Raw genomic sequence first — 288,358 nt, forward strand, 5'->3', positions numbered from 1 at the left:
TCCCGGCTGTCTCTCCTCCCGCGCTGTTTTCACTGTGCCGGCTGTCTCTCCTCCCGCGCTGTTTTCACTGTGCCGGCTGTCTCTCCTCCCGCGCTGTTTTCACTGTGCTGGCTGTCTCTCCTCCCGCGCTGTTTTCACTGTGCCGGCTGTCTCTCCTCCCGCGCTGTTTTCACTGTCCCGGCTCACTCTCCTCTCGCACTCTTTTCACTGTCCCGGCTATCTCTCCTTTTGCGCTGCTTTCAATGTCCCAGCTCGCTCTCCTCATGTAGCATTCAGCAACAAACCCACCGTCCTGAAGAATTTACATCGCCAGCAATGTTCTTTTTTCTTCTTCCCAGTTTGTTAAATAAAATCTCACTGGCTGCAGTTTACACAATGGTTCAACTGTTTAAACAGAGGGATCTGTGCTCTTTCTGTGTTGTGGACGGCTCAATGGTTAGCACTGCTGCCTCAGGGGGCCCGGGGTCGATTCTGGCCTTGAATGTCTGCACGTTCTCCCCGTGCCAGCGTGGGTTTCCTCCGGGTGCTCCGGATTCCTCCCACAGTCCAAAGACGTGCAGGTTAGGTGGATTGGCCGTGATAAATTGCCCTTAGTGACCAGGGATGTGCAGGTTAATTGGGGTCGCAGGGATAGGATGGGGAGTGGGTCAGGGAGAATGCTCTTTCGGAAGTTCGGTGCAGACTCGATGGGCTGAATGGCCTCCTTCTGCACTAAAGGGAGTCGATGGAATTCAACTACCTTGCAAGAACACAACCAACAGCAATGTGTGTTTCTGTAGCACCATTAATGTAATCAAACATTCCATCTGCAGGAATCTTGTCAAACATAATTTACTGACAGAAATGACTCTCTCTTGACAACCAGATATCTCATGGGATGATAGTTTGTGCCTTAACAATCAAATGTTCAAATAAACTGGAGTATCATAGAATCCCTACAGTGACGAAGGAGTCCATTCGGCCCATCGAGTCTGCGCCATTCGGCCCATCGAACCTCTGAAAGAGCACCCTACCTAGGCTCATTCCCCTGCCCTATCCCCCTAACCCCGCCCAACATGCACAGTTTTGGACACGAAGGGGCAATTTATCAAGGCCAATCCACCTATTCTGCACATCTTTGGGCTGTGGGAGGAAACCGGAGCACCCGGAGGAAACCCACGCACACACGGGGAGAACGTGCAGACTCCGCGCAGACAGTGAACCAGCGGGGAATCGAACCTGGGACCCTGGCGCTGTGAAGCCACAGTGCTATCCACATGTGCTACCGTGCTGCCCAAATAACGGTGCAATGGTGGGGGAAGGGGTGGGGGAGGAGTTGGGAGGGATGGGGAAGGTGGGGTGGCACCATTGGGGGAGGGGGGAGTTGGGGGCACATATGTACAGCATGAAAACAAGTCGCACTCCAGAAATATGATGCCCTCTGACACTTTCCTCCACAATGCGGCCTAGCCCCCCGGGTATGGGGATCCTGGGTGCCTCGCCCTGAAACAGTACTGAAACTATTCACCATTAAAGTGTTGATTATTATTTCAAGATTTGTTCTCAGTATTTAGGGCAGAGTAACAGTTTCCTCCCTCACCTGAATCAGTTCCTTGTCCACTTGAAGAAGTTCCTTTAATGTGGGAACGCCACTCAGCTCCTGTTGGATGATCGATGGGCCTGGAGCTGGTGGCAGTTATCGACCTCCCACTTCTGAACGTTATCAGGTCATCGTCCGGAGTCCCTTCAATCTCTGCTGCTGAACGATTTAAAACCCAGCACCAGGTCAGAAATACCAGGCACACATTGCGGGCAAACATTGCGAATAATCACAAGCCTTTACCCTCCAGCTCACAGCTTACTCCCTTCATTAACACAGATTTCTCTGCCTCTCCACCTCGTCAATCTCTCTTTCCCTCTCCGGGTTACCCTGTCCTTCGTTCTCTGTCAATCACTCCCTGTTTGTTCCTGAGTCTGTTCCAGCCTGTGATTCACGTCAGAAATAACTTTGTAACTTGCCCAGCCTTTCCCAGGAGGTGGGAGGAGGTTAGAAAACATCAAAACCCTGAACAAGTTGGCAGAAGAGCCAAGCAGACTGGGGGTCAAGGCGTTTGGCTGCTACACTGCAAACGGCACCAACGCGGGTACAGAATTCAACATTCTTAGGCATCTGACGCCAGGGAATGTGGTGGAGGCAGGTTCAATCGAGGCAGGTTCAATCGAGGCAGGTTTAATCGAGTTAGGTTCAATCGAGATAGGTTCAATCGAGATACTTTCAATCGAGGCAGGTTCAATCGAGATACGTTCAATCAAGGCAGGTTCAATTGAGATACATTCAATCGAGACAGGTTCAATCGAGATACATTCAATCAAGGCAGGTTCAATTGAGATACGTTCAATCGAGGCAGGTTTAATCGAGATACGTTCCATCAAGGCAGGTTCAATTGAGACACGTTCAATCGAGGCAGGTTTAATCGAGGCAGGTTCAAGCGAGGCAAGTTCAATCGAGGCAGGTTCAATCGAGGCAAGTTCAATCGAGGCAGGTTCAATCGAGTTAGGTTCAATCGAGATAGGTTCAATCAAGATAGGTTTAATCGAGATAGGTTCAATCAAGGCAGGTTCAATCGAGATAGGTTCAAACGAGATAGGTTCAATCGAGGTAGGTTCAATCGAGGCAGGTTCAATCGAGATAGGTTGAATCGAGAGAGGTTCAATCGAGACAGGTTCAATCGAGATAGGTTCAATCGAGGCAGGTTTAATCGAGGCAGGTTCAAGCGAGGCAAGTTCAATCGAGGCAGGTTCAATCGAGGCAAGTTCAATCGAGGCAGGTTCAATCGAGTTAGGTTCAATCGAGATAGGTTCAATCAAGATAGGTTTAATCGAGATAGGTTCAATCAAGGCAGGTTCAATCGAGATAGGTTCAAACGAGATAGGTTCAATCGAGGTAGGTTCAATCGAGGCAGGTTCAATCGAGATAGGTTGAATCGAGAGAGGTTCAATCGAGGCAGGTTCAATCGAGATAGGTTCAATCGAGATAGGTTCAATCGAGATAGGTTCAATCAAGATAGGTTCAATCGAGATAGGTTCAAACGAGATAGGTTCAATCGAGGAATGTTCAATCGAGATTGGTTCAATCGAGATAGGTTCAATTGAGGCAGGTTCAATCGAGGCAGGTTCAATCGAGTTAGGTTCAATCGAGATAGGTTCAATCGAGATAGGTTCAATCGAGGCAGGTTCAATCGAGAGAGGTTCAATCGAGATAGGTTGAATCGAGAGAGGTTCACTCGAGGCAGGTTCAATCGAGGCAGGTTCAATCGAGATAGGTTCAATCGAGATAGGTTGAATCGAGAGACATTCACTCGAGGCAGGTTCAATCGAGGCAGGTTCAATCGAGATAGGTTCAATCGAGATAGGTTCAATCGAGGCAGGTTCAATCGAGAGAGGTTCAATCGAGGCAGGTTCAATCGAGGCAGGTTCAATCGAGATAGGTTCAATCGAGATACGTTCAATCGAGGCAGGTTCAATCGAGATACGTTCAATCAAGGCAGGTTCAATCGAGATAGGTTCAATCGAGGCAGGTTCAATCAAGATAGGTTCAATCGAGAAAGCTTCAATCGAGATAGGTTCAATCGAGATACGTTGAATCGAGGCAGGTTCAATCGAGATAGGTTCAATCGAGGCAGGTTCAATTGAGGCAGGTTCAATCGAGATAGGTTCAATCGAGGCAGGTTCAATCGAGATAGGTTCAATCGAGGCAGGTTCAATCGAGGCCTTCACCAGGAAATTGGATCAAAACGATGAGTTTGCAGGACGAGGAGAAATAAAGCGGGGAGTAAATTGAGTAGGTTCAATCGAGGCAGTTTCAATCGAGGCAGATTCAATCGAGGCAGGTTCAATCGAGGCAGGTTCAATCGAGATAGGTTCAATCGAGGCAGGTTCAATCGAGGCAGATTCAATCGAGGCATGTTCAATCGAGATAGGTTCAATCGAGATAGGATCAATCGAGATAGGTTCAATCGAGATAGGTTCAATCGAGATAGGTTCAATCGATGCAGGTTCAATCGAGGCAGGTTCAATCGAGATAGATTCAATCGAGGCAGGTTCAATCGAGGCAGGTTCAATCAAGGCAGGTTCAATCGAGATAGGTTCAATCGAGGCAGGTTCAATCGAGGCAGGTTCAATCGAGATAGGTTCAATCGAGATAGGTTCAATCAAGATAGGTTCAATCAAGATAGGTTCAATCGAGGCAGGTTCAATCGAGGCCTTCACCAGGAAATTGGATCAAAACGATGAGTTTGCAGGACGAGGAGAAATAAAGCGGGGAGTAAATTGCTCCCACAGAGCTGACATGGACAAGAAAGTGGCCTCTCCCTGTGACCGTTCTCTCGAATGCTGAGATTCGTGGTCCCTAATTCTGCACTTATCCTTCTGCTACTCCACTATCAGCTGTGATATACCTTCTCTGAAACCCCCGTGCCCCAACCCCCCAAGACCCCTGCCTCGTTACTCATTTATTCTTCTGCCAGCATCCCACCTCCCCCCCCATCGCCGCCCCGTCTCATAACTTCCATTCCCGACTATCCGTGTATTCAATTCCCATGAGTTGTGTCCCACTTTCTGCTGACTGACCTCTGACCCCCAGTGAAACACTGTGGAACATGGTGTTATATCAGAGAGCACTGCAGATACATTTGTCATTTCAGGACAAGATATACTTCACGTTCCGATGGGGAAACCCACACTGAACATTTGCCTGTGTGCTTTTCTGATGCAGGACATTAAGCGCACGGTAACTAACCCTCAGCCTGAACTCGTGTAACATTCAGCAACAAACCCACCGTCCTGAAGAATTTACATCGCCAGCAATGTTGTTTTTTCTTCTTCCCAGTTTGTTAAATAAAATCTCACTGGCTGCAGTTTACACAATGGTTCAACTGTTTAAACAGAGGGATCTGTGCTCTTTCTGTGTTGTGGACGGCACAGTGGTTAGCACTGCTGCCTCAGGGGGCCCGGGATCGATTCCAACCTTGAATGTCTGCACGTTCTCCCCGTGCCAGCGTGGGTTTCCCCCGGGTGCTCCGGATTCCTCCCACAGTCCAAAGACGTGCAGGTTAGGTGGATTGGCCGTGATAAATTGCCCTTAGTGACCAGGGATGTGCAGGTTAATTGGGGTCGCAGGGATAGGATGGGGAGTGGGTCAGGGAGAATGCTCTTTCGGAAGGTCGGTGCAGACTCGATGGTCTGAATGGCCTCCTTCTGCACTATAGGGAGTCGATGGAATTCAACTACCTTGCAAGAACACAACCAACAGCAATGTGTGTTTATGTAGCTCCATTAATGTAATCAAACATTCCATCTGCAGGAATCTTGTCAAACATAATTTACTGACAGAAATGACTCTCTCTTGACAACCAGATATCTCATGGGATGATAGTTTGTGCCTTAACAATTAAATGTTCAAATAAACTGGAGTATCATAGAATCCCTACAGTGCCGAAGAAGTCCATTCAGCCCATCGGGTCTGCGCCATTCGGCCCATCGAACCTCTGAAAGAGCACCCTACCTAGGCTCATTACCCTGCCCTATCCCCCTAACCCCGCCCAACATGCACAGTTTTGGACACTAAGGGGCAATTTATCACGGCCAATCCACCTATTCTGCACAACTTTGGGCTGAGGGAGGAAACCGGAGCACCCGGAGGAAACCCACGCAGACACGGGGAGAACGTGCAGGCTCCGCGCAGACAGTGACCCAGCGGGGAATCGAACCTGGGACCCTGGAGGTGTGAGGCAGCAGTGCTAAACACTGTGCCACCCTATCCTGCCGCATCCTCTCCTGCGCACAGATCTGGACAATAATTTATACAGATACAGACAACCAAAATGCTCATGAAAGAGTTAGGTTTTATAGAGCCTCACCAAGGTGGAATGAGGGATGAAAAGGTTCGGAAGTAAATTAGCCAGCCTGTCTGAAGGTTCAAATCAGGATTCCTCAAGAGGCTGGCATTTAGGGGGGGTTCAGCTCTGTGTTCCATGTTCTTTCCTGGGATGTGGCAGGGTTGGGTTTAGCACAGTGGGCTAAACAGCTGGCTTGTAATGCAAAACAAGGCCAGCACCGCGGGTTCAATTCCCCTACCGGCCTCCCCGGACAGGCGCCGGAATGTGGCGACTAGGGGCTTTTCACAGTAACTTAATTGAAGACTACTCGTGACAATAAGCGATTATTATTATTACCACCCCTCACTGCCCTGGAGAGCAGTTGAGAGACAACCTCATTACTCTGCACACGAACATAGGAACAGGAGCAGGAGGGGGCCATTCAGGCCCTGGTGGCTGCTCTGCTATTTAATACCATGCCAGCTGATTGCCACTTTCCTTGCTCCGTAACTCTGCACTCTCTTCTCAATTACAATGCCCTCTGACTCAGCCTCGACTATATTCAATGACCTGGCCGGCACTGCTGTCTGGGAAAGAAAATTCCAAAGACAAGTCACTCCCTGTGACATTCCTCTGCATGGGTGACCGCTGACTTTTACACTGTTCCCCCCACCCCCCCCCCCCCCCCCCCCCGAGGGCTAGATTTCCAAGACAGGAACATCCTCTCCGAATCTAACTCTTCAGAACCTTGTCTGAAATTCTCCGGCCGTTGGGATTATCTGTTCCTACCGACAGAGCACGCCACCCACGGGTTTCCCAGCGGCGTGGGGCGGCTTCAACGGGAAATCCCATTGACAAGCGGCAGGAAGACAGAATCCCACCGCCAGCGAACGTCACGCCGCTGAGGAACACGCGACTGGGAGAGCGGGCAATCCTGCCCCTTGTGTTTCAGTAAGATCACCTTTCGGGCTTCTAAATTCCAATGAGTATAGGCCAAGAAATCAACTGAGCAAACTTTCTTTGAACTGTTTCCATTGTGAGTATCTCCTCCCTCAGTAAGGAGGACAAATGTGTACACAGAGCTGCAGTAGCTCAAGTGCACCAGTGGATAGTGAACATTCAAGTCATCTTGGTGGTGGCACAGTGACACAGGGGTTACGTTAGGTGTGGTAATGGGGATAGGACGAGGGAGTGGGCCTGGGTAAGGTGCTCTTTTGGAGAATTGGTGCAAACTCAATGGGCTGAATGGCCCCCTTTGCATTGCAGTGATTTACAATCATAGAACTTACAGTGCAGAAGGAGGCCATTCAGCCCATCGAGTCAGCACCGACTCTTTGAAAGAGCACCCCACCCAAGGTCAACACCTCCACCCTATCCCTGTAACCCAGTAACCCCACCTAACGTCGTGGACACTAAGGGCTATCTAGCATGGCCAATCCACCTAACCTGCACATCTTTGGATGTGGGAGGAAACCGGAGCACCCGGAGGAAACCCACGTGATATGGGGAGAACGTGCAGACTCCACACAGACAGTGACACAGCGGGGAATCGAACCTGGGGCCCTGGATTTGGGACCCTATCCAGCATTGGGCCCTCCACCATGCACCCTCACCTGCACCCCCGTGACAATATGCAGCATTGGACCCTCCGCCATGCACCCTCACCTGCAGTCCCGTGACCCTATGCAGCATTGGACCCTCCACCATGTACCCTCCCCTGCACCCCCGTGACCCTATCCAGCATTGGGCCCTCCGCCATGTACCCTCCCCTGCAGTCCCCGTGACCCTATCCAGCATTGGGCCCTCCACCATGTACCCTCCCCTGCAGTCCCCGTGACCCTATCCAGACATTGGGACCTCCGCCATGCACCCTCCTGCAGTCCCTGTGACCCTATCCAGACATTGGGACCTCCGCCATGCACCTTCCTGCAGTCCCCGTGACCCTATCCAGCATTGGACCCTCCGCCATGCACCCTCCTGCAGTCCCCGTGACCCTATTCAGACATTGCGCCCTCCGGCATGCACCCTCCCCTGCACCCCCGTGACCCTCTCCAGACATTGGGCCCTCCGCCTTGCACCCTCCTGCAGTCCCCGTGACCCTATCCAGACATTGGATCCACCGCCATGCACCCTCCCCTGCACCCCCGTGACCCTATTCAGCATTGGGCCCTCCGCCATGCACCCTCCTGCAGTCCCCGTGACCCTATCCAGCATTGGACCCTCCGCCATGCACCCTCCTGCAGTCCCCGTGACCCTATCCAGACATTGGGCCCTCCGCCTTGCACCCTCCTGCAGTCCCCGTGACCCTATCCAGACATTGTATCCACCGCCATGCACCCTCCCCTGCACCCCCGTGACCCTATCCAGACATTGCGCCCTCCGCCATGCACCATCCCCTGCACCCCCGTGACCCTATCCAGACATTGGGCCCTCTGCCTTGCACCCTCCTGCACCCCCGTGACACTATCCAGCATTGGGCCCTCTGCCATGCACCCTCCCCTGCAGTCCCCGTGACCCTATCCAGACATTGGGCCCTCCGCCTTGCACCCTCCTACAGTCCCCGTGACCCAATCCAGACATTGGACCCTCCGCCATGTACCCTCCCCTGCAGTCCCCGTGACCCAATCCAGCATTGGACCCTCCGCCATGCACCCTCCCCTGCAGTCCCCGTGACCCTCTCCAGACATTGGGCCCTCCGCCTTGCACCCTCCTACAGTCCCCGTGACCCAATCCAGACATTGGACCCTCCGCCATGTACCCTCCCCTGCAGTCCCCGTGACCAAATCCAGCATTGGACCCTCCGCCATGCACCCTCCCCTGCAGTCCCCGTGACCCTATCCAGACATTGGGCCCTCCGCCTTGCACCCTCCTACAGTCCCCGTGACCCAATCCAGACATTGGACCCTCCGCCATGTACCCTCCCCTGCAGTCCCCGTGACCCTATCCAGACATTGGGCCCTCCGCATGCACCCTCCTACAGTCCCCGTGACCCAATCCAGACATTGGACCCTCCGCCATGCACCCTCCTGCAGTCCCCGTCACCCTATCCAGACATTGGACACTCCGCCATGCACCATCCTGCAGTCCCTGGGACCCTATCCAGACATTGGGCCCTCCGCATGCCCCCTTCTGCAGTCCCCGTTTCCCTATCCAGACATTGGACCATCCGACATGCACCCTCCCCTGCACCCCCGTGATCCTATCCAGCATTGGACCCTCCGCCATGCACCCTCCCCTGCACCCCCGTGACCCTATCCAGACATTGGGCCCTCCGCCATGCACCCTCCCCTGCATCCCCGTGACCCTATCCAGACATTGGGCCCTCCGCCATGCACCCTCCCCTGCACCCCCGTGACCCTATCCAGACATTGGGCCCTCCGCCATGCACCCTCCCCTGCACCCCCGTGACCCTATCCAGACATTGGGCCCTCCGCCATGCACCCTCCCCTGCAGTCCCCGTCACCCTATCCAGACATTGGGCCCTCGGCCATGCACCCTCCCCTGCAGTCCCCGTCACCCTATCCAGACATTGGGCCCTCGGCCATGCACCCTCCCCTGCACACCCGTGACCCTATCCAGACATTGGACACTCCGCCATGCACCCTCCTGCAGTCCCTGGGACCCTATCCAGACATTGGGCCCTCCGCATGCCCCCTTCTGCAGTCCCCGTTTCCCTATCCAGACATTGGACCATCCGACATGCACCCTCCCCTGCACCCCCGTGACCCTATCCAGACATTGGGCCCTCCACCATGCACCCTCCCCTGCACCCCCGTGATCCTATCCAGACATTGGGCCCTCCGCCATGCACCCTCCTGCAGTCCCCGTGACCCTATCCAGACATTGGGCCCTCTGCCATGCACCCTTCCCCGCAGTCCCCGTGACCCTATCCAGACATTGGGCCCTCCGCCATGCACCCTCCCCCGCAGTCCCCGTCACCCTATCCAGACATTGGGCCCTCGGCCATGCACCCTCCCCTGCAGTCCCCGTCACCCTATCCAGACATTGGGCCCTCGGCCATGCACCCTCCCCTGCACACCCGTGACCCTATCCAGACATTGGACACTCTGCCATGCACCCTCCTGCAGTCCCTGGGACCCTATCCAGACATTGGGCCCTCCGCATGCCCCCTTCTGCAGTCCCCGTGACCCAATCCAGACATTGGACCCTCCGCCATGCACCCTCCCCTGCAGTCCCCGTCACCCTATCCAGACATTGGACCCTCCGCCATGCACCCTCCCCTGCAGTCCCCGTGACCCTATCCAGACATTGGACCCTCCGACATGCACCCTCCCCTGCAGTCCCCGTGATCCTATCCAGAATTGGACCCTCCGCCATGTACCCTCCCCTGCAGTCCCCGTGATCCTATCCAGAATTGGACCCTCCGCCATGCACCCTCCTGCAGTCCCCGTGATCCTATCCAGAATTGGACCCTCCGCCATGCACCCTCCTGCAGTCCCCGTGATCCTATCCAGAATTGGACCCTCCGCCATGCACCCTCCCCTGCACCCCCGTGACCCTATCCAGACATTGGGCCCTCCGCCATGCACCCTCCTGCAATCCCCGTGACCCTATCCAGCATTGGACCCTCCGCCATGCACCCTCCTGCAGTCCCCGTGACCCTATCCAGACATTGGGCCCTCGGCCATGCACCCTCCCCTGCACCCCCGTGACCCTATCCAGACATTGGGCCCTCCGCCAAGCACCCTCTCCTGCACCCCCGTGACCCTATCCAGACATTGGGCCCTCCGCCATGCACCCTCCTGCAGTCCCCGTCACCCTATCCAGACATTGGGCCCTCGGCCATGCACCCTCCCCTGCACCCCCGTGACCCTATCCAGACATTGGGCACTCCGCCATGCACCCTCTCCTGCAGTCCCCGTCACCCTATCCAGACATTGGGCCCTCCGCCATGCACCCTCCTGCAGTCCCCGTCACCCTATCCAGACATTGGGCCCTCGGCCATGCACCCTCTCCTGCAGTCCCCGTCACCCTATCCAGACATTGGGCACTCCGCCATGCACCCTCCCCTGCACTCCCCGTGACCCTATCCAGGCATTGGGCACTCCGCCATGCACCCACCCCTGCAGTCCCTGAGACCCTATCCAGACATTGGGCCCTCCGCCATGCACCTACCCCTGCAGTCCCTGTGACCCTATCCAGACATTGGGCCCTCCGCCATGCACCCTCCCCTGCACCCCCGTGACCCTATCCAGCATTGGACCCTCCGCCATACACCCTCCCCTGCAATCCTCGTCACCCTATCCAGCATTGGACCCTCTGCCATCCACCCTCCCCTGCAGTCCTCGTCACCCTATCCAGCATTGGACCCTCCGCCATCCACCCTCCCCTGCAGTCCTCGTCACCCTATCCAGACTCATTTCTATTCGGCCAGCGCAATATCACAATCATCCATTGATCTCAGGCGGGACCAAGATACATGATGCGACCATCGATTCACTCGAAGACACGTGGAGAAGTAAACCGTGGTTTTAATCAGCTTAGAACTGAGCCTGCCTGCGACCCGGTACAACACTGAATGCGGCCCCGCAGGTCAGCAGCTCTTATACTTCCTGTAAAGGGGGTGGAGCCATGGGCGGAGCCCGTACATGCCCCGACATATCCCCTGTGGGTGAAGCCACACAATGGCCCATAGGTAGAGCCCACAGGGTTAATAACATAACACAGTGCACTGGTGAATTATCAGTAATTATACATTCACCACAAGACACAGCCGCTTCCCACCCCACCCGCTATGCTCGCACATCACGGGATAAATTCAGGCCTTTGAAAATACATTTCAAATCACTACTTAAATATGATCAACATGTTAGATTCACTTTGAAATATAACATGGAGAATGTTGAGCTTCAAGAGTTAATTACAGAGGGTAATTCAAATGCACAAAATGCACAGATGGTTTCAGATTGGGAAGGAAACTGATTGATTCTTCCTTTCGGACATCACAGGTTCAATTACACTCATTGAAGGCACAAGGTTGAATGTTCAACATCTGTTTTATTTACACAATATTTACCCATGGACGGCACGGTAGCACAGAGGTTAGCTCTGTTGTTTCACAGCTCCAGGGTCCCGGGTTCGATTCCCGGCTGGGTCACTGTCTGTGCAGAGTCAGCACGTTCTCCCCGTGTCTGCGTGGGTTTCCTCCGGGTGCTCCGGTTTCCTCCCACAAGTCCCGAAAGACGTGCTGTTTGGTGAATTGTACATTCGGAATTCTCCCTCTGTGTACCCGAACAAGTGCCGGAATGTGGCGACTAGGGGCTTTTCACAGTGACTGCATTGCAGTGTTAATGTAAGCCTACTTGTGACAATAAAGATTATTGTTATTATTTTAAATCTTAGAGAATATCATGCAGTGTTCCAGTCTCCACTCCCTCCCCAGGCCGTGCATTCCACATTCTTACCACCCCCTGAGTGAATAAGAAATTCTCAAATCCCTTCGGAATCTCCTGCCCTCACCCTAAAACCCTAAAACCTATTGAAAGTGTGGATGAGCAGAGGGATCTAGGTGTCCATGTACATAGATCCCTGAAAGTTGCCACCCAGGTTGATAGGGTTGTGAAGAAGGCCTATGGAGTGTTGGCCTTTATTGGTAGAGGGATTGAGTTCCGGAGTCGGGAGGTCATGTTGCAGCTGTACAGAACTCTGGTACGGCCGCATTTGGAGTATTGCATACAGTTCTGGTCACCGCATTATAGGAAGGACGTGGAGGCTTTGGAGCGGGTGCAGAGGAGATTTACCAGGATGTTGCCTGGTATGGAGGGAAAATCTTATGAGGAAAGGCTGATGGACTTGAGGTTGTTTTCGTTGGAGAGAAGAAGGTTAAGAGGAGACTTAATAGAGGCATACAAAATGATCAGGGGGTTGGATAGGGTGGACAGTGAGAGCCTTCTCCCGCGGATGGAAATGGCTGGCACGAGGGGACATAACTTTAAACTGAGGGGTAATAGATATAGGACAGACGTCAGAGGTAGGTTTTTTACGCAAAGAGTAGTGAGGCCGTGGAATGCCCTACCTGCTACAGTAGTGAACTCGCCAACATTGAGGGCATTTAAAAGTTTATTGGATAAACATATGGATGATAATGGCATAGTGTAGGTTAGATGGCTTTTGTTTCGGTGCAACATCGTGGGCCGAAGGGCCTGTACTGCGCTGTATTGTTCTATGTTCTATGTTCTAAAACAATGCCTCGTGTGATCGACCCCTCAACCAAGAGGAACAGCTGCTTCCTGGTTTCCTGTCCAAACCCCTCATACTTTCATACACCTCAATCATATCCCTCCTCAGCCTTCACCGCTCTAAAGTAAGCAATCAATCCCAGCCTATCCAGCCTCTCCTTATAGTTCAGATGTTCCACCCCAGGCAACATCCTGGTGAATCTCCTCTGCACCCTCTCCAGTTCAATCACCTCCTTCCTGTAGTGAGGTGACTAGAACTGCACCCAGTACTCCAGCTGAGGCCTAACCAAAGTCCTGTGCAGCTCCAACACAACCTCCCTACTCTTATATTCTATGTCACGACTGATAACGGCAAGATCCCAATGACTTCTTACCATCCCGATTCACCTGCTCTGCGCGCCTTCAAGGATCTGTGAACAAGTTCCCCAAGATCTATATAATGTATATATAACAAACAACAAAGATCCCAGCACTGATCCCTGTGGGACGCCACGGGACACCGGCCTGCAGTTACTCAAACAGCTTTCTACCACTGCCCTGTGTGTCCTATTACTGAGCCAGTTTCAGATGCATCTCGACAAGTCTCCTTGAATTCCATGTGCTTCAACCTTCTCAACCAGTCTGTCATGTGGGGCCTTGTCAACGGCTTTGCCAAAATCCATATAAACTACATCAACTACACTTCCTTCATCCACACACTCAGTCATCTTGTCAAAAATATTCTATCAAATTTGTTAGGCATGACCTCCCTCTGACAAAGCCCTGCTGACCATCCCAAATCAACCCATGTCTTTCCAAGTGGAAATTAATTGTCTCCCTCAGAATTTTCTCCATTAGCTTCCCTCGCACTGACGTGAGACTCACCGGTCTGTAACTCCCTGGTTTATCTCTCCCACCCTTTTTGAAAAATGGAACCACATTAGCTGTTCCCAGTCCTCTGGCACTGCCCCCATGGCCAGAGAGGAATTAAAACTTCCGTCAGAGTCCCTTCAATTTCCTGCCTCGCCTCGTGCACCCTGGGATACAATTCATCCGAGCCTGGGGGTGTGTCTATTTTTTAAGCCCGTCAAGGCCTCCAATACCTCCTCACATAGAAAATCGAAGCAGGAGGAGGCCATTCGGCCCTTCAAGCCTGTTCCACCATCAAGGCTGATCATCAAGTTCAATACTCCGATCCTGCCTTCCTCCCATATCCCGTAACCTCTTTTGCCCCAAGAGCTTTGTCTAATTCACTTCCTGTGTCCCACTGCTCAAGGTCCTCACAGTCCCATTTCCTGAATTCTGCACCTACATCCTCATTTTCCTCAGTGAAGACTGATGAGAAGTATTCCTGTAACCCTAGCAACGTCCTGCGGCTTCACACACGTATTGCCCCTTGGTCTCTAATGGGCCCTACTCTTTCCCTGGTTAACCTCTTCCTCTCAATGTATTTATAGAATAACTTACGATTCACCCTAATCTTATTGGCAAGTCCTTTTTCATGCCACCTTTTTGCTCTTCTAAGTGCTGGTGTTCTCCAGAGCGCAGTGTTGGGACCCTTGTTTTTCTGATTTATGTAAATGATTTGCCGGGTGGCACGGTAACACAGTGGTTAGCACTGTCATTTCACAGCGCCAGGATCCCAGGTTCGATTCCCAGCTTGGGTCACTGTCTATGCAGAGTCTGTACGTCCTCCCCATGTGTGCGTGGGTTTCCTCGGGGTGCTCCGGTTTCCTCCCCCAGTCCAAAGATGTGCGGGTTAGGTGGATTGGCCGTGCTAAACTGCCCTTATTTCATAGAATTTCATAGAATTTACAGTGCAGAAGGAGGCCATTCGGCCCATCGAGTCTGCACCGGCTCTTGGAAAGAGCACCCTACCCAAGGACCACACCTCCACCCTATCCCCATTACCCAGTAACCCCACCCAACACTAAGGGCAATTTTGGACACTATGGGCAATTTATCACGGCCAATCCACCTAACCTGCACATCTTTGGACTGTGGGAGGAAACCGGAGCACCCGGAGGAAACCCACGCACACACGGGGAGGATGTGCAGACTCCGCACAGACAGTGACCCAAGCCAGGAATCGAACCTGGAACCCTGGAGCTGTGAAGCAATTGTGCTATCCACAATGCTACCGTGCCGCCCTTAGTGTCCAAAAAGGTCGGGCGGGGTTACGGGGAGAGGCTGGAGATGTGGGCTAAAGTAGGGTGCTCTTTCCAAGGGCTGGTGCAGACTCGTTGGGCCGAATGGCCTGCTTCTGCACTGTAAATTCGATGAAATCTATGAAAGTGGGTGTTGAGGACAAAATCTCCAAATTTGCAGATGATACTGAGCTCGGGAGGGTGGTGAATTGTGAGGATGACGCTGAGCAACTTCAGAGGGTCGTTGACAAGTTGGCCAAATGGACACCTGGCAGATGCATTTTGGTGGAAGAAACATGGGGAGACAATCGAGGCTCAATGGTACAACATTGAGGGGAGTACAGGAGCACAGGGACGTCGGGGTTCAAGTGCTTCATTCTCTGAAGGTGGCCAGGCAAGTTGAAACTGTTGTTAAGAGGGCTGACAGCATCCTTGGGTTTATAAATAGAGGCACAGAGTATAAAAGCAAGGAAGTGATGCTACACCTCTACAAATCATTGGTCAGACCACATTTGGAGTGTTGTGTTCAGTTCTGGGCATCTTATTTAAGGAAGGATGTTAAAGCCCTGGAGAGAGTGCGGAGGAGATTTACTAGAATTATACCAGGAATGAGGAATTTTAGATACAAGGAAAGATTGGAGAAATTGGGCTTGTTCTCCTTGGGGCAGAGAAGATTAAGAGGCGACCTTATTGAGGTGATCAAAATTCTGAACAATTTTGACAGGGTAAAGAAGGATATTGTGTTTCCGCTGGTTGGTATGTCAGTGACCAGGGGGGTCACAATTTCAAGTTGGTCAGCAAGAGAGCTCGTAGTGAGGTGAGGAGAAACTTCTTTACTCAGAGAGTTGTTGGGGTTTGGAATGTGCTGCCTGGGAGAGTGGTGGAGGCAGATTCCACAGGAGGTTTCAACAGAGAGCTGGACATATATTTGAAAGTGATAAGTGTTAATGGCCTCTGTCAATCGCGTACATCAGGTGCGAGTGACTCACGAGCGATTCTCCGTCAGCGGCGCAAGTCCTGATTTCCGGGTACATGGCCATTCTCCGCCCCCACGATTTTGGCACAGAGGCTCGGAGAATCCTGCCCCATGTCCCTTCCTGCCGCACTCTGGACAGCATCTCCCTGATTCCTACCTCGCTTAGAATCATAGAATTTACAGTGCAGAAGGAAGTCGTTCAGCCGATCGTGTCTGCACCGGCCTTTGGAAAGAGCACCCTACTAAGCCACAACTCCACCCCATCCCTGTAACCCTTTTCACAGTAACGTCATTACAGTGTTAATGTAAGCCTACTTGTGACAATAAAGATTATTATTATTGTCACGCAGACTGTTAGATTTGGCAAGAACATTGCAGTTAACATTACCTGAGATAACATTTAAAGTTGCCTGAGATACAGTTTGACTCATTGGAAATGGCAAAAATTGCAAATCAAACAAATGGAACATGAGAAAGAATTAAAGCAGCTTGAATATGAAAGAGAGAGAGCGGAAAGAGAAAGAGAGAGAGGGGAACAAGAAAAGGAGAGAGAAGAAAGGAGAAAAGAAAGAATAACCCTAGCAGAACAAAAAGAAAGAGAGAGGGAGATACAGATCATTGAAAAAGATAAAGAGAGAGAGTTTGAACTTCAGAAAACGGCCATGAAACATGACAGTCAGTTAAAATTGGCAGACGTGAAGGGAAACGTACAGTTGGATGATAGTGATGAGGATAGTGCAGGGATCCCTCGTGGCCGTTCCCCTTCAAAACAAGTATACCGTTTTGGATGCTGTTGGGGGGGATGACCTACCGGGGGAAGGCCCTAGCGGCCAGGTCTCTGGCACTGAGTCTGGCTCTGGGGCTCATAAGGGAAGGGGGGAGAATAGAAAAGCAATAGTTGTAGGAGATTCCATGGTTAGGGGAATAGATAGGAGATTCTGTGGTCGCGAGCGAGACTCCCGGAAGGTATGTTGCCTCCCGGGTGCCAGGGCCAGGGATGTCTCGGATCGTGTCTTCAGGATCCTTAAGGGGGAGGGGGAGCAGCCATAAGTCGTGGTGCACATTGGTACCAACGACATAGGTAGGAAAAGGGGTGTGGAGGTAATAAACAAGTTTAGGGAGTTAGGCTGGAAGTTGAAAGCCAGGACAGACAGAGTTGTCATCTCTGGTTTGTTGCCGGTGCCACGTGATAGCGAGGCTCGGGATAGGGAGAGAGTGCAGTTGAATACGTGGCTGCAGGAATGGTGTAGGAGGGAGGGCTTCAGGTATTTGGATAATTGGAGCGCATTCTGGGGAAGGTGGGACCTGTACAAGCAGGACGGGTTGCATCTGAAACAGAGGGGCACCAATATCCTGGGAGGGAGGTTTTCTAGTACTCTTCGGGAGGGTTTAAACTAATTTGGCAGGGGAATGGGAAACGGATTTGTAGTCCAGCACTAAGGTAGCCGATATTCAGGACGCCAAAGCGTGTAATGAGGCAGTGGGGAAGGGAACACTGACAAAGGAGAGTACTTGCAGGCACGGAGATGGGTTGAAGTGTGTATACTTCAACGCAAGAAGCATCAGGAATAAGGTGGGTGAACTTGAGGCATGGATCGGTACTTGGGAATACGATGTGGTGGCCATCACGGAAACTTGGATAGAAGAGGGGCAGAAATGGTTGTTGGAGGTCCCTGGTTATAGATGTTTCAATAAGATTAGGGAGGGTGGTAAAAGAGGTGTGGGGTTGCATTATTAATTAGAGATAGTATAACAGCTGCAGAAAGGCAGTTCGAGGAGTATCACCCAATTGAGGTAGTATGGGTTGAAGTCAGAAATATGAAAGGAGCAGTCACCTTGTTAGGAGTTTTCTATAGGCCCCCCAATAGTAGCAGAGATTTGGAAGGAACAGATTGGGAAACAGATTTTGGAAAGGTGCAGAAGTCATAGGGTAGTAGTCATGGGCGACTTTAACTTCCCAAATATTGAGTGGAAACTCTTTAGATCAAATAGTTTGGATGGGGTGGTGTATGTGCAGTGTGTCCAGGAAGCTTTTCTAACACAGTATGTAGATTTTCCGACCAGAGGAGGGGCAATATTGGATTTAGTACTGGGTAATGAACCAGGGCAAGTGATAGATTTGTTAGTGGGGGAGCATTTTGGAGATAGTGACCACAATTCTGTGACTTTCACTTTAGTAATGAAGAGGGATAGGTACGTGCAACAGGGCAAGGTTTACAATTGGGGGAAGGGTAAATACGATGTTGTCAGACAAGAATTGAAGTGCATAAGTTGGGAACATAGGCTGGCAGGGAAGGACACAAGTGAAATGTGGAACTTGTTCAAGGAACAGGTGCTACGTGTCCTTGATATGTATGTCCCTGTCAGGCAGGGAAGAGATGGTCGAGTCTGGGAACCATGGTTGACAAGAGAGGTTGAATGTCTTGTTAAGAGGAAAAAGGTGACTTATGTAAGGCTGAGGAAACAAGGTTCAGACAGGGCATTGGAGGGATACAAGATAGCCAGGAGGGAACTGAAGAAAGGAATTAGGAGAGCTAAGAGAGGGCATGAACAATCTTTGGCGGGTAGGATCAAGGAAAACCCCAAGGCCTTTTACACATCTGTGAGAAATATGAGAATGACTAGAGCGAGAGTAGGTCCGATCAAGGACAGTAGCGGGCGATTGTGTATTGAGTCTGAAGAGATAGGAGAGGTCTTGAACGAGTACTTTTCTTCTGTATTTACAAATGAGCGGGGCGATATTGTTGGAGAGGACAGTGTGAAACAGATTGGTAAGCTCGAGGAAATACTTGTTAGGAAGGAAGATGTGTTGGTCATTTTGAAAAACTTGAGGATAGACAAGTCCCCCGGGCCTGACGAGATATATCCAAGGATTCTATGGGAAGCAAGAGATGAAATTGCAGAGCCGTTGGCAATGATCTTTTCGTCCTCACTGTCAACAGGGGTGGTACCAGGGGATTGGAGAGTGGCGAATGTCGTGCCCCTGTTCAAAAAAGGAACTAGGGATAACCCTGGGAATTATAGGCCAGTTAGTCTTACTTCGGTGGTAGGCAAAGTAATGGAAAGGGTCCTGAAGGATAGGATTTCTGAGCATCTGGAAAGACACTGCTTGATTAGGGATAGTCAGCACGGATTTGTGAGGGGTAGGTCTTGCCTTACAAGTCTTATTGAATTCTTTGAGGAGGTGACCAAGCATGTGGATGAAGGTAAAGCAGTGGATGTAGTGTACATGGATTTTAGTAAGGCATTTGATAAAGTTCCCCATGGTAGGCTTATGCAGAAAGTAAGGAGGCATGGGATAGTGGGAAGTTTGGCCAGTTGGATAACAAACTGGCTAACCGATAGAAGTCAGAGAGTGGTGGTGGATGGTAAATATTCAGCCTGGATCCCAGTTACCAGTGGCGTACCACAGGGATCAGTTCTGGGTCCTCTGCTGTTTGTGATTTTCATTAATGACTTGGATAAGGCAGTTGAAGGGTGGGTCAGTAAATTTGAAGACGATACGAATATTGGTGGAGTTGTGGATAGTAAAGAGGGCTGTTGTCGGCTGCAAAGAGACATAGATAGGATGCAGAGCTGGGCTGAGAAGTGGCAGATGGAGTTTAACCCTGAAATGTGTGAGGTTGTCCATTTTGGAAGGACAAATATGAATGCGGGATACAGGGTTAACGGTAGAGTTCTTGGCAATGTGGAGGAGCAGAGAGATCTTGGGGTCTATGTTCATACATCTTTGAAAGTTGCCACTCAAGTGGATAGAGTTGTGAAGAAGGCCTATGGTGTGCTCGCGTTCATTAACAGAGGGATTGAATTTAAGAGCCGTGAGGTGATGATGCAGCTGTACAAAACTTTGGTAAGGCCACATTTGGAGTACTGTGTACAGTTCTGGTCACCTCATTTTAGGAAGGATGTGGAAGCTTTGGAAAAGGTGCAAAGAAGATTTACCAGGATGTTGCCTGGAATGGAGAGTAGGTCTTACAAGGAAAGGTTGAGGGTGCTAGGCCTTTTCTCATTAGAACGGAGAAGGATGAGGGGCGGCTTGATAGAGGTTTATAAGATGATCAGGGGAATAGATAGAGTAGACAGTCAGAGACTTTTTCCCCGGGTGGAACAAACCATTACAAGGGGACATAAATTTAAGGTGAAAGGTGGAAGATATAGGAGGGATATCAGAGGTAGGTTCTTTACCCAGAGAGTAGTGGGGGCATGGAATGCACTGCCTGTGGAAGTAGTTGAGTCGGAAGCATTAGGGACCTTCAAGCAGCTATTGGATAGGTACATGGATTACGGTAAAATGATATAGTGTAGATTTATTTGTTCTTAAGGGCAGCACGGTAGCATTGTGGATAGCACAATTGCTTCACAGCTCCAGGGTCCCAGGTTCGATTCCGGCTTGGGTCACTGTCTGTGCGGAGTCTGCACGTCCTCCCCGTGTCTGCGTGGGTTTCCTCCGGGTGCTCCGGTTTCCTCCCACAGTCCAAAGATGTGCGGGTTAGGTGAATTGGCCAATGATCAATTGCCCTTAATGTCCAAATTGCCCTTGGTGTTGGGTGGAGGTGTTGAGTTTGGATAGGGTGCTCTTTCCAAGAGCCGGTGCAGACTCAAAGGGCCGAATGGCCTCCTTCTGCACTGTAAATTCAATGATAATCTATGATTAATCTAGGACAAAGGTTCGGCACAACATTGTGGGCCGAAGGGCCTGTTCTGTGCTATATTTTCTATGTTCTATGTTCTATGATAGTGACAAAGAGCGTCAAAGTCAAAGTCTTGGTGGGAATCTATTTAAATATGTCCAAGCATTGCCAAGGTTTGACGAGAAGGAGGTAGAAGCCTTTTTCATTTCATTTGAGAAGGTAGCTAAACAAATGAAATGGCCACAGGACATATGGGTATTACTGATTCAAACAAAGGTGGTAGGTAGAGCTAGTGAAGTGTTTGCGTCACTACCAGAGGAGGTATCTGAGACGTAAGAGGAGGTGAAAAAATCCATCTTAGGTGCATATGAGCTAGTGCCTGAAGCCTACAGACAAAGGTTTAGAAATTTAAGGAAAGAATTTGGTCAAACATACATGAAGTTTAAAAGGCTCAAACAGAGTAATTTTGATAGTTGGATAAGGGCTTTGAAAATAGACCAAATGTATGAAGCTCTCAGAGAAATTATACTTTTGGAGGAGTTTAAAAATTCAATTCCTGATGTAGTGAGAACTCATGTGGAAGAGCAGCGGGTTAAAACTGCGAGGTTAGCAGCAGAAATGGCAGATGATTATGAATTAGTTCATAAATCAAAGTTTGGTTTCCGACATCAGTTTCAGTCGGTGAGGGATAGAAACTTGGGACATGAGAAATACTCAAGTGGTAAAGGTAAAGGTGATCTGATGTGAGATAATAAGGAGAGTGTACCTCAGATTAAAAAATAAATCCAGGAGGGTGGAAAAGAAATGAAAAGGTTCAAATGTTTTCACTGTAAAAAACTAGGCCATGTAAAGTCACAGTGTTGGTGGTTGAAGAAAAGCACTGGGAAGGCTGATGTAGTAAAACAGGATAAGACAGTGGGGTTTGTTAAAGTGGTAAAGGAAAGCCCAAGTGAAGCGAAGTGCAAAAGATTGTACAGCCTGATCAAGAGGTGATTGATACGAAGGTGCCAGATCTCTTTAAAGAATTTACTTGTGTGGCTAAAGTTTACTCATGTGTATCAGGAGGAGCAGGTAAAGAAGTCACAATTTTAAGAGGTACGGGGGCTAGTCAATCTTTAATGATAAGAGATGAGGAGGTATGTAGTTTGGGAAGAATGTTGCCAGAAAAGATGTGGAATTCAGGGTGAGAGCGAGGGAACCGTGGTTTACTAAAGCAGTTGAAACACTTGTCAAGAGGAAGAAGGAGGCTTATGTAAAGATGATGTGGAGATGCCGGCGTTGGACTGGGGTGAGCACAGTAAGAAGTCTTACAACACCAGGTTAAAGTCCAACAGGTTTGTTTCGATGTCACTAGCTTTCGGAGCGCTGCTCCTTCCTCAGGTGAATGAAGAGGTATGTTCCAGAAACATATATATATATGAATCCGTCTATATATATGCTTCTGGAACATACCTCTTCATTCACCTGAGGAAGGAGCAGCTCTCCGAAAGCTAGTGACATCGAAACAAACCTGTTGGACTTTAACCTGGTTTTGTAAGACTTCTTACTATGTAAAGATGAGACATGAAGGTTCAGTTAGGGCGCTCGAGAGTTAGAAGTTAGCGAGGAAGGACCTAAAGAGAGAGCTAAGAAGAGCCAGGGGGGGACACGAGAAGTCTTTGGCAGGTCGGATAAAGGATAACCCTAAAGCTTTCTATAGATATGTCAGGAATAAAAGAATGACTAGGGTAAGAGTAGGGCCAGTCAAGGACAGTAGTGGGAAGTTGTGCGTAGAGTCCAAGGAGATAGGAGAGGTGCTAAATGAATATTTTTCGTCAGTATTCACACAGGAAAAAGACAATGTTGTCGAGGAGAATACTGAGATTCAGACTACTAGACTAGAAGGGCTTGAGGTTCATAAGGAGGAGGTGTTAGCAATTCTGGAAAGTGTGAAAATAGATAAGTCCCCTGGGCCGGATGGGATTTATCCTAGGATTCTCTGGGAAGCTAGGGAGGAGATTGCTGAGCCTTTGGCTTTGTTCTTTAAGTCAACTTTGTCTACAGGAATAGTGGCAGAAGACTGGAGGATAGTAAATGTTGTCCCCTTGTTCAAGAACGGGAGTAGAGACAACCCCGGTGACCAGTGAGCCTTACTTCTGTTGTGGACAAAGTCTTGGAAAGGTTTATAAGAGATAGGATGTTTAATCATCTGGAAAGGAATAACTTGACTAGAGATAGTCAACACGGTTTTGTGAAGGGTAGGTCGTGCCTCACAAACCTTATTGAGTTCTTTGAGAAGGTGACCAAACAGGTGGATGAGGGTAAAGCAGTTGATGTCGTGTATATGGATTTCAGTAAAGCGTTTGATAAGGTTCCCCACGGTGGGCGATTGCAGAAAATACGGAGGCATGGGATTCAGGGTGATTTAGCAGTTTGGATCAGAAATTGGCTAGCTGGAAGAAAGCAAAGGGTGGTGGTTGATGGGAAATGTTCAGACTGACAGTACAGGCCCTTCGGCCCTCGATGTTGCGCCGACCTGTGAAACCATGCTGTAGCCCATCTACACTATTCCCTTATCGTCCATATGTCTATCCAATAACCATTTGAATGCCCTTAGTGTTGGCGAGTCCACTACTGTTATAGGCAAGGCATTCCATGCCCTTACTACTCTCTGAGTAAAGAACCTACCTCTGACATCTGTCCTATATCTTTCTCCCCTCAATTTAAAGCTATGTCCCCTCATGCTAGACATCACCATCTGAGGAAAAAGGCTCTCACTGTCCACCCTATCCAATCCTCTGATCATCTTGTATGCCTCAATTAAGTCACCTCTTAACCTTCTTCTCTCTGACGAAAACAGCCTTCCCTCATAAGATCTTCCCTCCATACCAGGCAACATTCTAGTAAATCTCCTCTTCACCCTTTCCAATGCTTCCACATCCTTCCTATAATGTGGCGACCAGAATTGCACGCAATACTCCAAATGCGGCCGCACCAGAGTTTTGTACAGCTGCAACATGACCTCATGGTTCCAAAACTCAATCCCTCTACCAATGAAAGCTAACACACCGTACGCCTTCTTAACAACCCTCTCAACCTGGGTGGCAACTTTCAGGGATCTAAGTACATGGACATCGAGATCTCTCTGCTCATCCACACTGCCAAGAATCTTACCATTACCATTAGCCCAGTACTCTGTCTTCCTGTTTTTCCTTCCAAAATGAATCACCTTACACTTTTCTGCATCAAACTCCATTTGCCACCTCTCAGCCCAGCACTGCAGCTTATCTATGTCCCTATCAGTTAAAACATCTGATGGAGTTATTCGATCGACTTCTGGAGGCGGGTTTGAAAAGCCCGAATCACTTTCCTTGAGGAGTTTCCGATACCCTCGAGGCAAAGGGAAATAATGCGATTTCTTGGCATGAGTGGGTTTGATCGATCATTTGTGCAAACATTTTGTAGTGTGATTGCTCCACTGATGGACTTGCTGAAGAACCGTCGCAAAGTTCAATGGACAGCGGACTTTCAACAGGTATTTGACTGCCTGAAAACTGTGATAACCAAAGCTCCTGTGCTGGGGAATTACAAGGGACTCTAGGATCAGATTGAACTAAATTATCTGACTTTAAAGAGAAATGCCGAGGCGTAGAGAAATGGATGGATCGTGCAAGGACCTTCTTGTTCAAAGCGACGGTCAATGAAGACGAATTTCAGTTGGAGGAAGAAGGAAAAAAATGGATTATATTATTGTATCTGTTGGTGTGTGGGTTTTTTTTGAACAAAAAGTATACTTACTGTGGCATTTCTTAAAGGATGGTGAAAAGGCGAAAAATGAAACCATCTTGAAGTTGATGGGTTTTTCTTTTCTTGGGGGGGAGGTGTCACGTGAGAGTACCCTTTAAGAAATGGGTGTTTAAGAAATGTACCTTTAAGAAATGGAGCTGCTCATGTTACTGGAGTGATGTCAGAGTGTGGGCGGAGCTGAGCTCCACTTCTGCTTTTTTAGTTTCAGTTCGAGAATAGCTTGGGCGTGTCGGTGTTCTGTCTGTGAGCTGCACTGCTGTTGATCTCTGCCATCCAAAGACTATCTGTGGATCATTTGGAGAACTCAGAATTGTAAAAAGGTCTCAGTATTGAATATAAATCTAATGTGCTCCTGTTTGAAGGTTTGTTAAGTCTTTTTGGATGGTAAAAAGGACAGCATACAGGTTATTTAGTGTTTTATTATTTGGGGGTGTATTTGATTTATTGGTTGCTAAGATGTTCACTGTTTGTTTTAAAAAGGTTAACTTGAGTTCATAGAATAAACATTGTTTTGTTTGAAAAACCACTAGTCCATTTTCTGCTGTACCACACCTGTAGAGTGGGCCGTGTGCTCCCCATACCACAATCTGTTAAAAGTTGACCCTGTGGGTCAGATGAACTCCATGATACACCTTGGGATTCTCTAAACCCTGGCCCATAACATTATTATTATTATAACCCAGTAACCCCACCTAACCTTTTGGACAATAACGGAGTTTATCCTGGCCAATCCACCTAAACTGCACATCTTTGGACTGTGGCAGGAAACCGGAGCACCCGGAGGAAACCCACGCAGACACGGGGAGAACGTGCAGACTCCGCACAGACAGTCTTCTTGTCTTCTCTATTTCATGAGCAGCCCGGTAGCACAGTGTTTAGCACTGTTGCTTCACAGCTCCAGGTTCAATTCCCGGCTTGGGTCACTGTCCGTGCGGAGTGTGCGCGTTCTCCCCGCGTCTGCGTGGGTTTCCTCCGGTTTCCTCCCACAGTCCAAAGATGTGCGGGTTAGGTGGATTGGCCATACTAAATTGCCTTTAGTGTCCAAAAAGATTGGGTGGGGTTACTGGGTTATGGGGATAGGGTGGAGGTGTGGGCTTGGGTAGGGTGCTCTTTCCGAGGGCTGGTGCAGACTCGGTGGGCTGAATGGCCTCCTTCTGTACTGTAAATTCTATGATTCTAGTTATCAAATCTTCCCCAATTGGATCGCTTGGCCGCAGCATTTAGTTTAAAACCCTTTCTCCTCCCATTATCTGACTTGTCAGACCACTGGTGCCAGCACAGTTGAGGTGAAGGCAGTCTCAATGGTGCTGTCCCCCTTGCCCCAGTGCTGATGCCAGTGTCCCGTGAACTAAAACGCATTTCTCCCACACCAATCTGACACTCTCATCGTATTTACTCGACGTCAGTTAGCTCGTGGCTCAGGTAGTCATCCAGAGATTATTAACACCTTTGAGGTTCTGCTTTTTAATTTAGCCCTTAGATGCTCATACATTCTCAGCAGAGGCCTCTTTGCTCATTCTACCCATGTCATTGGCACCGCCATGGACCACGATCCCTGGACCTTCCCTCCCAATGCAACACTTATCTGGCTTCTTGAACCATGGCCAGTTTGCTGATCCGCCCTGCAACCATTGCTTTCCAAATGTAAGCTAGGGAACCTCAAACATTTTTTACAAAGTCTGAGGCTCCTCCACTTCTACCGGGCCCCATACTTCCCTCACTCGCAAACGGACCCCCCTGTCCCTGACCACTGACCAAATGCGAAGACCCTGACCTAAGGGGTGTGACTTCTCCCAGGTACAAAGTGTCTGGGAAAATTTCACCTCCGTTTCACCTCCCTCCAGTCCCCCGGTCCCCTTTCTACCTGATAGTCCAGATGTTGCTGATTATCTCTGTGTCCCCTTTCTATCCGTTGGTCCAGATGTTGTTGACTGTCTCTAAGTCTCCTTTCTACCTGATCATCCAGATGTTGCTGACTGTCTCTGGGTCTCCTTTCTACCTGATCATCCAGCTGTTGCTGAATGTCTCCAGGTCCCCTTTCTACCTGATCATCCAGATGTTGCTGATTGTCTCTGTCCCCTTTCTACCTGATCATCCAGATGTTACTGACTGTCTCTGAGTCCCCTTTCTACCTGATCATCCAGATGTTGCTGTCTCTGGGTCCCCTTTCTACCTGATCATCCAGATGTTGCTGACTGTCTCTGAGTCCCCTTTCTACCTGATCATCCAGATGTTGCTGACTGTCTCTGAGTCTCCTTTCTACCTGATCATCCAGATGTTGCTGACTGTCTCTGGGTTCTCTTTCTACCTGATCATCCAGATGTTGCTGACTGTCTCTGGGTCCTCTTCCTACCCAATCATCCAGATGTTGCTGACTGTCTCCAAGTCCATTTTTCTCAATTCGACTGGAAACATTAATACTGTGGCTACCAGGGCAGGTCAGAGGCTGGGAATTGTATAGTGAGTAACTCACTCCACCAAACCCCGTGCACCATCAAAAAGTCAGAAGTGTTTTTTCACATGAAATGTGATCATTGGTCAGTATGTTTATTGCACATTCCTAATTACCCTTGTGAAGATACTGGTGAGCTGCCTTTTGAATAGCAGCCCCTGTGATGTAGGTACACCCACAGTGCTGTTAGCATAGTGGTGGTATAATGCCCTCCCCTTGCTTCGATGAGCACAGCTCCAACAACACAACACCACCCAGGGCAAAGCCCATTTGGTTGGCATCTCATCCGCCACCTTTAACAATCACTCCCTCCACCAGCGACACAGAATGGCAGCCACAGAAACATCTGCAAGATGCACTGCAGAAGTCTTACTCAACAGAAATTTCCAATCCCGCGACCTCTACTGCCAAGAATGTCAAGGGCAACAGGTACCTGGGAGCACACCTGGAACTGCCACTCACCACCCTGACCTGGAAATATATCGCCGTGCCTTCATTGTCACTGGGTCAAAATCCTGGAACTCCCTTCCTAACAGCACAGTGGGTGTACCTACACCCAGGGACTGCAGCTCACCACCACCTTCACAAGGGCAATTAGGGATGGGCAATAAATGCTGGCCTAAGCAGCAAGACCCGTGAAACTAATAAGCAAATAAAAAGAAATGAAGGGAGCAGACTGGAGTGGAGTATAAACACTTCATGGTGTTGTTTGGATGAATGTTTTTGTGTGATTGACTCTGTCATGTGAGAGTACCTTTAAGAAATGGATGTAAGCAATGTACCTTTAAGAAATGGAGCTGATCATATTACTGAAGTGATGTCAGAGGGTGGGGGGAGCTGAGCTGAGCTCACTTCTGCTTTCGGTTTCAGTTTGAGGAGAAAGCTGGGAGTGTCTGTGTGTTTTGCTGAGAGCTGCAAGAAGAAACAGAGCTGGTCTGTGGATGTCTGCAAATCCAAAGATATAAATATATTGAATGTAACCTCATGTCTGTTTTTGAAGGTTGAAGTCTTTTGGATGTTTAAAGGAACAGTTTGAAGGATTATTTAGCGTTGTAGTCTTTTGGGGTTATCTTTGAAGTTAATGGGTGTTAAGATATTCAATGTTTGATTTTTAAAGGTTAAATTGAGTTCATAGAATAAACATTGTTTTGTTTTAAAAACCATTTGTCCATGATTGCTGTATCACACCTGGAGAGTACGCCGTGTGCTTCCCACACCACAAGCTATTAAACGTTGTGGGTCGGTTGAGCTCCATGAAACACTTTGGGGTTCTATAAACCCGGACCCATAACAACTCCATAATATTCACTGCCTCCTGCAGATGTGTCCTACTCAGGCAAGACTGGTGCTACCAAGTCCATTTTGGTGATCAACATTAAAATCCCTCATCTGGAGTACAGTCTATGCTCATTCCACCCAGTGTTTATTCCAAGTAATATTCATGGAGAAGGTGTGGAGGATTACTGATTCACCGACTGGGGGAGGAGGGTGGTAGGTGGTAATCAGCAGGAAGTTTTCTTACCCCTGTATGACCAAATGTTGTGCGTTTTTATGATGTTTGGAGTGCATGATGAGGAATGGGCGTACGGGTCTACAGATCTTTGAAAGTGGCAAGACAAGTGGACAAGATAATCAAGAACGCCTATGGAATGCTTGCCTTCATTGGATGGGGCACCGATTATAAAAACTGGCAAATCATGCTGCAGTTGTATGGAACTTTGGTAAGACCGAACTTGGAATATTGCACACAATTCTGGTCGCCACACTACCAGAAGGATGTGGAGGCTTTGGAGAGGGTGCAGAGGAGGGTTTACCAGGATGTTGTCTGGACTGGAGGGTGTTAGCTATGTGGAGAGGCTGAATAGACTCGGATTGTTTTTATTAGAAAGAAAGAGGTTGAGGGGTGACCTGATAGAGGTCTACAGGATTATGAGGGGCATGGATAGAGTGGATGGGCAGGCACTCTTTCCCAGGGTGGCATAGGTTTAGGGTCCATGGGGCACAGTTTAGAAGAGATGTGCGAGGCAGGTTTTCTATGCAGAGGGTGGTGAGTGCCTAGAGTGAGTTGCCAGGGGAGGTTGTGGAAGCAGATATATTAACGGCGTTCAAAAGGCATCTCGACAAACACATGGATAGGATTGGTATAGAGGGATTTTCCGGGAGCGGGAGAGAGAAAGGGAGCCGGGCGCATCGAGCGCAGCTTGGGATTCAGGTAGGTGTTTTAACTTGCCCCCAGGTTCCAGCGGCCTTCATTTTTCGGAGCGGGATCGAGAGAGGGAGCGCAGCGAGTACAGCTTGGGATTCAGGTACATGTTTAAACTTGCCCCCAGGTTCCAGCGGCCTTCATTTCCGGGAGCGGGAGAGAGAGAGGGAGCCGGAGCGCAGCGGGTGCAGCTTGGGATTCAGGTAGGTGCTTAAACTTGCCCCCAGATTCCAGCGGCCTTCATTTCCGGGAGCGGGAGAGAGAGAGGGAGCCGGAGCACAGCGGGTGCAGCTTGGGATTCAGGTAGGTGCTTAAACTTGCCCCCAGGTTCCAGCGGCCTTCATTTCCGGGAGCAGGAGAGAGAGAGGGAGCCGGAGCGCAGCGATGCAGCTTGGGATTCAGGTACATGTTTAAACTTGCCCCCAGGTTCCAGAAGCCTTCATTTCCGGGAGCAGGAGAGAGAGAGGGAGCCGGAGTGCAGCGAGCGCAGCTTGGGATTCAGGTACCTGTTTAAACTTGCCCCCAGGTTCCAGCCGCCTTCATTTCCGGGAGCGGGAGAGAGAGAGGGAGCCGGAGCGCAGCGAGTGCAGCTTGGGATTCAGGTAGGTGCTTAAACTTGCCCCCAGGTTCCAGCAGCCTTCATTTACTGGAGCGGGAGAGAGAGAGGGAGCCGTAGCGCAGCGAGTGCAGCTTGGGATTCAGGTAGGTGTTTAAACTTGCCCCCAGGTTCCAGCGGTCTTCATTTCCGGGAGCGGGAGAGAGAGAGGGAGCCGGAGCGCAGCGAGTGCAGCTTGGGATTCAGGTACGTGTTTAAACTTGCCCCCAGGTTACAGCGGCCTTCATTTCCGGGAGCGCGAGAGAGAGAGGGAGCCGGAGCGCAGTGAGTGCACCTTGGGTTTCAGGTATGTGTTTAAACTTGCCCCCATGTTCCAGTGGCCTTCATTTCGGGGAGCGGGAGAGGGAGCCGGAGCGCAGCGAGAGCAGCTTGGGATTCAGGTAGAAGCTTAAACTTGCCCCCAGGTTCCAGCCGCCTTCATTTCCGGGAGCGGGAGAGAGAGAGGGAGCCGGAGCGCAGCGAGTGCAGCTTGGGTTTCAGGTAGGTGTTTAAACCTGCTCCCATGTTCCAGCGGCCTTCAATTCCAGGAGCGGGAGAGAGAGAGGGAGACGGAACGCAGCGAGTGCAGCTTGGGATTCAGGTAGGTGTTTAAACTTGCCCCCAGGTTCCAGCGGCCTTCATTTCCGGGAGCGGGAGAGAGGGAGGGAGCCGGAGTGCAGCGAGTGCAGCTTGGGATTCAGGTAGGTGTTTAAAACTGCCCCCATGTTCCAGCGGCCTTAAATTCCGGGAGCGGGAGAGAGAGAGGGAGACGGAATGCAGCGAGTGCAGCTTGGGATTCACGTAGGTGTTTAAACTTGCCCCCAGGTTTCAGCGGCCTTCATTTCCGGGAGCTGACGAGAGAGAGGGAGCCGGAGCGTAGCGAGTGTAGCTTGGGATTCAGGTAGGTGTTTAAACTTGCCCCCAGGTTCCAGCGGCCTTCATTTCCGGGAATGGGAGAGAGAGAGGGAGCCGCAGCGTAGCGAGTGCAGCTTGGGAATCAGGTCGGTGCTTAAATGTTTGATTTTTACCTCTGTTTAAGTTGGGCAGTTGCTAAACCCGAGACACTACACTTGTCTGTCTCCCACCCTTCCACCTCCTCTACCCTAAGGGGGTGAGTGAATATCAGGTAAGCTCTCTCTTTTCTTTTTCTTTTATCCGCAAGATATAGCTTCAGATTTTCGGCGGGAGCAGCGGCCAGGGGTCTGTCGGGAAGGTAAGTTTACCCTTTAAAACTTACCTTGCAGGAGAAGTGGCCTTCAGATTTTCGGCGGTAGCAGTGGCCAGGGCTCTGTCGGGAAGGTAAGTGCCTAGGAGAAATTTAACTCTTCCTGGATTGGTAAATATTGTGATTGGTAAGTAAAATCCTTACTCCTTTCACTTATTCATTATTTGATATTATATTTGTAATCAGTTAAGGTAAAGTGTAAAAATGGCAGGAGATCCCAGACCCATGTTATGCTCCTCGTGCTCAATGTGGGAGTTCAGGGACGCGGCCGATGCCCCTGACTCCTTATTGTGCGGGAAGTGTGTCCAGCTGCAGCTCCTGTTAGACCGCATGACGGCTCTGGAGCTGCGGATGGACTCACTTTGGAGCATCCGCAATGCTGAGGAGGTCGTGGATAGCACGTTCAGTGAGTTGGTCATGCCGCAGATTAGGGTTGGTGAGGGAGACAGGGAATGGGCGACCAAAAGGCAGAGAAAGAGCAGGAAGGCAGTGCAGGTGTCCCCTGCGGTCATCTCCCTCCAAAACAGGTATACCGTTTTGGATACTGTTGGGACAGAGGACTCACCAGGGGAAGGCAGTAGTAGCCAGGCTCATGGCACCGTGGCTGGCTCTGCTGCACGGAAGGGCGGGAAAAAGACTGGCAGGGCTATAGTCATAGGGGATTCAATCGTAAGGGGAGTAGACAGGCATTTCTGTGGTCAAAAACGAGACTCCCGAATGGTATGTTGCCTCCCGGGTGCTCGGGTCAGGGATGTCTCCGATCGGCTGCAGGACATACTGAAGGGGGAGGGTGAATAGCCAGTTGTCGTGGTGCATATAGGCACCAACGATATAGGTAAAAAACGGGATGAGGTCCTACAATCAGAATTTAGGGAGTTAGGAGATAAGTTAAAAAGTCGGACCTCCAAGGTCCTATCTCAGGATTGCTACCAGTGCCACGAGACAGTCAGAGTAGAAATTCAAGAATAGTTAGAATTAATACATGGCTTGAGAGATGGTGCAGGAGGGAGGGGTTCAGATTTTTGGGACATTGGAAGCGGTTCTGGGGGCGGTGGGACCATTACAAATCGGATGGTCTACACCTGGGCAGGACTGGAACCAATGTCCTAGTGGGTGTTTTTGCTAACACAGTTGGGGAGGTTTTAAACTAATGTGGCAGGGGGATGGGAACCAGATTAGGACGTTAGAGGTCAGTAAAGAGGCAGCAACTAAAGCCAGTAAGGTACTAGATAATAAACTCAATGTGACTAAGGGGAAGAGTAGACAGGGAAGAGATGATGAATGCAAAGGACAGGTGGTCTGAGGTGCATTTGTTTCAATGCGAGAAGTGTAGCAGGTAAGGCAGATGAATTTAGGGCTTGGATTAGTACCTGGGAATATGATGTTATTGGTATTACGGAGACTTGGTTGAGGAAAAGGAAAGACTGGCAACTAAATATCCCAGGGTATAGATGCTTCAGGAGGGGTAGAGAGGGAGGTAAATGGGGTGGAGGAGTTGGATTACTGGTCAGAGATGATATCACAGCTGTGATTAAGGAAGACACGATGGAGGATTCGAGCACTGAGGCAATATGGGTAGAGCTAAGAAATAGGAAGGGTGCAGTAACATTGTTGGGACTTTACTACAGGCCTCCCAAAAGCGAGCGTGGAGTAGAGGTACAAATATGTAGACAGATTATAGAAAAATGTCGGATCAGTAGGGTGGTCGTGATGGGAGATTTTAACTTCCCCAGCATTGAATGGGACTCATGTAGTGTTGGAGGCGTAGATGGAGCAGAATTTGTAAGGAGCATCCAGGAGAGTTTTTTAGATCAGTATGTAAATAGTCCAACTCGGGAAGGGGCCACACTGGACCTGGCATTGGGGAATGATGCCAGCCAGGTGGTTGAAGTTTCAGTCGGTGATTACTTTGGGAATCGCGATCACAATTCCGTAAGTTTTAGAATATTCATGGACAAAGACGAGAGTGGTCCTAAAGAATGAGTTACTAAATTGGGGAAAGGCCAAGTATAACAAAATTCGGTCGGAGCTAGTGAATGTGGATTGGGAGCAGTTCTTTAAGGGTAAATCCACATTTGAAATGTGGGAGTCTTGAAAGGGAAGGTTGATTAGAGTGCAGGACAGACATGTCCCTGTGAAAATGAGGGATAGAAATGGCAAGATGAGGGAACCATGGATGACGGGTGGAATTGTGAGACTAGCTAAGATGAAAAAGGAAGCATACATAAGATCTAGGCGACTTAAATCTGATGAAGCTTTGGAGGAATAGCGGGTAAGTAGGACAAATCATAACGCGCATTGAAGAGGACTAAAAGGGGTCATGAAATATCTTTGGCTAACAGGGTTAAGGAAAATCCCAAAGCCTTTTATTCATATATAAAGAGCAAGAGGGTAACTAGAGAAAGGATTGGCCCACCCAAAGAGAAAAGAGGGAATTTATGCGTGGAGTCAGAGGAAATGGGTGAGATTCTTAATGAGTACTTTGCATCGGTATTCACCAAGGAGAGGGACATGACGGTTGTTGAGGCTAAGGATGGATGTTTAAATACTCTAGGTAAAGTCTGCATAAGGAAGGGGGAAGTTTTGGGTATTCTAAAAGGCATTAAGGTGGACAAGTCCCCAGGTCTGGATGGGATCTATCCCAGGTTACTGAGGGAAGCGAGGGAAGAAATAGCTGGGGCCTTAACAAATATCTTTGCAGCATCCTTGAGCACGGGTGAGGTCCCGGAGGACTGGAGAATTGCTAATGTTGTCCCATTGTTTAAGAAGGGTAGCAGGGATAATCTAGGGAATTATAGACCTGTGAGCTTTACGTCAGTGGTAGGCAAACTGTTGGAGAAGATACTGAGGGATAGGATCTATTCATATTTGGAAGAAAATAGACTTATCAGTGATAGGCAGCATGGTTTTGTGCAGGGAAGGTCATGTCTTACAAACCTTCTCAAATTCTTTGAGGAAGTGACAATGTTAATTGATGAGGGAAGGGCTGTAGATGTCATATACATGGACTTCAGTAAGGCGTTTGATAAAGTTTCCCATGGCAGGTTAATGGAAAAAGTGAAGTCGTATGAGGTTCAGGGTGTACTCGCTGGATGGATAAAGAACTGGCTGGGCAACAGGAGACAGAGAGTAGTGGTGGAAGGGAGTGTCTCAAAATGGAGAAAGGTAACTAGTGGTGTTCCACAGGGATCCGTGCTCGGACCACTGTTGTTTGTGATATACATAAATGATCTGGATGAAGGTATAGGTGGTCTGATTAGCACGTTTGCAGATGATACTAAGATTGGTGGAGTTACAAATAGCGAGGAGGACTGTCACAGAATACAGCAAAATATAAATAGATTGAAGAGTTGGGCAGAGAAATGGCAGATGGAGTTCAATCCAAGCAAATGCGAGGTGATGCATTTTGGAAGATCTAATTCAAGAGCGGAATATACGGTCAATGGAAGAGTCCTGGGGAAAATTGGTGTACAGAGAGATCTGGGAGTTCAGGTCCATTGTACCCTGAAGGTGGCAACGCAGGTCGATAGAGTGGTCAAGAAGGCATACAGCATGTTTGCCTTCATCGGACGGGGTATTGAGTACAAAAGTTGGCAGGTCATGTTACAGTTGTATAGGACTTTGGTTAGGCCACATTTGGAATACTGCATGCAGTTCTGGTCGCCACATTACCAGAAGGATGTGGATTCTTTAGAGAGGGTGCAGACGAGGTTCACCAGGAAGTTGCCTGGTATGGAGGGTCCTAGCTATGAAGAAAGGTTGAGTAGATTAGGATTGTTTTCATTGGAATGACGGAGGTTGAGGGGGGACCTGATTGAGGTCTACAAAATTATGAGAGGTATGGACAGGGTGGATAGCAACAAGCTTTTTCCAAGATTGGGGGTGTCAATTACAAGGGGTCACAATTTCAAGGTGAGAGGTGGAAAGTTTAAGGGAGATGTGCGTGGAAAGTTTTTTTACGCAGAGGGTGGTGGGTGCCTGGAACGCTTTGCCAGCGGAGCTGGTAGAGGCGGGCACAATAGCATCATTTAAGATGCATCTAGACAGATATATGAACAGAGGGAAGTAGATCCTTGGAAAATAGGTGACAGGTTTAGATAAAGGATCTGGATTGGCGCAGGGTGGGAGGGCCGAAGGGCCTGTTCCTGTGCTGTAATTTTCTTTGTTCTTTGTTCTTTAATTCTAAGCTGACAAATAACTGCGATGTTGATTGCACAATTTACTAAAAAGAAATGAGGTGAAATAATTGTTCAACATCATCACAACGAAAAGGCCGAGTTTTCCTTCCTGTGATTTGTTGCTTCAGTGGAGTTTTGTCTCTTGTTTCTGAGTAACTTTATTGAAGTGTCTCTTATCCAACACCCTTCCCCATTCTATGTAGGGTTTTGATACAAGGTAATACACAGAACAGAGATATGTAACATTTGACGATTTTGTATGATTGACAAGGTCATTGTAGTTTGTTGGTTGATGTCTGGATCTGTAGAGAAAAGAGAAAGGTTTAGTAAATGGCCTTTGGTTTGGCAGAGAAAGAACTGTCAACTAACTTATTCCTCCTTCCCAATTTAATACACTCCCTCGCTGCTGTCTAGTACTGTGGAAATTACATTTATGAAAATGAGATTGTTATCACAGAAAAATACAGTGATAGACTTTGTAGGAAGTTGTATTTCACCTTCTAGAGAATAGTGCTATATCTGAGATGCTGGACATGTGTGTGGTGGGGTATTGTGTATCATTCAAGCAGAATAATGCTGAACTCAAGGTTCACCTCGCTTTGTGTTACAGGCAGGAATGTTTTGGTCATTCTGCAGCCCCCATCTGCCACCCTCCTCCAGATGGAAGAATAGTGATGGAGCCAGGAGGAAGTGGGTGACGAACTGGGATAGGTGCAACGGAAAACTGGGAAGTCCCAATGAAGAGTGGAGGGAATAGAGATTCCTGACTCCAGCGAATGGCATGACACTGAGAAAAACATGGCTGTGGTATGGTGAATCCAGCCCCAGAGCTTAACAAGGTCTGGTCGGGCAGCACGATGGTACAGTGGGTTAGCCCTGCTGCCTCACGGCGCCGATCTAGTTTTGATCCCGGCACTGGGTCACTGTCTGTGTGGAGTTTGCACATTCTCCCCATGTTTGCGTGGGTTTCGCACCCACAACCCAAAGATGTGCAAGCTAGGTGGATTGGCCAGGCTAAATTGCCTCGAATTGGAAAAAATGAATTGAGTACTCTAAATTTATTTAAAAAGTAAGAAAAAAAAACAAGGTCCTGGTCGTAGTGGTTTCATCAGTTGCTCCGAAATAAGGATGTGGGAGGTGAAGAAGCACAGAAAAGGGGAGTGTGGGTGAAGGGTTGATGGGAAACTCCCTGAAGCAGGAATTTTGAACCTCAGGTTGAATCAGTGGCTGTGAAATCAGCTCAAATGTATCAGGTCACCAAAGAAGATAGTGTCATGAGAATGTCGCTTTAAGAAATGGTTAGCTGCTCATGTTACTGCAGTGATGTCAGAGTGTGGGTGGAGCTGAGCTCTGTCTCTGCTTATTAGTTTCACTTTGAGAAAGCTTGGATGTGTCTGTCTTTTTGGTTTGAAGGACAACATTCCATTCGCCGTCTTAATCACCTGTTGCACCTGTGAACCAACTTTTTGCTACTCATGCACTAGCACACCCAGGTCTCTCTGCACAACAGCATGTTTGGCTATTTTATCATTTAAATAATAATCCCTTTTGCTGTTATTCCTACCAAAATGGATAACCTCACATTTGTCAACATTGGCAGATGGAATACAATGTTGACAAATCTGAGGTTATCCATTTTGGTGTTGCAGCTGAAGTCAGGCAAAGCAGCTGTACTGTTGATCTCTCTGCCACGAAGGACTATCTCTTGGTCATTTGGTGAATTCAGAAATTTAAATGTTTTCAGTATTGAATGCAAACCCTGATGTGCTTCTGTTGAAAGGTTGTTAAGTCTTTTGGATGTTTAAAGGACAGCTTAAAGGATTACTTAGTGTTGTATTCTTTGGGGTTACCTTTGAATTAATGGTTGCTAAGATATTCACTGTTTGTTTTAAAAAGGTTAACTTGAGTTCATGGAATAAACATTGTTTTGTTTTTAAAAATACTTTTCCATTTCTGCTGTACCACACCTGTAGAGTGGGCCGTGTGCTCCCCATACCACAATCTAGTAAAGGTTGTGGGTCAGGTGAACTCCATGATACACTTTGGGATTCTCTAAACCCTGACCCTGATGGGGCTCGTCCGGGATAAAAGTGTATCCATTGGATTGGCTCAGTGAACTTAAAGACAGTGAGGGGTGAGCATATTGTGGTTGCTTTTCAGGTGTGGTATTTTAGTCTAAGTGGTGTTAGGCATTTTAGTTGCTGTGAAATGAAGAGTCTAAAGTTCTTGTTCCTTTTCACCAAACACCATTTATTTCACTTCCACAGCCTCTGCACAAAACTCTTAACACACCACCTGACAGAGGCCACCTGAAGCCCCATTACATATCAGTGTCAATTAATGGATACTTAACATAAATGAGACAACTAATTGCAATGCCTCTTAACCCATTACTTAACAGTCTCCACTTCCTTGGAGAAAAAAAATAATTAGGTGAAAACAAAATTTCAAGAAACTCAAAAACACACACATGATTTCCCCCCTTTTTTTGGGACGAGAAAGAAAAAAAAAGTCACAGAAACAAGCGCCCTTCATTAACAATATCCAAAGGTTTCTGTGAACTCGCCCCTCTTTTCGTCAAACAGTCTGACAGTTGATAGCTCCTGTCAACCCATTTAATTTTTGTTATTTCCCCTCTGTCCGACATCTGCTTCAAACTTGCGATGTCTATCCGTAACCTCTTTTCATTGACACTTTTTGTAGAGTGCACATTTTCCCACAGGGATTTATTGTCAATGTGACAGTCAATAGGTATATTACCCAAATCCCCTCATCCCAAAATTTCTGTCAATGTCATACTTATATAAAAGGCCATATCCACCGCCTCTACAAGGCTTAATGTCTCAGCAGCCAAAGTGCTTTTTACCACTATCCTTATTTTCTTTGTTTCCCACACAAGCGGTCAACATTTACCATTGTTCCCCAAAAGGAAAATTATAAAATCTCCTGCGCTTGAAACCCCATCACATAAATTTGCATAGGACACATCACTATAAACTATGAGTTTCATGTGCTTAAGGTCACCTAAAACCGGGAACTTCCAAACACACTCCTGAATTTTTAGCTTGGCCAATGCTTTATTTGCTCTTATTATGTCTTCCACTTTGGGATCATTCACTTTTGTACTCAACTCTAAGACATCAAAACTCACGTCCGGTCTAGTCTGTCTACCTAACCAGTTTAATTGCCCAATTAAACTTCGAAGTTGCTCTTTTTCTACCTTTGAAACCATTGCATCTTTTTGTGAAACTCGGCCACGACTAATTGCTATTGGGGTGATGCTTTCCAAATAAGATTGCTGACGTAAAGTTGCCCCTAACTTAGTCTGTCCAATTTCCAGTCCAATATATTTAAATGCACCGGAAGCCTGACTTCCAACCCTGAATTCTTCCTCAAACCAGAGATTACAATAGCTTCAAAATCACTAGTCCCACCCCACAAAAAATCATCGACATGCATCATAAAAATGGGGCTGGTATATCACAGGGCTAAATCGCTGGCTTTTAAAGCAGACCAAGGCAGGCCAGCAGCACGGTTCAATTCCTGTACCAGCCTCCCCGAACAGGCGCCGGACTGTGGTGACTAGGGGCTTTTCACAGTAACTTCATTTGAAGCCTACTTGTGACAATAAGCGATTTTCATTTTCATTTCAAATGCCAGAAAGATTTTCTTTATAGTGCCAGTAAAACATTGCAGGATCTGCTTTCAACTGGCAACAGCCTAACTTTAACAAAACTGACCTTACCGAAAAATACCAGACTCTAGATGCATCATTTAATCCATATACACATTTGTTCAACTTCCAGAGTACCCATTCTGTGTTAGCTGCTTCTTTAGGAGGACGGAGAAAAATGTCTCTCTGGAGCTGATGCCCCTGCAAAAAGGCAGCTTTTATATCTATAGATTTGCATTCCCATGCCTTTGTGGCTAATAGAGCCAAGACGGTCTTTAAAATAACCTTTCCTGCTGCAGGTGAATCTACCCTTAAATCCTGATCTTCTAAGATTTCTTCAAATCCCCTTGCCACGAGCCTGGCCCTAGCCTTATAAGTTCCATCCGGAAGAACCTTTTCCGTGCAAATCCATCTGTGGGATAGAGCTCTTTGTCCCCTATCCGGTACTTCCGTGTATACCCCAAATTCACTCCAACTGTGCAATTCTTGCTGTTTAGCTTCTTTAATAACTTTTTCATCTAATTTATTTGAAGCCACCAAAATCTCACGTGAATGTGGGCTTCTACTCCTATTAGTATTCGTAGTCTTACTCATGTTCCGAGATCTTGTCAAACTATGTCCCCTCTCCTGCCTGGTATCTCGTTCTGTACTGCTACTGCTTGATCTTTCCCTTCTGCTGTGGGATGTCCTTTCAATAGTTCTCGGCCTTTTCCTGCGGACCTGTTCACTATCTGATGTACTATCTGAACTGGCACTGCGTTTCTGTGCCCTCCGTTTTTGAACTTCGTTTTCCCAATCCATTGTCTTGACTCCTTCCCCTGAATGCTGTACATTCAACCAATGTTTATACTTTCCAGTGGCCTTCCCTGCTCTACTAATAACAGTTGCATCCTTCCATTGACTAGACCCTTCAGGCAAGTACGTCACTTTTGTACCAACTTTTGGCAGTTGCCCTTTCGGAAAAATGGCCTGTTCTAATTCACCAGAAGTGTTGTGTTCCTCCACAGAAACCCTGTCTATATCAGTTAATTGGTCCTCATAGTTCTGTAACACATGCGTACCAGATGACTGGTTCCTCGTCATGTCTGTCTGCTCTGTCTAAATTTGAAAATTTGTAATCTGTACCCATTATCCTTGATGAATGCACCCTAACAGTTTGATTACCATGTTGCAAAATAATTGTTTTGCCATCTATGGCTATGATGTTCCCTGGGCCTTTCCATTCATTAGAATTGTGGCAGAGTAAGACATGCCAAGCTCCTCTCTGGAGCTGACCAATTCAGGAAGTGGGGGCAGCAATCCTGGAATCTGCACCTGCCCACCATTTTCAAAGGGTTCTCAAATCATCATGGCTCAATTAAATTTAAGCTCGTTTGGTCAGATTACTAATTCCTTGGCCACAGGTCTTAAAGGCTGAAAGAGATGTAAAGAGGTGGAGGGGCGTTGGTTGGACATTTCACAGCATGAGTTCTTGGCACCTAATAATAATAATAATCTTTATTAGTGTTTATTATCGCTGCATTCCGGCGCCTGTTCGGGTACACTGAGGGAGAATTCAGAATGTCTTTTTCTCCTAACAAGCACGTCTTTCGGGACTTGTGGGAGGAAACCGGAGCACCCGGAGGAAACCCCCACAGACACAGGGAGAACGTGCAGACTCCGCATAGACAGTGACCCAAGCTGGGAATCGACCTCGAGGTCCCTGGTGCTGTGAAGCAACAGTGCTAACCACTGTGCTCCCGTGCGCCCCCCCCCCCGAAAACACAGTCACAGATGGTTGAGCAATCATATTGTGGAATGTACAAGGGGCCAGAATTAGAGGAGGTTAAGTATCTTGGAGGGCTGTGGGGCTGGAGGAAGTGCAGAAATAGAGAGGCTGAGACCATGGAGGGATTTGACACAGGGATTAAAATTGTAAGGTCAAGATGTTGCTCGACCACAAGCCAATGTAGGTGAGCGAGCACAGGGGTTTTGGTGAATGGAACCTGGTGCATGTTGAGACACGGGCAGCAGAGTTTTGGATGAGCTCAGCGTGTGGGAGACGGCCTGAATTGTATGCTGACCTATACCTCTCTTGACCTCTCCATTAATGCTAAATTACCAGACTGCGTATCTGACACCCATGAGCATTAATTTCCTCCAATTAAATGTTGGCAAGATGTTCTGCATTTGTATGAATCATCAAGGGATAACAGGTAGATGAAAAGGAGGGGGGTACAAGGATCAATCCTTGTGGGGCGCCAGAGGTAACAGTCCAGGAGCAGGAAGAGAACTGTACTGAAAAATTGGAAATATATGACATTTGAAACATGAAAGTAACACTGAGAATGCCTGAGGCTTTTAATGAAAGGGAGAAGTCCCACACGGGGTTAACAGCAGCAGTTTGTTTGAAATGCAGACAGCTTCACAGACGTGAAGGAAAACAGCTAGGAACAATTCATTCTGATTTACAAGTTAAAAAGTCATTTGATCGACTTAAATTATTAAGTTCAATGTAAGGGAACAGTATTTCACAGTTCTTTAAGCAATGAATTATTTTATTGAACAATTAAGAAGAGCAGCCAGAATCTAAGGTTTAAAATAAGGCACAACTGTTAAGCGTGAAAACGTGCTGACACCAGTAATAAGATGAGACAACTGATTTACAAATAAAGAAACCCACAAGGTAATACGGTTACACTATAACATACACCATTTTGATGTTAAAACCTTTTAGAAAATGGCCAAGCCAGATAAAAATAGAATCAAAAGGGGGTAATCTGAACATGACATGAGCTTGACCCAAAGATGACCCGGGTTAAGACTGAAAAAAATCATTAATAAAGACATAAATCTGAAAAGTTACTGACTAAGACACAGACAAATTTATTACATGTCAAGCAAAGTGAAAAAGTTCAAAGTAAATAATGGTGAGCTGGTGGAATGAAGCTGCGCTGTTGCGAGATGCCACGCTTCTAACCGATAGAAACTAGCTTTCAACTGTTAGGCTCAAGCAGCAGAGGGGAGTCATTTGTGAAGGTCAGGCTGCACAAATTGCTATAAAAACTCTGATAAGTGAGCAGAAGTTGAGAGAATCTTCCTCGGTGATGGGACGAGCAGCATCTGAAGACCGAGCAGCCCAGAGAAGCGAACAGAAGACCAAAAGTTAAAGAAAAACGATTGACAAGATAGACTTGAAAGTCTTACAACTGGACCGAACAAGAAAAGATCTTTTTACCTTTCTGTAAGTTTAAATTGATAACCTGAAAGAGTGGTTATTATTATTATGTGGAGATGCCGGCATTGGACTGGGGTGAGCACAGTAAGAAGTCTTACAACACCAGGTCAAAGTCCAACAGGTTTGTTTCGATGTCACTAGCTTTCGGAGCGCTGCTCCTTCCTCAGGTGAATGAAGAGGTATGTTCCAGAAACATATATATATATGAATCCGTCTATATATATGTTTCTGGAACATACCTCTTCATTCACCTGAGGAAGGAGCAGCTCTCCGAAAGCTAGTGACATCGAAACAAACCTGTTGGACTTTAACCTGGTGTTGTAAGACTTCTTACTATTATTATTATTAGAAAGTTTACTCTACTTAGCAAGCCGGACCCGTGTGTAAGCTACTGAGCGGTAAGTAGACGGAATTTCCAAGGAAGATATGGATTATACCGGGAGATAACTTGAAATAATAGTTTGACCTGATTGGCATCCACCTCAGTCTGCCTAGGAGTCAGGGACAGCAAGGGAATCCCTGGATCACCATTTAGAATTACAGCGCTCCATTGACTATTGGGGGAATTCTAAGACTAGTGGTGAGGTTTTTACTTCAGAACCCAGCCAATGGGTCTCTGGCCGTGATGAGACAGGTAAGATTGGAATCAGGTGAGAGCAGTGCAACTATCTGCAACACAGTGAAGAGATGAGATGGTTAGTGTGGAAGGGAATTTAATGAGTTGCCAATTTAGAAGCATGCTGGGAAATGCTTGACTATAGTTAACACTGCTTTTTCGTGAAAATAAGTAGGTCAGGTAACATAAACGAAATACTGCTTAATATTCTGGTCTCGGCCTTATTATGAAAACACATTGTCCTCCGAAAGATAACAAAATGTGTACTCGAGTTGTTTTTAGCCAAGGGCAAGAACATACGTACTACCTATTTCATCGTACGTACTTTCCAACGTCTATTTAATATAAACATGCCTGTTTACTTCAAGCTGTTATTTCAGATTATAAAACATGCTTTCTTCAATCAAATCTCAGGGCGCAGTGCACTGGCTTTGCAGCTAGAACACTCTCTCTCCTCAAATATATTTGTGTAAATAAATTTCCTTAAATCGAACCTCGAGGAATTTATTATGATTTCCACGACAGTTAGCCTGGTGTAAAAGGCTCCAGGCAGGTGGAGAAAGATCAGGAGGGAAAGTTTACATTTGTCACAGACACAAATTATGTAATTTGTGACTTTGACAAGAGTTGTTTCGGTGCGGTGACAATGCCTGAAACATTTCCCACAACTCACTGACTTATATCTCAGAATATGGGAGTTACCATTGCCCATGTTGCCACTGCTGTGGAAGTGACCTAGAGATTGAAGGAGGATTGATAAAGTTTCCAAGTCAGGATAGTGTGCGACTTGGAGGGTAAATTGGAGGTGATGATGTTCTCTGGCACCACCCACTGTCCTTGTCCTTCTGGGTGGATGTCACAGGTTTGATAGTTAAATTGCCAAAGCCATGGCAAATGGGCTTGGGTCAATGTTTCAAACGATTGGCAGGTAGATATTTCCTCCACTACAATTTACCAGCAGTTAGATGTGAATGGAATTTGGCCCCGTCACCAACACTTTCATCCCTGGCCAGCTGACTTCAATGTCTTTACATTTATAATCGTTATTGAAGGTTCCGTTACTTACTGGTTAGAGCTGTTAGACTGTGATTGGTGGGAATGCATCCTGTGGTCGAGCAGAGGGATCGTACTCGTCTCTAAATGGAGAAGAAATCACTTTGAGCTTGTTGTACAGTCACAGATCAAAAGATCATAAGAAATGGCAGATCTAGAAACATTAATTAACATTCATAGTTCAACCAAGGTGCTAGCCAGATCGAGAAAGGGGGAAAAGAGGTTTTTTTTCTGAGAATATGGATGGGTATCGAAGACCTGTTGGTTGCAATACAGTGCCATGGGGAACATCAAGACACTTGAGGGAACCATGGGGGTAGGAAGTGTCTCCAGCTGTACCAGATGTGCTCAGGATTTCCAAGGGGCAGCTGGAATCAGGGTGGAGCATCATGGAGGGCGAACCATCCTTAATCAAACATTGGCCACTCCACTGGCACCAAGAGTTTAGTAGGAACATAGGAATGGGAGTAGTCCATTCAGCCCATCAAGCCTGCTCCACCTTTCAATTAGATCATGGGTGAACATTTACCTTGATGACACTTCCCTGAGCTATCTCCATGTCCTTTGGTTTACTTTGTTCCCAGGAATCTGTGACTTTCTGTCTTGAACATATTCAATGACTGAGCTTCCATGGCACTCTGGGATGGAGAATTCCAAAGATTCACAACCCTCTGAAGAAAGAGATTTCTCCTCATCTCAGTCTTAAACGGTCTCCCCCTTACCCTGAGATTATGTCCCCTTGTTTCAGACTCCAGCTAGGGGACAAATCTCCTCGACATCCACCCTGCCAGACCTTGTAAGATTCAATGAAGTCGCCACTCGATCCTTGAAGCTGAAATGAATACAGACCCAGTCTCTGCACTTAACTCTCTTTGATGTGGTTAATGTCTGGCATTGTGGGGGGGGGGGGGGGGGGAGGGTAATACTCAGGTGGACTTGGCACACGGTGAGGTCCACCACGTCAGGGCCATGTTTGACTCGACCTGTTGTAACCCATGCCCATGTGACTCCCTGCCTGGAGGACAGGAGAATCTGGTGCCTGGCTCGCTAAGTGGATGCGAATTGGTCATTGAGACCCATTTACATTCTCCCACTGACATGGGGGTGAGATTCCCGATCCCTCCGCCAGCGGGGGAAGGGGGCGAAGCATAGCGCTCGGTTCGGCGTCCAGTGTGAACCTTGATTTCGGTCGGTTGCCCAATTCTCCGCCTGATTGTGATCCGCGTTGCCGGTGTTGCGGAGTGGAGAATCCAGAATAAGGTCTCACCAAGATTCTATAAAACTGCAGTAAGACATATTTACTCCTCTACTCAGATCCCCTTTAATATAGGTCAGCATACCTTTCACCTTCCTCATTGCTTACTGAATACTCATTGTAGCTTTTGGTGACGTGTGTACGGGTCCTTCCAGTTTGATCCTGTGTATTACCTTATTTCCCCTTCCCTTTACTCTTGCTGTTACATTTTTGATCCACGGATGTTTAATCAACCTGCGACTTTAAGACATCTGTACGTCAACTTTAATCCAAACAGAAGAATCTAGAAGACTGCTGATTTGAATTGGTGATTGCAGGTGAACCAGTAACAATTTAAAACAAAATTTAGACTGCCCAATAATTATTTTTCAATTAAGGGCCAATTTAGCGTGGCCAATCCATGTACCCTACACATCTTTTAGTTTGTGGGGGTGAGACCCAGGCAAACGCGGGGAGAATGTGCAAACTCCACACAGGCAGTGACCCAGGGCTGGGATTGAACCCGGGTCCTCAGCGTCATGAGGCAACAGTGCTAACCACTGTGCCACCGTGCTGCTCCCTGGACCAGCACCAATGATATCAGCGATTACTCACTTTGATTGATTTGGCTGGTGACCAATTAATTGGCTCAAAAGGGCTGTGCTCTGCCCGGTAAAACGTGGTGATTGGATCTGATCCAACTGCAATGTTTCAGAGCTTCACCGGTTGGGTTTTGCTTTCAGCTTGATTGCTGGCAGCTCGGAGGAAGGACTGCTGTCCTCTCTCCTCTCTGTTGTTCTCCAGAAAGGCTGTGTTTCCGAACTGGCGGGGAGTCTGGATGAGTCTATGTACAGGAGAACCGTGCCAGGCTGTACAAGCAGGGGAGGACCAACCATCTCACTCTGCAGAAAGGCTGAGGCCTGGAAATAAATCATGAGATGAAAGCAGAGTTTGATGTGAAGCAAAGGGGCCTTTCCAGGATAAGCTCTGAGTAATACATTTCTAAACTCCAGAGAACTATAGAGAATTACAGAGGGCAGCATGGTGGCACAGTGGTTAGCACTTTTGCCTCACAGCACCAGGGACCTGAGTTTAATTCCGACCTTGGGTGACTGTGCGGAGTCTGCACGTTCTCCCCGTGTCTGCGTGGGTTTCCTCCGGGTGCTCCGATTTCTTCCCACAGCCCAAAAATGTGCAGGTTAGGTGGATTGATCATGATAAATTTTCCCCTTAGTGTCTAGAAGTTTAGGTGGGGTTACTGGGGTACAGGGATAGGGTCGGGGTGTGGGCCTAGGCAGGGTACTCTTTCCAAGGGCTGGGGCAGACTCGATGGGCCGAATGGCCTCCTTCTGCACTGTCGAGATTCTATGATTCCATGAGAATATAATTATGCTTCAAACCAGAGATTTTAATCAGCGAGTGGGCAGTGAGATTTGGATTTCGGCGGCAGCGGTGCGCAGGGGCCTTCTTGGAGGTGAGTAGTGTATTTAAAAAGCCTTACCTTTACAGGAGCAGCCCTTTGGATTTCGGCGGCAGCGGTGCGCAGGGGCCTTCTGTGAGGTGAGTACTTACTTTAAAAAGCCTTACCTTTACAGGAGCAGCCCTTTGGATTTCGGCGGCAGCGGTGCGCAGGGGCCTTCTTGGAGGTGAGTAGTGAATTAAAAAAGCCTTGCCTGGTCCCGTGTCTGTTCTTCTTTTCTGTTTTATTTGTTTTTATATAAGGCGGGAACCGGAAGTTCGACCCGCGGACCTCTGGCAAGTCCCCCCCCCCAACCAATAAATTCTGGTGGAGAGGAAACCCGAGACACCACACGTGTAGTGTCTCCCACCCGCCCTCCTCCTCTAACCTAATAATAAGACCCATTGGTGTAAGGTAAGTGCCATATTATATTATTATTATATTATTAGCATTGTACAGGTCAAGGTTCGGAGGTGGAGGAGCAGTCTCTGTCAGCGAGAGAACCTGAGAACATCTAAGACACTCAGAAGGTAAGAAGGTAAGTAAGTGATTTTTACTTATTTTTACTTTTATACCTTTTTTCAAATTGTGTGTGTCGGGGGGAAACTGAAGTGACATCACAGAAAAGCTGTGGCCAGAGTGGCTGGTTGGGATTCTAACCTAAATTTAAAAAAAATTTTAGTATTTGGGAACTAATTAAACATAATAACTTAATTATAATTTAGAGGATATCTAAGCCAGAGATCGGAGAGTATTATAGTTAGCTATCGCATTTCTATTAGAAATCTAGTGCTAGGAAACAGATAGTTGACAGTAACTTTGAAATTTTTTAAAAAAGTATTTAATAAAAAAGACAAATTTTAATTTTAATTAATTGACGCAATGTCAGTTAGAGGGGTGCTGTGCTCTGACTGTGAGATGTGGCAGGTCCGGTAGGCTTCCAGCGTCCCGGATGGCTTCATCTGCAGAAAGTGCACCCAACTGGAGCTTCTCACAGACCGCATGGTTCGGTTGGAGCAGCAATTGGATGCACTTAGGAGCATGCAGGTGGCGGAAAGCGTCATAGATCGCAGTTATGTAAATGTGGTCACACCCAAGGTGCAGGCAGAGAAATGGGTGACCACCAGAAAGGGCAGGCAGTCAGTGCAGGAATCCCCTGTGGTTGTCCCCCTCTCGAACAGATATACCCCTTTGGATACTGTCGGGGGGGGATAGCCTATCAGGGGAAAACAGCAGCAGCCAGAGCAGTGGCACCACGGCTGGCTCTGATGTTCAGAAGGGAGGGTCAAAGCGCAGAAGAGTAATAGTAATAGGGGACTCTATAGTCAGGGGCACAGATAGGCGCTTCTGTGGACGTGAAAGAGACTCCAGGATGGTATGTTGCCTCCCTGGTGCCAGGGTTCAGGATGTCTCCGAACGGGTAGAGGGCATCCTGAAGGGGGAGGGCAAACAGGCAGAGGTCGTTGTACATATTGGTACTAACGACTTAGGCAGGAAGGGGCATGAGGTCCTGCAGCAGGAGTTCAGGGAGCTAGGCAGAAAGTTAAAAGACAGGACCTCGAGGGTTGTAATCTCGGGATTACTCCCTGTGCCACGTGCCAGTGAGGCTAGAAATAGGAAGATAGAGCAGATAAACACGTGGCTAAACAGCTGGTATAGGAGGGAGGGTTTCCGTTATCTGGACCACTGGGAGCTCTTCCGGGGCAGGTGTGACCTGTATAAGATGGACGGGTTGCATCTAAACCGGAGAGGCATAAATATCCTGGCCGCGAGGTTTGCTAGTGTCACACGGGAGGGTTTAAACTAGTATGGCAGGGGAGTGGGCACGGGAGCAATAGGTCAGAAGGTGAGAGCATTGAGGGAGAACTAGGGAATAGGGACAGTGTGGCTCTGAGGCAGAGCAGACGGGGAGAAGTTGCTGAACACAGCGGGTCTGGTGGCCTGAAGTGCATATGTTTTAATGCAAGAAGCATTACGGGTAAGGCAGATGAATTTAGAGCTTGGATTACTACTTGGAACTATGATGTTGTTGCCATTACAGAGACCTGGTTGAGGGAAGGGCAGGATTGGCAGCTAAACGTTCCAGGATTTAAATGTTTCAGGCGGGATAGAGGGGGATGTACAAGGGGATGCGGAGTTGCGCTACTTGTTCGGGAGAATATCACAGCTATACTGCGAGAGGACACCTCAGAGGGCAGTGAGGCTATATGGGTAGAGATCAGGAATAAGAAGGGTGCAGTCACACAGTTGGGGGTATACTACAGGCCTCCCAACAGCCAGCAGGAGATAGAGGAGCAGATAGGTAGACAGATTTTGGAAAAGAGTAAAAACAACAGGGTTGTGGTGATGGGAGACTTCAACTTCCCCAATATTGACTGGGACTCACTTAGTACCAGGGGCTTAGACGGGGCGGAGTTTGTAAGGAGCATCCAGGAGGGCTTCTTAAAACAATATGTAAACAGTCCAACTAGGGAAGGGGCGGTACTGGACCTGGTATTGGGGAATGAGCCCGGCCAGGTGGTAGATGTTTCAGTAGGGGAGCATTTCGGTAACAGTGACCACAATTCAGTAAGTTTTAAAGTACTGGTGGACAAGGATAAGAGTGGTCCGAGGATGAATGTGCTAAATTGGGGGAAGGCTAATTATAACAATATTAGGCGAGAACTGAAGAACATAGATTGGGGGCGGATGTTTGAGGGCAAATCAACATCTGACATGTGGGAGGCTTTCAAGTGTCAGTAGAAAGGAATACAGGACCGGCATGTTCCTGTGAGGAAGAAAGATAAATACGGCAATTTTCGGGAGCCTTGGATGACGAGAGATATTGTAGGCCTCGTCAAAAAGAAAAAGGAGGCATTTGTCAGGGCTAAAAGGCTGGGAACAGACGAAGCCTGCGTGGAATATAAGGAAAGTAGTAAGGAACTTAAGCAAGGAGTCAGGAGGGCTAGAAGGGGTCACGAAAAGTCATTGGCAAATAGGGGTAAGGAAAATCCCAAGGCTTTTTACACGTACATAAAAAGCAAGAGGGTAGCCAGGGAAAGGGTTGGCCCACTGAAGGATAGGCAAGGGAATCTATGTGTGGAGCCAGAGGAAATGGGCGAGGTACTAAATGAATACTTTGCATCAGTATTCACCAAAGAGAAGGAATTGGTAGATGTTGAGTCTGGAGAAGGGGGTGTAGATAGCCTGGGTCACATTGTGATCCAAAAAGACGAGGTGTTGGGTGTCTTAAAAAATATTAAGGTAGATAAGTCCCCAGGGCATGATGGGATCTACCCCAGAATACTGAAGGAGGCTGGAGAGGAAATTGCTGAGGCCTTGACAGAAATCTTTGGATCCTCGCTGTCTTCAGGGGATGTCCCGGAGGACTGGAGAATAGCCAATGTTGTTCCTCTGTTTAAGAAGGGTAGCAAGGATAATCCCGGGAACTACAGGCCGGTGAGCCTTACTTCAGTGGTAGGGAAATTACTGGAGAGAATTCTTCGAGACAGGATCTACTCCCATTTGGAAGCAAATGGACGTATTAGTGAGAGGCAGCACGGTTTTGTGAAGGGGAGGTCGTGTCTCACTAACTTAATAGAGTTTTTCGAGGAGGTCACTAAGATGATTGATGCAGGTAGGGCAGTAGATGTTGTCTAGATGGACTTCAGTAAGGCCTTTGACAAGGTCCCTCATGGTAGACTAGTACAAAAGGTGAAGTCACACGGGATCAGGGGTGAACTGGCAAGGTGGATACAGAACTGGCTAGGCCATAGAAGGCAGAGGGTAGCAATGGAGGGATGCTTTTCTAATTGGAGGGCTGTGACCAGTGGTGTTCCACAGGGATCAGTGTTGGGACCTTTGCTCTTTGTAGTATATATAAATGATTTGGAGGAAAATGTAACTGGTCTGATTAGTAAGTTTGCAGATGACACAAAGGTTGGTGGAATTGCGGATAGCGATGAGGACTGTCTGAGGATACAGCAGGATTTAGATTGTCTGGAGACTTGGGCGGAGAGATGGCAGATGGAGTTTAATCCGGACAAATGTGAGGTAATGCATTTTGGAAGGGCTAATGCAGGTAGGGAATATACAGTGAATGGTAGAACCCTCAAGAGTATTGAAAGTCAAAGAGATCTAGGAGTACAGGTCCACAGGTCATTGAAAGGGGCAACACAGGTGGAGAAGGTAGTCAAGAAGGCATACGGCATGCTTGCCTTCATTGGCCGGGGCATTGAGTATAAGAATTGGCAAGTCATGTTGCAACTGTATAGAACCTTAGTTAGGCCACACTTGGAGTATAGTGTTCAATTCTGGTCGCCACACTACCAGAAGGATGTAGAGGCTTTAGAGAGGGTGCAGAAGAGATTTACCAGAATGTTGCCTGGTATGGAGGGCATAAGCTATGAGGAGCGATTGAATAAACTCGGTTTGTTCTCACTGGAACGAAGGAGGTTGAGGGGCGACCTGATAGAGGTATACAAAATTATGAAGGGCATAGACAGAGTGGATAGTCAGAGGCTTTTCCCCAGGGTAGAGGGGTCAATTACTAGGGGGCATAGGTTTAAGGTGAGAGGGGCAAGGTTTAGAGTAGATGTACGAGGCAAGTTTTTTACGCAGAGGGTAGTGGGTGCCTGGAACTCACTACCGGAGGAGGTAGTGGAAGCAGGGACGATAGGGACATTTAAGGGGCATCTTGACAAATATATGAATAGGATGGGAATAGAAGGATACGGACCCAGGAAGTGTAGAAGATTGTAGTTTAGTCGGGCAGTATGGTCGGCACGGGCTTGGAGGGCCGAAGGGCCTGTTCCTGTGCTGTACATTTCTTTGTTCTTTGTTCTTTGTTGAGGAAAGTATGCTCAAGAACAGCCATTGGAAGCCAAGACTCTTTTCCTTTGACCTTCCTCCTCATTATTTTCACACCTTTTGCCCCCCCCCCCATCTGTGTTTGTCTGTCTTGTGTGTGTGGGTAGAGGGTGGGTAAAGGGGGTAATAGGTCAGCTTATTGTTATACAGCTCATTCACTGTTTAATATTTCAATATAATTCCTGTTATAAATAAACAGTAATTGTGTTTCAACTTACAAACCTGGTGACTGTAATTATTGAGCAGCCAAGAGCCAAAGAATTTGGGAATTTTTATAATCCGCTTGTCTTGTGAATCCAGGGCATGTGGGGCTGGAATTGACTGCACACCCGCCCAGGGTGTGTAACATTTGTGAACAAGGACACCATTTGCACACTCACACTACCCAAACTCTCACCATTGAAGAAATACTCTGCCTTTCTGTTCTTTCCACCAAAGTGAATAACTTCACACTCATTCACATTGTATTCCATGTGCCATATTTTAGCCTATACACCTAGCCTTCAAATCCTCCTCACGACTCCCATTCGCCAACTGTTTAGTGTCATCAGCAAAATTGAGAATATTTCAATTGGTCCACACATCCAAATCATTTCTCTGGATTGGGTTATGGGTCAGGGTTTAGAGAACCCCAAAGTGTTTCATGGAGTTCACCTGACCCACAACTTTTAATAGATTGTGGTATGAGGAGCACACGGCCCTCTCTACAGGTGTGGTACAGCAGAAGTGGAAAAGTATTTTTTAAAGCAAAACAATGTTTATTCTATGAACTCAAGTTAACCTTTTTAACATACAGTGAACATCTTAGCAACCATCAATTCAAATATAACCCCCAAAGAATACAACACTAAGTAATCCTTTAAGCTTTCCTTTTAACATCCAGAAGACTTACAAAAGGTACACCTTTAATCAGAAGCACATCAGGTTAAAGTCGCTGCTGAAAACATTTATAATTCTGAATTCACCAAATGAACAAGAGATAGTCTTTTCATGGCAGAGAGATCAACAGTACACCCGCTCTGTCTGGCTTCAGCTCCAACACTGAAAAGTAAACTAAAACACACCCTGCAGCAAACAGCCTAAAACAAAAGTAAAAAGCTGACAGACAGCCCAGCTCCACCCACACTCTGACATCACTGATAAACACCCATTTCTTAAAGGTACATCTCTTAAACAGCCATTTCTTAAAGGTACTCTCACATGACAATTGTGAACAGTTGTGACCCCAGCACTAATCCTTGTGCTACTCCAGTAATAACAGCCTGTCCTCATAGAATTACCTATTAATTCCTGCTCTCTGATTTTGGCTGCCAACCACTTCTCAATACAGACTAGTATTTTCCCCCCAATCCCATGCACTCTAATATCATTTACCAATTTCCTGTGTGGGTCCTTATCAAAAGCCTTCTGAAAATCTAAATACACCACATCTACTGGTTTTTCTTTATCTATGCTGCAAGAAACATCCTCCCAAAACTTGAACAGGTTTGTTAAACAGGATTTCCCTCTCATAGATCCATGTTGACTCAACACAATTTTACCACTCTTTTCTAAATGTTCGGCTATCACATCGTTTACAACTGCTGGCATCAAACTAACAGGTCTGTAATTCTTCATTCTCCCTCATCCTCTTAAATGGGGTTATATTTGCTACTTTATAATCTGAAGAACCATTCCAGGATCTATAGAATTTTGAAAGATAACTACCCTGTTAACTCTATCCATCTCCTTCAACACTGGGATGCACCTCATTTAGTGAGTGGATTTATCAGCCCTCAATCCAGTTAACCTTTTAAGTACTTCCTCCTTGCTAATACGTTTTTTTTGTTCCATAGTTTCACAATTCCCTCAGTTGCTTATATCTGGGAAATTTTCTGTATTTTTGTTTGCAAAGGCTGATGCAAAGTAACATTTAGATTCTCTGCCATTTTCTTGTTCTCCGCTATACATTTTCCAGTACTCACCTGCAATGGGCTCACGTTTGTTCTTTTTCATTTCCCTACATAAGCTTTTTTGGTCCACCTTTATGTTCCTTGCTAGTTTCTTTTCATATTCTCTTTTTCATTGCTTAATCAGTTTCTTGGTCCTCCTTTGCCAGATTCTACATTGCTCCCAATCCTCAGGATTACCACTTTTTTATGCATCCTGATAAACCGCTTATTTGGTCGAGTAGATGGATGGTCATATTTGACAAAGAGTGATGCAGGTTTGAAATGTTAGCTCCGTTCTCCCTCCACAGACGCTGTTTCTGTTCCATATTCCAGCATCCGCAGCAGTTTGCTTTTATGTTTGTAGAAGACATCTGCTTGGGGCTGGAGAGGAACTTGCAATGGGAGGGACTGGATTCAGTGATCATGGTCCACGTAGGTATCACTGAGATAGGTAGAATTAGACAAGAGATTTTGCTCAGGGAATACGAGCAGATGTGGGCTAAATTCATTGGGTTAAACTACTTGAGCCACAAGAAAATTGGTTCAGAGTGAATCAGGTTAAAGAGTTAAATGTATGGCTCAAAGATTGATGTTGGAGGAACAGGTTTTGATTCATGGTGAGTCACTTCGGTAGCACGGTGGCACAGTGGTTAGCACTGCTGCCTCACAGCGCCAGGGAGCCAAGTTCAATTCCGGCCTTGGGTGACTGTGTGGAGTTTGCATGTTCTCCTCGTGTGTGCGTGGATTTCCTCCCGAAGTCCAAAGATGTGCCGGTTAGGTGGATTGGCCATGATAAATTTTCCCCTCAGTGTCCAAAGCTATGTAGGTTAGATGGTGCTATGGGATATAGGGGCTAGGCTGGGAGTGGGCCCAACTCTATCAGAGGGTAGGTGCAGACTTGAGGGGATGAATCTTCTGGACTGTAGGAATTCTATGGTTCTATGGATGTGGAGAGAATGTTTCCTCTTGTGGGGCACTGTTTAAAAATAAGGCGGAGCCTGTTTAAAACGTAGATGAGAATTCTCTCAGAAGGTGGTGCGTCTTTGGAATTCTCTTCCTGAAAGGCTGATAGAAGCAGAGTCTTTGGATATTTTAAAGCCAGCGGTGGATAGATTCTTGGAAAGCAAGGAGGTAATAGGTTATGGGGATAGATGAGATGCAAATTGGAGGTAATGTCAGATCAACCATGATCCGATTAAATGGCAGAGCAAGCTCGAGGGGCTCGATGTCCTACTCCTGCTCCTTGGCCGCATGTTTGTGTGTTCATGTTCACTCCGTCCACCACTGGCACACGGCACACAGGAGCAGCCGTGTGTACCACCAACAAGATCCATTGCAGGAACTCATCAAGGCTCCTTAAGCAGCATCTTCCAGACCCACGACCATGACCAATTAGAAGGACAGCAGGTTTATTGGAACGCCACCACCTGGAGATCCCAACTTGCTACTTTTAGAACAATAATTTTTTATTGGTGTCACAAGTAGGCTTACATTAACACTGCAATCAAGTTACTGTGAAAAGCCCTAGTTGCCACATTCCGGTGCCTGTTCGGGCACACAGAGGGAGAATTCAGAATGTCCAAATTACCTAATAAGCACGTCTTTCGGGACTTGTGGGAGGAAACGGGAGCAGCCGCAGACACGGGAAGAACGTGCAGACTCCGCACAACCAGTGACCCAAGTCGGGAATCAAACCCGGGACCCTGGCTCTGTGAAGCAACAATGCCAACCACTGTGCTAAGTGGTAGTAAATAGGCCTTGTTAAGAACAGTGGGGTGTTATGGGCGAGGCGTTTTCCGAACCCCAAAATGTGTCATGGAGTTCAACCAACCTCTCCCTTTAATGGATCTGTTGCTTTTCCGAGCACACAACTTTTTCCCTAGGTGTGGGATTACAATTATGGACACGTGGGTTTTTAAACACAAAACACTGTTCATTCCATGAACTCAACTTAACCTCTTAAATAAACATTGGATCTCTTAACTCCCCTTACTTCAAAGATAACTCAGAAAATATCAGGGGCTGGTTTAGCACACTGGGCTAAATCGCTGGCTTTTAAAGCAGACCAAGGCAGGCCAGCAGCACAGTTGAATTCCCGTAACAGCCTCCCCGAACAGGCACTGGAATGTGGTGACTCGGGGCTTTTCACAGTAACTTCATTGAAGCCTACTTGTGACAATAAGCGATTTTCATTTCATTTCAAATATTACAACAGTAAATAACTCCTTAAAATGTTCCTTCAAACTTCCAAAAGACTTAACACCTTTAAACAGTATCACATCAGGCTAAAGGATATATATTTTTTCTGTAGAATGGCAGAGATATATTAGCTTGGTTGACTTCAGCTCCAGCACCTTGCTTTCTTCCGGCAAACTGCAAAACTAAACTGCAGAACAAAACTGCAAAATGGCTGACCTGGCCTCAGCCCCACCCATTCTCTGACATCACTGTTTTCTTAAAGGTACACTGCTTAAACATCCATGTCTTAAAGGTACCCTCACATGACAGGGGTGATATATGCTGAAAGGTACAGGGCAAGATTTGAATAATTGTAGAGCACTTTACATTGTGTTTTGCACAGGTAATGGATGAGGTGTATGTTGAGAGGTAGCAAGAGCTAGAAAGGTTGGCTCTGCTCAGAATGTGTCGGTCGCCGGGTCTGCAGGACTGGAGTTCCAGGTTGTGGGAATAATCTGGGGTGGAGACAGCGGAAGATCTTCCCATGAATCTCTTTGTCCCTTCTTAAGGGGAGGCGCCTGAGGATCGGCGAGTGGCAAACGTGAACCTTTATTCAAGAAAGGAGAGAAGAACACTTCCACAAACTGCAGGCCATGTAGCTTAACATCAGCGGAGGGTAAGGTTTTATTGAAAATTAATCAACAGGTGCTTGCATTCCTGCCTGTGTTCATGACGGAGAGTGAGCATGGATTTGTAAATTTGTAAATTGTGCTTGAGGAATCTATTTGAATTTGTTAATGAAGTGACAGAAAATGCGGAAGAAGGAAATGCACTGGATGTTGACTATATGGATTCTGGAAAGGTTTTTGATAAAGTGCCACATACAAGGCTCATGGACAAAATTAAACATTTTTTAAAATTCATTTTTTTACGAGATGTGGGTGTCGCTGGCTTGGCTAGCATTTGTTGCCCGTCCCTAATTGCCCTTGAGGAGGTGGTGGTGAGCTACCTTCTTGAACTGTTGCAGATCATGGTATGTACGTACACCCACTGTGCTTTTACATAGGGAGTTCCAGGAATTTGAACCAGCGACAGCGAAGGACGGTGAGTGACTTGGAGGGTAACTTCTAAGTGATGGTGTTCCCATCTCCTGTCCTTGTCCTTCTAGGTGGCAATGGCCGTGGGCTTGGAAGGTGAACAAAGAACAAAGAAAAGTGCAGCACAGGCACAGGCCCTGCGGCCCTCCAAGCCCGTGCCGACCATGCTGCCCGTCTAAACTAAAATTTTCTGCACTTCCGTGTTCCGTATCCTTCTATTCCCATCCTATTCATGTATTTGTTAAGATGCCCCTTAAATGTCACTATCGTCCCTGTTTCCACCACCTCCTCCGTCAGCGAGTTCCAGGCACCCACTACCCTGTGTAAAAAAACTTGCTTCGTACATCTCCTCTAAACCTTGCCCCTCGCACCTTAAACCTATGCCCCCTAGTAATTGACCCCTCTACCCTGTGAAAAAGCCTCTGACTATGCACTCTGTCAATGCCCCTCATAATTTTGTAGATCTCAATCAGGTCGCCCCTCAAACTCAATCGTTCCAGTGAGAACAAACCGAGTTTATTCAACCTCTTCCCATAGCTAAGGACCTCCATACCAGGCAACATCATGGTAAATCTCTTCTGCAACCTCTCTAAAACCTCCACATCCTTCTGGTAATGTGGCGACCAGAATTGAACACTATACTCCAAGTGTGGCCTAACTAAGGTTCTATACAGCTGCAACACGACTTGCCAATTTTTATACTCAATGCCCCGGCCAATGAAGGCAAGCATGCCGTATGCCTTCTTGACTACCTTCCTCACTTGTGTTGCCCCTTTAAGTGACCTGTGGACCTGTACACCTGGATCTCTCTGACTGTCAATCCCCTTGAGGGTTCTACCATTCACTGTATATTCCCTACCTGCATTAGACCTTGCAAAATGCATTACCTCACATTTGTCCGGATTAAACTCCATCTGCCGTCTCTCCGGCCAAGCCTCCAAATGATCTAAATCCTGCTGTATCCTCTGACAGTCCTCATCGCTATCCGCAATTCCACCTACCTTTGCGTCGTCTGCAAATTTACTAATCATACCAGGTACATTTTCCTCCAAATCATTTATATATACTACGAACAGCAAAGGTCCCAGCACTGATCCCTGCGGAACACCACTTGTCACAGCCCTCCAATCAGAAAAGCACCCTTCCATTGCTACCCTCTGCCTTCTATGACCTAGCCAGTTCTGTATCCATCTTGCCAACTCACCCCTGGTCCCGTGTGACTTCACCTTTCGTACCAATCTGCCATGAGGGACCTTGTCAAAGGTGCTGCTGAAGGAGCCTTGCTGAGTTCCTGTAGTACATTTTGTAGTTGGTACACACGGCTGTTACTGTGCGTCGGTAGTGGAGGGTTTGAATGCTTGTGGAAGGGGGATCAATCAAGCGGGATGCTTTCTCCTGGATGGTGTTGAGCTTCATGAGTGTTGTTGGAGCTGCACTCATCCAGGTAAGTAGAGAGTATCCCATCACACTCCTGACTTGCACCTTGTAGATGGTGGACAGCGTTGGGAGGTCAGGAAGTGAGTTATTCATCACAGGATTCCTAGCCTTTGACCTCCTCTTGTAGCCACAGTATTAATGTGGCCAATCCAGTTCTGTGTCTGATCAATGGTAACCCCCAGGATATTGATAGTGAGGCTTTCAGCAATGGTATTGCCATTGAATGTCATGGGGCACTGGTTTGATTCTCTCTTAATAGAGATGGACATTGTGTGGCACACATATTACTTGCCACTTTTGTCCAGGTCTTGCTGCATTTGGACAGGGACTGCTTCATTATCTGAGGAGTCGCGAATGGTGCTGAACATTGTGCAGTCATCCGCAAACATCCCCATTTCTGACCTTATGATGGAAGGGAGCTCATTGATGAAGCAGCTGAAGAAGGTTGGGCCGAGGACACTATCCTGAGGAACTCCTGCAGTGATGTCCTGGAGTTGAGATGATTGATCTCCAACCACTACAACCATCTTCCTTTGTGCCGGGTATGACTCCAACCAGTGAAGAGTTTTCCCCCTGATTCCCATTGACTCCAGTTTAGCTCGGGCTCCTTGATGCCACACTCGGTCAAAAGCTGCCTTGATGTCGAGGACAGTCACTCCCACCTCACCTCTGCATTCAGGGCTTTTGTCCATGTTTGAACCAAAGCTGTAATGAGGTCAGGAGCTGAGTGACCCTGGTGGACCCCAAACTGAGGGTCCGTGAGCAGGTTATTGCTGAGTAAGTGCTGCTTGATAACACTGCTGATGACCCCTTCCATCACTTTGCTGATGATGGAGAGTGGTTATGGGCTGGGTTGGATTTGTCCTGTTTCTTGTGCACAGGACACACCTGGGCAATTTTCCACATTGCCGGGTAGATGCCAGTGTTGTAGCTGTACTGGAACATCTTGGCTAGGGGTGCAGCAAGTTCTGGAGCACAAGTCTTCAGCACCATTGCCGGGATATTGTCAGGGCCCAGAGCCTTTGCAGTGTCCAGTGTCTTCAGCTGTTTCGTGATATCACCTGAAGTGAATCGTATTGGCTGAAGACTGACATCTGTGATGCAGGGACCTCCGGAGGAGACCGAGATGGATCATCCACTCGGCATTTCTGGCTGAAGATTGCTGCGAATGCCTCAGCCTTGTCTTTTGCACAGATGTGCTGGGCTCCTCCATCATTGCGGATGGGGATATTTGTGGAGCCTCCTCCTCCAGTGAGTTGTTCAATTGTCCATCACCATTCACAGCTGGATGTGGCAGCATGGCAGAGCTTAGATCTGGTGCGTGCATTGTGGAATCGCTTAGCTCTGTCTGGTACTTGCTGCTTCTGCGTTTGTCACACAAGTGGTCCTGTGTTGTAGCTTCACCAGGGCGACACCTCATTTTTATGTACCCCTGGTGTTGCTCCTGGCACGCTCTCCTGCACTCTTCATTGAACCAGTAGCAGAGAACAGTGTTGATGGAGAACACTGCTGGGCTAAGGAGCCCCTTTGTGGAGAGATCTCTTCCTTTCTGATGCCTGAAGAGTGAACATGAATCAGCTTAGTTAGAAAGGAGAAGAAGAGAATCATAGAATCCCTACAGTGCGGGAGGAGGCCATTCAGCCCCACCTCGTCGCACTGCCCTAGCCCTAGCCCCGTAACCCCACTTAACCTTTGGACATAAAGGGGTAATTAATCATGGTTAATCCACCTGACCTGCACATCTTTGCGCCATGGGAGGAAACCGGAGCACCCGGAGGAAACCCACGCAGACACGAGGGAACGTGCAGACTTCGCACAGACAGTCACCCGAGGTCGGAATTGCACATGGGTCCCTGGCACTGCAGAAGGCAGTGCTCAGCACTGTGCCACCCTGCCACCCACAGATCACCATGGGAAGAAAGATACTGAAAGTCAAAGCCTCTATTTGCACTGATAAAGGAATACTCAAAACTCAATGGCTTCACAGCACAGATGCTGCATCTCAGCCGTAACACAGAGGACTGTAGACTTTTTTGCAGGCAATAGTGAAGGAGATACAATTGCATTGTATATTCCTTCAATGAAGGCCAGTCACATCTTCACCAGAATTGACATCCCCTCATTCCCCATGAGCAACTGATTGCTCATTAGTCCGCCACATGGTAGCACAGTGGTTAGCACTGTTGTTTCACAGAGCCAGGGTTCCAGGTTCGACTCCGGGCTTGGGTCAACGTCTGTGCGGAGTCTGCACGTTCTCCCTGGGTCTGCGTGGGTTTCCTCCGGGTGCTCCGGTTTCCTCCCACAAGACATGCTTGTTCAGTGGATTGGATGTTCTGATTTCTACCTCAGTGTACCCTGTTATTGAAAATATGGGAAGATGTGTCATTTGAAACATGGAAGTCTGGCAATATCTGGTCTGAGAGAAACATGAGAGGATACAGGGAAAGATCCCACAAAGGGTTAACAGCAGCTGCCAGGGAAGGATTGTAAAATGCAGATATCCTTGGTCAAGCAGGCTTAGCAAACAAGACAAACAGGATTTTGAATGAAGCCAAAAACAATGGCTCACACCTTCATTGAAAGTAACTATCTTAGTGAGCAGCTGGAAAAGAATGGATGAGATTCGAGTTGTGAAAATTTGCTAATGCCAGGTAAATTAAAGAAAACTGGAGACAATCAGTCTACGAGAAACATAATTCAAAGCCAAAATCAAAGTCAAAATTGAGCTGAGGACACAATTGGAAAATAAAACTATAGAAATGACAGGAATTAAAAGTAACACTTCTTGAAACCAAAGCATTTTGAACACCACAGAGGACACAATGTAATCAGATCTATGAGATGAGGTTATGTCAAAATGAATGTTTAGACCAAAGATACTTGTTACAATCAAGGAGAATCAAGAGTTACTTTGCAATAAGGTCATAAAAACTAGATACCTGAGAAATATATAAAAACCCAAAGAAAAGGGGACAGCCGGCAGAACCAGCTCTCATAGCTCGGTACATGGGAAAGATAGGACACAGCAACCGACCTCATCAGCGAATACATCTAAAGAAGACCAAATTTTAAAAAGAAGATTGATTGTCAAGTTGGGCCTGAAGGTTCCTTCAACCAACCAGTAGGATCCAGAAGCAAGATAGACATAGAACAATACAGCGCAGTACAGGCCCTTCGGCCCACGATGTTGCACCGAAACATTAGCCATCTAACCTACACTATGCCATTATCATCCATATGCTTATCCAATAAACTTTTAAATGCCCTCAATGTTGGCGAGTTCACTACTGTTTCAGGTAGGGCATTCCACGGCCTCGCCACTCTTTTTACTTTCCTGTCAAGACAGTGATTGCATCTTTTAAAAAGAGAAAAAAAAATATTATAATAAAATAACTTAAAATTTTAACCTGAAACAGTGGTTATTAGCCTACTTTACTTACTTAGCAACGCAGGACCCAGGATATCAATGCTACTGAGGGGTAAATAGGTAAACTTGTTCGGTGAAGGTATGGGTTATACCGGGGGATAACTTGAAAATATAGTTTGACCTGAATAGCACCAACTGAAGCTTGCATCGGAGTCGGGGAGTGAGAATCCCTGATCACCATTTGGAATGTCTGCCCTTTTTGGTATAGGGAGAATTCTAAGAATAGCGGTGAGTGTTTAAAAACATGGCGCCCGAACAGGGACCTAGAATATTAGAAGTTTCTAGGTAATGCGAGGCGAGAATATTAGAAGTTTCTAGTTGAGCAGAATTGGGGCTAGAGTGGGGGCTAGAATATTAGAAGTTTCTAGTTCCCAAGAAACGGTTGGAATATGAGAAGTTTCTAACCGGCACATAGGCTAGTATATTAGAATTTTCTGGTCTATGTGTGAGTCAGACTTTACCTGCCGAGTTTAGTCTGGAAAGTCATGTGTGATTGACTTTTGTAAGGATATTCTGTGGATCGAGGGGACTGAAGCTCAGGTTGGGTGTGTAAAATCAGCAGAATAGAAGATGCTGACCCTGAGATAAAGTCTGCAAGACATCTTGGTGACATCACTAAAAATCTTGCATCCATTACTGGTAAAATGAGGCCAAAAAATAAATCATCCTTAGAGTAAGCCTAGAGAAATAGGGGACGCCTAGAGCCTTTAGAGACCAATAACCAATCGACCCGTAACTAAAACAGGAAGATAGTGCCTTAGTCAGCCTTGGATAGGGCCCAGAAAGGGTACTTATCCTTAATTTCAGATTGCAACTGAAAGGGACAACCAGGAACAGAACTTAGAATTCCGAAAAATGGCAATTAGAATAATCCTCTTGCTCTGAAACACGGTCAAGAGAGTTGAAGCAATGAAACAAAAGTGGAAGAAATTAACAGAGGCAAAAAAATCCTGCATAAGTGAAACTTTATCATCACGGAGGGGTCTCAATTTTTGTTAAAGTTACTAAAACCCCACTGAATAGAGGTCCAAGATCTCAGTGGATAAATGAGTGTGTTTTTAATAAGGATTTGTGAAATCCTACAAAGTAGCGATCCAAGATCTGAGTGGATGAATGAATGTGTGTCTGTCTAATAAGGAATTGTGAATTTCCTTTGGTGTTTGTATTTTTAAAAAATGTTGTATTTTGTAAAACCGAGTTTCACATCAATTGGAAGTTATAAATGGCAGGTAGAAATGTGATCAGTATTATGAGGTAGTAAATCGCATTTTCAGAACTAAATTAGTCTTAGAATAAACGGATAAAGAGTTTGTACTGGCCAGCAGTCAGCTGCTAGCAGGCTTTGAACTGAGCATTGAAATTGACACTGCATAGCTCCGCAGGGTCCTAGTGCCCGATGAAAACAAAATTGTCACCAGCAAAAATAATGATGTTTAGAAAAAATACATGGAAGAAGGAGCTTTAGAGAATAAAGATTTTGGATCAAAAGTTAGATTAAGAGAATTACTAGCAGTATAAGGAAATGAGAATCTGATGGCAGGAAAAGATTTAATAAGAATAGATACAGGTAAAATTAAGATATTAAAACAATTGATGACAGAGGAAGTTTGGGTGAAGCTACCAACTAAGACTGCAGGGAAAATAATCAGTGAAGCTGTAAAATGTAAAGATAAGATTGTTCAGAATCTGGGTAAACATGCAGTTGACTTAGAGAAGCATGGTGTCTGGAGCAAAATAAATTGTATCACAATTAAAACATATAACCAATTGGTGGGAAGACAGTGAATTAAAACCCGTTAGCAGCATTGATTGGACAGATGATAACGTTAAAATGTCATGTTTGGAACATACCTTCATAAAAATCCGGTCGTAATCAAAATCAAGTAATTAAAGTAAATGCAGTAGCAATATCAGGAATGCATCAGGGTAAGGTTTCAATGATTGGATCACTGAGTGAGCAAAAGGGGAGGAGTTTGAGAGTCTTCAAATCTCACTCAGGGGTGCAATGGCAGAAGGAGGAGGCTTAACAGGCTTTAATTGTATGAAGGACATAAAGGATACGGGGAGGATTCAGTTGTTGTGGTCCATGTCGGTACCAGCAACATAGGCAAGTCTAGGAGAGAGGACCTGTTTAGAGATTATAAAGAGCTAGGATTCAAATTAAAAAACAGGTCCTCAAGGGTCATAATCTCCGGATTACTGCCCGAGCCACGTTCAAATTGGCATAGGGAGGCAAGAATAAGGGAAGTTAACACGTGGCTGAAAGAGTGGTGTGGGAATGAGGGGTTCCTTTTCATGGGACACTGGCATCAGTTTTGGGACAGGGGGACCTATACTGTTGGGATGGTCTCCACCTGAACCGAGCTGGGACCAGTATTCTGGCGAAAAGAGTAAATAGGGTGGTCAATAGGACTTTAAACTAAAGATTGGGGGGGAAGGGAAAGTCAGGGAACCAAGAGGTGAAGTAATCAGTGGGGAGCGTAGCTGCTTAGGAATACAAAAAAAACACGAACAGACAAAACTCAAGAGTGGTTACGATTGTCCCCATCCCACAAAATATGACACAGTGTACGGAAAGGCTCAGGAAGCCAAGGTCCACCACACTAAGAAAACAAAAAGGGACGGTCAATAGAGAATTAAAGGTGATATATTTAAATGCGCGCAGTGTACGGAACAAGGTAGATGAGCTTGTGGCCCAGATTGTGACTGGCAGGTATGATGTGGTAGGCATCACAGAGACATGGTTGCAGGGGGTTCAGGACTGGCATTTAAACATCCAGGGATTCACAACCTACCGAAAAGACAGAGAGGTGGGCAGAGGGGGCGGGGTTGCCTTGTTAATTAGGAATGAAATTAAATCAATAGCACTAAACGACATAGGGTCAGACGATGTGGAGTCTGTGTGGGTAGAGTTGAGGAACCACAAAGGCAAAAAAAACCATAATGGGAGTTATGTACAGGCCTCCTAACAGTGGTCAGGACCGGGGGCACAAAATGCACCACAAAATAGAAAGTGCATGTCAGAAAGGCAAGGTCACAGTGATCATGGGGGACTTCAATATGCAGGTAGACTGGGTAAATAATGCTGCCAATGGACCCAAGGAAAGGGAATTCATTGAATGTTTACAGGAGGGCTTTTTGGAACAGCTTGTGATGGAGCCCACGAGGGAACAGGCCATTCTGGACTTAGTGTTATGTAATGAGCCAGACTTGATTAAAGATCTTAAAGTAAGGGAGCACTTAGGAGGCAGTGATCATAATATGGTCGAATTCAATCTCCAATTTGAAAGAAAGAAGGTAGAATCAGATGTAAAGGTGTTCCAGTTAAATAAAGGCAACTACAGGGGCATGAGGGAGGAACTGACGAAAATCGACTGGGAGCAGAGCCTAGTGGGAAAGACAGTAGAACAGCAATGGCAGGAGTTTCTGGGAGTAATTCAGGACACAGTACAGAGGTTCATCCCAAAGAAAAGAAAGGTTATCAGAGGGGGGAATTGCGCAGCCATGGCTGACAAAGGAAGTTAGGGAATGCATCAAAGCAAAAGAGAAAGCCTAGAATGTGACAAAGAGTAGTGGGAAGTCAGAAGATTGGGAAGGCTACAAAAACAAACAGAGGATAACAAAGAGAGAAATAAGGAAAGAGAGTATCAAATATGAAGATAGGCTAGCCAGTAACATTAGGAATTATAGTAAAAGTTTCTTTAAATACATTAAAAACAAACGGGAGGCAAAAGTTGACATTGGGCCGCTCCAAAATGACGCTGGTAATTTTGTGATGGGAGACAAGGAAATAGCTGAGGAACTAAATAAGTACGTTGCGTCAGTCTTCACAGTAGAAGACATGAGTAATATCCCAACAATTCCGGAGAGTCAGGGGGCAGAGTTGAATATGGTAGCCATCACAAAGGAGAAAGTGCTAGAGAAACTAAAAGGTCTAAAAATTGATAAATCTCCAGGCCCAGATGGGCTACATCCTAGAGTTCTAAAGGAGATAGCTGAAGAAATAGTGGAGGCATTAGTTATGATCTTTCAAAAGACATTGGAGTCAGGGAAAGTCCCAGAGGATTGGAAAATCGCTGTTGTAACCCCCCTGTTCAAGAAGGGAACAAGGAAAAAGATGGAAAGTTATAGGCCAATTAGCCTAACCTCGGTTGTTGGCAAGTTTCTAGAATCCATTGTTAAGGATGAGATTTCTAAATTCTTGGAAGTGCAGGGTCGGATTAGGACAAGTCAGCATGGATTTAGTAAGGGGAGGTCGTGCCGGACAAACCTGTTAGAGTTCTTTGAAGAGATAACAAATAGGTTAGACCAAGGAGAGCCAATGGATGTTATCTATCTTGACTTCCAGAAGGCCTTTGATAAGGTGCCTCACGGGAGACTGCTGAGTAAAATAAGGGCCCATGGTATTCGAAGCAAGGTACTAACATGGACTGACGATTGGCTGTCAGGCAGAAGGCAGAGAGTTGGGATAAAAGGTTCTTTTTCGGAATGGCAACCGGTGACGAGTGGTGTCCCGCAGGGTTCAGTGTTGGGGCCACAGCTGTTCTCCTTATATATTAACAATCTAGATGACGGGACTGGGGGCATTCTGGCTAAGTTTGCCGATGATACAAAGATAGGTGGAGGGGCAGGTAGTATGGAGGAGGTGGGGAGGCTGCAGAAAGATTTAGACAGTTTAGGAGAGTGGTCCAAGAAATGGCTGGTGAAATTCAACGTGGGCAAGTGCGAGGTCTTGCACTTTGTAAAAAAATAATAGAGGCGTGGACTATTTTCTAAACGGTGACAAAATTCATAATGCTGAAGTGCAAAGGGACTTGGGAGTCCTAGTCCAGGATTCTCTAAAGGTAAACTTGCAGGTTGAGTCCGTAATTAAGAAAGCAAATGCAATGTTGTCATTTATCTCAAGAGGCTTGGAATAAAAAAGCAGGGATGTACTTCTGAAGCTTTATAAAGCATTAGTTAGGCCCCATTTAGAATACTGTGAGCAATTTTGGGCCCCACACCTCAGGAAGGACATACTGGCACTGGAGCGGGTCCAGCGGAGATTCACATGGTTGATCCCAGGAATGGTAGGCCTAACATACGATGAACGCCTGAGGATCCTGGGATTATATTCATTGGAGTTTAGGAGGTTGAGGGGAAATCTAATAGAAACATACAAGATAATGAATGGCTTAGATAGGGTGGATGTGGGGAAATTGTTTCCATTAGCAGGGGAGACTAGGGGGCACAGCCTTAGAATAAAAGGGAGTCACTTTAGAACAGAGATGAGGAGAAATGTCTTCAGCCAGAGAGTGGTGGGTATGTGGAATTCATTGCCACAGAGGGCGGTGGAGGCCGGGACGTTGGATGTCTTTAAGACAGAAGTTGATAAATTCTTGATTTCTCGAGGAATTAAGGGCTATGGAGAGAGAGCGGGTAAATGGAGTTGAAATCAGCGATGATTGAATGGTGGAGTGGACTAGATGGGCCGAATGGCCTTACTTCCGCTCCTATGTCTTATGGTCTTATGATAAGGAAAATAAACAGTTCAATAAGAAAAAAAGGAAAGAAATGGTGGCAAAAAAATTAAAACGAAGATAGAAAGTACAAATTAAAGAATAGGGCCCTCTCCACCCTTGACCTGTTCATTTGATTTTTCAGATGGAAAAAATAAATAACAGACAAACCAGTTCACAAGAAGGAAGAGAACTACACTCCAGAAAAGAATGTTTTAGATAGGATTGGGGGGAAACTAATGATACAATTGGTTACATATTTGAGGGAATTAAATGACAAGAGCCCGTAGGAAAACTTTACGGGTTAGAAACAAATCGAAATATCAAATTATTACTGAGCAGTGAAACCTCCGGTCAGACATCTCTATTTGGACATCAGCTGATGGATGATCTGTGGTCTCCATGGGGTATGTACTACACAATGGAGTTATTCAGGGTCTCGGCAGACAGCAGTGACTGACGAGGAACCCCAATGTGATAAAAGACAAAAGTTTAAGAATTTTGTAGCTTGATGCCATGGTGGGAAATTGTTACCAATGCAGCAAACAAGATTGCATTGAAGAGCTGTAAACATTATTAAAGAAGAAATGTCATGTAAATTGGTAGGGACTGTTATGTATGATAATGGGGATATGTGTGCCGTTCAAGGACCTTGATCAGCATTTCTAAACTGTGTGAATGTTTTAATAGAGGGGGATTAGTGGTAGTTTAGTGTGTTTTCTTGATTTAACTACATAGAACATCACAAATAATATTGATGTTGTTTACACGCCATATTTAGTATGTAAGGACTATTGGTCCCAAAGCCTAGAAGGGATGTGTCGATATTGTACTTTATTTTTAGTATTGAAATTGTAATAACAGTTGCAAATATGTAAAGTTGTAACACACGGTCTATTTGTGTGGTTAGATGATGAGTAATGTGTTAAGGTGAGACTTAATTTTTAAAAAACTGTATTTAACAATAGGGGAAATGTATTTGGAAATAGTTATAGTTCGATGTGGTTTTGTGAATACTGTCAGCATATTGTATTGCAAATGTTGTAAGGGAAATGATAACAGATGAAATGGATTTCAAGGAAATTTGTCAGAAAGATATTCTCTCATGTACACCAGGGGCTGGCAGACATACATGGTTCAGGACAATGTTAGACATTAATGTGGGAGAAGTCAGGGATAGAAGTAGGATCAATTGAACCTTTAAATTAATGAAGCAAGGGGTGATACATGATATCATAATTTACCATTCCAATGAGAAACGGAAAGCAATTTGGATGACAGAAAATGGGACACTTAACAGCCAGTGATGGACAAAAGACCATTTTGGTTACTGATGGACTGAGTTGTGTGCTGTTTCTAAGGGACATGAGGAAGCTTCTACGGTGCTGCTAGCCCAAGGAAGTAAAATGCTTTGGAGGTAGTGGAACATGGATATAGCTATTGTGTTACCTTCCTGAGCAACTGCGGATATGGTTCACGGTAATTGGACTTGAGGAAAGAACTGAAAAAAGACACTGGCATGTGAAATGGATACATTTACAAATTGATTTCGGTGCACAATTTAAAATCACAAAACATGTACATACAAAAGAGAAAGATCGGGGATAAATGTTAGTCAGTACAATTAGATGGGGGGATAATTGACCAAATGATATAGTTATGTTTCAAATGTCAAGACGGGGTGTTATTGAAAATATGGAAAGATGTGTCATTTGAAACATGGAAGTCTGGCAATATCTGGTCTGAGAGAAACATGAGCGAATGTAGGGAAAGATCCCACAAAGGGTTAACAGCAGCTGCCAGGGAAGGATTGTAAAATACAGATATCCTTGGTCAAGCAGGCTTAGCGAACAAGACAAACAGGATTTTGAATGAAGCCAAAGACAATGGCTCACACCTTCATTGAAAGTAACTATCTTAGTAAGGAACTGGAAAAGAAAGGATGATCTTCTAGGTGTGAAAATTTGCTAATACCAGGTAAATTAAAGAAAACTGGAGGCTATCAGTCTACGAGAAACATAATTCAAAGCCAAAATCAAAGTCAAAATTGAGCTGAGGACACAATTGGAAAATAAAACTATAGAAATGACAGGAATTAAAAGTAACACCTCTTGAAACCAAAGTATTTTGAACACCACAATGTAATCAGATCAATGAGATGAGGTTATGTCAAAATAAATGTTTAGACCAAAGATACTTGTTACAATCAAAAAGAGAATCAAGAGTTACTTTGCAATCAGGTCATAAAAACTAGATAACTGAGAAATATATAAAAACCCGAAGAAAAGGGGATAGTCGGCAGAGCCAGCTCTCATAGATCGGTACATGGGAAAGATAGGACACAGCAACCGAGCTCATCAGCGAATACATCTAAAGAAGACCAGGGGCTAAATTCTCCAGAAACGGCGCAATGTCCGCCGACTGGCGCCCAAAACGGCGCCAATCAGACGGGCATCGCACCGCCCCAAAGGTGCGGAATGCTCCGCATTTTTGGGGGCCGAGCCCCAACATTGAGGGGCTAGGCCGGCGCCGGAGGAATTTCCGCCCCGCCAGCTGGCGGAAAAAGCCTTTGTTGTCCCGCCAGCTGGCGCGGAAATTACATCTCTGGGCGGCGCATGCGCGGGAGCGTCAGCGGACGCTGACAGTTTCCCACGCATGCGCAGTGGAGGGAGTCTCCACGGCACAGGCCCGCCCCGGGGCCAGATCGCCCCGCGCCCCCCCAGGACCCCGGAGCCCGCCCGCGCCACCTTGTCCCGCCGGTAAGGTAGGTGGTTCAATTTACGCCGGCGGGACACGCAATTTATCGGCGGGACTTCGGCCCATGCAGGCCGGAGAATTGAGCGGGGGGCCCGCCGACCGGCGCAGCGCGATTCCCGCACCCGCCGAATCTCCGGTGCCGGAGACTTTGGCAACCGGCGAGGGCGGGATTCACGCCAGCCCCCGGCGATTCTCCAACCCGGCGGGGGGTCGGAGAATGTCGCCCCAGATTTTAAAAAGAAGATTGATTGTCAAGTTGGGCCTGAAGGTCCCTTCAACCAGCCAGAAGGATCCAGAAGCAAGATCTTTTTACTTTTCTGTAAAGACAGTGATTGCATCTTTTAAAAAGAGGAAAAAAATATATAATAACAAAATATCCAGAAAATGTTAACCTGAAACAGTGGTTATTAGCCTGCTTTACTTACTTAGCAACGCAGGGCCCAGGATATCAATGCTACTGAGTGGTAAGTAGGTAAAATTCTTTGGTGAAGGTATGGGTTATACCGGGGGATAACTTGAAAATATAGTTTGACCTGAATAGCACCCACTGAAGCTTGCATCGGAGTCGGGGAGTGAGAATCCCTGATCACCATTTAGAATGTCGGCCCTTTTTGGTATAGGGGGAATTCTAAGAATAGTGGTGAGTTTTTAAAAACAACCTGAACAGTGGCGCAGGAATGTGGCGACTAGGGGATTTTCACAGTAACTTCATTGCAGTGTTAATGTAAGCCTACTTGTGATAGTAATGAAAATTATTATTATTACATCAGAGCTCGGAGCTAGTTTGGGATTAGTCATCTCTTTTAAAAATTCATTCATGGATGTGTGCCACGCTGGCTGGGCCTTGAACTGAGTGCCTTTCCAGATGATTCCAGAGAATTTAAGAGTCAACCACATTGCTGTGGGTCGGGAGTCATATTTATGTCTGACCAGGTAAGGATGTCAGATTCCCTTCCCTGAAGGCCGTGAGCGAACCAGATGGGTTTTTATAACAATCGACAATGGTTTCCTGGGCATTTTTAGACTTTTAATTCCAGAGCTTCATTGAATTCAAATTTACCATCTGCCCTGGCGGGATTCGAACCGGGTCCCCAGGGCATTGGTCTGATTGGTGTTGAAATGGGTGTTTACACCGTACTATCCCACACAAGGGGTGGGATTCTCCGAAATGGAGGCAGAGTGTTCGTGTCGTCGTGAACGCCGTCAAGGTTCACGACGGTGCGAAATGGCCCCTATCCCGACCGATTCAGGGCCCGATGATGGGCTAGGAGCGGTGCCGCATCATTTACGCGTGCCAGGCCTTGGCCCCGCATACATGACGTGGCCGGCGCCGCATATCTGGCGTCACCCGCGCATGCGTGGTTGCCGTCCTCTCCGAGTCTGCCCCGCAAGAAGATGTCAGACGGATCTTGCGGGGCTGCGGAAGAAAAGAGGTCCTCCTTCAGAGAGGACGTCCCGACGATTGGTGGGCACCGATTGCGGGCCAGACCCCATTTGAGGCTCCCCCCGGTGCAGGATCCCCCACCCCCCCCCCGCCGCAGGCTGCCCCCCAGCGATCCCGCGCTGTTCCCGTCGGCAGCGACCAGGTGTGGACGGCGCCGGGGGGAACCCGCCGTTTTGGGCAGGCCGCTCGGCCCATCTGGGCCAGAGAATAGCAGGGGTGCTGGAGAATCGCCATTTTGGGTGTTTTGGGCGATTCTCCGGTCTGCGCCGCGCGGAACTCGACGGGGCCGTTCTCGCCGCGTGGGAGAATCGTGGGAGGGCGTCGGACCAGCATCGCGGGAAAATTTGGCCACCCAGGCGATTGTCCCAACCGGCGCGGGAGCAGAGAATCGCGCCCAGGGCTCCAGATGTTGCACGTCTGAGATCACATCTTAGTCACCTCAATGCGGGTGCTACTGTCACAAGTTGCAGCTGTGCAGCCTGACATTTCCCCGAGGTTTCAGATTCAGACCATCACTGCCGCGGTCCTTTAATTATTCTTGTCCTCAATGTTTCATTTCGGAGAGAAGACAAAAGGACCAATGGCTCTAGGGCCGAATGTAATGGAGGAGACGAGGCTAGGAGAGGTGATGTGGAACACAGCTTCAGCCCCCCCTGAGGAACAAGGGGAGCCCGAGCACGGGCAGGAGGGTCAGGAGGAGAGATAAAGACAATTGAGGCAATGTGAAATCAAAGAATTTGAAAGTCTCCTATTTACAAATAAGGGCGGGGCAACATTGAGCACATCTGCGCTTACAAACACAGATATATTCTGCCCCTTTAGTCTGCTCCACCATTTGAGAAGCTCATATAACATACAGTGCAGAAGGAGGCCTTTTGGCCCATCGAGTCTGCACCGACCCACTTAAGCCCTCACTTCCACCCTATCCCCGTAACCCAATAACCCCGCCTAACCTTTTTTGGACATTAAGGGGCAATTTAGCATGGCCAATCCACCTAACCTGTACATTTTTGGACTGTGGGAGGAAACCGGAGCACCCGGAGGAAACCCACGCAGACACGGGGAGGATGTGCAGACTCCGCACAGACAGTGTGTAGAAGCCAAGTATTTCAAATACAACTAGTATAGGTAAAAGATAGCTGTTTAAGCATAAATGTTGAGCCCCAGTTTTAAATACCCATTTATACAGCATAATTCACTTTTACTGAAGTCCGTTGTTCTGGCAAATGCATATTTTCAAGATAATGACACTGTCTTGTGCTAATTGTCAAGGTCAAGGGATTGAATACACAGCACCATTGTTCACAATGCAGATAACAGCTAGGTCAGAAAAGCTGATGTTGCACATTGAAGATGGACGGCTTGCCATCAAATCAAATGTGTTTGAGTCTAACCCAAACCAATTAGGATTATATTGGGGTGTAATTAGACGATTTAAGACAGATATGAAAGTGTATAACTAAAAAGTTTCTCCCCGCCATTTTAGGTTTTATTGTCTTTGTAAGGTTAGGTTAGGTTAGGTTAGGTTAGGTTAGGTTAGGTTGGGGTTTTGTTGTCTTTGTGAGTATTGTCTTTGTAGCTTAAGTTTTGTCTTTCTGTTAGTTTAGTCAGTTTTTGCCTTTGATTCTAGTCTCCATTTTAGTTTATGTCTTTTGGGGGTTGTCAGTTTAACAGTCTGTGTCAGTGATGTTAGTCCATTTTTGACTTTGAGTTTGAGTTTAGCTGAAGATAAGCTTTCTCTCTCACTTCATGTTTCATTGCCAGACTTTGACCTTTAAAAAGTTACTTTCGAGCTGTCTGCCTAAGCAAAGAAAGATAATGTCTGTAATTCTCTGAAAGCTTCGAATTGTCTACGAATTGCCTTTTAAATGACTTTCAAATTGTAATCAAGCGACTACAAATAAAACAATTCTTTTTGGCACCTGAGGAGTTTATACTGCAAATTTCTGCTGAGTTCCAGTATTCGCAAAGTGCTACTGATAACCGAATAGCAGAGATGATATAAATTCCTTCAACTATACACAGTCGAATAATACAAGGAATCGAACAACTTAACACAGTCTATAGATAGTACAAATCTTACAACTTGTCGTATTGCGCCAGGACTTGATTCATCAACTAAGCTTCCCCCAAACTTGGCGTGGTTCGACAGGTTAAGATTCCTTATAAATTAAAGATTCCTTTTAATTGGCGAGCCAGCCAGGAGTCGAACCTAGAATCTTCTGATTACAAGTTAAGAATCCTTAAATTATAGTTTCCTTTAATTGGCGTAGTCAAGCAGTCGGGGGGGGGGAGTACTGAGGACGACCTTCGGAGGCCCAGGTGACGACGGAAAGCTTCGAAGATAATCGGAGGAGGTCGGGAACCTTCGGGAAGCTTCGGAGATAATCGGAGGAGGCCCAGAAGACAGCCGGAACCCACGGCTAGACTGGGGTAAGAAATATCTTTTTCACCCATTAAAAGTCTTAAAGCCGCATCAATCAGTACTTCGACCCTTGAAAAGAACATTTTTTATAGACTGTGTTAAATAAATCAAGTGCCTTCGGTCAGACTATCAGACGTGACTGAAAGACTAGTCACTGCAGTAACTAAAATAAAACGGCAGTCAGCGATCAAGAAAAGTTATGGCTGATCCAATTCAAAGTGTAGATTCAGAGCCTTTAGCAGACAGAAAATTACTCCCCACTACATCCAAGGGGGGTGCTGGAATACCAGATGTTTCTGTTGAAGATATGTTGGGGGATTGTAGATCTTTCACTCGTAGACATTTTAACCTATGTGAAACCTCAAAAAAAATTGAATCAAAGTATGATATCCCCAGAGGACAGTGGTCCTTCAATAATATCAAGAGAGCATGGGGAAAATGCACACGATTACACGGTGCAGAACATGTAAAATGGTCCCTGGTAATTACGGGACAGATACACAGTCAGCAAGAGATCATTGTTAAAAATAAAAGTGATCATCAGCTTCAGTCCACTAAAGACCAACTAAGTGCAGTTCTTGAAGATTTGCAAGATGCAAAATCCAAACTTGAGCATTATGATGAAATTAGAACAGATTTGCAAAATAAAACCTCTGAACTCCAGCAGTTAAATGTTCAAATCGCAGAATTTCAAAATCAAGTTTTTGAAGTGGAGTCAGAATTCCAAAATCAAGTTTTTAAAATGGAGTCAAAATACCAACAGCTGCAATTAAATACTGAACGAAGTGATGATGAGTATAGGTCTACTAAAAAACAATTAATTACAGTTGTTGAAGAATTGCAAGATGCAAAATCCAAACTTGAAACAGAATTGCAAGTTGCAAAATCCAAACTTGAGCATTATGATGAAATTAAAACAGAATTGCAAGTTGCAAAATCCAAACTTGAAACAGAATTGCAAGTTGCAAAATCCAAACTTGAGCATTATGATGAAATTAGGACAGATTTGCAAAACAAAACCTCTGAACTCCAGCAATTTCAAATCCAAGTTTTTAAAGTGGAGTCAAAATACCAACAGTTGCAATTAACTACTGAGCGAAGCGATGATGAGTATAGGTCCACTAAAAAACAATTAATTACAGTTGTTGAAGAATTGCAAGATGCAAAATCCAAACTTGAAACAGATTTGCAAGATGCAAAATCCAAACTTGAGCATTCTGATGAAATTAAAACAGAATTGCAAGATGCAAAATCCAAACTTGAAACAGATTTGCAAGATGCAAAATCCAAACTTGAGCATTCTGATGAAATTAAAACAGAATTGCAAGATGCAAAATCCAAACTTGAGCATTATGATGAAATTAAAACAGATTTGCAAGTTGCAAAATCCAAACTTGAGCATTATGATGAAATTAAAACAGATTTGCAAGATGCAAAATCCAAACTTGAAACAGAATTGCAAGATACAAAATCCAAACTTGAATATTATGATGAAATTAAAACAGATTTGCAAGTTGCAAAATCCAAACTTGAGCATTATGATGAAATTAAAACAGAATTGCAAGATGCAAAATCCAAACTTGAAACAGAACTGCAAGATGCAAAATCCAAACTTGAGCATTCTGATGAAATTAAAACTGGTTTGCAAGTTGCAAAATCCAAACTTGAGCATTATGATGAAATTAAAACAGATTTACGAGTTGCAAAATCCAAACTTGAGCATCATGATGAAATTAAAACAGATTTGCAAAACAAAACCTCTGAACTCCAGCAGTTATCTTTTCAAATAACAGAATTCCAAAATCAAGTCTTTGAAGTGGAGTCAAAATACCGACAATTGCAATTAAAAACTGAGCGAATTGAACTTGAAAATTGCAAGTTAGTGAAAGAAAGATGTGTTTTAGAAAGAAATATAACCAGCGTGAATGAACATTGTAAATCTTTGACAAACATGCTTTCTGTACAAAAGATTGAACAAACTCAGAAAGCAGTCCAAGCCACCCACCTAGTGGCACAATCGGCAATTGCACAGCCGAGATCAATTGTTAAAAATAAATCATTTTCTCTGTCGGATGAATCAGACGAAGATAGTGTTCCTACAATACAAAATACTAAAGCAATTCGACTAGCCCCTTTAAAACGCAAACGGGTTAGAGTTGGAAGCAAAAAAATAGAAGAAGATGGTGAAACTATCACTAGAAACATATTTGACCACCAATGGGTTCATGAACAAATTGATCCTTCTAAAATTGACGAATGGTCCAAGGGTCTTCCACACCCTAAAAAGGGTGGTATGACCACATGGGATGGAATTCACAGATTACAAGCCATTTACAGTCTCCACCCACTTGATGGAGTACAAATTCTGACTATCATGCTAGGTACTCGTATAAGTTCGACCCTTAGAAATGAAGTAGAAGTTGCCCTTGGAGACGATTTGCAAAATTTAGAAGCTGGTTGGCTAACAATCAAGAATTGGCTATTACAATTTCGCCCCCCGAGGACCAATTGGTCTAAGATCACAGCTTGCTTTCAAAAAAAGAATGAAGATATTCAGGATTTTGAGGAAAGATTTTTACGTACTTGGATGGAATATTCAGGGATGACACTCGACCAGGAAAATGACACATGGGATGCAAGCACTTTAAGTCCATTAAAAACGGCTTTTATAGCCGGTGTTAAACCTGGAGTTTCTGCTGCCTTGAATTTGGTTTTACCAGCTTGGGCTACAGCTGGCACATACCGAGACATAGTTGACCGATGCATTCAGATAGATCGTGGTTTGCACAATCAGGCAACTTTTAACACTGCAGCTGCTCAAATGCAGCCTATTGCTCAAATCCAGCCCATGTTACCTGCTGCTCCAGCGGCGGCTGTTGCAGCACCTGCAGGAATATCAGCACTAACTACAACTTCACCACCAGCGCTAGAGCAAACATGTACCCTTGCTCCATTAAAATCACGTAAGGAAATACCACAATGTCTTTTCTGTGGTAGAATAGGACACTGGATGGCAAAATGCTATCAAAAACAACGGATGGATTCGAGAGATGATAATGAAGTAGACAATGTTCACTACAATACATTTCCACCTCATGGTCAACCATGTAACACGTACCAACAAGACACACCCAGTATGGCTTCTGGTCAGCAACACTGGCTAAGCAACTACAACCATGGGTTGCTTTTACAGTTAATCAACAACAGTATCATAATAGCCCAACTGTTTACCACATGGCTTTACAGAATCATCTCAGGCAACTGCCTGTTCGGCGTTCCACCATTATCCAATATGAAGATGATGTTCTGATAACCTCTATCAATAAAGATGATCATGACAAAGATTTACGGATGGTCTTGAACCACCTCAGTACTAACAGTCGCAAAGCTAGCTTTCACAAAGCACAAATTGCCCAGAAAGATGTTTACTTGGGACAGAAAATTTCCAAACGAAAAAGGGAACTTACTCAGAAGAGAACGGCTGCCATCAAAGCAGCTAAAGAACCCTCAATGTATCGCTAAAAAGTTGCCAAGAACTGTCAACTTAAGAAAACTGTCATTCTGAACGTTGCTTTATTAATTTAAAGAAATTAACATATCTTGTTAGCTGTGTTTCCTTTAACAGAATCGGCAAATTCATCGACAGAAAATCAAGATACAGCACAAGATTGGTTCAGTTATATATTTAATAAGTTATTGTATTTGATATTTTAAAATAAATGTTTGGAATTAGCCTGGAAATTAAAACTTCAAACAATGTGGAAGCTGTTTTTTTAAAAAAAAAACAATCTTTGATTAAAAGCCAAAAGAACATATCGTTCAAAGAAATTTGATAACGGGAATTTGGCAGCAATCCAACTTTTACTCCCAGTCCATTTGAGTGACAAAAAAAAAAGTTTAAAGATGCGAATGGCATCATTCCAAGCTATACGCCTCTTTTTGTCTCTGCAAGAAAATTAACCCTTTCAACAAGCTTTTGTGTATTATCCAGAAGATGTCAAAGACTTGACATCAATTTTGATAATCATTTTACCATTTATTACTAGATCATATGTTCAACTTTTATTGTATAATAATTTTACATGAAGTTATTATTAATTACCAATGTGATCAAATTTGATTAATCTATTAATTATAATAATTATTTTGAAATGCCTGTTGCAATGTTAATTCCATTTTGTTGTTTAAAACTGCAATGATTCTTTGCGCTTTTACCTATCCTATCGCATTAATGATGTATTTTAATCTTTCCTGATATATCTCAATTTTTCGATTTATCAAAGGGCCGACTGTAGAAGCCAAGTATTTCAAATACAACTAGTATAGGTAAAAGATAGCTGTTTAAGCATAAATGTTGAGCCCCAGTTTTAAATACCCATTTATACAGCATAATTCACTTTTACTGAAGTCCGTTGTTCTGGCAAATGCATATTTTCAAGATAATGACACTGTCTTGTGCTAATTGTCAAGGTCAAGGGATTGAATACACAGCACCATTGTTCACAATGCAGATAACAGCTAGGTCAGAAAAGCTGATGTTGCACATTGAAGATGGACGGCTTGCCATCAAATCAAATGTGTTTGAGTCTAACCCAAACCAATTAGGATTATATTGGGGTGTAATTAGACGATTTAAGACAGATATGAAAGTGTATAACTAAAAAGTTTCTCCCCGCCATTTTAGGTTTTATTGTCTTTGTAAGGTTAGGTTAGGTTAGGTTAGGTTAGGTTAGGTTGGGGTTTTGTTGTCTTTGTGAGTATTGTCTTTGTAGCTTAAGTTTTGTCTTTCTGTTAGTTTAGTCAGTTTTTGCCTTTGATTCTAGTCTCCATTTTAGTTTATGTCTTTTGGGGGTTGTCAGTTTAACAGTCTGTGTCAGTGATGTTAGTCCATTTTTGACTTTGAGTTTGAGTTTAGCTGAAGATAAGCTTTCTCTCTCTCTTCATGTTTCATTGCCAGACTTTGACCTTTAAAAAGTTACTTTCGAGCTGTCTGCCTAAGCAAAGAAAGATAATGTCTGTAATTCTCTGAAAGCTTCGAATTGTCTACGAATTGCCTTTTAAATGACTTTCAAATTGTAATCAAGCGACTACAAATAAAACAATTCTTTTTGGCACCTGAGGAGTTTATACTGCAAATTTCTGCTGAGTTCCAGTATTCGCAAAGTGCTACTGATAACCGAATAGCAGAGATGATATAAATTCCTTCAACTATACACAGTCGAATAATACAAGGAATCGAACAACTTAACACAGTCTATAGATAGTACAAATCTTACAACTTGTCGTATTGCGCCAGGACTTGATTCATCAACTAAGCTTCCCCCAAACTTGGCGTGGTTCGACAGGTTAAGATTCCTTATAAATTAAAGATTCCTTTACAGTGACCCAGTGGGGAATCGAACCTGGGACCCTGGCGCTGTGAAGTCACAGTGCTAGCCACTTGTGCTACCGTGCTGCCCTCTGTGTTTGTGCAGAATTCCAGGGGCATGAGGGGGGGGACATGAAGGGGAGCAGGGTGTCACTCACCTGGTGGGGAAAGGGGGCGGAGGCAATGGGATCGACAATTGGGGTGGGGGGCCTGAGGCCGGTGAGCAGGGGCAAGGTCTAATGGCCCCAATGACAGTGATCCTTGGCGGGTGTATGGGTGGTCTGCACTCTGACTTTGAAACCTTTTCAAAATGGAGCCCCGATGTGTGTGTGTCCGGGTGTGCTGGCCTCTGTGGGTCCCACAAATCACTTGTTGACTGGTTTCACTCCAAGCACTAAACAATTAACTGACTGTGGGAGCGTTGAGATGGGATAGCAGCAGAATTGGCAGCACGATCTGCACCAGCTTTCCCATCCGCAATAACACTGAGGGGTAGGTTCTCGCTGCCAGAGTTTCTGATGTGGTGAAGAATCGTGTATTGGGTAAAAAACGCGATTGGTGCCCCATTTCAATGCTCTGGCTCCCCGCAGGCGGCAGCAGGAAGCTACCAGTCACATACAAATGGCAGGATGCAAATACTTTGGGCTGGATTCTCCAATTCTGGGGCTATGTTCCCATGCTGGCGTGGGAATGGTGGGGTTTTGGCGCAGAACAGCCACCGATTCCCTGTTTTGCCGGGGGCTAGCCTGCCGGCAGAGGAGAGCACCGGGCTCTAGCTGCCGATACGATCCGGAGAATTGCCGGATCCGTGGCCACGCATGCGCGTGGCGGCCTGCAGCGGCCGCACCGTGCTTCCTGGCAGATTCCGCTCGCGGGATTTCGGCGTCGACAACGGTAAGATCCTGCCCTTTATTTCCTCCCATTTGCACCCGATTAACGGACTGGACTCGAGATTCTCCAGATCTCTGTATTCTCTGGCCGTCTCAGCAGAATACACATCGGCGAGGGTTGGTGTCAGCGTAGCCCTGACGCCGTTCGCCTCTCCATGGATCAAGGGGCCCCAACGTCCATTGAAGGCTTTCCTCCTGCACACAATCCAAATCCTGCCCATCCCTCCTCTGTCAGACCCCCCTATCAAACCCTCCCATCAGACCCCCCTATCAAACCCCCCCATCAGACCCCCCCCTATCAAACCCCCCCATCAGACCCCCCCATCAAACCCACCATCAGACCCCCCTATCAAACCCCCCCATCAGACCCCCCTATCAAACCCTCCCATCAGACCCCCCTATCAAACCCCCCCATCAGACCCCCCTATCAAACCCTCCCATCAGACCCCCCTATCAAACCCCCCCATCAGACCCCCCTATCAAACCCTCCCATCAGACCCCCCCATCAAACCCCCCCATCAGACCCCCCTATCAAACCCTCCCATCAGACCCCCCTATCAAACCCCCCCATCAGACCCCCCTATCAAACCCTCCCATCAAACCCCCCTATCAAACCCCCCCATCAGACCCCCCTATCAAACCCTCCCATCAGACCCCCCAAATCAGACCCTCCCATCAGACCCCCCCAATCAGACCCTCCCATCAGACCCCCCATCAGACCCCCCCAATCAGACCCTCCCATCAGACACCTCCTATCAGATCCACCCATCAGACCCCCCATCAGACCCCCCATATCAGACCCCCCATCAGACCCCCCAATCAGACCCTCCCATCAGAGCCTCCCTATCAGATCCACCCATCAGACCCCCCCAATCAGACCCTCCCATCAGACCCCCCATCAGACCCCCCAATCAGACCCTCCCATCAGACACCTCCTATCAGATCCACCCATCAGACCCCTCATCAGACCCCCCATCAGACCCCCCATCAGACCCCCCCAATCAGACCCTCCCATCAGACACCTCCTATCAGATCCACCCATCAGACCCCCCATCAGACCCCCCATATCAGACCCCCCATCAGACCCCCCATCAGACCCCCCTATCAGACCCTCCCATCAGACCCCCCCTATCAAACCCCCCATCAGACCCCCCTATCAGACCCACCCATCAGACCCCCCATCAGGCCCCCCCTATCAGACCCTCCCATCAGACCCCCCCCTATCAGACCCTCCCATCAGACCCCCCGAATCAGACCCTCCCATCAGATCCCCCCATCAAACCCCCCCCTTTCAGAGCCCCCCTATCAGAGCCCCCCTATCAGACCCACCCATCAGACCCCCCATCAGACCCCCCATCAGACCCTCCCATCAGACACCCCCCATCAGACCCCCCCTTTCAGAGCCCCCCTATCAGGACCCCCCTATCAGACACTCCTATCAGACTCCCCAATCAGACCCCCCCACCAGACCCCCCATCCGAATGCCCCATCAGATCCCCCAATCAGACCCCCCCTATCAGACCCCCCCTATCAGACCCCCCATCAGACCCCCACACCAGACCCCCCCATCCGAATGCCCCATCAAACCCCCATCAGACCCCCCAATCAGACCCCCCCTATTAGACCCCCCCCGATCAGACCCCCCCATCAGAGCCCCCATCCGAATGCCCCATATAACCCCCATCAGACCCCCCCCATTAGACCCCCCATCAGACCCCCCCTATCCGACCCCCCCATCCGAATGCCCCATCAAACCCCCATCGGACCCCCCCTATCAGACCCCACCATCAGACCCCCCCATCCGAGCCCCCCATCCGAATACCCCATCAAACCCCCATATCAGACACCCCCATCAGAGAAACCTCACTTGAGGCCACACATATACGCAGAGCCCCAGATGAGCCCCTCCCCTTTGAGAGTCCACCCCCCCCCCCCATCACATACCTTAACCCCATCTCAGAGTATGTTGTTAAAACTAATTCGAGGAGCTGTGACTTATTCCTCCATGTTGTATTAAAATAGTAAAAGTTATAGTCCATTGAGCCAGGGTTCCATTATGAAATCTTCCTGGAATCGTAATCCTTTTCCCAATCTGTCTCCTGATCCATTCCAATCTCTCTCCTGATCACATTCCCAGTCTCTCTCCTGATCCTCTCCCAGTCTCTCTCCTGATCCTCTCCCATTCTCTCTCCTGATCACATTCCCAATCTCTCTCCTGATCACATTCCCAGTCTCTCTCCTGATCCTCTCGCAGTCTCTCTCCTGATCACATTCCCAGTCTCTCTCCTGATCACATTCCCAGTCTCTCTCCTGATCCTCTCCCAGTCTCTCTCCTGATCACATTCCCAGTCTCTCTCCTGATCACATTCCCAGTCTCTCTCCTGATCCTCTCCCAATCTCTCTCCTGATCCTCTCCCAGTCTCTCTCCTGATCCTTTCCCAGCCTCTCTCCTGATCCTTTCCCCGTCTCTCTCCTGATTCTTTCCCAGTCTCTCTCCTGATCCTTTCCCAGTCTCTCTCCTGATCACATTCCCAGTCTATCTACTGATCACATTCCCAGTCTCTCTCCTGATCCTCTCCCAGTCTCTCTCCTGATCACATTCCCAGTCTCTTTCCTAATCACAGTCCAGTCTGTCTCTTGATCCTTTCCCAGTTTCTCTCCTGATCCTCTCCCAGTCTCTCTCCTGATCACATTCCCAGTCTCTCTCCTGATCACATTCCCAGTCTGACTCTTGATCCTTTCCCAGTCTCTCTCCTGATCCTCTCCCAGTCTCTCTCCTGATCACATTCCCAGTCTGTCTCTTGATCCTTTCCCAGTCTCTCTCCTGATCCTCTCCCAGTCTCTCTCCTGATCCTTTCCCAGTCTCTCTTCTGATCCTTTTCCAGTCTCTCTTTTGATCCCATTCCCAGTCCCTCTCCTGACCCAATCCCCATCTCTCTCTTGATCCCGTTCCTTGGTCTCTGTGGTAGTATGTATTAGGGGTCATGTGGGACTGTGAAGCCGTGATGCTATTGGCTGACAGATCCCGGGTCCTGGTTGGCTGTTGACTCCTGGCTCCGCCCTGAAGGCGGAGTATAAGAACCCGGGCTTCTCCCCGCCGCTCCATTCTGTTGCTGAACTGCTGGGGACAAGTCTCGCTCAATAAAGCCTGAATCGACTTCATCTCTACTCGTCTCTCTCATAAGTCATTGTGCGCTACAATTTATTGAGCGAGCTTAAAGGACTATGGAGCTCCGGATCGCCCCGGAATGCCTGCGGATCAGCCCCCACGCAGCGAACTCGGCAGCAGTTTTTAAACACTGGCAAGCTTGTTTTGAAGGCTACCTCCGAACGGCCCCCGGCCGGATCACAGAAGACCAGAAAATGCAGGTCCTGCATTCGAGGGTAAGCCCGGAAATTTACCCTCTCATAGAAGACGCAGAGGATTTCCCGACGGCGCTCGCAGCACTGAAGAGCATTTACGTTCGCCCCGTGAACCAGGTCTACGCACGCTACCAACTCGCAACGAGACGGCAAAGTCCCGGAGAATCGTTAGAGGAATTCTACGCCGCGCTGCTAATTTTGGGACGGGGCTGCAGCTGCCCGCCGGTGAACGCGATTGAACACACGGACATGCTAATTCGCGATGCGTTTGTGGCAGGAATGAACTCTCCCCAAATCCGCCAAAGACTTTTAGAAAAAGAGTCGCTAGGACTCTCAGAGGCACAGGCCATTGCAGCTTCCCTAGATGTGGCCTCGCAAAACGCCCGCGCCTACGGCCCCGACCGCGCGGCAGCCCCTTGGGCTCCGTGGACCCCCGTCGCGACAACCCCCCCCCCCCCCTCCCACACAGGCTTGCGCGATTAAAGCACCAGATCATCCCGGGGGGGGCCCGCTGCTATTTCTGCGGGCAAGCAAAACACTCCCGGCAGCGCTGCCGGCCCGCGCAGCTATTTGCAAAAGCTGCGGCAAGAAGGGCCATTACGCGGCTGTGTGCCGGTCCCGGGGGGTCGCCGCAATCCCCGGAGAAGAACGAGCCCAGCGCATCCCAAACGCTCCCCAACCCCCCCCAGCGCCCCATGTGCGACCCGCGGGCGCCACCATTTTGGGTCCCGGCCACCACGAGGGGGGGATGGGCGCCACCATCTTGTGACTCCCCAGCCACGTGCGATTCATGGGGGTGGCCATTTTGTCCACCCCCGACCACGTGCGATCCATGGGGGCGGCCATTTTGTCCACCCCCGGCCGCGTGCGATTCATGGACGCCGCCATCTTGGATGACAACAAAGGACCCCAGCATCGACGGCTCCACGGGGTCCGAAGAAGACGCCGAGACACTACGACCACGACTGGCTTCGGTGACGCTGGATCAATCACGGCCCCGGACGCTCCAGACGACGACAACAACGGTGCTGATCAACGGACACGAGACATCATGCCTAATCGACTCCGGGACCACCAAAAGTTTCATCCACCCCGACACGGTAAGACGCTGTTTTCTGACCATCCATCCAAGTATGCAAAAGATTTCCCTAGCTGCAGGATCCCACTCCGTAGAGATCAAAGGGTTCTGCATCGCGAACCTAACGGTGCAAGGGAGGGAGTTTAAGAACTACAGGCTCTACGTCCTTCCCCAACTCTGCGCGCCCACATTACTGGGATTAGATTTCCAGTGTAACCTGCAGAGCCTAACATTTCAATTCGGCGGCCCAATACCCCCACTCACTATCTGCGGCCTCGCAACCCTCAAGGTTGAACCGCCGTCCTTGTTTGCAAACCTCACCCCGGATTGCAAACCCGTCGCCACTAGGAGCAGACGGTACAGCGCCCAGGACCGGATATTTATTCGGTCTGAAGTCCAGCGGCTGCTGAAGGAAGGCATAATCCAGGCCAGCAATAGTCCCTGGAGAGCCCATGTGGTAGTAGTAAAGACCGGGGAGAAGCAAAGGATGGTCATAGACTATAGCCAGACCATCAACAGGTACACACAGCTAGATGCGTACCCTCTCCCCCGCATATCCAACATGGTAAATCGGATTGCCCAGTATAAGGTTTTCTCCACCGTGGACCTCAAGTCCGCCTACCACCAGCTCCCCATCCGCCCAGGTGACCGCAAGTACACAGCCTCCGAGGCAGACGGGCATCTATACCACTTCCTAAGGGTCCCATTTGGTGTCACGAACGGGGTCTCGGTCTTCCAACAGGAGATGGACCGAATGGTTGACCAGCACGGGTTGCAGACCACGTTCCCGTATCTCGATAACGTAACCATCTGCGGCCACGATTAGCAGGAGCACGACGCCAACCTCCAAAAATTCCTCCAGACCGCTAACGCCTTGAACCTCACATACAACGAGGAAACGTGAGTCTTTAGCACAAACCGGTTGGCCATCCTGGGATACGTAGTGCGCAATGGGATAATAGGCCCCGGCCCCGAACGCATGCGCCCCCTCATGGAATTTCCCCTCCCCCACTGCTCCAAAGCCCTGAAACGTTGCCTGGGGTTCTTTTCATATTACGCCCAGTGGGTCCCCCAGTATGCAGACAAGGCCCGCCCGCTAATACAGACCACTACCTTCCCCCTGTCGACAGAGGCCCACCAGGCCTTCAGCCGCATCAAAGCGGATATCGCAAAGGCCACGATGCGCGCCATCGACGAGTCCCTCCCCTTCCAGGTCGAGAGCGACGCATCCGACGTAGCTCTGGCGGCCACCCTTAACCAAGCGGGCAGACCCGTGGCCTTTTTCTCCTTCCACGCCTCAGAAATCCGCCACTCCTCAGTCGAAAAGGAAGCCCAAGCCATAGTGGAAGCTGTGCGACATTGGAGGCATTACCTGGCCGGCAGGAGATTCACTCTCCTCACAGACCAACGGTCGGTAGCCTTCATGTTCGATAATGCACAGCAGGGCAAAATTTAAAATGACAAGATCTTAAGGTGGAGGATCGAGCTCTCCACCTTCAACTACGAGATCTTGTACCGTCCCGGAAAGCTGAACGAGCCGTCCGATGCACATGTGCCAACGCACAAATAGACCGTCTCCAAACCCTCCACGAGGACCTCTGCCACCTGGGGGTCACTCGGTTCTACCATTTTATAAAGTCCCGCAACCTCCCCTACTCTGTGGAGGAGGTCCGTACAGTCACCAGGAACTGCCACAGCCGGATAGAGCGCACCTGATCAAGGCTTCCCGCCCCTTTGAACGCCTCAGTCTGGATTTCAAAGGGCCCCTCCCCTCCACCGACCGCAACACATACTTCCTGAACGTGGTGGACGAGTACTCCCGTTTCCCCTTCGCCATCCCCTGCCCCGACATGACAGCGGCCACAGTCATTCAAGCCCTTGGCACCATATTCACACTGTTCGGTTGCCCCGCATATATCCATAGCGACAGGGGGTCCTCCTTCATGAGTGATGAGCTGCACCAGTTCCTGCTCAGCAAGGGCATAGCCTCGAGCAGGACGACCAGCTACAACCCCCGGGGGAACGGGCAAGTAGAAAGGGAGAACGGCACGGTCTGGAAGACCGTCCTACTGGCCCTACGTTCCAGGGATCTCCCAGTTTCCCGGTGGCAGGAGGTCCTCCCGGACGCTCTCCACTCCATCCGGTCGCTGCTGTGTACCACCACTAACCAAACGCCTCATGAGCGCCTCCTTGTCTTCCCCAGGAAGTCCTCCACCGGAACGTCGCTGCCGACCTGGCTGGCGGCCCCAGGACCCATCTTGCTCCGGAAACATGTGCGGGCGCACAAGTCGGACCCGTTGGTCGAGAGGGTTCACCTCCTCCACGCGAACCCGCAGTACGCCTACGTGGCGTACCCCGACGGCCGACAGGACACGGTCTCCCTGCGAGACCTGGCGCCCACCGGCAACACCGGCGACACCGATCATCCCCTCTCTGCCACTGGCGCACCCCGCGACCACCCCCTTCCCGGGAGGATCGGTCCTCCTCCCGTGTCCGCCCAGGAGTGAAACAGGAACAAACACCGAAACGCTCCCGGAGACGACAACGCCGGAACAAGCACGTGCACCACCACCGGGGCTGAGGCGATCGACGAGGAAGACCAGACCGCCCGCTCGACTCGTGGCATCGGCGTGACACCAAGAATGTTGTTGGAGTGTAACAAAAAAAATTTTCTCTTACTAATATTGTAAATAGTTTCACAAACCTTGTACATAGCCCAGTGTAGGGCGAAAACTGTAATGACATGCCCGAAATTTTTCCTCCCAGGACCAGCCTTGTAAACCCCTACCACCATGCGAACCACCACACTGCCGGGTTCATTTTTAACAAGGGGTGAATGTGGTAGTATGTATTAGGAGTCATGTGGGACTGTGAAGCCGTGATGCAATTGGCTGACAGATCCCGGGTCCTGGTTGGCTGTTGACTCCTGGCTCCTCCCTGGCAGGGGGGTGGGCACGGGAGCAATAGGTCAGAAGGTGAGAGCATTGAGGGAGAACTAGGGAATAGGGACAGTGTGGCTCTGAGGCAGAGCAGACGGGGAGAAGTTGCTGAACACAGCGGGTCTGGTGGCCTGAAGTGCATATGTTTTAATGCAAGGAGCATTACGGGTAAGGCAGATGAACTTAGAGCTTGGATTACTACTTGGAACTATGATGTTGTTGCCATTACAGAGACCTGGTTGAGGGAAGGGCAGGATTGGCAGCTAAACGTTCCAGGATTTAGATGTTTCAGGCGGGATAGAGGGGGATGTAAAAGGGGAGGCGGATTTGCGCTACTTGTTCGGGAGAATATCATAGCTATACTGCGAGAGGACACCTCAGAGGGCAGTGAGGCTATATGGGTAGAGATCAGGAATAAGAAGGGTACAGTCACAATGTTGGGGGTATACTACAGGCCTCCCAACAGCCAGCGGGAGATAGAGGAGCAGATAGGTAGACAGATTTTGGAAAAGAGTAAAAACAACAGGGTTGTGGTGATGGGAGACTTCAACTTCCCCAATATTGACTGGGACTCACTGAGTGCCAGGGGCTTAGACGGGGCGGAGTTTGTAAGGAGCATCCAGGAGGGCTTCTTAAAACAATATGTAAACAGTCCAACTAGGGAAGGGGCGGTACTGGACCTGGTATTGGGGAATGAGCCCGGCCAGGTGGTAGATGTTTCAGTAGGGGAGCATTTCGGTAACAGTGACCACAATTCAGTAAGTTTTAAAGTACTGGTGGACAAGGATAAGAGTGGTCCGAGGATGAATGTGCTAAATTGGGGGAAGGCTAATTATAACAATATTAGGCGGGAACTGAAGAACATAGATTGGGGGCGGATGTTTGAGGGCAAATCAACATCTGACATGTGGGAGGCTTTCAAGTGTCAGTTGAAAGGAATACAGGACCGGCATGTTCCTGTGAGGAAGAAAGATAAATACGGCAATTTTCAGGAACCTTGGATGACGAGTGATATTGTAGGCCTCGTCAAAAAGAAAAAGGAGGCATTTGTCAGGGCTAAAAGGCTGGGAACAGACGAAGCCTGTGTGGCATATAAGGAAAGTAGGAAGGAACTTAAGCAAGGAGTCAGGAGGGCTAGAAGGGGTCACGAAAAGTCATTGGCAAATAGGGTTAAGGAAAATCCCAAGGCTTTTTACACGTACATAAAAAGCAAGAGGGTAGCCAGGGAAAGGGTTGGCCCACTGAAGGATAGGCAAGGGAATCTATGTGTGGAGCCAGAGGAAATGGGCGAGGTACTAAATGAATACTTTGCATCAGTATTCACCAAAGAGAAGGAATTGGTAGATGTTGAGTCTGGAGAAGGGGGTGTAGATAGCCTGGGTCACATTGTGATCCAAAAAGACGAGGTGTTGGGTGTCTTAAAAAATATTCAGGTAGATAGGTCCCCAGGGCCTGATGGGATCTACCCCAGAATACTGAAGGAGGCTGGAGAGGAAATTGCTGAGGCCTTGACAGAAATCTTTGGATCCTCGCTGTCTTCAGGGGATGTCCCGGAGGACTGGAGAATAGCCAATGTTGTTCCTCTGTTTAAGAAGGGTAGCAAGGATAATCCCGGGAACTACAGGCCGGTGAGCCTTACTTCAGTGGTAGGGAAATTACTGGAGAGAATTCTTCGAGACAGGATCTACTCCCATTTGGAAGCAAGTGGACGTATTAGTGAGAGGCAGCACGGTTTTGTGAAGGGGAGGTCGTGTCTCACTAACTTGATAGAGTTTTTCGAGGAGGTCACTAAGATGATTGATGCAGGTAGGGCAGTAGACGTTGTCTATATGGACTTCAGTAAGGCCTTTGACAAGGTCCCTCATGGTAGACTAGTACAAAAGGTGAAGTCACACGGGATCAGGGGTGAACTGGCAAGGTGGATACAGAACTGGCTAGGCCATAGAAGGCAGAGGGTAGCAATGGAGGGATGCTTTTCTAATTGGAGGGCTGTGACCAGTGGTGTTCCACAGGGATCAGTGCTGGGACCTTTGCTCTTTGTAGTATATATAAATGATTTGGAGGAAATTGTAACTGGTCTGATTAGTAAGTTTGCAGACGACACAAAGGTTGGTGGAATTGCGGATAGCGATGAGGACTGTCTGAGGATACAGCAGGATTTAGATTGTCTGGAGACTTGGGCGGAGAGATGGCAGATGGAGTTTAATCCGGACAAATGTGAGATAATGCATTTTGGAAGGGCTAATGCAGGTAGGGAATATACAGTGAATGGTAGAACCCTCAAGAGTATTGAAAGTCAAAGAGATCTAGGAGTACAGGTCCACAGGTCATTGAAAGGGGCAACACAGGTGGAGAAGGTAGTCAAGAAGGCATACGGCATGCTTTCCTTCATTGGCCGGGGCATTGAGTATAAGAATTGGCAAGTCATGTTGCAGCTGTATAGAACCTTAGTTAGGCCACACTTGGAGTATAGTGTTCAATTCTGGTCGCCACACTACCAGAAGGATGTGGAGGCTTTAGAGAGGGTGCAGAAGAGATTTACCAGAATGTTGCCTGGTATGGAGGGCATAAGCTATGAGGAGCGATTGAATAAACTCGGTTTGTTCTCACTGGAATGAAGGAGGTTGAGGGGCGACCTGATAGAGGTATACAAAATTATGAGGGGCATAGACAGAGTGCATAGTCAGAGGCTTTTCCCCATGGTAGAGGGGTCAATTACTAGGGGGCATAGGTTTAAGGTGAGAGGGGCAAGGTTTAGAGTAGATGTACGAGGCAAGTTTTTTACGCAGAGGGTAGTGGGTGCCTGGAACTCACTACCGGAGGAGGTAGTGGAAGCCGGGACGAGAGGGACATTTAAGGGGCATCTTGACAAATATATGAATAGGATGGGAATAGAAGGATACGGACCCAGGAAGTGTAGAAGATTGTAGTTTAGTCGGGCAGTCTGGTCGGCACGGGCTTGGAGGGCCGAAGGGCCTGTTCCTGTGCTGTACATTTCTTTGTTCTTTGTTTTGTTCTTTGAAGGCGGAGTATAAGAACCCGGGCTTCTCCCCGCCGCTCCATTCTGTTGCTGAACTGCTGGGAACAAGTCTCGCTCAATAAAGCCTCATCGACTTCATCTCTACTCGTCTCTCTCGTAAGTCATTGTGAGCTACAGTCTCTCCATTGATCTTGTTCAACTAGTCTTTCTCATGATCCAGTCATCACAGCCTCACACAGATCCAATCCCAAATCTCTCTTCTGATCCCGTCCCAGTCTGTCTCCTGATCCTTTCCCAGTCTGTCTCCTGATCCTTTCCCAGTCTCTCTCCTGATCCATTCCTCAGTCTCTCGGGCTACAAGTTCATAGCTCCTTGAAGGTGGAGTTGCAGTTGGACAGGGCGGTGAAGAAGGCATTCAGCATGCTCGGTTTTATTGGTCAGAATATTGAATATAGGAGTTGGGACGTCTTGTTGAAGTTGTACAAGACATTGGTAAGCCCACACATGGAATACTGTGTTCAGTTCTGGTCACCCTATTACAGGAAGGATATTGTTAAACTAGAAAGAGTGCAGAAGAGATTTACGAGGATGCTACCAGGACTTGATGGTTTGAGTTATAAGGAGACGCTGGATAGGCTGGGACTTTTTCCTTGGTGCATCAGAGGCTTCGGATTGAACTTATAGAGGTCTAGAAAATAATGAGGAGCATAGATAAGGTAGATAGTCAACATCTTTTCCCAAAGGTAAGGAGTCTAAAACTAGAGAGCACAGGTTTAAGGTGAGAGGGGAGAGATACAAAAGAGACCAGAGGGGAAATTGTTCCACGCAGAGGGTGGCGAGTGTCTGGAATGAGCTGCCAGAGGCAGTGGTAGAGGTGGGTACAATTGTTTCCTTTAAAAAACAGTTAGACAGTTACATGGGCAGGGCGGGTATAGAGGGATATGGGCTAAATGCAGGCAAGTGGGACTAGTTTAGTGATAGAAACTGGGCGGCATGGACAAGCTGGGCCGAAGGGCCTGTTTCCATTCTGTAAACATCTATGACTCTATTGTCAAAGGCCTTCTGGAAATCTACATAAATCACATCCACTGGTTCTCCTTTGTCTAACTTTCTGGTTACCTCCTCAAAGAACTCTAACAGATTTGTCAGACACGACCTCGCCTTGACAAAGCCGTGCTAACTCAGTGCTATTTTACCATGCACTTCCAAGTACTCTGCGATCTAATCTTTAATAACGGACTCTAAAATCTTACCAATGACCGAAGTCAGGCTAACCGGCCTATAATTTCCCGTCATTTGCCTGCCTCCCTTCTTAAACAGCGGTGTTACATTAGCCACTTTCCAGTCCTCTGGGACCCTTCCTGCCTCCAGTGATTCCTGAAAGATCACCACTAATGCCTCCACAATCTCCTCAGCTAATTCCTTCAGAACCCTGGGTTGTAGTCCATCCGGTCCAGGTGATTTATCCACCTTTAGACCTTTCAGATTCCCCAGAACCTTCTCCTTAGTAATGGTCACTGCACCCACCTCTGCCCCCTGGTTCTCCTGGAGCTGTGGCATCCCACTGGTGTCTTCTACCATGAAGACTGATACAAAGTAATTATTCAGTACCTCTGCCATTTCTTTGTTTTCTGTTATTACTTCTCCAGCCACATTTTCTAGTGGTCCAATATCTATTTTTGCCCCTCTCTTACCTTTTATATATTGAAAAAAACTCTTCCAATCTTCCTTTATATTACTAGCTAGCTTGCACTCATATTTCATCTTCTCCCCCCTTATTGCTTTTTTAGTTGTCCTCTGCTCGCTTTTAAATGCTTCCCAATCCTATGGCTTCCCACTAATCCTCGCCACTTTGTATGCTTTTTCTTTTGCTTTTATGCTGTCCTTGACTTCCCTCGTCAGCCATGGATGCCTTGTCCTCCCCTTAGCATGTGTCCTCCTCCTTGGGATGAATTTCTGTTGTGCCTCCCAAATAACCCCCAAAACTCCTGCCATTGCTGTTCCACTGTCTTCCCTGCTAGGCTCCTTTTCCAATCAACTCTGGCCAGCTCCTCCCTCATGTCTTTGTAGTTACCCTTATTTAATTGTAATACCGTTACATCTGATTGCAGCTTCTCCCTCTCAAACTGAAATGAAAAAAATGAAAATGAAAATCGCTTATTGTCACAAGTAGGCTTCAATGAAGTTACTGTGAAAAGCCCCTAGTCGCCACATTCTGGCGCCTGTTCAGGGAGGCCGGTACGGGAATTGAACCGTGCTGCTGGCCTGCTTGGTCTGCTTTAAAAAACAGCGATTTATCCCAGCGTGCTAAACCAGCCACAATATTCATATTGTGGTCACTGCTCCTTCAGGGTTCCTTCACCTCAAGGTCCCTAATCAAGTCTGCCTCATTACACATCACCAAACCCAGAATTGCCTGTTCCCTAGTCAGCTCTGTCACAAGCTGCTCCAAAAAAAATCCTGATCCCATTTCCCAATCTCTCTCCTTTTCCCAGTCCCTCTCCGGAGCAATTCCCCAGTCTCTATCCCGGTCCACCCCCCATTAGCAGCCCCAGCTACATATTGTGATTGTTTTAGAAGTTGGCGGTTTGTGGAAGCCTTGTTCTCTGGGGTTTCTCTGTAGCTCTGGGATTTCTCTGCAGCTCTAGGATTTCTTACCGAATATCACAAATCAGAATTGGAGCTGGAGAGTGTAAACTCGGTTTCTGACACACAATCCCTTCCTTTGCCAGAATCTTCGAGGCAACGTAGGTTAAAACTGCCAGAGTCAATATGGGCACAATGAGTGTTGGGCCAAGTTTATCTCGAGTGTCTTTATCTGGGGAGAGAAGAGAAATAGGTCAGGCATTTCCAACATTCCCAATGATACGACACAGGCATCAGCTCATTAATAAGATTTACCCTGCAATTAGGCAATAGTTTGTAAATAGTTGCTGATCATTGACTTGTGTCGCCCAATCCCCTGGGACAAACAGGAAAGTATTGCCAATGCCACAAGTCTAAAATTGATTATACTGAGCCAATCTGACACAATCTGTGAAAGAGATTAACATTTCCAGACTGTGACCCTTTATCAAAACTGAGAAAAGATTGAAATGTAAAATGGGTTTGAGAAAGTTTGTTTTTAAAAATCCTTTCATGGATTGTGAGTGCCGTTGGCTGGACTCGCATTTGCTGCCCACCACCTCGTTGCTCTTGAACTGAGTGGTTGGCTCGGCCGTTTCTGAGGGTATTTAAGAGTCAGCCACATTGCAGTGGGCCTGGAGTCACATGTAGGCCAGACCGGGTAAGGACGGCAGATTTCCTTCCCTAAAGGACGAGTGTGAACCAGATGGGTTTTTACAACAATTGATGGTCGTTTCTTGGTCACATCCGAACAACATGGACTGCAGCGGCTCAAGAAGGCAGCTCACCACCACCTTCTCGAGGGCAATTAGAGATGGGCAATAAATGCTGGCCTCGCCAGCAAAGCCCAGACTGATTGAGTGAATTTTAAAACTTCAAACAACAGGCCTATGTAGGACATTGTATATGTAAAGTTCCATCAGCAGTTTTCTTACTAACATGTATCAAGTGAATGTCTCATGGTGCACTTTATACTTGTGTCTTGTTACCTCAGCTTTAAGACATGAATTACCATTAAGCATTGATTTTATACATATTTTGTCTAGATTTTATGCCTGAAATAACTAATTTCTGATCAGTTTAAGGCTGTGTGCCACTTTGCACTGTTAAATAATTGTTCCAACCACTAGCAGCCATGGCAAAACATACACTAAAAGACTGTTCCCTTAACCAAAACATATTGTTGGAAAATATCGATTGTGCTTGACCTCAGGAGAACTCTAGAGCATGTCTCTGCACCAATCTGTTTTTCGCACAATATGTCCAAATGATAATAGCTGAGACTTGACTCCCGAAGCTCTCTGTATCAAATAAGTGGACAAAGAGATCATCTTCTGTTTTTAAAAAAAATGTATTTACAAGATGTGGGCCTCGCTGGTTAGGCTAGCAGTTTTACTCATCTCTCATTGCCCTTCGGAAGGTGGGGCTGAGTTGCTTTCTTGAACTGATGCAGTCCTTGGAGGTGTAGGTACACCTCCAGGATGTTGCCCCAGCGACAGTGAAGGAACGGCGATATATTTCCAAGCCAGGGTGGTGAGTGACTTGGAGGGGAACCTCAGGTGGTGGGGTTCCCAGGTATCTGCTGCTCTTGTCCTTCTAGATGGCAGTGGTCGTGGGTTTGGAAGATGCTGACTAAGGAACCTTGGTGAGTTACTGCAGTGCATCTTGTAGATGGCACACACGGCTGCCACTGTTTGTTCTTGGTAGGGGGTTTGAATGTTTGTGGAAGGGGAGCAATCAACCCGGCTGCTTTGTCCTGGATGGTGTCGAGCGTCTTGAGTGTTGTTGGAGCTGCGCTCACCCAGAAAATTGGAGAGTATTCCATCTTATGGTTCATCTCATCTCAGTATAAAATCATAAAAATTAATGCAACAGCAGCAACATTTATAATGAGAGGCCTATCCCATAAATAATTGACGTAATAGTGAACCAAACAGGAAGTGATATCAGTAGATGACCATACGCTTTAAAAAAACGATCAGAAATGGATCACTACCAAAGACAGTCAGAGGCGAGGGTGAAGCTGGGGGTGACGAAAGAGCATCCAGAAATTATTTTCATTGTCATATTGATTGCTTATTAAATGGGAGTCTACACCTGTCAGTATCGGTCAGTGCCTGTCAGTAAAGGTCAGTATCAGTCTATATCTATCAGTAACGGTTAGTGTCAGTCCATATCTGGCAGTAAAGGTCAGTGTCAGTCTATATCTACCAGTAACGGTTAGTGTCAGTCCATATCTGGCAGTAAAGGTCAGTGTCAGTCTATATCTACCAGTAACGGTCAGTGTCAGCCAGTAATGGTCAGTGTCAGTTTGTCTCTATCAGTATCAGTCAATATCAGTCCATATCTGCCAGTAACGGTCAGAATCAGTCTATATATATCAGTAACGGTCAGTGTCAGTCAATGTCTGTCTGTAACGGTCAGTGTCAGTCTGCATCTGTCGGTAACGATCAGTGTCCGTCTGTAACGGTCAGAATCAGTCTATATCTGTCAGCAGCGGTCCGCCTCAATCGATGCCTGTCAGTAATGGCGAGTGTCAGTCTGTATCTCTCAGTAACGGTCAGAGTCAGCCTATATCTGTCAGTAACGGTCAGTGTCAGTCTGTATCTATAAGTAACGGTCAGTGTCAGTCTATATCTGTCAGTAGCGGTCAGTGCCAGTCTATATCTGTCACTAACGGTCAGTGTCCGTCAGTAACAGTCAGTGTCAGTCAATATCTGTCAGTCACGGTCAGTGCCAGTCAGTAACGGTCAGAGTCAATCTATATCTGCCAGTATCGGTCAGTGTCAGTCAGTAATGGTCAGTGTCAGTCTATATCTGTCAGTAACGGTCAGTGTCAGTCTATATCCGTCACTAATGGTCAGTGTCAGTCTGTATCTATAAGTAACGGTCAGTGTCAGTCTATATCTGTCCGTAGCGGCCAGTTTCAGTCTATATCTGTCACTAACGGTCAGTGTCCGTCAGTAACAGTCAGTGTTAGTCAATATCTGTCAGTCACAGTCAGTGTCAGTCAGTAACGGTCAATGTCAGTCTATATCTGTCAGTAACGGTTACTGTCAGTCAATAACAGTCAGTATCAGCCTATAGCTGTCAGTAACGGTCAGTGTCAGTCTATATCTGTCAGGAACGGATACTGTCAGTCAGTAACGGTCAGTGTCAGTCAATATCTGTCTGGAACAGTTACTGTCAGTCAGTAACTGTCAGTGTCAGTCTATATCTGTCAGGAACGGTTACTGTCAGTCAGTAACGGTCAGTGTCAGTCAATATCTGTCAGTCACTGTCAGTGTCAGTCAGTAACGATAGCATTGTGGATAGCACAATTGCTTCATAGCTCCAGGGTACCAGGTTCGATTCCGGCTTGGGTCACTATCTGTGCAGAGTCTGCACATCCTCCCCGTGCGTGGGTTTCCACCGGGTGCTCCGGTTTCCTCCCACAGTCCAAAGCTGTGCAGGTTAAGTGGATTGGCCATGATAAATTGCTCTCAGTGTCACAAATTGCGCTTAGTGTTGGGTGGGGTGACTGGGTTATGGGGATAGGGTCGAGATGTTGACTTGGGGAGGGTGCTCTTTCCAAGAGCTGGTGCAGACTCAATGGGCCGAATGGCCTCCTTCTGCACTGTGAATTCTATGGTAACTTCTATGGTGTCAGTCTATATCTGTCACTAACGGTCAGTGTTAGTCCCTCTCTTTCAGTAACGGTAAGTGTCAGTCAGTAATGGTCAGTGTCAGTCTATATCAGTCAGTGTCAGTCAGTAACGGTCAGTGTCAGTCTATATCTGTCTCTAATGGTCAGTGTCAGTCCCTCAATTTCAGTAACGGTCAGTGTCAGTCAGTAATGGTCACTATCAGTCTACATCTGTCACTAATGGTCAGTGTCAGTCCCTCTCTATCAGGAATGGTCAGTGTCAGTCAGTAATGGTCAGTGTCAGTCAGTAATGGTCAGTGTCAGTCTATATCTGTCAGTAACGGTCAGTGTCAGTCAGTAATGTTCAGTGTCAGACTATATCTGTCAGTAAAGGTCAGTGTCAGTCCCTCTCTATCAGGAACGGTCAGTGTCAGTCAGTAATGGTCAGTGTCAGTCTATATCAGTCAGTAATGGTCAGTGTCAGTCAGTAACGGGCAGTGTCAGTCTATATCTGTCTCTAATGGTCAGTGTCAGTCCCTCTCTTTCAGTAACGGTCAGTGTCATTCAATAATGTTCAGTGTCAGTCTATATCTGTCAGTAACGGTCAGTGTTAGTCAATATCTGTCTGTAACGGTCAGTGTCAGTCTGCATCTGTCGGTAACGGTCAGTCTCATTCAGTAACGGTGTCAATGTCAGTCAATATTTATCAGTAACAGTCAGTCTCTGTCTGTCAGTAACGGTCAGTGTCAGTCTATCTCTGTCAGTAACGTTCAGTGTCAATCAGTAACGGTGTCAATGTCAGTCAATATTTATCAGTAACAGTCAGTATCAGTCTATGTCTGTCAGTAACGTTCAGCGTCAGTCAGTAACGGTGTCAATGTCAGTCAATATTTATCAGTAACAGTCAGGGTCAGTCTATGTCTGTCAGTAATGGTCAGTGTCAGTCTATATATGTCAGTAACTGTCAGAATCAATCTATATCTGTCAGTAATAGTCTATATTGATCAGTAACGGTCACTGTCAGTCCATATCTGTCAGTAATGGTCAGTTTCAATCTATATCTGTCATTAACCGTCAGTGTCCATCAGTAACGGTCAAAATTAGTCTCTTTCTCTGTCAGTAGCGGTCCGCCTCAATCAATACCTGTCAGTAATGGTGAGTGTCAGTCTGTATCTCTCAGTAACGGTCAGAGTCAATCTATATCTGCCAGTATCGGTCAGTGTCAGTCAGTAATGGTCAGTGTCAGTCTATATCTGTCAGTAACGGTCTGTGTCAGTCTATATCTGTCACTAACGGTCAGTGTCAGTCTGTATCTACAAGTAATGGTCAGAATCAGTCTATATCTGTCAGTAGCGGTCCGCCTCAATCGATGCCCGTCAGTAATGGCGAGTGTCAGTCTGTATCTCTCAGTAACGGTCAGAGTCAATCTATATCTGCCAGTATCGGTCAGTGTCAGTCAGTAATGGTGAGTGTCGGTCTGTATCTCTCAGTAACGGTCAGAGTCAATCTATATCTGTCAGTATCGGTCAGTGTCAGTCAGTAATGGTCAGTGTCAGTCTATATCTGTCAGTAACGGTCAGTGTCAGTCTATATCCGTCACTAACGGTCAGTGTCAGTCTGTATCTATAAGTAACGGTCAGTGTCAGTCTATATCTGTCCGTAGCGGCCAGTTTCAGTCTATATCTGTCACTAACGGTCAGTGTCCGTCAGTAACAGTCAGTGTTAGTCAATATCTGTCAGTCACAGTCAGTGTCAGTCAGTAACGGTCAATGTCAGTCTATATCTGTCAGTAACGGTTACTGTCAGTCAGTTACAGTCAGTATCAGCCTATATCTGTCAGTAACGGTCTGTGTCAGTCTATATCTGTCAGGAACGGATACTGTCAGTCAGTAACGGTCAGTGTCAGTCTATATCTGTCTGGAACAGTTACTGTCAGTCAGTAACTGTCAGTGTCAGTCTATATCTGTCAGTAACGGTTACTGTCAGTCAGTAACAGTCAGTGTCAGTCTATATCTGTCAGTCACTGTCAGTGTCAGTCAGTAACGATAGCATTGTGGATAGCACAATTGCTTCATAGCTCCAGGGTACCAGGTTCGATTCCGGCTTGTGTCACTGTCTGTGCGGAGTCTGCACATCCTCCCCGTGAGTGCGTGGGTTTCCACCGGGTGCTCCGGTTTCCTCCCACAGTCCAAAGCTGTGCAGGTTAGGTGGATTGGTCATGATAAATTGCTCTCAGTGTCAAAAATTGCCCTTTGTGTTGGGTGGGGTGACTGGGTTATGGGGATAGGGTCGAGATGTTGACCTTGTGTAGGGTGCTCTTTCCAAGAGCTGGTGCAGACTCGATGGGCCGAATGGCCTCCTTCTGCACTGTGAATTCTATGGTAACTTCTATGGTGTCAGTCTATATCTGTCACTAACGGTCAGTGTTAGTCCCTCTCTTTCAGTAACGGTAAGTGTCAGTCAGTAATGGTCAGTGTCAGTCTATATCAGTCAGTGTCAGTCAGTAACGGTCAGTGTCAGTCTATATCTGTCTCTAATGGTCAGTGTCAGTCCCTCAATTTCAGTAACGGTCAGTGTCAGTCAGTAATGGTCAGTATCAGTCTACATCTGTCACTAATGGTCAGTGTCAGTCCCTCTCTATCAGGAACGGTCAGTGTCAGTCAGTAATGGTCAGTGTCAGTCTATATCTGTCAGTAACGGTCAGTGTCAGTCAGTAATGTTCAGTGTCAGACTATATCTGTCAGTAACGGTCAGTGTCAGTCCCTCTCTATCAGGAACGGTCAGTGTCAGTCAGTAATGGTCAGTGTCAGTCTATATCAGTCAGTAATGGTCAGTGTCAGTCAGTAACGGGCAGTGTCAGTCTATATCTGTCTCTAATGGTCAGTGTCAATCCCTCTCTTTCAGTAACGGTCAGTGTCATTCAGTAATGTTCAGTGTCAGTCTATATCTGTCAGTAACGGTCAGTGTCAGTCTATATCTGTCAGTAAGGGTCAGTGTCAGTCTGTATCTGTCAGTAACGGTCTGTGTCAGTCTATATCTGTCAGTAATGGTCAGTGTCAGACTATATCTGTCAGTAACGGTAAGTGTCAGTCTATATCTGTCAGTAAGGGTCAGTGTCAGTCTATATCTGTCAGTAACGGTCAGTGTCGGTCTATATCTGTCAGTAATGGTCAGTGTCAGTCTATATTTATCAGTAACGGTGAGTGTCAGACTATATCTGTCAGTAATGGTCCGAGTCAATCGATACCTGTCAGTAACGGTGAGTGTCAGTCTGTATCTGTCAGTTACAGTCAGTGTCAGTCTATATCTGTCAGTTACGGTCAATATCAGTCTATATCTATCACTAAAGGTCAGTGTCAGTCAGTAGCGGTCAGTGTCAGTCTATATCTGTCCGTAATGGTCAGTGTCAGTCAGTAACGGTCAGTGTCAGTCTGCATCTGGCAGTAACGGTAACTAAGTCAGGAACAGTTATTGTCAGTCTATACTGTCAGTAACTGTCAGTGTCAGTCTGTATCTCTCAGTAACGGTCAGAGTCAATCTATATCTGCCAGTATCGGTCAGTGTCAGTCAGTAATGGTCAGTGTTTATGATATAGACTGACACTGACCGTTACTGACAGATATAGTCTGACACTGACCATTACTGACAGATATAGACTGACACTGACCGTTACTGACAGATATAGTCTGACACTGACCATTACTGACAGATATAGACTGACACTGACCGTTACTGACAGATATAGTCTGACACTGAACATTACTGACTGACACTGACCGTTACTGACAGATATAGACTGACACTGACCATTACTGACTGACACTGACCGTTAGTGACAGATATAGACTGACACTGCCCGTTACTGACTGACACTGACCATTACTGACTGAGAGACTGACACTGACCATTACTGACTGACACTGACCGTTACTGACAGATATTGTCTGACACTGACCGTTACTGATAGATTTTGACTGACACTGACCGTTCCTGATAGAGAGGGACTGACACTGACCATTAGTGACAGATATAGACTGATACTGACCGTTACTGACTGACACTGACCGTTAGTGATAGATATAGACTGATACATACCGTAACTGACAGATATAGACTGACACTAACTGTAACTGACAGATACAGACTGACACTCAACGTTACTGATAACTATAGGGTCAGTGTCAGTCTATATCTGTCAGTAATGGTCAGTGTCAGACTATATCTGTCAGTAACGGTCAGTGTCAGTCTATATCTGTCAGTAACGGTCAGTGTCAGTCTATATCATAGAATTTACATTGCAGAAGGAGGCCATTTGGCCCATCGAGTCTTGGAAAGAGCACCCTACCCAAGGTCAAAACCTCCACCCTATCCCCATAACCCAGTATCCCCACCCAACATTAAGGGCAATTTTGGACACTAAGGGCAAATTATCATGGCCAATCCACCTAACCTGCACATCTTTGGACTGTGGGAGGAAACCGCAGCACCCGGAGAAAACCCACGCACACACGGGGAGGATGTGCAGACTCCGCACAGACAGTGATCCAAGCCGGAATCGAACCTGGGACCTTATAGCTGTGAAGCAATTGTGCTATCCACAATGCTACCGTGCTGCCCAAATATCTGTCAGTAACGGTCAGTGTCAGTCTATATCTGTCAGTAATGGTCAGTGTCAGACTATATCTGTCAGTAAAGGTCAGTGTCAGTCTATATCTGTCAGTAAGCGTCAGTGTCAGCCTATATCTGTCAGTAACGGTCAGTGTCGGTCTATATCTGTCAGTAATTGTCAGTGTCAGTCTATATTTATCAGTAACGGTGAGTGTCAGTCTGTATGTATCAGTTACAGTCAGTGTCAGTCAATATCTATCGGTAACGGTCAGAGTCAAACTATATGTGTCAGTAACGGTCAGTGTCAGTCTATATGTGTCAGTAACGGTCAGTGTCAGTCTTAATCTATGACTAACGGTCAATGTCAGTCAGTAATGGAGATCGCAGTCAATATCTGTTGGTAATTGTAAGCGTCACTCTATATCTGTCAGTAATGGTCAGTGTCAGTCAGTAACGGTCAGTGCAAGTCTGTATCTGTCAGTAACAGTCATTGTCAATCAATAATGGTCAGTGTCCTTCAGTAACGGTCAGTGTCAGTCTGTATCTGGCAGTAATGTTAACTAAGTCAGGAACGGTTATTGTCAGTCTATGTCTGTCAGTAGCGGTCAGTGTCAGTCTATATCTAACAGTAGCGGTCAGTGTCAGTCTATATCTATCTGGAATGATCAGTGTCAGTCAATTTCGGTCAGTGTCAGTCAGCAATGGTCATTGTGAGGCTGTATCTGAAAGTAACCGTCAGTGTCAGCCTATATTTATCAGTAACGGTGAGTGTCAGTCTATATCTGTCAGTAACGGTCAGTCTCAGTCTTTAGCTATCAGTAATGGTCAGTGTCAGTCTATATCTGACTGTAACGGCCAGTGTCAGTCTGTATATGTCAGTAACGGTCCGCATCAATCGATATCTGTCAGTAACGGTGAGTGTCAGTCTGTATCTGTCAGTTACGGCCAGTGTCAGTCTATATCTGTCAGCAACGGTCAGTGTCAGTCTGTATCTATCACTAACGGTCAGTGTCAGTCAGTAATGATCAGTGTCAGTCTATATTTGTCAGTAACGGTCAGTGTCAGTCAGTAACGGTCAGTGTCAGTCTGCATCTGGCAGTAACGGTAACTAAGTCAGGATCAGTTATTGTCAGTCTATACCTGTCAGTAACTGTCAGTGTCAGTCTATATCTGTCAGTAACGATCAGTGTCAGCCTATATCTGTCAGTGACGATCAGTGTCAGTCTGTGTCTGTCGGTAACGGTCAGTGTCAGTCCATATCTGTCAGTAATGGTCATTGTCAGTCAGTAACGGTGTGTGTCAGTCGATATCTGACAGTAATAGTCAGTGTCGATCTATATCTGTCAGTAATCGGCAGTGTCAGTCTATATTTGTCAGTAACGGTCAGTATTAATCTATATTTGTCAGTAACGGTCAGTATTAATCTATATTTGTCAGTAACGGTCAGTGTCAGTCTATAACTGTAAGTAACGGTCAGTGTCAGTCTGCATCTGTCAGTAACAGTCAGTGTCAGTCTATATCTGTCACTAACGGTCAGTGTCAGACCCTCTCTATCCGGAACAGTCAGTGTCAGACAATATATGTCAGTAACGGTCAGTGTCAGACAATATCTGTCAGTAGCGATCAGCGTCAGTCTATACCTGTCAGTAACGGTCAGTGTCAGACAATATCTGTCACTAATGGTCAGTGTCAGTCTATATCTGTCACTAATGGTCAGTGTCAGTCCCTCTCTATCAGGAACGGTCAGTGTCAGTCTATATCTGTCAGTAACGGTCAGTGTCTGTCAGTAACGGTCAGTGTCAGACTATATCTGTCAGTAACGGTCCACGTCAATCGTTACCTTTCAGTAACCGTGAGTGTCAGTCTGTATCTGTCAGTAGCGGTCGGTGTCAGTCTATATCTGTCAGTAGCGGTCAGTGTCAGTCTATATCTATCAGTAATGATCAGTGTCAGTCAATATATGTCAGTAACGGTCAGTGTCAGTCTGTATTTGTAAGTAATGGTCAGTGTCAGTCTATACTTATCAGTAACGGTGAGTGTCAGACTATACCTGTCAGTAACGGTCCGCGTCAATCGATACCTTTCAGTAACGGTGAGTGTCAGTCTGTATCTGTCAGTTACAGTCAGTGTCAGTCTATATCTATCGGTAACGGTCAGAGTCAAACTATATGTGTCAGTAACGGTCAGTGTCAGTCCATATCTGTCACTAATGGTCAGTGTCAGTCAGTAACGGTCAGTGTCAGTCTATGTCTGTCACTAATGGAGCCCTCCAGCAGAGGGCAGTAGAGCGGAGCTGCTGATTGGAGTTACAAGGGAAATTTTCATACATAGAACATAGAACATAGAACGATACAGCGCAGTACAGGGCCTTCGGCCCACGATTTTGCACCGAAACAAAAGCCATCTAACCTACACTATGCCATTATCATCCATATGCTTATCCAATAAACTTTTAAATGCCCTCAATGTTGGCGAGTTCACTCCTGTTGCAGCTCGGGCATTCCACGGCCTCACCACTCTTTGCGTAAAGAACCTACCTCTGACCTCTGTCCTATACCTATTACCCCTCAGTTTAAAGCTATTTTAAATAGCTCCGTCGTGGTCACCCTAAATTGCAGGTGTACCTGAGCTAAAGACCCTAGCTGTTTGAGTGAAGACAAGCATCCAGCAGAGGGCAGTAGAGTGGAGCTGATGATTGGTGTTACAAGGGAAATTTGCATCGCTCCGTCGTGGTCACCCTAATTTGAAGGTAGTTTGTGGAGGAGCAGTTGTCAAGTGACACTTGTTCAGTGTTTCCCTCCCTACCCCCTCCTCTAACCAAAAGAAACAACAACCGCTGTGAAGATCGAGAGGAAGGCTCGAGGTAAGTGACTGGTAAGCAGTGTTTCTGTTTACTTTTCATTGGTATATTGAAAGATTTTTTTCTTCATTGTTTATTTATTTATTTAATTTTTGGGGGTAAATTGTAATTGTTGAAGTTAACGGAAGGTTTAAGACATGGCAGGAGATCTCAGACCCGTGTCATGCTCCTCATGTGCGATGTGGGAGCTCAGGGACACGTCCACTGTCCCTGGCTCCTTCACGTGCAAGACATGTGTCCAGTTGCAGCTCCTGTTAGACCGCTTGATGGCTCTGGAGCTGCGGATGGACTCACTTTGGAGCATCCGCAATGCTGAGGATGTCGTGGATAGCACGTTTAGCGAGTTGGTCACACTGCAGATGAAAGGTACTGAGGGAGATAGAAAATGAGTGACCAAAAGACAGAACAAGAGTAGGAAGGCAGTGCAGGTGTCCTCTGCGGTCATCTCGCTGCAAAACAGAGATACCGCTTTGGATACTGTTGAGGGAGATGGCTCACCAGGGGAAGGCAGCAGCAGCCAGGTTCATGGCCCCGTGGCTGCCTCTGCTGCACAGCTGGGCAGGAAGAAGAATGGCAGGGCTATAGTGATAGGGGACTCATTTGTAAGGGGAATAGACAGGCGGTTCTGCGGCCGCAATCGAGACTCCAGGATGGTATGTTGCCTCCCTGGTGCACGGGTCAAGGATGTCTCGGAGCGGCTGCAGGACATTCTGGGGGGGGGGGAGGGGAGGGTGAACAGCCAGCTGTCGTGGTGCACATAGGCACCAATAATATAGGTAAAAAAACGGGACGAGGTCCTACAAGCTGAATTTAGGGAGCTAGGAGTTAAACTAAAAGGTAGGACCTCAAAAGTTGTAATCTCAGGATTGCTACCAGTGCCACGAGCTAGTCAGAGTCGGAATGTCAGGATAGAGAGGATGAATGCGTGGCTCGAGAGATGGTGCAAGAGGGAGGGATTCAAATTCCTGGGACATTGGAACCGGTTCTGGGGGAGGTGGGACCAATACAAACCGGACGGTCTGCACCTGGGCAGGACTGGAACCGATGTCCTGGGGGGGGGGGGGGGGGGTATTTGCTAGAGCTGTTGGGGAGAGTTTAAACTAATGTGGCAGGGGGATGGGAACCGATGCAGGAAGTTGGAAGGTAGTAAAACAGGGACAGAAACAAAAGGCAGTAAGGGGGAAATTGTAAGGCAGAGAAGCCATAGTCAAAAATCAAAAAGTGCAACAGTACAAGGTACAGTGATTGAGGGGAGCTCAGTGAATAGGACCAGGAATACTAAAAGGAATAAAACGGGAAGTGAAAACATTAATGGTAAGCGACGCGGCAGGTTTTTACATGAAGATATGGGTTCAATGACAAGGAAAATTAAGAGAAAAGTTAAGAGGAAATATAACTTAGGAGAGGTTACTGATCGAGGTGTTAAGATTCAGAACAGAGGTAAAAAAGCCAACATAAGTGTACTTTACCTGAATGCTCATAGTATTCAGAATAAGGTAAATGAGTTGATGCCGCAAATCATCGTGAATGACTATGATTTAGTGGCCATTACTGAAACATGCTTAAAGGATGGTCACAACTGGGAGTTAAATATCCGAGGGTATCAAACTATTCGGAAGGACAGAGTGGATGGTAAGGGAGGTGGTGTAGCTCTATTATTTAAGGATGATATCCGGGCAACAGTCAGGGATGACATCGGTGCTATGGAGGATAAAGTTGAATCCATTTGGGTGGAAATCAGGAATAGTAAGGTGAAAAAGTCACTGATAGGAGTAGTCTATAGGCCACCAAATAGTAACATTATGGTGGGGCAGGCAATAAACAAAGACATAACTGATGCATGTAGAAATGGTACAGCAGTTATCATGGGGGATTTTAATCTACATGTCGATTGGTTTAACCAGGTCAGGCAAGGCAGCCTTGAGGAGGAGTTTATAGAATGTATCCGCGATAGTTTCCAAGAACAGTATGTAATGGAACCTACGAGGGAACAAGCGGTCCTCGATCTGGTCCTGTGTAATGAGACAGGATTGATTCACGATCTCATAGTTAGGGATCCTCTCGGAAGGAGCGATCACAATATGGTGATATTTAAAATACAGATGGAGGGTGAGAAGGTAAAATCAAGCACTAGTGTTTTGTGCTTAAACAAAGGAGATTACAATGGGATGAGAGAAGAACTAGCTAAGGTAGACTGGGAGCAAATACTTTATGGTGAAACAGTTGAGGAACAGTGGAGAACCTTCCAAGTGATTTTTCACAGTGCTCAGCAAAGGTTTATACCAACAAAAAGGAAGGACGGTAAAAAGAGGGAAAATCGACCGTGGATATCTAAGGAAATAAGGGAGAGTATCAAATTGAAGGAAAAAAACATACAAAGTAGCAACGATCAGTGGGAGACTAGAGGACTGGAAATCTTTAGGGGACAACAGAAAGCTATAAAGAAGAGTAAGATAGATTATGAGAGTAAACATGCTCAGAATATAAAAACAGATAGTAAAAGTTTCTACAAATACATAAAACAAAAAAGAGTGGCCAAGGTAAATATTGGTCCTTTAGAGGATGAGAAGGGAGATTTAATAATGGGAGATGAGGAAATAGCTGAGGAATTGAACAGGTTTTTTGGGTCGGTCTTCACAGTGGAAGACACAAATAGCATGCCAGTGACTGATGGAAATGAGGCTATGACTGGTGAGGACCTTGAGAGGATTGTTATCACCAAGGAGGTAGTGATGGGCAAGCTAATGGGGCTAAAGGTAGACAAGTCTCCTGGACCTGATGGAATGCATCCCAGAGTGCTAAAAGAGATGGCTAGGGAAATTGCAAATGCACTAGTGATAATTTACCAAAATTCACTAGACTCTGGGGTGGTCCCGGCGGATTGGAAATTAGCAAACGTGACACCACTGTTTTTAAAAGGAGGTAGGCAGAAGCGGATAATTATAGGCCAGTGAGCTTACTTTCGGTAATAGGGAAGATGCTGGAATCTATCATCAAGGAAGAAATAGCGAGGCATCTCAAGGTAGAAATTGTCCCATTGGGCAGACGCAGCAAGGGTTCATAAAGGGCAGATCGTGCCTAACTAATTTAGTGGACTTTTTTGAGGACATTAACAGTGCGGTAGATAACGGGGAGCCAACGGATGTGGTATATCTGGATTTCCATAAAGCCTTTGAAAAGGTGCCACACAAAAGGTTACTGCATAAGATAAAGATGCATGGCATTAAGGGGAAAGTAGTAGCATGGATAGAGGATTGGTTAATTAATAGAAAGCAAAGAGTGGGGATTAATGGGTGTTTCTCTGGTTGGCAATCAGTAGCTAGTGGTGTCCCTCAGGGATCAGTGTTAGGCCCACAACTGTTCGCAATTTACATCGATGATTTGGAGTTGGGGACCAAGGGCAATGTGTCCAAGTTTGCAGACAACACTAAGATAAGTGGTAAAGCAAAAAGTGCAGAGGCTACTGGAAGTCTGCAGAGGGATTTGGATAGGCTAAGTGAATGGGCTAGGGTCTGGCAGATGGAATACAGTGTTGACAAATGTGAGATTATCCATTTTGGTAGGAATAACAGCAAAAGCGATCATTATTTAAATGATAAAATATTAAAACATGCTGCTGTGCAGAGAGACCTGGGTGTGCTAGTGCATGAGTCGCAAAAAGTTGATTTACAGGTGCAACAGTGAACTAAGAAGGCAAATGGAATTTTGTCCTTCGTTGCTAGAGGGATGGAGTTTAAGACTAGGAAGGTTATGCTGCAATTGTATAAGGTGTTAGTGAGCCACACCTGGAGTATTGTGTTCAGTTTTGGTCTCCTTAATTGAGAAAGGACGTACTGGCACTGGAGGGTGTGCAGAGGAGATTCACTAGGTTAATCCCAGAGCTGAAGGGGTTGGATTACGAGGAGAGGCTGAGTAGATTGGGACTGTACTCATTGGAATTTGGAAGGATGAGGGGGGGATCTTATAGAAACATATAAGATTATGAAGGGAATAGATAGGATAGATGTGGGCAGGTTGTTTCCACCGGCGGGTGAAAGCAGAACTAGGGGGCATAGCCTCAAAATAAGGGGAAGTAGATTTAGGACTGAGTTTAGGAGGAACTTCTTCACCCAAAGGGTTGTGAACCTATGGAATTCCTTGCTCAGTGACGCAGTAGAGGCTCCTTCATTAAATGTTTTTAAGATAAAGATAGATAGTTTTTTGAAGAATAAAGGGATTAAGAGTTATGGTGTTCGGGCCGGAAAGTGGAGCTGAGTCCACAAATGATCAGCCATGATCACATTGAATGGTGGAGCAGGCTCGAGGGACCAGATGGCCGACTCCTGCTCCTAGTTCTTATGTTCTTATGTCAGTGTCAGTCCCTCTGTTTCAGTAACAGTCAGTGTCAGTCAGTAACGGTCAGTAACAGTTTATATCTGTCACTAATGGTCAGTGTCAGTCCCTCTCTATCAGGAACGGTCAGTGTCAGTCAAAATCTATCAGTAACGGTCAATGTCAGACAATATCTGTCAGTAACGGTCAGTGTCAGTCAGTAATGGTCAGTGTCAGACAATATCCGTCAGTAACAGTCAGTGTCAGACTATATTTGTCAGTAACGGTCAGTGTCAGTCTATATCTGTCAGTAACGGTCAGTGTAAGTCTATATCTGTCAGTAATGGTCAGTGTCAGACTATATCTGTCAGTAACGGTCAGTGTCAGACTATATCTGTCAGTAACGGTCAGTGTCAGTCTATATCTGTCAGTAATGGTCAGTGTCAGTCAGTAATGGTCAGTGTCAGACTATATCTGTCAGTAACGGTCAGTGTCAGTCTATGTGTGTCAGTAACGGTCAATGCCAGTCTATATCTGTCACTAACGGTCAGTGTCAGTCTCTCGCTTTCAGTAACGGTCAGTCAGTAATGGTCAGTGTCAGTCTATATTTGTCACTAACAGTCAGTGTCAGTCAGTAATGGTCAGTGTCAGTCTATATCTGTCACTAACGGTCAGTGTCAGTCAGTAATGGTCAGTGTCAGTTACTCTCTTTCAGTAACGGTCAGTGTCAGTCAGTAACGGTTACTGTCAGTCTATATCTGTCACTAATGGTCAGTGTCAGTCCCTCTCAATAAGGAACGGTCAGTGTCAGACAGTAATGGTCAGTGTCAGACTATATCTGTCAGTAACGGTCAGTGTCAGTCTTTATCTGTCAGTGTCAGTCAGTAATGGTCAGTGTCAGCCTATATCTGTCAGTAACGGACAGTGTCAGTCTATATCTGTCAGTAACGGTTAGTGTCAGTCAGTAATGGTCAGTGTCAGACTGTATCTATCAGTAACGGTCAGTGTCAGTCTGTATCTGTCAGTAACGGTCAGTGTCAGTCTATATCTGTCAATAATGGTCAGTGTCAGACTATATCTGTCAGTAACGGTCAGTGTCAGTCAACATCTGGCAGTAACGGTCAGTGTCAGTCTACATCTGTCAGTAACGGTCAGTGTCAGTCAACATCTGTCACTCACGGTCAGTGTCAGTCAGGAACGGTCCGCGTCAATCGATACCTATCAGTAACGGTGAGTGTCAGTCTGTGTCTGTCAGTTACGGTCAGTGTCAGTTAATACCTGTCAGTAACGGTCAGTGTCAGTCAGTAACGGTCAGTGCCAGTCTGCATCTGGCAGTAACGGTAACTCAGTCAGGATCAGTTACTGTCAGTCTGTATCTATCAGTAACGATCAGTGTCAGTCTATATCTGTCAGTAACGGTCAGTGTCAGTCTATATCTGTCAGTAACGGTCAGTGTCAGTCTATATCTGTCAGTAATGGTCAGTGTCAGTCTATATGTGTCAGTACCAGTCAGTGTCAGTCTATATGTGTCAGTAACGGTCAGGTCAGTTGGTATCTGACCGTGATGGTCAGTGTCAGTCTACATCTGTCAGTAACTATCAGTGTCAGTCAGTAATGGTCAGTGTCAGCCTGTATCTATCAGAAACGGTCAGTGTCAGTCTGTATCTGTCAGTAACGGTCAGTGTCAGTCTATATCTGTCAGTAATGATCAGTGTCAGACTATATCTGTCAGTAACGGTCAGTGTCAGTCAACATCTGTCAGTAACGGTCAGTGTCAGTCAACATCTGTCAGTAACGGTCAGTGTCAGTCTACATCTGTCAGTAACGGTCAGTGTCAGTCAACATCTGTCGCTCAAGGTCAGTGTCAGTCAGTAACGGTCCGCGTCAATCGATACCTATCAGAAGCGGTGAGTGTCAGTCTGTATCTGTCAGTTACGGTCAGTGTAAGTCAATATCTGTCAGTAACGATCAGTGTCAGTCAGTAACGGTCAGTGTCAGTCTGCATCTGGCAGTAACGGTAACTCAGTCAGGATCAGTTACTGTCAGTCTGTATCTGTCAGTAACGATCAGTGTCAGTCTATATCTGTCAGTAACGGTCAGTGTCAGTCTGTATCTGTCAGTAACGGTCAGTATCAGTCTATATTTGTCAGTAACGGTGAGTTTTAGTCTATATCTATTAGTCTCAGTCAGTAACGGTGTCAATGTCAGTCTATATTTATCAGTAATGGGCAGTGTCAGTCTGTGTCTGTCGGTTACTGTCAGTGTCAGTCCATATCTTTCAGTAATGGTCAGTTTCAGTCTATACCTGTCAGTAATGGTCAGTGTCAGTCAGTAACGGTCAGTATCAATCTATATTTGTCAGTAACGGTCAGTGTCAGTCTATAACTGTAAGTAACGGTCAGTGTCTGTCTACACCTTCGGCCCTGTAAATTCTATGATCTATGATCTACATCTGTCAGTAACGGTCAGTGTCAGTCGATATCCGTCACTAACGGTCAGTGTCAGTTCCTCTCTATAAGGAACAGTCAGTGTCAGACAATATATGTCAGTAACGGTCAGTGTCAGACAATATCTGTCACTAACGGTCAGTGTCAGTCTATATCTGTCACTAACGGTCAGTGTCAGTCCCTCTCTATCAGGAACAGTCAGTGTCAGTCTATATCTGACAGTAACAGTCAGTGTTTGCTAGTAATGGTCAGTGTCAGACTATATCTGTCAGTGATGGTCAGTGTCAGTCAGTAATGGTTAGTGTCAGATTATATCCATCAGTAACGGTCAGTATCAGTCTATATCTGTCAGTAAGGCTCAGTGTCAGACGATATCTGTCAGTAACGGTCAGTGTCAGTCTATATCTGTCAGTAAGGGTCAGTGTCAGTCTATATGTGTCAGTAACGGTCAGTGTCAGTCAGTAATAACAAAGAACAAAGAACAAAGAAATGTACAGCACAGGAACAGGCCCTTCGGCCCTCCAAGCCCGTGCCGACCATACTGCCCGACTAAACTACAATCTTCTACACTTCCTGGGTCCGTATCCTTCTATTCCCATCCTATTCATATATTTGTCAAGATGCCCCTTAAATGTCCCTATCGTCCCTGCCTCCACTACCTCCTCCGGTAGTGAGTTCCAGGCACCCACTACCCTCTGCGTAAAAAACTTGCCTCGTACATCTACTCTAAACTTTGCCCCTCTCACCTTAAACCTATGCCCCCTAGTAATTGACCCCTCTACCCTGGGGAAAAGCCTCTGACTATCCACTCTGTCTATGCCCCTCATAATTTTGTATACCTCTATCAGGTCGCCCCTCAACCTCCTTCGTTCCAGTGAGAACAAACCGAGTTTATTCAATCGCTCCTCATAGCTTATGCCCTCCATACCAGGCAACATTCTGGTAAATCTCTTCTGCACCCTCTCTAAAGCCTCCACATCCTTCTGGTAGTGTGGCGACCAGAATTGAACACTATACTCCAAGTGTGGCCTAACTAAGGTTCTATACAGCTGCAACATGACTTGCCAATTCTTATACTCAATGCCCCGGCCAATGAAGGCAAGCATGCCGTATGCCTTCTTGACTACCTTCTCCACCTGTGTAGCCCCTTTCAGTGATCTGTGGACCTGTACTCCTAGATCTCTTTGACTTTCAATACTCTTGAGGGTTCTACCATTCACTGTATATTCCCTACCTGCATTAGCCCTTCCAAAATGCATTACCTCACATTTGTCCAGGTTAAACTCCATCTGCCATCTCTCCGCCCAAGTCTCCAGACAATCTAAATCCTGCTGTATCCTCAGACAGTCCTCATCGCTATCCGCAATTCCACCAACCTTTGTGTCGTCTGCAAACTTACGAATCAGACCAGTTACATTTTCCTCCAAATCATTTATATATACTACAAAGAGCAAAGGTCCCAGCACTGATCCCTGTGGAACACCACTGGTCACAGCCCTCCAATTAGAAAAGCATCCCTCCATTGCTACCCTCTGCCTTCTATGGCCTAGCCAGTTCTGTATCCACCTTGCCAGTTCACCCCTGATCCCGTGTGACTTCACCTTTTGTACTAGTCTACCATGAGGGACCTTGTCAAAGGCCTTACTGAAGTCCATATAGACAACATCTACTGCCCTACCTGCATCAATCATCTTAGTGACCTCCTCGAAAAACTCTATCAAGTTAGTGAGACACGACCTCCCCTTCACAAAACCGTGCTGCCTCTCACTAATACGTCCATTTGCTTCCAAATGGGAGTAGATCCTGTCTCGAAGAATTCTCTCCAGTAGTTTCCCTACCACTGAAGTAAGGCTCACCGGCCTGTAGTTCCCGGGATTATCCCTGCCACCCTTCTTAAACAGAGGAACAACATTGGCTATTCTCCAGTCCTCCGGGACATCCCCTGAAGACAGCGAGGATCCAAAGACACTGATCAGTAACGGTCAGTGTCAGTCTTTATCTGGCAGTAACGGTAACTAAGTCAGGAACGGTTATTGTCAGTCGATATCTGTCAGTAGCGGTCAGTGTCAGTCTATATCTGTCAGTAGTGGTCAGTGTCAATCTATATCTGTCAGTAATGGTCAGTGTCAGACTATATCTGCCAGTACCGGTCCGCATCAATCAATACCTGTCAGTAATGGTGAGTGTCAGTCTGTATCTTTCAGTTACGGTCAGTGTCAGTCTTTCTCTATCAGTAACGGTCAGTGTCAGTCTATATGTGTCAGTAACGGTCAGTGCCAGTCTATATCTGTCACTAACAGTCAGTGTAAGTCTCTCGCTTTCAGTAACGGTCAGTCAGTAATGGTCAGTGTCAGTCTATATCTGCCACAAACGGTCAGTGTCAGTCAGTAACGATCAGTGTCAGACTATATCTGTCATTAACGGTCAGTGTCAGTCCCTCTCTTTCAGTAACGGTCAGTGTCAGTCAGTAACGGTTACTGTCAGTCTATATCTGTCACTAAAGGTCAGTGTCAGTCCCTCTCTATCAGGAATGGTCAGTGTCAGACAATATCTGTCAGTAAGGTCAGTGTCAGTCAGTAACGGTCAGTGTCAGACTATATCTGTCAGTAACGGCCAGTGTCAGTCTATATCTGTCAGTAACTTTCAGTGTCAGTCTGTATCAGTCAGTAACGGTCAGTGTCAGTCAGTAATGGTCAGTGTCAGTCTATATCTGTCAGTAACGGTCAGTGTCAGTCTATATGTGTCAGTAACTATCAGTGTCAGTCAGTAATGGTCAGTGTCAGCCTATATCTGTCATTAACTGTCCATGTCAGTCAGTGATGGTCAGTGTCTTTCTGTATCTATCAGTAACGGTCAGTGTCAGTCTGTACCTTTCAGTAACGGTCCGCGTCAATCGATACCTTTCAGTAACGGTGAGTGTCAGTCTGTATCTGTCAGTTACAGTCAGTGCCAGTCTATATCTATCGGTAACGGTCAGAGTCAAACTATATGTGTCAGTAACGGTCAGTGTCAGTCTATATGTGTCAGTAACGGTCAGTGTCATTCTATGTCTATGACTAACGGTCAATGTCAGTCAGTAATGGTCAGTCGCAGTCAATATCTGTTGGAAATAGTCAGCATCACTCTATATCTGTCAGTAATGGTCAGTGTCAGTCAATAATGGTCAGTTTCAGTCAGTAACGGTCAGTGTCAGTCTTTATCTGGCAGTAACGGTAACTAAGTCAGGAACGGTTATTGTCAGTCGATATCTGTCAGTAGCGGTCAGTGTCAGTCTATATCTGTCAGTAGTGGTCAGTGTCAATCTATATCTGTCAGTAGCGGTCAGTGTCAGTCAATATCGGTCAGTGTCAGTCAGTAACGGTCAGTCTCAATCTGTATCTGTAAGTAACGGTGAGTGTCAGTCTATATTTATCAGTAACGGTGAGTGTCAGTCTATATCTGTCAGTAACTGTCAGTGTCAGTCTACATCTGTCAGTAACAGTCAGTCTCAGTCTATATCTGTCAGTAATGCTCAGTATTAGTCTCTATTCATCAGTAACGGTGTGTGTCAGTCTATGTCTGTCAGTAATAGTCAGTGTCGGTCTATATCTGTCAGTAAGCCGCAGTGTCAGTTTCTATTTGTCAGTAACGGTCAGTATCAATCTATATTTGTCAGTAACGGTCAGTGTCAGTCTATAACTGTAAGTAACGGTCAGTGTCTGTCTACACCTTCCGCCCTGAAAATTCTATGATCTATGATCTACATCTGTCAGTAACGGTCAGTGTCAGTCGATATCAGTCACTAACGGTCAGTGTCAGTCCCTCTCTATAAGGAAGTCAGTGTCAGACAATATATGTCAGTAACGGTCAGTGTCAGACAATATCTGTCACTAACGGTCAGTGTCAGTCTATATCTGTCACTAACGGTCAGTGTCAGTCCCTCTCTATCAGGAACGGTCAGTGTCAGTCTATATCTGACAGGAACAGTCAGTGTCTGTTAGTAATGGTCAGTGTCAGACTATATCTGCCTGTAACGGTCAGTGTCAGTCTGTATCTGTAAGCAATGGTCAGTATCAATCTATATTTGTCAGCAACGGGAAGTGTCAGTCTATAACTGTAAGTAACGGTCAGTGTCTGTCTAGACCTTCTGCCCTGTAAATTCTATGATCTATGATCTACATCTGTCAGTAACGATTAGTGTCAGTCGATATCAGTCACTAACGGTCAGTGTCAGTCCCTCTCTATAAGGAACAGTCAGTGTCAGACAATATATGTCAGTAACGGTCAGTGTCACTCTATATCTGTCACTAACGGTCAGTGTCAGTCCGTCTCTATCAGGAACGGTCAGTGTCAGTTTATATCTGCCTGTAACGGTCAGTGTCAGTCTGTATCTGTAAGCAATGGTCAGTGACAGTCCATATCTGTCAGTAATGGTCAGTGTCAGTCAGTAACGGTGTGTGTCAGTCTATGTCTGTCAGTAATAATCAGTGTCGGTCTATATCTGTCAGTAAGCCGCAGTGTCAGTTTCTATTTGTCAGTAACGGTCAGTATCAATCTATATTTGTCAGTAACGGTAAGTGTCAGTCTATAACTGTAAGTAACGGTCAGTGTCTGTCTACAACTTCTGCCCTAGTAATTTCTATGATCTATGATCTACATCTGTCAGTAACGGTCAGTGTCAGTCGATATCAGTCACTAATGGTCAGTGTCTGTCCCTCTCTGTAAGGAACAGTCAGTGTCAGACAATATATGTCAGTAACGGTCAGTGTCAGACAATATCTGTCACTAACGGTCAATTTCAGTCTATATCTGTCACTAACGGTCAGTGTCAGTCCCTCTCTATCAGGAAAGGTCAGTGTCAGTCTATATCTGACAGTAACAGTCAGTGTCTGTTAGTAATGGTCAGTGTCAGACTATATCTGCCTGTAACGGTCAGTGCCAGTCTGTATCTGTAAGCAATGGTCAGTGTCAGTCTATATTTATCAGTAATGGTGAGTGTCAGACTATATCTGTCAGTAACGGTCACGTCAATCGATACCTTTCAGTAACGGCGAGTGTCAGTCTGTATCTGTCAGTTACAGGCAGTGTCAGTCTATATGTATCGGTAACGGTAAGAGTCAACCTATATGTGTCAGTAACGGTTAGTGTCAGTCTATATGTGTCAGTAACGGTCAGTGTCATTCTATATCTCTGACTAACGGTCAATGTCAGTCAGTAATGGTCAGTCTCAGTCAATATCTGTTGGTAATGGTCAGCGTCAAGATATATCTGTCAGTAATGGTCAGTGTCAGTCAGTAATGGTCAGTGCACGTCTGTATCTGTCAGTAACAGTCAGTGTCAATCAATAATGGTCAGTGTCAGTCAGTGACGGTCAGTGTCAGTCCATATCTGTCAGTAATGGTCAGTTTCAGTCTGTACCTGTCAGTAACGGTCAGTGTCAGTCAGTAACGGTGTGTGTCAGTCTATATCTGTCAGTAATAGTCAGTGTCGGTCTATATCTGTCAGCAATCGACAGCGTCAGTCTATATTTGTCAGTAACGGTCAGTGTCAGTCTATATCTATCACTAACGGTCAGTGTCAGTCAATATCAGTCTGTAATCATCAGTGTCATTTTATATCTGTCAGTAACGGTCACTATCAATCTATATCTGTCAGTAATAGGCTATATTTATCAGTAACGGTCAGTGTCAGTCTATAATCTGTCAATAACGGTCAGTCTATACCTGTCAGTAATGGTCAGTGTCAGTCAATATCTGTCAGTAATGGTCAGTGTCAGTCAGTAATGGTCAGTGTCAGACGATGTCTGTCAGTAACGGTCAGTGTCAGTCTATGTGTGTCAGTAACGGTCAATGCCAGTCTATACCTGTCACTAACGGTCAGTGTCAGTCTCTCGCTTTCAGTAACGGTCAGTCATGGTCAGTATCAGTCTATATCTGTCACTAACGGTCAGTGTCAGTCAGAAATGGTCAGTGTCAGTCTTTATCTGTCACTAACGGTCAGTGTCAGTCAGTAATGGTCAGTGTCAGTCCCTCTCTTTCAATAACGGTCAGTGTCAGTCAGTAACGGTCAGTGTCAGTCTATATCTGTCACTAATGGTCAGTGTCAGTCCCTCTCAATCAGTAACGGTCAGTGTCAGACTATATCTATCAGTAACGGTCAGTGTCAGACTATATCTGTCAGTAACGGTCAGTGTCAGGCTATATCTGTCAGTAAGGGTCCGTGTCAGTCTGTATCTGTCAGTGTCAGTCAGTAATGGTCAGTGTCAGTCTATATCTGTCAGTAACGGTTAGTGTAAGTCAGTAATCGTCAGTGTCAGACTGTATCTGCCAGTACCGGTCCGCATCAATCGATACCTGTCAGTAATGGTGATTGTCAGTCTGTATCTTTCAGGTATGGTCAGTGTCAGTCTATATCTATCAGTAACGGTCAGTGTCAGTCTATATCTGTCAGTAATGGCCAGTGTCAATCAGTAACGGTCAGTGTCAGCCTATATCTGTCAGTAACGGTCAGTGTCAGTCTATATCTGTCAGTAATGGTCAGTGTCAGTCTATATGTGTCAGTACCAGTCAGTGTCAGTCTATATGTGTCAGTAACGGTCAGGTCAGTTGGTATCTGACCGTGATGGTCAGTGTCAGTCTACATCTGTCAGTAACTATCAGTGTCAGTCAGTAATGGTCAGTGTCAGCCTGTATCTATCAGAAACGGTCAGTGTCAGTCTGTATCTGTCAGTAACGGTCAGTGTCAGTCTATATCTGTCAGTAATGATCAGTGTCAGACTATATCTGTCAGTAACGGTCAGTGTCAGTCAACATCTGTCAGTAACGGTCAGTGTCAGTCAACATCTGTCAGTAACGGTCAGTGTCAGTCTACATCTGTCAGTAACGGTCAGTGTCAGTCAACATCTGTCGCTCAAGGTCAGTGTCAGTCAGTAACGGTCCGCGTCAATCGATACCTATCAGAAGCGGTGAGTGTCAGTCTGTATCTGTCAGTTACGGTCAGTGTAAGTCAATATCTGTCAGTAACGATCAGTGTCAGTCAGTAACGGTCAGTGTCAGTCTGCATCTGGCAGTAACGGTAACTCAGTCAGGATCAGTTACTGTCAGTCTGTATCTGTCAGTAACGATCAGTGTCAGTCTATATCTGTCAGTAACGGTCAGTGTCAGTCTGTATCTGTCAGTAACGGTCAGTATCAGTCTATATTTGTCAGTAACGGTGAGTTTTAGTCTATATCTATTAGTCTCAGTCAGTAACGGTGTCAATGTCAGTCTATATTTATCAGTAATGGGCAGTGTCAGTCTGTGTCTGTCGGTTACTGTCAGTGTCAGTCCATATCTTTCAGTAATGGTCAGTTTCAGTCTATACCTGTCAGTAATGGTCAGTGTCAGTCAGTAACGGTCAGTATCAATCTATATTTGTCAGTAACGGTCAGTGTCAGTCTATAACTGTAAGTAACGGTCAGTGTCTGTCTACACCTTCGGCCCTGTAAATTCTATGATCTATGATCTACATCTGTCAGTAACGGTCAGTGTCAGTCGATATCCGTCACTAACGGTCAGTGTCAGTTCCTCTCTATAAGGAACAGTCAGTGTCAGACAATATATGTCAGTAACGGTCAGTGTCAGACAATATCTGTCACTAACGGTCAGTGTCAGTCTATATCTGTCACTAACGGTCAGTGTCAGTCCCTCTCTATCAGGAACAGTCAGTGTCAGTCTATATCTGACAGTAACAGTCAGTGTTTGCTAGTAATGGTCAGTGTCAGACTATATCTGTCAGTGATGGTCAGTGTCAGTCAGTAATGGTTAGTGTCAGATTATATCCATCAGTAACGGTCAGTATCAGTCTATATCTGTCAGTAAGGCTCAGTGTCAGACGATATCTGTCAGTAACGGTCAGTGTCAGTCTATATCTGTCAGTAAGGGTCAGTGTCAGTCTATATGTGTCAGTAACGGTCAGTGTCAGTCAGTAATAACAAAGAACAAAGAACAAAGAAATGTACAGCACAGGAACAGGCCCTTCGGCCCTCCAAGCCCGTGCCGACCATACTGCCCGACTAAACTACAATCTTCTACACTTCCTGGGTCCGTATCCTTCTATTCCCATCCTATTCATATATTTGTCAAGATGCCCCTTAAATGTCCCTATCGTCCCTGCCTCCACTACCTCCTCCGGTAGTGAGTTCCAGGCACCCACTACCCTCTGCGTAAAAAACTTGCCTCGTACATCTACTCTAAACTTTGCCCCTCTCACCTTAAACCTATGCCCCCTAGTAATTGACCCCTCTACCCTGGGGAAAAGCCTCTGACTATCCACTCTGTCTATGCCCCTCATAATTTTGTATACCTCTATCAGGTCGCCCCTCAACCTCCTTCGTTCCAGTGAGAACAAACCGAGTTTATTCAATCGCTCCTCATAGCTTATGCCCTCCATACCAGGCAACATTCTGGTAAATCTCTTCTGCACCCTCTCTAAAGCCTCCACATCCTTCTGGTAGTGTGGCGACCAGAATTGAACACTATACTCCAAGTGTGGCCTAACTAAGGTTCTATACAGCTGCAACATGACTTGCCAATTCTTATACTCAATGCCCCGGCCAATGAAGGCAAGCATGCCGTATGCCTTCTTGACTACCTTCTCCACCTGTGTAGCCCCTTTCAGTGATCTGTGGACCTGTACTCCTAGATCTCTTTGACTTTCAATACTCTTGAGGGTTCTACCATTCACTGTATATTCCCTACCTGCATTAGCCCTTCCAAAATGCATTACCTCACATTTGTCCAGGTTAAACTCCATCTGCCATCTCTCCGCCCAAGTCTCCAGACAATCTAAATCCTGCTGTATCCTCAGACAGTCCTCATCGCTATCCGCAATTCCACCAACCTTTGTGTCGTCTGCAAACTTACGAATCAGACCAGTTACATTTTCCTCCAAATCATTTATATATACTACAAAGAGCAAAGGTCCCAGCACTGATCCCTGTGGAACACCACTGGTCACAGCCCTCCAATTAGAAAAGCATCCCTCCATTGCTACCCTCTGCCTTCTATGGCCTAGCCAGTTCTGTATCCACCTTGCCAGTTCACCCCTGATCCCGTGTGACTTCACCTTTTGTACTAGTCTACCATGAGGGACCTTGTCAAAGGCCTTACTGAAGTCCATATAGACAACATCTACTGCCCTACCTGCATCAATCATCTTAGTGACCTCCTCGAAAAACTCTATCAAGTTAGTGAGACACGACCTCCCCTTCACAAAACCGTGCTGCCTCTCACTAATACGTCCATTTGCTTCCAAATGGGAGTAGATCCTGTCTCGAAGAATTCTCTCCAGTAGTTTCCCTACCACTGAAGTAAGGCTCACCGGCCTGTAGTTCCCGGGATTATCCCTGCCACCCTTCTTAAACAGAGGAACAACATTGGCTATTCTCCAGTCCTCCGGGACATCCCCTGAAGACAGCGAGGATCCAAAGACACTGATCAGTAACGGTCAGTGTCAGTCTTTATCTGGCAGTAACGGTAACTAAGTCAGGAACGGTTATTGTCAGTCGATATCTGTCAGTAGCGGTCAGTGTCAGTCTATATCTGTCAGTAGTGGTCAGTGTCAATCTATATCTGTCAGTAATGGTCAGTGTCAGACTATATCTGCCAGTACCGGTCCGCATCAATCAATACCTGTCAGTAATGGTGAGTGTCAGTCTGTATCTTTCAGTTACGGTCAGTGTCAGTCTTTCTCTATCAGTAACGGTCAGTGTCAGTCTATATGTGTCAGTAACGGTCAGTGCCAGTCTATATCTGTCACTAACAGTCAGTGTAAGTCTCTCGCTTTCAGTAACGGTCAGTCAGTAATGGTCAGTGTCAGTCTATATCTGCCACAAACGGTCAGTGTCAGTCAGTAACGATCAGTGTCAGACTATATCTGTCATTAACGGTCAGTGTCAGTCCCTCTCTTTCAGTAACGGTCAGTGTCAGTCAGTAACGGTTACTGTCAGTCTATATCTGTCACTAAAGGTCAGTGTCAGTCCCTCTCTATCAGGAATGGTCAGTGTCAGACAATATCTGTCAGTAAGGTCAGTGTCAGTCAGTAACGGTCAGTGTCAGACTATATCTGTCAGTAACGGCCAGTGTCAGTCTATATCTGTCAGTAACTTTCAGTGTCAGTCTGTATCAGTCAGTAACGGTCAGTGTCAGTCAGTAATGGTCAGTGTCAGTCTATATCTGTCAGTAACGGTCAGTGTCAGTCTATATGTGTCAGTAACTATCAGTGTCAGTCAGTAATGGTCAGTGTCAGCCTATATCTGTCATTAACTGTCCATGTCAGTCAGTGATGGTCAGTGTCTTTCTGTATCTATCAGTAACGGTCAGTGTCAGTCTGTACCTTTCAGTAACGGTCCGCGTCAATCGATACCTTTCAGTAACGGTGAGTGTCAGTCTGTATCTGTCAGTTACAGTCAGTGCCAGTCTATATCTATCGGTAACGGTCAGAGTCAAACTATATGTGTCAGTAACGGTCAGTGTCAGTCTATATGTGTCAGTAACGGTCAGTGTCATTCTATGTCTATGACTAACGGTCAATGTCAGTCAGTAATGGTCAGTCGCAGTCAATATCTGTTGGAAATAGTCAGCATCACTCTATATCTGTCAGTAATGGTCAGTGTCAGTCAATAATGGTCAGTTTCAGTCAGTAACGGTCAGTGTCAGTCTTTATCTGGCAGTAACGGTAACTAAGTCAGGAACGGTTATTGTCAGTCGATATCTGTCAGTAGCGGTCAGTGTCAGTCTATATCTGTCAGTAGTGGTCAGTGTCAATCTATATCTGTCAGTAGCGGTCAGTGTCAGTCAATATCGGTCAGTGTCAGTCAGTAACGGTCAGTCTCAATCTGTATCTGTAAGTAACGGTGAGTGTCAGTCTATATTTATCAGTAACGGTGAGTGTCAGTCTATATCTGTCAGTAACTGTCAGTGTCAGTCTACATCTGTCAGTAACAGTCAGTCTCAGTCTATATCTGTCAGTAATGCTCAGTATTAGTCTCTATTCATCAGTAACGGTGTGTGTCAGTCTATGTCTGTCAGTAATAGTCAGTGTCGGTCTATATCTGTCAGTAAGCCGCAGTGTCAGTTTCTATTTGTCAGTAACGGTCAGTATCAATCTATATTTGTCAGTAACGGTCAGTGTCAGTCTATAACTGTAAGTAACGGTCAGTGTCTGTCTACACCTTCCGCCCTGAAAATTCTATGATCTATGATCTACATCTGTCAGTAACGGTCAGTGTCAGTCGATATCAGTCACTAACGGTCAGTGTCAGTCCCTCTCTATAAGGAAGTCAGTGTCAGACAATATATGTCAGTAACGGTCAGTGTCAGACAATATCTGTCACTAACGGTCAGTGTCAGTCTATATCTGTCACTAACGGTCAGTGTCAGTCCCTCTCTATCAGGAACGGTCAGTGTCAGTCTATATCTGACAGGAACAGTCAGTGTCTGTTAGTAATGGTCAGTGTCAGACTATATCTGCCTGTAACGGTCAGTGTCAGTCTGTATCTGTAAGCAATGGTCAGTATCAATCTATATTTGTCAGCAACGGGAAGTGTCAGTCTATAACTGTAAGTAACGGTCAGTGTCTGTCTAGACCTTCTGCCCTGTAAATTCTATGATCTATGATCTACATCTGTCAGTAACGATTAGTGTCAGTCGATATCAGTCACTAACGGTCAGTGTCAGTCCCTCTCTATAAGGAACAGTCAGTGTCAGACAATATATGTCAGTAACGGTCAGTGTCACTCTATATCTGTCACTAACGGTCAGTGTCAGTCCGTCTCTATCAGGAACGGTCAGTGTCAGTTTATATCTGCCTGTAACGGTCAGTGTCAGTCTGTATCTGTAAGCAATGGTCAGTGACAGTCCATATCTGTCAGTAATGGTCAGTGTCAGTCAGTAACGGTGTGTGTCAGTCTATGTCTGTCAGTAATAATCAGTGTCGGTCTATATCTGTCAGTAAGCCGCAGTGTCAGTTTCTATTTGTCAGTAACGGTCAGTATCAATCTATATTTGTCAGTAACGGTAAGTGTCAGTCTATAACTGTAAGTAACGGTCAGTGTCTGTCTACAACTTCTGCCCTAGTAATTTCTATGATCTATGATCTACATCTGTCAGTAACGGTCAGTGTCAGTCGATATCAGTCACTAATGGTCAGTGTCTGTCCCTCTCTGTAAGGAACAGTCAGTGTCAGACAATATATGTCAGTAACGGTCAGTGTCAGACAATATCTGTCACTAACGGTCAATTTCAGTCTATATCTGTCACTAACGGTCAGTGTCAGTCCCTCTCTATCAGGAAAGGTCAGTGTCAGTCTATATCTGACAGTAACAGTCAGTGTCTGTTAGTAATGGTCAGTGTCAGACTATATCTGCCTGTAACGGTCAGTGCCAGTCTGTATCTGTAAGCAATGGTCAGTGTCAGTCTATATTTATCAGTAATGGTGAGTGTCAGACTATATCTGTCAGTAACGGTCACGTCAATCGATACCTTTCAGTAACGGCGAGTGTCAGTCTGTATCTGTCAGTTACAGGCAGTGTCAGTCTATATGTATCGGTAACGGTAAGAGTCAACCTATATGTGTCAGTAACGGTTAGTGTCAGTCTATATGTGTCAGTAACGGTCAGTGTCATTCTATATCTCTGACTAACGGTCAATGTCAGTCAGTAATGGTCAGTCTCAGTCAATATCTGTTGGTAATGGTCAGCGTCAAGATATATCTGTCAGTAATGGTCAGTGTCAGTCAGTAATGGTCAGTGCACGTCTGTATCTGTCAGTAACAGTCAGTGTCAATCAATAATGGTCAGTGTCAGTCAGTGACGGTCAGTGTCAGTCCATATCTGTCAGTAATGGTCAGTTTCAGTCTGTACCTGTCAGTAACGGTCAGTGTCAGTCAGTAACGGTGTGTGTCAGTCTATATCTGTCAGTAATAGTCAGTGTCGGTCTATATCTGTCAGCAATCGACAGCGTCAGTCTATATTTGTCAGTAACGGTCAGTGTCAGTCTATATCTATCACTAACGGTCAGTGTCAGTCAATATCAGTCTGTAATCATCAGTGTCATTTTATATCTGTCAGTAACGGTCACTATCAATCTATATCTGTCAGTAATAGGCTATATTTATCAGTAACGGTCAGTGTCAGTCTATAATCTGTCAATAACGGTCAGTCTATACCTGTCAGTAATGGTCAGTGTCAGTCAATATCTGTCAGTAATGGTCAGTGTCAGTCAGTAATGGTCAGTGTCAGACGATGTCTGTCAGTAACGGTCAGTGTCAGTCTATGTGTGTCAGTAACGGTCAATGCCAGTCTATACCTGTCACTAACGGTCAGTGTCAGTCTCTCGCTTTCAGTAACGGTCAGTCATGGTCAGTATCAGTCTATATCTGTCACTAACGGTCAGTGTCAGTCAGAAATGGTCAGTGTCAGTCTTTATCTGTCACTAACGGTCAGTGTCAGTCAGTAATGGTCAGTGTCAGTCCCTCTCTTTCAATAACGGTCAGTGTCAGTCAGTAACGGTCAGTGTCAGTCTATATCTGTCACTAATGGTCAGTGTCAGTCCCTCTCAATCAGTAACGGTCAGTGTCAGACTATATCTATCAGTAACGGTCAGTGTCAGACTATATCTGTCAGTAACGGTCAGTGTCAGGCTATATCTGTCAGTAAGGGTCCGTGTCAGTCTGTATCTGTCAGTGTCAGTCAGTAATGGTCAGTGTCAGTCTATATCTGTCAGTAACGGTTAGTGTAAGTCAGTAATCGTCAGTGTCAGACTGTATCTGCCAGTACCGGTCCGCATCAATCGATACCTGTCAGTAATGGTGATTGTCAGTCTGTATCTTTCAGGTATGGTCAGTGTCAGTCTATATCTATCAGTAACGGTCAGTGTCAGTCTATATCTGTCAGTAATGGCCAGTGTCAATCAGTAACGGTCAGTGTCAGCCTATATCTGTCAGTAACGGTCAGTGTCAGTCTATATCTGTCAGTAATGGTCAGTGTCAGTCTATATGTGTCAGTACCAGTCAGTGTCAGTCTATATGTGTCAGTAACGGTCAGGTCAGTTGGTATCTGACCGTGATGGTCAGTGTCAGTCTACATCTGTCAGTAACTATCAGTGTCAGTCAGTAATGGTCAGTGTCAGCCTGTATCTATCAGAAACGGTCAGTGTCAGTCTGTATCTGTCAGTAACGGTCAGTGTCAGTCTATATCTGTCAGTAATGATCAGTGTCAGACTATATCTGTCAGTAACGGTCAGTGTCAGTCAACATCTGTCAGTAACGGTCAGTGTCAGTCAACATCTGTCAGTAACGGTCAGTGTCAGTCTACATCTGTCAGTAACGGTCAGTGTCAGTCAACATCTGTCGCTCAAGGTCAGTGTCAGTCAGTAACGGTCCGCGTCAATCGATACCTATCAGAAGCGGTGAGTGTCAGTCTGTATCTGTCAGTTACGGTCAGTGTAAGTCAATATCTGTCAGTAACGATCAGTGTCAGTCAGTAACGGTCAGTGTCAGTCTGCATCTGGCAGTAACGGTAACTCAGTCAGGATCAGTTACTGTCAGTCTGTATCTGTCAGTAACGATCAGTGTCAGTCTATATCTGTCAGTAACGGTCAGTGTCAGTCTGTATCTGTCAGTAACGGTCAGTATCAGTCTATATTTGTCAGTAACGGTGAGTTTTAGTCTATATCTATTAGTCTCAGTCAGTAACGGTGTCAATGTCAGTCTATATTTATCAGTAATGGGCAGTGTCAGTCTGTGTCTGTCGGTTACTGTCAGTGTCAGTCCATATCTTTCAGTAATGGTCAGTTTCAGTCTATACCTGTCAGTAATGGTCAGTGTCAGTCAGTAACGGTCAGTATCAATCTATATTTGTCAGTAACGGTCAGTGTCAGTCTATAACTGTAAGTAACGGTCAGTGTCTGTCTACACCTTCGGCCCTGTAAATTCTATGATCTATGATCTACATCTGTCAGTAACGGTCAGTGTCAGTCGATATCCGTCACTAACGGTCAGTGTCAGTTCCTCTCTATAAGGAACAGTCAGTGTCAGACAATATATGTCAGTAACGGTCAGTGTCAGACAATATCTGTCACTAACGGTCAGTGTCAGTCTATATCTGTCACTAACGGTCAGTGTCAGTCCCTCTCTATCAGGAACAGTCAGTGTCAGTCTATATCTGACAGTAACAGTCAGTGTTTGCTAGTAATGGTCAGTGTCAGACTATATCTGCCTGTAACGGTCAGTGTCAGTCTGTATCTGTAAGCAATGGTCAGTGTCAGTCTATATTTATCAGTAATGGTGAGTGTCAGACTATATCTGTCAGTAACGGTCCACGTCAATCGATACCTTTCAGTAACGGTGAGTGTCTGTCTGTATCTGTCAGTTACAGGCAGTGTCAGTCTATATCTATCGGTAACGGTCAGTGTCAGTCTATATGTGTCAGTAACGGTCAGTGTCAGTCTATATGTGTCAGTAACGGTCAGTGTCATTCTATATCTATGACTAACGATCAATGTCAGTCAGTAATGGTCAGTTGCAGTCAATATTTGTTAATAATGGTCAGCGTCACTATATATCTGTCAGTAATGGTCAGTGTCAGTCAGTAATGGTCAGTGCACGTCTGTATCTGTCAGTAACAGTCAGTGTCAATCAATAATGGTCAGTGTCAGTCAGTGACGGTCAGTGTCAGTCCATATCTGTCTGTAATGGTCAGTTACAGTCTATATCTGTCAGTAATAGTCAGTGTCGGTCTATATCTGTCAGCAATCGGCAGTGTCAGTCTATATTTGTCAGTAACGGTCAGTTTCAATCTATATCAATCACTAACGGTCAGTGTCAGTCCCTCTCTTTCAGTAACGCTCAGTGTCAGTCAATATCTGTTACTAACGGTCAGTGTCAGTCAATATCTGTCTGTAATCGTCAGTGTCATTTTATATCTGTCAGTAACGGTCAGTATCAATCTATATCTGTCAGTAATAGTCTATATTTATCAGTAACGGTCAGTGTCAGTCTATAATCTGTCAATAATGGTCAGTGTCAGTCTATATCTGTCAGTGATGGTCAGTGTCAGTCAATAATGGTTCGTGTCAGACTATATCCATCAGTAACGGTCAGTGTCAGTCTATATCTGTCAGTAAGGGGTCAGTGTCAGACGATATCTGTCAGTTACGGTCAGTGTCAGTCTATATCTGTCACTAAGGGTCAGTGTCAGTCTATATCTCTCAGTAACGGTCAGTGTCAGTCAGTAATGGTCAGTGTCAGACTATATCTGCCAGTACCGGTCCGCATCAATCAATACCTGTCAGTAATGGTGAGTGTCAGTCTGTATCTTTCAGTTACGGTCAGTGTCAGTCTTTCTCTATCAGTAACGGTCAGTGCCAGTCTATATGTGTTGACTAACGGTCAGTGTCAGTCTCTCGCTTTCAGCAACGGTCAGTCAGTAATGGTCAGTGTCAGTCTATATCTGCCACAAACGGTCAGTGTCAGTCAGGAACGATCAGTGTCAGACTATATCTGTCATTAACGGTCAGTGTCAGTCCCTCTCTTTCAGTAACGGTCAGTGTCAGTCAGTAACGGTTACTGTCAGTCTATATCTGTCACTAATGGTCAGTGTCAGTCCCTCTCTATCAGGAACGGTCAGTGTCAGACAATATCTGTCAGTAAGGTCAGTGTCAGTCAGTAACGGTCAGTGTCAGACTGTATCTGTCAGTAATGGTCAGTGTCAGTCTATATCTGTCAGTAACGGTCAGTGTCAGTCTGTATCTGTCAGTAACGGTCAGTGTCAGTCAGTAATGGTCAGTGTCAGTCTATATCTGTCAGTAACGGTCGGTGTCAGTCTATATGTGTCAGTAACTATCAGTGTCAGTCAGTAATGGTCAGTGTCAGCTTATATCTGTCATTAACTGTCCATGTCAGTCAGTGATGGTCAGTGTCAGTCTGTATCTATCAGTAACGGTCAATGTCAGTCTGTACCTGTCAGTAATGGTCAGTGTCAGTCTATATCTGTCAGTAATGGTCAGTGTCAGACTATATCTGTCAGGAACGGTCAGTGTCAGTCAACATTTGTGAGTAACGGTCAGTGTCAGTCTACATCTGTCAGTAACGGTCAGTGTCAGTCAACATCTGTCACTAACGGTCCGCGTCAATCGATACCTGTCAGTAACGGTGAGTGTCAGTCTGTATCTGTCAGTTACTGTCAGTGTCAGTCTATATCTGTCAGTTCATGTCAGTATCAGTCTATATCTATCACTAACGGTCAGTGTCAGTCAGTAACGGTCAGTGTCAGTCTATATCTGTCAGTAACGGTCAGTGTCAGTCAGTAACGGTCAGTGTCAGTCCATATCTGTCAGTAATGGTCAGTTTCAGTCTCTTCCTGTCAGTAATGGTCAGTGTCAGTCAGTAACGGTGTGTGTCAGTCTATATCTGTCAGTAATAGTCAGTGCCGGTCTATATCTGTCAGTAATCCGCAGTGTCAGTCTATATCTGTCACTAACGGTCAGTGTCAGTCCCTCTCTATCAGGAACAGTCAGTGTCAGTCTATATCTGACAGTAACAGTCAGTGTTTGCTAGTAATGGTCAGTGTCAGACTATATCTGCCTGTAACGGTCAGTGTCAGTCTGTATCTGTAAGCAATGGTCAGTGTCAGTCTATATTTATCAGTAATGGTGAGTGTCAGACTATATCTGTCAGTAACGGTCCACGTCAATCAATACCTTTCAGTAACGGTGAGTGTCTGTCTGTATCTGTCAGTTACAGGCAGTGTCAGTCTATATCTATCGGTAACGGTCAGTGTCAGTCTATATGTGTCAGTAACGGTCAGTGTCAGTCTATATGTGTCAGTAACGGTCAGTGTCATTCTATATCTATGACTAACGATCAATGTCAGTCAGTAATGGTCAGTCGCAGTCAATATCTGTTAATAATGGTCAGCGTCACTATATATCTGTCAGTAATGGTCAGTGTCAGTCAGTAATGGTCAGTGCACGTCAGTATCTGTCAGTAACAGTCAGTGTCAGTCAGTGACGGTCAGTGTCAGTCCATATATGTCTGTAATGGTCAGTTACAGTCTATATCTGTCAGTAATAGTCAGTGTCGGTCTATATCTGTCAGCAATCGGCAGTGTCAGTCTATATTTGTCAGTAACGGTCAGTTTCAATCTATATCAATCACTAACGGTCAGTGTCAGTCCCTCTCTTTCAGTAACGCTCAGTGTCAGTCAATATCTGTTACTAACGGTCAGTGTCAGTCAATATCTGTCTGTAATCGTCAGTGTCATTTTATATCTGTCAGTAACGGTCAGTATCAATCTATATCTGTCAGTAATAGTCTATATTTATCAGTAACGGTCAGTGTCAGTCTATAATCTGTCAATAATGGTCAGTGTCAGTCTATATCTGTCAGTGATGGTCAGTGTCAGTCAATAATGGTTCGTGTCAGACTATATCCATCAGTAACGGTCAGTGTCAGTCTATATCTGTCAGTAAGGGGTCAGTGTCAGACGATATCTGTCAGTTACGGTCAGTGTCAGTCTATATCTGTCACTAAGGGTCAGTGTCAGTCTATATCTCTCAGTAACGGTCAGTGTCAGTCAGTAATGGTCAGTGTCAGACTATATCTGCCAGTACCGGTCCGCATCAATCAATACCTGTCAGTAATGGTGAGTGTCAGTCTGTATCTTTCAGTTACGGTCAGTGTCAGTCTTTCTCTATCAGTAACGGTCAGTGCCAGTCTATATGTGTTGACTAACGGTCAGTGTCAGTCTCTCGTTTTCAGCAACGGTCAGTCAGTAATGGTCAGTGTCAGTCTATATCTGCCACAAACGGTCAGTGTCAGTCAGGAACGATCAGTGTCAGACTATATCTGTCATTAACGGTCAGTGTCAGTCCCTCTCTTTCAGTAACGGTCAGTGTCAGTCAGTAACGGTTACTGTCAGTCTATATCTGTCACTAATGGTCAGTGTCAGTCCCTCTCTATCAGGAACGGTCAGTGTCAGACAATATCTGTCAGTAAGGTCAGTGTCAGTCAGTAACGGTCAGTGTCAGACTGTATCTGTCAGTAATGGTCAGTGTCAGTCTATATCTGTCAGTAACGGTCAGTGTCAGTCTGTATCTGTCAGTAACGGTCAGTGTCAGTCAGTAATGGTCAGTGTCAGTCTATATCTGTCAGTAACGGTCGGTGTCAGTCTATATGTGTCAGTAACTATCAGTGTCAGTCAGTAATGGTCAGTGTCAGCTTATATCTGTCATTAACTGTCCATGTCAGTCAGTGATGGTCAGTGTCAGTCTGTATCTATCAGTAACGGTCAATGTCAGTCTGTACCTGTCAGTAATGGTCAGTGTCAGTCTATATCTGTCAGTAATGGTCAGTGTCAGACTATATCTGTCAGGAACGGTCAGTGTCAGTCAACATTTGTGAGTAACGGTCAGTGTCAGTCTACATCTGTCAGTAACGGTCAGTGTCAGTATACATCTGTCACTAACGGTCCGCGTCAATCGATACCTGTCAGTAACGGTGAGTGTCAGTCTGTATCTGTCAGTTACTGTCAGTGTCAGTCTATATCTGTCAGTTCATGTCAGTATCAGTCTATATCTATCACTAACGGTCAGTGTCAGTCAGTAACGGTCAGTGTCAGTCTATATCTGTCAGTAACGGTCAGTGTCAGTCAGTAACGGTCAGTGTCAGTCCATATCTGTCAGTAATGGTCAGTTTCAGTCTCTTCCTGTCAGTAATGGTCAGTGTCAGTCAGTAACGGTGTGTGTCAGTCTATATCTGTCAGTAATAGTCAGTGCCGGTCTATATCTGTCAGTAATCCGCAGTGTCAGTCTATATCTGTCACTAACGGTCAGTGTCAGTCCCTCTCTATCAGGAACAGTCAGTGTCAGTCTATATCTGACAGTAACAGTCAGTGTTTGCTAGTAATGGTCAGTGTCAGACTATATCTGCCTGTAACGGTCAGTGTCAGTCTGTATCTGTAAGCAATGGTCAGTGTCAGTCTATATTTATCAGTAATGGTGAGTGTCAGACTATATCTGTCAGTAACGGTCCACGTCAATCAATACCTTTCAGTAACGGTGAGTGTCTGTCTGTATCTGTCAGTTACAGGCAGTGTCAGTCTATATCTATCGGTAACGGTCAGTGTCAGTCTATATGTGTCAGTAACGGTCAGTGTCAGTCTATATGTGTCAGTAACGGTCAGTGTCATTCTATATCTATGACTAACGATCAATGTCAGTCAGTAATGGTCAGTCGCAGTCAATATCTGTTAATAATGGTCAGCGTCACTATATATGTCAGTAATGGTCAGTGTCAGTCAGTAATGGTCAGTGCACGTCAGTATCTGTCAGTAACAGTCAGTGTCAATCAATAATGGTCAGTGTCAGTCAGTGGCGGTCAGTGTCAGTCCATATATGTCTGTAATGGTCAGTTACAGTCTATATCTGTCAGTAATAGTCAGTGTCGGTCTATATCTGTCAGCAATCGGCAGTGTCAGTCTATATTTGTCAGTAACGGTCAGTTTCAATCTATATCAATCACTAACGGTCAGTGTCAGTCCCTCTCTTTCAGTAACGCTCAGTGTCAGTCAATATCTGTTACTAACGGTCAGTGTCAGTCAATGTCTGTCTGTAATCGTCAGTGTCATTTTATATCTGTCAGTAACGGTCAGTATCAATCTATATCTGTCAGTAATAGTCTATATTTATCAGTAACGGTCAGTGTCAGTCTATAATCTGTCAATAATGGTCAGTGTCAGTCTATATCTGTCAGTGATGGTCAGTGTCAGTCAATAATGGTTCGTGTCAGACTATATCCATCAGTAACGGTCAGTGTCAGTCTATATCTGTCAGTAAGGGGTCAGTGTCAGACGATATCTGTCAGTTACGGTCAGTGTCAGTCTATATCTGTCACTAAGGGTCAGTGTCAGTCTATATCTCTCAGTAACGGTCAGTGTCAGTCAGTAATGGTCAGTGTCAGACTATATCTGCCAGTACCGGTCCGCATCAATCAATACCTGTCAGTAATGGTGAGTGTCAGTCTGTATCTTTCAGTTACGGTCAGTGTCAGTCTTTCTCTATCAGTAACGGTCAGTGCCAGTCTATATGTGTTGACTAACGGTCAGTGTCAGTCTCTCGCTTTCAGCAACGGTCAGTCAGTAATGGTCAGTGTCAGTCTATATCTGCCACAAACGGTCAGTGTCAGTCAGGAACGATTAGTGTCAGACTATATCTGTCATTAACGGTCAGTGTCAGTCCCTCTCTTTCAGTAACGGTCAGTGTCAGTCAGTAACGGTTACTGTCAGTCTATATCTGTCACTAATGGTCAGTGTCAGTCCCTCTCTATCAGGAACGGTCAGTGTCAGACAATATCTGTCAGTAAGGTCAGTGTCAGTCAGTAACGGTCAGTGTCAGACTGTATCTGTCAGTAATGGTCAGTGTCAGTCTATATCTGTCAGTAACGGTCAGTGTCAGTCTGTATCTGTCAGTAACGGTCAGTGACAGTCAGTAATGGTCAGTGTCAGTCTATATCTGTCAGTAACGGTCGGTGTCAGTCTATATGTGTCAGTAACTATCAGTGTCAGTCAGTAATGGTCAGTGTCAGCTTATATCTGTCATTAACTGTCCATGTCAGTCAGTGATGGTCAGTGTCAGTCTGTATCTATCAGTAACGGTCAATGTCAGTCTGTACCTGTCAGTAATGGTCAGTGTCTGTCTATATCTGTCAGTAATGGTCAGTGTCAGACTATATCTGTCAGGAAAGGTCAGTGTCAGTCAACATTTGTGAGTAACGGTCAGTGTCAGTCTATATCTGTCAGTAACGGTCAGTGTCAGTCTGTATCTGTCAGTAACGGTCAGTGACAGTCAGTAATGGTCAGTGTCAGTCTATATCTGTCAGTAACGGTCGGTGTCAGTCTCTATGTGTCAGTAACTATCAGTGTCAGTCAGTAATGGTCAGTGTCAGCTTATATCTGTCATTAACTGTCCATGTCAGTCAGTGATGGTCAGTGTCAGTCTGTATCTATCAGTAACGGTCAGTGTCAGTCTGTACCTGTCAGTAATGGTCAGTGTCTGTCTATATCTGTCAGTAATGGTCAGTGTCAGACTATATCTGTCAGGAACGGTCAGTGTCAGTCAACATTTGTGAGTAATGGTCAGTGTCAGTCTACATCTGTCAGTAACGGTCAGTGTCAGTCAACATCTGTCACTAACGGTCCGCGTCAATCGATACCTGTCAGTAACGGTGAGTGTCAGTCTGTATCTGTCAGTTACTGTCAGTGTCAGTCTATATCTGTCAGTTCAGGTCAGTATCAGTCTATATCTATCACTAACGGTCAGTGTCAGTCAGTAACGGTCAGTGTCAGTCTATATCTGTCAGTAACGGTCAGTGTCAGTCAGTAACGGTCAGTGTCAGTCCATATCTGTCAGTAATGGTCAGTTTCAGTCTCTTCCTGTCAGTAATGGTCAGTGTCAGTCAGTAACGGTGTGTGTCAGTCTATATCTGTCAGTAATAGTCAGTGCCGGTCTATATCTGTCAGTAATCCGCAGTGTCAGTCTATATATGTCAGTAACGGTCAGTATCAATCTATATTTGTCAGTAATGGTCAGTGTCAGTCTACAACTGTATGTAATGGTCAGTGTCTGTCTACACCTTCTGCCCTGTAAATTCTATGATCTATGATCTACATCTGTCAGTAACGGTCAGTGTCAGTCTACATCTGTCACTAACGGTCAGTGTCAGTCCCTCTCTATCAGGAACGGTCAGTGTCAGTCTATATCTGTCAGTAACAGTCAGTGTCTGTAAGTAATGGTCAGTGTCAGACTACATATGTCTGTAACGGTCAGTGTCAGTCTGTATCTGTAAGCAACGGTCAGTGTCAGTCTATATTTATCAGTAATGGTGAGTGTCAGACTATATCTGTCAGTAACGGTCCACGTCAATCGATACCTTTCAGTAACGGTGAGTGTCTGTCTGTATCTGTCAGTTACAGGCAGTGTCAGTCTATATCTATCGGTAACGGTCAGTGTCAGTCTATATGTGTCAGTAACGGTCAGTGTCAGTCTATATGTGTCAGTAACGGTCAGTGTCATTCTATATCTATGACTAACGATCAATGTCAGTCAGTAATGGTCAGTCGCAGTCAATATCTGTTAATAATGGTCAGCGTCACTATATATGTCAGTAATGGTCAGTGTCAGTCAGTAATGGTCAGTGCACGTCAGTATCTGTCAGTAACAGTCAGTGTCAATCAATAATGGTCAGTGTCAGTCAGTGACGGTCAGTGTCAGTCCATATATGTCTGTAATGGTCAGTTACAGTCTATATCTGTCAGTAATAGTCAGTGTCGGTCTATATCTGTCAGCAATCGGCAGTGTCAGTCTATATTTGTCAGTAACGGTCAGTTTCAATCTATATCAATCACTAACGGTCAGTGTCAGTCCCTCTCTTTCAGTAACGCTCAGTGTCAGTCAATATCTGTTACTAACGGTCAGTGTCAGTCAATGTCTGTCTGTAATCGTCAGTGTCATTTTATATCTGTCAGTAACGGTCAGTATCAATCTATATCTGTCAGTAATAGTCTATATTTATCAGTAACGGTCAGTGTCAGTCTATAATCTGTCAATAATGGTCAGTGTCAGTCTATATCTGTCAGTGATGGTCAGTGTCAGTCAATAATGGTTCGTGTCAGACTATATCCATCAGTAACGGTCAGTGTCAGTCTATATCTGTCAGTAAGGGGTCAGTGTCAGACGATATCTGTCAGTTACGGTCAGTGTCAGTCTATATCTGTCACTAAGGGTCAGTGTCAGTCTATATCTCTCAGTAACGGTCAGTGTCAGTCAGTAATGGTCAGTGTCAGACTATATCTGCCAGTACCGGTCCGCATCAATCAATACCTGTCAGTAATGGTGAGTGTCAGTCTGTATCTTTCAGTTACGGTCAGTGTCAGTCTTTCTCTATCAGTAACGGTCAGTGCCAGTCTATATGTGTTGACTAACGGTCAGTGTCAGTCTCTCGCTTTCAGCAACGGTCAGTCAGTAATGGTCAGTGTCAGTCTATATCTGCCACAAACGGTCAGTGTCAGTCAGGAACGATCAGTGTCAGACTATATCTGTCATTAACGGTCAGTGTCAGTCCCTCTCTTTCAGTAACGGTCAGTGTCAGTCAGTAACGGTTACTGTCAGTCTATATCTGTCACTAATGGTCAGTGTCAGTCCCTCTCTATCAGGAACGGTCAGTGTCAGACAATATCTGTCAGTAAGGTCAGTGTCAGTCAGTAACGGTCAGTGTCAGACTGTATCTGTCAGTAATGGTCAGTGTCAGTCTATATCTGTCAGTAACGGTCAGTGTCAGTCTGTATCTGTCAGTAACGGTCAGTGACAGTCAGTAATGGTCAGTGTCAGTCTATATCTGTCAGTAACGGTCGGTGTCAGTCTATATGTGTCAGTAACTATCAGTGTCAGTCAGTAATGGTCAGTGTCAGCTTATATCTGTCATTAACTGTCCATGTCAGTCAGTGATGGTCAGTGTCAGTCTGTATCTATCAGTAACGGTCAATGTCAGTCTGTACCTGTCAGTAATGGTCAGTGTCTGTCTATATCTGTCAGTAATGGTCAGTGTCAGACTATATCTGTCAGGAAAGGTCAGTGTCAGTCAACATTTGTGAGTAACGGTCAGTGTCAGTCTATATCTGTCAGTAACGGTCAGTATCAGTCTGTATCTGTCAGTAACGGTCAGTGACAGTCAGTAATGGTCAGTGTCAGTCTATATCTGTCAGTAACGGTCGGTGTCAGTCTATATGTGTCAGTAACTATCAGTGTCAGTCAGTAATGGTCAGTGTCAGCTTATATCTGTCATTAACTGTCCATGTCAGTCAGTGATGGTCAGTGTCAGTCTGTATCTATCAGTAACGGTCAGTGTCAGTCTGTACCTGTCAGTAATGGTCAGTGTCTGTCTATATCTGTCAGTAATGGTCAGTGTCAGACTATATCTGTCAGGAACGGTCAGTGTCAGTCAACATTTGTGAGTAATGGTCAGTGTCAGTCTACATCTGTCAGTAACGGTCAGTGTCAGTCAACATCTGTCACTAACAGTCCGCGTCAATCGATACCTGTCAGTAACGGTGAGTGTCAGTCTGTATCTGTCAGTTACTGTCAGTGTCAGTCTATATCTGTCAGTTCAGGTCAGTATCAGTCTATATCTATCACTAACGGTCAGTGTCAGTCAGTAACGGTCAGTGTCAGTCTATATCTGTCAGTAACGGTCAGTGTCAGTCAGTAACGGTCAGTGTCAGTCCATATCTGTCAGTAATGGTCAGTTTCAGTCTCTTCCTGTCAGTAATGGTCAGTGTCAGTCAGTAACGGTGTGTGTCAGTCTATATCTGTCAGTAATAGTCAGTGCCGGTCTATATCTGTCAGTAATCCGCAGTGTCAGTCTATATATGTCAGTAACGGTCAGTATCAATCTATATTTGTCAGTAATGGTCAGTGTCAGTCTACAACTGTATGTAATGGTCAGTGTCTGTCTACACCTTCTGCCCTGTAAATTCTATGATCTATGATCTACATCTGTCAGTAACGGTCAGTGTCAGTCTACATCTGTCACTAACGGTCAGTGTCAGTCCCTCTCTATCAGGAACGGTCAGTGTCAGTCTATATCTGTCAGTAACAGTCAGTGTCTGTAAGTAATGGTCAGTGTCAGACTACATATGTCTGTAACGGTCAGTGTCAGTCTGTATCTGTAAGCAACGGTCAGTGTCAGTCTATATTTATCAGTAATGGTGAGTGTCAGACTATATCTGTCAGTAACGGTCCGCGTCAATCGATACCTTTCAGTAACGGTGAGTGTCAGTCTGTATCTGTCAGTTACAGTCAATGCCAGTCTATATCTATCGGTAACGGTCAGAGTCAAACTATATGTGTCAGTAACGGTCAGTGTCAGTCTATATGTGTCAGTAACGGTCAGTGTCATTCTATGTCTATGACTAACGGTCAATGTCAGTCAGTAATGGTCAGTCGCAGTCAATATCTGTTGGTAATGGTCAGCGCCACTCTATATCTGTCAGTAATGGTCAGTGTCAGTCAGTAACGGTCAGTGCACGTCAGTATCTGTCAGTAACAGTCAGTGTCAGTCAATAATGGTCAGTGTCAGTCAGTAACGGTCAGTGTCAGTCTGTATCTGGCAGTAACGGTAACTAAGTCAGGAACGGTTATTGTCAGTCTATATCTGTCAGTAGCGGTCAGTGTCAGTCTATATCTGCCAGTAGCGGTCAGTGTCAATCTATATCTGTCAGTAGAGGTCAGTGTCAGTCAATATTGGTCAGTGTCAGTCAGTAACGGTCAGTCTCAGTCTGTATCTGTATGTAACGGTCAGTGTCAGTCTATATTTATCAGTAAAGGTGAGTGTCAGTCTATATCTGTCAGTAACTGTCAGTGTCAGTCTATATCTGTCAGTAACAGTCAGTGTCAGTCTATATCTGTCAGTAATGCTCAGTATTAGTCTATATACATCAGTAATGGTGAGTTTCAGTCTATATCTATCAGTATCAGTCAGTAACGGTGTCAATGTAAGTCTATATTTATCAGTAACGGGCAGTGTCAGTCTGTCTCTGTCCGTAACGGTCAGTGTCAGTCCATATCTGTCAGTAATGGTCAGTTTCAGTCTAAAGCTGTCAGAAATGGTCAGTGTCAGTCAGTAATGGTGTGTGTCAGTCTATATCTGTCAGTAATGGTCAGTTTCAGTCTATATCTGTCAGTAATGGTCAGTGTCAGTCTGTAACCATGTGTGTCAGTCTATATCTGTCAGTAATAGTCAGTGTCGGTCTATATCTGTCAGCAATCGGCAGTGTCAGTCTATATTTGTCAGCATCAATCTATATCTATCACTGACGGTCAGTGTCAGCCCCTCTCTTTCAGTAACGGTCAGTGTCAGTCTATATCTGTTACTAACGGTCAGTGTCAGTCTATATCTGTCTGTAACGGTCAGTGTCAGTCTATATCTGTCAATAACGGTCAGTGTCAATCAGTAACGGTCAGTGTCAGTCTATACCTGCCAGTAATGGTCAGTGTCAGTCTATATCTGTCAGTAACGGTCAGTGTCAGTCAGTAATGGTCAGTGTCAGACTATATCCATCAGTAACGGTCAGTGTCAGACGATATCTGTCAGTAACGGTCAGTGTCAGTCTATATCTGTCAGTAACGGTCAGTGTCAGTCTATATCTGTCAGTAACGGTGAGTGTCAGTCAGTAATGGTCAGTGTCAGACTATATCTGCCAGTACCGGTCCGCATCAATCGATACCTGTCAGTAATGGTGAGTGTCAGTCTGTATCTTTCAGTTGTGGTCAGTGTCAGTCGATATCTATCAGTAACGGTCAGTGTCAGTCTATATCTATCACAAACCTGATTGAGTTCTTTGAGAAGGTGACTGAACAGGTAGACGAGGGTAGAGCAGTTGATGTGGTGCATATGGATTTCAGCAAAGCGTTTGATAAGGTTCCCCACGGTAGGCTATTGCAGAAAATACGGAGGCTGGGGATTGAGTGTGATTTAGAGATGTGGATCAGAAATTGGCTAGCTGAAAGAAGACAGAGGGTGGTGGTTGATGGGAAATGTTCAGAATGGAGTACAGTCACAAGTGGAGTACCACAAGGATCTGTTCTGGGGCCGTTGCTGTTTGTCATTTTTATCAATGACCTAGAGGAAGGCGCAGAAGGGTGGGTGAGTAAATTTGCAGACGATACTAAAGTCGGTGGTGTTGTCGATAGTGTGGAAGGATGTAGCAGGTTACAGAGGGATATAGATAAGCTGCAGAGCTGGGCTGAGAGGTGGCAAATGGAGTTTAATGTAGAGAAGTGTGAGGTGATTCACTTTGGAAGGAATAACAGGAATGCGGAATATTTGGCTAATGGTAAAGTTCTTGAAAGTGTGGCTGAGCAGAGGGATCTAGGTGTCCATGTACATAGATCCCTGAAAGTTGCCACCCAGGTTGATAGGGTTGTGAAGAAGGCCTATGGAGTGTTGGCCTTTATTGGTAGAGGGATTGAGTTCCGGAGTCGGGAGGTCATGTTGCAGCTGTACAGAACTCTGGTACGGCCGCATTTGGAGTATTGCGTACAGTTCTGGTCACCGCATTATAGGAAGGACGTGGAGGCTTTGGAGCGGGTGCAGAGGAGATTTACCAGGATGTTGCCTGGTATGGAGGGAAAATCTTATGAGGAAAGGCTGACGGACTTGAGGTTGTTTTCGTTGGAGAGAAGAAGGTTAAGAGGAGACTTAATAGAGGCATACAAAATGATCAGGGGGTTGGATAGGGTGGACAGTGAGAGCCTTCTCCCGCGGATGGATATGGCTGGCACGAGGGTACATAACTTTAAACTGAGGGGTAATAGATATAGGACAGAGGTCAGAGGTAGGTTCTTTACGCAAAGAGTAGTGAGGCCGTGGAATGCCCTACCTGCTACAGTAGTGAACTCGCCGACATTGAGGGCATTTAAAAGTTTATTGGATAAACATATGGATGATAATGGCATAGTGTAGGTTAGATGGCTTTTGTTTCGGTGCAACATCGTGGGCCGAAGGGCCTGTACTGCGCTGTATTGTTCTATGTTCTATGTTCTATATCTGTCAGCAACGGTCAGTGTCAGTCTATATGTGTCGGTAACGGTCAGTATCAGTCTATATGTGTCAGTAACGGTCAGGTCAGTCGGTATCTGACCGTGACGGTCAGTGTCAGACTACATCTGTCAGTAACTATCAGTGTCAGTCAGTAATGGTCAGTGTCAACCGATATCTGTCATTAACTGTCCATGTCAATCAGTGATGGTCAGTGTCCGTCTGTACCTGTCAGTAACATAGAACATAGAAAATACAGCACAGAACAGGCCCTTCGGCCGACGATGTTGTGCCGAACATTTGTCCTAGATTAATCATAGATTATCATAGAATTTAAAGTGCAGAAGGAGGCCATTCGGCCCCCTGAGTCTGCACCGGCTCTTGGAAAGAGCACCCCACCCAAACTCAACACCTCCACCCAACACCAAGGGCAATTTTGGACACTAAGTTCAATTTATCATGGCCAATCCACCGACCCTGCACATCTTTGGACTGTGGGAGGAAACCGGAGCACCCGGAGGAAACCCACGCAGACACGGGGAGGACGTGCAGATTCCGCACAGACAGTGACCCAAGCCGGAATCGAACCTGGGACCCTGGAGCTGTGAAGCAACTGTGCTAGCCACAATGATACCGTGCTGCCCTTAAGAACAAATAAATCTACACTATATCATTTTACCGTAATCCATGTACCTATCCAATAGCTGCTTGAAGTTCCCTAATGTTTCCGACTCAACTACTTCCTCAGGCAGTGCATTCCATGCCCCCACTACTCTCTGGGTAAAGAACCTACCTCTGATATCCCTCCTATATCTTCCACCTTTCACCTTAAATTCATGTCCCGTTGTAATGGTTTGTTCCACCCGGGGAAAAAGTCTCTGACTGTCTACTCTATCTATTCCCCTGATCATCTTATAAACCTCTATCAAGTCACCCCTCATCCTTCTCCGTTCTAATGAGAAAAGGCCTAGCACCCTCAACCTTTCCTCGTAAGACCTACTCTCCATTCCAGGTAACATCCTGGTAAATCTTCTTTGCACCTTTTCCAAAGCTTCCACATCCTTCCTAAAATGAGGCGACCAGAACTGTACACAGTACTCCAAATGTGGCCTTACCAAAGTTTTGTACAGCTGCATCATCACCTCACGGCTCTTAAATTCAATCCCTCTGTTAATGAACGCGAGCACACCATAGGCCTTCTTGACAGCTCTATCCACTTGAGTGGCAACTTTCAAAGCTGTATGAACGTAGACCCCAAGATCTCTCTGCTCCTCCACATTGCCAAGAACTCTACCGTTAAGCCTGTATTCCGCATTCATATTTGTCCTTCCAAAATGGACAACCTCACACTTTTCAGGGTTAAACTCCATCTGCCACTTCTCAGCCCAGCTCTGCATTCTATCTATGTCTGTTTGCAGCCGACAACAGCCCTCCTTACTATCCACAACTCCACCAATTTTTGTATCGTCTGCAAATTTACTGACCCACCCTTCAACTCCCTCATCCAAGTCATTAATGAAAATCACAAACAGCAGAGGACCCAGAACTGATCCCTGCGGTACGCCACTGGTAACTGGGATCCAGGCTGAAGATTTGCCATCCACCACCACTCTCTGACTTCTATCGGTTAGCCAGTTTGTTATCCAACTGGCCAAATTTCCCATTGTCCCATGCCTCCTTAATTTCTGCAGAAGCCTACCATGGGTAACCTTATCAAATGCCTTACTAAAATCCATGTACACTACATCCACTGCTTTACCTTCATCCACATGCTTGGTCACCTCCTCAAAGAATTCAATAAGATTTGTAAGGCAAGACCTACCCCTCACAAATCCGTGCTGACTATCCCTAATCAAGCAGTGTCTTTCCAGATGCTCAGAAATCCTATCCTTCAGTACCCAACGGTCAGTGTCAGTCTATATCTGTCAGTAATGGTCAGTGTCAGACTATATCTGTCAGTAACGGTCAGTGTCAGTCAACACCTGTCACTAACGGTCAGTGTCAGTCAGTAACGATCCGCGTTAATCGATACCTGTCAGTAACGGTGAGTGTCAGTCTGTATCTGTCAGTTACGGTCAGTGTCAGTCTATATCTGTCAGTTACGGTCAGTATCAGTCTATATCTATCACAAACGGTCAGTGTCAGTCAGTAACGGTCAGTGTCAGTCTTTATCTGTCAGTAACGGTCAGTGTCTGCCAGTCACGGTCAGTGTCAGTCTGAATCTGGCTGTAACGGTAACTCAGTCAGGATCAGTTACTGTCAGTCTGTATCTGTCAGTAATGATCAGTGTCAGTCTATATCTGTCAGTAATGGTCAGTGTCTGTCTACACCTTCTGCAGTGTAAATTCTATGATCTATGATCTACATCTGTCACTAACGGTCAGTGTCAGTCTATATCTGTCACTAACGGTCAGTGTCAGTCCCTCTCTATCAGGAACGGTCAGTGTCAGTCTATATTTGTCAGTAACAGTCAGTGTCTGTTAGTAATGGTCAGGGTCAGACTATATATGTCTGTAACGGTCAGTGTCAGTCTGTATCTGTGAGCAACGGTCAGTGTCAGTCTATATTTATCAGTAATGGTGAGTGTCAGAGTATATCTGTCAGTAACGGTCCGCGTCAATCGATACCTTTCAGTCACGGTGAGTGTCAGTCTGTATCTGTCAGTAACGGTCAGTGTCAGCCTATATGTGTCAGTAACGGTCAGTGTCAGTCTATATCTATGACTAACGGTCAATGTCAGTCAGTAATGGTCAGTCGCAGTCAATATCTGTTGGTAATGGTCAGCGTCACTCTATATCTGTCAGTAACGGTCAGTGTCAGTCTATATCTGTCAGTAACGGTCAGTGTCAGTCTATATGTGTCAGTAACGGTCAGTGTCAGTCTATATCTGTCAATAACGGTCAGTGTCAATCAGTAACGGTCAGTGTCAGTCTATACCTGTCAGTAACTGTCAGTGTCAGCCAATATCTGTCAGTGATGGTCAGTGTCAGTCAGTGTCAGACTATATCTGTCAGTAACAGTCAGTATCAGCCTATATCTGTCAGTAACAGATCGTGTTAATCAGTAACGGTCAGTGTCAGTCTATATCTGTCAGTAACTGTCAGTGTCAGTCAGTAATGGTCGGTGTCAGTCTATACTTGTCATTAACAGTTCATGTCAGTCAGCAATGATCAGTGTCTGTCTGTATCTATAAGTAATGGTCAGTATCAGTCAGTAACGGTCAGTATCAGTCTATATCTGTCACTAACAGTCAGTGTCAGTCAGTAACGGTCAGTGTCAGTCTATATCTGTCAGTAACGGTCAGTGTCTGTCAGTACCGGTCAGTGTCAGTCAATATCTGTCAGTAACGGTCAGTGTCAGTCAGTAACGGTCAGTGTCAGTCTGCATCTGGCAGTAACGGTAACTCAGTCAGGATCAGTTACTGTCAGTTTGTATCTGTCAGTAACGATCAGCGTCAGTCTATATCTGTCAGTAACGGTCAGTGTCAGTCTGTATCTGTCAGTCACGGTCAGTATCAGTCTATATTTGTCAGTAATGGTGAGTTTTAGTCTATATCTATCAGTATCAGTCAGTAACGGTGTCAATGTCAGTCTATATTTATCAGTAACGGGCAGTGTCAGTCTGTGTCTTTCAGTAACGGTCAGTGTCAGTCCATATCTGTCAGTAATGGTCAGTTTCAGTCTATACCTGTCAGTAATGGTCAGTGTCAGTCAGTAACGGTGTGTGTCAGTCTATATCTGTCAGTAATAGTCAGTATCGGTCTATATCTGTCAGTAATCCACAGTGTCAGTCTATATTTGTCAGTAACGGTCAGTATCAATGTATATTTGTCAGTAACTGACAGTGTCAGTCTATCACTGTAAGTAATGGTCAGTGTCTGTCTACACCTTCTGCAGTGTAAATTCTATGATCTCTGATCTACATCTGTCTCTAACGGTCAGTGTCAGTCTATATCTGTCACTAACGGTCAGTGTCAGTCCCTCTCTATCAGGAACGGTCAGTGTCAGTCTATATTTGTCAGTAACAGTCAGTGTCTGTTAGTAATGGTCAGTGTCAGACTATATATGTCTGTAACGGTCAGTGTCAGTCTGTATCTGTAAACAACGGTCAGTGTCAGTCTATATTTATCAGTAATGGTGAGTGTCAGAGTATATCTGTCAGTAACGGTCCGCGTCAATCGATACCTTTCAGTAACGGTGAGTGTCAGTCTGTATCTGTCAGTAACGGTCAGTGTCAGCCTATATGTGTCAGTAACGGTCAGTGTCAGTCTATATCTATGACTAACGGTCAATGTCAGTCAGTAATGGTCAGTCGCAGGCAATATCTGTTGGTAATGGTCAGCGTCACTCTATATCTGTCAGTAATGGTCAGTGTCAGTCAGTAATGGTAAGTGCACGTCTGTATCTGTCAGTAACAGTCAGTGTCAATCAATAATGGTCAGTGTCAGTCAGTAACGGTCAGTGTCAGTCTGTATCTGGCAGTAACGGTAACTAAGTCAGGAATGGTTATTGTCAGTCTATATCTGTCAGTGTCAGTCTATATCTGTCAGTAGCGGTCAGTGTCAGTCAATATCGGTCAGTGTCAGTCAGTAACGGTCAGTCTCAGTCTGTATCTGTAAGTAACGGTCAGTGTCAGTCTATATTTATCAGTAATGGTGAGTGTCAGAGTATATCTGTCAGTAACGGTCCGCGTCAATCGATACCTTTCAGTAACGGTGAGTGTCAGTCTGTATCTGTCAGTAACGGTCAGTGTCAGCCTATATGTGTCAGTAACGGTCAGTGTCAGTCTATATCTATGACTAACGGTCAATGTCAGTCAGTAATGGTCAGTCGCAGGCAATATCTGTTGGTAATGGTCAGCGTCACTCTATATCTGTCAGTAATGGTCAGTGTCAGTCAGTAATGGTAAGTGCACGTCTGTATCTGTCAGTAACAGTCAGTGTCAATCAATAATGGTCAGTGTCAGTCAGTAACGGTCAGTGTCAGTCTGTATCTGGCAGTAACGGTAACTAAGTCAGGAATGGTTATTGTCAGTCTATATCTGTCAGTGTCAGTCTATATCTGTCAGTAGCGGTCAGTGTCAGTCAATATCGGTCAGTGTCAGTCAGTAACGGTCAGTCTCAGTCTGTATCTGTAAGTAACGGTCAGTGTCAGTCTATATTTATCAGTAACGGTGAGTGTCAGTCTATATCTGTCAGTAACTGTCAGTGTCAGTCCATATGTGTCAGTAACAGTCAGTGTCAGTCTATATCTGTCAGTAATGCTCAGTATCAGCCTATATTCATCAGTAACGGTGAGTTTCAGTCTATATCTATCAGTATCAGTCAGTAACGGTGTCAATGTAAGTCTATATTTATCAGGAGCGGGCAGTGTCAGTCTGTGTCTGTCCGTAACGGTCAGTGTCAGTCCATATCTGTCAGTAATGGTCAGTTTCAGTCTATACCTGTCAGTAATGGTCAGTGTCAGTCAGTAACGGTGTGAGTCAGTCTATATCTGTCAGTAATAGTCAGTGTTGGTCTATTTCTGTCAGCAATCGGCAGTGTCAGTCTATATTTGTCAGTATCAATCTTTATCTATCACTAACGGTCAGTGTCAGTCCCTCTCTTTCAGTAACGGTCAGTGTCAGTCTATTAATTTAATTTAAGTTTGCCCCTTCAAGCAAAGGAGTGTGGTAGGACTACTGACGGTACAAGTGAATTGTGATCTGAAAGGAAAAACATATTTGTTGCTCCTCCATTTAGCTCTGCTGTATAATGCTTTTCAGTCTGGGTGAGAAGGGATAAAAGTCCATCCAGTAAGTTGAATTTGAATGTTTGTTGAAGCTGGAATTTGTTGGAGACCAGTACCTAACCAGCATTGGGCGTTGTTCTGGACCATATGTGCCTCAAATTATTTAACTTTGACAAGCATTCTTGGAGAAACTCAGTATCCAGATGCAACAGACACCACTGATTTGAGATAATACTCCAGGATGATCCAGCAACTTCATTTTCAATTGATCTTAACATACTTTCTCAGCGACGTTGTGTTATGTTTTTTACTTTTACAACTCTACCATCTTTTCCCCTCTCGAGTGAAGATACTGATTGATGCTCTGATTAGGAGGGGGTGGGTTATGGGGATAGGGTGGAAGTGAGGGCTTATGTGGGTCGGTGCAGACTCGATGGGCCAAATGGCCTCCTTCTGCACTGTATGTTCTATGTATCTGTTACTAACGGTCAGTGTCAGTCTATATCTGTCTGTAATCGTCAGTGTCAGTTTATATCTGTCAGTAACGGTCAGTATCAATATATATCTGTCAGTAATAGTCTATATTTATCAGTAACGGTCAGTTTCAGTCTATATCTGTCAGTAATGGTCAGTGTCAGTCAGTAATAGTCAGTGTCAGACTATATCTGTCAGTAACAGTCAGTGTCAGCCTATATCTGTCAGTAACAGATCGTGTTAATCAGTAACGGTCAGTGTCAGTCTATATCTATCACGAACGGGCTGTGTCAGTCCCTCTCAATCAGGAACTGTCAGTGTCAGTCTATATCTGTCAGTAACTGTCAGTGTCAGTCAGTAATGGTCGGTGTCAGTCTATACTTGTCATTAACAGTTCATGTCAGTCAGCAATGATCAGTGTCTGTCTGTATCTATAAGTAATGGTCAGTGTCAGTCAGTAACGGTCAGTATCAGTCAATATCTGTCACTAACGGTCAGTGTCAGTCAAAATCTATCAGTAACGGTCAGTGTCAGACAATATCTGTCAGTAACGGTCAGTGTCAGACAATATCTGTCAGTAACGGTCAGTGTCAGTCTGTATCTATGAGTAACGGTCAGTGTCAGTCTACATCTGTCACTAATGGTCAGTGTCAGTCCCTCTCTATCAGGAACGGTCAGTGTCAGTCTATATCGGTCAGTGTCAGACAATATCTGTCAGTAACTGTCTGTGTCAGTCAGTAATGGTCAGTGTCAGTCTATATCTGTCAGTAACGGTCAGTGTCAGTCTGTATCAGTCAGTAACAGTCAGTGTCAGTCTGTATCTATCAGTAACGGTCAGAGTCAGTCTATATCTATCAGTAACGGTCAGTGTCAGCCTATATCTGTCAGTAACAGATAGTGTTAATCAGTAACGGTCCGTGTCAGTCTATATCTGTCACTAACGGGCTGTGTCAGTCCCTCTCAATCAGGAACTGTCAGTGTCAGTCTATATCTGTCAGTAACTGTCAGTGTCAGTCAGTAATGGTCGGTGTCAGTCTATACTTGTCATTAACAGTTCATGTCAGTCAGCAATGGTCAGTGTCTGTCTGTATCTATACGTAATGGTCAGTGTCAGTCAGTAACGGTCAGTATCAGTCTATATCTGTCACTAACGGTCAGTGTCAGTCAAAATCTATCAGTAACGGTCAGTGTCAGACTATATCTGTCAGTAACGGTCAGTGTCAGACAATATCTGTCAGTAACGGTCAGTGTCAGTCTGTATCTATCAGTAATGGTCAGTGTCAATCTACATCTGTCACTAATGGTCAGTGTCAGTCCCTCTCTATCAGGAACGGTCAGTGTCTGTCTATATCTCTCAGTATCGGTCAGTGTCAGACAATATCTGTCAGTAACTGTCTGTGTCAGTCAGTAATGGTCAGTGTCAGTCTATATCTGTCAGTAACGGCCAGTATCAGTCTGTATCAGTCAGTAACAGTCAGTGTCAGTCTGTATCTATCAGTAACGGTCAGAGTCAGTCTATATCTATCAGTAACGGTCAGTGTCCGTCTATATGTGTCAGTAACGGTCAGTGTTAGTCTAAAGCAGTCAAAAGCAGTCAAAACACTTGTCAAGTGGAAGAAGGAGACTTATGTAAAGATGAGACATGAAGGTTCAGTTAGGGCGCTCGAGAGTTACAAGTTAGCTAGGAAGGACCTAAAGAAGAGCTAAGAAGAGCCAGGATGGGACATGAGAAGTCTTTGGCAGGTAGGATCAAGGATAACCCTAAACTTTCTGTAGATATGTCAGGAATAAAAGAATGACTAGGATAAGAGTAGGGCCAGTCAAGGACAGTAGCGGGAAGTTGTGCTTGGAGTCCGAGGAGATAGGAGAGGTGCTAAATGAATATTTTACGTCCATATTCACACAGGAAAAAGACAATGTTGTCGAGGAGAATACTGAGATCCAGGCTTCTAGACTAGAAGGGCTTGAGGTTCATAAGGAGGAGGTGATAGCAATTCTGGAAAGTGTGAAAATAGATTAGTCACCTGGGCTGGATGGGATTTATCCTAGGATTCTCTGGGAAGCTAGGGAGGAGATTGCTGAGCCTTTGGCTTTGATCTTTAAGGCATCTTTGTCTACAGGAATAGTGCCAGAAGACTGGAGGATAGCAAATGTTGTCCCCTTGTTCAACAAAGATAACCCCGGTAACTATAGACCAGTGAACCTTACTTCTGTTGTGGGAAAAATCTTGGAAAGGTTTATAAGAGATAGGATGTATAATCATCTGGAAAGGAATAATTTGATTCAAGATAGTCAACACGGTTTTGTGAAGGGTAGGTCATGCCTCACAAACCTTATTGAGTTCTTTGAGAAGGTGACCAAACAGGTGGATGAGGGTAAAGCAGTTGATGTGGTGGATTTTAGTAAAGCGTTTGATAAGGTTCCCCATGGTAGGCTACTGCAGAAAATACGGAGGCATGGGATTCAGGGAGATTTAGCAGTTTGGATCAGAAATTGGCTAGCTGCAAGAAGACAAAGGGTGGTGGTTGATGGGAAATGTTCAGACTGGAGTCCAGTTACTAGTGGCGTACCACAAGGATCTGTTTTTGGGCCACTGCTGTTTGTCATTTTTATAAATGACCTGGAGGCGGGCGTAGAAGGATGGGTGAGTAAATTTGCAGATTACACTAAAGTCGGTGGAGTTGTGGACCGTGCAGAAGGATGTTGCAGGTTACAGAGGGACATAGATAAGCTGCAGCGCTGGGCTGAGAGGTGGCAAATGGAGTTTAATGCAGAAAAGTGTGAGGTGATTCATTTTGGAAGGAATAACAGGAAGACTGAGTACTGGGCTAATGTTAAGATTCTTGGCAGTGTGGATGAGCAGAGAGATCTCGGTGTCCATGTATATAGATCCCTGAAAGTTGCCACCCAGGTTGAGAGGGTTGTTAAGAAGGCGTACGGTGTGTTAGCTTTTATTGGTAGCGGGATTGAGTTTAGGAGCCATGAGGTCATGTTGCAGCTATACAACACTCTGGTGAGGCTGCATTTGGAGTATTGTGTGCAATTCTGGTCGCCGCATTATAGGAAGGATGTGGAAGTATTGGAAAAGGTGCAGAGGAGATTTACCAGAATGTTGCCTGGTATGGAGGGAAGATCTTATGAGGAAAGACTGAGGGACTTGAGGCTGTTTTCGTTAGAGAGAAGAAGGTTAAGAGGTGACTTAATTGAGGCATACTAGATAATCAGAGGATTGGATAGGGTGGACAGTGAGACTCTTTTTCCTCGGATGGTGATGTCTAGCATGAGGGGACATACCTTTAAATTGAGGGGAGACAGATATAAGACAGACGTCAGAGGTAGGTTCTTCACTCAGAGAGCAGTAAGGGCGTGGAATGCCCTGCCTGCAACAGTAGTGGACTCGTCAACACTAAGGACATTCAAATGGTCATTGGATAGACATATGGACAATAAGGGAATAGTGTAGATGGGCTTTAGAGTGGTTTCCTAGGTCGGCGCAACAGTGAGGGCCAGAGGGCCTGGATTGCGCTGTAATGTTCTATGTTCTATGTTCCATGCAACGATCAGTGGCAGTCTGTATGTCTCAGTAACGGTCAGTGTCACTCTATATCTGTCAGTAACGGTCAGTGTCTGTCAGTAATGGTCACTGTCCGTGTATATCTGTCAGTAACGGTCAGTGTCTGTCAGTAATGGTCATTGTCCGTGTATTCCTGTCAGTAACGGTCAGTGTCACTCTATATCTGTCAGTAACGGTCAATGTCTCTCAGTAATGGTCATTGTCCGTGTATACCTGTCAGTAACGGTCAGTGTCAGTCTGTATCTGTCAGTAACAGTCAGCGTCAGTCAGTAATGGTCAGTGTCAGTCTACATCTGTCAGTAACGGTCAGTGTCAGTCTATATCTGCCGGAACGGTCAGTGTCAGTCGATATTTGTCAGTAATGGTCAGTGTCAGTCTATATCTGACAGTAACGGTCAGTGTCAGTCTATTTCTGTCAGTAACGGTCAGTGTCAGTCTATATCTGTCAGTAACGGTCAGTGTCAGTCTATATCTGTCAGTAACGGTCAGTGTCAGTCTATATCTGTCATTAATGGTTAGTGTCAGTCTATATATGCCGGAACGGTCAGTGTCAGTCGATATTTGTCAGTAACGGTCAGTGTCAGTCTATATCTGACAGTAACGGTCAGTGTCAGTCTATTTCTGTCAGTAACGGTCAGTGTCAGTCTATATCTGTCAGTAACGGTCAGTGTCAGTCTATATCTGTCAGTAACGGTCAGTGTCAGTCTATATCTGTCAGTAACGGTCAGTGTCAGTCTATATCTGTCATTAATGGTTAGTGTCAGTCTATATATGCCGGAACGGTCAGTGTCAGTCGATATTTGTCAGTAACGGTCAGTGTCAGTCTATATCTGACAGTAACGGTCAGTGTCAGTCTATTTCTGTCAGTAACGGTCAGTGTCAGTCTATATCTGTCAGTAACGGTCAGTGTCAGTCTATATCTGTCAGTAACGGTCAGTGTCAGTCTATATCTGTCATTAATGGTTAGTGTCAATCAGTAACGGTCAGTGTCAGTCTATATCTGTAAGTAACTGTCAGTGTCAGTCTGTATCTGTCAGTAACGGTCAGTGTCAGTCTATATCTGTCAGTTACGGTCAGTGTCAGTCTATATCTGTCAGTTACGGTCAGTGTCAGTCTATATCTGTCAGTAACGATCAGTGTCGGTCTATATCTGTTAGTAACGGTCGGTGTCAGTCTGTATCTGTCAGTAATGGTCAGAGTAGTCTGTATCGATCAGTAACGGTCAGTGTCAGTCTGTATCAGTCAGTAACGGTCAGTGTCAGTCTGTATCTATCAGTAACGGTCAGAGTCAGTCTGTATCTATCAGTAACGGTCAGAGTCAGTCTGTATCTATCAGTAACGGTCAGTGTCAGTCAGTAATGGCCAGTGTCAGACAATATCTTTCAGTAATGGTCAGTGTCAGTCTATATCTGTCAGTAACGGTTAGTGTCAGTCTGTATCTGTCATTAACGGTTAGTGTCAGTCTATAGTTATCAGTAACTGTCAGAGTCAGTCTGTATCTATCAGGAACTGTCAGTGTCAGTCTATATCTGTCAGTAACGGTCAGTGTCAGTCTGTATCTGTCAGTAACGGTCAGTGTCAGTCTATATCTGTCAGTAACGGTCAGAGTCAGTCTGTATCTATCAGTAATGGTCAGAGTCAATCTGTATCTATCAGTAACGGTCAGTGTCAGTCTGTATCTGTCAGTAACGGTCAGTGTCAGTCTGTATCTATCAGTAACGGTCAGAGTCAGTCTGTATCTATCAGTACAAAGAACAAAGAACAAAGAAATGTACAGCACAGGAACAGGCCCTTCGGCCCTCCAAGCCCGTGCCGACCATGCTGCCCGACTAAACTACAATCTTCTACACTTCCTGGGTCCGTATCCTTCTATTCCCATACTATTCATATATTTGTCAAGATGCCCCTTAAATGTCCCTATCGTCCCTGCTTCCACTACCTCCTCCGGTAGCGAGTTCCAGGCACCCACTACCCTCTGCGTAAAAAACTTGCCTCGTACATCTACTCTAAACCTTGCCCCTCTCACCTTAAACCTATGCCCCCTAGTAATTGACCCCTCTACCCTGGGGAAAAGCCTCTGACTATCCACTCTGTCTATGCCCCTCATAATTTTGTATACCTCTATCAGGTCTCCCCTCAACCTCCTTCGTTCCAGTGAGAACAAACCGAGTTTATTCAATCGCTCCTCATAGCTAATGCCCTCCATACCAGGCAACATTCTGGTAAATCTCTTCTGCACCCTCTCTAAAGCCTCCACATCCTTCTGGTAGTGTGGTGACCAGAATTGAACACTCTTCTCCAAGTGTGGCCTAACTAAGGTTCTATACAGCTGCAACATGACTTGCCAATTCTTATACTCAATGCCCCGGCCAATGAAGGCAAGCATGCCGTATGCCTTCTTGACTACCTTCTCCACCTGTGTTGCCCCTTTCAATGACCTGTGGACCTGTACTCCTAGATCTCTTTGACTTTCAATACTCTTGAGGGTTCTACCATTCACTGTATATTCCCTACCTGCATTAGACCTTCCAAAATGCATTACCTCACATTTGTCCGGATTAAACTCCATCTGCCATCTCTCCACCCAAGTCTCCAGACAATCTAAATCCTGCTGTATCCTCCGACAGTCCTCATCGCTATCCGCAATTCCACCAACCTTTGTGTCGTCTACAAACTTACTAATCAGACCAGTTACATTTTCCTCCAAATCATTTATATATACTACAAAGAGCAAAGGTCCCAGCTCTGATCCCTGTGGAACACCACTGGTCACAGCCCTCCAATTAGAAAAGCATCCCTCCATTGCTACTCTCTGCCTTCTATGGCCTAGCCAGTTCTGTATCCATATTGCCAGCTCACCCCTGATCCCGTGTGACTTCACCTTTTGTACTAGTCTACCATGAGGGACCTTGTCAAAGGCCTTACTGAAGTCCATACAGACAACATCGACTGCCCTACCTGCATCAATCATCTTAGTGACCTCCTCGAAAAACTCTATCAAGTTAGTGAGACACGACCTCCCCTTCACAAAACCGTGCTGCCTCTCACTAATACGTCCATTTGCTTCCAAATGGGAGTAGATCCTGTCTCGAAGAATTCTCTCCAGTAATTTCCCTACCACTGAAGTAAGGCTCACCGGCCTGTAGTTCCCGGGATTATCCTTGCTAACCTTCTTAAACAGAGGAACAACATTGGCTATTCTCCAGTCCTCCGGGACATCCCCTCAAGACAGCGAGGATCCAAAGATTTCTGTCAAGGCCTCAGCAATTTCCTCTCCAGCCTCCTTCAGTATTCTGGGGTAGATCCCATCAGGCCCTGGGGACTTATCTACCTTAATATTTTTTAAGACGCCCAACACCTCGTCTTTTTGGATCACAATGTGACCCAGGCTATCTACACCCCCTTCTCCAGACTCAACATCTACCAATTCCTGCTCTTTGGTGAATACTGATGCAAAGTATTCATTTAGTACTTCGCTCATTTCCTCTGTCTCCACACATAGATTCCCTTGCCTATCCTTCAGTGGGCCAACCCTTTCCCTGGCTACCCTCTTGCTTTTTATGTACGTGTAAAATGCCTTGGGATTTTCCTTACCCCTATTTGCCAATGACTTTTCGTGACCCCTTCTAGCCCTCCTGACTCCTTGCTTAAGTTCCTTCCTACTTTCCTTATATTCTATTTTCAAAAAGCATTTAGATGGTTACATGGGTAAGATGGGTATAGAGGGTTATGGGCCAAGTGCGGGCAACTGGGACTAGCTTAATGGTAAAAAACTGGGCGGCATGGACTGGTTGGGCCGAAGGGCCTGTTTCCATGCTGTAAACTTCTATGATTCTTCTATGATTCCACGCAGGCTTCGTCTGTTCCCAGCCTTTTAGCCCTGACAAATGCCTCCTTTTTCTTTTTGACGAGGCCTATAATATCACTCGTCATCCAAGGTTCCCGAAAATTGCCGTATTTATCTTTCTTCCTCACAGGAACATGCCGGTCCTGTATTCCTTTCAACTGCCACTTGAAAGCCTCCCACATGTCAGATGTTGATTTGCCCTCAAATATCCGCCCCCAATCTATGTTCTTCAGTTCCCGCCTAATATTGTTATAATTAGCCTTCCCCCAATTTAGCACATTCATCCTCGGACCACTCTTATCCTTGTCCACCAGTACTTTAAAACTTACTGAATTGTGGTCACTGTTACTGAAATGCTCCCCGACTGAAACATCTACCACCTGGCCGGGCTGATTCCCCAATACCAGGTCCAGTACCGCCCCTTACCTAGTTGGACTGTCTGCATATTGTTTTAAGAAGCCCTCCTGGATGCTCCTTACAAACTCCACCCCGTCTAAGCCCCTGGCACTAAGTGAGTCCCAGTCAATATTGGGGAAGTTGAAGTCTCCCATCACCACAACCCTATTGTTTTTACTCTTTTCCAAAATCTGTCTACCAATCTGCTCCTCTATCTCCCGCTGGCTGTTAGGAGGCCTGTAGTATACCCCCAACATTGTGACTGCACCCTTCTTATTCCTGATCTCTACCCATATAGCCTCACTGCCCTCTGAGGTGTCCTCTCGCAGTACAGCTGTGATATTCTCCCGAACCAGTAGCGCAACTCTGCCTCCCCTTTTACATCCCCCTCTATCCCGCCTGAAACATCTAAATCCTGGAACGTTTAGCTGCCAATCCTGCCCTTCCCTCAACAAGGTCTCTGTAATGGCAACAACATCATAGTTCCAAGTACTAATCCAAGCTCTAAGTTCATCTGCCTTACCCGTAATGCTCCTTGCATTAAAACATATGCACTTCAGGCCACCAGACCCGATGTGTTCAGCAACTTCTCCCCGTCTGCTCTGCCTCAGAGCCCCACTGTCCCTATTCCCTAGTTCTCCCTCAATGCTCTCACCTTCTGACCTATTGCTCCCGTGCCCACCCCCCTGCCATACTAGTTTAAACCCTCCCGTGTGACACGGTCAGTGTCAGTCTGTATCTGTCAGTGACGGTCAGTGTTAATCTATATCTGTCAGTAACGGTCAGTGTCAATCAGTAACGGTCAGTGTCAGTCTGTACCTGTCAGTAACGGTCAGTGTCAGTCTGTATCTGTCAGTAACGGTCAGTGTCAGTCTGTATCTGTCAGTAACGGTCAGTGTCAGTCTGTATCTGTCAGTAACGGTCAGTGTCAGTCTGTGTCCGTCAGTAACGGTCAGTGTCAGTCTGTATCTGTCAGTAACGGTCAGTGTCAGTCTGTATCTGTCAGTAACGGTCAGTGTCAGTCTGTATCTGTCAGTAACGGTCAGTGTCAGTCTGTACCTGTCAGTAACGGTCAGTGTCAGTCTGTATCTGTCAGTAACGGTCAGTGTCAGTCTGTACCTGTCAGTAACGGTCAGTGTCAGTCTATATCTGTCATTCACGGTTAGTGTCAATCAGTAACGGTCAGTGTCAGTCTGTCTCTGTCAGTAACGGTCAGTGTCAGTCTGTACCTGTCAGTAACGGTCAGTGTCAGTCTGTGTCCGTCAGTAACGGTCAGTGTCAGTCTGTACCTGTCAGTAACGGTCTGTGTCCGTCAGTAACGGTCAGTGTCAGTCTATATCTGTCATTCACGGTTAGTGTCAATCAGTAACGGTCAGTGTCAGTCTGTATCTATCAGTAACGGTCAGTGTCAGTCTGTCTCTGTCAGTAACGGTCAGTGTCAGTCTGTATCAGTTAGTAACGATCAGTGTCAGACCATATCTGTCAGTAACGGTTAGTGTCAGTCTGTCTCTGTCAGTAACGGTCAGTGTCAGTCTATATCTGTCAGTAACGGTCAGTGTCAGTCTGTCTCTGTCAGTAACGGTCAGTGTCAGTCTATATCTGTCATTCACGGTTAGTGTCAATCAGTAACCGTCAGTGTCAGTCTATATCTGTCAGTAACGGTCAGTGTCAGTCTATCTATGTCAGTAACGGTCAGTGTCAGTCTATCCCTGTCAGTAATGGGCAGTGTCAGCCGATATCTATCACTAACGGTCAGAGTCAGTATGTATCTACCAGTAACGGTCAGTGTCAGTCTATATCTGTCAGTGTCAGACAATATCTTTCAGTAACTGTCAGTGTCAGTCTATATCTGTCAGTAATGGTCAGTGTCAGTCTATATCTGTCAGTAACGGTCAGTGTCAGTCTATCCCTGTCAGTAACGGTCAGTGTCAGACAATATCTTTCAGTAACGGTCAGTGTCAGTCTATATCTGTCAGTAACGGTCAGTGTCAGTCTATATCTGTCAGTTACGGTCAGTGTCAGTCTATATCTGTCAGTAACGATCAGTGTCGGTCTATATCTGTTAGTAACGGTCGGTGTCAGTCTGTATCTGTCAGTAATGGTCAGAGTCAGTCTGTATCTATCAGTAATGGTCAGTGTCAGCCTGTATCAGTCAGTAACGGTCAGTGTCAGTCTGTATCTATCAGTAACGGTCAGTGTCAGTCTGTATCTGTCAGTAATGGTCAGTGTCAGTCTATATCTGTCAGTAACGGTCAGTGTCAGTCTGTATCTATCAGTAACGGTCAGTGTCAATCTGTATCTGTCAGTAACTGTCAGTATCAGTCTATATCTGTCAGTAACGGTCAGTGTCAGTCTGTATCTGTCAGTAACGGTCAGTGTCAGTGAGTAACCATCAGTGTCAGACTATCCCTGTCAGTAAAGGCCAGTATCCATCAGTGTCAGTCAATAAAGTCAGTGTCAGTCTGTTTCTGTGAGTAACGGTTCGTGTCAGTCTATATCTTTTTTTTAATAAATGTTTTGTTGAGGTCAATTCTTAGCAGTTTAACAGAAACAAAATCACAGTTTAAATGTTTAAATAACAAGAAAGTTAAATATCTACAGATTTCAAATTACGCCACTCTCTCGCGCAGGTCCTGCCATTACTTCCCCCTCTACACTACACTAACCTAACTTACCCCCCTACGCTACACTAACCTAACTTACCCCCTATGCTACACTAACCTAATATACCCCCCTACGCTACACTAACCTAACTTACCCCCCTATGCTACACTAACCTAACTTACCCCCCTACGCTACACTAACCTAACTTACCCCCTACGCTACACTAACCTAACTTACCCCCCTACGCTACACTAACTTAACTTACCCCCTACGCTACACTAACCTAACTTACCCCCCTACGCTAGACTAACCTAACTTACCCCCCTACGCTACACTAACTTAACTTACCCCCTACGCTACACTAACCTAACTTACCCCCTACGCTACACTAACCTAACTTACCCCCCTACGCTACACTAACTTAACTTACCCCTACGCTACACTAACCTAACTTACCCCCTACGCTACACTAACCTAACTTACCCCCCTACGCTACACTAACCTAACTTACCCCCGACGCTACGCTAACCTAACCTACCCCCTACGCTACACTAACCTAACTTTCCCCCCTACGCTACACTAACCTAATCCGCCCCCCCCCCCCCCACTATTCTGACGTTTAATTCCCTGCGAGGAAGTCGACAAACGCTTGCCACCTCCGGGAGAACCCTAACGGAGACCCTCTCATGGCGAACTTCATTTTTTCCAGACAGAGGAAGCCAGCCATGTGAAAGCCAGGTCTCCAATTTCGGGGGCTTTGAATCCCTCCATGTCAGCAATCTCCGCCTCCGCACTATCAGGGAAGCAAAGGCCTGCACATCCGCCTCTTTCTCCTCCTGGATTCCACCTCCCTCGCCAACAGGGCCCTGCCCACAACAAAGAAATCTATCCGGGAATACATCTTGTGAACGTGAGAGAAGAAAGAAAATTCCCTGGCTCTCGGCTGCCAAATCTCCACGCGCCCCCCCGCCCCCCCCCCCCCCCCCCTCCCATCTGCTCCATGAACCCTAATCTCCTCCAGCCCGACCGGGGCCCCCAACCAGCTCCCCGTCCACCTTCGGGAAAGTCAGCCCATCCAAAAAGTGCCTCATCCCCTCCGGCCTCCAGGAGGTTCCGGTCTATACAACCTACTGTAAAAGTCCCGAAAGTTCTTGCTCACCCCCTCCGAATCCCCAACTAAGTTCCCATCCCCGTCAACCACTTTCCCGATTTCCCTAGCTGCCTCCCTCTTTCTGAGCTGCTGTGCAAGCAACCTTCTGGCCTTTACCCCGTGCTCGTACACCGCTCCCTTCACCTTCCTGAGCTGCTCCACTGCCCTTCCTGTAGTTAACAAACTAAATTCCGCCTGCAGCCTCCGGCGTTCCCTCAATAGCCCCGCCTCTGGAGCCTCCGCATAACTCCTGTGCACTCATAGGATCTCTCTTACCAGTCGGTCCGTTTCTGCCCTATCCGTCCTGTCCCTGTCAGCCCGGATCGAGATCAGCTTCCCTCTCACCACCGCCTTCAGCGCTTTCCAGACCACCGCTGCTGAGACGTCCCCCGTATCGTTTACCTGCAGGTAGTTCAGCATGCACTTCCCCAACCTCTCGCAGACCACTTTGTCCGCCAACAGCCCCACATCCAATCTCCAGTGCGGGAGCTGCTTACTATCCATACTGACCTGCAGCTCCACCCAGTGCGGAGCAAGGTCCAACCCCCCCCCCCCCCCCCCCCCCCCCCCCCCCCCCCGCCCAACTATCTGCTCCATGAACCCTTTCAGCTCCTTTGCCATTGCTGGCACCTTGCCCGTTCTCGAACATGACTGGTCCATGCCTGGATCAATAACCGTGTTGAAATCCCCACCCATAATCAGCCTGGGCGATCATCCCAGGTTGAGGGTCCCACTGAACTGTTAACTGTGGGAAAGGTTGACATAAACAGGGTTTATTTCTGCTGTTGCACGGTATGAAAATTCAACAAAAAATGTATCCCCCACAAAAGACAAGGTAAAAGTGATATAAAAACAAAAAATGCTGAAAATGCTCAGCTGGTCTGGCAACACCTGACGAGGGAGAAAAAAATGTCAACACGTTTTAAGCAGATGGGAGGTGATTAAAAATAGTGGGAAGGTCTGTCACAGGGTGGAAGGCAGGAGAAATTAAATGACAAAAGAGTTGTCAATGTGGCGAATGGGACAAGATGTGACCAGAGGAGGTGTGAATCGCAGAATGATGAACAGCTGCTGTCTCAAAGCAGAAACAGGAGAAAAAAGGGTTAAAATCAAAACTTTGCAAAGGAAAAGGAACCAAAATGGGGCCTGAGATAATGATGTAAAATTGTGAAACACGGTGTTGAGTCCAGGATTCTATAATGCGCCTCATCGAAAGTTGAGGCGGTGTTCGTCAAGCTCCATTGGAATAACGCTGATCAAGGACAGAGAGATCAGCAAGACATCAAGGCTAAATGAAGGAGATGCAAGCTGAAATGTTGGACACTGGAATAAAGTAGAGCGACTTCACATGTCGGGGTCATGGATTGGGGGTGGCGGAAAGTGATTGAAGTAAGTTACTGCAAAGTGTCACTAAGCTCAACAGTAGAAGCAGGTCCCCAAAAATATGTGTTTCATTGGAGAATGAAGGTTGAGGAATATTGTGAATCAATAGGGTAACATTCCATAAAATACGGGCAGGTTTATGAGAGTTGATTGTCTTTTCCCTGTCACCTTACTGACTTTGTATAAACATTTTCAAGTATCCAATTATTGTTTATTTCCAATTAAGTGAGAATTTAGCGTGGCCAATCCACCTAACCTGCACATCTTTGGGTTGTGGGGGTGAAACCCACTCAGACATGGGGAGAATGTGCAAACTCCACACGGACAGTGACTCAGGGCCGGGATTTGAACCCGGCTCCTCATAGAACATAGAACAGTACAGCAGAGAACAGGCCCTTGGGCTTCGATGTTGTGCCGAGCGTTGTCCCAAACCAAGATCGAGCTATCCCACTCCCTGTCATTGTGGTGTGATGAAAAGATGAAAGATGAAAATCGCTTATTGTCATGAGTAGGCTTCAAATGAAGTTACTGTGAAAAGCCCCTAGTCGCCACATTCCGGCGCCTGTTCTGTTTCAATAAGATTAGGGAGGGTGGTAAAAGAGGTGGGGGGGTGGCATTATTAATTAGAGATAGTATAACAGCTGCAGAAAGGCAGTTCGAGCAGTATCACCCTATTGAGGTAGTATGGGTTGAAGTCAGAAATAGGAAAGGAGCAGTCACCTTGTTAGGAGTTTTCTATAGGCCCCCCAATAGTAGCAGAGATGTGGAGGAACAGATTGGGAAACAGATTTTGGAAAGGTGCAGAAGTCATAGGGTAGTAGTCATGGGCGACTTTAACTTCCCAAATATTGAGTGGAAACTCTTTAGATCAAATAGTTTGGATGGGGTGGTGTTTGTGCAGTGTGTCCAGGAAGCTTTTCTAACACAGTATGTAGATTGTCCGACCAGAGGAGGGGCAATATTGGATTTAGTACTGGGTAATGAACCAGGGCAAGTGGTAGATTTGTTAGTGGGGGAGCATTTTGGAGATAGTGACCACAATTCTGTGACTTTCACTTTAGTAATGGAGAGGGATAGGTACGTGCAACAGGGCAAGGTTTACAATTGGGGGAAGGGTAAATACGATGTTGTCAGACAAGAATTGAAGTGCATAAGTTGGGAACATAGGCTGGCAGGGAAGGACACAAGTGAAATGTGGAACTTGTTCAAGGAACAGGTGCTACGTGTCCTTGATATGTATGTCCCTGTCAGGCAAGGAAGAGATGGTCGAGTGAGGGAACCATGGTTGACAAGAGAGGTTGAATGTCTTGTTAAGAGGAAAAAGGTGACTTATGTAAGGCTGAGGAAACAAGGTTCAGACAGGGCATTGGAGGGATACAAGATAGCCAGGAGGGAACTGAAGAAAGGGATTAGGAGAGCTAAGAGAGGGCATGAACAATCTTTGGCAGGTAGGATCAAGGAAAACCCCAAGGCCTTTTACACATATGTGAGAAATATGAGAATGACTAGAGCGAGGGTAGGTCCGATCAAGGACAGTAGCGGGAGATTGTGTATTGAGTCTGAAGAGATAGGAGAGGTCTTGAATGAGTACTTTTCTTCTGTATTTACAAATGAGAGGGGCGATATTGTTGGAGAGGACAGTGTGAAACAGATTGGTAAGCTCGAGGAAATACTTGTTAGGAAGGAAGATGTGTTGGGCATTTTGAAAAACTTGAGGATAGACAAGTCCCCCGGGCCTGACGGGATATATCCAAGGATTCTATGGGAAGCAAGAGATGAAATTGCAGAGCCATTGGCAATTATCTTTTCGTCCTCACTGTCAACAGGGGTGGTACCAGGGGATTGGAGAGTGGCGAATGTCGTGCCCCTGTTCAAAAAAGGAACTAGGGATAACCCTGGGAATTACAGGCCAGTTAGTCTTACTTCGGTGGTAGGCAAAGTAATGGAAAGGGTACTGAAGGATAGGATTTCTGAGCATCTGGAAAGACACTGCTTGATTAGGGATAGTCAGCACGGATTTGTGAGGGGTAGGTCTTGCCTTACAAATCTTATTGAATTCTTTGAGGAGGTGACCAAGCATGTGGATGAAGGTAAAGCAGTGGATGTAGTGTACATGGATTTTAGTAAGGCATTTGATAAAGTTCCCCATGGTAGGCTTCTGCACAAAGTAAGGAGGCATGGGATAGTGGGAAATTTGGCCAGTTGGATAACGAACTGGCTAACCGATAGAAGTCAGAGAGTGGTGGTGGATGGCAAATATTCAGCCTGGATCCCAGTTACCAGTGGTGTGCCGCAGGGATCAGTTCTGGGTCCTCTGCTGTTTGTGATTTTCATTAATGACTTGGATGAGGGAGTTGAAGGGTGGGTCAGTAAATTTGCAGACGATACGAAGATTGGTGGAGTTGTGGATAGTAAGGAGGGCTGTTGTCGGCTGCAAAGAGACATAGATAGGATGCAGAGCTGGGCTGAGAAGTGGCAGATGGAGTTTAACCCTGAAAAGTGTGAGGTTGTCCATTTTGGAAGGACAAATATGAATGCGGAATACAGGGTTAACGGTAGAGTTCTTGGCATTGTGGAGGAGCAGAGAGACCTTGGGGTCTATGTTCATACATCTTTGAAAGTTGCCACTCAAGTGGATAGAGCTGTGAAGAAGGCCTATGGTGTGCTCGCGTTCATTAACAGAGGGATTGAATTTAAGAGCCGTGATGATGCAGCTGTACAAAACTTTGGTAAGGCCACATTTGGAGTACTGTGTACAGTTCTGGTCGCCTCATTTTAGGAAGGATGTGGAAGCTCTGGAAAAGGTGCAAAGAAGATTTACCAGGATGTTGCCTGGAATGGAGAGTAGGTCTTACGAGGAAAGGTTGAGGGTGCTAGGCCTTTTCTCATTAGAGCGGAGAAGGATGAGGGGCGACTTGATAGAGGTTTATAAGATGATCAGGGGAATAGATAGAGTAGACAGTCAGAGACTTTTTCCCCAGGTGGAACACACCATTACAAGGGGACATAAATTTAAGGTGAAAGGTGGAAGATATAGGAGGGATATCAGAGGTAGGTTCTTTACCCAGAGAGTAGTGGGGGCATGGAATGCACTGCCTGTGGAAGTAGTTGAGTCGGAAACATTAGGGACCTTCAAGCAGCTGTTGGATAGGTACATGGATTACGGGAAAATGATATAGTGTAGATTTATTTGTTCTTAAGGGCAGCACGGTAGCATTGTGGATAGCACAATTGCTTCACAGATCCATGGTCCCAGGTTCGATTCCGGCTTGGGTCATTGTCTGTGCGGAGTCTGCACGTCCTCCCCGTGTCTGCGTGGGTTTCCTCCGGGTGCTCCGGTTTCCTCCCACAGTCCAAAGTTGTGCGGGTTAGGTGAATTGGCTAATGATAAATTGCCCTTAATGTCCAAATTGCCCTTGGTGTTGGGTGGAGGTGTTGAGTTTGGGTAGGGTGCTCTTTCCAAGAGCTGGTGCAGACTCAAAGGGCCGAATGGCCTCCTTCTGCACTGTAAATTCAATGATAATCTATGATTAATCTAGGACAAAGGTTTGGCACAACATCGTGGGCCGAAGGGCCTGTTCTGTGCTGTATGTTCTATGTTCTGTTCGGGGAGGCTGCTCCATGTGCCTGTCCAATAACCGCTTGAAAGTTCCTAAAGTGTCCAACTCTACTATCATAGCAGGCAGTCCAATCCACACCCTAACCACTCTCTGAGTAAAGAACCTACCTCGGACATCCCTCCTATATCTCCCACCCTGAACCTGATAGTTATGCCCCCTTGTAACAGCTACATCCACCCGGGGAAATAGTCTCTGAATGTCCACTCTATCTATCCCCCTCATCATCTTAGAAACCTCTATTAAGTCGCCTCTCATTCTCCTCCACTCCAAAGAGAAAAGCCCTGGCTCCCTCAACCTTTCCTCATAAGACCTATCTTGCAAACCAGGCAGCATCCTGGTAAATCTCCTTTGCATCCATTCCAATGCTTCCACATCCTTCCTTTAATAAGGTGACCAGAACTGCACACAATACTCCAAATGTGGTCTCACTAGGGTCATGTATAGTTGCAGCATAACCCCGCGGCTATTAAACTCGAGCCCCCTGTTAATCAACGCTAACACTGTGGTGAACCACTGTAATAGGAGATGTAAGGTAGACCTGCACTGCAGGTTCGCCGGTAGCTCCTGCCGGCTGGCTCCGCCCACAGAGAACTGTCTAAATATGCATGACCTCCAGTGCCCTGCCATTTCGCCAGCTGCAGCAGGAGGCCACGCATCTGACTGTAATAAAGCCACAGTTGTACCCAATCTGCGTCTTTGTGCAATTGATCGTGCATCAATTTATTACAGTCAGACTTTCCACAGAATGATATCAGAATTAAGCCCGACCGCCTGCAGCTGGATCCGCACTCGCCCGACGCCAGAAAAGACTTTACTCACTGGCTAGCATGTTTCGAGGCTTACATCAAGGCTGCGGACTCCGAGCCAACGGAGGCTCAGAAGATAAACGTCCTGTACTCCAGACTGAGCTCCAGCGTGTTCCCGTTGATCCAAGACGCCAGAAATTACACAAAAGCAATGGACCTCCTTAAGGAACACTACACACAGAAGGCGAACACGCTCTTCACCAGGCATGTACTCGCCACCTGCTCGCAACTACCTGGTCTTTGTGCAATTGATCGTGCATCAAACACACTATAAGCCTTCTTCACAGCTCTATCCACTTGAGTGGCAACCTTCAGAGATCTGTGGACATGAACCCCAAGATCTCTCTGTTCCTCCACATTCCTCAGAACCCTGCTGTTGACCCTGTAATCCACATTTAAATTTTTTCTACCAAAATGAATCACCTCGCACTTATCAGGGTTAAACTTCATCTGCCATTTTTCGGCCCAGCTCTGCATCCTATCAATGTCTCTTTGCAGCCTACAACAGCCCTCCACCTCATCCACTACTCCACCAATCTTGGTGTCATCAGCAAATGTACTGACCCACCCTTCAGCCCCCTCCTCCAAGTCATTGATAAAAATCACAAATAGCAGAGGACCCAGCACTGGTACACCGCTGGTAACTGGTCTCCAGTCAGAAAATTTTCCATCCACCACCACTCTGTCTTCTCAGTGCCACGGTCCCAGTGCGAGTTACTGTGCCACATTCCGCCCCTTTCACCTGACTTCAGCAAAACGGTAGGGGCAATATTTTTTTTAAGTTCTATAAAAACAAACATCACTAGTTTAACTTAAATGATTAGCAATCTGCTGATATCATCCAGTAAAGTTACTTGAGACTGTTGAAATATGGTAGATAAATACAAATTGATTGTTATTTACCTTTGTACAGACAAGTTATGCCAAGGTAATGGGGAAATGGGGTGAGGCCAATCATTTTTCTATAATGAATAGATAAGCGGTTGGGGAGTGGGTTCCTTAAATAAAAGAAGAGGCAAGTTGAGGGAGGCATAGATTATTCAGGGGTTGGGTTTTCACTGCTGCCTCACAGCGCCAGAGAACTGGGTTCAATTCCTGCCTTGGTAGATTGTCTGTGTGGCGTTTGTATGTTCTCTCCGTGTCTGCGTGGGTTTCCTCTGGGTCCTCCAGTTTCCTCCCACAGTCCCAGATGTGCAGATTAGGTGGATTGGTCATGCTAAATAGTCCCAGGTGTGCAGATTAGGTGGGGTCTCAAGGATTGGGCAGGGGAGTGGGGCTAGATCGGGTGGTCTTTCAGAGGGTCGGTGCAGACACCCTGGGGCAAATGGCCTCCTTCTACACTGTCGGAATTCTATGGATTTATAGTTCTATCGGGCTGAAGGTGCAGCATGGCCCAGGAATATTGGACACAAGCAGGCTAGTCAATGAAGCCAATCGATTCACTTTGCTGCAGCAGAAGCAGAGTATCCAGGGGAACATACTAATCCCACAGCCCATCCTGAAGGACATTATACTCTGCTGCACATCACAATATGCAGCATGTGCTTTCCATGTCACTTTGTCCTCTTTTCAATATTTGAAGATAATTGGTAAGGGGGTAGAAAAGACTAATGGAGATTTTTATATACTACAGACTTACATGTACGCTCGGAGGCTGAGACTTCGTCACTTTCCGTCTTGTCTGGGTAGATGGCAGTAAGGGAAACATCATATAAGGTGTCAGGATTCAGGTTATCTAAAACCTGGCTGGTCTCATTCCCATTTATAATCATCTGGAAGAATAGGCATAAAGCGAAGGTCAAGATAGGTTCAGTGCATGAAACCAATTTGTTTTCTGAAAACTGATTGCCTTAATTAAATGGGGTTGTTTGAATTTGATATCACTCAGGGGCGACAATGACCTTAAAATCCTTTAACAGCGCTTGGCTGCAGCCACTTTTCCCAGTGGCATCCCCTAGTGGTCATGTGGAGTATTTCTGCAGAAAATTAAATTGAAGGAATCAACTAATTTGGACTGTTTTGGTCATTGCGCCAATGCTCTTCTTTGAGTGGGTCAACTGAGCCCAACATCTTAATACTAAGGAGCATATGGTCCATGCGGAAAGCAGCTTTCTGATCACGGTGTAGTACAGTAATGCCATTCGGAAAGAATGTGCTTATGTTTTTGCAGGTTATGGTTTAAAGAGCTCATCCCACCCAATTGAGTTTTGGCCGATCTCCAAATTTTCCATTCCTGCCGTCACTTTGCCTGTCGCTGTTGGGAATGGAAAATACCTGCCGTTTTCAATACGATCATGCCCCCACGACCAGCAGAGAATGCAACTCATTAGAAAGTGTGGAAAGGATGACAAGGATGCAAGGAAACATCGTTGCTGGAAAGGAGGAACATTTTCATACAGAGAGATCTGTCTGACAGCGGTTTTGCTTCACACTCGCATGTTGCAAGGCAAATTTAAAAATCAGCTGGAGCTACCCAGAAGCAGAAAGCATGGATTTCATCACCTCTTTTTTGTCCGTTCCCCCAGATGGAACCCAGCTGAGTCTGTAGTGGACCACATCCGGCGATCCATGATCCCAGTTAATCTGCAAACGGTTCCCCTTGATGTCTGAGAAGCGTAGGTTTGATGGTCCTCGGTCAACCACTGTGTGAGAAGAATGAGATCTTAAATGTGCACATGGCGCAGAAATGTAACAGAATCTGACAGAGTAGAAATGGTGAGGGAAGGGAGGCCGTATGAGCAAAGATTTGAGATACTAGCACTGTTCGCCAATAACTTGCATTTATACAGTGTCTATAATCGTAAAATCTCCCGAGGCACTTAAGAACATAGAATATAGAACATTACAGCGCAGTCCAGGCCCTTCGGCCCTCGATGTTGCACCGACCTGTGAAATCACTCTAAAGCCCATATACATTATTCCCTTGTCGTCCATATGTTTATCCAATGACCATTTGAATGCCCTTAGTGTTGGCGAGTCCACTACTGTTGCAGGCAGGGCATTCCACGCCCTTACTACCCTCTGAGTAAAGAACCTACCTCGGAGATCTGTCATATATCTATCTCTCCTCAATTTAAAGCTCTGTCCCCTCGTGCAAGACATCACCATCCGAGGAAAAAGGCTCTCACTGTCCACCCTATCTAATACTCTGATCATCTTGTATGCCTCAATTAAGTCACCTCTTAACCTTCTCTCTAACGAAAACAGCCTCAAGTCCCTCAGCCTTCCCTCAGACACTTTGTTGCAGCAGAAGCAGATAATTCAGGGAACATACAAATCCCACAGCCCATCCTGAAGGACATTATGATCTGCTGCACATCACAATATGCAGCATGTGCTTTCATGTCACTTTGTCCTCTTTTCAATATTTGAAGATAATTGGTAAGGGGGTAGAAAAGACTAATGGAGATTTATATATACTACAGACTTACATGTACGCTGGAAGGATGAGACTTCGTCACTTTCCGTATTGTCTGGGTAGATAGCAGTAAGGAAAACATCATAAAAGGTGTCAGGATTCAGGTTATCTAAAACCTGGCTGGTCTCATTCCCATTTATAATCATCTGGAAGAATAGGCATAAAGCGAAGGTCAAGATAGGTTCAGTGCATGAAACCAATTTGTTTTCTGACATCTGATTGCCTTAATTAAATGGGGGTGTTTGAATTTATATCACTCAGCGGCCACAATGCCCTTAAATCCTTTACCAGCCCTTGGCTGCAGCCATCTTTCCCAGTGGCATTCCCTAGTGGTCATGTGGAGTATTTCTGCAGAAAATTAAATTGATGGAATAAACTAATTTGGACTGTTTTGTTCATTGCGCAAATGCTCTTCTTTGAGTGGGTCAACTGAGCCCAACATCTTAATACTAAGGAGCATATGGCCCATGCGGAAAGCAGCTTTCTGATCACGGTGTAGTACAGTAATGCCATTCGGAAAGAATGTGCTTATGTTTTTGCAGGTTATGGTTTAAAGAGCTCATCCCACCCAATTGAGTTTTGGCAGATCCCCAAATTTTCCAGTCCTGCCCGACACTTTGCCTGTCACTGTTGGGAATGGAAAATATCTGCCGTTTTCAATGCGATCATGCCCCCATGACCAGCAGAGAATGCAACTCATTAGCAAATGTGGAAAGAATGACAAGGATGCATTGAAACATCTTTGCTGGAAAGGAGGAACATTTTCATACAGAGAGATCTGTCTGACAGCGGTTTTGCTTCACACTCGCATGTTGCAAGGCAAATTTAAAAATCAGCTGGAGCTACCCAGAAGCAGAAAGCATGGATTTCATCACCTCTTTTTTGTCAGTGCCCCTACATGGAACCCAGCTGAGTTTGTAGAGGGCCACATCCCTCGATCCATGATCCCAGTGGATACGGAAACGGTTCCCCCCGACGTCCGAGAAGCGTAGGTTAGATGGTCCTCGGTCAACCACTGTGTGAGAAGAATGAGATCTTAAATGTGCACATGGAGCAGAAATGTAACAGAATCTGAAAGAGTAGAAATGGTGAGGGAAGGAAGGCCATATTAGCAAAGATTTGAGATACTGGCACTGTTCGCCAATAACTTGCAATTATACTGTGCCTTTAATGCAGTAAAATCTCCCGATGCACTTAAGAACATAGAACGTAAACCATTACAGCGCAGTCCAGGCCCTTCGTCCCTTGGTGTTGCGCCGACCTGTGAAATCACTCTAAAGCCGATCGACACTATTCCCTTATCGTCCATATGTTTATTCAATGACCATTTAAATGCCCTTAATGTTGGCGAGTCCACTGCTGTTGCAGGCAGGGCATTCCACACCCTTACTACTCTCTGAGTAAAGAACCTACCTCTGACATCTGTCCTATATCTATATCCCCTCAATTTAAAGCTATGTCCCCTCCTGCTAGACATCACCATCCGAGGAAAAAGGCTCTCACTGTCCAGCCTATCTAATACTCTGAACATCTTGTATGCCTTAATGAAGTAACCTCTTAACCTTCTTCTCTCTCACGAAAACAGCCTCAAGTCCCCCAGCCTTCCCTCATACACTTTTCTGCAACAGAAGCAGAGAACCCAGGGGAACATACTAATCCCACAGTCCATCCTGAAGGACATTATGGTCTGCTGCACATCACAAAATGCAGCATGTGCTTTCCATGTCACTTTGTCCTCTTTTCAATATTTGAAGATATCTGGTAATGGGGTAGAAAAGACTAATGGAGATTTTTCTATACTACAGACTTACATGTAAGCTCGGAGGCTGTGACTTCGTCACTTTCCGTGTTGTCTGGGTAGATGGCAGTAAGGGAGACATCATATAAGGTGTCAGGATACAGGTTGTCTAAAACCTGGCTGGTCTCATAACCATTTATAATCATCTGGAAGAATAGGCATAAAGCGAAGGTCAAGATAGGTTCAGTGCATGAAACCAATTTGTTTTCTGAAAACTGATTCCCTTAATTAAATGGGGGTGTTTGAATTTGATACCACTCAGGGGCCACAATGACCTTAAATCCTTTACCAGCCTTGGCCGCAGCCGCCTTTCCCAGTGGCATTCCCTAGTGGTCATGTGGAGTACTTCTGCAGAAAGTTAAATTGAAGGAATAAACTAATTTGGACTGTTTTGGTCATTGCGCCAATGCTCTTCTTTGAGTGGGTCAACTGAGCCCAACATCTTAATACTAAGGAGCATATGGTCCATGCGGAAAGCAGCGTTCTGATCACGGTGTAGTACAGTAATGCCATTCGGAAAGAATGTGCTTATGTTCTTGCAGGTTATGGTTTAAAGAGCTCATCCCACCCAATTGAGTTTTGGCAGATCCCCAAATTTTCCAGTCCGGCCCGTCACTTTGCCTGTCCCTGTTGGGAATGGAAAATACCTGCCGTTTTCAATGCGATCATTCCCCCATGACGAGCAGAGAATGCAACTCATTAGCAAGTGTGGAAAAGATGACAAGGATGCAATGAAACATCTTCGCTGGAAAGGAGGAACATTTTCATACAGAGAGATCTGTCTGACAGCTGTTTTGCTTCACACTCGCATGTTGCAAGGCAAATTTAAAAATCAGCTGGAGCTACCCAGAAGCAGAAAGCATGGATTTCATCACCTCTTTTTTGTCCGTTCCTCCAGATGGAACCCAGCTGAGTTTGTAGAGGGCCACATCCGGCGATCCATGATCCCAGTCGATCTGCAAACTGTTCGCACTGACGTTCGAGAAGCGTAGGTTTGATGGTGCTGGGCGATCCACTGTGTGAGAAGAATGAGACCATAAATGTGCACATGGAGCAGAAATGTAACAGAATCTGACAGAGTAGAAATGGTGAGGGAAGGGAGGCCATATGAGCAAAGATTTGAGATATTAGCACTGTTCGCCAATAACGTGCATTTATGTAGTGTCTTTAGTGCTGTAAAATCTCCCGAGGCACTTAAGAACATAGAACATAGAACATTACAGTGCAGTCCAGGCCCTTCGGCCCTCGGTGTTGTGCCGACCTGTGAAACCACTCTAAAGCCCATCTACACTATTCCCTTATCGTCCATATGTTTATCCAATGCCCTTAATGTTGGCGATTCCACTACTGTTTTGCGTCAGGGAATTCCACGCCCTTACTACTCTCTGAGTAAATAACCTACCTCTGACATCTGTCATATATGCATCTCTCCTCAATTTAAAGCTATGTCCCCTTGTGCTAGCCATCACCATCCAAAGGAAAAGGTTCTCACGAGGGCAGCACGGTGGAGCAGTGGTAGCACGGTAGTCTCACGGCACGAGGTCCCAGGTTCGAGCCTGACTCTGGTCACTCTTCGTATGGAGTTTGCACATTCTCCCCGTGTTTGCGTGGGTTTCGCCCCCACAACCCAAAGATCTGCAACGTCGGTGAATTAAATACGGTAAATTGCCACTTAATTGGAAAAAATGAATTGGATACTGTAAATTTATTTTAAAAAAGAAAAATACTCTCACCGTCCAACCTATCTAACCCTCTGATCATCGTGTATGCCTCAATTAAGTCACCTCTTAACCTTCTTCTCTCTAACGAAAACTGCCTCTAGTCTGTCAGCCTTCCCTCATACACTTTTCTGCAGCAGAAGCAGAGAACCCAGGGGAACATAATAATCCCACAGCCCTTCCTGAAGGCCATTATGATCTGCTGCACATCACAATATGCAGCATGTGCTTTCCATGTCACTTTGTTCTCTTTTCAACATTTGAAGATTATTGGTAAGGGGGTGGAAAAGACTAATGGAGACTTACATGTACGCTCGGAGGCTGAGACTTCGTCACTTTCCGTCTTGTCTGGGTAGATGGCAGTAAGGGAAACATCATATAAGGTGTCAGGATTCAGGTTATCTAAAACCTGGCTGGTCTCATAACCATTTATAACCATCTGGAAGAATAGGCATAAAGCGAAGGACAAAATAGGTTCAGTGCATGAAACCAATTTGTTTTCTGAAAACTGATTCCCTTAATTAAATGGGGGTGTTTGAATTTGATATCACTCAGGGGCCACAATGACCTTAAAATGCTTTACCAGCCCTTGGCTGCAGCCGCCTTTACCAGTGGCATTCCCTAGTGGTCATGTGGAGTATTTCTGCAGAAAATTAAATTGAAGGAATCAACTAATTTGGACTGTTTTGGTCATTGCGCCAATGCTCTTCTTTGAGTGGGTCAACTGAGCCCAACATCTTAATACTAAGGAGCATATGGTCCATGCGGAAAGCAGCTTTCTGATCACGGTGTAGTACAGTAATGCCATTCGGAAAGAATGTGCTTATGTTTTTGCAGGTTATGGTTTAAAGAGCTCATCCCACCCAATTGAGTTTTGGCAGATCTCCAAATTTTCCAGTCCTGCCCGTCACTTTGCCTGTCCCTGTTGGAATGGAAAATACCTGCCGTTTTCAATGCGATCATGACCCCACGACCAGCAGAGAATGCAACTCATTAGCAAGTGTGGAAAGGATGACAAGGATTCAATGAAACATCTTTGCTGGAAAGGAGGAACATTTTCATACAGAGAGATCTGTCTGACAGCGGTTTTGCTTCACACTCGCATGTTGCAAGGCAAATTTAAAAATCAGCTGGAGCAATACAGAGGCAGAAAGCATGGATTTCATCACCTCTTTTTTCTCCGTTCCCCCAGATGGAACCCAGCTGAGTTTGTAGAGGGCCACTTCCGGCGATCCATGATCCCAGTCGATCTGCAAACTGTTCGCACTGACGTTCGAGAAGCGTAGGTTTGATGGTGCTGGGCGATCCACTGTGTGAGAAGAATGAGACCATAAATGTGCACCTGGTGCAGAAATGTAACAGAATCTGACAGAGTAGAAATGGTGAGGGAAGGAAGGCCATACGAGTAAAAATTTGAGATATTAGCACTGTTCGCCAATAACTTGCATTTATGTAGTGCCTTTAATGCTGTAAAATCTCCCGAGGCGCTTAAGAACATAGAACATAGAACATTACAGCGCAGTCCAGGCCCGTCGGCCCTCGGTGTTGCGCCTACCTGTGAAACCACTCTAAAGCCTGTCTACACTATTCCCTTATCGTCCATATGTTTATCCAATGCCCTTAATGTTGGCGATTCCACTACTGTTTTGCGGCAGGGAATTCCATGCCCTTACTACTCTCTGAGTAAAGAACCTACCTCTGACATCTGTCATATATGCATCTCTCCTCAATTTAAAGCTATGTCCCCTCGTGCTAGCCATCACCATCCGAAGAAAAAGTTTCTCACGAGTGCAGCACGGTGGCACAGTGGTAGCACGGCAGTCTCACGGCACGAGGTCCCAGGTTTAAACTAGTATGGCAGGGGGTGGGCACGGGAGCAATAGGTCAGAAGGTGAGAGCATTGAGGGAGAACTAGGGAATAGGGACAATGTGGCTCTGAGGCAGAGCAGACGGGGAGAAGTTGCTGAACACAGCGGGTCTGGTGGCCTGAAGTGCGTGGGCGTCATTCTCCGACCCCCCGCCGGGTCGGAGAATGGCCGTTGGCTGCCGTGAATCCCGCCCCCGCCCCCGCCGAAGTCTCCGAAGGGAGAAAAGTCGGCGGGGCGTTAATGGCGCCGCTGCCGCGGAGAATGTCACGGGTCTGCGCAAGGCAGCCGATTTTCGGCCTGCCGATATTCTCCCTTCCGGATGGGCCGAAGTCCCGTCGACGTGATGACCGTTCACGTCGACGTGAATCAAACCTCCTTTTCATCGGCGTGACCCGGTGCTCCAGGCTCACGCCGACCAGCGAGGAGGTGAGTGACGGCCTGGGGGGTTGGCTCTGGGCAGGAAATGGCGTGGCCGCAGACTGATTGCCTGAGGAGAGGTGTGTCTCGGCTTGTGTGTGTGTGCGGCGGGGGGGGGGGGGGGCGGTTAGAGTAGGCTGGGCTCCGGGGGAGTGCCGGGAGGGGGTCCGTGCCGGGGTGGAGGTTGGGGGTTGTGGAGGGGGTCCGTGCCGGGTGGAGGTTGGGGGGTGGGGGGTCCGTGCTGGGGTGGAGGTTGGGGGTTGGGGAGGGGGTCCGTGCTGGGGTGGAGGTTGGGGAGGGGGTCCGTGCCGGGGTGGAGGTTGGGGAGGGGGTCCGTGCGGGGTGGAGGTTGGGGGGGGGTCCGTGCTGGGGTGGGTGTTGGGGAGGGGGTCCGTGCCGGGGTGGAGGTTGGGGGTTGGGGAGGGGGTCCGTGCCGGGGTGGAGGTTGGGGGGGGGTCCGTGCTGGGGTGGAGGTTGGGGGTTGGGGGGGGGTCCGTGCTGGGGTGGAGGTTGGGGGTTGGGGAGGGGGTCCGTGCCGGGGTGGAGGTTGGGGGGGGTCCGTGCTGGGGTGGGTGTTGGGGAGGGGGTCCGTGCCGGGGTGGAGGTTGGGGGGGGGGGGTCTGTGCCGGGGTGGAGGTCGGGGGGGGGTCCGTGCTGGGGTGGAGGTCGGGGGGGGTCCGTGCTGGGGTGGAGGTTGGGGGGGGGGTCCGTGCTGGGGTGGAGGTTGGGGGTTGGGGAGGGGGTCCGTGCTGGGTGGAGGTTGGGGAGGGGGTCCGTGCCGGGGTGGAGGTTGGGGAGGGGGTCCGTGCCGGGGTGGAGGTTGGGGGGGGGTCCGTGCTGGGGTGGGTGTTGGGGAGGGGGTCCGTGCCGGGGTGGAGGTTGGGGGGGGTGGGTCCGTGCCGGGGTGGAGGTCGGGGGGGGGTCCGTGCCGGGGTGGAGGTTGGGGGGGGGGGGGGTCCGTGCTGGGGTGGAGGTTGGGGGTTGGGGAGGGGGTCCGTGCTGGGGTGGAGGTTGGGGAGGGGGTCCGTGCCGGGGTGGAGGTTGGGGAGGGGGTCCGTGCCGGGGTGGAGGTTGGGGGGGGTCCGTGCTGGGGTGGAGGTTGGGGGTTGGGGAGGGGGTCCGTGCTGGGGTGGAGGTTGGGGGTGGGGGAGGGGGTCCGTGCTGGGGTGGAGGTTGGGGAGGGGGTCCGTGCCGGGGTGGAGGTTGGGGGGGGGGGGGTCCGTGCCGGGGTGGAGGTCGGGGGGGGGGGTCCGTGCTGGGGTGGAGGTTGGGGGGGTCCGTGCTGGGGTGGAGGTTGGGGGTTGGGGAGGGGGTCCGTGCTGGGGTGGAGGTTGGGGGTTGGGGAGGGGGTCCGTGCCGGGGTGGAGGTTGGGGGGGGGTCCGTGCTGGGGTGGAGGTTGGGGGTTGGGGAGGGGGTCCGTGCCGGGGTGGAGGTTGGGGGGGGGTCCGTGCTGGGGTGGGTGTTGGGGAGGGGGTCCGTGCCGGGGTGGAGGTTGGGGGGGGGTCTGTGCCGGGGTGGAGGTCGGGGGGGGGGTCCGTGCTGGGGTGGAGGTCGGGGGGGGGTCCGTGCTGGGGTGGAGGTTGGGGTTGGGGGGGGTCCGTGCTGGGGTGGAGGTTGGGGGTTGGGGAGGGGGTCCGTGCTGGGGTGGAGGTTGGGGAGGGGGTCCGTGCCGGGGTGGAGGTTGGGGGGGGGTCCGTGCTGGGGTGGGTGTTGGGGAGGGGGTCCGTGCCGGGGTGGAGGTTGGGGGGGGTGGGTCCGTGCCGGGGTGGAGGTCGGGGGGGGGTCCGTGCCGGGGTGGAGGTTGGGGGGGGGGGGTCCGTGCTGGGGTGGAGGTTGGGGGTTGGGGAGGGGGTCCGTGCTGGGGTGGAGGTTGGGGAGGGGGTCCGTGCCGGGGTGGAGGTTGGGGAGGGGGTCCGTGCCGGGGTGGAGGTTGGGGGGGGGTCCGTGCTGGGGTGGAGGTTGGGGGTTGGGGAGGGGGTCCGTGCTGGGGTGGAGGTTGGGGGTTGGGGAGGGGGTCCGTGCTGGGGTGGAGGTTGGGGAGGGGGTCCGTGCCGGGGTGGAGGTTGGGGGGGGGGGTCCGTGCCGGGGTGGAGGTCGGGGGGGGGTCCGTGCTGGGGTGGAGGTTGGGGGGGGGTCCGTGCTGGGGTGGAGGTTGGGGGTTGGGGAGGGGGTCCGTGCTGGGGTGGAGGTTGGGGAGGGTGTCCGTGCCGGGGTGGAGGTTGGGGAGGGGGTCCGTGCCGGGGTGGAGGTTGGGGGGGGGGGGGTTCCGTGCCGGGGTGGGTGATGGGAGGGCAAATGAGTTGGTCCACCTGGCCAGGTGCCAGCCTCCAACAGTTGGACCCATGCGGTCCATGCCACCTGGCTGGGGGGAGGAGGGGATATGGGCAATGATGACATGTCGTCGTTCCCCTCCCCCCCCACCAGGCCGTCATGTTTTCAGACCATCCAGCGATGTTGGCCGCCGTGGTGGCAGCCGCTCATGTCTATGTTGCCCTGGATGAGGAGGAGGAGGAGGAGGAGGAGGACGAGGAGCGTGCCAGAGAGGCGGCGCAGGCTGCCGCAGAGGGGCAGGCGGCAGCCGCCCAGGCTGGAGGGACACCTGACCGACAGGACGAGGAGGGGGAGGAGGACGTCGCGGCCCCACGGCAACGGAGGCACCCGAGGGCGCCCCGTGTGTACCGGCCCCGGCAGTCATACCAGGACCTCACGGACCGGGAATGCAGGAGGAGACTCCGGATGAGCCGGGAAACCGTGGCACACATCTGCCACCTGCTGGCACACCTGTCACCGCGTGGCACTGGCGGGGGACACCCTCTCCCCGTGTCCGTCAAGGTTACGGTGGCCCTGAACTTTTATGCAACGGGGTCATTCCAGGCACCGAGTGGGGACCTGTCCGGCATATCGCAGACATCGGTGCATCGGTGCATCCGGGCAGTGACAGATGCCCTTTATGCCATGGCGCACCGCTACATCCGCTTCCCCGTGGACCGGGCCAGCCAAGATGCCCGGGCCGTGGGCTTCTCTGCCATTGCCGGGTTCCCCATGGTCCAGGGCGCGATCGATGGGATGCACGTCGCCGTGCGGCCACCTGCAGATAACAGGGCCGTGTTCACTAATAGGAAGGGGACCTATTCGATGAACGTACAGGTGGTCTGCGACCACCGCATGATGATCCTGCACGTCTGCGCCCGTCACCCAGGCAGTGTACACGACTCATTCGTGTTGTCGCGGTCATCCATCCCCGGCATGTACGAGGGACGCCATCCCCGGCTGAGGGGCTGGTTGCTGGGCGACAGGGGCTACCCATTGCGATCGTGGCTGATGACGCCGATACGGAGGCCACGCAATGAGGCGGAGAACCGCTACAATGATGCCTATGTAGCGACAAGGGGAGTGATCGAGAGGTGCTTTGGCGTGCTGAAGATGCGTTTCAGGTGCCTGGACCTCTCTGGGGGCGCCCTCCAGTATCGGTCAGATAGGGTCGGCCGCATCATTGTGGTGTGCTGCGTCCTGCGCAACATAGCCCAGCAGAGGGGCGATGTGCCGCAGGCAGAGGAGGGCGGAGTGGAGGAGCAGCAGGAAGAGGCCCAGTCCTCCCCAGATGAGGGGGATGGGGGCAATGGTCAGGGCAGACTGGGTAGACACAGACGGGTGGCTGTCCACCGTTACCGGCTGGCCCAGCGGGCACGGGACAGACTGATAGACGCCCGCTTCACTGACTAGATGGGCGTGGGAATCGGGTAGTATGGCCACAGACCGCACACCATGACAACAGCCGACCACCCACACCCCCCACCCATCCACCCACCCAGCACCCTCACCCCCCTCCCCAACCCCACACACCCCACCCGCATGCACACCACCCCCCCACTCCCAATTGCCGATCCACCGGCGGCACAACGGGCCGGGCTCACCCAGTTGCGGGTGGACGCGTGTCTATCGCAGGCCATGGAGAATGATGACAACCCGCCTCCGATGAGCTCCTGGCTCTACATCGTTGGACTATGTCTGACCCATGGCCACAGTACCACCTTCCACCCGGACCATCCCTGCATGCGGCTGTGACACTGCAGCGCACGGTCCCGTCCTCTGCCCGGGGGATGTTGATGGCGGCCCAGGGGGAAGGGGGCAGACTCACCTGGAGCTGAGGTAAGACCACCCCTCACACACACACTTGCGCTCAACGTACATGACACCCCCGCACACTTTGGACAGAGCACAAAGGCAGCTTCGGTAGGTGTAACATTGACTTTAATAACCAAAGGAGTTCATGCACGTGCCCTAGCGCCTAAAACTCATCTGTGCCCTGCACCCGTGCCAACTTACTCAGTGTCTAATTGTTTGGCCTTACGGGCCCTTTGACTACGTCTACGTGGTTCCCCAGACGGTACAGCAGGACTGGAGGTGGACTCCTGTGATTCCTGCCCTCTGACACTGGATCCCTTTGGCGGCCGTTTCCTGGGGCGTCCTGGCCTAGATGGGCCAGGCTGCGGCCCGGGCGACTGGGATGGCGAGCTGCCAGCCTGTCCTGCCCGTTGCCCACCCGATGCACCTGGGACGGAAGGGGGGGAGTCTGAGGTGTCGCGGTGTACCGGGACCTCCCCTACAGAGGGAGCCGGGACGGACCACACCACCTCCTCCTCCCTCGGGGTGCCCGATGGCCCCCAGGCCTCTACATGGGTGGGGGATGCGAACGGACTGGCCATCCGACGCGCCCCCGACATCTGGCGCTGCCAGTCCTGGAGGCCCGTGCTGGTATCGACAGGGGTCTGCAGGTTTGCAGCCATGGAGCCCAGGGGGTTGTCGAACCCTGTCTGCGACAGTGCGACGCCAGCTCGCACATGGCCACTGGCGCCGATGCCCTCAGTGATGGCCTGCTGAGACTGGGCCATGGCCTGCAGAGACTGGGCCATGGCCTGCAGAGACTGGGCTATGGCCTGCTGAGACTGGGCCATGGCCTGCTGAGACTGGGCCATGGCCTGCTGAGACTGGGCTATGGCGTTGAGCGCCTCTGCCATCTGGCGCTGGCACTGGCTCATGGCCTCCTGTGAGAGGGCAGCCATTTCCTGGGCCACAGACGCCGCCTGCACGGAAGGCCCCAGGCCTCGCAAACCGTTCCCCATGTCTGACACCGTCGCACCCATTGCCTCCACCGCGGACGCCACCCGTGCGGTGTCAGCCTGGGTGGCACGCATGACCGGGACCACTCCCAGCTCCTGGACGCGGGTGGACTCCTCCACCTGCGACCGCAGCCGCCGCAAGCCACCCGTCACCCTATTCGCTCGTCTCCGTGTCGGTGGTTGCATCGGATCTATGTGTGGGTGTGGTAACTGCAGGAATCCGGGATCCATCTGGGCGGCAGATGTTCGCTTGGCCTGGGCTGCCCTCCGACCGCCCGGTCCCTCTGCTGCTCCTACCTCCACCTGCTGTACCGGGACGGCTGTGTTGTGCGCACCAGTGAGTGTACCAGACGCCTCATCACTAAAGTGCCCAACCGTGGTGAGTGTTTCTGCGATGGTGGAGGGTGTTGGTGACAGCAGTGGCGTTGTGTCGTGCTCTTCGTCCCACTCTGAGTCCATGGCACTTTGGGGTGGGGGTTCGTCTCCACCCATCCACTCTGAGTCACTGTCCGGTATTTCGTCTTCCCGGGTAGGGGTGTCCCGGGTAGTGCTGTCCCGGGTAGTACTGTCCCGGGTAGTGCTGTCCCGGGTAGTGCTGTCCCGGGTAGTGGTGTCCCGGGTAGTGGTGTCCCGGGTAGGGGTGTCCCGGGTAGGGGTGTCCTGGGTAGTGGTGTCCCGGGTAGGGGTGTCCTGGATAGTGGTGTCCTGGGTAGTGGTGTCCTGGCTCGGATGTGACGGGGGCCTGTGGCTGCCCCCCTCATCGCTGGGTGGTCGCTCCCGCACGTGACGGGGGTGTCGTCTCCCTGTTGCTCCAGGTCTCTCCGTCTCCCGTGGTCTCCGAGGGGCATCCTGCGGGCGTCGCATGCTGGAGGGTCCGGGTCTCTCCGTCTCCCGTGGTCTCCGAGGGGCATCCTGCGGGCGTCGCATGCTGGAGGGTTCGGGTCTCTCCGTCTCCCGTGGTCTCCGAGGGGCATCCTGCGGGCGTCGCATGCTGGAGGGTTCGGGTCTCTCCGTCTCCCGTGGTCTCCGAGGGGCATCCTGCGGGCGTCGCATGCTGGAGGGTTCGGGTCTCTCCGTCTCCCGTGGTCTCCGAGGGGCATCCTGCGGGCGTCGCATGCTGGAGGGTTCGGGTCTCTCCGTCTCCCGTGGTCTCCGAGGGGCATCCTGCGGGCGTCGCATGCTGGAGGGTTCGGGTCTCTCCGTCTCCCGTGGTCTCCGAGGGGCATCCTGCGGGCGTCGCATGCTGGAGGGTGCGGGTCTCTCCGTCTCCCGTGGTCTCCGAGGGGCATCCTGCGGGCGGTCTGCATCTGCGGGGATGGGTGCCTGGACGTTTGGTCCTGCGATACACAATGAAGCATGCATGGTTAGACATCAGGCAGTGATCAGGTGATACGGGAGAGGGGGATATAGGGGAGGGGGGATATGGGGACGGGCTGTTGGTGGCTCACTTGCTCGTGGGGCCCCGACCTCTGCATCAGCAACCTCCCGGTCCTCAGGTCCGCCAGCCAGTTCCAGGGCCCTTTCCTCGTGTACGGTCAGTGGCCTCTCATCAGCGGGCCCTCCTCCAGTCCTCACATGCTCCCTATTGTTGTGTGCGCGCTTCTCCTGGGGGGGGGGGGGTGGTGGCAGGGGTAAAAGGCAACAGTGTTAGGCAGGTATATGAATGCACGCCATCGGTTGCGCGTGCATTGCAGAGGTTAAGGTTAGGGCTGGATTCACTTGGGGATATGGGGGAGGGGGGGATATGGGGGAGGGGGGATATGGGGAGGGGGGATATGGGGGATATGGGGAGGGGGGATATGTGGGAGGGGGGATATGGGGAGGGGGGATATGTGGGAGGGGGGATATGGGGAGGGGGGATATGGGGAATATGGGGGAGGGGGGATATGGGGGAGGGGGAATATGGGGGAGGGGGGATATGTGGGAGGGGGGGATATGGGGAATGTGGGGGAGGGGGGATATGGGGGAGGGGGGAATATGGGGGAGGGGGGAATATGGGGGATATGGGGGAGGGGGGATATGGGGGAGGGGGGATATGTGGGAGGGGGATATGGGGGAGGGGGGATATGTGGGAGGGGGATATGGGGGAGGGGGAATATGGGGGATATGGGGGAGGGGGGATATGGGGGAGGGGGGATATGGGGGAGGGGGAATATGGGGGAGGGGGGATATGGGGGAGGGGGGAATATGGGGGATATGGGGGAGGGGGGATATGGGGGAGGGGGGATATGGGGGAGGGGGGATATGTGGGAGGGGGATATGGGGGAGGGGGGATATGGGGGAGGGGGGATATGGGAGATATGGGGAGGGGGGATATGGGGAGGGGGGATATGGGGGGGGATATGGGGGAGGGGGGATATGGGGGAGGGGGATATGGGGGAGGGGGGATATGTGGGATAGGGGATATGGGGGAGGGGGAATATGGGGGAGGGGGGATATGGGGGAGGGGGGATATGGGGGAGGGGGGATATGGGGGAGGGGGAATATGGGGGAGGGGGATATGGGGGAGGGGGGATATGGGGAGGGGGGGATATGGGGGAGGGGGGATATGGGGGAGGGGGGATTTGGGGGAGAGGGGATATGGGGGACGCTCACCCTGCCTGCTCTGACGAGGTCGTTCACCTTCTTGTGCCACTGGGTGCCTGTCCGTGGTGTTAGGGCCACAGCGGTGACGGCCTCTGCCACCTCCCTCCACAGACGCCGGCTGTGGCGTGGGGCAACTCTGCGGCTGTGCCCGGGATACAGGGCGTCCCTCCTCTGCTCCACCGCATCCAGGAGCGCCTCCACATCGCGTGACTCGAACCTCGGGGCTGAGCGACGGCCAGCCATCAAGTCGGGTGTTGCGTTCGGCTGTTCCGGTCGGGTGGGGGGGAGCTGCGCGGCCTTATGAGCCGTCACGCCGTGCAGTGCATATGACGCTGCACGGCGTGAACCACTGCGCAAGCGCGGATCCCGTTACGTCGCTGCTAGCCCATTTCGGGCCGCAGACTATCGGCCCATTTTTATGACGTGACGCAAGTGGGATTTGCGCCGTTTTTTGCGCCGATCGGCGGAGTTTCCGCCGATAACGGAGAATTTCGCCCCATATGTTTTAATGCAAGGAGCATTACGGGTAAGGCAGATGAACTTAGAGCTTGGATTACTACTTGGAACTATGATGTTGTTGCCATTACAGAGACCTGGTTGAGGGAAGGGCAGGATTGGCAGCTAAACGTTCCAGGATTTAGATGTTTCAGGCGGGATAGAGGGGGATGTAAAAGGGGAGGCGGAGTTGCGCTACTTGTTCGGGTGAATATCACAGCTATACTGCGAGAGGACACCTCCGAGGGCAGTGAGGCTATATGGGTAGAAATCAGGAATAAGAAGGGTGCAGTCACAATGTTGGGGGTATACTACAGGCCTCCCAACAGCCAGCGGGAGATGGAGGAGCAGATAGGTAGACAGATTTTGGAAAAGAGTAAAACAACAGGGTTGTGGTGATGGGAGACTTCAACTTCCCCAATATTGACTGGGACTCACTTAGTGCCAGGGGCTTAGACGGGGCGGAGTTTGTAAGGAGCATCCAGGAGGGCTTCTTAAAACAATATGTAAACAGTCCAACTAGGGAAGGGGCGGTACTGGACGTGGTATTGGGGAATGAGCCCGGCCAGGTGGTAGATGTTTCAGTAGGGGAGCATTTCGGTAACAGTGACCACAATTCAGTAAGTTTTAAAGTACTGGTGGACAAGGATAAGAGTGGTCCGAGGATGAATGTGCTAAATTGGGGGAAGGCTAATTATAACAATATTAGGCGGGAACTGAAGAACATAGATTGGTGGCGGATGTTTGAGGGCAAATCAACATCTGACATGTGGGAGGCTTTCAAGTGTCAGTTGAAAGGAATACAGGACAGGCATGTTCCTGTGAGGAAGAAAGATAAATACGGCAATTTTCGGGAACCTTGGATGACGAGTGATGTTGTAGGCCTCGTCAAAAAGAAAAAGGAGGCATTTGTCAGGGCTAAAAGGCTGGGAACAGACGAAGCCTGTGTGGCATATAAGGAAAGTAGGAAGGAACTTAAGCAAGGAGTCAGGAGGGCTAGAAGGGGTCATGAAAAGTCATTGGCAAATAGGGTTAAGGAAAATCCCAAGGCTTTTTACACGTACATAAAAAGCAAGAGGGTAGCCAGGGAAAGGGTTGGCCCACTGAAGGATAGGCAAGGGAATCTATGTGTGGAGCCAGAGGAAATGGGCGAGGTACTAAATGAATACTTTGCATCAGTATTCACCAAAGAGAAGGAATTGGTAGATGTTGAGTCTGGAGAAGGGGGTGTAGATAGTCTGGGTCACATTGTGATCCAAAAAGACGAGGTGTTGGGTGTCTGAAAAAATATTAAGGTAGATAAGTCCCCAGGGCCGGATGGGATCTACCCCAGAATACTGAAGGAGGCTGGAGAGGAAATTGCTGAGGCCTTGACAGAAATCTTTGGATCCTCGCTGTCTTCAGGGGATGTCCCGGAGGACTGGAGAATAGCCAATGTTGTTCCTCTGTTTAAGAAGGGTAGCAAGGATAATCCCGGGAACTACAGGCCGGTGAGCCTTACTTCAGTGGTAGGGAAATTACTGGAGAGAATTCTTCGAGACAGGATCTACTCCCATTTGGAAGCAAATGGACGTATTAGTGAGAGGCAGCACGGTTTTGTGAAGGGGAGGCCGTGTCTCACTAACTTGATAGAGTTTTTCGAGGAGGTCACTAAGATGATTGATGCAGGTAGGGCAGTAGATGTTGTCTATATGGACTTCAGTAAGGCCTTTGACAAGGTCCCTCATGGTAGACTAGTACAAAAGGTGAAGTCACACGGGATCAGGGGTGAACTGGCAAGGTGGATACAGAACTGGCTAGGCCATAGAAGGCAGAGGGTAGCAATGGAGGGATGCTTTTCTCATTGGAGGGCTGTGACCAGTGGTGTTCCACAGGGATCAGTGCTGGGACCTTTGCTCTTTGTAGTATATATAAATGATTTGGAGGAAAATGTAACTGGTCTGATTAGTAAGTTTGCAGACGACACAAAGGTTGGTGGAATTGCGGATAGCGATGAGGACTGTCTGAGGATACAGCAGGATTAGATTGTCTGGAGACTTGGGCGGAGAGATGGCAGATGGAGTTTAATCCGGACAAATGTGAGGTAATGCATTTTGGAAGGGCTAATGCAGGTAGGGAATATACAGTGAATGGTAGAACCCTCAAGAGTATTGAAAGTCAAAGAGATCTAGGAGTACAGGTCCACAGGTCATTGAAAGGGGCAACACAGGTGGAGAAGGTAGTCAAGAAGGCATACGGCATGCTTGCCTTCATTGGCCGGGGCATTGAGTATAAGAATTGGCAAGTCATGTTGCAGCTGTATAGAACCTTAGTTAGGCCACACTTGGAGTATAGTGTTCAATTCTGGTCGCCACACTACCAGAAGGATGTGGAGGCTTTAGAGAGGGTGCAGAAGAGATTTACCAGAATATTGCCTGGTATGGAGGGCATAAGCTATGAGGAGCGATTGAATAAACTCGGTTTGTTCTCACTGGAACGAAGGAGGTTGAGGGGCGACCTGATAGAGGTATACAAAATTATGAGGGGCATAGACAGAGTGGATAGTCAGAGGCTTTTCCCCAGGGTAGAGGGGTAAATTACTAGGGGGCATAGGTTTAAGGTGAGAGGGGCAAAGTTTAGAGTAGATGTACGAGGCAAGTTTTTTACGCAGAGGGTAGTGGGTGCCTGGAACTCACTACCGGAGGAGGTAGTGGAAGCAGGGACGATAGGGACATTTAAGGGGCACCTTGACAAATATATGAATAGGATGGGAATAGAAGGATACGGACCCAGGAAGTGTAGAAGATTGTAGTTTAGTCGGGCAGTATGGTCGGCACGGGCTTGGAGGGCTGAAGGGCCTGTTCCTGTGCTGTACATTTCTTTGTTCTTTGTTTGTTCTTTGTTCGAGCCTGGCTCTGGGTCACTCTTCGTGTGGAGTTTGCACATTCTCCCCGTGTTTGCGTGGGTTTCACCCCCACAACCCAAAGATCTGCAACGTCGGTGAATTAAATACGGTAAATTGCCACTTAATTGGAAAAAATGAATTGGATACTGTAAATTTATTTTTAAAAAGAGAAATGCTCATACTGTCCACCCTATCTAACCCTCTGACCATCGTGTATGCCTCAATTAAGTCACCTCTTCACCTTCTTCTTTCTAACGAAAACAGCCTCAAGTCCCTCAGCCTTCCCTCATACACTTTACTGCAGCAGAAGCAGAGAACCCAGGGGAACATAATAATCCCACAGCCCATCCTGAAGGACATTATGATCTGCTGCACATCACAATATGCAGCATGTGCTTTCCATGTCACTTTGTCCTCTTTTCAATATTTGAAGATAATTGGTAAGGGGGTGGAAAAGTCTAATGGAGACTTACATGTACGCTCGGAGGCTGAGACTTCGTCACTTTCCGTCTTGTCTGGGTAGATTGCAGTAAGGGAAACATCATATAAGGTGTCAGGATTCAGGTTATCTAAAACCTGGCTGGTCTCATTCCCATTTATAATCATCTGGAAGAATAGGCATAACGCGAAGGACAAGATAGGTTCAGTGCATGACACCAATTTGTTTTCTGAAAACTGATTCCCTTAATTAAATGGGGATGTTTGAATTTGATATCACTCAGAGGCCACAATGACCTTCAATCCTTTACCAGCCCTTGGCTGCAGCCGCCTTTCCCAGTGGCATTCCCTAGTGGTCATGTGGAGTATTTCTGCAGAAAATTAAATTGAAGGAAGAAACTAATTTGGACTGTTTTGGTCATTGCGCCAATGCTCTTCTTTGAGTGGGTCAACTGAGCCCAACATCTTAATACTAAGGAGCATATAGTCCATGCGGAAAGCAGCTTTCTGATCACGGTGTAGTACAGTAATGCCATTCGGAAAGAATGTGCTTATGTTTTTGCAGGTTATGGTTTAAAGAGCTCATCCCACCCAATTGATTTTTTGCCGATCTCCAAATTTTCCAGTCCTGCCCGTCACTTTGCCTGTCCCTGTTGGGAATGGAAAATACCTGCCGTTTTCAATGCGATCATGACCCCACGACCAGCAGAGAATACAACTCATTAGCAAGTGTGGAAAGGATGACAAGGATTCAATGAAACATCTTTGCTAGAAAGGAGGAACATTTTCATACAGAGAGATCTGTCTGCCTGCGGTTTTGCTTCACACTCGCATGTTGCAAGGCAAATTTAAAAATCAGCTGGAGCTACCCAGAAGCAGAAAGCATGGATTTCATCACCTCTTTTTTGTCCGTTCCCCCAGATGGAACCCAGCTGAGTTTGTAGAGGTCCACATCCGGCGATCCATGATCCCAGTCGATCTGCAAACTGTTCGTACTGATGTTCGAGAAGCGTAGGTTTGATGGTGCTGGGCGATCCACTGTGTGAGAAGAATGAGACCATAAATGTGCACATGGAGCAGAAATGTAACAGAATCTGACAGAGTAGAAAGGGTGAGGGAAGGGAGGCCATACGAGTAAAAATTTGAGATATTAGCACTGTTCGCCAATAACTTGCATTTATATAGTGCCTTTAATGCTGTAAAATCTCCCGAGGCACTTAAGAACATAGAACATAGAACATTACAGCGCAGTCCAGGCCCGTCGGCCCTCTGTGTTGCGCCAACCTGTGAAACCACTCTAACGCCCATCTACACTATTCCCTTATCGCCCATACGTTTATCCAATGCCCTTAATGTTGGCGATTCCACTACTGTTTTGCGGCAGGGAATTCTACGCCCTTACTACTCTCTGAGTAAAGAACCTACCTCTGACATCTGTCATATATGCATCGCTCCTCAATTTAAAGCTATGTCCCCTCGTGCTAGCCATCACCATCCGAAGAAAAAGGTTCTTACGAGGGCAGCACGGTGGCACAGTGGTAGCACGGCAGTCTCACGGCACGAGGTCCCAGGTTCGAGCCTGGCTCTGGGTCACTCTTCGTGTGGAGTTTGCACATTCTCCCTTGTCTGCGTGGGTTTCGCCCCCACAACCCAAAGATCTGCAACGTCGGTGAATTAAATACGGTAAATTGCCACTTAATTGGAAAAAATGAATTGGATACTGTAAATTTATTTTTAAAAAGAGAAATGCTCTCACTGTCCACTCTATCTAACCCTCTGACCATCGTGTATGCCTCAATTAAGTCACCTCTTAACCTTCTTCTCTCTGACGAAAACAGCCTCAAGTCCCTCAGCTTTCCCTCATACACTTTGCTGCAGCAGAAAGCAGAGAACCCAGGGGAACATAATAATCCCACAGCCCATCCTGAAGGACATTATGATCTGCTGCACATCACAATATGCAGCATGTGCTTCCATGTCACTTTGTCCTCTTTTCAATATTTGAAGATAATTGGTAAGGGGGTGGAAAAGACTACCGGAGACTTACATGTACGCTCGGAGGCTGAGACTTCGTCACTTTCCGTCTTGTCTGGGTAGATGGCAGTAAGGGAAACATCATATACGGTGTCAGGATTCAGGTTATCTAAAAGCTGGCTGGTCTCATTCCCATTTATAATCATCTGGAAGAATAGGCATAAAGCGAAGGTCAAGATAGGTTCAGTGCATGAAACCAATTTGTTTTCTGAAAACTGATTCCCTTTGTTGCTCATTTTAGCCTTCCTTTACTTTATTCTCATTCTGTCACCTTTGCTCATGAGTCGCCAGGTATCTTTCTGATACCACCACGTGGTTCAAGTCCAAGTAATGATTAATAATGCAACACACCGCTTAGTAAGAGTTACATCAACGCTCATTTATTATACACATCAATAAATTGCTTCACAGCTCCAGGGTCCCAGGTTCGATTCCGGCTTGGGTCACTGTCTGTGCGGAGTCTGCACATCCTCCCCGTGTGTGCGTGGGTTTTCTCCGGGTGCTCCGGTTTCCTCCCACAGTCCAAAGATGTACAGGTTAGGTGGATTGGCCATGCTAAATTGCCCTTAGTGTCCAAAATTGCCCTTAATGTTGGGTGGGGTAACTGGGTTATGGGGATAGGGTGGAGTTATTGACCTTGGGTAGGGTGCTCTTTTCAAGAGCCGGTGCAGACCCGATGGGCCGAATGGCCTCCTTCTGCACTGTAAATTCTATGATAAAAAATTCTATGATAATTACTTGTACAATAATCCTACTTCTAGACTACTACCTACCACTAAAGGCCAATACTTAACTTTGGAAATGGCCCACCAGGTCAGGGAAACGAATGGTCTTTCGAATTGGTTCTGAGCCTGCGGGGTTCAAAGGCTGGTACAAGTCGATAGTCAGGAGCGCCTATCTGGTAGCGATCGCTGGAGTAACACTTACGGTTTTCTTTGTCGAAGGGTATCGAAGGTTGCGAGCAGGAGAAGAAGGGTCGAGTTGAGCTTGGCCCCTATTCTTATAGTCCCCCAGGGCTTCCCGCCTCTCGGGACGGCCCTCGTACCTGGTTCCAAGTGATTGGACTTGGTCCCAATCACTTGGTTCGATATGCTCCAATAATGGGGCGATTCCTTGATCGGGGGGTGGACGTTTACCTTTCTTTGTGTCAGGCCCGGCTGGCGCCAAAAGGTCTGGGTCGGCTTTCAATTGCTAATTTGTAGCAATTGTTCCTGGGGATGGCTGATGAGAATGCAGGTGGCTGGGTTGTTGTGATGTTGATGGCTGCAGGTATCGGCCTGGACTGACTTCCCCAGAGCCGAATACACTGTTTTACCTGCAGCTGTCCGTTTGAGTCCTGTTGGCTGATTTTCCCATCAGCCTCTTTCGTTCGCCATTTTAAATCGGGGTTTGACCATTCTAATCGGGAATCAGCCGTTTTACATGGCTACAAACCCTCCTTGTGATCCGAACGCGAAGCGTGAAGGATCACATCATTTTGTTACTTTCCATTCCCTGACTGGGGGGGACACCACCTACATGGCCTCTGCTCTGACCCTAGCTTTGCACAAAAGATTTTACTGAACAATTCTAAGGGCGCTATGTCAGAAAGGGACATGCATTACAAAATAACAAACTTGGAACCTCTAATTTATCCTTATTACACTATACTCGCTAAACATTGCATTATCCTATCTTCCTAAAACATATAACAAACTCACAGCATTCCATATAATCTTTCCTGGCTTGGCAGTCAAGCTCAGGATCATACAAGGTTGTTTTTTTCATGAAAAGTTTTTTACATCTTTTTATTTACAGCAATAACGCAAGTGAATGCACTTTATTGTTTTTATTATAGATCGCGGGGGTCGGGGGTCTGGTCGTAACCGAATATAGGGGATCTGATCCTATATACCGGGGTTCGAGCGCGGTACGCTCTCCTCCATTTACGTAGGCGCATAGTCTGCACTACACAGCAGAGTATCGTCAATGCTAACAGTGCTTCGATCACGTAGGACAGGGAGTACCAGGTTATGAACCTGGCACACCAGGAAGATGCAGTGTCGCTGGTGACTGGGCTCTGGGTGCTGCGGGGCAGTGAAACATTAACGGCTGGGAGGTTTGAAGTCATGGGGTTCGCGGTCACGCGCAACCAAGTGTCGAAAAATAAAATGTTGATCACGATGAAGGAAGTCCTCATGGCTGTCCTCTTTCCTTTTCTTTCTTTTGATCTTTGTTTTATCCGGTCCTGGAGCTTCTGGAGTTCTGTAAAAACAAGCATAGTATCTGTAATTATCTTTGTTTAATATCCGGTATGCTAGTGTGTCTGTCCTTTGGTGCCAATTATTCCCTTATAATTGGTCACTATGTGTGACTCCCTCATTTTTTGTTTTCAAAACAAATTTTAGGACACGGCACATTTCCCAATGACGGACCAGTGCTGATTTGCCATCCAAATGTTCCAGGATGTAAATAGCAGATAACATAAAGGTCGCCAAAACAAATAAAAACTTTTTGAAATCAAAAATGTCAAATGAGGTGCTATGGGCCGCGACGGGTAAGATTTGGATGGAGTCCCAGGGTAGGACGGCTACCAATGCTGTATCTCCCCTCCCCGAGTGCGTTTGACCAACGGGGGGTCCCCAGGCAGGGCGGGTCTCACACCGTTTCTCCACTGCCTGAGCAAAACGGGCAAAAATGTAATCATCGTGGTGGGGCTGCCATAGTGATTCTAACCTTGAATCAGACGAGCAGTTACGATCGGGCGTCTGATACCCGAACAAGTATCAGCTGAAGTGTCTGGAGACGAACTAGTTCCGTTGAACAAGCATGTGGTCTGTTGACCAGGTATCTGCAGATAAGTTGGGACTGCTGAACAAGCGGCTGGAAAAAAATTCTCCTGTCGTACGAACAACACAAAACAAACGTACGAACAACATAAAACATCCTGCAGGTTCCATCAGGAAGGACAACACTTTTCCCAAGCGTTTCCTTTCAACATCATGTGGACACCTCAGTTCTCTGTTGCGAACAGGGTCGCAAAGGGGTTGCCGGTTTGTGAGTCAGACCCGAGGTCGTCACCTTCTCCCGGGTGCCAAACTCTGGAGTGAATTAGGCCTGAAAGGGCTGCGTGGTGTGAGTTGGGGTTGCTCTCGTCGTTGCGGATGAGTCTGTAGGAGTTGTCGCGGTGCCAATGAGTTGTGTCGAGCTGTGTGGGGACACGGTCGGGATCGTCCGTGTGGTTCGGTGGTCGATAGTGGGGTTTATTTAGAAAAGTGATCAGGAAGGGATCACTGGGATCGTAGTCGGAGTCGCTGGGTGTGGGTCTGGTTGCATGGGGATAGTATGGAGGCGTGCTGTGGCTATCGCCCGAGTCACAGTCGCTGTCCCTGCTGCTGTAGTCTGTGGGCGTTCCGGGGCGGAGTGTATATTTTGGGGGTGGAGTCGAGGTCGAGTCCGTGGCTGGGCTGGACGTGCTGGGGGTTGGTCAGGTTACGTTGGCTGTGGGCAGGGTGTGGTCTGCTGCGTCAAGCATGACGTGGTGTGTGTGGTTTGACTGTGTTCCATAAGCCTTTAACTGATTTATATGAAACCACGCGGTCTTACCATTTGGGTATTTTATTTTGTAAACTGATGGGCTTACATTATCCGAAATGGAGTACGGACCCGAGTATTTTGGAGACAGGAATGTGCTGGGGTTATATACAGACAACATCACTTGCTGTCCTATATCATACTCTGTTGCATGCACTGCCTTATCGAAACAGGCCTTGCTCTGTTTCTTTTTGGTGCCCAGTTTTACAGCGGCTGCTAACTGAGCCGTTGATACATTAGCAACTAATTGCTCCACGGCTTTCTCGTGGGTGAGGGCCGTTACTTCAGGGCTGGTCAGGTCTAAACCTAACAAGTATTCTGTCCCTTTCATGGGGCGTCCGGTCAAAAGAGTGTGTGGGGTGTAACCTGTGGAGGTGGAAACAGTGTTCCACAAAAACAACAGCGCAAAGGGGAGGACTGAGATCCAAATGGGGTTGTTCTGCTGGACCATTTTTCGGAGGGTGGTTTTTAGGGTCCGATTCATGCGCTCCACTATACCACTCGACTGTGGGTGGTACGCAATGTGGAATTTTTGGGTGATGCCAAATATCGTGAGGACGTTCTGCATGACACGTCCTGTAAAATGGGAGCCTTGGTCAGATTCAATGCTGTGGGGGAGTCCCCATCTTGTAAAGATGTGGAGGGTTAGGATCTTGGCTGTGGTTTTCGCGGTGTTGGTGCGGGCTGGAAATGCTTCCACCCACTTTGTAAAAGTGTCTATGACCACCAGAACATGTTTATAGCCATTCCTGCAACGGGGCAATGGACCTATAAAATCAATCTGGAGGTTAATCCAGGGGCCGTTAACGGGTCGGGTGTGGCTGAGTTGGGCCTTTTTGGCATATCTATCGGGGTTGTTCTGCGTACAGATAAGGCAATTCTCAATGCAATGGCTTACATCTTCCTTGAGATTTGGCCACCAACAAAGCTGTTTGAGGTGGGCTGTAGTGGGATCGATTCCCTGGTGTCCATGACCATCATGGAATAAACAAATCAATTGGTTCCTATCCTGCTTAGGAACTACATGTGGTAGTATGTATTGGGGGTCATGTGGGACTGGAAGCCCTAATGTCATTGGCTGACAGATCCCGTGTCCTGGTTGGCCGTTGACCTCAAGCTCCGCCCTGAAGGCGGAGTATAAGAAGCCGGAGTCTTCCCCCGCAGGCCAGTTTACTATCGAGCTGCGGGGGAACAGACACGCTTAATAAAGCCTCATCGACTTCACTCTATTCATCTTATTGAGTCTTTGTGCGCTACAATTTATTAAGCGTGCCTAAAAAGGACTATGGAGCTCAGGATCATTCCAGAATGCCTGAGGATCAGCCCCCACACAGTGAACGCGGCAGCAGCCTTCAAACACTGGCAGACTTGCTTCGAGGCCTACCTCAGAATGTCCACCGGCCGAGTCTCAGACGAACAAAAACTGCAGGTCCTGCACTCGAGGGTGAGCACGGAGATTTTCACCCTCATTGAAGACACCGACGATTTCCAGACGGCGCTCGCAGCACTCAGAAGTCTCTACGTTCGCCCAGTTAACCAAATCTACGCTCGCTACCAGCTCACGACGAGACGGCAAGCTCCCGGAGAATCGATGGACGAGTTCTACGCCGCGCTGCTGATTTTGGGACGAGCCTGCAGCTGCCCGTCGGTGAACGCAAACGAACACACGGACATGTAAATGCGCGATGCTTTTGTGGCAGGTATGCAATCCTCCCAAATCCGCCAAAGACTTCTAGAAAAAGAGTCGCTAGGACTCTCAGAGGCACGGGCCCTAGCAGCCTCCCTAGACATGGCCGCGCGTAATACTCGCGCCTACGGCCCCGACCGCGCGGCAGGCCATTGGGCCCCGTACGTACCCGTCACGGCAAACCCCCTACACCCCCCGGACACCCCACAGGCTTGCGCGGTCCAAACGCCGAGTCGCACCGGGGGCGCCCGCTGTTATTTCTGCGGCCAGGCGAAACACCCCCGACAGCGCTGTCCGGCCCGCGCAGCCATCTGCGAAAGCTGCGGGAAAAAGGGCCATTATGCGGTTGTGTGCCGGTCCCGCGAGGTCGCCGCCGTCCCGGGAGCACAGGGAGCCCTGCAAGCAGTCTATGCGCCCCAACCCCCTCAGCACGCCATGTACGGCCCGCAGGCGCAGCCGCTCTGGGTCCCGACCACCGCAGTCCCGGGAGAACTGGGAGCCCTGCACGCCGCCTACGCTCCCCAACCCCCCTCCCCGCAGCCCATGTATGACCTGCCGCCGGCGCTACTGCTTTGGGTCCCGGCCAACACTCTCCACGGAGAGGAGGGAGTTTTTTGCGTCCCTAACGCCACCCTAATCCCCATCCCGCGCCCCACGCCTGACCCGCCGGCGCCACCTACTTGGACCCCGACCACCGCTGTCCCCGGTGAGGGAGCTCCTCGCGGTCCTTGCGCTCGCGGCCCCATGCCTGATCCGCCGGCGCCGCCGACTTGGGCCCCGACCACCGCTGTCCCCGGTGAGGGAGCTCCGCGCGGTCCTAGCGCTCGCGGTCCTAGCGCTCGCGGTGAGGGAGCTCCGCGCGGTCCTAGCGCTCGCGGTCCTAGCGCTCCCCAGCCCCCCCAGCACACCATGTGCGACCCGCAGACGCCGCCATTTTGGGTCCCGACCAGCACGAGGGGAGGAGGGGCGCCGATGTGCGACCCGCAGACGCCGCCATTTTGGGTCCCGACCACCACGAGGGGAGGAGGGGCGCTGCCATCTTGGACCGCCCCAGACCTGTACGACGCATGGGGCGGCCATTTTGTCCACCCCCGCCGCCATCTTGTGACCCCCCAGCCACGTGCGATGTATGGGGACGGCCATTTTGTTCATCCCCGACGCCATCTTGGACGGCAACAACGGACCCCACTCCACTACTACAACCACGGCTCGCTTCGATTACGCTCGATCAGGCACGGCCCCGGACACTCCAGACGACGACGACAACGGTCCTAATAAACGGCCACGAGACGCCATGCCTAGTCGACTCCGGGAGCACGGAAAGCTTTATACACCCTGACACGGTAAGACGCTGTTCCTTGACCACCTATCCCAGCGCACAAAAGATTTGCCTAGCTGCAGGATCCCACTCCGTACAGATCCAGGGATTCTGCATAGTTACCCTTACGGTGCAGGGGAGGGAGTTCAAAAACTACAAACTTAACGTCCTTCCCCAACTCTGTGCCCCCACCTTGCTGGGATTAGATTTCCAATGTAATCTACAGAGCCTTACGTTCAAATTCGGCGGCCCCATACCCCCACTCACTATCTGCGGCCTCGCAACCCTCAAAGTGCAACCCCCGTCCTTGTTTGCGAACCTCACCCCGGATTGCAAGCCCGTCGCCACTAGGAGCAGACGGTACAGCGCCCAGGACCGGACCTTCATTCGGTCCGAAGTCCAGCGGCTACTAAAGGAGGGCATAATCCAGGCCAGCAATAGTCCCTGGAGAGCGCAGGTGGTAGTAGTGAAGACAGGGGAGAAACAAAGGATGGTCATTGACTATAGCCAGACCATCAACAGATACACACAACTAGACGCGTACCCTCTCCCCCGCATATCCGACATGGTCAATCGGATTGCCCAATATAAAGTCTTCTCCACCGTGGACCTCAAGTCCGCCTACCATCAGCTCCCCATCCGCCCAAGTGACTGCAAGTACACAGCCTTCGAGGCAGACGGGCGATTATACCATTTCCTACAGGTCCCTTTTGGCGTCACAAACGGGGTCTCGGTCTTCCAACGGGAGATGGACCGAATGGTTGATCAACATGGGTTGCGGGCCACGTTCCCGTATCTCGACAATGTAACCATCTGCGGCCACGATCAGCAGGACCACGACGCCAACCTCCAGAAATTCCTCCAGACCGCCAAAGCCTTGAACCTCACGTACAACGAGGACAAGTGCGTTTTTAGCACCGACCGGCTAGCCATTCTGGGCTACATAGTACGCAATGGGATAATAGGCCCCGACCCCGAACGTATGCGTGCAGTCATGGAATTTCCCCTCCCGCACTGCCCAAAAGCCCTGAAACGCTGCTTGGGGTCCTTTTCGTACTACGCCCAGTGGGTCCCCCAGTACGCAGACAAGGCCCGCCCCCTAATACAGACCACGACCTTCCCTCTGTCGACAGAGGCATGCCAGGCCTTCAGCCGCATCAAAGCGGATATCGCAAAGGCCACGATGCGCGCCATCGACGAGTCCCTCCCCTTCCAGGTCGAGAGCGACGCCTCCGACGTAGCTCTAGCGGCCACCCTTAACCAAGCGGGCAGACCCGTGGCCTTTTTCTCCCGGACCCTCCACGCCTCAGAAATCCGCCACTCTTCAGTAGAAAAGGAAGCCCAAGCCATAGTGGAAGCTGTGCGACATTGGAGGCATTACCTGGCCGGCAGGAGATTCACTCTCCTCACCGACCAACGGTCGGTAGCCTTCATGTTCGATAATGCACTGCGGGGCAAAATCAAAAACGACAAGATCTTAAGGTGGAGGATCGAGCTCTCCACCTTCAACTACGAGATCTTGTATCGTCCCGGAAAGCTGAACGAGCCGTCCGATGCCCTATCCCGTGGCACATGTGCCAACGCACAAATTAACCGCCTCCAAACCCTCCACGAGGACCTCTGCCACCCGGGGGTCACTCGGTTTTACCACTTCATCAAGTCCCGCAATCTCCCATACTCCTTAGAGGAGGTCCGTACAGTCACAAGGGACTGCCACATCTGCGCGGAATGCAAGCCGCATTTTTTCAGGCCAGATGGAGCGCACCTGATTAAGGCTTCCCGCCCCTTCGAGCGCCTCAGTCTCGATTTCAAAGGGCCCCTCCCCTCCACCGACCGCAACGCATATTTTCTTAACGTAGTGGACGAATACTCCCGCTTCCCTTTTGCCATCCCCTGTTCTGACATGACCGCGGCCACAATCATTAAAGCCCTGAACAGCATCTTCACACTGTTCGGTTACCCCGCATACGTCCACAGCGACAGGGGGTCCTCTTTCATGAGTGACGAGCTGCGCCAGTTCCTGCTCAGCAAGGGCATAGCCTCAAGCAGGACGACCAGCTACAACCCCCGGGGGAACGGGCAAGTAGAAAGGGAGAACGGCACGGTCTGGAAGGCCGTCTTACTGGCCCTACGGTCCAGGGATCTCCCAGTTTCACGGTGGCAGGAGGTCCTCCCGGACGCTCTCCATTCCATCCGGTCGTTATTATGTACGAGCACTAATCAAACGCCTCACGAGCGTCTCCTTGTCTTCCCTAGGAGGTCCTCCTCTGGAACGTCACTGCCGACCTGGCTGGCGGCCCCAGGACCCATCCTGCTCCGAAAGCATGTGCGGGCACATAAGGCGGACCCGTTGGTCGAAAGGGTTCACCTCCTCCACGCAAACCCCCAGTACACCTACGTGGAGTACCCCGACGGCCGACAGGACACGGTCTACCTGCGGGATCTGGCGCCCGCCGGCAACACGCACATCCCCCGACACCATCAACCCAACCGCCCCCCTTCCTGCCACCGCCGCACCCCGCGACCGCCCCCTTCCCAGGAGGATCGGTCCCCCTCCCCTTTGCACCGACAGCTGAAACCGTACGGCTCCTGGAGGCGACAACGCTGGTACAAGCACCACCACCACCGCCGGGGCCGAGGCGATCGACACGGACGACCAGACCGCCCGACCAACTCGTGGCATCGATGTAAAACAAATATGGACTGTTCACAAGATCATTTTGCTTTTCTTCCTATACCCTCTGTAAATAGTTGCAACAGGACGAAATTGTCCAATACTGTATTGCCATGTGAATGTTTTATCCTCCCAGGACCAGCCCTGTAAACCCTTACCACCATACGAAGCATCACCCCGCCGGGTTCATTTTGACAAGGAGTGAATGTGGTAGTATGTATTGGGGGTCATGTGGGACTGGAAGCCCTAATGTCATTGGCTGACAGATCCCGGGTCCTGGTTGGCCGTTGACCTCAAGCTCCGCCCTGAAGGCGGAGTATAAGAAGCCTGAGTCTTCCCCCGCAGGCCAGTTTACTATCGAGCTGCGGGGGAACAGACACGCTTAATAAAGCCTCATCAACTTCACTCTATTCGTCTCATGGAGTCTTTGTGCGCTACACTACATAAAGGGTGTCCTTTAGCACCACACCGCCATGTGTGGTCAGTGTATTTCTGAACCTCTCGCAGGAGGCTGCAAACTTCCCTTTCGCAATCTCAGTGCGAGCGCTATCTTGCTCCTGGGCCTCTACTAGATCCTCGATCCTAGTCTGTGTGACCTGAACTGCACTCACTGGCGCACTCACTGGCGCACTTTCGGGGGGTTTCCAAAAATACCCATGCCTGGAACCTGCCTTAGCCAGTGCGTCGGCTTTCACATTTCCAGGGGGGGAGGAACGATGGTGGCTGCGGACTTTTATGATGCCAAAAGTCCTGTTCTGGGCTTTTTGTAGAATATGGCGGAGTAATGGGGCTGAGGGGAGAGGTTTCCCATCCGCGGAAACAAAGCCTCTTGTTTCCCACAGGGGCAGAAATTCTGTAAGGCTGTTACAGACATAGAGGCTGTCTGAGTATATGTCTGCTGGACTGGGGAAGGAATCTGGGTGCTCTACTATATATGCGATGGCCGCAAGCTCTGCTGCCTGCGCGCCAAGTGCCCGGGTAGTTTTAAAGCTATTTCCTCGAGGGCGCATCCCTGCGCATCCTCAACATAGATCCCGCAACCTGTTATGCACTGCCCATCTAAGACTGTGGAAGATCCATCCACATAAATCTTAATGGGTTCACAAGTGTCCGGGTGAGGGGGCTCTGAGATGAATTTCCTATCTTTCTGTGGGTGTTTTTGCTATAAAGGGGCCTGTGTTATGATGTGGAGAGATGATTTCACATTCATGGGGCGTTCCGGGGTACTGCAAATTGTCCGCTAAGTATATGTGAGTCTTTGTCCATTTTACTGTGATGTCCTGTCCTTGTAAGAGAAGGGTCCACCTAGCTGCACGTATTTGGCTGACGGTACCGTCTTTAAGTCGTCCGTCCAGTAAAGGTTGGGTGGGGGTGTGCTCGGTCAGAATGGTGATGGGGTTCAGTCCGGTAATGTAGGAAAAGTACTGGACTGCCCAGAAAACTGCGAGCAGGTGCCTCTCACAGGCTGAGAATCCCTGCTCCACAGCATCGAAAAGTCGGGACGCATAAGCTACGGGTCTTAACTGGTCGTGCCGTTCCTGCAGGAGCACGGCTGAAAGGGTGCGGTCTGTGGTCGCTACCTCTATTGCGTAAGGGGAAAGCGGGTCTGGAACTTGTAGTGCGGAGGCTGCTATGAGTGCTTGTTTCAATGATTCCACAGCATCCGTATGCTGCGGAAGCCATTCCCAGGGGGCTCCTTTCTTTAGGAGGTCTGAGAGGGGCGCTGCCTTGCTGGCGAAACCGTCAATGTGGTTTCGGCAGTAGCCAACCAGTCCTAAAAATGACCAGAGGGCTGAAACGTTCTGGGGAAGGGGCAATTTAGCGATCGAGTCAATTCTTTTATGCTCGATCTCGCGTTTGCCGTGCGTGACAATTGTTCCCAAATATACCACTTTTTCTTCCAATATCTGGGCCTTTTTGGGGTTGACTTTACAACCAATGGAATGTAACAATTCCAGGAGTTCGGACAGAAGCTCAATGTGCTCTTCCTTGGTGTCTGTCTGCAGTAGTAGGTCATCTACATACTGTACCAGACATTCGGGGCGAGAATATTTTGCTAGTCCATTTGCCAGCTGTCGGTGGAAAATGGAGGGGGAGTTGTAGAAGCCTTGTGGCAGGCATGTCCATGTGTACTGCTGCGCTTTAAAAGTGAAGGCAAATTTATACTGGCACGCCTTTGCCAATGGAATGGACCAGAATCCATTACTGATGTCCAAAACCGTGAAATAGCGGGAATTGAGTCCCTGCTGGAGCATGGTCTCGGGACTTGTTGCTATGGTGGGGGCTGCTGCGGGGGTGACTTTATTGAGCTCCCGATAATCAATGGTCAGGCGCCATGATCCGTCGGGCTTTCTTACTGGCCAAATCGGGGCATTATTAGTAGAGGCTACTGATCTTAGCACGCCCTGCTCTAATAAGCTCTCTATAACTTTTAGGATTTCTCCCTCTGCTTCTAGGGGGAATCCGTACTGTTTTTGGGGTCTAGGGTCCGGTCCTGTTACTTGTACGGAGCCAGTCATCCGTCCACATTCGTGCTTGTGGGTCGCGAATGCTGCCCTGTTCTTTTGCAGGACTGCCCTAACCTGCTTGTCCGTGCTAAGCGTGGTGGGGTTGAACCAAAACTCGCCTACTGCGCTAATTTTGTTCATGTAGTCCCCTATGTTGAGCGTTGCGGGGGCTCTAGCGGATTTCGCCATTTTCCAGACACACTGGTTGACTGGATCGAAGGATAGGTGGTGGGAATTCATAAAATCAATCCCCAGGATGTGTTCTGCGGTGTGGGGCAGGTCAACTAAATCTACGGGGTGTTTTGTGGTTATGGTTCCGATTTGAATGGGTACAGGGGCTGTGATGTGTCCCTGCAAAGCCGCTGAGGGTGATAGTGGCTGTAGTGGGCCACCTGTCCTTTTGAAAAAGGGTGGAGGAATTTATGGTGGTGCGGGACCCTTCTGTGTCCCAAAGAAACTCGATCGGCTGTCCCCGAATTTTCGCTGCGACTACGGGTCTTCCTGACCTATCCCAAAGGGTATCGCAGACCCAACTGGGGAGGCCGGACACCGTCAGTCTGTTTCGGTCAAGTCCGTCTGATCCGAACGGGCGCTAACGCTATGAATGGGCTCTACCTTTTTCTTACTCAGAGTGCCCGTCTGCTGGGCTCTCTGTGGCTTTTTGGGGCCATTGCACTCTTTTGCAAAATGTCCCAACTGCCCGCAGTTGTAACATTCTTGTGATTTGGGTGGGGGGTCTGTTCTTTCCCTCATTTACCCAGGCGGGGTTGTGATGGGTTGGTTTTACTGCCTGCATGTCTGCGGCGGCTTGCTTTTCCTCGGTGGTTTTAGTGGTGGGTTTATTCTGAACAGACTGCTCCCAAACGCGGGACAATCTTTTAACCACCCACTTCTCGTTCTGGGCCTCTTCTGAGGGATCATAACTATTAGAGGCATTTTGTCCTGCATCTGTGGCATGGGAGATAAGGGTGTGGGTCCATTTGGCCATATTCTCTGGGGACAAATGGGCATGGTCTACATCTCCAAAAACGGCTGTGAAGTGAATCCACAGGCGTCCTGCGAACGCTGTGGGGTGCTCAGACTTCTTCTGCCTACACTTATTGAGGCCATCTACGGGGTCACCCCGGTTATACCCGATCGCAGCCAGGATCGTGGTATGCATTTCTGCAAGGGTGCCTCCTCCTACGTTCTGTGGGTCGGGAAGGGCTGCTGCTACCAACAGATCTAAACTTAAAACCATGAGCTTTACATGCTCTCTCTCATCCAGGCCGTACACGATCGCCTGATGTTTGACGGTGGCAAAGAAATGGGGGGTCTGCGGCGGGGAGGAACGGTGTGATTTTTGCACACGCGTCCGGTAATTGGGTCACTGTGAGGGGGGGTGGCATATAGGAATTCCGCCTCGTCTGATGTGGCTGTGCGGTGGGTTGTTACAGGGTTCATTGGAGCCTGAACTACCAGCTGTGTGGGGGGTGGGGGTGCTTTTCTCCTTTGGGGCTTTCCCTGCGCATATGTTCCCTGAACATATCTCTGCGCTGTTTCCTGTAATTCTTCCCAATCAGGGCCGTCTTCTTGGTCTAATTTTTCCCAAAAGTTTTCCTGAAATCCTTTCTGGACAGAAAGCAGTGATTGCAGGTCTGCAATTTGGTTCCGGCACTTTGTCTGATCTATTGTGCTCTGTCTTTGTTCTGTGGTTGCAGCGTGGAGCGCTCTCAAGGCCGCCTTCAGATCACTACATTGTTTCTGTAGCGTCTCCACCTGCTTCTCTGTTTCTTTCCTTTTCCAGGACTGCACGCTGCGTGTCCTGATAGGCCTTTTCATACTGGGATTGGAAACTACTCAAATGCGCCAGACAAGACTGGTGACCCCGTTTGGCGTCAGCCACCTCTTCGTCCTTTGCTGCTAATTTCCTCCTTAATTCCAGATTCTCTATCTCAACCTCGCATACATCGACTTTACTCATACGATGTATGCCCTCTACCTCTTTGCGGAGCGTCCTGACGACCTCCTCTGTGCCTCGCAATTGTGCCAGACAGGACACGATTGCCATCGGCTTGCGAGCTTTTGCTAAGCTCTTTTTATGGATCTCACTCATGCTCTCCCACCAAGTATGCCCTGTACTTCTGGGACCTGATTCTTCATTATCGCAGAAATAATTCCACATGGGCCATCCTTTGCCCTTGAGATATTTCCGGATTTCCTCTTCCCAAATGGGACACTGTCTGTTATAACCTGCCTACTGATGATTGGCTGGGGACTAATGACTATCCCACAATCCTATGGGAGCATGAGCTTCCCCAATGAGGGGGGCGGAGAAACTCCTACTATAAATAAGCTGGCCAGTCCAGGAACCAGGAAGAAGGAGAAGGTAGCAAGGGAAGTTACTGCTACTGTTATGTATATATTGTCATAGTAAATAAACATTATTATTTTGTATCCTTAAAACTCGTGCTGGATTCTTCGTGGCCCTTACAAAACTGGCGATGAAGGTAAAAGTGAATAGCTGTCTACACTGCTGAAGCCACCTCCCTGGATTTTTGTTGGATACAGGTTGGAAGTTGTTTTCTATTATACCATGCCTCTGTACGGACGTTTGGATGTTTTTGATGCTGCGCTGGAAAGCTGGAACCAGTACACACAACGGATGCGTTACTATTTCCGGGCAAACAATATCACTGAAAATGAGCGCCAGGTGGTCATATTGCTCACCGCCTGCGGGCCGCATACGTTTGGGGTGATTAGGAGCCTTACGTACCCAGCTGCGCCGGACACCAAAACGTTTGACGAACTTGTGAATATAGTGGGGCAACACTTTAACCCAACCCCGTCCACGATAGTCCAGCGTTACCGGTTTAATACCGCTGAGAGGACCCCTGGAGAATCCCTTGCCGATTTTTTATCCAGGCTACACGGTATTGCGGAATACTGTGACTATCGTGAGACCTTGTCAGAAATGTTACGCGACCGTTTGGTTTGCGGTATTAACAATGCGGCCACCCAGAGAAAGTTGTTAGCGGCGCCAACATTGACTTTTCAACAGGCAATATAAATAGTCTTGTCCCGGGAGAGCAAGGAGTACAGGAGCTACAGGGAATGGAAGTGCATGCCTTGGGGCGCAACACTTTCCGCCCAAAAACATCCCCCCGCACTCCTGCGGTACCTTGGGCGAGGCAACGACCAGACCGACGCCAGTGGCCATCGGACATTCCTCCCCGAAGGGAGTCTTCTCCAGAGCCAATGGATGAGGAGCCATGTCCGTGTCAGAATTGTAGGCGCCGACCCCGTCGCGGACGGCGGTCCTGGGGACGCCCGAGGCGCAGTCGTTCCGACCGAAACTGGGACCAACCCAGGGGCCGTAACTGGGACCAGCCCAGAGGCCGTACCTTCCATGTGGATGAACTTAAAGCGACCACTCCTGAGGACGTGGAGACGGAGGATGACTGCCTGCAGCTGCATTGTGTGGCAGCTCCCTGTGTGGCCCCCATTAAGGTGACAGTACGGGTCAATGGCCACCCGCTTGAGGTGGAGTTGGATACTGGCGCAGCGGTCTCCGTGATCGCCCAGAGGACATTCGACCGCATCAAGCAGGGTATACAGACCCTTACATTAACTGACTCACAGGCCAGGTTGGCCACCTACACGGGGGAACCACTGGACATTGCAGGAACTACAATGACCCCTGTTGTCTACGGACGCCAGGAGGGGCGTTTCCCACTTATCGTAGTGCGTGGCCATGGGCCCAGCCTGTTGGGTCGGGACTGGTTGCGCCATTTGCAGTTGCAATGGCAGCACATCCTCCAAACAGTTTCTGGAGGGTTGACTGAGGTGCTAGGACGATACCCAGAGGTATTCCAGCCTGGTTTGGGGAAAATAAAAGGGGCCGTAGCCCGTATCCAAGTTGAACCAGGAGCCACGCCGCGCTATTTCCGGGCGCGCCCAGTGCCTTACGCTTTGCTCGAGAAGGTAGAAGGGGAGCTCACTCGTTTGGAGAATTTGGGTATTATCAGGCCCGACCGTTTTGCTGACTGGGCAGCACCAATTGTACCAGTAATGAAGCCAGATGCCACAGTTCGCTTGTGTGGCGACTATAAACTGACAGTGAATACAGTTTCCCGACTCGACCGATACCCAATGCCTCGCATAGAGGATCTCTACGCGAAACTTGCAGGCGGACTCTCTTTCACAAAATTAGATATGAGTCACGCCTACCTGCAGTTGGAGCTGGACCCTGCCTCCCGACCATATGTAACAGTTAACACACCTGTATGAATATACACGGTTGCCCTTTGGAGTATCCTCTGCCTGCGCAATTTTTCAACGTGTTATGGAGGGCATTTTGAGAGGTTTACCACGTGTGGCTGTCTACCTAGATGACGTGTTGATTACAGGGACGTCAGAGCAAGAGCATTTTGAAAATCTGGAGGCTGTCCTTAGACTCCTTTCGGAGGCTGGAGTCCGTTTACGTCACACAAAGTGTGTATTTCAGGCAAAAGAAGTAGTCTACCTAGGTTATCGGGTGGACCGCGAGGGTCTGCACCCCGTCGCAGAGAAAATGCGTGCAATTCAACTTGCCCCCACCCCGACTGACACTTTGCATCTTCGTTCTTTTCTTGGTCTCGTAAACTATTACGGGAAGTTCCTCCCCAATCTGGCAACTACGCTGGCCCCCTTGCACCTGCTGCTAAAGAAAAATCACACCTGGGTTTGGGGTCAGCCGCAAGAAACCGCTTTCCGGCGGGTAAAGCAACAATTGTCGTCGTCTGGGTTACTAACCCACTATGATCTGGGAAAGCCTTTGCTCGTCACATGTGATGCATCCCCGTATGGTATTGGGGCTGTCCTGTCCCACAAGATGGAGAACGGGGCCGAGCGACCGATAGCTTTCGCCTCCCGCACATTGACTGCAGCGGAGAAAAAGTACGCGCAGATCGAGAAGGAGGGCCTGGCAGTGGTTTTCGCGGTGAAACGCTTCCACCAGTATGTGTACGGCCGCCATTTCACTATCGTGACTGATCATAAGCCCCTGCTGGGACTCTTCAGAGAGGATAAGCCAATACCGCCCATTGCTTCTGCACGGATCCAGCGCTGGGCTTTGTTGCTTGCGGCATATGAGTATTCTCTGGAGCACAAACCAGGTACGCAGATAGCAAATGCCGACGCACTGAGCCGATTGCCTTTATCGACCGGCCCCATGTCGACCCCCACGACCGGTGAGGTAGTCGCAACCCTAAATTTTATGGACACCTTGCCTGTCACGGCATCACAGATCCGTGAGTGGACCCAGACGGAGCCAGTCTTGTCAAAGGTTCGGCACATAGTCCTGTATTGTGGGCAGCATAGGCAGCTCCCAGGCGAGTTGCGGCCATTTTCCTCCAAGCTGTCAGAGTTCAGCGTGGAAGATGGCATCCCCTTGTGGGGGACGCGTGTGATTGTCCCGGAAAAAGGCCAGGAGCTGATATTATCAGACTTGCACAATGGGAATCCGGGCGTGACCAAGATGAAAATGTTGGCCCGGAGTTATGTCTGGTGGCCAGGCCTCGACACCGACATTGAGAAGGTGGCCCAAAACTGCTCCATTTGCCAGGAGCATCAGAAGCTTCCGCCGGCCGCGCCCCTACATCACTGGGAATGGCCAGGGCGGCCTTGGGCACGCTTACATGCAGATTTCGCAGGCCCTTTTCAGGGATCCATGTTCCTTCTGCTAATTGACGCCCAGTCCAAATGACTGGAGGTGCATAAGATGCAGGGGACAACGTCCTGCGCAACAATTGAAAAAATGCGTTTATCATTTAGTACGCATGGCCTCCCCGAGGTGCTGGTCACGGATAATGGCACTCCATTCACGAGTGAGGAGTTTGCGAGGTTTACAAAGATGAACGGCATCCGCCATATCCGCACTGCCCCTTACCACCCGGCTTCAAATGGGTTGGCAGAGCGTGCAGTGCAGACATTCAAAAGAGGCCTAAAGAAGCAGTCTTCCGGATCAATGGACACGAGACTGGCTCGGTTTTTGTTTACGTACAGGACCACCCCCCATACAGTGACTGGGGTAGCTCCCGCAGAATTCCTAATGGGCCGGAGACTTCGCACCCACCTTAGTATGGTCTTCCCGGACATTGGCGCAAAAGTACACCGCACACAAGAACGGCAGGGACCGGGATCGTCTCGGCATCGTCCGATTCGGCAGTTTGCGCCCGGTGACCCAGTATTCGTGCGGAATTTTGCTGGTGGTGCCCAATGGGTTCCTGGTGTAATCTTTCGCCAAACGGGCCCTATATCGTACCAAGTGCAAGCCCAGGGTTGTCTCCAGCGAAAACATGTAGACCACGTCCGGTCCAGAAGATCATCCCCGCAAAAGATTCCCCGCCCCCGGAGCTCAGTTCAACAGCGGCAAAGACCAGAAACAAGGGAAGGTAGTCCTCCAAATCTTCCACTGGTGCCTCACTCGAAGCCTGCGCAGGTCGTGACGGGACCGAATGGGGATAGAGACCCTGACATGACGGAGGCAGCAGACTCTGACTCCGAGATGGAGACACAGGATGAATCAGAGGGGGAATCCTCGGGTCCACAGGCCGTGGATGTACAACCGTGCCGTTCATCACGGAAGCGGCGGTCACCGTCTCGTTATACGCCGCCAGATCCAGCGCCGCGTGCAAATGGTGTCCGGCCTGCGGCCAAACGAGTTCGACGCCTTCTTTCGCCAGGGCCTACGGTGGATTCCTTGGACTTTGGGGGGGAGGGATGTTATAACCTGCCTACTGACGATTGGCTGGGGACTAATGACTATCCCACAATCCTATGGGAGTATGAACTTCCCCAATGAGGGGGGCGGAGAAACTCCTACTATAAATAAGCTGGCCAGTCCAGGAACCAGGAAGAAGGAGAAGGTAGCAAGGGAAGTTACTGCTACTGTTATGTATATATTGTTATAGTAAATAAACGTTATTATTTTGTATCCTTAAAACTCGTGCTGGATTCTTCAGGGCCCTTACAAAACTGTCCCACTCGACTGCTGCTGGTCGCTGCGACTGCAAATTCCTCAGGGTTCATGAGGCGTTGCATTGCCTGCATGGCCATCTCTCCTATCCACTTGCTTTGTTTAAATTTGGAACGGAGGGCTAAGGTTGTGTCGTAGATGCGGGTACAGCTTGCGCTAATTTACGAAAATACAGACTTCCGACAGTTTGGACGCAACAAAAATCTATCAGATTTACCTTATAGCCCTGTTAGTTACGCATGCATACACACACTTCCGAATTATGACTATCAATCAGAACTCTTGAACACTTGTGGTTTTTTGTTTCCAATTGGATTCTAATTCAAAATTTCTTGGGTACTCCCGGAGTGGGTTTCCACTTCTAGTTCGGTTCCCACCAGAGTCGCCAAAATGTTGCTCGTTTTAGCCTTCGTTTACTTTATTCTTATTCTGTCACCTTTGCTCATGAGTCGCCAGGTATCTTTCTGATATTGCCACATGGTTCAAGCTCAAGTAATGATTAATAATGCAGCACACCGCTTAGTAAGAGTTAAATCAACGCTCATTTATTATATACAGCAATAAATACTTATACAATAATCCTACTTCTAGACTACTACCTACCAATAAAGGCCAATACTTAACTTTGGAAATGGCCCACCAGGTCAGGGAAACGAATGGTCGATCGAATTGGTTCTGGCCTGCGGGATTCAAAGGCTGGTACAAGTCGATAGACAGGAGCGCCTATCTGGTAGCGATCGCTGGAGTAACACTTACGGTTTTCTTTGTCGAAGGGTATCGAAGGTTGCGAGCAGGAGAAGAAGGGTCGAGTTGAACTTGGCCCCTATTCTTATAGTCCCCCAGGGCTTCCCGCCTCTCGGGGCGGTCCTCGTACCTGGTTCCAAGTGATTGGACTTGGTCCTTGGGGGGGTGGACGTTTACCTTTCTTTGTGTCAGCCCCTGCTGGCGCCGAAAGGCTGGGTCGGCTTTCAATTGCTAATTTGTAGCAATTGCTCCCGGGGATGGCTCATTAAAATGCCGACAGCTGGGTTGTTGTGATGTTGATGGCTGCAGGTATCGGTCTGGACTGACTTCCCCAGAGGCGAATACACTGTTTTACCTGCAGCTGTCCGTTTGAGTCCTGTTGGCTGATTTTCTCAACAGCCTCTTCCGTTCGCCATTTTAAATCGGGGTTTGACCATTCTAATCGGGAATCAGCCATTTTACGTGGCGACACCTTAATTAAATGGGGGTGTTTGAATTTGATATCACTCAGGGGCCAGAATGACCTTAAAATCCTTTACCAGCCCTTGGCTGCAGCCGCCTTTCCCAGTGGCATTCCCTAGTGGTCATGTGGAGTATTTCTGCAGAAAATTAAATTGAAGGAATAAACTAATTGGGACTGTTTTGGTCATTGCGCCAATGCTCTTCTTTGAGTGGGTCAACTGAGCCCAACATCTTGATACTAAGGAGCATATGGTCCATGCGGAAAGCAGCTTTCTGATCACGGTGTAGTACAGTAATGCCATTCGGAAAGAATGTGCTTATGTTTTTGCAGGTTATGGTTTAAAGAGCTCATCCCACCCAATTGAGTTTTGGCCGATCTCCAAATTTTCCAGTCCTGCCCATCACTTTGCCTGTCCCTGTTGGGAATGGAAAATACCTGCCGTTTTCAATTCGATCATGCCCCCACGACCAGCAGAGAGTGCAACTCATTAGCAAGTGTGGAAAGGATGACAAGGATGCAATGTAACATCGTTGCTGGAAAGGAGGAACATTTTCATACAGAGAGATCTGTCTGACAGCGGTTTTGCTTCACACTCGCATGTTGCAAGGCAAATTTAAAAATCAGCTGGAGCTACAAAGAAGCAGAAAGCATGGATTTCATCACCTCTTTTTTGTCCGTTCCCCCAGATGGAACCCAGCTGAGTTTGTAGAGGTCCACAGCCGGGGATCCATGATCCCAGTGGATCTGCAAACTGTTCGCACTGATGTTCGAGAAGCGTAGATTTGATGGTCCTGGACCAACCACTGTGTGAGAAGAATGAGACCATAAATGTGCACATGGAGCGGAAATGTAACAGAATCTGACAGAGTAGAAATGGTGAGGGAAGGGAGGCCATATGGGCAAAGATTTGAGATAGTAGCACTGTTCGCCAATTACTTGCATTCATATAGTGCCTTTAATGCAGTAAAATCTCCCAAGGCACTTAAGTACATAGAATATAGAACATTACAGCGCAGTCCAGGCCCTTCGACCCTCGGTGTTGCGCTGACCTGTGAAACCACTCTAAAGCCGATCTACACTATTCCCTTATCGTCCATATGTTTGTCCAATACCCTTAATGTTGGCGAGTCCACTACTGTTGCAGGCAGGGTATTCCACGCCCTTACTACTCTCTGAGTAAAGAACCTAATTCTGACATCTGTCATATATCTATCTCGCCTCAATTTAAAGCTGTGGCCCCTCGTGCTACCATCACCATCCGAAGAAAAAGGCTTTCACAAGGGCAGCACGGTGGCGCAGTGGTAGCACTGCAGTCTCATGGCGCCGAGGTCCCGGGTTCGATCCTGGCTCTGGGTCACTCTCCGTGTGGAGTTTGCACATTCTCCCCGTGTTTGCGTGGGTTTCGCCCCCACAGCCCAAAGATGTGCAAGTTCAGTGAATTGAACATGGTAAATTGCCCCTTAATTGGAAAAAATGAATTGGGTGTGAGAGTTTGGCTGATGATCGATAAATGAGAGTTTGGCTCAAGATGGATTTGAACTTTATGGGAAAAACAAGTTAGGTAAAGCGTTGTGTGAAGAAATGTCAAGACAGGCTGTCACAGGCTTCTGATAACAAGGTTGTTTTTGAACCAGACAAATTGCAGTAACGGCCTTGGGAATGGGTGCACTAGGCTTAAAGATAATTATAATTGAGGTGGGCCGAATTATAATTGAGCTGAGAGCACAGACTCGTTCTAAAACCCATGCTAATCAATTCCCACAGATGAATCAAGAATTAGTCCTGGGAAAAGAGGGGGCACTAGAGGTGGATTTCCCTGATTACCCAGACGATTATCAGCCGCAGTGTCAGTTTCCCGTCCGGCAAGTTTCCAATATAGCATACAACCCTGCCAACCCCCGGGGCCCAACAACCAGGCATTTCAAAATTATTATTGTGGTTAATGGATTGGTCAGGTTTGATACTACTGATTCAGTATTAATAAATTATACAATATAATACAGTCAAACAGTTGATTGATCAGTAACATTTCAATCATAGTATTTCAGCTCAAATTCATTAATTGGGGGTAGAGTTGGAAGATAAATTGGGGTGGATCAAGTTTTTGATTTCTTTTTGGATATGTAATGCCAAATCGTTAACTTAACATAGACATAGACATAGACATAGATTTTACAGTGCAGAAGGAGGCCATTCGGCCCATCGAGGCTGCACCGGCTCTTGGAAAGAGCACCCTACCCAAGGTTAACACCTCCACCCGATCCCCATAACCCCACCCAACACTAAGGGCAATTTTGGACACTAAGGGCAATTTATCATGGCCAATCCACCTAACCTGCACATCTTTGGACTGTGGGAGGAAACCGGAGCACCCGGAGGAAACCCACGCACACACGGGGAGGATGTGCAGACTCCGCACAGACAGTGACCCAAGCCGGGAATCGAACTTGGGACCCTGGAGCTATGAAGCAATTGTGCTATCCACAATGCTACTGTGCTGCCCCAAACTTCTTTGGAGTTATTGGGAATGAAAGTACAACATTCTGCAATTTGACATCTTCTGGGGTATACACAAAAGCTTGTTGAAAGGGTTAATTTTCTTGCAGAGACAAAAAGAGGCGTATAGCTTGGAATGATGCCATTCGCATCTCCAAACTTTAAAAAAAAAAATTTTTTTTTAATATTGGTCACTCAAATGGACTGGGAGTAAAAGTTGGATTGCTGCCAAATTCCCGTTATCAGGTGTCCTTGAACGATCTGTTCCTTTTAATCTGAGTTGTTTTGGTTTTTGTAAAACCAGCTTCCATTGTTTGAAGTTTTAATTTCCAGGCTAATTCTAAACATTTATTTTAAAATATCAAACACAATAACTTATTAAACATGTCGGTTTTCTGTAGATGAATTAATCGATTCTATTGAAGAAGGCACTACTAGCAAGAGATGTTGGTTTCTTAAAATTAATAAAGCAATATTCAGAATAATGACAGTTCTCTTAAGTTGACAGTTCTTGACTATGCCTGTAGAATTCACTAGAGGCACTTATACAGAATCTTATTCGGCAACAAGCTGATTCACCAATACCAAGTGCTGACCTGAACCTATTCACCGATGGTAGTTCATCCATCGGTGAAAGGGGGGATAGATTATCAGGGTATGCAATTGTTAACCAACTTGAAGCAGCAGCATTCGAAATTCCCTTTTCCGCCCAACAGGCTGAACTTTTTGCACTCATTCGAGCCTGTGTATTAGGGAAAGATAAAATTGTAAATATCTACACTGATTCCCGATATGCCTTTCTGAGAGTTGGTCACACACGATTTTGGCCAACTATGGAAAAACAGGGGATTTCTGACGCCAGCAGGTACTCAGATATCTCATAAACAATTAGTTACACAATTATTACAAGCTCTAATGCTTCCAAAACAGATTGCGGTTATAAAATGTGCAGCACATACAAATGGAAAAACTTTAGTGGATGTGGGCAATAGGCTTGCGGAACATCAGGCCAAAGAGGCTTAAAAGGCATGGTGGTCCCCAAAATGATAAGCCAGACTAAAAGCTCGAAGGGTCAGTCTCCCTCTGAAAAGCCAATGCCGACCATCACTGACGTCATTCAGTTACAGGAGGACGCTCCTGCCTGTGTAAAAAGACTATGGGAAGAACTGGGATGTTGTTATGATTCTGCAAACAAATTGTGGGTCACCCCGGCAGGGCAGACTTGTATGCCCGATGCATTGGCAGCCTGGGTTACCGAATGTGTTCACTTTGCAACTCATTGTGGTGCGCGAGCTACGGGTGATGTGTTGCTTAAAACATGGTGGCATCCACGACTGCAAGATGTAGCACAAAACATTAGCAGTCGTTGCCTAGTATGTCAGCAGTATAATCCTGGTAAAGCAATACCCTGTGAAATGGGTAAAACCCCGCTACCGGAAGGTCCCTTTGAGACTCTCCAGATGGATTACATTGAGTTGGAAAGATGCCAATGTTATAAACATGTATTGGTTATTGTTGATGTATTTAGTAAATGGATAGAAGCTTACCCCACTGTAGATAACAAAGCTTCTGTGGTAGTATGCATTAGGGGTCATGTGGGACTATGAAGCCGTGATGTCATTGGCTGACAGATCCCGGGTCCTGGTTGGCTGTTGACCTCTAGCTCCGCCCTGAAGGCGGAGTATAAGAACCAGGAGTTCTCCCCCGCAGGCCAGTCTGCTACTGAACTGCGGGGAACAAGTCACGCTTAATAAAGCCTCATCGACTTCATCTCTATTCGTCTCTCGTGAGTCTTTGTGCGCTACAGCTTCCACGGTAGTAAAAGTTTTGATGCAAGAAATTGTTCCTAGATTTGGGATTCCATATCGATTAAGCTCTGATAATGGACCTCATTTTGTGGGACAGATTAACAAAGAATTCTGTGCTCAGCTGGGCATAAAACAACAGTTGCACTGTGCATATAGGCCACAAGCAGCAGGAATGGTGGAACGCGCCAACCAGACATTGAAAACCAAACTAGCCAAATTACAGGCTGAGACAGGCGCTACCTGGCTCAAACTATTAACCATTGCCCTTTTTCAAATTCACGCTATACCCGCAGGAAAAACTCGATTAAGCCTTGCTGAGATATTGTACGGAAGGCCTTTTCACACTCCATGGGATCAGGACAAACCAAAAGATGTCAACTTTCACCACATGACCACTGAAATGGCCAATTACATTATAGCTCAAACAAAGGCTTTAAAGGGTCTCCACTCGCGGGTCCGAGCAGCCCATGGGGAGATACCCCCCTTATCCAGTTCTGTCACCATTCACCCAGGCGAGTACGTTATGATCCGGAACTGGGTTCGGAAAGGGCTGGAGCCGCGATGGGAAGGACCGTTTCAGGTTCTCCTAACTACCCCCACAGCCGTGAAAGTGGAAGGCCGAAATGCTTGGATTCACATTCACCATTGTAAGAGTGTAGCAATGCAATAGAGACTAACTCTTTTTCTTAAGTTCTAGGGGGACGATAAAGTTGAATTGTGGTCATGAATATCATTCTCGTCGCTCTGACCTTGGTCGGTCTCATAATCCTGGAAGGAGAAACTATACGAAAGGTCTGTCAGCCCCAGCGAAGGAGCCTTCACCATCTTTGCCAAGGGGACACCCTGCATTGCGCTAACCGAAACCTGCAAAGGATATCATGGACCATGATGCCCGTTGACCGATGTGCAGCTCAGTTCCTGCGGAAAGGCCAAAACCGGCCCTTGGATACGACACAACGGCATCGCCTATCCTGCGACCAGCATGCCTGCAAATGGGATTCTGGATGCAGGCACGAAAACAGAACCATGCCGTTACAATGTGACTTGCAGAAGCAACTATCCCGGGCTAAACGAGAACTGCATGTGAACACTTATTTGTATATGTCATATGTGTACGCAAAGGATATGAATGTTTCTGGCTGCTGGATTTGTACACATATCCCGACCCATGCTAAGGGAGGGATCCCCCTCAGACCTGTTCCCCTTAACCTGTCGGAAACAGTAGAATGGTATATTTACCAGAATGGTACTCGGCAATCCCCCAGGACTATAAGAATTGCATCTATGGTAAGACACCCAGACGGCGGGGCAGCTTCTAGTTTATCGTTTCTCCCCATATCCCCAAGACCTTGGAAAGAGGGGGGCTATCCAATGAACACCTTTGAGATGTGGTACCAACCACGTTATAACAAATCCCACCAGCCTCCGTTTCTTACCCTCACAAAAACCACCAACATGGGAACACCACTGGGAATAATATGTTTGGTAAGGAATGTGGTTAAAGGGATATTTGTAGGTGCTAGTCAATGCGAGCACAGATTTGTGGTGGCCAACATATCCGAGGTCTATCCCGCATATACGTCTCCTCAGTTTTATGGGTGGACACTGGACGTCCCATACGCAAATGGGACAGGTACCTTCAAGTACTCCCTGATGGCCCAAGGATTTGATGTGGACAAACTCACTTCATACAATGGGACATATTTTATTTGTGGCCACAAGGCATATCCCTGGCTGCCAGAGAATTGGATGGGATCCCGTTATCTGGGGTATGTAGCCCCCTTTTACACCATCTCACCAATTTAGGCGACCATTACCAAATGATGAAGCGACAAAAGAGAGCAATAACCGAAACGCAATGATACTTTGGGATCCTGCTTCCCCCTATCGGGGTAGCTCTTGCAATAAAGGAAATAAGGAAGATAGCAAAAATCCTGGAAGAGGTAGCAAACGACACCACTGAAGCATTGACAGAGATAAATAATGAAATGGTGGCAATAAGAACCGTAGCCCTACAAAACCGAATGGCCCTCGATTACCTCCTTGCAAACAAAGGTGGGACTTGTGCCGGGATCGGTTCGGAATGTTGCACCTACATCCCCGATAGTTCGGAGAATATCACCCACCTCGTGGATCATATCCGCATAGAGGTTAAGAAACTGCATGAAATATCAACAGATGGGTGGTTAGATTGGTTGTTTGCCGGATCATGGGGGTCTTACCTAGTGCATGGATTGATAATCCTGGTTGTTGTAATACTTGTAATAATGATGCTTAGCTTCCTAATGAAATGCTTGTGTAAAGGTGTCAGTGCAGCAGTAATTTCTCATCAGTTAATGCAGCAACATGAAGTGCACCTTGAAGAGTTAATGGATGTGAAAGAAAGTGCAGAGGAAATGAGGAAATGATCGAAATGCAAATAGAATGGGAGAGATTGAGACGATTGACTATGGATTAAAAGTTATCATGAAATGATAAAAGGGGGGAATGAGAGTTTGGCTGATGATCAATAAATGAGAGTTTGGCTCAAGCTGGATTGGAACTTAATGGGAAAAACAAAATGTTAGGTAAAGCTTTGTGTGAAGAAATATCAAGATTTCTTTGGATTTCGGCAGGAGCGATGCGCAAGTGATTTCTGGGAGGTAAGTTTTTCCTTTAAAAACACTTACCCTCACAGGAGCAGGCCTTTGGATTTCGGCGGGAGCGGCGCGAGTGATTTCTGGGAGGTACGTTTTTCCTTTAAAAACACTTATTTTCACAGGAGCAGGCCTTTGGATTTCGGCGGGAGCGATGCGCAAGTGATTTCTGGGAGGTATGTTTTTCCTTTAAAAACACTTACCTTCACAGGAACAGGCCTTTGGATTTCGGCGGGAGCGGTGCGCAAGTGATTTCTGGGAGGTACGTTTTTCCTTTAAAAACACTTACCTAGTCCCGTTTCTGTTCTTCTTTTCTGTTTTATTTTTTATTTTTTTTAATATAAGGCGGGAACCGGAAGTTCGACCCGCGGACTTCTGGGAAGGTCCCCCCCCCCCCTGTGGTGTTGGGTGCTCTGGTCCACAGATGAGCCAACACAGTTGTATGTGGTACAACTCTATTTTATTATAACTCTTATAATACAGTTCGTTCTGGATACTCTGCACGTGCTGTCTCCCTGAGTGTCTTTGGCAATAGCTGTGTCCTGGTTCTCCTCTGCAGCTCTTACTGACCACCAGGGGTTGTGTCTGTGCTTTTATATCTTTCTGTCATTGGTTGTGGTGTTGTGTGTTCTGATTTGTCTGTTGGTGTGTCTATCATGATGTGTGTGTTTGAATATCATGACACCCCCCACCCCAAACCAATAAATTCTGGTGGAGAGGAAACCCGAGACACTACACGTGTAGTGTCTCCCACCCGCCCTCCTCCTCTAACCTAAGAATAAGACCCATTGGTGTGAGGTAAGTGCCATATTATATTATTATTAGCATTATTATATCATATTATTAGCATTGCGCAGGTCAAGTAGACACAGCCTGAGTGAGAGAGATACAGACAGTGAGAATTTGGTAGTTTGGTGCAGTGAGGTAACCAGGAAAGGTAAGTGGTTAATCTAATTGTGCTGTTTTTTAGTTAAAAGTGCAGTGTAGATTAGTGTCTGATTGGCTGAAGCTGCCCCCACCATAAACTTAAATTAAACTAATTAATTAATTAGTGATGGCTGGTCAGGTGATGTGCTTGAGCTGCTTGATGTGGGAGCTGGCAGATCCCATTGCGAGCTGCAGCGACCACATCTGCAGTAGGTGTTGGCTGCTCGAAGAGCTCCGGCTCAGAGTTGATGAGCTGGAGTCTGAGCTTCAAACACTAAGGCACATCCGGGAGGGGGAGACATACCTGGACCCTGTGTTTCAGGAGGCAGTCACACCTGTCAGAGTAAGTAGTTTAAATCCTGCTAGTGGCCAGGGACAGCAGGGTGTGACTGCAAGTCAGGCAGGTAAAGGGAACCAGCAGCCAGGAACTCAGGAGCCTCAGCCCTTGACTCTGTCCAACAGGTATGAGGCACTTGCTCCATGTGTGGATGGCGAACAGGGTTGCAGGAAGGATGAGTCAGCTGACCAAGGCACCATGGTTCAGCAGGCCATTCAAGGGGAGAGAGTAAATAGGCAAGTTGTAGTTGTAGGGGATTCTATTATCAGGGGGATAGATAGTATCCTTTGTGAGTAGGATAAAGAGTCCCGCATGGTATGTTGCCTGCCCGGTGCTAGGTTGCAGGACATCTCTGACCGGCTTGAAAGGATACTGGAGAGGGAGGAGGAGGAACCAGTTGTTGTGGTCCATGTCGGTACCAACAACATAGGCAAGTCTAGGAAAGAGGACCTGTTTAGAGATTATAAAGAGCTAGGATTCAAATTAAAAAACAGGTCCTCAAGGGTCATAATCTCCGGATTACTGCCCGAGCCACGTGCAAATTGGCATAGGGAGGCAAGAATAAGGGAAGTTAACACGTGGCTGAAAGAGTGGTGTGGGAATGAGGGGTTCCTTTTCATGGGACACTGGCATCAGTTTTGGGACAGGGGGGACCTATACCGTTGGGATGGTCTCCACCTGAACCGAGCTGGGACCAGTGTTCTGGCGAAAAGAGTAAATAGGGTGGTCAATAGGACTTTAAACTAAAGATTGGGGGGGAAGGGAAAGTCAGGGAACCAAGAGGTGAAGTAATCAGTGGGAAGCGTAGCTGCTTAGGAATACAAAAAAGCACGAAAAGACAAAACTCAGGAGAGGTTACGATTGTCCCCATCCCACAAAATATGACACAGTGTATGGAAAGGCTCAGGAAACCAAGGTCCACCACACTAAGAAAACAAAAAGGGACGGTCAATAGAGAATTAAAGGTGCTATATTTAAATGCGCGCAGTGTACGGAACAAGGTAGATGAGCTTGTGGCCCAGATTGTGACTGGCAGGTATGATGTGGTAGGCATCACAGAGACATGGTTGCAGGTGGTTCAGGACTGACATTCAAACAAACAGGGATTCACAACCTGTCGAAAAGACAGGGAGGTGGGCAGAGGGGGCGGGGTTGCCTTGTTAATTTGGAATGAAATTAAATCAATAGCACTAAACGACATAGGGTCAGATGATGTGGAGTCTGTGTGGGTAGAGTTGAGGAACCACAAAGGCAAAAAAACCATAATGGGAGTTACGTACAGGCCTCCTAACAGTGGTCAGGACCGGGGGCACAAAATGCACCACGAAAAAGAAAGTGCATGTCAGAAAGGCAAGGTCACAGTGATCATGGGGGACTTCAATATGCAGGTGGACTGGGTAAATAATGCTGCCAGTGGACCCAAGGAAAGGGAATTCATTGAATGGTACAGCTTGTGATGGAGCCCACAAGTGAACTGGCCATTCTGGACGTAGTGTTATGTAGTGAGCCAGACTTGATTAAAGATCTTAAAGTAAGGGAGCACTTAGGAGGCAGTGATCATAATATGGTCGAATTCAATCACCAATTTGAAAGAAAGAAGGTAGAATCAGATGTAAAGGTGTTACAGTTAAATAAAGGTAACTACAGGGGCATGAGGGAGGAACTGACGAAAATCGACTGGGAGCAGAGCCTAGTGGGAAAGACAGTAGAACAGCAATGGCAGGAGTTTCTGGGAGTAATTGAGGACACAGTACAGAGGTTCATCCCAAAGAAAAGAAAGTTTATCAGAGGGGGGATTAGGCAGCCATGGCTGACAAAGGAAGTTAGGGAATGCATCAAAGCAAAAGAGAAAGCCTATCATGTGGCAAAGAGTAGTGGGAAGTCAGAAGATTGGGAAGACTACAAAAACAAACAAAGGATAACAAAGAGAGAGATAAGGATAGAGAGGATCAAATTTGAAGGTAGGCTAGCCAGTAACATTAGGAATGATAGTAAAAGTTTCTTTAAATACATTAAAAACAAACGGGAGGCAAAAGTTGACATTGGGCCGCTCCAAAATGACGCTGGTAATTTTGTGATGGGAGACAAGGAAATAGCTGAGGAACTGAATACGTACTTTGCGTCAGTCTTCACAGTAGAAGACATAAGAGGAGACTTAATAGAGGCATACAAAATGATCAGGGGGTTGGATAGGGTGGACAGTGAGAGCCTTCTCCCGTGGATGGAAATGGCTGGCACGAGGGGACATAACTTTAAACTGAGGTCTAATAGATATAGGACAGAGGTCAGAGGTAGGTTCGTTACGCAAAGAGTAGTGAGGCCGTGGAATGCCCTACCTGCTACAGTAGTGAACTCGCCAACATTGAGGGCATTTAAAAGTTTATTGGATAAACATATGGATGATAATGGCATAGTGTAGGTTAGATGGCTTTTGTTTCGGTGCAACATCGTGGGCCGAAGGGCCTGTACTGCGCTGTATTGTTCTATGTTCTATGTTCTATGAGTAATATCCCAACAATTCCGGAGTCAGAAGGCAGAGTTGAATATGGTAGCCATCACAAAGGAGAAAGTGCTAGAGAAACTAAGAGGTCTAAAAATTGATAAATCTCCGGGCCCAGATGGGCTACATCCTAGAGTTCTAAAGGAGATAGCTGAAGAAATAGTGGAGACGTTAGTTATGATCTTTCAAAAGTCACTGGAGTCAGGGAAAGTCCCAGAGGATTGGAAAATCGCTGTTGTAACCCCCCTGTTCAAGAAGGGAACAAGGAAAAAGATGGAAAATTATAGGCCAATTAGCCTAACCTCGGTTGTTGGCAAGTTTCTAGAATCCATTGTTAAGGATGAGATTTCTAAATTCTTGGAAGTGCAGGGTCGGATTAGGACAAGTCAGCATGGATTTAGTAAGGGGAGGTCGTTCCTGACAAACCTGTTAGAGTTCTTTGAAGAGATAACAAATAGGTTAGACCAAGGAGAGCCAATGGATGTTATCTATCTTGACTTCCAAAAGGCCTTTGATAAGTTGCCTCACGGAAGACTGCTGAGTAAAATAAGGGCGCATGGTATTCGAGGCAAGGTACTAACATGGATTGACGATTGGCTGTCAAGCAGAAGGCAGAGAGTTGGGATAAAAGGTTCTTTTTCGGAATAGCAACCGGTGACGAGTGGTGTCCCGCAGGGTTCAGTGTTGGGGCCACAGCTGTTCTCTTTATATATTAACGATCCAGATGATGGGACTGGGGGCATTCTGGCTAAGTTTGCCGATGATACAAAGATAGGTGGAGGGGCAGGTAGTATGGAGGAGATGGGGAGGCTGCAGAAAGATTTAGACAGTTTAGGAGAGTGGTCCAAGAAATGGCTGATGAAATTCAACGTGGGCAAGTGCGAGGTCTTGCACTTTGGAAAAAAGAATAGAAGCATGGACTATTTTCTAAACAACGACAAAATTCATAATGCTGAAGTGCAAAGGGACTTGGGAGTCCTAGTCCAGGATTCTCCACAGGTAAACTTGCGGGTTGAGTCCGTAATTAAGAAAGCAAATGCAATGTTGTCATTCATCTCAAGAGGCTTGGAATATAAAAGCAGGGATGTACTTCTGAAGCTTTATAAAGCATTAGTTAGGCCCCATTTAGAATACTGTGAGCAATTTTGGGCCCCACACCTCAGGAAGGATATAGAACATAGAACACAGAAAATACAGCACAGAACAGGCCCTTCGGCCCACGATGTTGTGCCGAACCTTTGTCCTAGATTAATCATAGATTATCATTGAATTTACAGTGCAGAAGGAGGCCATTCGGCCCCCCGAGTCTGCACCGGCCCCCGGAAAGAGCACCCCACCCAAACTCAACACCTCCACCCAACACCAAGGGCAATTTGGACATTAAGGGCAATTTATCATTGGCCAATTCACCTAACCCGCACATCTTTGGATTGTGGGAGGAAACCGGAGCACCCGGAGGAAACCCACGCAGACACGGGGAGGACGTGCAGACTCCGCACAGACAGTGACCCAAGCCGGAATCGAACCCGGGACCCTGGAGCTGTGAAGCAATTGTGCTATCCACAATGCTACCGTGCTGCCCTTGAGAACAAATAAATCTACACTATATCATTTAACCGTAATCCATGTACCTATCCAATAGCTGCTTGAAGGTCCCTAATGTTTCCGACTCAACTACTTCCACAGGCAGTGCATTCCATGCCCCCACTACTCTCTGGGTAAAGAACCTACCTCTGATATCCCTCCTATATCTTCCACCTTTCACCTTAAATTTATGTCCCCTTGTAATGGTTTGTTCCTGACTGTCTACTCTACCTATTCCCCTGATCATCTTATAAACCTCTATCAAGTCGCCCCTCATCCTTCTCCGTTCTAATGAGAAAAGGCCTAGCACCCTCAACCTTTCCTTGTAAGACCTACTCTCCATTCCAGGCAACATCCTGGTAAATCTTCTTTGCACCTTTTCCAAAGCTTCCACATCCTTCCTAAAATGAGGCAACCAGAACTGTACACAGTACTCCAAATGTGGCCTTACTAAAGTTTTGTACAGCTGCATCATCACCTCACGGCTCTTAAATTCAATCCCTCTGTTAATGAACGCGAGGACACCATAGGCCTTCTTCACAGCTCTATCCACTTGAGTGGCAACTTTCAAAGATGTATGAACATAGACCCCAAGATCTCTCTGCTCCTCCACATTGCCAAGAACTCTACCGTTAACCCTATATTCCGCATTCATATTTGTCCTTCCAAAATGGACAACCTCACACTTTTCAGGGTTAAACTCCATCTGCCACTTCTCAGCCCAGCTCTGCATCCTATCTATGTCTCTTTGCAGCCGACAACAGCCCTCCTTACTATCCACAACTCCACCAATCTTCGTATCGTCTGCAAATTTACTGACCCACCCTTCAACTCCCTCATCCAAGTCATTAATGAAAATCACAAACAGCAGAGGACCCAGAACTGATCCCTGCGGTACGCCACTGGTAACTGGGATCCAGGCTGAATATTTGCCATCCACCACCACTCTCTGACTTCTATCGGTTAGCCAGTTCGTTATCCAACTGGCCAAATTTCCCACTATCCCATGCCTCCTTACTTTCTGCATAAGCCTACCATGGGGAACTTTATCAAATGCCTTACTAAAATCCATGTACACTACATCCACTGCTTTACCTTCATCCACATGCTTGGTCACCTCCTCAAAGAATTCAATAAGATTTGTAAGGCAAGACCTACCCCTCACAAATCCGCGCTGACTATCCCTCATCAAGCAATGTCTTTCTTGATGCTCAGAAATCCTATCCTTCAGTACCCTTTCCATTACTTTGCCTACCACCGAAGTAAGACTAACTGGCCTGTAATTCCCAGGGTTATCCCTAGTCCCTTTTTTGAACAGGGGCACGACATTCGCCACTCTCCAATCCCCTGGTACCACCCCTGTTGACAGTGAGGACGAAAAGATCATTGCCAACGGCTCTGCAATTTCATCTCTTGCTTTCCATAGAATCCTTGGATATATCCCGTCAGGCCCGGGGGACTTGTCTATCCTCAAGTTTTTCAAAATGCCCAACACATCTTCCTTCCTAACAAGTATTTCCTCGAGCTTACCAATCTGTTTCACACTGTCCTCTCCAACAATATCGCCCCTCTCATTTGTAAATACAGAAGAAAAGTACTCGTTCAAGACCTCTCCTATCTCTTCAGACTCAATACACAATCTCCCGCTACTGTCCTTGATCGGACCTACCCTCGCTCTAGTCATTCTCATATTTCTCACATATGTGTAAAAGGCCTTGGGGTTTTCCTTGATCCTACCCGCCAAGGATTGTTCATGCCCTCTCTTAGCTCTCCTAATCCCTTTCTTCAGTTCCCTCCTGGCTATCTTGTATCCCTCCAATGCCCTGTCTGAACCTTGTTTCCTCAGCCTTACGTAAGTCACCTTTTTCCTCTTAACAAGACATTCAACCTCTCTTGTCAACCATGGTTCCCTCACTCGACCATCTCTTCCCTGCCTGACAGGGACATACATATCAAGGACACGTACCACCTGTTCCTTGAACAAGTTCCACATTTCACTTGTGTCCTTCCCTGCCAGCCTATGTTCCCAACTTATGCACTTCAATTCTTGTCTGACATCATCGTATTTACCCTTCCCCCAATTGTAAACCTTGCCCTGTTGCACGTACCTATCCCTCTCCATTACTAAAGTGAAAGTCACAGAATTGTGGTCACTATCTCCAAAATGCTCCCCCACTAACAAATCTATCACTTGCCCTGGCTCATTACCCAGTACTAAATCCAATATTGCCCCTCCTCTGGTCGGACAATCTACATATTGCGTTAGAAAAGCTTCCTGGACACACTGCACAAACACCACCCCATCCAAACTATTTGATCTAAAGAGTTTCCACTCAATATTTGGGAAGTTAAAGTCGCCCATGACTACTACCCTATGACTTCTGCACCTTTCCAAAATCTGTTTCCCAATCTGTTCCTCCACATCTCTGCTACTATTGGGGGGCCTATTGAAAACTCCTAACAAGGTGACTGCTCCTTTCCTATTTCTGACTTCAACCCATACTACCTCAGTAGGCTGATACTCCTCGAACTGCCTTTCTGCAGCTGTTATACTATCTCGAATTAATAATGCCACCTCCCCACCTCTTTTACCACCCTCCCTAATCTTATTGAAACATCTATAACCAGGGACCTCCAACAACCATTTCTGTCCCTCTTCTATCCAAGTTTCCGTGATGGCCACCACATCGTAGTCCCAAGTACCGATCCATGCCTTAAGTTCACCCACCTTATTCCTGATGCTTCTTGCGTTGAAGTATACACACTTCAACCCCTCTCCATGCCTGCAAGTACTCTCCTTTGTCAGTGTTCCCTTCCCCTCTGCCTCATTACACGCTTTGGCGTCCTGAATATCGGCTACCTTAGTTGCTGGACTACAAATCCGGTTCCCATTCCCCTGCCAAATTAGTTTAAACCCTCCCGAAGAGTACTAGAAAACCTCCCTCCCAGGATATTGGTGCCCCTCTGGTTCAGATGCAACCCGTCCTGCTTGTACAGGTCCCACCTTCCCCAGAATGCGCTCCAATTATCCAAATACCTGAAGCCCTCCCTCCTACACCATTCCTGCAGCCACGTGTTCAACTGCACTCTCTCCCTATTCCTAGCCTCGCTATCACGTGGCACCGGCAACAAACCAGAGATGACAACTCTGTCTGTCCTGGCTTTTAACTTCCAGCCTAACTCCCTAAACTTGTTTATTACCTCCACACCCCTTTTCCTACCTATGTCGTTGGTACCAATGTGCACCACGACTTCTGGCTGCTCCCCCTCCCGCTTAAGGATCCTGAAGACACGATCCGAGACATCCCTGGCCCTGGCACCCGGGAGGCAACATACCTTCCGGGAGTCTCGCTCGCGACCACAGAATCTCCTATCTATTCCCCTAATCATTGAATCTCCTGCAACTATTGCTTTTCTATTCTCCCCCCTTCCCTCCTAAGCCCCAGAGCCAGACTCAGTGCCAGAGACCTGACCGCTAGGGCCTTCCCCCGGTAGGTCATCCCCCCCAACAGCATCCAAAACGGTATACTTGTTTTGAAGGGGAACGGCCACGAGGGATCCCTGCACTTTCTGCCTGTTTGTTTTTTTCCCCCTGACTGTAACCCAGCTATTCTTGTCCTGTACCTTGGGTGTGGTTACCTCCTTGTAACTCTTCTCAATCACCCCCTCTGCCTCCCGGATGATCTGAAGTTCATCCAGCTTCAGCTCCAGTTCCCTAACACGGTCTTTGAGGAGCTGAAGTTGGGTGCACTTCCCGCAGGTATAGTCAATGGGGACACCGGTGGTATCCCTCACCACCCACATCCTACAGGAGGAGCATGTAACTGGCCTAGCCTCCATCCCCTCTTACCTTACAGAATATAGCTGCTGTGTGGACTAACTAGATCTCCGCCCTCCGACTCTGCTCCCAGTCAGCTACACTTCCTGTAAACTCCTGGCTCTCTTCGCACTCTTTGCGGAAATGTCGGAAACAAAATGAAAGGAGCACCTTACTCCCTCCTCACCTAACTCCCTCGGTCACCAAACTCTCACTATCGCATTCAAATGCACCAAATTCAGCACTCCCTCGGTCACCAAACTCTCACTATCGCACTCAAATGCACCAAATTCAGCACTACCTCGGTCACCAAACTCTCACTATCGCACTCAAATGCACCAAATTCATACTTCCTCGGTCACCAAACTCTCACTATCGCACTCAAATGCACCAAATTCAGCACTCAGTGCAAAAAAAAAAAAAAAAGAGAGGGGTTGAAGTGTGTATACTTCAACAGACAAACTGGCACTGGAGCGGGTCCAGCGGAGATTCACATGGATGATCCCAGGAATGGTAGGCCTAACATACGATGAACGTCTGAGGATCCTGGGATTATATTCATTGGAGTTTAGGAGGTTGAGGGGAGATCTAATAGAAACTTACAAGATAATGAACGGCTTAGATTGGGTGGATGTAGGGAAGTTGTTTCCATTAACAGGGGAGACCAGGACCCGGGGGCACAGCCTTAGAATAAAAGGGAGTCACTTTAGAACAGAGATGAGGAGAAATTTCTTCAGCCAGAGAGCGTTGGGTCTGTGGAATTCATTGCCACAGAGGGAGGTGGAGGCCGGGATGTTGAGTGTCTTTAAGACAGAAGTTGATAAATTCTTGATTTCTCGAGGAATTAAGGGCTATGGAGAGAGAGCGGGTAAATGGAGTTGAAATCAGCCATGATTGAATGGTGGAGTGGACTCGATGGGCCGAATGGCCTTACTTCCGCTCCTATGTCTTATGGTCTTATGGTCTTAAGACAGGCTGTCACAGGCTTCTGATAACAAGGTTGTTTTTGAACCAGACAAATTGCAGTAACGGCCTTGGGAATAGGTGCACAAGGCTTAAAGATAATTATAATTGAGGGGGCTGAATTATAATTGAGCTGAGAGCACAGATAGGAATGCGAGGGAGCTGCCCTCAGAAATGAGCCAAAAACTGAATAACAACTGCTGTTAGACGTATTTACTTTGGCTTGCTATTGTGACTCTCAAGAGACACAGTGGTCTAAGCCCCGGCCGAGAAATAAACATGTTAAAGTAACAAGGTGTTCGACTGATCATTTCATCCGGACTGGCTGCAAGAGAATCCTCAGATGCTGTAAATTTATAAAAAGAAAAAGGCTCTAAATGTCCACCCTTTTTAATCCTCTGATCATCTTGTCTGCCTCAATTAAGTCACCTCTTAACCTTCTTCTCTCTCACAAAAACAGCCTCAAGTCCCTCAGCCTTTCCTCATACACTTTGCTGCAGCAGAAGCAGAGAACCCAGGGGAACATAATAATCCCACAGCCCATCCTGAAGGACATTATGCTCTGCTGCACATCACAATATGCAGCATGTGCTTCCATGTCACTTTGTCCTCTTTTCAATATTTGAAGATAACTGGTAAGGGAGTAGAAAAGTCTAATGGTGATTTTTATATACTACAGACTTACATGTACTCTCGGAGGCTGAGACGTCGTCACTTTCCGTCTTGTCTGGGTAGATGGCAGTAAGGGAAACATTGTACAAAGTGTCAGGATTCAGGTTATCTAAAACCTGGCTGGTCTCATTCCCATTTATAATCACCTGGAAGAATAGGCATAAAGCGAAGGTCAAGATAGGTTCAGTGCATGAAACCAATTTGTTTTCTGAAAATTGATTCCCTTAATTAAATGGTGGTGTTTGAATTTGATATCACTCAGGGGCCACAATGACCTTAAATCCTTTTCCAGCCCTTGGCTGCAGCCGCCTTTCCCAGTGGCATTCCCTAGTGGTCATGTGGAGTATTTCTGCAGAAAATGAAATTGAAGGAATAAACTAATTTGGACTGTTTTGGTCATTGCGCCAATGCTCTTCTTTGAGTGGGTCAACTGAGCCCAACATCTTAATACTAAGGAGCATATGGTGCATGCGGAAAGCAGCTTTCTGATCACGGTGTAGTCCAGTAATGCCATTCGGAAAGAATGTGCTTATGTTTTTGCAGGTTATGGTTTAAAGAGCTCATCCCACCCAATTGAGTTTTGGCAGATCTCCAAATTTTCCATTCCTGCCCGTCACTTTGCCTGTCCCTGTTGGGAATAGAAAATACCTCCCGTTTTCAATGCGATCATGCCCCCACGACCAGCAGAGAATGCAACTCATTAGCAAGTGTGGAAAGGATGACAAGGATGCAATGAAACATCGTTGCTGGAAAGGAGGAACATTTTCATACAGAGAGATCTGTCTGACAGCGGTTTTGCTTCACACTCGCATGTTGTAAGGCAAATTTAAAAATCAGCTGGAGCTACCCAGAAGCAGAAAGCATGCATTTCATCACCTCTTTTTTGTCCGTTCCCCCAGATGGAACCCAGCTGAGTTTGTAGAGGTCCACATCCGGCGATCCATGATCCCAGTGGACCTGCATACGGTCCGCACGGATGTTCGAGAAGCGTAGGTTTGATGGTGCTGGGCGATCCACTGTGTGAGAAGAATGAGACCATAAATGTGCACATGCAGCAGAAAGGTAACAGAATCTGACAGGGTACAAATGGTGAGGGAAGGGAGGTCTTTGGAGCAAAGGTTTCAGATACTAGCTCTGTTCGCCAATAACATGCATCTATATAGTGCCTTAAATGCAGTAAAATCTCCCGAGGCACTTACGAACATAGAACATTACAGCGCAGTCCAGGCCCTTCGGCCCTCGGTGTTGCGCCGACCTGTGAAACCACTCTAAAGCCGATCTACACTGTTCCCTTATCGTCCAAATGTTTATCCAATGCGCTTAATGTTGGCGAGTCCACTGCTGTTGCAGGCAGGGAATTCCACACCCGTACTACTCTCTGAGTAAAGAACCTACCTCTGACATCTGTCATATATCTATCTCTCCTCAATTTAAAGCTGTGGCCCCTCATGCTACCATCACCATCCGAAGAAAAAGGTTCTCATAAGGGCAGCATGGTGGCCCAGTGATAACACTGCAGTCTCACGGCGCCGAGGCCACGGGTTCGATCCTGGCTCTGGGTCTCTCTCCGTGTGGAGTTTGCACATTCTCCCCATGGTTGCGTGGGTTTCGCCCCGACAGCCCAATGATGTGCAAGGTAAGTGAATTGAACATGCTAAATTGCCCCTGAATTGGAAAAAATGAATTGGGTGCTGCAATTTAGAAAAAAAAGACTCTCACTGTCCACTCTATCTAATTCTCTGATCATTTTGTATGCCTCAATTAAGTCACCTCTTAACCTTCTTCTCTCTCACGAAATCAGCCTCAAGTCCTTCAGCCTTCCCTCATACACTTTGCTGTAGCAGAAGCAGAGGACCCAGGGGAACATAATAATCCCACAGCCCTTCCTGAAGGACATTATGATCTGCTGCACATCACAATATGCAGCATGTGCTTCCATGTCACTTTGGCCTCTTTTCAATATTTGAAGATAAATGGTAAGGGGGTAGAAAAGACTAATGGAGATTTTTATATACTACAGACTTACATGTACGCTCGGAGGCTGAGACTTCGTCACTTTCCGTCTTGTCTGAGTATATGCCAGTCAGGGAAACATTATATAAGGTGTCAGGATTCAGGTTATCTAAAACCTGGCTGGTCTCATTCCCATTTATAATCATCTGGAAGAATAGGCATAAAGCGAAGGTCAAGATAGGTTCAGTGCATGAAACCAATTTGTTTTCTGAAAACTGATTCCCTTAATTAAATGGGGGTGTTTGAATTTGATATCACTCAGGGGCGACAATGACCTTAAAATCCTTTAACAGCGCTTGGCTGCAGCCACCTTTCCCAGTGGCATTCCCTAGTGGTCATGTCGAGTATCTCTGCAGAAAATGAAATTGAAGGAATAAACTAATTTGGAATGTTTTGGTCATTGCGCCAATGCTCTTCTTTGAGTGGGTCAACTGAGCCCAACATCTTAATACTAAGGAGCATATGGTCCATGCGGAAAGCAGCTTTCTGATCACGGTGTAGTGCAGTAATGCCATTCGGAAAGAATGTGTTTATGTTTTTGCAGGTTATGGTTTAAAGAGCTCATCCCACCCAATTGAGTTTTGGCAGATCTCCAAATGTTCCAGTCCTGCCCGTCACTTTGCCTGTCCCTGTTGGGAATGGAAAATACCTGCCGTTTTCAATGCGATCATGCCCCCACGACCAGCAGAGAATGCAACTCATTAGCAAGTGTGGAAAGGATGACAAGGATGCAATGAAACATCTTTGCTGGAAAGGAGGAAATTTTTCATACAGAGAGATCTGTCTGAAAGCGGTTTTGCTTCACACTCGCATGTTGCAAGGCAAATTTAAAAATCAGCTGGAGCTACCCAGAAGCAGAAAGCATGGATTTCATCACCTCTTTTTTGTCCGTTCCCCCAGATGGAACCCAGCTGAGTTTGTAGAGGTCCACAGCCGGCGTTCCATGTTCCCAGTGGATCTGCAAACTGTTCGCACTGATGTTCGAGAAGTGTAGGTTTGATGGTGCTGGGCCAACCACTGTGTGAGAAGAATGAGACCATAAATGTGCACATGGAGCGGAAATGTAACAGAATCTGACAGAGTAGAAATGGTGAGGGAAGGAAGGCCATATGAGCAAAGATTTGAGATACTGGCACTGTTCGCCAATAACTTGCATTTATATTGTGCCTTTAATGCAGTAAAATCCTGCGAGGCACTTAAGAACGTAGAACATAGATCATTACAGCGCAGTCCAGGCCCTTCGGCCCTCGGTGTTGCGCCAACCGATGAAGCCACTCTAAAACCCATCTACACCAGTCCCTTATCATCCATATGTTCATCCAATGCCCTTAATGTTGGCGAGCCCATTACTGTTGTAGGCAGGGAATTCCACGCCCTTACTACTCTCTGAGTAAAGAACCGACCTCTGACATCTGTCATATATCTATCTCTCCTCAATTTAAAGCTGTGTCCCCTCATGCTACCATCACCATCCGAAGAAAAAGGCTTTCACAAGGGCAGCATGGTGGCGCAGTGGTAGCACTGCAGTCTCACGGCGCCGACGTCCCAGGTTCGAGCTTGGCTCTTGGTCACTCTCCATGTGGAGTTTGCACATTCTCCCCGTGTTTTGAGGGTTTTGCCCCCACAACCCAAAGATGTGCAAGGTAGGTGAATTGAATATTCTAAATTGCCCCTTATTTGGAAAAAATGAAATGGGTACTTTAAATTTATTTCAGAAAAAGGCTCTCACTGTCCACTCTATCTTATCCTCTGATCATCCTGTATGCCTCAATTAAGTCACCTCTTAACCTTCTTTTCTCTAACGAAAACAGCCTCAAGTCTCTCAGCTTTCCCTCATACACTTTGCTGCAGCAGAAGCAGAGAACCCGGGGGAACATACTAATCCGACGGCCCATCCTGAAGGACATTATGATCTGCTGCACATAACGAAATGTGCTTTCCATGTCACTTTGTCCTCTTTTCAATATTTGAAGATAACTGGTCAGGGAGTAGAAAAGACACATGGAGATTTTTATGTACTACAGACTTACATGTACGCTCGGAGTCTATGACTTCGTCACTTTCCTTGTTGTCTGGGTAGATGGCAGTAAGGGAAACATTATATAAGGTGTTAGGATTCAGGTGATCTAAAACCTGGCTGGTCTCATTCCCATTTATAATCATCTGGAAGAATAGGGATAAAGCGAAGGTCAAGATAGGTTCAGTGCATGAAACCAATTTGTTTTCTGAAAACTGAATCCCTTAATTAAATGGTGGTGTTTGAATTTGATACCACTCAGGGGCCACAATGACCTTAAATCCTTTACCAGCCCTTGTCTGCAGCCACCTTTCCCAGTGGCATTCCCTAGTGGTCATGTGGAGTATTTCTGCAGAAAATTAAATTGAAGGAATAAACTAATTTGGACTGTTTTGGTCATTGCGCCAATGCTGTTCTTTGAGTGGGTCAACTGAGCCCAACATCTTAATATTAAGAAGCATATGGTCCATGCGGAAAGCAGCTTTCTGATCACGGTGTAGTACAGTAATCCCATTCGGAAAGAATGTGCTTATGTTTTTGCAGGTTATGGTTTAAAGAGCTCATCCCACCCAATTGAGTTTTGGCAGATCGCCAAATGTTCCAGTCCTGCCCGTCACTTTGCCTGTCCCTGTTGGGAATGGAAAATACCTGCCGTTTTCAATGCGATCATGCCCCCACGACCAGCAGAGAATGCAACTCATTAGCAAGTGTGGAAAGGATGACAAGGATGCATTGAAACATCGTTGCTGGAAAGGAGGAACATTTTCATACAGAGATATCTGTCAGACAGCGGTTTTGCTTCACACACGCATGTTGCAAGGCAAATTTAAAAATCAGCTGGAGCTACCCAGAAGCAGAAAGCATGCATTTCATCACCTCTTTTTTGTCCGTTCCCCCAGATGGAACCCAGCTGAGTTTGTAGAGGGCCACATCCGGCGATCCATGATCCCAGTGGACCTGCATACGGTCCGCACTGATGTTCGAGAAGCGTAGGTTTGATGGTGCTGGGCGATCCACTGTGTGAGAAGAATGAGACCATAAATGTGCACATGGAGCAGAAATGTCACAGAATCTGACAGAGTAGAAATGGTGAGGGAAGGGAGGCCATATGAGGGAGGCCAAATGAGCAAAGATTTGAGATACTAGCACTGTTCGCCAATAACTTGCATTTATGTAGTGCCTTTAATGCTGTAAAATCTCCCGAGGCACTTAAGAACATAGAACATAGAACATTACAGCGCAATCCAGGCCCTTCGGCCCTCGGTGTTGTGCCGACCTGTGAAACCACTCTAAAGCCCATCTACACTAGTCCCTTATCGTCCATCTGTTTATCCAATGCCCTTAATGTTGGCGTGTCCACTACTGTTGCAGGCAGGAATTCCACGCCCATTCCACTTTCTGGGTAAAGAACCTCCCTCGGAGATCTGTCATACATCTATCTCTCCTCAATTTAAAGCTGTGTCCCCTCGTGCTACCATCAACATCCTAAGAAAAAGGTTCTCACAAGGGCAGCACGATGGCGCAGTGGTAGCACTGCAGTCTCACGGCGCCGAAGTCCCGGGTTCGAGCCTGGCTCAGGATCACTTTCTGTGTGGAGTTTGCACATTCTCACCGTGTTTTGAGGGTTTCACCCCCACAATCTAAAGACGTGCAAGGTAGGAGAATTGAACATGCTAAATGACCCCTTAATTGGAAAAAATGAATTGGGCACTTCAAATTTATTTAAGAAAAATGCTCTCACTGTCCACTCTATCTAATCCTCTGATCATCTTGTACGCCTCAATTAAGACACCTCTTAACCTTCTTCTCTCGAACAAAAACAGCCTCAAGTCCCTCAGCTTTCCCTCATACACTTTGCTGCAGCAGAAGCAGAGAACCCAGGGGAACATACTAATCCCATAGCCCATCCTGAAGGACATTGTGCTCTGCTGCACATCACAATATGCAGCATGTGCTTTTCATGTCACTTTGTCCTCTTTTCAATAATTGATGATAACTGGTAAGGGAGAAGGAATGACGAATGGTGATTTTTCTATACTAAAGACTTACATGTACTCTCGGAGGCTGAGACGTCGTCACTTTCCGTCTTGTCTGGGTAGATGGCAGTAAGGGAAACATTGTACAAAGTGTCAGGATTCAGGTTATCTAAAACCTGGCTGGTCTCATTCCCATTTATAATCACCTGGTAGAATAGGCATAAAGCAAAGGTCAAGGTAGGTTCAGTGCATGAAACCAATTTGTTTTCTGAAAACTGATTCCCTTAATTAAATGGGGGTGTTTGAATTTAATATCACTCAGTGGCCACAATGACCTTAAAATCCTTTACCAGACCTTGGCTGCAGCCGCCTTTACCAGTGGCATTCCCGAGTGGCCATGTGGATTATTTCTGCAGAAAATTAAATTGAAGGAATAAACTAATTTGGACTGTTTTGGTCATTGCGCCAATGCTCTTCTTTGAGTGGGTCAACTGAGCCCAACATCTTAATACTAAGGAGCATATGGTCCATGCGGAAAGCAGCTTTCTGATCACGGTGTAGTACAGTAATGCCAATCGGAAAGAATGTGCTTATGTTTTTGCAGGTTATAGTTTAAAGAGCTCATCCCACCCAATTGAGTTTTGGCAGATCGCCAAATGTTCCAGTCCTGCCCATCACTTTGCCTGTCCCTGTTGGGAATGGAAAATACCTGCCGTTTTCAATGCGATCATGCCCCCACGACCAGCAGAGAATGCAACTCATTCGCAAGTGTGGAAAGGATGACAAGGATGCATTGAAACATCGTTGCTGGAAAGGAGGAACATTTTCATACAGAGATATCTGTCAGACAGAGGTATTGCTTCACACACGCATGTTGCAAGGCAAATTTAAAAATCAGCTGGAGCTACCCAGAAGCAGAAAGCATGTATTTCATCACCTCTTTTTTGTCCGTTCCCCCAGATGGAACCCAGCTGAGTTTGTAGAGGGCCACATCCGGCGATCCATGATCCCAGTGGACCTGCATACGGTCCGCACTGATGTTCGAGAAGCGTAGGTTTGATGGTGCTGGGCGATCCACTGTGTGAGAAGAATGAGACCATAAAGGTGCACATGGAGCAGAAATGTAACAGAATCTGACAGAGTAGAAATGGTGACGGAAGGGAGGCCATATGAGCAAAGATTTGAGATACTAGCTCTGTTCGCCAATAACTTGCATTTATATAGTGCCTTTAATGCCGGAAAATCTCCCGAGGCACTTAAGAACATAGAACATTGAACATTACAGCGCAGTCCAGGCCCTTCGGCCCTCGATGTTGCGCCGACTTGTGAAACCACTCTAAAGCCGATCTACACTATTCCCTTATCGTCCATATATTTATTCAATGCCCTTAATGTTGGCGAGTCGACTACTGTTGCAGGCAGGGAATTTGACACCCTTACTACACTCTGAGTAAAGAACCTCCCTCTGACATCTGTCATATATCTATCTCGCCTCAATTTAAAGCTGTGGCCCCTCATGCTACCATCACCATCCGAAGAAAAAGGTTCTCATAAGGGCAGCATGGTGGCCCAGTGATAACACTGCAGTCTCACGGCGCCGAGGTCACGGGTTCGATCCTGGCTCTGGGTCTCTCTCCGTGTGGAGTTTGCACATTCCCCCCATGGTTGCGTGGGTTTCGCCCCGACAGCCCAAAGATGTGCAAGGTAAGTGAATTGAACATGCTAAATTGCCCCTGAATTGGAAAAAATGAATTGGGTGCTGCAATTTAGAGAAAAAAAAAGACTCTCACTGTCCACTCTATCTAATTCTCTGATAATTTTGTATGCCCCAATTAAGTCACCTCTTAACCTTCTTCTCTCTCACAAAATCAGCCTCAAGTCCTTCAGCCTTCCCTCATACACTTTGCTGTAGCAGAAGCAGAGGACCCAGGGGAACATAATAATCCCACAGCCCTTCCTGAAGGACATTATGATCTGCTGCACATCACAATATGCAGCATGTGCTTCCATGTCACTTTGGCCTCTTTTCAATATTTGAAGATAAATGGTAAGGGGGTAGAAAAGACTAATGGAGATTTTTATATACTACAGACTTACATGTACGCTCGGAGGCTGAGACTTCGTCACTTTCCGTCTTGTCTGAGTATATGCCAGTCAGGGAAACATTATATAAGGTGTCAGGATTCAGGTTATCTAAAACCTGGCTGGTCTCATTCCCATTTATAATCATCTGGAAGAATAGGCATAAAGCGAAGGTCAAGATAGGTTCAGTGCATGAAACCAATTTGTTTTCTGAAAACTGATTGCCTTAATTAAATGGGGTTGTTTGAATTTGATATCACTCAGGGGCGACAATGACCTTAAAATCCTTTAACAGCGCTTGGCTGCAGCCACCTTTCCCAGTGGCATTCCCTAGTGGTCATGTCGAGTATCTCTGCAGAAAATGAAATTGAAGGAATAAACTAATTTGGAATGTTTTGGTCATTGCGCCAATGCTGTTCTTTGAGTGGGTCAACTGAGCCCAACATCTTAATACTAAGGAGCATATGGTCCATGCGGAAAGCAGCTTTCTGATCACGGTGTAGTACTGTAATGCCATTCGGAAAGAATGTGTTTATGTTTTTGCAGGTTATGGTTTAAAGAGCTCACCCCACCCAATTGAGTTTTGGCAGATCTCCAAATGTTCCAGTCCTGCCCGTCACTTTGCCTGTCCCTGTTGGGAATGGAAAATACCTGCCGTTTTCAATGCGATCATGCCCCCACGACCAGCAGAGAATGCAACTCATTAGCAAGTGTGGAAAGGATGACAAGGATGCAATGAAACATCTTTGCTGGAAAGGAGGAACATTTTCATGCAGAGAGATCTGTCTGAAAGCGGTTTTGCTTCACACTCGCATGTTGCAAGGCAAATTTAAAAATCAGCTGGAGCTACCCAGAAGCAGAAAGCATGGATTTCATCACCTCTTTTTTGTCCGTTCCCCCAGATGGAACCCAGCTGAGTTTGTAGAGGTCCACAGCCGGCGTTCCATGTTCCCAGTGGATCTGCAAACTGTTCGCACTGATGTTCGAGAAGTGTAGGTTTGATGGTGCTGGGCCAACCACTGTGTGAGAAGAATGAGACCATAAATGTGCACATGGAGCGGAAATGTAACAGAATCTGACAGAGTAGAAATGGTGAGGGAAGGAAGGCCATATGAGCAAAGATTTGAGATACTGGCACTGTTCGCCAATAACTTGCATTTATATTGTGCCTTTAATGCAGTAAAATCCTGCGAGGCACTTAAGAACGTAGAACATAGATCATTACAGCGCAGTCCAGGCCCTTCGGCCCTCGGTGTTGCGCCAACCGATGAAGCCACTCTAAAACCCATCTACACCAGTCCCTTTTCATCCATATGTTCATCCAATGCCCTTAATGTTGGCGAGCCCATTACTGTTGTAGGCAGGGAATTCCACGCCCTTACTACTCTCTGAGTAAAGAACCGACCTCTGACATCTGTCATATATCTATCTCTCCTCAATTTAAAGCTGTGTCCCCTCATGCTACCATCACCATCCGAAGAAAAAGGCTTTCACAAGGGCAGCATGGTGGCGCAGTGGTAGCACTGCAGTCTCACGGCGCCGACGTCCCAGGTTCGAGCTTGGCTCTTGGTCACTCTCCATGTGGAGTTTGCACATTCTCCCCGTGTTTTGAGGGTTTTGCCCCCACAACCCAAAGATGTGCAAGGTAGGTGAATTGAATATTCTAAATTGCCCCTTATTTGGAAAAAATGAAATGGGTACTTTAAATTTATTTCATAAAAAGGCTCTCACTGTCCACTCTATCTTATCCTCTGATCATCTTGTATGCCTCAATTAAGTCACCTCTTAACCTTCTTCTCTCTAACGAAAACAGCCTCAAGTCTCTCAGCTTTCCCTCATACACTTTGCTGCAGCAGAAGCAGAGAACCCAGGGGAACATACTAATCCGACGGCCCATCCTGAAGGACATTATGATCTGCTGCACATAACGAAATGTGCTTTCCATGTCACTTTGTCCTCTTTTCAATATTTGAAGATAACTGGTCAGGGAGTAGAAAAGACACATGGAGATTTTTATGTACTACAGACTTACATGTACGCTCGGAGTCTATGACTTCGTCACTTTCCTTGTTGTCTGCGTAGATGGCAGTAAGGGAAACATTATATAAGGTGTTAGGATTCAGGTGATCTAAAACCTGGCTGGTCTCATTCCCATTTATAATCATCTGGAAGAATAGGGATAAAGCGAAGGTCAAGATAGGTTCAGTGCATGAAACCAATTTGTTTTCTGAAAACTGAATCCCTTAATTAAATGGTGGTGTTTGAATTTGATATCACTCAGGGGCCACAATGACCTTAAATCCTTTACCAGCCCTTGGCTGCAGCCGCCTTTACCAGTGGCATTCCCTAGTGGTCATGTGGAGTATTTCTGCAGAAAATTAAATTGAAGGAATAAACTAATTTGGACTGTTTTGGTCATTGCGCCAATGCTGTTCTTTGAGTGGGTCAACTGAGCCCAACATCTTAATATTAAGGAGCATATGGTCCATGCGGAAAGCAGCTTTCTGATCACGGTGTAGTACAGTAATCCCATTCGGAAAGAATGTGCTTATGTTTTTGCAGGTTATGGTTTAAAGAGCTCATCCCACCCAATTGAGTTTTGGCAGATCGCCAAATGTTCCAGTCCTGCCCGTCACTTTGCCTGTCCCTGTTGGGAATGGAAAATACCTGCCGTTTTCAATGCGATCATGCCCCCACGACGAGCAGAGAATGCAACTCATTAGCAAGTGTGGAAAGGATGACAAGGATGCATTGAAACATCGTTGCTGGAAAGGAGGAACATTTTCATACAGAGATATCTGTCAGACAGCGGTTTTGCTTCACACACGCATGTTGCAAGGCAAATTTAAAATCAGATGGAGCTACCCAGAAGCAGAAAACATGGATTTCATCACCTCTTTTTTGTCCGTTCCCCCAGATGGAACCCAGCTGAGTTTGTAGAGGGCCACATCCGGCGATCCATGATCCCAGTGGACCTGCATACGGTCCGCACTGATGTTCGAGAAGCGTAGGTTTGATGGTGCTGGGCGATCCGCTGTGTGAGAAGAATGAGACCATAAAGGTGCACATGGAGCAGAAATGTAACAGAATCTGACAGAGTAGAAATGGTGAGGGAAGGGAGGCCATATGAGGGAGGCCATATGAGCAAAGATTTGAGATACTAGCACTGTTCGCCAATAACTTGCATTTATGTAGTGCCTTTAATGCTGTAAAATCTCCCGAGGCACTTAAGAACATAGAACATAGAACATTACAGCGTAATCCAGGCCCTTCGGCCCTCGGTGTTGTGCCGACCTGTGAAACCACTCTAAAGCCCATCTACACTAGTCCCTTATCGTCCATCTGTTTATCCAATGCTCTTAATGTTGGCGTGTCCACTACTGTTGCAGGCAGGAATTGCACGCCCATTCCACTTTCTGGGTAAAGAACCTACCTCGGAGATCTGTCATACATCTATCTCTCCTCAATTTAAAGCTGTGTCCCCTCGTGCTACCATCAACATCCTAAGAAAAAGGTTCTCACAAGGGCAGCACGGTGGCGCAGTGGTAGCACTGCAGTCTCACGGCGCCGAAGTCCCGGGTTCGAGCCTGGCTCAGGATCACTTTCTGTGTGGAGTTTGCACATTCTCACCGTGTTTTGAGGGTTTCACCCCCACAACCTAAAGACATGCAAGGTAGGAGAATTGAACATGCTAAATTACCCCTTAATTGGAAAAAATGAATTGGGTACTTTAAATTTATTTAAGAAAAATGCTCTCACTGTCCACTCTATCTAATCCTCTGATCATCTTGTATGCCTCAATTAAGACACCTCTTAACCTTCTTCTCTCTAACAAAAACAGCCTCAAGTCCCTCAGCTTTCCCTCATACACTTTGCTGCAGCAGAAGCAGAGAACCCAGGGGAACATACTAATCCCACAGCCCATCCTGAAGGACATTGTGCTCTGCTGCACATCACAATATGCAGCATGTGCTTTTCATGTCACTTTGTCCTCTTTTCAATAATTGATGATAACTGGGAAGGGAGAAGGAATGACTAATGGTGATTTTTCTATACTAAAGACTTACATGTACTCTCGGAGGCTGAGACGTCGTCACTTTCCGTCTTGTCTGGGTAGATGGCAGTAAGGGAAACATTGTACAAGGTGTCAGGATTCAGGTTATCTAAAACCTGGCTGGTCTCATTCCCATTTATAATCACCTGGTAGAATAGGCATAAAGCAAAGGTCAAGGTAGGTTCAGTGCATGAAACCAATTTGTTTTCTGAAAACTGATTCCCTTAATTAAATGGGGGTGTTTGAATTTAATATCACTCAGTGGCCACAATGACCTTAAAATCCTTTACCAGACCTTGACTGCAGCCGCTTTTACCAGTGGCATTCCCGAGTGGCCATGTGGATTATTTCTGCAGAAAATTAAATTGAAGGAATAAACTAATTTGGACTGTTTTGGTCATTGCGCCAATGCTCTTCTTTGAGTGGGTCAACTGAGCCCAACATCTTCATACTAAGGAGCATATGGTCCATGCGGAAAGCAGCTTTCTGATCACGGTGTAGTCCAGTAATGCCAATCGGAAAGAATGTGCTTATGTTTTTGCAGGTTATAGTTTAAAGAGCTCATCCCACCCAATTGAGTTTTGGCAGATCGCCAAATGTTCCAGTCCTGCCCGTCTCTTTGCCTGTCCCTGTTGGGAATGGAAAATACCTGCCGTTTTCAATGCGATCATGCCCCCACGACCAGCAGAGAATGCAACTCATTCGCAAGTGTGGAAAGGATGACAAGGATGCATTGAAACATCGTTGCTGGAAAGGAGGAACATTTTCATACAGAGAGATCTGTCAGACAGCGGTTTTGCTTCACACTCGCATGTTGCAAGGCAAATTAAAAATCAGCTGGAGCTACCCAGAAGCAGAAAGCATGGATTTCATCACCTCTTTTTTGTCCGTTCCCCCAGATGGAACCCAGCTGAGTTTGTAGAGGGCCACATCCGGCGATCCATGATCCCAGTGGACCTGCATACGGTCCGCACTGATGTTCGAGAAGCGTAGGTTTGATGGTGCTGGGCGATCCACTGTGTGAGAAGAATGAGACCATAAAGGTGCACATGGAGCAGAAATGTAACAGAATCTGACAGAGTAGAAATGGTGACGGAAGGGAGGCCATATGAGCAAAGATTTGAGATACTAGCACTGTTCGCCAATAACTTGCATTTATATAGTGCCTTTAATGCCGGAAAATCTCCCGAGGCACTTAAGAACATAGAACATTGAACATTACAGCGCAGTCTAGGCCCTTCGGCCCTCGATGTTGCGCCGACTTGTGAAACCACTCTAAAGCCGATCTACACTATTCCCTTATCGTCCATATATTTATTCAATGCCCTTAATATTGGCGAGTCCACTACTGTTGCAGGCAGGGAATTTGACACCCTTACTACACTCTGAGTAAAGAACCTCCCTCTAACATCTGTCATATATCTATCTCGCCTCAATTTAAAGCTGTGGCCCCTCATGCTACCATCACCATCCGAAGAAAAAGGTTCTCATAAGGGCAGCATGGTGGCCCTGATAACACTGCAGTCTCACGGCGCCGAGGTCCCAGGTTCGATCCTGGCTCTGGGTCTCTCTCCGTGTGGAGTTTGCACATTCTCCCCATGGTTGCGTGGGTTTCGCCCCGACAGCCCAAAGATGTGCAAGGTAAGTGAATTGAACATGCTAAATTGCCTCTGAATTGGAAAAAATGAATTGGGTGCTGCAATTTAGAGAAAAAAAAAGACTCTCACTGTCCACTCTATCTAATTCTCTGATCATTTTGTATGCCTCAAATAAGTCACCTCTTAACCTTCTTCTCTCTCACAAAATCAGCCTCAAGTCCTTCAGCCTTCCCTCATACACTTTGGTGTAGCAGAAGCAGAGGACCCAGGGGAACATAATAATCCCACAGCCCTTCCTGAAGGACATTATGATCTGCTGCACATCACAATATGCAGCATGTGCTTCCATGTCACTTTGGCCTCTTTTCAATATTTGAAGATAAATGGTAAGGGGGTAGAAAAGACTAATGGAGATTTTTATATACTACAGACTTACATGTACGCTCGGAGGCTGAGACTTCGTCACTTTCCGTCTTGTCTGAGTATATGCCAGTCAGGGAAACATTATATAAGGTGTCAGGATTCAGGTTATCTAAAACCTGGCTGGTCTCATTCCCATTTATAATCATCTGGAAGAATAGGCATAAAGCGAAGGTCAAGATAGGTTCAGTGCATGAAACCAATTTGTTTTCTGAAAACTGATTGTCTTAATTAAATGGGGTTGTTTGAATTTGATATCACTCAGGGGCGACAATGACCTTAAAATCCTTTAACAGCGCTTGGCTGCAGCCACCTTTCCCAGTGGCATTCCCTAGTGGTCATGTGGAGTATCTCTGCAGAAAATGAAATTGAAGGAATAAATTGCGTACAGTTCTGGTCACCGCATTATAGGAAGGACGTGGAGGCTTTGGAGCGGGTGCAGAGGAGATTTACCAGGATGTTGCCTGGTATGGAGGGAAAATCTTATGAGGAAAGGCTAACGGACTTGAGGTTGTTTTCGTTGGAGAGAAGAAGGTTAAGAGGAGACTTAATAGAGGCATACAAAATGATCAGGGGGTTGGATAGGGTGGACAGTGAGAGCCTTCTCCCGCGGATGGATTTGGCTGGCACGAGGGGACATAACTTTAAACTGAGGGGTAATAGATATAGGACAGAGGTCAGAGGTAGGTTCTTTACGCAAAGAGTAGTGAGGCCGTGGAATGCCCTACCTGCTACAGTAGTGAACTCGCCAACATTGAGGGCATTTAAAAGTTTATTGGATAAACATATGGATGATAATGGCATAGTGTAGGTTAGATGGCTTTTGTTTCGGTGCAACATCGTGGGCCGAAGGGCCTGTACTGCGCTGTATTGTTCTATGTTCTATGTTCTAAACTAATTTGGACTGTTTTGGTCATTGCGCCAATGCTCTTCTTTGAGTGGGTCAACTGAGCCCAACATCTTAATACTAAGGAGCATATGATCCATGCGGAAAGCAGCTTTCTGATCACGGTGTAGTACAGTAATGCCATTCGGAAAGAATGTGCTTATGTTTTTGCAGGTTATGGTTTAAAGAGCTCATCCCACCCAATTGAGTTTTGGCAGATCTCCAAATGTTCCAGTCCTGCCCGTCACTTTGCCTGTCCCTGTTGGGAATGGAAAATACCTGCCGTTTTCAATGCGATCATGCCCCCACGACCAGCAGAGAATGCAACTCATTAGCAAGCGTGGAAAGGATGACAAGGATGCAATGAAACATCTTTGCTGGAAAGGAGGAACATTTTCATACAGAGAGATCTGTCTGAAAGCGGTTTTGCTTCACACTCGCATGTTGCAAGGCAAATTTAAAAATCAGCTGGAGCTACCCAGAAGCAGAAAGCATGGATTTCATCACCTCTTTTTTGTCCGTTCCCCCAGATGGAACCCAGCTGAGTTTGTAGAGGTCCACAGCCGGCGTTCCATGTTCCCAGTGGATCTGCAAACTGTTCGCACTGATGTTCGAGAAGTGTAGGTTTGATGGTGCTGGGCCAACCACTGTGTGAGAAGAATGAGACCATAAATGTGCACATGGAGCGGAAATGTAACAGAATCTGACAGAGTAGAAATGGTGAGGGAAGGAAGGCCATATGAGCAAAGATTTGAGATACTGGCACTGTTCGCCAATAACTTGCATTTATATTGTGCCTTTAATGCAGTAAAATCCTGCGAGGCACTTAAGAACGTAGAACATAGATCATTACAGCGCAGTCCAGGCCCTTCGGCCCTCGGTGTTGCGCCAACCGATGAAGCCACTCTAAAACCCATCTACACCAGTCCCTTTTCATCCATATGTTCATCCAATGCCCTTAATGTTGGCGAGCCCATTACTGTTGTAGGCAGGGAATTCCACGCCCTTACTACTCTCTGAGTAAAGAACCGACCTCTGACATCTGTCATATATCTATCTCTCCTCAATTTAAAGCTGTGTCCCCTCATGCTACCATCACCATCCGAAGAAAAAGGCTTTCACAAGGGCAGCATGGTGGCGCAGTGGTAGCACTGCAGTCTCACGGCGCCGAGGTCCCAGGTTCGAGCTTGGCTCTTGGTCACTCTCCGTGTGGAGTTTGCACATTCTCCCCGTGTTTTGAGGGTTTTGCCCCCACAACTCAAAGATGTGCAAGGTAGGTGAATTGAATATTCTAAATTGCCCCTTATTTGGAAAAAATGAAATGGGTACTTTAAATTTATTTCAGAAAAAGGCTCTCACTGTCCACTCTATCTTATCCTCTGATCATCTTGTATGCCTCAATTAAGTCACCTCTTAACCTTCTTCTCTCTAACGAAAACAGCCTCAAGTCTCTCAGCTTTCCCTCATACACTTTGCTGCAGCAGAAGCAGAGAACCCAGGGGAACATACTAATCCGACGGCCCATCCTGAAGGACATTATGATCTGCTGCACATAACGATATGTGCTTTCCATGTCACTTTGTCCTCTTTTCAATATTTGAAGATAACTGGTCAGGGAGTAGAAAAGACGAATGGAGATTTTTATGTACTACAGACTTACATGTACGCTCGGAGTCTATGACTTCGTCACTTTCCTTGTTGTCTGGGTAGATGGCAGTAAGGGAAACATTATATAAGGTGTTAGGATTCAGGTGATCTAAAACCTGGCTGGTCTCATTCCCATTTATAATCATCTGGAAGAATAGGGATAAAGCGAAGGTCAAGATAGGTTCAGTGCATGAAACCAATTTGTTTTCTGAAACTGAATCCCTTAATTAAATGGTGGTGTTTGAATTTGATATCACTCATGGGCCACAATGACCTTAAATCCTTTACCAGCCCTTGGCTGCAACCGCCTTTACCAGTGGCATTCCCTAGTGGTCATGTGGAGTATTTCTGCAGAAAATTAAATTGAAGGAATAAACTAATTTGGACTGTTTTGGTCATTGCGCCAATGCTGTTCTTTGAGTGGGTCAACTGAGCCCAACATCTTAATATTAAGAAGCATATGGTCCATGCGGAAAGCAGCTTTCTGATCACGGTGTAGTACAGTAATGCCATTCGGAAAGAATGTGCTTATGTTTTTGCAGGTTATGGTTTAAAGAGCTAATCCCACCCAATTGAGTTTTGGCAGATCGCCAAATGTTCCAGTCCTGCCCGTCACTTTGCCTGTCCCTGTTGTGAATGGAAAATACCTGCCGTTTTCAATGCGATCATGCCCCCACGACCAGCAGAGAATGCAACTCATTAGCAAGTGTGGAAAGGATGACAAGGATGCATTGAAACATCGTTGCTAGAAAGGAGGAACATTTTCATACAGAGATATCTGTCAGACAGCGGTTTTGCTTCACACACGCATGTTGCAAGGCAAATTTAAAAATCAGCTGGAGCTACCCAGAAGCAGAAAGCATGGATTTCATCACCTCTTTTTTGTCCGTTCCCCCAGATGGAACCCAGCTGAGTTTGTAGAGGGCCACATCCGGCGATCCATGATCCCAGTGGACCTGCATACGGTCCGCACTGATGTTCGAGAAGCGTAGGTTTGATGGTGCTGGGCGATCCACTGTGTGAGAAGAATGAGACCATAAATGTGCACATGGAGCAGAAATGTAACAGAATCTGACAGAGGAGAAATGGTGAGGGAAGGGAGGCCATATGAGGGAGGCCATATGAGCAAAGATTTGAGATACTAGCACTGTTCGCCAATAACTTGCATTTATGTAGTGCCTTTAATGCTGTAAAATCTCCCGAGGCACTTAAGAACATAGAACATAGAACATTACAGCGCAATCCAGGCCCTTCGGCCCTCGGTGTTGTGCCGACCTGTGAAACCACTCTAAAGCCCATCTACACAAGTCCCTTATCGTCCATCTGTTTATCCAATGCCCTTAATGTTGGCGTGTCCACTACTGTTGCAGGCAGGAATTCCACGCCCATTCCACTTTCTGGGTAAAGAACCTACCTCGGAGATCTGTCATACATCTATCTCTCCTCAATTTAAAGCTGTGTCCCCTCGTGCTACCATCAACATCCTAAGAAAAAGGTTCTCACAAGGGCAGCACGGTGGCGCAGTGGTAGCACTGCAGTCTCACGGCGCCGAAGTCCCGGGTTCGAGCCTGGCTCAGGATCACTTTCTGTGTGGAGTTTGCACATTCTCCCCGTGTTTTGAGGGTTTCACCCCCACAACCTAAAGACGTGCAAGGTAGGAGAATTGAACATGCTAAATGACCCCTTAATTGGAAAAAATGAATTGGGTACTTTAAATTTATTTAAGAAAAATGCTCTCACTGTCCACTCTATCTAATCCTCTGATCATCTTGTATGCCTCAATTAAAACACCTCTTAACCTTCTTCTCTCGAACAAAAACAGCCTCAAGTCCCTCAGCTTTCCCTCATACACTTTGCTGCAGCAGAAGCAGAAACCCAGGGGAACATACTAATCCCACAGCCCATCCTGAAGGACATTGTGCTCTGCTGCACATCACAATATGCAGCATGTGCTTTTCATGTCACTTTGTCCTCTTTTCAATAATTGATGATAACTGGTAAGGGAGAAGAAATGACTAATGGTGATTTTTCTATACTAAAGACTTACATGTACTCTCGGAGGCTGAGACGTCGTCACTTTCCGTCTTGTCTGGGTAGATGGCAGTAAGGGAAACATTGTACAAGGTGTCAGGATTCAGGTTATCTAAAACCTGGCTGGTCTCATTCCCATTTATAATCACCTGGACGAATAGGCATAAAGCAAAGGTCAAGGTAGGTTCAGTGCATGAAACCAATTTGTTTTCTGAAAACTGATTCCCTTAATTAAATGGGGGTGTTTGAATTTGATATCACTCAGTGGCCACAATGACCTTAAAATCCTTTACCAGACCTTGGCTGCAGCCTCTTTTACCAGTGGCATTCCCGAGTGGCCATGTGGATTATTTCTGCAGAAAATTAAATTGAAGGAATAAACTAATTTGGACTGTTTTGGTCATTGCGCCAATGCTCTTCTTTGAGTGGGTCAACTGAGCCCAACATCTTAATACTAAGGAGCATATGGTCCATGCGGAAAGCAGCTTTCTGATCACGGTGTAGTACAGTAATGCCATTCGGAAAGAATGTGCTTATGTTTTTGCAGGTTATGGTTTAAAGAGCTCATCCCACCCAATTGAGTTTTGGCAGATCGCCAAATGTTCCAGTCCTGCCCATCACTTTGCCTGTCCCTGTTGGGAATGGAAAATACCTGCCGTTTTCAATGCGATCATGCCCCCACGACCAGCAGAGAATGCAACTCATTCGCAAGTGTGGAAAGGATGACAAGGATGCATTGAAACATCGTTGCTGGAAAGGAGGAACATTTTCATACAGAGAGATCTGTCAGACAGCGGTTTTGCTTCACACTCGCATGTTGCAAGGCAAATTAAAAATCAGCTGGAGCTACCCAGAAGCAGAAAGCATGGATTTCATCACCTCTTTTTTGTCCGTTCCCCCAGATGGAACCCAGCTGAGTTTGTAGAGGGCCACATCCGGCGATCCATGATCCCAGTGGACCTGCATACGGTCCGCACTGATGTTCGAGAAGCGTAGGTTTGATGGTGCTGGGCGATCCACTGTGTGAGAAGAATGAGACCATAAATGTGCACATGGAGCAGAAATGTAACAGAATCTGACAGAGTAGAAATGGTGACGGAAGGGAGGCCATATGAGCAAAGATTTGAGATACTAGCTCTGTTCGCCAATAACTTGCATTTATATAGTGCCTTTAATGCCGGAAAATCTCCCGAGGCACTTAAGAACATAGAACATTGAACATTACAGCGCAGTCCAGGCCCTTCGGCCCTCGATGTTGCGCCGACTTGTGAAACCACTCTAAAGCCGATCTACACTATTCCCTTATCGTCCATATATTTATTCAATGCCCTTAATGTTGGCGAGTCCACTACTGTTGCAGGCAGGGAATTTGACACCCTTACTACACTCTGAGTAAAGAACCTCCCTCTGACATCTGTCATATATCTATCTCGCCTCAATTTAAAGCTGTGGCCCCTCGTGCTACCATCACCATCCAAAGAAAAAGGTTCTCATAAGGGCAGCATGGTGGCCCAGTGATAACACAGCAGTCTCACGGCGCCGAGGTCCTGGGTTCGATCCAAATTCTGGGTCAGTCTCCGTTTGGAGTTTGCACATTCTCCCCGTGTTTTCGTGGGTTTCACCCCCACAACCCAAAATGTGCAAGGTAAGTGAATTGAACATGCTAAATTACCCCTTAATTGGAAAAAATGAATTGGGTGCTGTAAATTTATAAAAAGAAAAAGGCTCTAAATGTCCACCCTTTCAAATCCTCTGATCATCTTGTCTGCCTCAATTAAGTCACCTCTTAACCTCCTTCTCTCTGACGAAAACATCCTCAAGTCCCTCAGCTTTCCCTCATACACTTTACTGCAGCAGAAGCTGAGAACCCAGGGGAACATACTAATCCCACAGCCCATCCTGAAGGACATTATGATCTGCTGCACATCACAATATGCAGCATGTGCTTTCCATGTCACTTTGTCCTCTTTTCAATATTTGAAGATAATTGGTAAGAGGGTAGAAAAGACTAATGGAGATTTTTATATTCTACAGACTTACATGTACTCTCGGAGGCTGAGACGTCGTCACTTTCCGTCTTGTCTGGGTAGATGGCAGTAAGGGTAACATTGTACAAGGTGTCAGGATTCAGGTTATCTAAAACCTGGCTGGTCTCATTCCCATGTATAATCATCTGGAAGAATAGGCATAAAGCGAAGGTCAAGATAGGTTCAGTGCATGAAACCAATTTGTTTTCTGAAAACTGATTGCCATAATTAAATGGGGGTGTTTGAATTTGATATCACTCAGGGGCCACAATGACCTTAATAACCTTTTCCAGCCCTTGGCTGCAGCCACCTTTCCCAGTGGCATTCCCTAGTGGTCATGTGGAGTATTTCTGCAGAAAATTAAATTGAAGGAATAAACAAATTTGGACTGTCTTGGTCATTGCGCCAATGATCTTCTTTGAGTGGGTCAACTGAGCCCAACATCTTAATACTAAGGAGCATATGGTCCATGCGGAAAGCAGCTTTCTGATCACAGTGTGGTACAGTAATGCCATTCGGAAAGAATGTGCGTATGTTTTTTCAGGTTATGGTTTAAAGAGCTCATCCCAGCCAATTGAGTTTTGGCCGATCTCCAAATTTTCCATTCCTGCCCGTCACTTTGCCTGTCCCTGTTGGGAATAGAAAATACCTCCCGTTTTCAATGCGATCATGCCCCCACGACCAGCAGAGAATGCAACTCATTAGCAAGTGTGGAAAGGATGACAAGGATGCAATGAACATCTTTGCTGGAAAGGAGGAACATTTTCATACAGAGAGATCTGTCTAACAGCGGTTTTGCTTCACACTCGCATGTTGCAAGGCAAATCTAAAAATCAGCAGGAACTACCCAGAAGCAGAAAGCATGGATTTCATCACCTCTTTTTTGTCCGTTCCCCCAGATGGAACCCAGCTGAGTTTGTAGAGGTCCACATCCGGCGATCCATGATCCCAGTGGATCTGCAAACTGTTCGCACTGATGTTCGAGAAGCGTAGGTTTGATGGTGCTGGGCGAACTACTGTGTGAGAAGAATGAGACCATAAATGTGCACATGCAGCAGAAAGGTAACAGAATCTGACAGGGTACAAATGGTGAGGGAAGGGAGGCCATTTGAGCAAAGGTTTCAGATACTAACACTGTTCGCCAATGACATGCATTCATATAGTGCCTTAAATGCAGTAAAATCTCCCGAGGCACTTACGAACATAGAACATTACAGCGCAGTCCAGGCCCTTCGGCCCTCGGTGTTGCGCCGACCTGTGAAACCACTCTAAAGCCGATCTACACTGTTCCCTTATCGTCCAAATGTTTATCCAATGCCCTTAATGTTGGCGAGTCCACTGCTGTTGCATGCAGGGAATTCCACACCCGTACTACTCTCTGAGTAAAGAACCTACCTCTGACATCTGTCATATATCTATCTCTCCACAATTTAAAGCTGTGGCCCCTCGTGCTACCATCACCATCCGAAGAAAAAGGTTCTCATAAGGGCAGCATGGTGGCCCAGTGATAACACTGCAGTCTCACGGCGCCGAGGTCCCGGGTTCGATCCTGGCTCTGGGTCTCTCTCCGTGTGGAGTTTGCACATTCTCCCCATGGTTGCGTGGGTTTCGCCCCGACAGCCCAAAGATGTGCAAGGTAAGTGAATTGAACATGCTAAATTGCCCCTGAATAGGAAAAAATGAATTGGGTGCTGAAATTTAGAGAAAAAAAAAGACTCTCACTGTCCACTCTATTTAATTCTCTGATCATTTTGTATGCCTCAATTAAGTCACCTCTTAACCTTCTTCTCTCTCACGAAATCAGCCTCAAGTCCTTCAGCCTTCCCTCATACACTTTGCTGTAGCAGAAGCAGAGGACCCAGGGGAACATAATAATCCCACAGCCCATCCTGAAGGACATTATGATCTGCTGCACATCACAATATGCAGCATGTGCTTCCATGTCACTTTGTCCTCTTTTCAATATTTGAAGATAATTGGTAAGGGGGTAGAAAAGACTAATGGAGATTTTTATATACTACAGACTTACATGTACGCTCGGAGGCTGAGACTTCGTCACTTTCCGTCTTGTCTGAGTATATGCCAGTAAGGGAAACATCATATAAGGTGTCAGGATTCAGGTTATCTAAAACCTGGCTGGTCTCATTCCCATTTATAATCATCTGGAAGAATAGGCATAAAGCGAAGGTCAAGATAGGTTCAGTGCATGAAACCAATTTGTTTTCTGAAAACTGATTGCCTTAATTAAATGGGGTTGTTTGAATTTGATATCACTCAGGGGCGACAATGACCTTAAAATCCTTGAACAGCGCTTGGCTGCAGCCACTTTTCCCAGTGGCATTCCCTAGTGGTCATGTGGAGTATTTCTGCAGGAAATGAAATTGAAGGAATAAACTAATTTGGACTGTTTTGGTCATTGCGCCAATGCTCTTCCTTGAATGGGTCAACTGATCCCAACATCTTAATACTGAGCATATGGTCCATGCGGAAAGCAGCTTTCTGATCACGGTGTAGTACAGTAATGCCATTCGGAAAGAATGTGCTTATGTTTTTGCAGGTTATGGTTTAAAGAGCTCATCCCACCCAATTGAGTTTTGGACGATCTCCAAATGTTCCAGTCCTGCCCGTCACTTTGCCTGTCCCTGTTGGGAATGGAAAATACCTCCCGTTTTCAATGCGATCATGCCCCCACGACCAGCAGAGAATGCAACTTATTAGCAAGTGTGGAAAGGATGACAAGGATGCAATGAAACACCTTTGCTGGAAAGGAGGAACATTTTCATACAGAGAGATCTGTCTGACAGCGGTTTTGCTTCACACTCGCATGTTGCAAGGCAAATTTAAAAATCAGCTGGAGCTACCCACAAGCAGAAAGCATGGATTTCATCACCTCTTTTTTGTCCGTTCCCCCAGATGGAACCCAGCTGAGTTTGTAAAGGTCCACAGCCGGCGTTCCATGTTCCCAGTGGATCTGCAAACTGTTCGCACTGATGTTCGAGAAGTGTAGGTTTGATGGTGCTGGGCCAACCACTGTGTGAGAAGAATGAGACCATAAATGTGCACATGGAGCGGAAATGTAACAGAATCTGACAGAGTAGAAATGGTGAGGGAAGGAAGGACATATGAGCAAAGATTTGAGATACTGGCACTGTTCGCCAATAACTTGCATTTATATTGTGCCTTTAATGCAGTAAAATCCTCCGAGGCACTTAAGAACGTAGAACATAGATCATTACAGCGCAGTCCAGGCCCTTCGGCCCTCGGTGTTGCGCCAATCGATGAAGCCACTCTAAAACCCATCTGCACCAGTCCCTTATCATCCATATGTTCATCCAATGCCCTTAATGTTGGCGAGCCCATTACTGTTGTAGGCAGGGAATTCCACGCCCTTACTACTCTCTGAGTAAAGAACCGACCTCTGACATCTGTCATATATCTATCGCTCCTCAATTTAAAGCTGTGTCCCCTCATGCTACCATCACCATCCGAAGAAAAAGGCTTTCACAAGGGCAGCATGGTGGCGCAGTGGTAGCACTGCAGTCTCACGGCGCCGAGGTCCCAGGTTCGAGCTTGGCTCTTGGTCACTCTCCGTGTGGAGTTTGCACATTCTCACCGTGTTTTGAGGGTTTTGCCCCCACAACCCAAAGATGTGCAAGGTAGGTGAATTGAATATTCTAAATTGCCCCTTATTTGGAAAAAATGAAATGGGTACTTTAAATTTATTTCAGAAAAAGGCTCTCACTGTCCACTCTATCTTATCCTCTGATCATCTTGTATGCCTCAATCAAGTCACCTCTTAACCTTCTTCTCTCTAACGAAAACAGCCTCAAGTCTCTCAGCTTTCCCTCATACACTTTGCTGCAGCAGAAGCAGAGAACCCAGGGGAACATACTAATCCGACGGCCCATCCTGAAGGACATTATGATCTGCTGCACATAACGATATGTGCTTTCCATGTCACTTTGTCCTCTTTTCAATATTTGAAGATAACTGGTCAGGGAGTAGAAAAGGCACATGGAGATTTTTATGTACTACAGACTTACATGTACGCTCGGAGTCTATGACTTCGTCACTTTCCTTGTTGTCTGGGTAGATGGCAGTAAGGGAAACATTATATAAGGTGTTAGGATTCAGGTGATCTAAAACCTGGCTGGTCTCATTCCCATTTATAATCATCTGGAAGAATAGGGATAAAGCGAAGGTCAAGATAGGTTCAGTGCATGAAACCAATTTGTTTTCTGAAAACTGAATCCCTTAATTAAATGGGGGTGTTTGAATTTGATGTCACTCAGGGGCCACAATGACCTTAAATACTATACCAGCCCTTGGCTGCAGCCACCTTTCCCAGTGGCATTCCCTAGTGGTCATGTGGAGTATTTCTGCAGAAAATGAAATTGAAGGAATAAACTAATTTGGACTCTTTTGGTCATTGCGCCAATGCTCTTCTTTGAGTGGGTCAACTGAGCCCAACATCTTAATACTAAGGAGCATATGGTCCATGCGGAAAGCAGCTTTCTGATCACGGTGTAGTCCAGTAATGCCATTCGGAAAGAATGTGCTTATGTTTTTGCAGGTTATGGTTTAAAGAGCTCATCCCACCAAATTGAGTTTTGGCAGATCGCCAAATGTTCCAGTCCTGCCCGTCACTTTGCCTGTCCCTGTTGGGAATGGAAAATATCTGCCGTTTTGAATACGATCATGCCCCCACGACCAGCAGAGAATGCAACTCATTAGCAAGTGTGGAAAGGATGACAAGCATGCATTGAAACATCGTTGCTGGAAAGGGGGAACATTTTCATACAGAGAGATCTGTCTGACAGCGGTTTTGCTTCACACTCGCATGTTGCAAGGCAAATTTAAAAATCAGCTGGAGCTACCCAGAAGCAGAAAGCATGGATTTCATCACCTCTTTTTTGTCCGTTCCCCCAGATGGAACCCAGCTGAGTTTGTAGAGGGCCACATCCGGCGATCCATGATCCCAGTGGACCTGCATACGGTCCGCACTGATGTTCGAGAAGCGTAGGTTTGATGGTGCTGGGCGATCCACTGTGTGAGAAGAATGAGACCATAAATGTGCACATGGAGCAGAAATGTAACAGAATCTGACAGAGTAGAAATGGTGAGGGAAGGGAGGCCATATGAGGGAGGCCATATGAGCAAAGATTTGAGATACTAGCACTGTTCGCCAATAACTTGCATTTATGTAGTGCCTTTAATGCTGTAAATCTCCCGAGGCACTTAAGAACATAGAACATAGAACATTACAGCGCAATCCAGGCCCTTCGGCCCTCGGTGTTGTGCCGACCTGTGAAACCACTCTAAAGCCCATCTACACTATTCCCTTATCGTCCATCTGTCTATCCAATGCCCTTAATGTTGGCGTGTCCACTACTGTTGCAGGCAGGAATTCCACGCCCATTCCACTTTCTGGGTAAAGAACCTACCTCGGAGACCTGTCATACATCTATCTCACCTCAATTTAAAGCTGTGTCCCCTCGTGCTACCATCAACATCCTAAGAAAAAAGTTCTCACAAGGGCAGCACGGTGGCGCAGTGGTAGCACTGCAGTCTTACGGCGCCAAAGTCCCAGGTTCAAGCCTGGCTCAGGATCACTTTCCGTGTGGAGTTTGCACATTCTCACCGTGTTGAGAGGGTTTCACCCCCACAACCTAAAGACGTGCAAGGTAGGAGAATTGAACATGCTAAATGACCCCTTAATTGGAAAAAATGAATTGGGTACTTTAAATTTATTTAAGAAAAATACTCTCACTGTCCACTCTATCTAATCCTCTGATCATCTTGTACGCCTCAATTAAGACACCTAATAACCTTCTTCTCTCTAACGAAAACTGCCTCAAGTCCCTCAGCTTTCCCTCATACACTTTGCTGCAGCAGAAGCAGAGAACCCAGGGGAACATCCTAATCCCACAGCTCATCCTGAAGGACATTGTGCTCTGCTGCACATCACAATATGCAGCATGTGCTTTTCATGTCACTTTGTCCTCTTTTCAATTATTGAAGATAACTGGTAAGGGAGAAGAAAAGACTAATGGTGATTTTTCTATACTAAAGACTTACATGTACGCTCGGAGGCTGAGACGTCGTCACTTTCCATCTTGTCTGGGTAGATGGCAGTAAGGGAAACATTGTACAAGGTGTCAGGATTCAGGTTATCTAAAACCTGGCTGGTCTCATTCCCATTTATAATCACCTGGACGAATAGGCATAAAGAAAAGGTCAAGGTAGGTCCAGTGCATGAAACCAATTTGTTTTCTGAAAACTGATTGCCTTAATTAAATGGGGATGTTTGAATTTGATACCACTCAGGGGCCACAATGACCTTAAAATCCTTTACCAGACCTTGGCTGCAGCCGCTTTTACCAGTGGCATTCCCTAGTGGTCATGTGGAGTATTTCTGCAGAAAATGAAATTGAAGGAATAAACTAATTTGGACTGTTTTGGTCATTGCGCCAATGCTCTTCTTTGAGTGGGTCAACTGAGCCCAACATCTTAATACTAAGGAGCATATGGTCCATGCGGAAAGCAGCTTTCTGATCACGGTGTAGCACAGTAATGCCATTCGGAAAGAATGTGCTTATGTTTTTGCAGGTTATGGTTTAAAGAGCTCATCCCACCCAATTGAGTTTTGGCAGATCGCCAAATGTTCCATTCCTGCCCGTCACTTTGCCTGTCCCTGTTGGGAATGAAAAATACCTGCCGTTTTCAATGCGATCATGCCCCCACGACCAGCAGAGAATGCAACTCATTAGCAAGTGTGGAAAGGATGACAAGGATGCATTGAAACATCGTAGCTGGAAAGGAGGAACATTTTCATACAGAGAGATCTGTCTGACTGCGGATTTGCTTCACACTCGCATGTTGCAAGGCAAATTTAAAAATCAGCTGGAGCTACCCAGAAGCAGAAAGCATGGATTTCATCACCTCTTTTTTGTCCGTTCCCCCAGATGGAACCCAGCTGAGTTTGTAGAGGGCCACATCCGGCGATCCATGATCCCAGTGGACCTGCATACGGTCCGCACTGATGTTCGAGAAGCGTAGGTTTGATGGTGCTGGGCGATCCACTGTGTGAGAAGAATGAGACCATAAATGTGCACATGGAGCAGAAATGTAACAGAATCTGACAGAGTAGAAATGGTGACGGAAGGGAGGCCATATGAGCAAAGATTTGAGATACTAGCTCTGTTCGCCAATAACTTGCATTTATATAGTGCCTTTAATGCCGGAAAATCTCCCGAGGCACTTAAGAACATAGAACATTGAACATTACAGCGCAGTCCAGGCCCTTCGGCCCTCGATGTTGCGCCGACTTGTGAAACCACTCTAAAGCCGATCTACACTATTCCCTTATCGTCCATATATTTATTCAATGCCCTTAATGTTGGCGAGTCCACTACTGTTGCAGGCAGGGAATTTGACACCCTTACTACACTCTGAGTAAAGAACCTCCCTCTGACATCTGTCATATATCTATCTCGCCTCAATTTAAAGCTGTGGCCCCTCGTGCTACCATCACCATCCAAAGAAAAAGGTTCTCATAAGGGCAGCATGGTGGCCCAGTGATAACACAGCAGTCTCACGGAGCCGAGGTCCTGGGTTCGATCCAAATTCTGGGTCAGTCTCCGTTTGGAGTTTGCACATTCTCCCCGTGTTTTCGTGGGTTTCACCCCCACAACCCAAAATGTGCAAGGTAAGTGAATTGAACATGCTAAATTACCCCTTAATTGGAAAAAATGAATTGGGTGCTGTAAATTTATAAAAAGAAAAAGGCTCTAAATGTCCACCCTTTCAAATCCTCTGATCATCTTGTCTGCCTCAATTAAGTCACCTCTTAACCTCCTTCTCTCTGACGAAAACATCCTCAAGTCCCTCAGCTTTCCCTCATACACTTTACTGCAGCAGAAGCTGAGAACCCAGGGGAACATACTAATCCCACAGCCCATCCTGAAGGACATTATGATCTGCTGCACATCACAATATGCAGCATGTGCTTTCCATGTCACTTTGTCCTCTTTTCAATATTTGAAGATAATTGGTAAGAGGGTAGAAAAGACTAATGGAGATTTTTATATTCTACAGACTTACATGTACGCTCGGAGGCTGAGACTTCGTCACTTTCCGTCTTGTCTGGGTAGATGGCAGTAAGGGAAACATCATATAAGGTGTCAGGATTCAGGTTATCTAAAACCTGGCTGGTCTCATTCCCATGTATAATCATCTGGAAGAATAGGCATAAAGCGAAGGTCAAGATAGGTTCAGTGCATGAAACCAATTTGTTTTCTGAAAACTGATTGCCATAATTAAATGGGGGTGTTTGAATTTGATATCACTCAGGGGCCACAATGACCTTAATAACCTTTTCCAGCCCTTGGCTGCAGCCACCTTTCCCAGTGGCATTCCCTAGTGGTCATGTGGAGTATTTCTGCAGAAAATTAAATTGAAGGAATAAACAAATTTGGACTGTCTTGGTCATTGCGCCAATGATCTTCTTTGAGTGGGTCAACTGAGCCCAACATCTTAATACTAAGGAGCATATGGTCCATGCGGAAAGCAGCTTTCTGATCACAGTGTGGTACAGTAATGCCATTCGGAAAGAATGTGCTTATGTTTTTTCAGGTTATGGTTTAAAGAGCTCATCCCAGCCAATTGAGTTTTGGCCGATCTCCAAATTTTCCATTCCTGCCCGTCACTTTGCCTGTCCCTGTTGGGAATAGAAAATACCTCCCGTTTTCAATGCGATCATGCCCCCACGACCAGCAGAGAATGCAACTCATTAGCAAGTGTGGAAAGGATGACAAGGATGCAATGAACATCTTTGCTGGAAAGGAGGAACATTTTCATACAGAGAGATCTGTCTAACAGCGGTTTTGCTTCACACTCGCATGTTGCAAGGCAAATCTAAAAATCAGCAGGAACTACCCAGAAGCAGAAAGCATGGATTTCATCACCTCTTTTTTGTCCGTTCCCCCAGATGGAACCCAGCTGAGTTTGTAGAGGTCCACATCCGGCGATCCATGATCCCAGTGGATCTGCAAACTGTTCGCACTGATGTTCGAGAAGCGTAGGTTTGATGGTGCTGGGCGAACTACTGTGTGAGAAGAATGAGACCATAAATGTGCACATGCAGCAGAAAGGTAACAGAATCTGACAGGGTACAAATGGTGAGGGAAGGGAGGCCATTTGAGCAAAGGTTTCAGATACTAACACTGTTCGCCAATGACATGCATTCATATAGTGCCTTAAATGCAGTAAAATCTCCCGAGGCACTTACGAACATAGAACATTACAGCGCAGTCCAGGCCCTTCGGCCCTCGGTGTTGCGCCGACCTGTGAAACCACTCTAAAGCCGATCTACACTGTTCCCTTATCGTCCAAATGTTTATCCAATGCCCTTAATGTTGGCGAGTCCACTGCTGTTGCATGCAGGGAATTCCACACCCGTACTACTCTCTGAGTAAAGAACCTACCTCTGACATCTGTCATATATCTATCTCTCCACAATTTAAAGCTGTGGCCCCTCGTGCTACCATCACCATCCGAAGAAAAAGGTTCTCATAAGGGCAGCATGGTGGCCCAGTGATAACACTGCAGTCTCACGGCGCCGAGGTCCCGGGTTCGATCCTGGCTCTGGGTCTCTCTCCGTGTGGAGTTTGCACATTCTCCCCATAGTTGCGTGGGTTTCGCCCCGACAGCCCAAAGATGTGCAAGGTAAGTGAATTGAACATGCTAAATTGCCCCTGAATAGGAAAAAATGAATTGGGTGCTGAAATTTAGAGAAAAAAAAAGACTCTCACTGTCCACTCTATTTAATTCTCTGATCATTTTGTATGCCTCAATTAAGTCACCTCTTAACCTTCTTCTCTCTCACGAAATCAGCCTCAAGTCCTTCAGCCTTCCCTCATACACTTTGCTGTAGCAGAAGCAGAGGACCCAGGGGAACATAATAATCCCACAGCCCATCCTGAAGGACATTATGATCTGCTGCACATCACAATATGCAGCATGTGCTTCCATGTCACTTTGTCCTCTTTTCAATATTTGAAGATAATTGGTAAGGGGGTAGAAAAGACTAATGGAGATTTTTATATACTACAGACTTACATGTACGCTCGGAGGCTGAGACTTCGTCACTTTCCGTCTTGTCTGAGTATATGCCAGTAAGGGAAACATCATATAAGGTGTCAGGATTCAGGTTATCTAAAACCTGGCTGGTCTCATTCCCATTTATAATCATCTGGAAGAATAGGCATAAAGCGAAGGTCAAGATAGGTTCAGTGCATGAAACCAATTTGTTTTCTGAAAACTGATTGCCTTAATTAAATGGGGTTGTTTGAATTTGATATCACTCAGGGGCGACAATGACCTTAAAATCCTTGAACAGCGCTTGGCTGCAGCCACTTTTCCCAGTGGCATTCCCTAGTGGTCATGTGGAGTATTTCTGCAGGAAATGAAATTGAAGGAATAAACTAATTTGGACTGTTTTGGTCATTGCGCCAATGCTCTTCCTTGAATGGGTCAACTGATCCCAACATCTTAATACTGAGCATATGGTCCATGCGGAAAGCAGCTTTCTGATCACGGTGTAGTACAGTAATGCCATTCGGAAAGAATGTGCTTATGTTTTTGCAGGTTATGGTTTAAAGAGCTCATCCCACCCAATTGAGTTTTGGACGATCTCCAAATGTTCCAGTCCTGCCCGTCACTTTGCCTGTCCCTGTTGGGAATGGAAAATACCTCCCGTTTTCAATGCGATCATGCCCCCACGACCAGCAGAGAATGCAACTTATTAGCAAGTGTGGAAAGGATGACAAGGATGCAATGAAACACCTTTGCTGGAAAGGAGGAACATTTTCATACAGAGAGATCTGTCTGACAGCGGTTTTGCTTCACACTCGCATGTTGCAAGGCAAATTTAAAAATCAGCTGGAGCTACCCACAAGCAGAAAGCATGGATTTCATCACCTCTTTTTTGTCCGTTCCCCCAGATGGAACCCAGCTGAGTTTGTAAAGGTCCACAGCCGGCGTTCCATGTTCCCAGTGGATCTGCAAACTGTTCGCACTGATGTTCGAGAAGTGTAGGTTTGATGGTGCTGGGCCAACCACTGTGTGAGAAGAATGAGACCATAAATGTGCACATGGAGCGGAAATGTAACAGAATCTGACAGAGTAGAAATGGTGAGGGAAGGAAGGACATATGAGCAAAGATTTGAGATACTGGCACTGTTCGCCAATAACTTGCATTTATATTGTGCCTTTAATGCAGTAAAATCCTCCGAGGCACTTAAGAACGTAGAACATAGATCATTACAGCGCAGTCCAGGCCCTTCGGCCCTCGGTGTTGCGCCAATCGATGAAGCCACTCTAAAACCCATCTGCACCAGTCCCTTATCATCCATATGTTCATCCAATGCCCTTAATGTTGGCGAGCCCATTACTGTTGTAGGCAGGGAATTCCACGCCCTTACTACTCTCTGAGTAAAGAACCGACCTCTGACATCTGTCATATATCTATCTCTCCTCAATTTAAAGCTGTGTCCCCTCATGCTACCATCACCATCCGAAGAAAAAGGCTTTCACAAGGGCAGCATGGTGGCGCAGTGGTAGCACTGCAGTCTCACGGCGCCGAGGTCCCAGGTTCGAGCTTGGCTCTTGGTCACTCTCCGTGTGGAGTTTGCACATTCTCACCGTGTTTTGAGGGTTTTGCCCCCACAACCCAAAGATGTGCAAGGTAGGTGAATTGAATATTCTAAATTGCCCCTTATTTGGAAAAAATGAAATGGGTACTTTAAATTTATTTCAGAAAAAGGCTCTCACTGTCCACTCTATCTTATCCTCTGATCATCTTGTATGCCTCAATCAAGTCACCTCTTAACCTTCTTCTCTCTAACGAAAACAGCCTCAAGTCTCTCAGCTTTCCCTCATACACTTTGCTGCAGCAGAAGCAGAGAACCCAGGGGAACATACTAATCCGACGGCCCATCCTGAAGGACATTATGATCTGCTGCACATAACGATATGTGCTTTCCATGTCACTTTGTCCTCTTTTCAATATTTGAAGATAACTGGTCAGGGAGTAGAAAAGGCACATGGAGATTTTTATGTACTACAGACTTACATGTACGCTCGGAGTCTATGACTTCGTCACTTTCCTTGTTGTCTGGGTAGATGGCAGTAAGGGAAACATTATATAAGGTGTTAGGATTCAGGTGATCTAAAACCTGGCTGGTCTCATTCCCATTTATAATCATCTGGAAGAATAGGGATAAAGCGAAGGTCAAGATAGGTTCAGTGCATGAAACCAATTTGTTTTCTGAAAACTGAATCCCTTAATTAAATGGGGGTGTTTGAATTTGATGTCACTCAGGGGCCACAATGACCTTAAATACTATACCAGCCCTTGGCTGCAGCCACCTTTCCCAGTGGCATTCCCTAGTGGTCATGTGGAGTATTTCTGCAGAAAATGAAATTGAAGGAATAAACTAATTTGGACTCTTTTGGTCATTGCGCCAATGCTCTTCTTTGAGTGGGTCAACTGAGCCCAACATCTTAATACTAAGGAGCATATGGTCCATGCGGAAAGCAGCTTTCTGATCACGGTGTAGTCCAGTAATGCCATTCGGAAAGAATGTGCTTATGTTTTTGCAGGTTATGGTTTAAAGAGCTCATCCCACCAAATTGAGTTTTGGCAGATCGCCAAATGTTCCAGTCCTGCCCGTCACTTTGCCTGTCCCTGTTGGGAATGGAAAATATCTGCCGTTTTGAATACGATCATGCCCCCACGACCAGCAGAGAATGCAACTCATTAGCAAGTGTGGAAAGGATGACAAGCATGCATTGAAACATCGTTGCTGGAAAGGGGGAACATTTTCATACAGAGAGATCTGTCTGACAGCGGTTTTGCTTCACACTCGCATGTTGCAAGGCAAATTTAAAAATCAGCTGGAGCTACCCAGAAGCAGAAAGCATGGATTTCATCACCTCTTTTTTGTCCGTTCCCCCAGATGGAACCCAGCTGAGTTTGTAGAGGGCCACATCCGGCGATCCATGATCCCAGTGGACCTGCATACGGTCCGCACTGATGTTCGAGAAGCGTAGGTTTGATGGTGCTGGGCGATCCACTGTGTGAGAAGAATGAGACCATAAATGTGCACATGGAGCAGAAATGTAACAGAATCTGACAGAGTAGAAATGGTGAGGGAAGGGAGGCCATATGAGGGAGGCCATATGAGCAAAGATTTGAGATACTAGCACTGTTCGCCAATAACTTGCATTTATGTAGTGCCTTTAATGCTGTAAATCTCCCGAGGCACTTAAGAACATAGAACATAGAACATTACAGCGCAATCCAGGCCCTTCGGCCCTCGGTGTTGTGCCGACCTGTGAAACCACTCTAAAGCCCATCTACACTATTCCCTTATCGTCCATCTGTCTATCCAATGCCCTTAATGTTGGCGTGTCCACTACTGTTGCAGGCAGGAATTCCACGCCCATTCCACTTTCTGGGTAAAGAACCTACCTCGGAGACCTGTCATACATCTATCTCACCTCAATTTAAAGCTGTGTCCCCTCGTGCTACCATCAACATCCTAAGAAAAAAGTTCTCACAAGGGCAGCACGGTGGCGCAGTGGTAGCACTGCAGTCTTACGGCGCCAAAGTCCCAGGTTCAAGCCTGGCTCAGGATCACTTTCCGTGTGGAGTTTGCACATTCTCACCGTGTTGAGAGGGTTTCACCCCCACAACCTAAAGACGTGCAAGGTAGGAGAATTGAACATGCTAAATGACCCCTTAATTGGAAAAAATGAATTGGGTACTTTAAATTTATTTAAGAAAAATACTCTCACTGTCCACTCTATCTAATCCTCTGATCATCTTGTACGCCTCAATTAAGACACCTAATAACCTTCTTCTCTCTAACGAAAACTGCCTCAAGTCCCTCAGCTTTCCCTCATACACTTTGCTGCAGCAGAAGCAGAGAACCCAGGGGAACATCCTAATCCCACAGCTCATCCTGAAGGACATTGTGCTCTGCTGCACATCACAATATGCAGCATGTGCTTTTCATGTCACTTTGTCCTCTTTTCAATTATTGAAGATAATTGGTAAGGGAGAAGAAAAGACTAATGGTGATTTTTCTATACTAAAGACTTACATGTACGCTCGGAGGCTGAGACGTCGTCACTTTCCATCTTGTCTGGGTAGATGGCAGTAAGGGAAACATTGTACAAGGTGTCAGGATTCAGGTTATCTAAAACCTGGCTGGTCTCATTCCCATTTATAATCACCTGGACGAATAGGCATAAAGAAAAGGTCAAGGTAGGTCCAGTGCATGAAACCAATTTGTTTTCTGAAAACTGATTGCCTTAATTAAATGGGGGTGTTTGAATTTGATATCACTCAGGGGCCACAATGACCTTTAAATCCTTTACCAGACCTTGGCTGCAGCCGCTTTTACCAGTGGCATTCCCTAGTGGTCATGTGGAGTATTTCTGCAGAAAATGAAATTGAAGGAATAAACTAATTTGGACTGTTTTGGTCATTGCGCCAATGCTCTTCTTTGAGTGGGTCAACTGAGCCCAACATCTTAATACTAAGGAGCATATGGTCCATGCGGAAAGCAGCTTTCTGATCACGGTGTAGCACAGTAATGCCATTCGGAAAGAATGTGCTTATGTTTTTGCAGGTTATGGTTTAAAGAGCTCATCCCACCCAATTGAGTTTTGGCAGATCGCCAAATGTTCCATTCCTGCCCGTCACTTTGCCTGTCCCTGTTGGGAATGAAAAATACCTGCCGTTTTCAATGCGATCATGCCCCCACGACCAGCAGAGAATGCAACTCATTAGCAAGTGTGGAAAGGATGACAAGGATGCATTGAAACATCGTAGCTGGAAAGGAGGAACATTTTCATACAGAGAGATCTGTCTGACTGCGGTTTTGCTTCACACTCGCATGTTGCAAGGCAAATTTAAAAATCAGCTGGAGCTACCCAGAAGCAGAAAGCATGGATTTCATCACCTCTTTTTTGTCCGTTCCCCCAGATGGAACCCAGCTGAGTTTGTAGAGGGCCACATCCGGCGATCCATGATCCCAGTGGACCTGCATACGGTCCGCACTGATGTTCGAGAAGCGTAGGTTTGATGGTGCTGGGCGATCCACTGTGTGAGAAGAATGAGACCATAAAGGTGCACATGGAGCAGAAATGTAACAGAATCTGACAGAGTAGAAATGGTGAGGGAAGGGAGGCCATATGAGCAAAGATTTGAGATACTAGCACTGTTCGCCAATAACTTTCATTTATATAGTGCCTTTAATGCCGGAAAATCTCCCGAGGCACTTAAGAACATAGAACATAGAACATTACAGCGTAGTCCAGGCCCTTCGGCCCTCGATGTTGCGCCGACCTGTGAAACCACTCTAATGCCGGTCTACACTATTCCCTTATCGTCCATATGTTTATCCAATGCCCTTAATGTTGGCGAGTCCACTACTGTTGCAGGCAGTGAATTTGACGCCCTTACTACACTCTGAGTAAAGAACCTCCCTCTGACATCTGTCATATATCTATCTCGCCTCAATTTAAAGCTGTGTACCCTCGTGCTAGCCATCACCATCCGAAGAAAAATGCTCTCACAAGGGCAGCACGGTGGCGCAGTGGTAGCACTGCACTCTTAATGCGCCGAGGCCCCATGTTCGATCCTGGCTCTGGGTCAGTGTCCGTTTGGAGTTTGCACATTCTCCCCGTGTTTTCGTGGGTTTCGCCCCCACAACCCAAAATGTGCAAGGTCAGTGAATTGAACATGCTAAATTACCCCTTAATTGGAAAAAATGAATTGAGTGCTGTAAATTTATAAAAAGAAAAAGTCTCTAACTGTCCACCCTTTCTAATCCTATGATCATCTTGTATGCCTCAATGAAGTCACTTCTTAACCTTCCTCTCTCTGACGAAGACAGCCTCAAGTCCCTCAGCTTTCCCTCAAACACTTTGCTGCAGCAGAAGCAGAGAACCCAGGGGAACATACTAATCCCACAGCCCATCCTGAAGGACATTATGATTTGCTGCACATCACAATATGCAGCATGTGCTTTCCATGTCACTTTGTCCTCTTTTCAATATTTGAAGATAATTGATAAGGGGGTAGAAAAGACTAATGGAGATTTTTATATACTACAGACTTACATGTACGCTCGGAGTCTGAGACTTCGTCACTTTCCGTCTTATCTGGGTAGATGGCAGTAAGGGAAACATCATATAAGGTGTTAGGATTCAGGTTATCTAAAACCTGGCTGGTCTCATTTCCATTTATAATCATCTGGAAGAATAGGCATAAAGCGAAGGTCAAGATAGGTTCAGTGCATGAAACCAATTTGTTTTCTGAAAACTGATTCCCTTAATTAAATGGTGGTGTTTGAATTTGATATCACTCAGGGGCCACAATGACCTTAAAATGCTTTACCAGCCCTTGGCTGCAGCCACCTTTCCCAGTGGCATTCCCTAGTGGTCATGTGGAGTATTTCTGCAGAAAATGAAATTGAAGGAATAAACTAATTTGGACTGTTTTGGTCATTGCGCCAATGCTCTTCTTTGAGTGGGTCAACTGAGCCCAACATCTTTATACTAAGGAGCATATGGTCCATGCGGAAAGCAGCTTTCTGATCACGGTGTAGCACAGTAATGCCATTCGGAAAGAATGTGCTTATGTTTTTGCAGGTTATGGTTTAAAGAGCTCACCCCACCCAATTGAGTTTTGGACGATCTCCAAATTTTCCATTCCTGCCCGTCACTTTGCCTGTCCCTGTTGGGAATGGAAAATACCTGCCGTTTTCAATGCGATCATGCCCCCACGACCAGCAGAGAATGCAACTCATTCGCAAGTGTGGAAAAGATGACAAGGATTCAATGAAACATCTTTGCTGGAAAGGAGGAACATGTTAATACAGAGAGATCTGTCTGACAGCGGTTTTGCTTCACACTCGCATGTTGCAAGGCAAATTTAAAAATCAGCTGTAGCTACCCGGAAGCAGAACGCATGGATTTCATCACCTCTTTTTTGTCCGTTCCCCCAGATGGAACCCAGCTGAGTTTGTAGAGGGCCACATCCGGCGATCCATGTTCCCAGTGGATCTGCATACTGTTCGCACTGATGTTCGAGAAGTGTAGGTTTGATGGTGCTGGTGGAACCACTGTGTGAGAAGAATGAGACCATAAATGTGCACAGAGCAGAAATGTAACAGAATCTGACAGAGGAGAAATGGTGAGGGAAGGGAGGCCATATGAGCAAAGATTTGATATACTAGCACTGTTCACCAATAACATGCATTTATATAGTGCCTTAAATGCAGTATATTCTCCCGAGGCACTTAAGAACATAGAACATGACAGTGCAGTCCAGGCCCTTCGGCCCTCGGTGTTGCGCCGACCTGTGAAACCACTCTAAAGCCGATCTACACTATTCCCTTATCGTCCATATGTTTATCCAATGCCCTTAATATTGGCGAGCCCACTACTGTTGCAGGCAGGGTATTCCACTCCCGTACTACTCTCTGAGTAAAGAACCTACCTCTGACATCTGTCATGCATCTATCTCTCCTCAATTTAAAGCGGTGTCCCCTCGGGCTACCATCACCATCCGAAGAAATAGGTTCTCATAAGGGCAGCATGGTGGCCCAGTGACAACACTGCAGTCTCATGGCGCCGAGATCCCGGGTTCGATCCTGGCTCTGGGTCTCTCTCCGTGTGGAGATTGCACATTCTCCACATGTATGCGTGGGTTTCGCCCCGATAGCCCAAAGATGTGCAAGGTAAGTGAATTGAACATGCTAAATTGCCCCTGAATTGGAAAAAATGAATTGGATGCTGTAAATTTATAAAAAGAAAAAGACTTTCACTGTCCACTCTATCTAATCCTATGACCATCTTCTATGCCTCAATTAAGTTACCTCTTAACCTTCTTCTCTCTCACGAAAACAGAATCAAATCCTTCAGCCTTCCCTCATACTCTGCTGCAGCAGAAGCCGAGGACCCAGAGGAACATACTAATCCGACAGCCCATCCTGAAGGACATTATGATCTGCTGCACATCACGATATGTGCTTTCCATGTCACTGTGTCCTCTTTTCAATATTTGAAGATAATTGGTCAGGGGGTAGAAAAGACTAATGGAGATTTTTATATACTACGTACTTACATGTACGCTCGGAGGCTGAGACTTCGTCACTTTCCGTCTTGTCTGAGAAAATGCCAGTAAGGGAAACATTGTATAAGGTGTCAGGTTTCAGGTTATCTAAAACCTGGCTGGTCTCATTCCCATTTATAATCATCTGGAAGAATAGGCATAAAGCGAAGGTCAAGATAGGTTCAGTGCATGAAACCAATTTGTTTTCTGAAAACTGAATCCCTTAATTAAATGGGGTTGTTTGAATTTGATATCACTCAGGGGCCACAATGACCTTAAAATCCTTTTCAAGCCCTTGGCTGCAGCCACCTTTCCCAGTGGCATTCCATAGTGGTCATGTGGAGTATTTCTGCAGAAAATTAAATTGAAGCAATAAACTAATTTGGACTGTTTTGGTCATTGCGCCAATGCTCTTCTTTGAGTGGGTCAACTGAGCCCAACATCTTAATACGAAGGAGCATATGGTCCATGCGGAAAGCAGCTTTCTGATCACGGTGTAGTACAGTAATGCCATTCGGAAAGAATGTGCTTATGTTTTTGCAGGTTATAGTTTAAAGAGCTCATCCCACCCAATTGAGTTTTGGCAGATCGCCAAATGTTCCAGTCCTGCCCGTCACTTTGCCTGTCCCTGTTGGGAATGGAAAATACCTGCCGTTTTCAATGCGATCATGCCCCCATGACCAGCAGAGAATGCAACTCATTATCAAGTGTGGAAAGGATGACAAGGATGCAATGAAACGTCTTTGCTGGAAAGGAGGAACATTTTCATACAGAGAGATCTGTCTGACAGCGGTTTTGCTTCACACTCGCATGTTGCAAGGCAAATTTAAAATCAGCTGGAGCTACCCAGAAGCAGAAAGCATGGATTTCATCACCTCTTTTTTGTCCGTTCCCCCAGATGGAACCCAGCTGAGTTTGTAGAGGTCCACAGCCGGCGTTCCATGTTCCCAGTGGATCTGCAAACTGTTCGCACTGATGTTCGAGAAGTGTAGGTTTGATGGAGCTGGGCCAACCACTGTGTGAGAAGAATGAGACCATAAATGTGCACATGGAGCAGAAATGTAACAGAATCTGACAGAGTAGAAATGGTGAGGGAAGGGAGGCCATTTGAGCAAAGATTTGAGATACTGGCACTGTTCGCCAATAACTTGCATTTATATTGTGTCTTTAATGCTGTAAAATCTCCCGAGGTACTTAAGAACATAGAACATAGAACATTACAGCGCAGTCCAGGCCCTTCGGCACTCGGTGTTGCGCCAACCGATGAAACCACTCTAAAACCCATCCACACTATTCCCTTATTGTCCATATGTTCATCCAATGCCCTTAATGTTGGCGAGTCCATTACTGTTGTAGGCAGGGAATTCCACGCCCTTCCTACTCTCTGAGTAAAGAACCGACCTCTGACATCTGTCATATATCTATCTCTCCTCAATTTAAAGCTGTGTCCCCTCGTGCTACCGTCACCATCCGAAGAAAAAGGCTTTCACAAGGGCAGCACGGTGGCGCAGTGGTAGCACTGCAGTCTAACGGCGCCGAGGTCCCAGGTTCGAGCTTGGCTCTTGGTCACTCTCCGTGTGGAGTTTGCACATTCTCCCCGTGTTTTGAGGGTTTTGCCCCCACAACCCAAAGATGTGCAAGGTAGGTGAATTGAATATTCTAAATTGGCCCTTAATCGGAAAAAAATGAATTGGTTATCTTAAATTTGTTTAAGAAATAGGATCTCACTGTCCACTCTATCTAATCCTCTGATCATCTTGTATGCCTCAATTAAGTCACCTCTTAACCTTCTTCTCTCTAACGAAAACAGCCTCAAGTCCCTCAGCTTTCCCTCATACACTTTGCTGCAGCAGAAGCAGAGAACCCAGGGGAACATACTAATCCGACAGCCCATCCTGAAGGACGTTATGATCTGCTGCACATCACGATATGTGCTTTCGATGTCACTTTGTCCTTTTTTCAATATTTGAAGATAACTGGTAAGGGAGTAGAAAAGCCGAATGGTGATTTTTATATACTACAGACTTACATGTACGCTCGGAGTCTGAGACTTCGTCACTTTCCGTCTTATCTGGGTAGATGGCAGTAAGGGAAACATCATATAAGGTGTTAGGATTCAGGTTATCTAAAACCTGGCTGGTCTCATTCCCATTTATAATCACCTGGAATAATAGGCATAAAGTGAAGGTCAAGATAGGTTCAGTGCATGAAACCAATTTGTTTTCTGAAAACTGAATCCCTTAATTAAATGGGGGTGTTTGAATTTGATATCACTCAGGATGACCTTAAATCCTATACCAGCCCTTGGCTGCAGCCACCTTTCCCAGTGGCATTCCCTAGTGTTCATGTGGAGTATTTCTGCAGAAACTGAAATTGAAGGAATAAACTAATTTGGACTGTTTTGGTCATTGCGCCAATGCTCTTCTTTGAGTGGGTCAACTGAGCCCAACATCTTTATACTAAGGAGCATATGGTCCATGCGGAAAGCAGCTTTCTGATCACGGTGTAGTACTGTAATGCCATTCGGAAAGAATGTGCTTATGTTTTTGCAGGTTATGGTTTAAAGAGCTCATCCCACCCAATTGAGTTTTGGCTGATCTCCAAATTTTCCAGTCCTGCCCGTCACTTTGCCTGTCCCTGTTGGGAATGGAAAATACCTGCCGTTTTCAATGCGATCATGCCCCCACGACCAGCAGAGAATGCACCTCATTCGCAAGTGTGGAAAGGATGAAAAGGATTCAATGAAACATCTTTGCTGGAAAGGAGGAACATTTTCATACAGAGAGATCAGTCTGACAGCGGTTTTGCTTCACACTCGCATGTTGCAAGGCAAATTTAAAAATCGGCTGGAGCTACCCAGAAGCAGAAAGCATGGATTTCATCACCTCTTTTTTGTCCGTTCCCCCAGATGGAACCCAGCTGAGTTTGTAGAGGGCCACAGCCGGCGTTCCATGTTCCCAGTGGATCTGCAAACTGTTCGCACTGATGTTCGAGAAGTGTAGGTTTGATGGAGCTGGGCCAACCACTGTGTGATAAGAATGAGACCATAAATGTGCACATGGAGCAGAAATGTAACAGAATCTGACAGCGTAGAAATGGTGAGGGAAGGATGGCCATATGAGCAAAGATTTGAGATACTGGCACTGTTCGCCAATAACTTGCATTTATATTGTGTCTTTAATGCAGTAAAATCACCCGAGGCACTTAAGAACATAGACCATAGAACATTACAGCACAGTCCAGGTCCTTCGGCCCTCGGTGTTGCGCCAACCGATGAAACCACTCTAAAACCCATCTACACTATTCCCTTATCGTCCATATTTTCATCCAATCCCCTTAATGTTGGCGAGTCCATTACTGTTGTAGGCAGGGAATTCCACGGCCTTACTATGCTCTGAGTAAAGAACCGACCTCTGACATCTGTCATATATCTATCTCTCCTCAGTTTAAAGCTGTGACCCCTCGTGCTACTATCACCATCCGAAGAAAAAGGCTTTCACAAGGGCAGCACGGTGGCGCAGTGGTAGCACTGCAGTCTCACGGTGCTGAGGTCACAGGTTCGAGCTTGGCTCTTGGTCACTCTCGGTGTAGAGTTTTCACATTCTCCCTGTGTTTGCGTAGGTTTTGCCCCCACAACCCCAAAGATGTGCAAGGTAGGTGAATTGAATATTCTAAATTGGCCCTTAATAGGAAAAAAATGAATAGGGTACTTTAAATTCATTTAAGAAAAAGGCTCTCACTGTCCATTCTATCTAATCCTCTGATCATCTTGTATGCCTCAATTAAGTCACCTCTTAACCTTCTCTCTAACGAAAACAGCCTCAAGTCCCTCAGCTTTCCCTCATACGCTTTGCTGCAGCAGAAGCAGAGAACCCAGGGGAACATACTAATCCGACAGCCCATCCTGAAGGACATTATGATCGGCTGCACATCACGATATGTGCTTTCCATGTCACTTTGTCCTCTTTTCAATATTTGAAGATAACTGGTAAGGGAGTAGAAAAGACGAATGGTGATTTTTATATACTACAGACTTACATGTACGCTCGGAGTCTGAGACTTCGTCACTTTCTGTCTTTTCTGGGTAGATGGCAGTAAGGGAAACATTATATAAGGTGTCAGGATTCAGGTTATCTAAAACCTGGCTGGTCTCATTCCCATTTATAATCATCAGGAAGAATAGGCCTAAAGCGAAGGTCAAGATAGGTTCAGTGCATGAAACCAATTTGTTTTCTGAAAACTGAATCCCTTAATTAAATGGGGGTGTTTGAATTTGATATCACTCAGGGGCCACAATGACCTTAAATCCTTTACCAGCCCTTGGCTGCAGCCGCCTTTACCAGTGGCATTCCCTAGTGGTCATGTGGAGTATTTCTGCAGAAAATTAAATTGAAGGAATAAACTAATTTGGACTGTTTTGGTCATTGCGCCAATGCTCTTCTTTGAGTGGGTCAACTGAGCCCAACATCTTTATACTAAGGAGCATATGGCCCATGCGGAAAGCAGCTTTCTGATCACGGTGTAGTACAGTATGCCATTCGGAAAGAATGTGCTTATGTTTTGCAAGGTTATGGTTTAAAGAGCTCATCCCACCCAATTGAGTTTTGGACGATCTCCAAATTTTCCAGTCCTGTCCGTCACTTTGCCTGTCCCTGTTGGAATGGAAAATACCTGCCGTTTTCAATGCGATCATGCCCCCACGACCAGCAGAGAATGCAACTCATTAGCAAGTGTGGAAAGGATGACAAGGATGCAATGAAACATCTTTGCTGGAAAGGAGGAACATTTTCATACAGAGAGATCTGTCTGACAGCAGTTTTGCTTCACACTCGCATGTTGCAAGGCAAATTTTAAAATCAGCTGGAGCTCTACAGAAGCAGATAGCATGGATTTCATCACCTCTTTTTTGTCCGTTCCCCCAGATGGAACCCAGCTGAGTTTGTAGAGGTCCACATCCGGCGATCCATGATCCCAGTGGACCTGCATACGGTCCGCACTGATGTTCGAGAAGCGTAGGTTTGATGGTGCTGGGCGATCCACTGTGTGAGAAGAATGAGACCAGAAATGTGCACATGGAACAGAAATGTAACAGAATCTGACAGAGTAGAAATGGTGAGGGAAGGGAGGCCATATGAGCAAAGATTTGAGATACTAGCACTGTTCGCCAATAATTGCATTGATATAGTGCCTTTCATGCTGTAAAATCTCCCGAGGCACTTAAGAACATAAAACATAGAACATTACAGCCGCAATCCAGGGCCTTCGGCCCTTGGTGTTGTGCCGACCTGTGAAACCACTCTAAAGTCGATCTACACTAATCCCTTATCGACCATCTGTTTATCCAATGCCCTTAATGTTGGCGAGTCCAATACTGCTGCAGGCAGGGAATACCATGCCCTTACTACTTTCTGAGGAAAGAACCTACCTCGGAGATCTGTCATATATCTATCTCTCATCAATTTAAAGGTTTGTGCCCTCATGCTAGCCACCACCATCCGAAGAACAAGGGCAGCACGGTGGCCCAGTGGTAACACTGCAGTCTCACGGCGCCGAGATCCCGGGTTCAATCCTGGCTCTGGGTCACTCTCCGTGTGGAGTTTGCACATTCTCCCCGTGTTAGCGTGTGTTTCGCCCCACATCCCAAAGATGTGCAACGTAAGTGAATTGAACATGCTAAATTGCGCCTTAATTGGAAAAAATGAATTGGGTGCTGTAAATTTATAAAAAGAAAAAGGCTCTCACTGTCCACTCTATCTAATCCTATGATCATCTTGTGTGCCTCAATTAAGTCACCTCTTAACCTTCTTCTCTCTCACGAAAACTACCTCAAGTCCTTCAGCCTTCCCTCATACTCTTTGCTGCAGCAGAAGCAGAGAACCCAGGGGAACATACTAATCCCACAGCCCATCCTGAAGGACATTATGATCTGCTGCACATCACAAAATGCAGCATGTGCTTCCATGTCACTTTGTCCTCTTTTCAATATTTGCAGATAATTGGTAAGGGAGTAGAAAAGACGAATGGAGATTTTTATATACTACAGACTTACATGTACGCTCGGAGGCTGAGACGTCGTCACTTTCAGTCTTGTCTGGGTAGATGGCAGTAAGGGAAACATTATATAAGGTGTCAGGATTCAGGTTATCTAAAACCTGGCTGGTCTCATTCCCATTTATAATCATCTGCAAGCATAGGCATAAAGCGAAGGTCAAGATAGGTTCTGTGCATGACACCAATTTGTTTTCTGAAAACTGATTCCCTTAATTAAATGGGGATGTTTGAATTTGATATCCCTGAATGGCCACAATGACCTTAAAATCCTTTACCAGCCCTTGGCTGCAGCCGCCTTTCCCAGTGCCATTCCCTGGTGGTCATGTGGAGTATTTCTGCAGAAAATGAAATTGAAGGAATAAACTAATTTGGACTGTTTTGGTCATTGCGCCAATGCTCTTCTTTGAGTGGGTCAATTGAGCCCAACATCTTAATACTAAGGAGCTTATGGTCCATGCAGAAAGCAGCTTTCTGATCATGGTGTAGTACAGTAATGCCATTCAGAAAGAATGTGCTTATATTTTTGCAGGTTATGGTTTGAAGAGCTCATCCCTAAGACCATAAGACCATAAGACATAGGAGCGGAAGTAAGGCCATTTGGCCAATTGAGTCCACATCACCATTCAATCATGACTGATTTCAACTCCATTTACCCGCTCTCTCTCCATAGCCCTTAATTCCTTGAGAAATCAAGAATTTATCAACTTCTAAAGACACTCAACGTCCCGGCCTCCACCGCCCTCTGTGGCAATGAATTCCACAGTCCCACCACTCTCTGGCTGAAGAAATTTCTCCTCATCTCTGTTCTAACGTGACTCCCTTTTATTCTAAGGCTGTGCCCCCGCGTCCTAGTCTCCCCTGCTAATGGAAACAACTTCCCTACGTCCGCCCTATCTAAGCCATTCATTATCTTGTAAGTTTCTATTAGATCTCCCCTCAACCTCCTAAACTTCAATGAATATAATCCCAGGATCCTCAGACGTTCATCGTATGTTAGGCCTACCATTCCTGGGATCATCCGTGTGAATCTCCGCTGGACCCGCTCCAGTGCCAGTACGTCCTTCCTGAGGTGTGGGGCCCAAACTGCTCACAGTATTCTAAATGGGGCCGAACTAATGCTTTATAAAGCTTCAGAAGTACATCTCTGTTTTTATATTCCAAGCCTCTTGAGATAAATGACAACATTGCATTTGCTTTCTTAATTACGGACTCAACCTGCAAGTTTACCTTTAGGGAATCCTGGACTAGGACTCCCAAGTCCCTTTGCACTTCAGCATTATGAATTTTGTCACCGTTTAGAAAATAGTCCATGCCTCTATTCTTTTTTCCAAAGTGCAAGACTTCGCACTTGCCCACGTTGAATTTCATCAGCCATTTCTTGGACCACTCTCCTAAACTGTCTCAATCTTTCTGCAGCCTCCCCACCTCCTCCATAATACCTGCCCCTCCACCTATCTTTGTATCATCGGCAAACTTAGCCAGAATGCCCCCAGTCCCGTCATCTGGATCGTTAATATATAAAGAGAACAGCTGTGGCCCCAACACTGAACCCTGCGGGACGCCACTCGTCCCGGTTGCCACTCCGAAAAAGAACTCTCTGCCTTTTGCCTGACAGCCAATCGTCAATCCATGTTAGTACCTTGCCTCGAATACCATGGGCCCTTATTTTACTCAGCAGTCTCCCGTGAGGCACCTTATCAAAGGCCTTTTGGAAGTCAAGATAGATAACGTCCATTTGCTCTCCTTTGTCTAACCTATTTGTTATCTCTTCAAAGAACTCTAACAGGTTTGTCAGGAACGACCTCCCCTTACTAAATCCATGCTGACTTGTCCTAATCCGACCCTGCACTTCCAAGAATTTAGAAATCTCATCCTTAACAATGGATTCTAGAATCTTGCCAACAACCGAGGTTAGGCTAATTGGCCTATAACTTTCCATCTTTTTCCTTGTTCCCTTCTTGAACAGGGGGGTTACAACAGCGATTTTCCAATCCTCTGGGACTTTCCCTGACTCCAGTGACTTTTGAAAGATCATAACTAACGCCACCACTATTTCTTCAGCTATCCCATTTCGAACTCTAGGATGTAGCCCATCTGGGCCTGGAGATGTATCAATTTTTAGACCTCGTAGTTTCTCTAGCACTTTCTCCTTTGTGATGGCTACCATATTCAACTCTGCCCCCTGACTCTCCGGCATTGTTGGGATATTACTCATGTCTTCTACTGTGAAGACTGACGCAAAGTACTTATTTAGTTCCTCAGCTATCTCCTTGTCTCCCATCACTAGATTACCAGCGTCATTTTGGAGCGGCCCAATGTCTACTTTTGCCTCCCGTTTGTTTTTAATGTATTTAAAGAAACTTTTACTATCATTCCTAATGTTACTGGCTAGCCTACCTTCATATTTGATTCTCTCTTTCCTTATTTCTCTTTGTTATCCTCTGTTTGTTTTTGTAGACTTCCCAATCTTCTAACTTCCCACTACTATTTGCCACATTATAGGCTTTCTCTTTTGCTTTGATGCATTCCCTAACTCCCTTTGTCAGCCATGGCTGCCTAACCCCCCTCTGATAACCTTTCTTTTCTTTGGGATGAACCTCTGTACTGTGTCCTCAATTACTTCCAGAAACTCCTGCCATTGCTGTTCTACTGTCTTTCCCACTGGGCTCTGCTCCCAGTCGATTTTCGTCAATTCCTCCCTCATGCCCCTGTAGTTACCTTTATTTAGCTGTAACACCCTTACATCTGATTCTACCTTCTTTCTTTCAAATTGGATAGTGAATTCGACCATATTATGATCACTGCCTCCTAAGTGTTCCCTTACTTTAAGATCTTTAATCAAGTCTGGCTCATTACATAACACTAAGTCCAGAATGGCCTGTTCCCTCGTGGGCTCCATCACAAGCTGTTCCAAAAAGCCCTCCTGTAAACATTCAATGAATTCCCTTTCCTTGGATCCACTGGCAGCATTATTTACCCAGTCCACCTGCATATTGAAGTCCCCCATGATCACTGTGACCTTGCCTTTCTGACATGCACTTTCTATTTTGTGGTGCATTTTGTGCCCCCGGTCCTGACCATTGTTAGGAGGCCTTTACATAACTCCCATTATGGTTTTTTGCCTTTGTGGTTCCTCAACTCTACCCACACAGACTCCACATCATCTGACCCTATGTCGTTTAGTGCTATTGATTTAATTTCATTCCTAATTAACAAGGCAACCCCGCCCCCTCTGCCCACCTCTCTGTCTTTTTGATAGGTTGTGAATCCCTGGATGTTTAAATGCCAGTCCTGAACCCCCTGCAACAACGTCTCTGTGATACCGACATCAAAGAACAAAGAACAAAGAAATGTACAGCACAGGAACAGGCCCTTCGGCCCTCCAAGCCCGTGCCGACCATGCTGCCCGACTAAACTACAATCTTCTACACTTCCTGGGTCCGTATCCTTCTATTCCCATCCTATTCATATATTTGTCAAGATGCCCCTTAAATGTCCCTATCGTCCCTGCTTCCACTACCTCCTCCGGTAGCGAGTTCCAGGCACCCACTACCCTCTGCGTAAAAAACTTGCCTCGTACATCTACTCTGAACCTTGCCCCTCTCACCTTAAACCTATGCCCCCTAGTAATTGACCCCTCTACCCTGGGGAAAAGCCTCTGACTATCCAAATGTATCCATCATACCTGCCAGTCACAATCTGGGCCACAAGCTCATCTACCTTGTTCCGTACACTGCGCGCATTTAAATATAGCACCTTTAATTCTCTATTGACCGTCCCTTTTTGTTTTCTTAGTGTGGTGGACCTTGGTTTACTGAGCCTTTCCATACACTGTGTCATATTTTGTGGGATTGGGACTAGTAACCTCTCCTGAGTTTTGTCTTTTCGTGCTTTTTTGTATTCCTAAGCAGCTACTCTTCCCATTGATTACTTCACCTCTTGGTTCCCTGACTTTCCCTTCCCCCCCAATCTCTAGTTTAAAGTCCTATTGACCACCCTATTTACTCTTTTCGCCAGAACACTGGTCCCAGCTCGGTTCAGGTGGAGACCATCCCAACGGTATAGGTCCCCCCTGTCCCAGAACTGATGCCAGTGTCCCATGAAAAGGAACCCCTCATTCCCACACCACTCTTTCAGCCACGTGTTAACGTCCCTTATTCATGCCTCCCTATGCCAATTTGCACGTGGCTCGGGCAGTAATCCGGAGATTATGACCCTTGAGGACCTGTTTTTTAATTTGAATCCTAGCTCTTTATAATCTCTAAACAGGTCCTCTTTTCTAGACTTGCCTATGTTGTTGGTACCGACATGGACCAGAACAACTGGATCCTCCCCCTCCCTCTCCAGTATCCTTTCAAGCCGGTCAGAGATGTCCCGCACCCTAGCACCGGGCAGGCAACATACCATGCGGGATTCTTTATCCTGCTCACAAAGGATGTTATCTATCCCCCTGATAATAGAATCCCCTTCAACTACAACTTGCCTATTTACTCCCTCCCCTTGAATGGCCTGCTGAACCATGGTGCCTTGGTCAGCTGACTCATCCTTCCTGCAGCCCTGTTCGCCATCCACACAGGGAGCAAGTGCCTCATACCTGTTGGACAGGGTCAAGGGCTGAGGCTCCTGAGTTCCTGACTGCTGGTTCCCTTTACCTGCCTGACTTGCAGTCACACCCTGCTGTCCCTGGCCACTGGCAGGATGTAAACTACTTACTCTGACAGGTGTGACTGCCTCCTGAAACACAGTGTCCAGGTAAGTCTCCCCCTCCCAGATGTGCCTCAGTGTTTGAAGCTCAGACTCCAGCTCATCAACTCTGAGCCGGAGATCTTCGAGCAGCCAACACTTACCGCAGATGTGGTCGCTGCAGCTCGCAATGGGATCTGCCAGCTCCCACATCAAGCAGCTCAATCCCACCCAATTGAGTCTTGGCCGACCTCCAAATTTTCCAGTCCTGCACGTCACTTTGCCTGTCCCTGTTGGGAATGGAAAATACCTGCCGTTTTCAATGCGATCATGCCCTGTTATTGAAAATATGGAACAATGTGTCATTTGAAACTTGGAAGTCTGGCAATATGTGGTCCGAGAGAAACAGGAGAGGATCCAGGGAAAGATGCCACGAAGGGTTAACAGCAGCTGCAAAGATCAGGATTGCAGATATCCGTGGTCAAGCAAGCTTAGCAAACAAAACACACAGGATTTTCAATGAAGCCAAAAACAATGGCTCACACCTTCATTGAAAGTAACTATCTTAGTCAGCAGCTGGAAAGGAAAGGATTAGGTTAATTTGAATTTGGTAACAATTCTAGGTATGAAATTTTGAGAATACCTGGTAAATTAAAGAAAACTGGAGACTATCAGTCTACGAGAAACATAATTCAAAGCCAAAATCAAAGGCAAAATTATGAGCTGAGGACACAATTGGAAAATAAGACTATAGAAATAACAGGAACCAAACCAAAATTCACATCTCTTGAAACGAAAACATTTTTGATCATCACAAAGGAAATGTGAACATAACAAAGGAAACTATGTAATCAGAGACCTGAGAGGCGATGTTATGTCAAAATGAAATCTTAGTTGTATTAGAATGTTTAGATCAAAAATACTTTCTACAATCAAAGAAAATAAGAGTTATTTTACAATAAAGTCATGAAAATTAGATAACTGTAAGAAAAATATATAAACCCGAAGAAAGGGGACAGCATCCAGACCAGAACTCAGAGAGAGGCGGAGAAGCAGAGAAGGAACAAGCAGCTCAGAGTCAGATTACAGTCAGCTCGGACATTGGAAAGGGACAGGGCAGAGCAGCCGAGCTAAAATAGCTAATACATCTAAGGAAGACGAGAATTTAAATAGTAGGCAGAGTCAGCTCAGAGTCAGCTCAGAGTCAGCTCAGAGACAGCCAGCAGAGCCAGCTCTCACAGCTCGGTACATGGGAAAGATAGGACACAGCAACCGAGCTAAACAGCGAATACATCTAAAGAAGAGCAGACTTTAAAGAAGATTGATTGTCAAGGTGGGCCTGAAGGTCCCTTCAACCAACCAGGAGGGTCCAGAAGCAAGATCTTTTTCCTTTCTGTCAAGAAAGTAATTTCAGCTTTTAAAAGAAAAAATATAACAATGAAATAACTTAATTTAACCTGAAATAGTGTTTATTTCAAAGTCTACTTTACTTACTTAGCAATGCGGGATCCAGGATCGATGCTACAAAGTGGTAAGTAGATGAAATCTTCGGTGAAGGTATGGGTTATACCGGGGGATAACTTGAAAACATAGTTTGACCTGAATAGCGCCCACTGAAGCCTGCATCAGAGTCGGGGAGTGAGAATCCCTGATCACCACTCAGAATGTCGGCCCTTTTTGGTATAGGGGGACTTCTAAGAAAAGTGGTGAGTTTTCAACAACAGCCCCCACGACCAGCAGAGGATGCAACTCATTAGCAAGTGTGGAAAAGATGACAAGGATGCAATGAAACTTCGTTGCTGGAAAGGAGGAAAGTTTTCATACAGAGAGATCTGTCTGACAGCGGTTTTGCTTCACACCCGCATGTTGCAAGGCAAATTTAAAAATCAGCTGGAGCTACCGAGAAGCAGAAAGCATGGATTTCATCACCTCTTTTTTGTCCGTTCCCCCAGATGGAACCCAGCTGAGTTTGTAGAGGGCCACATCTGGCGATCCATGATCCCAGTGGATCTGCAAACTGTTCCCACTGATGTTCGAGAAGTGTAGGTTTGATGGTGGGGCAACCACTGTGTGAGAAGAATGAGACCTTAAATGTACACATGTAGCAGAAATGTAACAGAATCTGACAGAGTAGAAATGGTGAGGGAAGCGAGGCCATATGAGCAAAGATTTGAGATACTAGCACTGTTCACCAACAACTTGCATTTATATAGTGCCTTTAATGCAATTAAATGTCCCAAGGCACTTAAAAACATAGAACATAGAACATTACAGCGCAGTCCAGGCCCTTCGGCCCTCGATGTTGCGCCGACCTGTGAAACCACTCGAAAACCCATCTACATTATTCCCTTATCATCCATCTGTTTATCCAATGATCATTTAAATGCCCTTAATGTTGGCGAGTCCACTACGGTTGCAGGCAGGGCATTCCACGTCCTTACTACTCTCTGAGTAAAGAACCTACCTCTGACATCTGTCCTCTATCTATCTCCCCTCAATTTAAAGCTATGTCCCCTCGTGCTAGACATCGCCGTCCGAGGAAAAAAGCTTTCACTGTCCACCCTATCTAATCCTCTGATCATCTTGTATGCCTCAATTAAGTCACCTCTTAACCTTCTCTCTAACGAAAACAGCCTCAAGTCCCTCAGCCTTCCTTCATAAGATCTTCCCTCCATACCAGGCAACATCCTGGTAAATCTCCTCTGCACCCTTTCCAATGCTTCCACATCCTTCCTAGAATACAGTGACCAGAACTGCACGCAATACTCCAAATGCAGCCGCACCAGTGTTTTAGACAGCTGCAGCATGACCTCATGGCTCCGAAACTTAATCCCTCTACCAATACAAGCTAACACACCGTACGCCTTCTTAACAACCCTATCAGCCTGGGTGGCAACTTTCAGGGATCTATGCACATGGACAGCGAGATCTCTCTGCTCATCTACACTGCCAAGAATCTTACCATTTGCCCAGTACTCTGTCTTCCTGTTATTCCTTCCAAAATGAATCACCTCACACTTTTCTGCATTAAACTCCATTTGCCACCTCTCAGCCCAGCTCTGCAGCTTATCTATGTCCCTCTGTAACTTGCAACATCCTTCCGCACTGTCCACAACTTTAGTGTCATCTGCAAATTTACTCACCCATCCTTCTACGCCCTTCTCCAGGTCATTTATAAAAATGACAAACAGCAGTGGCCCCAAAACATAGAACTTAGAACATTACAGCGCAGTAGAAGCCCTTCGGCCCTAGATGTTGCTCCGACCTGTGAAAAAAACTCTAAAGCCCATCTACACTATTCCCTTATCGCCCATATGTCCATCCAATGCCCATTTGAGTCCACTACTGTTGCAGGCAGGGCATTCCACACCCTTACTACTCTCTGAGTAAAGAACCTACCTCTGACATCTGTCCTATATCTATCTTCCCTCAATTTAAAGCTATGTCCCCTCGTGCTAGACATCACCATCCGAGGAAAAAGGCTTTCACTGTCCACCCTATCTAATCCTCTGATCATCTTGTATGCCTCAATTATGTCACCTCTTAACCTCCTTCTCTCTAACGAAAACAGCCTCAAGTCCCTCAGCCTTCCTTCATAAGATCTTCCCTCCATACCAGGCAACATCCTGGTAAATCTCCTCTGCACCCTCTCCAATGCTTCCACATCCTTCCTAGAATGCAGTGACCAGAACTGCACGCAATACTCCAAATGCAGCCGCACCAGTGTTTTAGACATCTGCAGCATGACCTCATGGCTCCGAAACTTAATCCCTCTACCAATACAAGCTAACACACCGTACGCCTTCTTAACAACCCTATCAGCCTGGGTGGCAACTTTCAGGGATCTATGCACATGGACAGCGAGATCTCTCTGCTCATCTACACTGCCAAGAATCTTACCATTTGCCCAGTACTCTGTCTTCCTGTTATTCCTTCCAAAATGAATCACCTCACACTTTTCTGCATTAAACTCCATTTGCCACCTCTCAGCCCAGCTCTGCAGCTTATCTATGTCCCTCTGTAACTTGCAACATCCTTCCGCACTGTCCACAACTTTAGTGTCATCTGCAAATTTACTCACCCATCCTTCTACGCCCTTCTCCAGGTCATTTATAAAAATGACAAACAGCAGTGGCCCCAAAACATAGAACTTAGAACATTACAGCGCAGTAGAAGCCCTTCGGCCCTAGATGTTGCTCCGACCTGTGAAAAAAACTCTAAAGCCCATCTACACTATTCCCTTATCGCCCATATGTCCATCCAATGCCCATTTGAGTCCACTACTGTTGCAGGCAGGGCATTCCACACCCTTACTACTCTCTGAGTAAAGAACCTACCTCTGACATCTGTCCTATATCTATCTTCCCTCAATTTAAAGCTATGTCCCCTCGTGCTAGACATCACCATCCGAGGAAAAAGGCTTTCACTGTCCACCCTATCCAATCCTCTGATCATCTTGTATGCCTCAATTATGTCACCTCTTAACCTCCTTCTCTCTAACAAAAACAGCCTCAAGTCCCTCAGCCTTTCCTCATAAGATCTTCCCTACATACCAGGCAACATTCTGGTAAATCTCCACTGCACCCTTTCCAATGCTTCCACATCCTTCCTATAATGTGGCGACCAGAATTGCACGCAATACTCCAAATGCGGCCGTACCAGAGTTTTGTACAGCTGCAGCATGACCTCATGGCTCCGAAACTCAATCCCTCGATGAATAAAAAGCTAACACACCGTACGCCTTCTTAACAACCCTCTCAACCTGGGTTGCAACTTTCAGGGGTCTATGTACATGGACTCCGAGATCTCTCTGCTCATCCACACTGCCAAGAATCTTACCATTAGCCCAGTACTCTGTCTTCCTGTTATTCCTTCCAAAATGAATCACCTCACACATTTCTGCATTAAACTCCATTTGCCACCTCTCAGCCCAGCGCTGCAGCTTATATATGTCCCTCTGTAACTTGTAACATCCTTCCGCACTGTCCACAACTCCACCGACTTTCGTGTCATCTGCAGATTTACTCACACATCCTTCTACTCTCTCCTCCAGGTCATTTTATAAAAATGACAAACAGCAGTGTCTCTAAAACAGATCCTTGTGGTACACCACTAGTAACTGAACTCCAGGCTGAACATTTCCCATCAACCACCACCCTTTGTCTTTTTCCAGCTAGCCAATTTCTGATCCATACTGCTAAATCACCCTGAATCCCATGCCTCTGTATTTTCTGCAATAGCCTACCATGGGCAACCTTATCAAATGCTTTACTGAAATCCATATACACCACATCAACTGCTTTACCCTCATCCACCTGTTTGGTCACCTTCTCAAAGAACTCAATAAGATTTGTGAGGCACGACCTACCCTTCACAAAACCGTCTGGACTACCGCTAATCAAATTATTCCTTTCCAGATGATTTACATCCTATCTCTTATAAACCTTTCCAAGATTTTTCCCACAACAGAAGTAAGGCTCACTGGTCTATAGTTATCGGGGTTGTCTCTACTCCCTTTCTTGAACAAGGGGACAACTTTTCCTATCCTCCAGTCTGCTGGCACTCTTCCTGTAGACAATGATGACATTAAGATCAAAGCCAAAGGCTCAGCAATCTCCTCCCAGGCTTCCCAGAGAATCCTAGGATGAATCCCATCTCCCCCAGGGGACTTATCTATTTTAACACTTTCCAGAATTGCTAACACCTCCTCCTTATGAACCTCAAGCCTTTCTAGTCTAGTAGCCTGCATCAACCTCCCACTACTATCCTTGACTCTTACCCTAGCCATTCTTTTATCCTTGACATACCTATAGAAAGCTTTCGGGTGATCCTTGATTCTACCTGCCAAAGACTTCTCATGTCCCCTCCTGGCTCTTCTTAGCTCTCTCTTTAGGTCCTTCCTAGCTAACTTGTAACTCTCGAGCGCCCTAACTGAACCTTCACGTCTCATCTTTACATAAGCCTCCTTCTTCCTCTTGACAAGTGATTCAACTACTTCAGTAAACCACGGTTCCCTCGCTCAACCACTTCCTCCCTGCCCGACAGGTACATACATATCAAGGACATGAAGTAGCTGTTCCTTGACCAAGCTCCACATTTCCTTTCCTGTTTCTAACCTCAGCCCATACTACCTCAGTAGACGAGTCCTCCTCAAATGTCATTTCTGCCACCGTAATACTGTCCTTGACTAATAATGCCTCCCCCTCTTTTACCACCTTCCCTGAGTTACTGAAATATCTAAACCCCGGAACCTGCAACAACCATTCCTGTCCCTGCTCTATCCATGTCTTCGAGATGGCCACAACATCGAAGTCCCAGATACCAACCCATGCCGCAAGTTCACCCATCTTATTCCGGATGCTCCTGGCATTGAAGAAGACACACTTTAAACCACCTTCCTGCCTGCCTTTACACTCCTGAAACTTTGAAACCTTACTCATGACCTCACTACTCTCAACCTCCTGTATACTGGAGCTACAATTCAGGTTCCCAAGCCCCTGCTGAACTAGTTTAAACCATCCTGAAGAGCATTAGCAATCCCCCCCCCCTCCCCCCAGGATATTGGTAGCCCTCTGGTCCAGGTGTAGACCATCCCGTTTGTAGAAGTCCCACCGACCGCAGAATGAGCCCCAATTATCCAGAAATCTGAAACCCTCCCTCCTGCACCATCCCTGGAGCCACGCATTCAACTCCTCTCTTTCCCTATTCCTCGTCTTGCTAGCACGTGGCACGGGTAACAACCCAGAGATAATAACTCTGTTTGTTCTCGATCTAAGTTTCCACCCTAGATCCCTGAATTCCTGCCTTGCATCCCTATCCCTTTTCCTAACTATGTTGTTGGTGCCTATGTGGACCATGACTTGGGGCTGCTCCCTCTCCCCCTTAAGGATCCTGAAAACACGATCCGAGACATCGCGGACCCTGGCACCTGGGAGGCAACACACCAACCGCGAGTCTCTCTCGTTCTCACAGAATTTCCAATCTATCCCCCTAACTATGGAGTCTCCAATGAATAATTCTCTACTCCTCTCCCCCCTTCCCTTCTGAGCAACAGGGACAGACTCTGTGCCAGAGACCTGTACACAATGGCTTACCCCTGGTAAGTCCCCCCCCCCCCTCCAGATTCCTAAGTGGTATACTTGTTAGTAAGGGGAACGGCCACAGGGAATCCCTGCACTGACTGCTTCCTCCCAGCCCCTCTCACCATCACCCATCTATCTGTCAGTAACAGACAATGTTGGACACTATCTGTCAGGAACAGACAATGTTGGACACTATCTGTCAGTATCTGTCAGTATCTGTCAGTAACAGGCAATGTTGGACACTATCAATTATTAGCCGTTTTAGTTGCTGTGATATGAAGAGTCTAAAGTTCTTGTTCCTTTTCACCAAACACCATTTATTTCACTTCCACGGCCTCTGCACAAAACTCTGAACAACACACCACCTGACAGAGGCCACCTGAAGCCCCTTTACATATCAGTGTCAATTAATGGATACTTAACATAAATGAAACAACTAATTGCAATGTCCCTTAACGCATTACTTAATAGTCTCCCCTTTCTTGGAGAAAAAAAATAATTAGGTGAAAACAAAATTTCAAGAAACTCAAAAAACACACACATGATTTCCCTCCTGCCTTTTTTTTGTTTGGACGAGAGGACGAGAAAGAAAAAAAAACAGTCACAGAAACAAGCGCCCTAACTGTCTGTAACCACAATGTTGGACAGTATCTGTCAGTATCTGTCAGTAACAGACAATATTGGACACTATCTGTCAACATCTGTCAGAAACAGACAATGTTGGAAACTATCTGTCAGTATCTGTCAGTAACAGACAATGTTGGACATTATGTATCAGTATCTGCCAGTAACAGCCAATGTTGGACACTATCTGTTAGTAGCTCTCAGTAACAGACAATGTTGGACACTCTCTGTCAGTAACAGAAAATGTTGGACACCATCTGTCAGTATCTGTCAGTAACAGACAACGTTGGACACCATCTGTCAGTATATGTCAGTAACACACAATGTTGGACACTATCTGGCAGCATCTGTCAGCAACAGACAATGTTGGACACTATCTGTCAGTGACAAACAATGTTGGACACTATCTGTCAGTAACAGACAATGTTGGACACTAACTATCAGGAACAGACAATGTTGGACACTATCTGTCAGTATCTGTCATGAACAGACAATGATGGGCACTATCTGTCAGTATCTGTCAGGAACAGACAATGTTGGACACTACCTGTCAGTATGTGTCAGTAACAAACAATGTTGGACACCATTTGTCAGTTTCTGTCAGTAACAGACAATGTTGGACACTAACTATCAGTGTCTGTCTGGAACAGACAATGTTGGACACTATCTGTCAGTAACAGACAATGTTGAAAACTATCTGTCAGTATCTGTCAGAAACAGTCAATGTTGGAAACTATCTGTCAGTTTCTGTGAGTAACAGACAATGGTGGACACTATCTGTAAGTAACAGACAATGTTGGACACAATCTGTCAGCATCTGTGAGTAACAGACAATGTTGGACACTATCTGTTAACATCTGTCAGAAACACACAATGTTGGACACTGTCTGTTAGTAGCTGTCAATAACAGACAATGTTGGAAACTCTTTGTCAGTGTCTGTCAGTAACAGAAAATGTTGGACACCATCTGTCAGTATCTGTCAGTAACAGAAATGTTGGACACAATCTGTCAGTATCTGTCAGTAACAGACAATGTTGGACACCATCTGTCAGTATATGTCAGTAACACACAATGTTGGACACTATCTGGCAGCATCTGTCAGGAACAGACAATGTTGGATACTATCTGTCATTATGTGTCAGTAACAGACAATGCTGGACACTATCTGTCAGTATCTGTCAATAACAGAAAATGTTGGACACTATCTGTCAGTGACAAACATTGTTGGACACCATCTGTCAGTAACAGACAATGTTGGACAATAACTGTCAGTAACAGACAATGTTGGACACTATCTGTCAGTATCTGTCTGTAACAGACAATATTGGACACTATCTGTCAGTATCTGTCAGAAATAGACAATGCTGGAAACTAACTGTCAGTATCTGACAGTAACAGACAATGTTGACACTACCTGTCAGTATCTGTCAGTGACAGACAATGTTGGACACTATCTGTCAGTAACAAACAATGTTAGACACTAACTATCAGTATCTGTCAGTAACAGACAATGTTGACACTGCCTGTCAGTATCTGTCAGAGACAGGCAATGTTGGACACTATCTGTCAGTATGTGTCATTAACAGACAATGTTGGATACTATCTGTCAGTAACAGACAGTGTTGGACACTATCTGTCAGTATCTGTCAGTAACAGACAATGTTAGACACTATCTGTCAGTGACAGACAATGTTGGACACTATCAGTCAGTAACAGACAATGTTAGACACTAACTGTCAGTAACAGACAATGCTAGATACTACCTGTCAGTATCAGTCAGTAACAGACAATATTGGACACTATCTGTCAGTATCTTTTAGAAACAGACAATGTTGGAAACTATCTGTCAGTATCTGTCAGTAACAGACAATGTTGGACATTATCTATCAGTATCTGCCAGTAACAGACAATGTTGGACACTATCTGTTAGGAGCTGTCAGTACTAGAAAATGTTGGACACTCTCTGTCTTTATCTGTCAGTAACAGGCAAGATTGGACACTATCTGTCAGTATCTGTCAGAAACAGACAATGCTGAAAACTAAATGTCAGTATCTGTCAGTAACAGACAATGTTGGACACTATCTGTCAGTGGCAGACAATGTTGGACACTATCTGGCAGTAACAGACAATGTTGGACACTAACTGTCAGTAACAGACAATGTTGGACACTATCTGTCAGTATCTGTCAGTAACAGACAATATTGGACACTATCTGTCAGTATCTGTCAGAAACAGACTATGTTGGACACCATCTGTCAGTATATGTCAGTAACAGACAATGTTGGACACTATCTGTCAGCATCTGTCTGGAACAGACAATGTTGGACACTATCTGTCAGTATGTGTCAGTAACAGAAAATGAAGGACACTATTTCAGTATCTGTCAGTAACAGACAATGTTGGACACTATCTGTCAGTGACAGACAATGTTGGACACTATCTGTCAGTAACAGACAATGTTGGATACTAACTGTCAGTAACAGACAATGTTGGACACTATCTGTCAGTATCTGTCAGTAACAGACAATATTGGACACTATCTATCATTATCTGTCAGAAACAGACAATGTTGGAAATTATCTGTCAGTATCTGTCAGTAACAGACAATGTTGACACTATCTGTCAGTATCTGTCAGTGACAGACAATGTTGGACACTATCTGTCAGTAACAAACAATGTTAGACAATGCCTGTCAGTATCTGTCAGTAACAGACAATGTTGACACTATCTGTCAGTGACAGACAATGTTGGACACTATCTGTCAGTAACAGACAATGTTGGACACTAACTGTCAGTAACAGACAATATTGGACACTATCTATCATTATCTGTCAGTAACAGACAATGTTGACACTACCTGTCAGTATCTGTCAGTGACAGACAATGTTGGACACTATCTGTCAGTAACAAACAATGTTAGACACTAACTGTCAGTATCTGTCAGTAACAGACAATGTTGACACTGCCTGTCAGTATCTGTCAGTAACAGACAATGTTGGACACTATCTGTCAGTGACAGACAATGTTGGACACTATCTGTCAGTAACAGACAATGTTGACACTGCCTGTCAGTATCTGTCAGTGACAGACAATGTTGGACACTATCTGTCAGTGACAGACAATGTTGGACACTATCTGTCAGTAACAGACAATGTTGGACACTAACTGTCAGTAACAGACAATGTTGGACACTACCTGTCAGTATGAGTCAGTAACAGACAATATTGGACACTATCTGTCAGTATCTGTCAGAAACAGACAATGTTGGAAACTATCTGTCAGTATCTGTCAGTAACAGACAATGTTGGACATTATCAGTCAGTATCTGCCAGTAACAGACAATGTTGGACACTATCTGTTAGTAGCTGTTAGTACTAGAAAATGTTGGACACTCTCTGTCTTTATCTGTCAGTAACAGACAATGTTGGACACTATCTGCCAGTATCTGTCAGGAACAGACAATGTTGGACACTATCTGTCAGTATCTGTCAGTAACAGACAATGTTGGACACTAACTGTCAGTAACAGACAATATTGGACACTATCTATCATTGTCTGTCAGTAACCGACAATGTTGACACTACCTGTCAGTATCTGTCAGTGACAGACAATGTTGGACACTATCTGTCAGTAACAAACAATGTTAGACACTAACTGTCAGTATCTGTCAGTAACAGACAATGTTGACACTGCCTGTCAGTATCTGTCAGTAACAGACAATGTTGGACACTATCTGTCAGTGACAGACAATGTTGGACACTATCTGTCAGTAACAGACAATGTTGACACTGCCTGTCAGTATCTGTCAGTGACAGACAATGTTGGACACTATCTGTCAGTGACAGACAATGTTGGACACTATCTGTCAGTAACAGACAATGTTGGACACTAACTGTCAGTAACAGACAATGTTGGACACTACCTGTCAGTATGAGTCAGTAACAGACAATATTGGACACTATCTGTCAGTATCTGTCAGAAACAGACAATGTTGGAAACTATCTGTCAGTATCTGTCAGTAACAGACAATGTTGGACATTATCAGTCAGTATCTGCCAGTAACAGACAATGTTGGACACTATCTGTTAGTAGCTGTCAGTACTAGAAAATGTTGGACACTCTCTGTCTTTATCTGTCAGTAACAGACAATGTTGGACACTATCTGCCAGTATCTGTCAGGAACAGACAATGTTGGACACTATCTGTCAGTATCAGTCAGTAACAGGCAATGTTGGACACTATCTGTCAGTAACAAACAATTTTGAACCCTCTCTGTCAGTGCCTGTTTGTAACAGACAATGTTGGACACTATCTGTCAGTGACAGACAATGTTGGGCACTATCTGTCTGTAACAGACAATGTTGGACACTAACTGTCAGTAGCAGACAATGTTGGACACTATCTGTCAGTATCTGTCAGAAACAGACAATATTGGACACTATCTGTAAGTATTTGTCAGAAACGGACAATGTTGGAAACCAACTGTCAGTATCTGTCAGTAACAGACAATGTTGACACTACCTGTCAGTATCTGTCAGTGACAGACAATGTTGGACACTATCTGTCAGTATCTGTCGGAAACAGACAATGTTGGACACTATCTGTCAGTTACAGACAATGTTGGACGCAATCTGTCAGTATCTGTCAGCAACAAACAATGTTGGACACTAACTGTCAGTATCTGTCAGTAACAGACAATGTTGGACACTATCTGTCAGTAACAGGCAATGTTGGACACTACCTGTCAGTAACAGACAATGTTGGACACTATCTGTCAGTAACAAACAATTTTGAACCCTATCTGTCAGTATCTGTCAGTAACAGACAATGTTAGACACTATCTGTCAGTGACAGACAATGTTGGACACTATCAGTCATTAACAGACAATGTTGGACACTAACTGTCAGTAACAGACAATGCTAGATACTACCTGTCAGTATCAGTCAGTAACAGACAATATTGGACACTATCTGTCAGTATCTTTCAGAAACAGACAATATTGGAAACTATCTGTCAGTATCTGTCAGTAACAGACAATGTTGGACATTATCTATCAGTATCTGCCAGTAACAGACAATGTTGGACACTATCTGTTAGTAGCTGTCAGTACTAGAAAATGTTGGACACTCTCTGTCTTTATCTGTCAGTAACAGACAAGATTGGACACTATCTGTCAGTATCTGTCAGAAACAGACAATGTTGAAAACTAACTGTCAGTATCTGTCAGTATCAGACAATGTTGTCACTATCTGTCAGTGACAGACAATGTTGGATACTATTTTGCAGTAACAGACAATGTTGGACACTAACTGTCAGTAACAGACAATGTTGGACACTAACTGTCAGTAACAGACAATGTTGGACACTATCTGGCAGCATCTGTCAGTAACAGACAACGTTGGACACCATCTGTCAGTATATGTCAGTAACACACAATGTTGGACACTATCTGGCAGCATCTGTCAGCAACAGACAATGTTGGACACTATCTGTCAGTGACAAACAATGTTGGACACTATCTGTCAGTAACAGACAATGTTGGACCCTAACTATCAGGAACAGACAATGTTGGACACTATCTGTCAGTATCTGTCATGAACAGACAATGATGGGCACTATCTGTCAGTATCTGTCAGGAACAGACAATGTTGGACACTACCTGTCAGTATGTGTCAGTAACAAACAATGTTGGACACCATTTGTCAGTTTCTGTCAGTAACAGACAATGTTGGACACTAACTGTCAGTGTCTGTCTGGAACAGACAATGTTGGACACTATCTGTCAGTAACAGACAATGTTGAAAACTATCTGTCAGTATCTGTCAGAAACAGTCAATGTTGGAAACTATCTGTCAGTTTCTGTGAGTAACAGACAATGGTGGACACTATCTGTAAGTAACAGACAATGTTGGACACAATCTGTCAGCATCTGTGAGTAACAGACAATGTTGGACACTATTAGTTAACATCTGTCAGAAACACACAATGTTGGACACTGTCTGTTAGTAGCTGTCAATAACAGACAATGTTGGAAACTCTTTGTCAGTGTCTGTCAGTAACAGAAAATGTTGGACACCATCTGTCAGTATCTGTCAGTAACAGAAATGTTGGACACAATCTGTCAGTATCTGTCAGTAACAGACAATGTTGGACACCATCTGTCAGTATATGTCAGTAACACACAATGTTGGACACTATCTGGCAGCATCTGTCAGGAACAGACAATGTTGGATACTATCTGTCATTATGTGTCAGTAACAGACAATGCTGGACACTATCTGTCAGTATCTGTCAATAACAGAAAATGTTGGACACTATCTGTCAGTGACAAACATTGTTGGACACCATCTGTCAGTAACAGACAATGTTGGACAATAACTGTCAGTAACAGACAATGTTGGACACTATCTGTCAGTATCTGTCTGTAACAGACAATATTGGACACTATCTGTCAGTATCTGTCAGAAATAGACAATGCTGGAAACTAACTGTCAGTATCTGACAGTAACAGACAATGTTGACACTACCTGTCAGTATCTGTCAGTGACAGACAATGTTGGACACTATCTGTCAGTAACAAACAATGTTAGACACTAACTATCAGTATCTGTCAGTAACAGACAATGTTGACACTGCCTGTCAGTATCTGTCAGAGACAGGCAATGTTGGACACTATCTGTCAGTATGTGTCATTAACAGACAATGTTGGATACTATCTGTCAGTAACAGACAGTGTTGGACACTATCTGTCAGTATCTATCAGTAACAGACAATGTTAGACACTATCTGTCAGTGACAGACAATGTTGGACACTATCAGTCAGTAACAGACAATGTTAGACACTAACTGTCAGTAACAGACAATGCTAGATACTACCTGTCAGTATCAGTCAGTAACAGACAATATTGGACACTATCTGTCAGAATCTTTCAGAAACAGACAATGTTGGAAACTATCTGTCAGTATCTGTCAGTAACAGACAATGTTGGACATTATCTATCAGTATCTGCCAGTAACAGACAATGTTGGACACTATCTGTCAGTATCTGTCAGTAACAGACAATGTTGGACACTATCTGTCAGTAACAGGCAATTTTGGACACTACCTGTCAGTAACAGACAATGTTGGACACTATCTGTCAGTAACAAACAATTTTGAACCCTATCTGTCAGTATCTGTCAGTAACAGACAATGTTAGACACTATCTGTCAGTGACAGACAATGTTGGACACTATCAGTCATTAACAGACAATGTTGGACACTAACTGTCAGTAACAGACAATGCTAGATACTACCTGTCAGTATCAGTCAGTAACAGACAATATTGGACACTATCTGTCAGTATCTTTCAGAAACAGACAATATTGGAAACTATCTGTCAGTATCTGTCAGTAACAGACAATGTTGGACATTATCTATCAGTATCTGCCAGTAACAGACAATGTTGGACACTATCTGTTAGTAGCTGTCAGTACTAGAAAATGTTGGACACTCTCTGTCTTTATCTGTCAGTAACAGACAAGATTGGACACTATCTGTCAGTATCTGTCAGAAACAGACAATGTTGAAAACTAACTGTCAGTATCTGTCAGTATCAGACAATGTTGTCACTATCTGTCAGTGACAGACAATGTTGGATACTATTTTGCAGTAACAGACAATGTTGGACACTAACTGTCAGTAACAGA

The 288,358-nt window shown here is 46.8% G+C and overlaps 1 protein-coding gene and 1 long non-coding RNA gene across 2 annotated transcripts; both read right to left on the reverse strand.

Annotated features, from left to right (window-relative positions):
- Positions 1–35,369: 35,369 nt before the first annotated feature.
- Positions 35,370–164,567, reverse strand: LOC140409649 (uncharacterized). The gene is made up of 4 exons (XR_011940454.1): positions 164,445–164,567; positions 92,797–92,956; positions 43,799–43,868; positions 35,370–35,528 (listed from the first exon to the last, which is right to left on the reverse strand). It is a non-coding gene; the product is annotated as an uncharacterized lncRNA (long non-coding RNA).
- A 77,571-nt stretch (positions 164,568–242,138) lies between these two features.
- LOC140409449 (collagen alpha-1(XII) chain-like) lies at positions 242,139–246,198 on the reverse strand. Its single transcript, XM_072497882.1, has 4 exons — positions 246,066–246,198; positions 244,913–245,052; positions 244,050–244,182; positions 242,139–242,158 (listed from the first exon to the last, which is right to left on the reverse strand). Exons 1-4 carry the CDS (start codon positions 246,196–246,198, stop codon positions 242,139–242,141), a joined length of 426 nt encoding a protein of 141 aa, XP_072353983.1.
- Positions 246,199–288,358: the final 42,160 nt, after the last annotated feature.

Source organism: Scyliorhinus torazame, chromosome 3, assembly GCF_047496885.1.
Source record: "Scyliorhinus torazame isolate Kashiwa2021f chromosome 3, sScyTor2.1, whole genome shotgun sequence".
NCBI classification, from domain to species: Eukaryota; Metazoa; Chordata; class Chondrichthyes; order Carcharhiniformes; family Scyliorhinidae; genus Scyliorhinus; species Scyliorhinus torazame.

What these genes read in the sequence shown, in the direction of transcription:
- LOC140409449 (XM_072497882.1), bottom strand. Translation starts at nt 246,198, where the DNA reads ATGATTATAAATGGGAATGAGACCAGCCAGGTTTTAGATAACCTGAAT. An exon ending in GGGGAACGGACAAAAAAGAG is followed by an intron (nt 244,183 to 244,912) that starts GTGATGAAATCC and finishes CTATTCTTCCAG; the next exon opens with ATGATTATACATGGGAATGA. An exon ending in CTCAGCCTCCGAGAGTACAT is followed by an intron (nt 242,159 to 244,049) that starts GTAAGTCTGTAG and finishes CTATTCGTCCAG; the next exon opens with GTGATTATAAATGGGAATGA.